Here is a 232,923-nt window from a genome sequence, read left to right on the forward strand (position 1 = left end):
AAGGTCGTTAAGGGTGCTGGTGCCAGATGCGTGTTGTGATTTTCCATAATCCCTGAAACGCTGCTGCTACATTACCGCGTAAACTTCTTCTGGGGCGGGCTGGCACTCAGCCTCAGGCTCTGGGCATCAGCAGCAGCATAGTCTCGCAAACGTTCCTGGGCGCAGCCAGCACCCGGTCATTTCCAGCAGAGGGACAGAACGGGTCAAAGCCATAGTCCCTCAGAAATAAGGGGTCAGGAAAAACAGCCACATCTGAGATAAAACTCAGGAGGGAGGTTCTGCCTGGCGCTTGGTCACAGTGTAAAAGCGGGGAGTGGACGGAAGCCGAAGACAAAGGACTGGTACGCGATTGCTGATTGGGAAGAACAGAGTTCCGATATTAGAGTTTGAACAGCTGGGTGACTCCATTTTCGCCATACGCGCGGACGCGCGTGCGCACGCACACCGACGAGGACTGCAATAATCCACCCCAATAAGCTAGGCAGCGCCATCTAGTGGAGAATGGAGCCATTACACTAAGCCCCACCCAACTGGGCTAACCTCGTTCTTCAGGAACACAAGTCTCTCCACCTGCTTAGTTTATGTACTATAAAGCGTTTCACAGTTTGACTTCTAGGGGAAAACGAAGTAATTTCAGTCATATTTCAATCTGTTTGCCAGTCCATATATTCAGTTTTTCTTTTATTTTCTTTTTTCTCTTTTTTGTTTTTTTGTTTTCATGAATACAGAAAGATAAAAAATTCATTTTTATTTTCAATTTGTATTAAAAATATTTTTAAATATTTTTCTACTATATATTTTTTTACTTTTGTGTAAATTTTTTCAAATACTATTTTACTTCCATTATTTCATTTTATTCTACTTCGGTGTACTCATTTTTTCAAATTTTCAGACAATTTCCTTTTTTTCTTTCCTCTTTTTTCTCTAATCTATCAGCCCCTTTCAACACCCAGACCAAAACACACCTAGGATCTAGCATCATTTGTGTGTGTGTGTGTTTAATTTTTTAATTTTAGTATTTTTTTAATTTTAATTTTAATTTTTTTACCTCATTAATTCCTTCTCTCCCTTCAAAATGACAAAACGAAGGAATTCACCCCAAAAGAAAGAGCAGGAAGAAATGACAGCCAGGGACGTAACCAACACAGATACAAGCAAGATGTGTGAACCAGAATTTAGAATCACGATAATAAGAATACTAGCTGGAGTTGAAAATAGATTAGAATCCCTTTCTGCAGAGATAAAAGAAGTAAAAAATCGAATGAAATTAAAAATGCTATAACTGAGCTGCAATCATGGATGGATGCCGCGGCAGCAAGGATGGATGAGGCAGAACAAACAATCAGCGATATAGAGGACAAACTTATAGAGAATAATGAAGCACAAAAAAAGAGGGAGATGAAGGCAAAAGAGCACGATTTAAGAATTACAGAAATCAGTGACTCATTAAAAGGGAACATCAGAATCATAGGAGTCCCAGAAGAGGAAGAGAGAGAAATAGGGGTAGAGGGTTATGTGAATAAATCATAGCAGAAAACTTTCCTAACCTGGGGAAAGACACAGACATCAAAATCCAGGAAGCACAGAGGACCCCCATTAGATTCAACAAAAACTGACCATCAACAAGGCATATCATAGTCAAATTCACAAAATACTCAGGCAAGGAGAGAATCTTGAAAGCAGCAAGGGAAAAAAAGTCCCTAACCTACAAGGGAAGACAGATCAGGTTTGCAGCAGACCCATGCACAGAAACTTGGCAGGCCAGAAAGGAGTGGCAGGATATATTCAATGTGCTGAATCAGAAAAATATGTAACCAAGAATTCTTTATCCAGCAAGGCTGTCATTCAAAATAGAAGGAGAGAGAAAAAGTTTCCCAGACAAACAAAAATTAAAGGAGTTTCTGATCACTAAACCAACCCTGCAAGAAATTTTAAGGGGGACTCTCTGAGGGGAGAAAAGATGAAAGAAACAAACAAACAAACAAATAAAGACCAAAGGCAACAAAGACTAGAAAGGAAGAGAAATACCACCAGAAACTCCAACTCTGCAAGCAACATAATGGCAATAAATTTGTATCTTTTAGTACTTACTTTAATCGTCAATGGACTCAATGCTCCTATCAAAAGACCTAGGGTAACAGAATGGATAAGAAAACAAGATCCATCTATATGCTGTTTACAAGAGACCCACTTTAGACCTAAAGACAACTTCAGATTGAAAGTAAGGGGGTGGAGAACCATCTATCATGCTAACGGCCAACAAAAAAAGCCAAGTAGCCATACTTACATCTGACAATCTAGACTTTAAAATAAAGACTGTTAACGAGATGAAGAAGGGCATTGTATCATAATTAAGGGGTCTATCTACCAAGAAGACCTAACAATTGTAAACATTTATGCACCAAATGTGACAGCACCCAAATATGTAAATCAATCACAAACATAAAGAAACTCATCAATAGTAATACCATAATAGTAGGGGACTTCAACACCCCACTCACAGCAATGGACAGATCATCTAATCAACTAATCAACAAGGAAACAATGGCTTTGAATGACACACTGGACCAGATGGACTTAACAGATATATTCAGAACATTTCACCCTAAAGCAGCAGAATATACATTCTTCTCCAGTGCACATGGTATGTTCTCCAGAACAGGCCACATACTGGGACACAAATCAGCCCTCAATGAGTACAAAAAGGTCGAGATCTTACCGTGCATATTTTCAGACCACAATGCTATGAAACTCAAAATCAACCACAAGAAAAAACTTGGAAAGGTAACAAATACTTGGAGACTGAAGAACATCCTACTAAAGAATGAATGGGCTAACCAAAAAGTTAAAGAGGAAATTAAAAAGTTCATGGAAGCCAATGAAAATGATAACACCACAACCCAAAACCTCTGGGACGCAGCAAAGGAGGGCTTAAGAGGAAAGTAAATACCAATTCAGGCCTTCCTGAAGAAGGAAGAAAGATCTGATACACAACCTAACCTTATGCCTTAAGGAGCTGGTAAAAGAATAGCAAATAAAACCCAAAACCAGAAGACAAAAAGTAATAAAGAGTAGAGCAGAAATTAATGCTATTGAAATCATAAAAACAAAACAAAACAAAACAAAACAGATCAACGAAACCAGAAGCTGGTTCTTTGAAAGAATTAACAAAATTGATAAGTCACTAGTCAGTGTGATCAAAAAGAAAAAGGAAAGGACCCAAATAAATAAAATCAAGAATGAAAGAGAAGAGATCACAACCAACACAGAAGTAAAAACAATAATAAGAGAATATTATGAGCAATTATATGCCAACAAAATGGGCAATCTGGAAGAAGTGGAAAAATTCCTAGAAACACATACACTACCAAAACTGAAACAGGAAGAAATAGAAAATTTGAACAGACCCATAACCAGTAAGGAAATTGAATTAGTAATCAAAAATCTCCCAAAAAGCAAGAGTCCAGGGCCAGGTGGCTTTTCAGGGGAATTCTACCAAATATTTCAGGAAGACTTAACACCTATTCTCTTGAAGCTGTTCCAAAAAATAGAAATGGAAGGAAAACTTCCAAACACTTTCTATGAAGCCAGCATTACCTTGATTCCAAAACCAGACAGAGACCCCACTAAAAAGGAGAACTATAGACCAATTTCCCTGATGAACATGGATGCAAAAATCCTCAATAAGATATTAACCAACCGGATGCAACGATACATTAAAAAAATTATTTCACCACAACGAAGTGGGATTTATACCTGGGATGCAGGGCTGCTTCAATATCTGCAAAACAATCAGTGTGATTCACCACATCAATAAAAGAAAGGACAAGAACCATATGATCCTCTCAGTAGATGCAGAGAAAGCACTTGACAAAATACAGCATCCTTTCTTGATAAAAACCCTCAAGAAAGTAGGGATAGAAGGAGCATACCTCAAGATCATAAAAGCCATATATGAATGACCCAACACCAATATCATCCTCAATGGGGAAAAACTGAGAGCTTTCCCCTAAGGTCAGGAACAAGACAGGGATGTCCACTCTTGCCACATTATTCAACATAGTATTGGAAGTCTTAGCCTCTGCAATCTGACAACACAAAGAAATAAAAGGCATCCAAATCAGCCAGGATGAGGTCAAACTTTCACTCTTCACAGATGACACAACAAGTCTATATGGAAACTCCAAAAGATTCCACCAAAAAACCTGCTAGAACTGAGTCATGAATTCAGCAAAGTTGTAGGACATAAAATCAATGCACAGAAATCAGTTGCATTCCTATACACCAACAATGAAGCCACAGAAAGAGAAATCAAGGAATCGATCCCATTTACAACTGCACCAAAAACCGTAAGATATCCAGGAATAAATCTAACCAAAGAGGTGAAAAATCTATACATTGAAAACTTTAGAAAGCTTATAAAAGAAATTGAAGACACAAAAAAGTGGAAAAATATTCCATGCACCTGGATAGGAAGAACAAATATTGTTAAAATGTCAATAGTATCCAAAGCAATCTACATATTCAATGCAATCCCTATCAAAGTAACACCAGCATTCTTCACAGAGCTAGAACAATCCTAAAATTTGTATGGAACCAGAAAAGACCCCAAATAGCCAAAGCAATCTTGAAAAAAGAAAACGAAAGTGGAAGGCATCACAATCCCGGACTTCAAACTGTACTACAAAGCTGTAATCTGGGGCGCCTGGGTGGCTCAGTCGGTTAAGCGTCCGACTTCGGCTCAGGTTATGATCTCACGGTCAGTGAGTTCCAGCCCCGCGTCGGGCTCTGTGCTGACAGCTTGGAGCCTGGAGCCTGTTTCAGATTCTGTGTCTCCCTCTCTCTGACCCTCCCCCGTTCATGTTCTGTCTCTCTCTGTCTCAAAAATAAATAAACGTTAAAAAAAAAATTTTTTTTAATTTAAAAAATTAAAAAAAAAAAAAAAGCTGTAATCAGCAAGACAATATGGTACTGGTACAAAAACAGATACTCAGATCAATGGAACAGAATAGAGAACCCAGAAATGGACCCGCAAACATATGGCCAACTAATCTTTGACAAAGCAGGAAAGACTACCCAATGGAATGAAGAGTCTCTTCAGCAAGGGGTGCTGGGAAAACTGGACAGCAACATGCAGAAGAATGAAACTGGACCACTTTCTTACACCATACACAAAAATAAACTCAAAATGGATTAACACCTCAATGTAAGACAGGAAGCCATCAAAATCCTCAAGGAGAAAGCAGGCAAAAACCTCTTTGATCTTGGCCGCAGCAACTTCTTACTCAACACATCTCCAGAGGCAAGGGAAACAAAAGCAAAAATGAACTATTGGGACCTCATCAGACTAAAAAGCTTCTGCACAGCGAAGGAAACAATCAGGAAAACTAAAAGGCAACTGACATAATGGGAGAAGATATTTGTAAACGACAAATTAGATAAAGGGTTAGTATCCAAAATCTGTAAAGAACTTACCAAACTCAACACCCAAAAAACAAGTAATCCAGTGAAAAAATGGGCAAAAGACATGAATAGACACTTCTCCAAAGGAGACATCCAGATGGCCAACTGACACATGAAAAAATGTGCAGCATCACTCATCAGGGAAATACAAATCAAAACCCCAAAGAGATACCACCTCACACCTGTCAGAATAGCTAACATTAACAACTCAGGCAACAACAGGTGTTGGTGAGGATGTGGACAAAGAGGATCTCTTTTGCATTGCTGGTGGGAATGCAAGCTGGTGCAGTCACTGTGGAAAACAGTATGGAGCTTCCTCAAAAAATTAAAAATAGAACTACCCTATGACCCAGCAATTGCACTACTAGGCATTTATCCAAGAGATACAGGTATGCTGTTTTGAAGGGGCACATGCACCCCAATGTTTATAGCAGCACTATCAACAGTAGCCAAAGTATGCAAAGAGCCCAAATGTCCATTGATGGATGAATGGATAAAGAGATGTGGTATATATACCTAATGGAGTAGTACTGGGCAATCAAAAAGAATGAAATCTTACCATTTGCAACTAGGTGGATGGAACTAGAGAGTATTTGCTATGCAAAATTTGTCAGAGAAAGACAAATATCCTGTGACTTCGCTCATATGAGGACTTTAAGACACAGAACAGGTGAGCATAAGGACAGGGAAGCAAAAATAATATAAAAACAGGGAGGTGGACAAAACATAAGAGACTCTTAAATACGAAGAACAAACAGAGGGTTACTGGAGGGGTTGTAGGAGGGGGAATTGGCTTAATGGGTAAAGGGCATTAAGAAATCTACTGAAATCATTGTGCACCATGTCCTAGCTAACTAACTTGGATGTAAATTTAAAAAGTTAAATTAAACTAAAAAAAAAGCTGCTGTAACAGAGAAAAATAAAATAAAAATAAAAATATTAAGAATTAAATGCCACCTGTAAGACTGGGACAGAATATATACGGATATTCAGTGTGCAATAAAGCAATGTATATCCCCAATGTAAGTTTATAAAACGTATTACAGTGCTATGGAATTACAGTATGACTCTATTTTTAGTTAAAAGATGTTCCCATCGTTAGTTTTCAAATACGGTTATTAATTTTAAATACCACTGTATAACTATGTGTCAGTGATTTACATGTGATTTCATGTTTACAATAAACACCCAAGGTCAGTACCCATTTTGTGAGAAAATTAGATTCCGAAATATCACACAGCTAGTAATGGTGAATAGCTGGGAATTCCAGTCCAAATAGGACTCCACAGCCCAGGCTCTTCCTCCCCTTCCACACTAGGCCTTGCCACATCTCATTTAAAAATCAAAAAGCAAGTTCCTTACTGTAAACAGTTTGAAGCTCTGCATTTTCTTAGGGCCAAACAAAAGAAACGAGAATAGAGTTTTTCTTCTTTCCTTTGTGGCAAATGAATATCCAATCCAAAAACTGCATTTACTACATGCCAAAGTTTTAGTTTCCTTTTCAGCAGGCAGTAAGGAAAAAAAAAAAAAAAAAAAGCATTTGAGTATGGTAATTACTATTAATACACTACAATTTCAAAATCACATGGCTTGCTTTGAAAGCATACTTTGTACCCCATGCTATGAAATGTTGATGTGAAATTATACATAACCATTAAAGAGAACACAGCACAAAAAGTGGTAAAAATGGTAAAGAAAGTGATATGGAAATAGCTGGCATATATACTTGGTATTACTTGTTTTCTTTTGAAGTTTTTACTCAAAATAGAAAATGCTAATGTGCCATTTGGGGAAAATCCTTTTCAAATTCTGTAAGGAAACAGAGAAACTTTAAAGAAAAAGTAGGTTTTAAAAAAAGAACCAATGCACAAGCTACCACATGGATGAACCTTGAGGACCTTACACTAAGTGAATTATGCCAGTCACAGAAAGACAAATACTGTATGATTCCACTTATTTGAGGTATCTGGAGTAGTTAGTGATACTCCCAGAAATAAAAAGAAAATAGGGGGTGGGGAGGACATGAGGAGTTAATTGTTCGATTTTCAATTTTGTAAAATGAAGTTATGGAGACTGCTTGCACAATGTGCATACACTGAACACGACTGGATTATACACCTAAAAATAGTTAAGATGGTAAATTTTGTTATGAGTATTTTACCACAATTAAAACATTTTTAAGTCTTAAAAGAAACCAATGGATTATTTTTAGTGTAATGATGATATTGTGACTACGTTGTTTTAAAAACAAAACATTCAGTCAGAGATACATACTAACAAGGTGATACTTGGGATGTTCATTCTACAATTTTGTATGTTTGAAACCTTTCCCCCGTGAAATAAAATGAACAAAATAACTCTTCAAAGCAAGGGGAACAATAAAATTTCCTAATCAAGAGAATCATCTATCATAAAAATATTTTATTATAGTTTAAACATGTAAGATGTAACATTTTAGCTACAACTGATAAATGTGACACATCACTTATTTCACTTGAAAGAAAGCTGCTGAAAACCAGCTATGGTTTACTGAGCTTGCATTAGAAAAACTACATGGAGAAAATTACATGAACAGGCTAAAGTTTGCTATGAAAACAATGTTTTTTTATTAAAGTAATTAAAAGTCAAAAAACAACAACAAAGGGAAATTCCACAACCTTTGCAACTATATAATCTTTATGTAGAAAAACTATAAAGTGACAGTCTGGAAAGCAGCTCCACAATAAACTTAATCCTTACATCAAGAGTAACTAAATTATGGAATCAGTTCACCCAAAAGAAAAGGTCTTGCTATAAAATATTTCAGCTGAGCTGATTTCAACTAGATTATTCTCATTCCTGAAAAATTGTCTTTCCTGATATTTCAAATCAGCAGAGATGTAACGTACAAGAGCCTGTTGAAGTAAAAGGATAAAACAAATATTCCAAGCACAATTACATGTGAAAATGAATGAGGGCATTTTATCTATAGATCTACAAAACTATATAAATAATCAGTTATACACATAACCCATTTACACTGAAGCTCCATGAGGTGGTACTGAATAAACACTGAGGCGTTGAATTTTCAACAATGGAACATGGCTCACTCTGAACAGCAGCACATTCCCACCTTTTAGTCTAGCATCACACTTCCCCTGGGATTTGTATTTGTGTATTTTCTGAGTCCTGGGAATCTGACAACAAAAATAAAGAAAAAAAGCAAAATGACAAGAAATGAAATACCCCCTAAAATTTGCCTAAAATCTACATGTGAAATATGAAGAAATCAAGCACTTTGTGAGTTTTTAGTCACGTGTTCTTTTAAACTTGTACTAGTGTCTTCAATAGTATCTGTGCTGAATTTCCTGTAATTAGTTTTTCCATTAAAGTGAAAGAGGAAAACAACAAAGGAAAAAAGCTCTTATTTTGTAAATGTACAGTCTTAGAATAGCATTACTATTTATTTTTAAAACAACCTTCTCTGCTGAAGAAATCACACTGATGTGGTCATCAGAATAGCCGAGGTCACTTTGGCAATACAGCGACTTATTTGCTCTCATTTTTTAATAATCATAATGATAGACTATTATGGCCATAAAACTTTTCACAATCTATATGATCATGAAGGCAAATGTGTAGAGAACATGTCTAATATACTTAAATCGATTGGAACTTCTCAAAAATATTTTCAAGAATATTAAATTTTGGGGATAAAATACAGAAGTCATAAGCAAGTATTTCTTCTAAGATTCTTTAATTGGGATAAAAATCTCAGGGTTAGCTCACGAATGGTCTGTAACAAAGAAAAATTAGGTCAGCGTAATCTCTGCAAACTTTAGCAGAAAAGCCAAAAACATTCTAAGCATCATAAAAGAGCTTTTTGTTGTTTTAGTCTTTAATCTCTAACTTCTCAACATTTATAGTTTAGAAATGCCCATATGCTTGCTAATGGTAATAAGGAAATACAATGTCAAAGAAAAGATTCACAAACATGATCCTTTTCAATCATAGGTCTCTCTTTGGTAAGAAACAGACCACCATTTATTTGTGTGTTTTCTCTCAGGGTAGGAGAAGGAGATTAAATGGTATTAAACTGGTAAGAAATCCCCGTGTATAAATGTTATTAGGATCGAAGGTAAAGAGATTAAGCCTTTATAAGAAGAGTAGGATCTTCTTTATAAAAAGAGTAGGTAACTCTTACTTGTAGCTATGACAGAGCATCATAACCATCTATTACAGAGCGGGAACAGTGTATTTCCTGTAACTTGTACAGAAAGCCACCCTACAAACATTTTAGTTAACCTGTGGAAATTTTGCTAATGAAGAGTGTTCTTTAGATAGGAAATAGATGAATAATATGCTATTTAAAAAATGGTAAACTATCTCCCCCGCTAAGAATTTACCAATTTATGATCCTATTAAACTTTCATAGAATCCATGAAGAATTAAACAGGCTTACTCTAGATATTTTCTCATTAAGTAAAATTGGAAATAACCTATGTAACAATACCATTTGCAATTCCAGGAAAAAAAAAATCCAATCCAATCTAATACACACATTTAGCAAACTTACAGAATACATATTCTATCAAGCCTAAGCAATCCCCTCCCCCAACACACCCAAAAGAATATTTGCTGTATCTGGATCCAAATTAAAGGGACTGCAAACTTCCATTGCAGTAGGAAAACGACTACAAATAAGCACCCAAAACTGACGTAACAATTTCTACTCACTCCTCCTTCCCCAGGGTATTTTTTTTTTTTTAAAGAGAAAAAAATAAACACTCCTTGTAAGTTGGCTGGGAAAATCATAACCTGACCAATTACTTATAAAACTATACTAGATACCAACTAATAATGGAATGCCCAAATCACTAGCAACTCAACATTATTGTTATATTTGCAGAAAAAAGCAATATATAAATTTCCCTTCTCCCAGGCAATGAACAGAGGAGAAAAAATGTGTTGCTTTTAAAATGGCTATATTTGTAGGTTTTTAAAAACCAGCACCAAATGTTCATGTTTAATTATTCTGAGCAACATTTAGGAATTAACATTCCCTAACATTATGGACAAACAAAAGAGTGAAGTGAACAGTAAGGGAGTAACTTTCAAGCAATATTGCATGTTGACAAGAACCATTAAGTAAAACAATCTGATTGGCTCTTTTCTAAAGCTGTATTTTAAGGTTGCCCAGTTTGGAAACAGCATACCTCACTGCTCAGCTAATATACCTACTCCTCAAACCATTGGTATAGCTTATTTTATAACTAGGCAACAGTAAGTAAAACAACTGGAAGATACAGTTTTAAAATCTAACTCAAAACAATCCATTATTAGAACAGTTTTCTACTTTATGAAGGGGGGGGAGTATCAAACCACTGCATAAAGTGTCTAAATAAAAAACTGAAAAATTCACAAATTGTAGTAGTGTCAGTTCAAGTCTACATAACCCTTTATTACATATTTATAGCAATATTATGATCAACATTACACAAGTTTCCTTATTTCTTCCTCATACTGCAGCAATTATTCCCATTGTATATAGATTTTAACTCTGCAAATTGCTTAAATCAACTTTGCACAATGAATTTACAAACTATTGGATGTTAAGTTTCCTGAAAACTATTTTACTTTTAAGTTTTACCTAAAGCTAAACCTAAAATTCAATTCTTAAAAAAACAAAACAAAAAACTAAGGTGCTTTAAACAGAACTTTGTAGAAATACATGAATACAAGCGTTTGAAAGGTAATCTACAGAGGGCTATATAAAAGGGCATTTATCATACAAAAAACTTCGACGGCCAACTCTTGTTAGAAAATTTCTTTTATAAATAAACTTCTTTCATGATAGAAGATGAGTCAAAAGATGGAGATTTAATTTTCCCCTAAAAATAAGTAGTTGCTCAGGACATAGGCTGAGTATACTGAAATCGTATTGCTTCTTTGAAAAAAGAAAAAATATTGTAGCCAGGCATTCCATTAACAAAAAAGACCATGCCACCTTTACCTAGTCTTTTGATCTCTGGGTACTAGTATTATCCAAGATAACCTCATCGAAGTTGGTTGGCAAGCCTACCAAATAGGAGTCTCAGGTCCCTTAATTTTCATAGTCATCTTAGTAAATATAAAACTTTAGCTACTTGAACAATGGAGCTTATAAAGTGCATTAAGTATAAGAAACACAACAGAAGTGCTAAACTCAGTAGGACTTTAAGGGACTTGATGTCACCAATGGGGCAAAAAAACAACATTATAGTTTTCTGTTCAGATTTTATTTGAAATCTAATTCAAATTGTCAAAGCTACAAAAGGGGGGAAGACATCTGTATTATTTTTGCTAAGTCACAACATCCTAAAACAAAATACTACTACTGCCAGCAGATCCATTATACACATTTCTGATGAAATTCATTAGCACAATAAAAATTTCATCTTGAGAAACAGCCACAATGAAAGTAATTTATACAATATAAAACAATGACAGGTCTACAGATGTAGTTACTCATGAGTTTACACATGCATTCACAAACAAATAAACAAAAAATCCAGGAATGCTCTTTCATTTGATTTTTTGTTTTTTTTTTTTTTAAAAAAACAGACCATTCAGGCACAAAACAAAATTGCATTTCCAATAAGTGACGGCATCTTAAAGATTTATGTCAGTGTTTGTTTTTCTTTGACTTTTTATGAGACCTGTGTGGAGATCGGGACTGAGATCTGGATTTCTTCCCTGACTTTTTAGGGGATCTAGACCGTGATCGCCTAGACCTTTTAGGTGTCCTGGAACCAGATGGTGATCTGTGGAAACAAATGAAAACAATTTATCAAAGTACTCATGTGATCAAAATGGACCATCCTTCAATTACCTAAAATGATCTTTAACAGAGCACAAAGTCAGAAATAAAACAGGTTGTAAACTTCCCAAATTTACACTTTGCCTACTTTACAGAAACACACATACACACAAGTTTGCACCTCTGGTGTGCAGCACCCATGATTATCAGTGGTGCGCTTGCTTACGAAGACAAAATCTTGAGCCCCACCACTGTTCTATTTAATCAAAATCCCAAGAGATAAGGACTGGGAATTTGCATTTTTAACAAGCTCCCCAGGTTACTAATATACCCCCAAAGTCTGAACCTCTAAATCTACAAGATAAAGTTCAAAATGGCATCTAAAATCATTCACACAATTTTTAAAGCATAGCAGCTCTGCAGCCTATCTTCTTGAAGGAAAAGCACCAACTACTGCATATCGTTAAGGAAATCATTTAAGACACCATAATTCTGTACGTGCAGTTCATGAAGATTACCAAAACTAATAAATATACTTTATATATATATATATATATATGCAAGTACCACTTAGAAAAGGAGAAACATATCTCTTTTATAAAGAATTTACTAAAAATGGTTACAATAATAAAGTTTTAGGACATAAAGCAGTTTTAGTTCACAGGAAAATTCCACTATGTAACACCAGATGAATAAAACATTTCTTAACCATCTTTCTAGAACTACAAGGAAAAGAAGTATGTAACACACTAAAACTACACACTGAAGAATGGTATTTCATTCCACAAGTCTCTACCCAAGAACTTGCTAATAAGATGCAGGGGCAGGAGGAAGGGGGTAATGTATTTTTCTTTCAGCCTTGACAAAATCAAAGAATATTCTATAGAAACTGAAGAACAAAATGAAAAGTAAAGCAGCCCTCCCTAGTCCACAGAGAACACTGGATGTAATGTTTAAAATTCTTGGCTGGTCTTTACTTGTTGGAAGCCTTCTTATGCTTTAAGTCATTATGAGACTGGGGTGGGGAGGTGGGAAGGAATAATCTAAAATGACAGTATACTTCTCTGGTTTTCTAACACCCTTTAAAAAAATGGCTGCCAGCCAAATTATTTTCAAAAGCTGGTAAAATGACAAGGAAACCGGCATTTGAAATATTACCAAAAAATTAACTGCATTTACCTTTTGGCCTTTTTGCTAACATCTCTAGGAGAATCTTTGTGAGATGACCTGGACCGTGAGCTCTCTTTATGAGATCTTTCTGAACGCTCTGATCGCTCCGATTTGGGTGAAGGGGATTTCACTCGTCTACCACTGCTACTTCGAGATGGGCTAGGGGATGTGCTGTGTCGCCTCTTCCTATGGAACAAAGCCCCCAAAACATTACATAAGTGAGCAAAGGATCAAGTATTCATTTTCCTTCTACTGAATTAGCGATTTATTCCTATCAGTTTATACTAACTTTATTTTCACTTAACCTTATTAATGTTATTTTCCAACAACATTCAAAGCCCTTTATAAAGAATATCTTAAAGATAGGTTCATCAACATGGATGGAACTAGGGTGTATTATGCTAAGCAAAGTAAGTCAGTCAGAGAAAGATAAATGTCATGTGATTTCACTCATGTGGAATTTAAGAAACAAAATAGATGAACATTGGGGAAAGGAAGGAAAAACAAGATAAAAACAGAGAAGGAGGCAAATCATAAAAGACTCTTAAATACAGAGAACTGAGGGTTGCTAGAGGGGAGGTGGGGGCGGATGGGCTAAAATGGGTGATGAGCATTAAGGAGGGCACTTGTTGGGATGAACCCTGGGTGTTAGATATAAGTGATGAATCACTAAATTCTGCTCCTGAAACCATTATTGCACTATATGTTAATTAGCGTGGATTTAAATAAAATTATAAATTAATTAAATATAGGTTGATCAAAACAAATACTGAACTCAACTAAGTTCAACTGTCTTTTTCTATGAGACACTGGAACAATGGATAAAATTTCATTAAGGTCTCTGATGAGGTGTTTTTTAAACACTTATTTATTCATTCATTCATTTTTAAAGTTTATTTATTTTGAGCAGGGCTTGAACCCACAAACCATGAGATCATTACCTGAGCCAAAACTAAGAATCAGACACTTAACCGAATGAGCCACCAGGTGCCCCAAATAACAGTGGTTTTTTTTTTTTAAATGTTAGTTCTCCAATCTTGAAACTTATTGTGGTTATGTAAGAAAATGGGGCATCATGTTGGCAAGTTACTTTTTTTTTTTTCTAAATGTTAATTTATTTTTGAGAGAGAGAGAGACAGAGAGACAGAGACAGAGCATGAGCTGGGGAAGGGGCAGACAGAGGGAGACACAGAATCCAAAGCAGGCTCCAGGCTCTGAGCTGTCAGCACAGAGACGGATGTGGGGCTCGAACTCACAAGCCGCAAGATCATGACCTGAGCCAAACTCGAATGCTCAACCGACTGAGCCATCCAGGAACCCCAGCAAGTTACTCTTAAATGGTTGGGAGGAGGGGAAAGGAAGGGGAAAAAAAATAAAGCAAAAGTAGAAATATTTCAACATTTGGAGAGTGTGCGTGAAGGATATCTGGGAATTCTTTATACTATCCTTGCAACTTTTCTATGAATCAAAAAATGTATCAAAAAAATAAATACAAGACAAACAAATGGTAAATTTAGCATTTAACCAATTAGTATACCTATGTTATTTGTAACTATCTGTAGAGTAACTAAGCCAGAATTTTTTAAATTTGCATTCACTTGGTTTTTATTAGGAAAATCTCAGTTCTGTTACTAAAGCAATTTTCTCTATTAAATGAGACATTTAGGAACTGAAAGTAAAATAAAAACTAAAAAAGAAGTGATTTTGATTAGAATGAAGACTTAAAATGAGGAGCAAGTCCCTATGGTCCATGTACACAAACTCCTTTTAGATAGGATTGGGAGATTCAAGTTTTCAAAGGCAGCAGCCTCAACTCAGAAGAAATGCTTATACCAGAGACAACAAGCAAGATATAGGAAGCTGTTTAGTTATTTAAGCCTTAGGTCTGATACCTAATACGGTAACTGAATTCTTGCACTTAACTAAGGCTAAGGTACCATACGACCCACGCAGAGGGATGATGTCCCAGTTAGCTAAGCCAAGTGCCAGCTAACTGCCCCATTTCTCAGCTAATTCCGCCTCCTGCAGGCAGGGGCCAAACACATTTATCATGAAAAAATACTTTTCTAGTTTGTTGGCATCGGTGATGAAAACATTACAAAATGAAACATCATTTCAAAACTTGAAACCAGCATAGGAACTGAGTGAGAAATGTTATACCTTTCTTTCCTTGTTGGAGTACATTCATCTTTCTCCTTCTTGTCTTTGGATCGAGATTCCAATTTTTCTTTATCCTTTTTATCTCTTTCTCGTTCTCTTTCTAATTCTTTCTCTTTCTCCTGTTTTATTTTTTTTAAAGAAAGAATAGTTAGTCATTAAAAAAATACCAATCTGGGTTAATCTCATTTATGCAACAATATTTTAACCACTTTTTAAAATCACTACTGAAGGTACAATGCCATTTTTTAAAAAATACCTACTCTTCCAGGAAAAGTAGTCATTTCTTCTTACACTGAGTGAAAATACTAATACCAGTGACAGCAGCTAAACGGTTGAATTCCTACCACAGACCAATTACTAAACAACTTGCCATATACCATTTCATGTAACACTTCAAAACAGAAAATAGAAATTTGCTATTATCCTCATTCTAAAGATGAAAAATGACACTCAGAAAGGTTAAGTACCATGCTCATAGTCATAATGGATAGAGAAGTCAGGATCTGAGTCTAAGCTCTACAGCCAGTGCTCTTAACTACTCCCTCTGTCCCTCCACTTAAAAAAAAAAAAAAAAAAAAAAAAAAAAACAAGGAAAAAGGTAAGAGACTGGCCTTTCTATCTTAGACTACAATAGTCAGCAGCATTCCTACAGCAAGTTGATTTAATCAAAGGAGAGCTCTTTCCAAGCAAAAGGCTTAAAAGGAAATATAGCTATTCACAATAATCATCCATCAGAAAATCTTAATTAGTAACAAGTACCATTTGTATTGGAAATTTTAAATCCTAACTTCTACAAGTACAAAATGACTATATGACTTTATATAAACCAGAAAGATGACCTATCTGCTTATCCCCACTGCTACTACTGCCACTTCTCACTTGAAATTATGACTTCTGTTGATAAAATAATTAAGGGAGTGGCTACAAACAATGAACCGACAAAGCCAACTTAGGTCTTCATTACCAGGAATTGAATCTCTCTACGATTTGTATGCATCAAGAAAGCTACCTGGTAACTGATAAAATGCCTATACCAGATGTTGCAAACATTTTCTGCAAAGAGTCATAGAGTAAGTATTTTCTGCTCTATGGGCCACACAGGATCTCTGTCCTAAGTATTCAACGCTGTCATGATAGTCCAAAAGCTTGAAGGGGCATAGATGTGTTCCAACAAGCTGATTTATGATGAGGTGATGAGTCTGCTGACCCTCAGTATATACCTTCAAGAAACACATCCTTCTCTCCAATTACAATCATAGAATGCAGAGAGTAAAATGGTAATATAGGTATTACTACCATCAGGACCAGTGAGTATCTCAAAGTATAGTCTTAAATGCAGATCAAATCCCTACCACCAACTCCAAAGGGACTCTTGGGGTACAGATACATCTTTTTAAAAATCTCATTTTTCTTTTTTCGAAATACAACTAGAGTACAGATTTAAAAAGTGATGCTGAGGGGGCGCCTGGATGGCTCAGTTGATAAAGCATCCATCTTCAGCTCAGATCATGAACTCACAGTTCATGGGTTCGAGCCCCATGTCGGGCTCTGTGTTGACAGCTCAGACCTGGAGCCTGCTTTGGATTCTGTGTCTCTCTCTCTCGCTCTCTGTTCCTCCCCCACCTGCACTCTGTCTCTCTCTCTGTCTCTCTCTCTCTCTCAAAAATAAATAAAGATTTTTAAAAATTAGAAAATGAATAGATAGATAGATAGATATTGATGCTGAGGACACTGTCTTTGGTAATCTGTAGGACATATTTTCCTGATTGAAATACTTAAAATATTTTGAACAATTTAATCCAATAAAAAAGTAATTAAAATCCAATTTAAAAAGTAGCGATTATCTCACAGTCCTGCAAAATTGGGCCTATCAACCTAGTTTCACAGAGAAAAGCAGGCCTCCGGGACTTGCCTGGGAGCACACAGCAAAAGGCGGCCCCAGGAGTGCACAGGTCTGTGTGGCACCGAAGCTACTTTACCATAGTGCTGCTCCTCTCACTGGTTCTACACCATTAATAGTTTTAGTGAGTCTAAGTTCTAGTGTTCTAGTCTAGCCTTTTCTTTTCTTTCTCTCTATATAGTCTTTTCTACAATGACAATCAAGGTAAAACTTAATAGCAGTCCCAATAAAATTCCTGGGTTCTTTCAACAATTAACAAATGGGCTTTCTTGTTCTAAATTCTCTGTATATCGCCACAAATTTTTTATGTACTCGAGTTCACCAATGAAGTATGTTACCCCTTGGTGTCCTTCTTTGTAAACAATGGAAAAGGAGTCCTAAATGAACGTCCCAAATTCTAAGTCCATCTTTATCTCTGTGCCACTTCTCAGGGGGTTGTTGGTGTTTTACTGTCACAAATGTTGGCACTTCATATAAGGTCTTTCAGCTTTGAAAGCATGGAATTTCTAGTCCACAGGTAGTATATCCAGAATAAAATGGTGCGCTATTGCTTTCAGACCCTTTCCCAAGTTGAAATGATTGCAAAACATCAAATTTCTAATGTTCCTGTCTACCAGTTTTCAGCATTTGCACATCAAAGGATATAATTTGAGATATACTTTTCCTTTAGTGTACTAATATACCAAAATTCTAGGTAGTCAAACAAATTACTTCAGAAAATACGCTTTACTGAGTACACTTATTCCTTACTCGTTGAAGAAGTTTATCTCTGTAGTGTTCTACTTGCTCCTGAAAGCTCTGGCCTGGTTTTTTAGGTCTTTTTCCAGATTCCAATTCATCCTGAAACTTCATAACTTTGAGCTGTGAAATAAGACATTTTAAAAATAAATCTTTTCATCATTATAGCTTTCAAGCAGTGCTTTGGTCCTTTAAAAAATTCCTTTTTTCTTTGAAATAAATGTGTAAAAAGGAAAAATATAAACACAGCAAAGCAATATCTGATTGGGACTCAGTCAAAATATAACATCAACATAAAGCTCCCTTATCTGAAGACCATTTGGCAGACAAGCCCAACCATGCAGGATTCAAGCAATCAGGCATGGGCCCACAGGCTCTCTGCACAGCCACATGAACTATATATAGTTCAGACCCTTAAGAACCTACTTATTATCTCAACACAACGATAATGAATTTGCTATCTGGCTCCCCAAATGTGAGAGGCAAGGGTGCTATACAGGCAAGCATACTTCCAACAAGATATGACAGCCAGCAGGACACAAGATATTTTTTTAAAGCATTCTTTACAGTTCAGGTAGGACCAAACACAGAACTACAGAATTTGAATGTTTCACTCTATAGTACAATGTAATCACTAAATATCAAGACATCAAGGAAAGGTTAAATCATATCAGAATATACTTAAGATAGTAAGAATATGTACTAATAAAAAAAATCAGAAACACTTCCATTTCTTGAAATTTATACACAAGCAGAAAACCATTTGTATAAAATATCCAATACAGCATTGTGTGTATGTATAATATATATTCCACACTTTAATTATGTTAATACAGTTATACAGTAATACATATATATTTGTATGTACACATATATAAAAATGTTTTATTACATAAAGATATCTATATATAACCTTATTAAACGAAGGGAGAACAAGTAAGATGAAATACATGAGGACTCAGGCTGTTGGAGGTGGAAATGGAAAGCACATGGATCCACCGGTTGCAGCGTCAAACCTGCCCACCCTATGTCATCCGAAGAGGGGAAGAAAACACTCTGGCCTGACAGGATTACTGTATATGCAAACATCTTAACCTATTTTACTGAGCACTGATAGGTCCTTTAAATGAACTAAATACTACTATAAATATTATGAGGCTTTCTCATAGAATGGGAACAAACTACAAAAACTTTCTTCCATTCAAAGTATTATTTTCACTATTTTTGACTTCATGAACATTTCTCATAAATTCCCCAATTTTTGCCCTTTTTCTATCAGGGTAAATAGAACATCTTAAAACTATCCAGTAGTCTGTTTTGGCATTTAAACGGTATAACTTCATTATCAAGAAAATATATTTTTATTTAACTCCAGAAAGGCAGAGTTCAGTAAGCTTGGGAGGAGTTCTGAGAGTTAAGAAGGGGCATGTGCAACTTGGAAAAAAGAAATCCACAGGTGGAGTGAGGTCACTGATATAGTCCCCTAAAAAATTTGTCAACAAGGGCGCCCTAGCTGACTCAATTGGTTAAACATCCAACTCTTCATTTCGGCTCACAGTTCATGAGTTCAAGCCCCACACTGGGCTCCACAATGACAGTGCAATGCCTGCTTGGGATTCTCTCCCTTCCTCTGTCTCTCCCCTGCTTGAGCTCCCCACCATCCCCTGAGTATAAGAAATAATTTTTTTTAATTGGTAAAGATTGTATATAAAAAAATATATCCAACACGTTAACTCTGAAAATCCCTCCTCTTCACTTATTACAGACAGTATACTGATTCTGTGTAAGGTTAAAATGAAATATTTTCCCTGTTAACAGTTACTTTGGCTTAATGATATCTGAGAAAGAGTTGGGCAAAAACTTGTACCAGCCCAACAGTGATTAGAGAACTGGAAATAAGGTAATTACTATGGTGGGAATTATAAATTAGTAAGAGGAACAGTGCTGATACATAGCAGACATCCAAAATACTGTTAAATCAATGGACAAAGTATTAAAATACACTCTCAGATATACTTCTGAGAATCTGGACTGACTGCTACACTAACATTTACTACTGGGAATGTTGCATCACCTTGAAACAAGGAATAAGGAAGGTTCCCATTACAATACCCTTCCCTCTGATAGGCCTCCTTTTGGTAATTAAAAAAAAAAAAAAAAAAGGCATTAAAAAGGACAGGGTCGACTGAGGGAGGGAAAAGTCAGGTTGAGATAGTTTGGACTCATTCCCGTAAGTTTTTCCCCCTTCTTACTGCTAAGTCTCACTTAATGTCTACTCTCCCCACCGAAATAAAATGCAGATGTAACCTAAAGGTGCCCAGAAAATAGCTCACTTTTCCTCGTTACATACTATGTACACTCAAATGTAGTAATTTTATAATGCCAGTGTAATCTATTCTTAAAATCAGTATCTTCAAAAGATCTCCCATGTGCCAGGCACTGGATTTATGATGATGAACAGACAACAGACATGGTTCTTTCCCCTCATGTAAATCAGCACCTAGTAGGGACTAGAAACATTAAACAAGCAAGCTAAAACAAAATAAAACACACACCACAGTACATGTAAAATAACGAGAGAGATAAATAGGGAGAAGTAAGCAAATGCACAAGTGTAAGAAAAGGACAGCAGGAGAGAAGAAATGCTTGAACTAAGAGGTCTTTAGGAAGTCAGCTGGTATGAAGGTTTCTAGGCACCGAGAAAATGCACAAAGGAATGATGCCAAGAGGGAGCCTAGGTCAGTGGAAAAGTGAAAGAAGGCCAGTGAAATAGTTTCAACTTCACTGAAATACTGACCTCAATTTCACGAAGTTTAGCTCGTTTTTCCTCACTCATTTCAGAGTACTTAGAAAACTTAGACTCCGTCATTTCTTCTTTGATTGGATTAGAGTACAAATGATGTTCTTCTGATTTGGAACTCTGAGTATCTTCTTCATCCTCACTTTCTTCTTCTTGACTTTGGAAATAAGCAGAATATATCGTATGTCAAGACAGAAAAAAATGTTACATTTTACAGTTTGGCTTTTTTTATTTTTCACTGTCTTTGTAAATAGTGTTAACAAAACAGGACAATTCATCACTAAAACGTTTTTATAAAATATTTTATCAAATAGACAATTCTATAAAACTCTTCTGTTTCTTCCACATAAAAAGTTTGAGCTTCAACATAATCATTTAAAAACAACTTCTATGTTATCTACAACATTCTACAACTTTCCTTGCAGTGTTAAGTCAAATGAATAATCAATGATTCCCCATACTTTCCAGTTCAGAGTGATTTCAGAACACTTCATGTTAAAAAGGCCAAATGTTTACCCTTTTTTCAGCAGAGCCTATACACTATAAAATACATCAGTCTGTGTCATACATAGTTAACTAAGAAACAAGGTAGTAGGTAAAGACCTTATCTGATTAGTACATAATCCCAGGAATAAATGCGTAAATTTTAAATATTATCACATATTAGTACTCAATATCATAGTTGATTCTGAAAATTATACTGTTAGAATCTATGTCAGATAAGAAGAAAATGAAAAACTAAGGGACTACCATGGTAAGGATACAAAGAGGAAAAATTCTCCTATCCTTCCAGAGCAATACAGTGCAAAGAGGCAGGCAACTATTGTAAAGTTGGTCTTGTTTATATGTTTTCTATATATAGAGAAAGGATCTAGATGACTAGATACCAAACATTAACCATATTAATTACTTTTAATATAAGTTATACTTGATAATTTAAGATACATATTTATTTTATGATTTCTATTTTAATTTTGCAGTCCCTGAGCAGTCCATTCTAACTGGTTTTGATTTTAGCTCTTAGTTACCAGTTCTAGGTAACCAGGACTTATTCTTTTAAAGAAATGGAAATTCAAGTCTATAAAACCATACAGAATTCATCATAAATGAAATTAAATTACTATTTGGAAGTTTTCTACAAAGAGTAGTGCTATGTATTTTTTTAATCACTTTTCTGCCATAAAAAATAATTACTAGTTTCAAAAAAGCATTTTGGATTCAGCCACTAGAGAGCAGTAGTGAGGCATAAAAAAATTTCAAGGACCAGAATGTTGTATGTGAAAATTATCTTTGCCTTGCTTTACACTTCCATAAAGTTATTTTTATGTTACCGTGATTTATTTAGAGCTCTTAAGGAAAATAAAAATTACATTTCCAGTGATCCATGCCTCACTGTATTCTACTGACTCTATTCTCACTGATTATTTTACTTTCAACACTGAAATGCAGTCATAATCCAAACATTAACACTAATATCAAATTTACGCAAAAAAAGTTAATACCTATAGAAACAAAACAAACTGAAGAAACATTTGAGTTCTGCAATGGCCTTTTATACCCTTACTTTCCCCTACATTAATTATCTCATGAATTAACACATGTATTTTAAGCCAGTGATGCTACAATAGTCAGAGATGTTAATAATGTGGTACTGTAGACATTAAAAAGGTTAAAGCACTATTTTAAAGCAAACTGGACTATCCCAATTCCTGTATTCTTCAACAGCCTTGGAGAGGTATTTCCATCAGCAAACCACATCTATATTTTGTTAATATTACATCATCATCATTGCTGACTTGTTCTGATCACACCAATGTTTCTGGAAAGACATCACTGATGTGAAGTTTTCCTCAGTATATCAAACTGTGTTCCCACAATCACATTTCTTTAACAACAATCTAAATGCTACTAATATCCATTTACTGAATCCATACAATGCCCAATCTGTGCTGGGACACAAAAGGGACTTTTTCCCTTTGTTCACTCTTCCATTTGAGAAGGATAAAAGAACAAAGATTTTTTCTTTCTTTTTTGTTTTTTTAAGCAGAAACCTCTGCTTTGTGTTCTTGAGGTCATCTGTTCTCCTATTTAAAAAAAATTAATTTCCTTTGCAATGATTTAAAAAGCTGTCAGGTTCTACCTAAAATCTACCAATATAAACTTGCTGGAGAATCTGGGAGCAAGATTCCTATAATCGCATTCAGTATGCAAAAACAATCTTCAGGTGATTACCAAAAAGCAAACTTTGAAATTATAATTTCTCTACATGTTAAAGGAAAGCTTTTTTTAATTCATTCTTAGTTCTTCTGAGATGTTTACATTTTTTTTTAATGTTTATTTATTTTAAGAGAGAGAACGAGAAAGCTCATGCAACCAGGGGAGGGGCAGAGAGAAAAGAAGAGAATCCCAAGCAGGCTCCACACCCAGTGCAGAGCCAGCACAGGACTCGGGGCTTGATCTCAGGACAGTGAGATCACGACCTGAGCCAAAACCAAGAGTGGAACTTTTAACCAAATAAGCCACCCAGGCATCTCTGTTTACATTTAAATAACATAACAGAATAGCCATAATGCACTGCTTTTCTTAGCAATGTACAATCCAAATAAAAAGCAGCATAATTTCCCATTCACATTTTAAAAATCACTTTCTGTAAAGCCAAAACAGTATTTCATGACAAAGATTTGAAATAAATGCCGTTGACCATTTAGTAACTACCAAGTGAGAATATATAAACCTAGCATTGAAAAATCAACTCAGAAGCAAAGGGAAACGAGGTATATCAGACCAGAAACCAAAAGCTCTTTATTCACTGGAAAAACAATGAAGAACTAAAAATGATCCTCCCAACAAGGTTTTAAAGAGTGAAGTTTTCCTCTTCACTATTACTTCAAGCATACCTCTTAATGAAAAAGGGAGCTTATATATAATAAGAAACTGAGTAAGTTCAAAACTTAGATTCTTACTTTTGATTTTCTTCTTCTTCTGATTCTTCATGCTGGTCAAATAACTCCCATTTAGAAGTTGTTACAGCTAAAGGGAAGGAAAAGGATGTAATTCCATTAAGGTAAATTAGCATTTTGCAGTAGTATAGTAGAAGCCCAGCTCTAGAATTCGAAGTTTATATTACAGAAATTATCTGCCAATTATCTCTTCTTTGAAAACCATTTCTATGTGCTATATTTCTTTCCTCACACCTATGCTATAATTTTATTCAAATTCATGAAGTGACAAATAATGTTATCATTTTTATTTGTGTGCTGAATGGTTAAGATTTATTCATTAGAACCTACAAATATTAACAATTACATACTATAAGCACTTAAGGACACGAATCCAAGTAAGTATGAAAGGCAGGTCTAAACTGCATCTAAAAAGTCAAGCATTATGGGAGGATCAAAGCCTGGTTTCTCTGAAACTGACCTCTAAGTAGATTTCCAAATAGGTGTAACTTCCATCTACATTTTCTACTGAAATGCCTTACCCTGAAAGGTATTAGTGATTTCTTTGATTACTCGCAAAGCATCCAAACTGAAAGATGTACGAAAATTGTAACAACCATAATGAAAACTTAGCCACTAGACATAAAATATAGTAACTCCGGGTCTTAAAGTTGAAATGTTGTAAAACATAAAAAGAAAACATACACACACACACCAATAATTGATTTTAAGTACTCAATTTTCTAAAGCTTAATATTTATTGTACTTTTACTCACCCTGTGCTTCTAATTCAGATTCATCTACAGCTTCCCATTTTGATGGGGCAACTTTAAATATGGGCTCATTCTTCTTGGAGTCTTCAGTTGCATCCACTAATGAGGAAGGATAAGCCATTAACCCCTACTACTAGATGACTTAAAGAGTTCACGGGTATTCATTCTATTATTAAAAAGTAAAATAAGGCCACACATGGACTAATAATGCTAGTGTCAAGAACAAGGATTATGACTAATTCTCTACACCTGAGGTCCGATGTTTAAACACAAATACATCAATACAAAATATACAAGTTATTATGATTTCAAGCAAATGGAGAAGTTGGGGCAGTAAAAAAATCTTTAAGGTCTTTACCTAATCACTATTTAAACTATACAATTCTTATACTGTTTAATATTTTCACGCAATTCAAACATACTACAGATTCTGTATACATCCTATGGCCAAAAGTGACTTTAGGCATCTAAGAAACATGAACCCATAAATTATGAATAAAAACAACTGACAAAACAAGGCATCTAGGATTATGAGTATAACTGAGAACAAGATTGTGCCTATAGTTTTCATGACAATTAAGACAAAAAGAGAAACTTACTTATACGAGGCTATCCCAATAAAGATATGTGACTAGAAAGAAAACCTTTTTCTTGGCAGAGTCAAATGTATTATTGGGTATTTGAATTTTGAAAAGTCAGAAATAAAAGACAAATTAAAGACTGATACCTTAAACTTTTTCCATATCCACATGTGTGGAAATTAAAGAGTTTTGGAATCAAACTTATTAGCTCATCAGTTTGAAATTTGAACTTACAAGGCACTCCATCAAGATCATCATCAAGACTCTTTATAGGGACTCCGTCAAGATCATCAATGGGAGTAGCATCAATAGGAATTCCATCCACATCTTCTAGAGGTGCACCATCAAGCTCTTCCTCAATGGGGGCACCATCGAGGTCATCTGGTACATCCTACAGAAACATACATACTTGCTGTAACATTTTCCTTTACCAAAATCATATTGCTATAACTAGGATATACTTCATCCTCCTGTCTGACAAAGAAGCAGTCATTCTTTCATTATTTAAGAAATATCTACCAAGTATTTCTTGATGCCAGGTACCATGTAAGGCACTGAGGATACAATAATAAACAAAAACAAGTTTGTTCCTTTGGTCCCTCATGTAATAGGTCTTACTGGAATTTTCTGGGAGACCAGGGGGTAGGAGGAAGCAGGCAATCATAAAATCACAATATTCAAAGAACTGTGACTATGAAGACTGCTACAACAAAGAGGCATATCATACTATTCCAATGTATAAGTACGTTTCACCTAAAGCGGTCTGAGAAGACTCAATGATACTGAGTCTTAAATTCACATCTGAAGGATCTCAGGTAAACAGGAGATGTTTCAGAGAGAGGCAAGAATATTTACAAAGGTTTATGGTAGAAGGAAACGTATACTTAAGAAACTGAAACGAGGACCATGTGCTTGGAACAGGGGGGCTAATTAGAATCTCACAGGAATGAAAGTGAAAAGATAACTGGATGAGGATGGCAGAACTGAAGACAAAGGATTCATGAAACAATGATGAGGTGAAAAGCAACAGAATCGTGATGAACAGAATCTGCTACCATTGTGGTGCATCTCTTCATGTACATATTTACTTATATAGCTACTTAGTTTAATAAAATTAAATCATGCAATATATATTGCTTTATTAGTTCCTTTTTTCAACTAATGTATCATGTATCTTTTCATGTCATCAAATTAAAAAAAAAAAAAAAAAACAACAGTGATCAGGGGGCACCTAGGTGGCTCAGTTAAGCGTCTAACTATTGATTTTGGCTCAGGTCATGATCTCATGGTTCATGATATCAAACCCCACGTTGGGCTCTGCGCTGACAGCACGGAGCCCACTTGGGATTCCCTCTCTCTCTCTCTCTCTCTCTCTCTCTCTGCCCCTCCCTGTGGTTTCTCTCTTTCAAAATAAATAAATAAGCATTTTAAAAAAGTCATCAGAAATCTAAAACTACATGGGGACAAAGAAAATGGAAAAAAAAAAAAAAAAAAAAAAACAAGTCCAAAATCTTTGGGACATAGCAAAAGCAGTTCTAAGAGGGAAGTTTATATCAATATAGGCCTACCTCAAGAAACAAGAAAAATATCAAATAAACACTCTAACCTTACATGTAAAGGAATTAAAAAAAGAGCAAAGGCCAAAGCTAGTAGGACTAAAACAGATGAGCAGACACAAACAAAATAGAAACTAAAAAAAAATTTTTTTTTAAAAATCAATGAAACCAAGTGCTGGTTCTTTGAAAAGATAAATAAAATTGATAAACCTTTAGCCAGACTCATCTAGAAAAAAGAAGATTCAAATAAATAAAATAAAAATGAAGGAGAAATAACAACCAATACCCCAGAAATACAAAGAATTATAAGAAAATAGTATGAAAAAATCATATGCCAACAAACTGAACAACACAGAAGAAATGGATAACTTCCCAAAAACATTCAATCTCCAAAACTGGAATCAGTAATCAAAATAAAAATCCAAATTAAAATCCAGGACCAGATGGCTTTCCAGGTGAATTCTAGCAAACAATTAAAAGAGTCAAAACCTATTCTTCTCAAACTATCCCAAAAAATAGAAGAAGGAAAACTTTCAAATTCATTCTGTAAGACCAGCATTATTCTGACACCAAAATCAGATAAAGACATTAAAAAAAGAAAACTACAGGCCAATAACCCTGTTGAACACAGATGCAAAAAACCTCAACAAAATATTAGCAAACCAAATCCAACAATACATTAAAACAATCATTCACCGTAATCAAGTGGGATCTACTCCTGGGATGTCAGGGATGTTCAACACTCATCAATCAATGTGATACATCACATTCAAAAAAGGACAAAAACCACATGATCATCTCAGCGGGGGCAGAAGAAGCATCTAACAAAATACTATATTCATTCGTGATAAAAACTCAGCAAAGTGGGTTTTAGAGGGAACATACCTTAACATAATGAAGGACATATATGAAAACCCACAGGCTAACATCATATTCAATAGTGAAAAACTGAAAGCTTTTCCTCTAAGAACAGGAATAAGACAAGGATGTTCACTCTCAACACTTCTATTCAACATAGCACTGGAAGTCCTAGCCACAGCAATGAGGTAAGAAATAAAAGGCATCTCAATAGGTGGGGAAAAATAAAACTATTTGCAGATGACACAATACTATACATAGAAAACCTTAAAGACTCCACCAAAAAAACTATTAGAATAAATGAATGCAGTAAAGTTGTAGGATATAAAATATACAGAAATCTGTTACATGTCTATACACTAATTACAAAGTAGTAGAAAGAGCGCTTACAAAAACATTCCCAATTACAACTGCACCAAAAGCAAAAACTACCTAGGAATAAATTTAACCAAGGAGGTAAAACACTTATATTCTGGAATCTATAAAAACTGATGGAAAAAACCAAAGATGACAAAAACCAATGAAAAGATATTCCATACTCACAGACTGGAAGAATTAATATTGTTAAAATATCCATACTACCCAAAGCAGTCTATGGATTCAATGCAATCCCTATGAAAATAACCAATAGCATTTTTCATAGAACTAGAACAAATAATCCTAAAATTTGTATGGAACCACAAAAGACCTCAAACAGCCAAATAAAATAAGAACAAGACAGAGGTAGGACGATCCCAAATTTCAAGATACCTACAAAGCTACAGTAATCAAAACCATGGTACTGGTCCAAAATTAAACACATGATCAACAGAACAGAATATCCAAAAATAAACCCACACCTATAGTTAATCTACAACAAAGGAGGCAAGAATATTTAATGAAGAAAAGACGGTCTCTTCAATAAATGCTGGAAAAACTGAACAGCTACATGAAAAAACCAAAATGGACCACTTTGTTACATCATACACAAAATCAATTCAAGATGGATTAGAGATCTAAATATGAGACCCAAAACCATAAAACTCCATAAAACAGGCAGTAATCTCTTGGGCACTGGCCTTAGCAATGTATTTACAGATAGGTCTCCTCAGGCAAGGAAAACAAAAGCAAAAATCAACTACTGGAACTACACTAAAACAAAAAGCTTTTGCACAGAAAAGGAAACTCAACAAATCAAACAGGCAACCTACCAGAGGGAGGTGGTGTTTGCACATGATATACTCAATAAGGTGTTAATATCCAAGATATATAAAGAACTTATACAACTCAACACCAAAATGAAACAATCCGATAAGTGGGCAAAAAAGAACCTGACATACACTTTAAAAAAAAAAAAAAAAAATACAAATTGCTCAACAGACACATGAAAGTAGGCTCAACATGAAAGTAGGTGATTAAGCATCAGGGAAATGCAAATCAAAACCACAAGGAGACATATCACCTCACACCAGTAAGAATGGCTGGTATCAAAAGGACAAGAAATAACAAGTGTTGGCAAGGATGTGGAGAAAAGGGAACCATCATGTACTACTGGTAGGAATGTAAACTGGTGAAACTACTGTAGAAAACAGTATGAAGATTCCCCAAAAATTTAAAAACAGAAATACTGTATGATCCAGTAACTCCACTGCTGGGTATTTACCCAAAAAAACCCAAAAACACTAATTCAAAAACATATATGCACCCCTATTTTTATTTCAGCATTATTTACAATAGCCAAGATATGGAAATAACCAAAGTATCTACTGACAAATGAATGGATGTGGTATACACACGTACACACATACTACTCACTCATAAAAAGAATGGATTCTTGCCATTTGTGACAACAGAGATAGACCTAGAGAGTATTATGCTAAGTGAAATAATTCAGAGAAACACAAATACCATACGATTTCATTTATATACGGAATGTAAAAAACAAAAACAAAATAGACTCTTAAACACAGAGAACTGGTAGTTGCAAAAAGGAAGCAAAATGAGATTAAGATGTACAAACTTCCAATTATAAAATAATTAAGTCACAGAGATGAAAAGTATAGCATGAGGAACATAATAACATCGTAATAACATTGTATGGTAACTACACTTATCATGGTGAGCATCAAGTAATGTATAGAATTGCTGAATCACTACACTGTACACCTGAAACTAATATAACATTGTATGACAACTATACTCAATAATTACCAAAAAAAAAAAAAAAAATGTGGAGGTACCCAGTTACCCAATTTTCACATAAGGAAACAAAACAGAGAATTACTATTATACATAATTTCCTCTCCTGGGCTCCAGCAATTCCAGGAACAAAAATCCACAAGTTAGTGGTAAATACTAGGTATTTTTCACAAAGAAATACTATTCACATCTGTAACATACAGCAACCCCAGAAATCAATTCTAAAATAATCAGACAAATACATTCAGTACCTACCTCTGTTTCCTTTTCTTCAATAATATTTACAAGTCCTAAGAAAATATTTTGTAGTTTGATCAAAAATGGTTCTGGATAAATTGCCCAATCCTCCCATGCTCTGAAACAGGTCATTACCCGTTGCTAAATAAACAGGAAAAAGACAACAAATTATTATTTTAGGGCAATGTCTCAAACTTCATCTCATGAAAATGACCATCACGATTTGCTGTATTTCCTTTAAACCAAGATTCTTGATAAAAAACAATTTAACTATCATTATATTTTTAAAAAATCAATGTCACCTTCTAACTAAAAGGGAATTAGAAATAAAAATAATGAAAAAGAAACAGTAACTATTTTGTTCTTGACCATCTAAGATCAATGCCCCATACCACAAGTGGTACACGAGGCCACAATCTGGGAATAACTTAGAAATTTATGACAGTTGGATACCAGGGTAGCCAAGTTTTGACCCGAATTCCTTTATGGTCCAATGAAGTACTTTCTTGATTCTGGATATACTTTTCTCTTCCCATCCCTAAACCTTTCTACAAGCTCTAATTTATAGTCAAAATTTTTAAATGTAGTTGTTTAAATTCCCTAATTGGTGGGGTCACTGGGCATCTTCCCAAGTTAAAAATTTCCTAAAAAAAAAAAAAAAAAGGAAAGAAAAAAAAAGTTGTTTTTTTTTTTTTAAGTTCATTTATTTTGAGAGAGAGCACCAGGGAGGGGCAGAGAGAGAAGGAGAGAAAGAATTCCAAGCAGGCTCCAAACTGTCAGCACAGAGCCCAACACGGGGCTGGAATCCACACACCTGTGAGATCATGACCTGAGCTGAAATCAAGAGTCAGACACTTAACCTACTGAGCCACACCCAGGCACCCTCCCATAGCTAAAAATTTCATTCCATGAAAAGTCTCCCTCCCATGAAAGTAATATCTATTCCATTATAAGCAAGATTTTTTGTTTGGCTTTCTTAACACTGATTTACAAAGAAAGAGGTTATAAAAAGTAACTGAATATATTTTCTAAGCATGAATAACCAAAATTATGTTCCTATTCCAGCCAAATTATATATACCATTCTAAAACAAGTGATATTCTGAATTCTTTGTGGAAAGACTAATACTTAAAACATTTAAATAAAATACTTCAAACTTAACACCGAACAAAACAACACTAGATAAAATATTTCAAAATTTCAGATATTTCTGATACTGAAGATAAAATGGCAGTAAATCTTAAAACAATAATTTCTGAAAGATGCACATTATGTCCTATACTTGTCCTATGTACTTCTCTAGCCCTCCAATGTGGTTGCCAGCCCCTACCCCCTGCTTATTAACACTAGGGAAAAAAATAAAATAAACATACCTTAAAGTTTTCAGACTGTAAATGGCCTTGAATTGTACGATAGGTAGCATTGAGGTCTGAAAATATCTGACATAACTTTGTTTCAAAACTGAAATTCAAAGAATATAGATTTATGACAGAATTTATTAAAAAACCCCCATTCTACTTCAGCATGCTAGCAAATGAAAAAAACTCTTAAACTCAAAAAAAGAAAAAAAAAAAACCTCATAGATTAATCAAGTAACTCTTCAAAAATCAATAACTACATGTCTAAACTCTTAACACTGAACTCCTTATTCTGTATGGTTATGCCAAGAATTAGTTTCCTTGATTAACAAGGAACTTTACATTTATGATACATTAAGTTACCTAAACTGACCTCTGTTTTATATTAGGAAAAGTTAAGTGACTTGTCCAAGGCAAAAAAAAAAACTAGTTAGATTGAACAGCTAGATTAAAACAGTTCATGTTCTGTCTTTGGTCTCTTCCTTTATGCCTCCTATTATTTCTATTGTTTCTGTTTATTTACTACACAACTGGCTAAATATGCAATAGAAATATAAAGTTATTTTTTAACGCTTATTTGTTCTAGTGTAATTTATCAAAAAACTAATATGAAAACTTTGAAAACATTTAGCTTAAAGTGGATTAATGAATGCAACCTGATTTTTTAGAAAATTCTATGAACTATAAAGAAATTCAAATTAATTAACATTAACAAAATAATTCTCTCTTCTGAATTCCTTACCCTTATATATTATTTCAGGAATATCAGCTTACAACATTATACTTACAATTTTCTATAATATGAAGCATTGGCAACTTTGGCTGAAGAGTTATACAAAACATCAGAAACCAAATATAATCTGGCAATCTAGAACACCAAAAGATAACATAAATGAGATTAAAAATAAAAACGAGCAGCAAATAATATAGCTAGAAAAAAATCCGTATTGAAATTTTTTGCAATTAGTGGCATAAGGCTAATGTTTAGCTATAACGCTCACAGCTAATTAGAAGGGTTATAAGAAATTCAACATTCCTGAAGCCACTACTTTGGCAGGGATAAAATATGTAACTCATTTCTATTTCAACCGGTTGATAATCTGCACATCAATTAACATAACAAGTTTCCCAGACAGAAGGAAAATAAGACTGCATAGGAAAGATTTCTTCAGTCAAGTTTTTCATGTAAAAAGGAAACCAATTTCAATCCAAAATGAAGTCAACTATTATTTCTTTTACTTAATTAATGTTCCATAAAGAGAAATTAATGCCCATACCTTTTTAGGGAGGGGTGTTTTTAAGATGGACAATGACTCAGTAATGCAATCCACTATTTCTTCAGCAGCTTCAGCATTATTAAGACAAAAAACCATTGCATCTCCAATATCATTTTTCCTTGGAGTTAACCCCCTCAGGATTTCTTCTAATTTGTCCCTCTGTCTGAATACAAATGTTTTTAACATAAATATCTATAGACATAAATTTCAAATGCCATTATAGTTTCTGCTCACAAACTAATTTCTTTAAAACCCACTCAGATAAAATTCTGAAGACTAAATTGTGTTAAGTCTGATTTGAGTCCCCCAAATACATTACATTTCTTTGAAGAACTTACATGGGGGAAGAATACTTTCTCATAAATAAATAATTCAGTGATTTTTAGTTTTCAAATAAAGTAAATTTTAAATTATGGGCATTTTTTTGCAAGAAGTGTTTGTGAGTGTCCCAGTCCTATTATCCCATTACAATGGAAAAAAGCCTTCATGTTCTTTACTTTCTTTTGAAGGAAGTCAGTTACTTTAGCACTTCTGCATCAGATCACAACAGGCTAAAAGCAGGGGATGACAAACTGTCTGTAAAGGATCAGATAATAAATATTTCAGGCAATGCAGATCATATAGTCTCTCTTGTAGTTACTCGACTCCACTGCTATTAACACCAAAGCAGCCATAGACAACAAGTTAAAATGAAATAAAAAGAAAAAAAAAGGAGGGGAGAGGGCATGATTGTGTTCTAATAAAACTTTATTTACAAAAACAGGAGGCAGCCAGATTTAGCCTATAGGAGGAGTTTGCAGATCCCTGGGAAAAAATGATGAAAATACATCTTAAGAAGCAAATAGGCTTCAAAAATATATAGCTCTCCATTAGCAAATGCTTTCACAAACAATGAATCAATGCAGCTAGCATTAAGATTTACTCTACACAGTTGAGTATATACTCCTATATGCCATAACCTCTTAGCCAATTTTTTTCCATGAGGACCTCCTCTTAATATTTAATAGCTGTATTTGTTTCTGCTTCTTAAACCAGTCTAACTTCACTGTACCCATAATGACTGAGCACTGATAAATATGTTTCCATGGTGGCCACACATTGTAAGCTCTTGTGGAAAGGCTTTGAATAGTCAACCATATGATTTCACAAAGCTCTACAGGAATTTTTCCTCTTTAATGTTGCATTCAGAGAGGCAAGAATTCTAAGGGTCCCAATATAATTTCTCTAAAAACCACAAGTATTCCATTGCTAGAGAATCATTGCTTAAAAGACCATCACTACTCTTCATCAGTAGGAAGAGACAAAGGTCAATAGAATACATACTTATACTTACCAAGATATTTAAAATTACAAAGCAATACAATGTTGGTATTCTAAACATTCACAAGTAAAAGAAACAATCACATTTTAGAGTTAACATCTTAATAAGATATTAATTAAAGCAATTATTAAGGTGACTTTTCTGAATATGTTAACAGAAAAGGAAAAAAATTCTTACTCTTCCTTAAGTGCTCCCTTTTTACTAGGCTCCTCTACAAAAGCTTCTGTTTCTTGTTCTTCTGACATCCCATGCAGGTATGGATTTAATGGTGGTGGCCTCCAAAAAGATCCATTTTTGAACATACGAAAATCTTCCGTCCGCCACTTAGTCGGAGAATCTCCCTAATAAATGTACAGAATGTTATTAGAAGGGTGAAATACTCAGAGTCAAAATTAACAAAGCAATTGATTCCACTTGCCTGCAGAATAGAATAAAGCTTCCACCTATAGTAAACATGGGCTGGTGTCTGGTTTTCAAATAAGAATCTAAAACAAAACAAACCCAAAAAACAAAAATTAATCATATTAAGTGTCTTCAAGTAAATATAAACAAATCAGAAATAATACTTGCCTATTTCATTTAAAATAAAAACCAAAAGCAAAGATCCCTGAAGAAAAATACTTACCCACTGCCTTCTGCCATCTATCCCCTTCCTCACCCTAGCCCCCAGACAGCCTTTGTGACTAATGTTAGTACTCAGAAGGTATGTATGCATCTTACAATCAATTTTATTGAACGCTTACATGTAGGCTATTGTATCTGGCAGTGGAGAGATTTTCCAAAGATAGAAATTTCAAAAGCAGTGTATTTTAAAGACTTAAGAGTGTTAAATGAATGCCTTAGATACCACAGCTATTCAGAAGATAAGCAATTTTCTATAAATCTCCATTATTCTACTATATCTCACTTATGAAGGGCTTTCATTGAAAAGCACAGAGTATTTTCCTCCTAGAGACTGCTAAAAACAATGTTATGCAGTTAACTAAATCAAAATCAGATGGAAAACTGATCCAAGTGCATCCTATTTACTAAAACTGTCTTCTCATTCCTAGGACAAAAATAACCCCAAACTTCTAGAACTTTATTCTTGGAAATATTTTTAATTCCAAAAAACAAAGGTTTTTTTTTTTTGTTTTTTTTTTAAATGTTTATTTTTGAGAGAGAGGGAGAGAGACACAGCATGAGCAGGAGAAGGGCAGAGAGAGAGGGAGACACAGAATCTGAAGTAGGCTCCAGGCTCTCAGCTGTCAGTACATAGCCCGATGCGGGGCTCAAACTCACAGACTGCGATATCATGACCTGAACTGAAGTCAGCCACTTAACCGACTGAGCCACCCAGGTGCCCCTAAAAGTTTTTTTTTAAACGCACACCTGAGGACAAACAAAATGTGGTTTATACAGGCAATGGACTATTATTCAGCTTTAAAGGTAAGGAAATTCTGACACATGCTACAACATGGATGAACCTTGAAGACATTATGCTAAATGAAATAAGCAAGTCTCAACATACAAATACTGAATGATTCCACTTATACGAGGTAGTCTGCACAATAATATGAATGTACTTAACGCCATTCAACTATACACGTAAAAATGGCAAAAATGATACATTTTGTTATATGTATATTTTACCACAGTAAAAAAAAATTTAAAAGAAAAAAAGCACACCTGAACATAGGATTGTTGATTTCTCTGTTCATAATCATAGCTTCAAACATTGGCCCTTCACGTACAACAAACTCTATCATTCGATGTATCAGGGCGAGTAAATTCCTACAACAACAACACAGTTAAAGAAAATGGATTCAGACCTACCACTACATAAAACTATACTTGTCCTAAGTTACTATAATTGTGCAGAAAAAGATTATTCTGCTGACTAATACAAAATTTTATACCAAAAAAATAACCTGGAGCATATGTTAATGCCTTCCTTGTGCATTAAGAGGGAGCGGGATAATGGGGACAGGGGAGTTGGAGGGGAAGGAAAGGAGAAGGGAGGGTGGGAAACCACAACACAGCTTCTTAGCAATAAAGTTTTAATTTTTTAAATGCCACTTAATTTTACTTTCAAAATGCAAAACATTAAATTATGAATCACAACTAATTGGAAAGCTGCAAATATATAAAATCAGTAAACTCAGAGCTTACATGTTATCATAGCCATCTAAAAACTTACATACTATCTCAGTTTTAAAAGAAAATATTCCTAAACCAAGCACTTTGGTGGTGGTATTGAAACGTTATATACATAACTATAATTTATAAAAAAGCAGAACTATTTAACAAGTTTAAGGCCTGATTTAATAAAAAATCCATCCAACTCCTGTGCTTTTCTGGTACACATATAGCAGATGGAGTTTTTATTGAATCTGACCTTTAATGAGGCAACATCCCTTTGGATCACACTTCAAACTAGTTCACACCACTCATGACATGTATAATTCTGCCTGCATATTATGACTCAATGAAGCAATTATATTGCCAAAGACTTAAATGGAGTCCGCTTTCCAAAATATTCCAAAAACAGGGACATGGTGAGATGCTTTTCCCACTTTTCAAAACAATTACTTTCCAGTATCTAAGCCAAAAAGAAACTTGTAACTTTTTAGTACATTTTATTGGTTGGGCTCATAGAAAATCTTTATTTTCAAACTCTAGGTCCTAAAATCATGTGATATATAACACTATTTTAGACATTGATTACAGCATCAAGCAAAAATGACTCAGCTTATTATAAGCTGCTTTTGATTTCTCACTTCACCAGTCCCCCAACATACAGAGTTGGCAAATAATAACTGGGAAAAGCAAAAGGATATTGGCTCTTGGTACAAGGCACACACTAAATTACACCTTTAGCATTCCCAGCTCAAATTAAGTTCATATAATTGCTAGAATATGAATAGAGTTATAGAATAAGACAGATTTTTTTGGATCTATAAAGCACTGCTTCAGAGTACATAAACAGTAAAATAATTTATCTCATGGTCATTATAATTATTTTCTTACAGTTTTCAAACAAAACTACTTAAATGGACACTAAAATTTCAACATAGTGAAAAAAATTAATTTTTTTGACCTCTTTAGATCAAAAAAATTATATGAAAGTTTAAATCTTTAATAAAGGGGAAACTATATTTAAAACTATTCATTCAACCTCAAAATTGTTAAAACAAAAAACCAAAAGCATCAATTTTAAATCTAAAAACTAGTATTAATAGTTCTGCAAATAGGCAGTTCTTGATATCCAAATAAGAATGTATTCTTGGCATCCATACAGCTAATGATATCATTTTGAGGGAAGGGAGATAATGTAAAGTTATGATTCAGTTCCAAAACTCCCACTGGTATGTGCCAAATTGAAGTGAAGGGAAATTTCATGTGAATATCATAATATATAAAATCAATTACTAGGGGGACAAATGCTATACATACAGAAACTTATACGAATTAAGTCAAATGCAACTTGACTTGAATATTATAGATGAAAAATGGTTTAGCAAGTTTAAAACAAAGGATTCACTGTAATGGTGAGTTAAGACTTTTCAACAAAATATTTACTCAAAATTTAGTTTTGAAATAAGCTGAGCCACATGTAAAGCTACTACTGGATATATGCTTTTAAATGCTACAAAAATACTTTCCTGTGAGTGCTTTTTTATCAGTGGAAAAAAAACCCACTATAGTTTTAAATAGGCTTGTAAACTGATAAAATCTATTTTAGAAAATTTAAAGTTTAAAAATATTTAAATGTTTCATGTGATTATTTAAAATCAAAATCTGACAATTAGTTTGTTGCTAACCCGAATTCAAGATTATTAAAGAATTGTAATCACACAGTTTTTTCCTTAAAGATTGTGTATTTAACATCATTTTTAAAAGGGTGACTTTTCTATCAGAATGAAACAGTGTAGTACAAAAAGAGGATATATTTTAAAGTGCATTATTTTATTTTAAAATGGCAATTATCTTACTCTGGGCAATAACAACCAAAAAAAAAAAAAAACCAAAAAATTGTCTCTCAGTTATAATAAAACCACATTTATTGGAGTCGATCGTACCAATGTCTGGTCAAAAACTGTATACTTTCCCAATCCATCCCATGATGTTTTCCTGGTCCCCCGCTGCCGCAGACAGTTCAGCTGGTGTTGCTCACCAAGGCCAATGTCAAAGAGAATTTGGTATTCTTTTGTGTTCATTTATTATTCAACCAGTGTTGTGTTCCTGTGTTTGGGAAAAGGCTTAGCTTGACTGAGCAAGAGCATACCTAGAGCATGAATTCTTCTGCTTTATCATTATATTGAAAACGAAAAAAAGGAAGAAAGGAAAATAAAAGAATTCCAAATACCTTTGTTACCATGAAAAAAAGTTTCTAGTATGTTCAGTGTTCATGAAATGAATTGGTAGTAATTCCTAATCAATTAGAAAAAAACCAAAGCTATGCCCTTCAGTAAGGAGAACTCAAACTAAAGTTGCATAAACACAGATCATTCAGGAACAAAGAGAAAAAAAAAACAGATGGGTCAAAATGTAACATTATACACAATTTAAGATACATTTAAAATACTATTTTCCCATCACAATAGTCTAATATTATTAGACTAACAACTCCATATTAAATCTATTAAACACCTTCTAACTACTAAAGCTATAAAATCCCCTACATTGGTAACAATAAAAACAAAAAGATAAGGACATAAAATTGCAAAGTACACTAAAGTTAGTCACATATCCCCCCCAAAAAGTACTGGGAAGGAACCATTGCTCAGTCAAGATATTACCTTTTCCTCAACACCATTTTTTTTTAATTCAGAAGGGGATATTGTCTATATTTAGATCAGTAATAATAAAGAAAAACATGTACCTTTCTGTTGGGATAACCACTTTGACTATGGCTTGCGACAGAGTCTGTATATGAAGTCACATCAGATAATAAACATAGAATATGTGAGTATTGTTAACAAGTAACAAGCAAAAATATACATAATGCATTGAAAACACTACACATCTAATCACAAGTTTTGCAGGCAATGACTGCATTTGAAGTAATTATACACTAAGCAATTACATAAATGCAAATGGATGTGTTCAGTGAACAATAAATGTTCACCAAATGCAAAGAATCAGAACATTCCTGCCAGAATGCACATCAATGCACTGAAATAGGTACTACACTGAGAATTATCAGATAAAGATTTTAATTTGTGAAATAATTAACTGTTTGCCTCTGACCATACAGTTTGCTACTTTGTTCCCAAGCCTTTAAAACCAGCCCTGTCATTTTAAGTGTAATTATTTCATAATAGAACCAACAAATTCTTATAAACTTGAAATTAAGTTGGTTTTATGTTTAATAAAAAGAAAATACTCACCCTTTGCTTTTACTAGAGTAGTTAACTGTTTTTTTTAAAAAAAAAAACCACATATGCTCTCAAATACTCTAATGCCTCAGACCTTGAGAATTAAATTAGCTAGTAGCCATCCAAACAGTTTAACTATTTAGGTCTTTCTAATTGAAAAGTCACTTAACCAAATACAAAGTATCACTTTCTCAGAACAAAGTTAATTTAGATATTGCACTTAAGCAAACCTGGATACAATAGTGGACAAAGGAAAAAAAACTTAAGTGGTCAAAAAAGGAATGGTAGCCACAAATAAAAATATGACCTAGTATTTCAATACAGGGTTTCCACGGGCTAAGGCAGGGAACACATCTACTTATTTCTTTAAGAGTTGCCAAACAAAATTACACACACATTTTCTATAAAATTATTGAAAAGAAATACTACCACAGATTTAGTATTTACAAATTAGATGCGGCCCTATGTACATTTTTTAAATTACCTTCTCAAAATCCTCCTTGTTTTTAGGTGGCGGTAACATTGGAGCATTGGGGTTTTTTAACCTCTCTCTAGGCTGCGCATTAAAAGGCAGTCCTGATGGAGGTGGGGGAAGCGTATGTTCCATCATAGAAGGCGGAATGTATATTGGATGTGGAGGAATAGGCACAGCTTTACCCCAACCTAGCTTCATTTCAAAAGACATAATCATCTTTCCTACAAAAAAAGAAAAGAAAGGTCACCCTGGTAACTCTCAAAAGAAAATAAAAGATGACTGATAATTTGAATTAATTTTAACCTTTCCATTTCTGGTCTATTTTTCCCCTAGAGTTTTCGTAAGTATTTCCAGAACGAGAAAAAGTCTGAATTCTATTGAGAGACAATAAAAACTTTCTTACCATTTAAATTTTTTAAAGCTCTTTCAGCATCTCTTCTATTCATAAAGGCCACAAAGCCACAGTTTCTCTCTCTTGCTCTTTCTTCATCAGTTCTAGGCCACATAATTTTCACACTGGCTAATGGTCCAAATCTTCCAAATTCTTGACAAAGCATTTCTTCATTCATCTATTAAAAAGATTGAGAGTTTTTTGGTATGCGAAAAAAGGGAAATTCTATGCAACAGAAAGCAAAGTAATTGTTGCAAACTTAACAAAAAGACATTTTAATGCTACAATTTTCCATTCAAGTACTAGGACCTCTATCTATACAGGTAAAAATCTTGCCCTCATGGGACATTCATAAATCTTTTCATACCAGAAACACAAATAAGTGGTCAGGGTGAAGAGGCCGATGGCTAAAGAAATCAGAAATACACCTCTATGTCCCCTCTTGCTCCTTTTAAGATCCTGCATCTAAAATAAGCTGTTTTAAAATTTAAAAAAAAAGTGGGGGGGAGGGGAGCCTGGGTGGCTCAGTCAGTTAAGCGTCCGACTTCAGCTTAGGTCATGATCTTGCGGTTCGTGGTTTCGAGCCCCGTGTCGGACTCTGTGCTGACAGCTCAGAGCTTAGGGCCTGTTTCAGATTCTGTGTCTCCCTCTCTCTCTCTGACCCTCCCCGGTTCATGCTCTGTCTCTCTCTGTCTCAAAAAATAAATAAACGTTAAAAAATAAATAAAAAAATGGGGCGCCTCGGTGGCGCAGCCGGTTAGGCGTCCGACTTCAGCCAGGTCACGATCTCGCGGTCTGTGAGTTCGAGCCCCGCGTCAGGCTCTGGGCTGATGGCTCAGAGCCTGGAGCCTGTTTCCGATTCTATGTCTCCTTCTCTCTCTGCCCCTCCCCCGTTCATGCTCTGTCTCTCTCTGTCCCAAAAATAAATAAACGTTGAAAAAAAAAATTTTTTTTGCAAATAAATAAATAAATAAATAAATAAATAAATAAAATAAGCTGTTTTTCGGCAGTGATTTATTTAGGCATTTAGCAATGTTTTTCAGGCAGCAGTGATTATCGCATTTAAGAAAAGGAGAAAATATATGTTGGTGATAAAAGAAAAAAAAAATCTAATCACTTTTTCTTTTTCCAGCACCCTATGTAATCGAGAGAGAAAAGAGAAAATGGTAAATACACAATGAGGTCCAAACAGATGTAACTTTTAAAAAGAGCATGTTATTTATTACAACCACTACATTCCTCATAACACAAGTAACACTAAAATGAGGACAAGAATTAAAATATAAAAGACAGGCACAAATCACTCGTTTGCTATTATGAAGAAAGAAAAAGGAAATACATTATTAAGGAAGCAAGCTATGCATCAGAAGGGGGTAGTCTCAAAAGAACATTGACTAGCACTGGTCATATCCTATTTTGATAAATAATAAAATCAGCACATAGTAAGACATTTCAAATTCAGATAGTCCAGTTACAGAAAGAAGAGATAAACCCTTAAGAACTGCAGCAAGATAATTCAGCCCATACCAGTTAAGACTTAATTTTATAAGGTAATTTTAGAGACTTCAATAGTCCCTAAGTTCCATCAAATTTTATTTTAGATTCTTGACTTTATTTTATTGATAAAGCAGTTTTCTTCCATAATTATAAAGAATACAAGTCAACATTCATCTAACTTTTCTAATATTACCTGTGGATTAATGTTTCCAAGGTATAAATTAGTAGTGCTTGGATCTCCTACATCATGTGAGCCAGGTGCATAATCATCAAGAACTAGGACAAAGAGGAAAAAAAAAATTATAACCTGCAAAATACAAAGTATGGACAATTTTTATTAGTTAAAAAAAGCAAAAAACTGTATTACCACCAGATGATCTATTTCTTCTTGAAGGCGCATCCACTTTAAAAGGGGAAAAGAAAACAATTCTTAGTTTTTAGAATAGTTAATCACAACTATAAACATTAAAAAAAATGCCACTTACTAGAACGACGCTGACCATCAGAATCTGACTGAGGAGGCTCAAATCGGCTTAACCTGCCTTTTGTTTTATGTCTCTCATCACGCTCTTCCTGAATTCTGTTGAAAACATTTATAATCACTAACAATGAGCCAAAATTTGTTCGTTCACATCTGTTAAGAATACAACTTACCCAGGTACCATGTTCACAGAACTTGAAATATTTGTGAATAATTAAATGCCAGTACTAACAACTGAGATCAGTGAGTCCCATAGCTGTAAGTCATGAGCAAATTTCTGCTATGTCAAACAAGCATTAGAATACAAAGCCCACTTCCAAGGTGGAAATTCAACATCAAGACCACAGAATTTGTTCTTTCTTAAGTTTGCTCACTCCTCACCCATATCTCAGTGACTACATTGTTTCCACTGCAAACAGGAATCTGGACATTAAATACTGAGATACTATCAATTGAACTGCATCTACATGATGTAACCAACCCAGGTGCTGGATGAAATGCTAATTCACTTTCAAACATATCCTAAAAAAAAATCACTATAATATCTGAAACAACCTCATAGTAGGTAAGCCAGTTTAGTGGTAACTAATCAGTAAACTACATTCTTCATACCTGCATCTCTAAGCCAATAATGCAAAATACCTATGATAGCTGTTCTCCACACTATAAAACTTACTGTTTCAATTCTTCTTTGAAGAGTTCCAAATTGCTTTTTTTCTTTTCTTTCTCCCCTTTCTTCAGTGGCTATGAAGGATATAACAAGTTATACTTCATACAAAACAAGATTAAACAAAACGAATGGTTCAATAATCAGATCGTTTTAAATAATTTTTATTTTAGTGCCAATTATGTTCTAATTATTTAAATTACTTCTGTTTTCACTGCACTTCCTTCCTGTTCTCTTGAACTAAGAATTTAACAATTCAATTATTAAAGCAATTAAAGAAAATAACAAACTACAGTCTTAAAGTAAAGGACTCACTAACTTTATCCCCTAAAAGCCTGGGATAATTAGGCCTGAATATTGTTAGAGAATAACAGGAAGCAAAACTAATGAACATAAAGTAACTGAACTGCCAACTAAAGTACCATGAACAACTACCAAAAATATGCCCGTCTTCAAAACAATCACTGTAGGAGGACTATGAATTAGTAAAACAATCAGTAACATCTTTGGGAGTCCTCTTTTAAAACTGCTTTTGAAATCCCTCTCTTAAAAGTGCCAAAATAATGCAATGGAGAAAAATCGCCTTTTTTCACAAATAGTGCTAGAATATCCACATGCAAGAAAAAGTGAAGTTGAACTTCTTCATGCCATACACAAAAATTCACTCAAATGACTCACAGAAACTAAACTGAAGCACTAAAACTATAAAACTCTAAGAGAAAAACATAGGAATAAATCTTCATGACTTCATGACTTTGAATAAGGCAATGATTTCTTAGATATGACATCAAAAGCAAAATCAACATACAAAAAAAAAACAGATAAACTAAACCTCATCAAAATTAAAAACTTTGGGTTTCAAGGGACACTATCAATAAAATGCAAAGACAACTCACAGAATGGGAGAAAACATGTGCAATTCAAATAGCTGATAAGAGACTTGACTCCAGGAAGTGTAAAATACTCTTACAACTTAACAGTAAAAAGACAACAAGAAGCCCAATTACAAAACGGGCCAAGGAGCTGAAAAGACATTTCTCCACAGAAGACTACAAATGGATGATAAACACATAAAAAGATGTTCATCATCAGGGAAGTGAAAATCAAAATCACAATTAGATACAACTTCACACCCACTAAGATGACTAAAATAAATTTTAAAAATAGACAATTTTAACAAGCGTTGGTAAAGATGTGGAAAAATTAGAACCCTCATACATTGCTGATGGGATTATAAAATGATACAGCTAATCTGGAAAACAGTTTTGGCAGTTTCTCAAAAGATTAAACAAATAGTTACCATACAACCCAGAATTCCATTCCTAGGTGTATGTGTATGTAGGGATATAAAATACATATATCATATATTTGAGAACTGAATATGTAAGTCCACAAAAAAAGCCTACCCACCAATGTTTATAGCAACATTATTCATAATAACCAAAAAGTGGAGACAACCCAAATGTCAAGTGATAGATGGATAAACAGTATGTGCTATATCCATAAAATATTATTCAACCATAAAAAGGAATAAGGTACTAACATGTGCCACAACATACAGATGAACCTTGAAATATTATGCTAAGAAGCCAGAAACAAAAGGCTACATGTTGTATGATTCCATCTGCATGAAATGTCTTAAACAGGCAAATCCAAACAGATAAAAAGGAGATTAGTAATTGCCAGGGGTTGGGGATGACTAAAATAGGTATAAGGTTTCTTTCTGGGATAATAAAAATGTTCTGCAATTAGAAATTAGTGATTTTTGCACAACTGTGAATATAATTTAAAAAACAACTGAATAATTTAAAAGGGTAAATTTTATGGTATGTGAATTATATCTCAATTAAACTGCTTTTTTTCCTTTGCATCCAGAGCTATTTTAGTCATGCAAGGAAAGTCAGTATCACCTTTCAATGTAATCATATTTCTTCACCAAGTATGGTTCCAAATGACGTGACCCATATCTACATACCAACTACCATGAAAAATCCATCAAAAAATAAAAATTTTTCAATACCAAGAATACTTAAAAGAAAGTGCCACTAGGTTGACAGTATTTCCAAATAAATACCAAAAATGTTCTAGGCAAAAGATACATTATTGGAATACGTAAGTTTTCCAAAGTTAACTGCCACTATACATGCTGGTATTATTTAAATACCTCAGTTTAGAACTGTTTAAAAACAAAAATCCCATTACTTTTTATTTAAAATACAGTCAACTTTTGGGGCGCCTGGGTGGCTCAGTCGGTTGAGCGTCTGACTTCAGCTCAGGTCATGATCTCTCACTCCGTGAATTCGAGCCCCGCGTTGAGCTCTGTGCTGACGGCTCAGAGCCTGGAGCCTGTTTCAGATTCTGTGTCTCCCTCTCTCTCTGCCCCTCCCCCACTCATGCTCTGTCTCTATCAAAAATAAATAAACATAAAAAAAATTTTAAAAATAAATAAAATACAGTCAACTTTTTACTTGCAGTATGCAATGAGTACAGTAACACCAAATGTTTATCGCTCAAAGAACATAAGAATATCGTCTAAATGTCCTACTCTAATTTATTATCTCTTCTCTAGAAAGATTAAGCAACAAAACTCAACATCTATTCCAAAAATAATTATAAACAAGAAACCAAAGTCCTGCTTACAATGGAAGTACTGAAATATCATTGGCAGTGTCATCTCTGAACATATAAAGCCATTTACTTGATTATGACTTACAGGTTTTTTGGTTTCTATGACAAGAAGAGATGGTGGTCTTTCATTGGATGACTGATTTGGAGGATTTTTTTGATCTGCAAATCTTGAAGACGGCTTATAGATTTTACCTCTTTTTTCATCTGTTTCATGTTCTTCTGAAATTTAAAATACTAAGCTTCAAAACTAATTTTCAAAAATAATTTCATATTATTTGATCTTTTATTATTTTTAGTTAAAAATAAACAAAAATCAGGAAAATGTGTTTAGCACTAAGATATACTAGTGACAAAATATGAAGTTCTTATTACCACCTTACTCTCCAATACTAATTTAATTATTTTATAGTGAAACTATGAAATACATTAAAATTTTTGCAAAGTGCACTGCTGTCTTCAACCTTGAAAGGCACTAAATATTTTTAAAACTTCTCTGGCTCCAATTTCTTTAACCCATATCTGGCCATTTATTTTGCTAATTAACGATTAATATCAACACTAGAGGGTGCTGATAGAAAGAAAATGTGAAATTCTAAAGACAACAAACATCTTTCATAATTACCTACAGTCATTCTACTAGGACATTTTCGGATTTGCTCAAGGACTGTAATATTCATACTAACCTTTAGCTGCATTAACAACACCTCCACGCACAAACGTCTTCACTTTATTACCATCACTTCCTTCAAAAGCAGCAAGAAATTCCTCATAAATCTCAGCTGCTGCCTTTTCATCTTCCTAAATATACATGAAAATAATATCACTTAATAGGAAAATTATTGTACACAGGGTGAGAATCATCAAGTAATAATGTAAACAAAACCTTTCCCTTCACTGGGAAAAGCAGGTTAGGCAGTCCCAATAAGTAATAACACCTAATTTGTAGTAGGTATTAGATATTAACATTGAAACTGAAAGAGACTTTGATCCTTTACTGGTAATTTGTGGAACCAGAAAAAGACCCCCTAAGTAAATCTGTTTAGAGACAGCAGGAGTCAGGGGCGCCTGGGTGGCTCGGTCAGTTAAGCGTCCGACTTCAGCTCAGGTCATGATCTCACGGTCCGTGAGTTTGAGCCCCGCGTTGGGCTCTGTGCTGACAGCTCAGAGCCTGGAGCCAGTTTCAGATTCTGTGTCTCCCTCTCTCTCTGCCCCTCCCCTATTCATGCCCTGTCTCTCTGTCTCAAAAATAAATAAATGTTAAAAAAAAAAAAAAATTAAAAAAGAGCAGGAGTCAAACTGTATGACAACTATATAAAATATATTACTCTATTAATGTTTTTAACATTTCCAAAGCACGATGATTTAATTCAGTGATTATAAAGATTTCCTTTACAAACCACCAAAGACATGAGTATTACAAGCTGAAGCAGCAATATCTCCATAGCTGGCATTTTAAAAAAAAATCTCAAAAGAACCTTAAAATTGCAGTTATTATTCTTCACAATGTCCCCAAAATATGTATGCATCAAAGGCCAATGGAAGAGAATAGAAAACAAAGAAATAAACCCAATAACAGTCGGAAATTTAGTATTCAATAAAAGGAATAGCTCAACTCAAGGGAGAACAGATGGGACTTTTCAATGAATGATATTGGGATAACTTGATAACTATCTGAAAAAGAAAGATAAAAATGAGCCAATTCTTCACAACACATACTAGGAGAAACTGCAAATGAATCAGATTTAATTTTTTTTAATGAAACTATATATAAAGTATTTAAAAAATAAGGAAATTCCTTTATAAGCTAGGAGTGAGAACAATAATGGAATACTAGAAATCATAAGGGAAGATTGATAAATCTGATTACCTAACAATAAACAGTTTCTACACCGAAAAACACCAGAAACAAAATAAAGAGACAATTGACTGGGAAAAAAAACACTGCACCTGTGTCACGAAGTGTTAATATACTCAGTATGTGAAGTTTTTAAAACAGAGATGACCTACAAATCTCTGGAAAGACTGGTTGAGATACATGCAGATAGTTCACAGATACAAACACAAAAGCTGTTCAACCTTACTTATACAAGAGAAATAAAAATTTAAAACTACACCGAGATAACATTTTTCACCTAGCAGATTGGCAAAATTTCAAAAACATCCTCTGTTGGCAAAGCTATAGGGACACAAGCTCTCATACATTATGGACAGAGATGCAAAATGGCTCTGCCCTTATAGAGAGCAATCTGACACACCCAACAGAGCTACATTTAGGCATTTACCATTCAACCCAGTAACCTCACTTACAGAAATATATCCCAATGGGGCGCCTGGGTGGCTCAGCTGGTTACGTGTTGGACACTTGATTTTGGCTCAGGTCATGATGTCATGGTTCATGAGATCAAGCCCCACAGAGTCCATGCTGACAGCACAGAGCCTGCTTGGGATTCTCTCTCCCTCTCTCTCTGCCCCTTCCCATTCAGTGTGCATGCATGCGCTCGCTCCCTCTCTCTCTCTCAAAATATATGAACTTTAAACGTATATACCCCAAAGATAAACTAGCAAAAAAACCCCACATGCATAACAGTATCCATTAACAGCACTATTTGTAATGGCAAAAGACCAAAATAAAAATGCCCTCAACAGAATTTTAATGAATAAACTAATGTATGTCTACACAGGTTATTATTAAAAAAAAAGGGGGGGGCGGGGGGCGTGTACCTGGATAGCTCAGTCAGTTAAGCATCTGACTTTGGCTCAGGTCATGATCTCACAGCTTTTGAGTTTGAGCCCCGCATCAGGCTCTGTGCTGACAGCTCGGAGCCTGGAGCCTGCTTTGGATTCTGTGTCTCCCTCTCTTTCTATGCCCTCCCCCACTCACACTCTCTCTCTCTCTCTCTCTCTCAAAAAATAAAAACATTAAAAACAATTTTTTTTAAAAGGATATTTCAATATACCTGCAGTAACCTCTGAGATATGTTAAGTGAAAAAAGCAAAATGCAGAAAGTACACTGTATATAGCATATTATTGATCATCTAGGAAAGAGGAGTACAGTATATATTTATACAGAGTTACTTATACAAAAAGAACAGACCAGAGAATAACCAAAACTTACATATAAGAAATGGTGGAGGGGACAGGGATACAAACTAGACTCCTCTGAATGTACCCTGTGTTACAGACTTGACTTGGTGGTGGGAACTGAGAATACCCTGAGGTCAAGAAACTTTCAAAAGCATTTCTCTATTTGTACATGCACTTACTTAGACACATTTCCAAGGATAACTCAAAATGCAATTTAAACATTACCTTTTTCTTTAATTCTTCTTGCTCCTTCTTACTTAAAGTTCTCTTAGCTGTACTCATTTTTCCAATACTGAATGCTTTAAGTTTGTTTTCTAGAAGAGGCTGTGAAAAGAAGTAAAAAGCATACATTTACTACATACACATTCTTAATGCTACCTATAACTCAACTGATACAGCTTTCAAGTGGTAATCAAGTCTTCAGATTAGATGACTTTTAAAAAAGAAATTTCACTGTAAAGCAGAAAAGCTGAGGCTACTCTTAAGCATCAAGTGCCTCCATTGGGCTTGATTCTGATGTGAAGTATTCCTTAACGTATGTCTTCATTGGCTAATTCAAGGTCAGTAACACACAAAAGCCATTTTCTTTTAAAAAGGTAAAAATAAAGCAGAGAGGGAGACGCCAAGGCTTAGGACTCAGTCAGCCTACTTGATGGAAAAGCGCTTGAGAAAAAGTACAGATGATTCTGAGGAAAAGAAGTAGTGATGGAAAACAGACATTCAAATAGGGAGAAGGCAGCATGTATTTCCAAAGTTCAGTAGCAAGAATCTAAATACCATCTATAACCCCCATTTCAGGTACTACATCACATCACTTCCTTTTATAATTCAGTAAATTAACTCATTCTTCATCAACAACACTGTTTTTATAAACATAATCACAGAATTTCAGATTTCAGAAGTAAAACTGTTGTTGACCTTTAGCTGTTCAGTTATTCATTTGAATGTTAGACTTTGATTCATAAACTTAAGAGGAATGTCTATTAAATACAACCTAAAATATCAATCTGTAACTAAAATCCAAACGTTTCCTCTTGCCTACCAAAATGACAAGTTAACCAATAACAAATTAGACTTTATCAAATTCCTGATTATTAAATAGGCTTGACCTTGAGAGAAGCAAAATGGAAGAGTAAAATGCTATAAACTATTTTAAAGTTACATTAAAGTCACTGAAAAAAATAAAACCGTTTATAACCCCAAAGTCAAAATGAGGTTTCAATAATAGATTCAAACTAAAATTTTTCCCCAAAGTAGAAAGAAAAACGTTTGCTCATCATTCAACATCTCTGGATTTGTTTGGGGACTCTTTTTTGGCACTTTTTAAAAATTTATTAATTTTTTGGCAGGGGGAAGAGAGAGAGAGGGAGAGACAAGGAGAGACAAGGAGAGACAGGGAGAAAGAGGGAGAAAGAGGGAGAAGGAGGGAGGGAGGGAGGGAGGGAGGGAGGGAGGGAGGGAGGGAGGACAGGAGGGAGAGAGAGAGAATCCATAGCAGGCTCCATGCTCAGTGTGGAGCCTGACGCAGGGCTTGATCCCAGGACCCTAGGATCATGATCTGAGCCAAAATCAGGAGTTGCTCAACCAACTGAGCCACCCAGGTACCCCAGCATCTATGGTTTTAACTTCAAAAGTTTACACAAATGGTTGGGTGCATGGGTGGCTCAGTCAGTTAAGTGTGTCCAACTCTTGATTTCAGCTCAGGTCATGATCTCATAGTTCATGACTGACCCACATCAGACTCTGCACTGACAATAGTGAGCCTGCTTGGGATTCTCTATCTCCTTCTCTCTCTGCCCCTCCCCTGCTCACGCTCTCTCACTCCCCTCAAAATAAATAAACATTTAAAAAGAAGTTCAAACAGCAAAATTACATACAAATTCAATGAAAACCATAATTTTCCAAAAAAAAAATTGGAAGGGTTCCAATTTTATTTATATCCTAAGAGCTAAATGTACACACTTAACAGAAAAATAGTTAAGGAAACTATGGAATGTTTACACAAAGAAATACAATCATCCATGAAAATATATTTATGCTTAGAAACATTAAACAAGAAAAATTAAGTGTTACGAATTTTAATATTGGCTGGTGATAACTGTCTTATTTCCAAATTTTATTTTTATTAATATATTAGCATCCCAAATTTAACCACAAGAAAAACTATTTGAAATAGAAAAGACTAAGAGCGCGAGAACACTTTGCAGATACATATAGTAAAGAAGTTCCTTCTCTGGGTTCTCATATTGCCCTGGGCACTACACTAGCCAGAGTGAACAGTACCTGTTCCTGTTTACTTCCCAGGGCAAGACTATATGCTCTCCAAGAGCCAGAACTGTGTTTTAATCATCTGTTTATTTCCAGTGACTGTCATGTGGCACTTGGTTCAGTAAATGTTATAAGGGAGGAACAATAAATCTGACTATTAACCATTTTATATCAAAAACACTCCTTGGTTTTTTCAATAAAATTTTAAATTTTAAGTGAAATCTAGCTCACATATTAGCTACAAAAAACATTTCCTTACATGAACTTATCATTAACCCAAATACAACAAAGAATGCTATTTCCAAATAGTGCAAGATGAAACAACCAGTACCAAAATATTCAACTACCAAATTTGATCAAGACAGATTAAAATCATTAATCTTTTCTCATCTTTATCAACACTTACTCTTGAGAGATTCTGATGAGGAGAATCACAAAGGCTTTCACGGGCACTCTCATTCCTATAATTATGTTTTCTTGGACTCTTAGGTCGTGTCCGACTTGGCATGTCACTATCTGAGGGTCCCGATGCATCCATCTTCGGGAAAAGTAAAACAAGTTTTTAAAAATCACATATGTAGTACTGAAAGTACAAATAACCCAGAAGTCCAAATAGTGACAAATTTCACTATACACTACCAAAACTCTCATCCCTTAATATCACCACTGATTTTATCAGAAAAGTCCTAAAAAGTTTCCAAAAATTCTAACTTAGACCCAAAAGCTCAAATTCTGTATCAGTAACAAATAATTATTTTCTTTGAAGGAACAGATCTGTTCCCTTAAGTTTTGAAGACAATATCTGCCAAACCCCCAAGTCTGATTAACCAGTTTGTCAGTTGTTCCTTCAAGTAAAAACGGTATTCCATGAAAAAAGGAGCCAGTTTTCATTTCTCAACTTAAATAATCTGGCAATTATCTTTTCCTCAAGACAAACATCACACTTTGATAAGCAGTAGTGCCTTATATGTACTTCCCATTTCATCATACAGAACATTACAGAGACCATACGCAAGGACAAAATATTAATAATTTTTACTGCTTCATCAAGAACATTCTTAAGTGAAACTAGCATATTTCTACTTTTACTGTGCCAGGTGGGGAAGAATACAATGACTACTGGTCCACTTTGACAACACTGGCTTGATTCATGCTAAGATGCCAACAGTTTATCCATCAATTGCTTTTGCACCATTAATGCAAATGTCAACATGATGAAAAAGGCAAATATTATCTTTGTATTATTTAAAATAGTTGAACTCACAAAGCCCCTGGAAAATTCTCAGTAACCCCCAAGGGTCTGAAACCAGACTTTGAGCACTGCTGTAATAACATGTAAAGGAATGTTTACTGAGGAATTATTCAAAATATCAAAAAGCTTTTCAACAGGTATATGCTCATCAATAGAGAAACAGCTTAATAATTTGTACCTTCCCCTATGGAATGATGCCAGCAGATTAGAGCTGTGACTGCTGACTTGCGGGGATTTCCAATAGGTATATTTATTGTGCAGTGAGAAAAGAACAAGTGTGTATAATGCAAACCATAGTCAATGTACAAGTACACACATTTGTATATGTACAGAACTTTATAAGCACATATATATACTTGTGCAATATATACTTGGTTTCTAACATGGTCTGTGGGGGCCAACTTGTGCAAATAGAACACACAAAAAAGAGTGCACCTAGCTAAAAACATGATAGAAAAGGACACATAGAATATAATTGTTATCTATTTATCAAGCAAAATCATAAACGTAGGAATATACACAGAGAGAAACTAAATGTTAAAGAAAAAGACAAGGGGCACCTGGCTAGCTCAGCTGATGGAGCATGTACCTCTTAATCTGGGGGTCATGAGTTTGAGCCCCGCATTGGGTATAGAGCTGGAAGGAAGGAAGGAAGAAAGGAGGAAGAGAAAAAAAGGAGGGAGGAAGGAAGGAAGGAAAAGAGAAAGAAGACAAAGATCACCTTTTACACTTACGTGTGCATCTGAAGATCCAGATGAATGAACATCTGATGATCTGGTCTGCAATTATTACAAAAGAAAGTCAGTATTTAAATGATCCTAAAATATATTATGCTAACAAAACAAGGGTGCCTCAGGTTATACAGACTTAATCTTCCCAAACTTGTAGCAATTTCTCCTCAGCTAATAAAACCAAAGGCAACCTATGACTTATAAAAAGGTTGTGACCAAATAAATGTGCAAGTCAATTCTTTAAAATTGAGGAAGCATATGGGCCAAAATATGTAAATGACAGTGGGATATCTCTGAAGCATAGTTAAACCTTTTAAACTGTAGACTGGAAAACTAACCACTATTTTACAACAGAATTTTTGTGTAAAAGCTCTTCCCAAGTCATAAGATACACTGTCTACTGCCACAACACTGACAGAACAGCAACATCTTGCTATACAGCAAAGAAACTTCCCCTCCTTCCAACTACCCGGTCATTTAAGGAGCAGATTCTAATAACAAGAAAATCCACACATAAACCCTGAATGTTAAAGGTACAAATGCTACTGCACAAATAGTTCAAGAAAAAGAAAACCCTATTATCAAATCCACAATTGGCCACCATTTACAACTTGTTTTATGGGGGCTGCTCCTAATTCGGCATGCCACTGTTGCTGATTGTTGCACAGAAGGAATTCAGTCTTCAAATAATGGCACTTCCTGATAATGGCAACTGGTTAAATTTCATATTTTTCCTAACTGACCTACAGATCAAATTATATACGGCATACAATATTATTTTTTTCCACTATGCATCTAAAGACAAAAAAGCCAAGCTGCAAGACTATTAACTAAATAACATGTGATATCTGTCTGAAATTTTTACTAGGAGTCCCAGAATTTAACTCTGTCACTGAGCTGTTTTTATTTTGCGAGGTATTAGGTAATGAGATTTGACTTATTTCTATATATATGTAAATATTTAAAGTGAAACCAAGAGGGGCACCTGGGTGGCTCAGTCAGTTAAGCATCTGACTCTTGATTTTGGCTCAGGTCACGATCTCATGGTCATGAGATCACACCCCACATCAGGCTCTGTGCTGAGAAGGAGCCTGTCTGGGATTCCCTCTCCCTCTCTCTGGCCCTTCCAGAGTCAGACGGGTATGTGAGAGCATGCATGTTAGTTCTCCCTCTCTCTCTCTCAAAATAAATAAACATTTAAAAAAAAATTAACTGCTTGCCAATATACTATATTAACCTAGTAGGTAACAAAAATAGTATCCTAATCACAATAGTAACAATAAGCAGTAAACGCCTAGAAACCAACTAAAGAAATGTACACAACCCAGGTGAAGAAAACACAAACTTTATAGAAGGCTTCAATTATTCAAGTTACCTTTTGAAAAGACTCATTATATTCCTGGATGGGAATAAACATTATTAAGACAATGTCAATTATAACCAAATTTATTTATATATTTAATGCAATTTCAACAGCTCAATACCCCAAAGGGAAATCTTTGCATTGGGACAAAGTTACCAAAAATAATTCTAAAGTTCACCCACATAAGTAAACACTCAAGACCTTATAAGACAGCGCTATTTAAACTTCTATGCCACCATATTCAAATCATTTCTAGGACTTAAAAATAACAGCATGGCTTAGGAAGATGCATTAGCTGATTTCAATTAACCTAAGATGGCATTGGTCACATTTACTGCAAACCAGGTATTTCCCACTGATATGGAGCTATAACTACACTGCATTCAGAATGGAACTTCTTTAGACTTAAGAAGAGTTAGAGATATACAAATAGTACTTAATAAGATTTTAAAAAGAATAACCAACTTCTAAAGCTAATGGTCCTAGTAAACAGTAAATGTAATGCTACTACAGAAGCTGACCTTCCCTCTTCCTAACCTAGAACTGACTACCATTTGTCCTGAGTTTGGTTTTTTATGTTTTTTAACTGAAGAACAACAAATTAATGATACCTCAAGATCTTCCGAGGTCTACAGCACAATTTTTCATCCAAATGAAAAAGACCCAAAAGCAAGAAATCAAAGGGCATAATAAGGGAAGCTTGAGACAATAAAGAAGCAGACACAGGAGAAATTTATCTCAGGATAGAGAAAGCAGATAGTACAGATGTGATGAAAGACAGCAAGAACACCCAAAAGTAGAAAGGATCATTTGTTCTCATGATTGCTAAGGAGTTAAAGGTGAAACCAACTATTCTATGCCATATGGCACTACATCCTAGTGGCTGAGAATAAAAACTTGGTTCAACTCAGCAGGCTAGCCACAGCAACACTCCTCCAACACTGCCATTCTGCCCCTTGAGCTTTCCATTCCCTTTACTGACTCCTAAAATGTCTTTTCTCCTCTCATCTTCTAAAGCAACAACTTGCATCTCCACAAGTTTAACAATCTCTCCATAGGCGGCATATGAACACCTTTATTGCACTGAGATGACTTCTAATTCCTTATTTTTGACCTTAGTACCTCGGGTGGATTCCAATCTGTTCTCAAACTACCTCCTGGTTATTTTCACCTGAATGTCTGCAAGCTCCTCAAACCCAATATATTTAAAATTCTTTCCAAACTAGCTTCTCCTATCAGCCTTATTTCTGATACTGGATTGTATCTCTCAATCACTCATAATATGGAAGTAGTAAAATGTTTTTAAGAGCAGTTTCTGGAATAAGACTTCCTGGTTTTAACACTTACCAGTTTTGTAACCTTGGCCCTACTTCCTTCATCTGTAAAATGAGGAGCACCCTGCCTCACAGGATTGTTGTGAAGGACAAAAACAGGTAAAGTACATACTTAGAACAGTGTCTGGTGCATAACTGTTCAATAAGTGTTGGCCAGCAACAGCCCTATAACAGAATCATCCTGGACTCCTTTATCCCCTCATAATCACGTGAGTCAAATTCTTTTCATCCCACTTCTAATACAGCTCTCCCATGGGGACTCTTCCTTTCTAAACACACCATTATGGTCTAGATCTTCCCTTAATTCAACTATCTACTGGTACTATGTCTTACAGTAGAGATACTATAAAGTAAAATAAGACATACTTCCTGTCTTCAGGAGCTAATAAAAGAGTCAAGTAAAACAATGGCCACAAAAGCACAGAGGGCAAGGTAAATCTTAATGGGAGTGGCGAAGTTGTTAGGAAAAGCTTCCCAGAGAAGATCTGAGGTGAGATTTCTGAAACAATCCTCAAAATTTATCAGGAGCACTGCAATAATCTTTAAACTGGTCCTCCTCACTCCCAGATCCTTGTCAAAGTATGTCCCAATAATCTCTTTCCTGCCTCAAATTTTCCATGGCTTTCCAATTTTACTCATAGCATTCAAAATCTCCACTATTTATCTCAAACCTACCTTTGCATCTCAGCAACTTTTATTCCCTATGCAAGTGCCCTATGCACTGGCTAAATAAGAGACCATTTACAAATCTATTTCCTGGATTTTTCTTTACCTTACCCATCTCTTTATAACCTCTGCTAATTGTTCAAAAGAACACAAATTTTTCTATTCTTCAAGTCTCCTCCTTGCCACCCTCCATTTAACCAGCAGTCACTTCTGTCTCTAAACTTTTAGGTACCTCTGCTTTGTACTATTATGTGTTGACTTTTTTTCACTAAACAGCATGCTCCCCAGTTTGTATAGTCTTACTTAAAGTTTTCTTCCTCAAAGTCAAGCACAAGATCTGCCAAGTGACAGAGCCTCAATATACCTGTTGACCTAACCTGCAGGAACAAGTACGTACCCAACAAAATTAAGTTACACTCCACTGTCAACATACTATGCTGTCCACTAACAAGTGTAGCAACTACCTACTTTAATATCACTCTCCCAAGGCTAACTAAACTAAGGTCTACCTCTCAAAAAACACTTTATAAGATCACTGAGACATGTACCACATATGATAAAGTTAAATAACAAACCTGAAATTACCTTTATTTAAAAAAAACAATTTTTTTAATGTTTATTTACTTTTGAGAGAGACAGAGCGCAAGTGGGGGAGGGACAGAGAGACAGGGAGACCCAGAATCAGAAGCAGGCTCTAGGCTCTGAGCTGTCAGCACAGAGCCCGACACAGGGCCTGAACCCACAAACCGTGATATCATGACCTGAGCTGAAGTCAGAGGCTTAACGGATTGGATCACTTAGGTACCCCATGAAATGATCTTTAAAATTACATCCAAAACCATATCAATACATGAAAAGTTTTAAGAACATTTTGAATGTCCTGTAATTAGGCCAAACTGAGGAAAGGCCAGTAAAAAATTTTAACTCCTCAAGGAAGAGACATCTAACAGGACCAAATAGCATCAAATGCTACTGGCAAATAACATCTTCCTTTTTGAAAAGTTATTTCAGCAAAATATCTAACACATGGCTGGTCTGCAATAAAATGTTAAAGCTTAATGATAGTATAAGAGACAAGTTATCTATAACATTAGTGTTTTCGAGTTTAATATCCCGTAGCAAGTTTTTGTTTTTATTTTTAAAAAATGATGCTCTTTGTAAAAAAGTGGTAGAGAGGCAGGAGTCTTCAACTGGCATACCAAATGAGCCTCTCTTTCTAAGGCAAATGAGTATCTTCCATAAGTTTACATTCCAGGAAGAATAAAGCTTCAGGAATAAAAACCAAAAGAAAATTAAAACTGGACTTTCAGAAAACAATCAATCCGATGAGAATTTTTAAAAACCGTATCGAGTCATATTCAAGCACCAGAGCTGCAAATACTCAAGTTTCTAAAGAGCACCAACCAAGAAAATGGAAGTTCATAATTCCACTCTCCCCTCAAAAAGACAACCTTCCACTCATTAACTATCCACCTTATATTTTAAGATAAAGTTACAATCATAACATAATAAAGTTTCACTCTAAACTAAAAATAGCAAACCATGAAGAACATAATTTTCAAGGTTTGTGTTTTGTTTGGAATGTTTTACCATATCGAAAACTTACATATTTTCAGATACCATCAAAAGAATGTACACATGGGGCACCCCAGTCAGTTAAGCATCCGACTTTGGCTCAGGTCATGATCTCACCCTTCACAAGTTCAAGCCCCATGTAGGGCTCTGTGCTGACAGCTCAGAGCCTGGAGCCTCCTTGGGATTCTGTCTCCCTCTCTCTCTGCCCCTCCCTGACTCACATGTGTACTCTCTCTCTCAAAAAGAGTGTTAAAAAAAAAAAAAAAAAGGAACACAGTAATAAATATCTAAGGGCCACAAGCCTTGAATGTAACCTCATTTTACTCATTTCTTAGAAGCAAAATACTTTTGGGGCACCTGGGAGGCTCAGTTGGTTAAGTGTCGAACTCTTGATTTCAGCTCAGGTCATGATTTCACTGTTTTGTGAGTTGTGAGTTCGAGCCTACATCAGGCTCTGCTCTGACAGTGTGGACACTTGCTTGGGACTCCCTCTCCCCATCTCTCTCTCTCTAGCCCTCCACCACTCATGTGGTCTCTGTCTCTCTCAAAATAAATAAATAAATTTTTTTAAAAATTAAAGAAAAAAAAGAAGTTTTAAAAAAAAAAGAAGTAAAATACTTTTGTTAATCAGCAATTCTAACAGTTTTCTAAACAATTCAGCAGTAAACGTCGAAGGAAGCCAAGGAAGTCCAAGGAAGTATGCTCTACCTGCTCAATTTACCTAAGCCAATTTTTTACACTATGGCAAAAAAAAAAAAAAAAAAACCTGTCACAGAGGGAAAAAAAAGGGTGCATAACTGCACTATATTAGCAAGTGTAACCAGCACAGGAAATGCAGAAGGAAAGAAAATACCGCATTCTCTGCCTATCCTCATTTTGCTGAACAAGCAAACAAAATCCTTAAAATCAAAATAATACACTAATTTTTGTAAATTAAAGTCCAAGGAAATGCGTCTAACAATTTTTCTAAGGAAACGATTATGGTCTCTCCTCCCAAAATCAAGCTACAACATGGCACCAACACCCCTCTCCTTTAAAGCAGTATTTTCAACTGGTGATAAACAGAAATAAATGCATAGGAAACAATTAAGATACATCAAATAATTTGCCATCAAAATCCTGCATATCGTACATTTTAATTTATTTTTATTTAAGTACAATTGACATGCATCATATTATTTTCAGATATACAACTTAATAACCACAATAAGCCTAGTTAACATGTTACCATGCATAATTTTTCTTGTGATGAGAACTTTCAAGATCTAGTCTCTTAGAAACTTTCAAATATGCAATACAATATTATTAACCATAGTCACCATGCTGTACATTCTGTTCCCTTGTACATATTTGAATTAACACTCTCCTCGATGTGTAGAAACATGATTAACAGGCATCCTGAACGATATCAATGGGAATTTAACTACCAAAGAATGAGCAAGAAACAGAAGAAGCTGTACGTTCCATCTGTACTGTAGAATGGGTCACTCATCTGCTCTGCCAGAGGAAGGAAAACCAAACCACAGAGATCAAGACTAGAAATTCCAAATACTATAGTATTAGCCAAAATGATCTGATACTCTATCCAATAAATTCAGCACATGTGTGAGAAATAGAAAGCAGCAATCTGGGCATCATTATATGATAGTTGATGACTTAGATTCTAAAATCTTAGGATTCGAATTTATACAACATTTTGAAAATAAGTACTTTCTATTTCCTCTAAGGACAAAAAGGAGAGGGGAAAAAGGAACTAAGGTTTATTACGTACTTTATTGACAGTAATTCACTTAATCCTTACATCAACACTGTAAAAAATAGATTTACATCCATATTACAAATGAGAAAAATGAAGTGCAAGAGTTTAAGCAATTTGCCTTAATAAGACAAATACAATTAATTACCAAGTCATGATTTGAACCCAAAGGTCTTTTGCTTGTCATCAAAATCCACAATCTTTAACTGCATCGTACAGCCCTCCATACTAATGGGAAAAATTACACCGATACCCTTTGAGTCCTGAGATACCCTGATTCCTTTCACAGACATTGGTAGAGAATCTCGTAATAGCATGAACTGATGATAACCTAAAGCAATATATAAACTGAAAAGATATTACTGGAAGATCCAACAATTTACTTATAGAAACAGCTATTCCCTCACAACCATGAGAAGTACTATTTTAGGAGGAAGCCTGAACATACACATTAAAATGTTTTCAATGTATCCAAAACCTCAAATAGGAGATACTTAAAATATGACTTTGAAAACAAACTAAAATCATGAAGCTTATGCTCGAACTATCCCAATAGTTCCCTAACAGCAGGCCTGTTTTTGTGAATCTGTTAAGTGGCGGAGTGATGTACCCAACTATTCCCCTCCACACCGACAGGAAACGTACAGGGGAAGGAAGAAACTGACAAGGAGTAAAAGTGGGATGTAAAACAGCCAAAACTGGTCCTCTAACCATAGTTTCTACAAAATTAAAGGCTGACTGTTAAAGCCATTACTAGTTACCAGCTAATTACAAACATCATCCACAAAATGGCACAAAGATTCTATTTATCAGAAACTGATAAAGCAGGTATAAAATGCGCTGGTTATGTTTCTCAGAACTAAGGCTCGCCCCGTCTACCGTAAATTTAATTTCCTAACAACCAACTTATAATCATACACGTCTGCAAGATATAACAGTCCCTAGAACCTTTAAGTGTTGTTACACAACTTATTGCATTGGCATCAAAAGCTTAAGAACTACTTCAGGCAGTACTTACTACTTTTAATATCGTGTTGGACTTGAGAAACTCAAAGCAAAAAAACAATCAGTGATCGGCCCAAGACGGCAACTAAGACCTGATGCTAACCACCACCTAACTGCTGCTAAACTACTTGTACAGCTCAATGGTTTCACAGTGTGTGCACACGTTTCCCTGTTAACTCAAAATCTATTTAATAATCTAAAGTGGCTTCCAAGTCTATGGAAGGAGGAACACACAACATGGAGATGCAGGGGATCCCGAGCTCTTGAAAGTGAACCCTCAAAAGGAGCGCTCATTTTATACTTCCTCGTAAGCGGTACAAGACCACGTGTAGAGCGTAGCATTAACCTTGGTGAGGCAGCTCTGCAAAGGAGAACTGCTCCCGCCTCTGCACTTCCCACCCCGCGTCCTTCCACCATTGGTCCTCCCCTCACAACTTGCAGCCCTAGATGTTATTTATTCCCTGGAGAGGGTTTGAGGTAAACTGAAGGAAGCCGGAAGCGTGTGAAATCTAGAACCAAAGAACCGAGGACAGAGAGGAAAACACTTAAGCACCGGGAAGAGATTCCCGCCTCTCCCAGGTGCTGTCCGGCGGCCTTAGAGCGCCACAAACAGGGATCCAGGGGCGCTTTTTCACGGCTTCAGACCTCAGTTTAAATCCCGGATTTTCCTCCAGTGCCAAACGCAGGCCGAACTACTCACGCCACCCGCCGTGGGCCCGCCAGCCTCCAACCAAATCCAGGCTAGGACTAAGGGGAGACACCAGGCCTCTCAACCTGCGCACCACAGTGCGTCGGCGCCCGGGCCTACCGTAGTGACCAGAACGCGGACTCCCACCCCAATCTCCTCCCGCTGGCCAGAAGAGTCTGTAGGCCCCAGATGACAGTGATAAACTCACTGACTTATGAAGTCCTCTAAGAAATTACCTTCGAACTGGCCTTCTGAGATCCGCCTGGCGTTTTGTCCGCCATCTTGAGTTTTGCCCCTCCTTCGGCGGCCGCAGCAGCACGGGCGAGTCGAACGCCGAAACAGTGGATCTCAGCGGAGCCCGCCAGAGGCGCCTTCAAGGCTGAATAGTCGACTGCCGAGATAGGGAATTCGGGCGGAGCTGTGCCACCTGACTTCCGGTGTCAGTAATTTCCCCGGCCCCGCCCACTCCGCTGAATTTTGTGAGTTTCGGTTGCCTGTCGTATATCGCGGTCCAGGAATTTAGAGAATCTCCTTTTTTTTTTTTTTTTAATTTTTTTTTTCTTCAACGTTTTTTATTTATTTTTGGGACAGAGAGAGACAGAGCATGAACGGGGGAGGGGCAGAGAGAGAGGGAGACACAGAATCGGAAACAGGCTCCAGGCTCCGAGCCATCAGCCCAGAGCCTGACGCGGGGCTCGAACTCCCGGACTACGAGATCGTGACCTGGCTGAAGTCGGACGCTTAACCGACTGCGCCACCCAGGCGCCCCAAGAGAATCTCCTTTTTTTAACGTTCAGGGCTGGCTGATATTTCATTTGTCTTCCAGGCGCCAGCCCCTAGTAGGTGCGAGCCAGTTGAATTTCGTGGGTGAGGAGGGAACGGCTCCTTAAAGAAGATGTGCACTGGTCAGCTAGTGAGCTGACTGGGGGGCCAGGGGGGTCTCGCATTCCTTGGCCAAAGACGGTGTTTGCGCCACCTCTGGAGCTTACACCACAGTGCGAAAGGCAAACTTGGAATTTGCACGTTACTTTCAGATAGAACGGTACCTGGAAAGCGAAGAAAAAGAGCATTTAACTCAAACTGAGAATCTGGCAGTGGAGTTATCCCATAGACTGTTAGAGGTATCTACAATTGGGTACATGCAGAGAAAGGCAAAGCAAGAGAAAAGCATAAGTAGACAGAATTCTAAATCTAGCATACATGTAAGCTGTGTGTCATTTAAAATTACATTTCATGGGGGCGCCTGGGTGGTTCAGTCCGTTAAGCACACGACTTGGTTTCTTTGGCTCAGGTCATGATTTGGGGGTTTTGCAAGTTCAAGCCCGAGTAGCTCTGCGCTGACAGCAAGAGCCTGCTTGGGATTCTCTGTCTCCCACTCTCTCTGTCCCCCTCAAAATAAATAAACTTCAAAAAAAATTAAAAATAAAATATTTCATGGTTTAGTATTCTTTTCCTTTTTAATCACAAATGGAGAGGAGACCGTAAACTTTTCTGTACTTAATATCTTTTTAAAGTTCTTTTTTTTTTTTAAGTTTATTTATTTACTTTGAAAGAGCGAGTGTGCACAAGTGGAGGAGGGGGAGAGAGAGAGAAAGAGAAAGAGACAATCCCAAGCAGGCTCTACACCATTAGCACGGAAGCTGATGCGGGCCTCGAACTCACAAACCGTGAGATCATGACCTGAACAGAAATCAAGAGTAGGATGCTTAACGGACTCCACCACCCACGCGCCTCCTTTCTTTAAGTACTTAATAGGATCTATTCAAAGAAGGAAAACTTGCTTGAGAAGGTCATGCCTGAACCCAGCCAGGCAAGAAAAATGGAAAGGGCATTCCAGGCAGAGGGAGTAGTTGAAATAAAAGCCTGGTGACATGAATCAGTACAGCCCGTTGTGTAGCCACCATAAGCAGTCAAGTTTTATTAGAAGAGGTATAGAGAGGGTTGTGGCTGGAGAGATGAGTGGGAGCAATTTCACCTAGGGCCCTGAAGCCAGCAGCATGCTTAGGAGTTAGAATTCTAGTCTGAAGATGAAGAGTGGGCTTCAGTAGGGTTAGGTAGGGCTGTGGCGTCAGATTTTAAGTTTTAAAAAATTGCTCTTAGGGCTGCAGGAAGGGAAGAAGGAGTCATCACTTTCTCTCCTTAATTCATTTACTTGAAATACTTTTGAGCCCCATTTTGTGTACAAAATCCTGCCCAAAGTTTTGAGAGGTTTACAGAGGCAAGTAAAAATCAGTGTCTTCCTATGATTTTAAAACTTAATTAATGACGAATGGGAGAGAGAGAGCAGAATTAAACTGATGCCACAAGGAAGGATCAATAGTTGTGGGAACTTTGAAAGCAGTAATTCTGAGAGTAAGGGTGCTGTAAAGAGATGGGGAGGTTTCACAAAGAAGGGAACATTTGAGCCAACTCTGAAGAAGTAACATTTTGTCTGCTGGTTGGTGTTGGGGGGAGAGGGAAGGGAGGTTGGTAGGGTGCATGAGGGAAGCACTGAGAACAGGATCTGACCCATGGCAGGCCTCAGGAAAGATTAACTGTCGTATAGCTGGGCACTGAGGGATCAGCAGGCTAGAGCTCCTGTTCTGGGTGGGCGAATGGGGGTGGCAGAACACACAGTAAATAAATGAGCAAACAAGACATGATCAGAAAGCGAAAAGTGCTATGCCTTGAAATTAAATTGGAATGATTTGCAACCTCCAGTCCAATTGAATTTATTTCCAATCTCGGGTTTTGTCACACTTTTTTAATTCTGGGCTTCTACTTCCCCCACCCTCACCCTGGCCTCTAATTGAAAGTCAATCAATTTTACACTCTTACTGAAGATGTCACTTCCTCCAGGAAGTCTCACAGACCTCCCTTTCCCATCAAGCCTAAGATAGAGACTCTGCTTCTGTTTCCATAAGAATCTATACTTTCCCACCCCAAATGCTCATCACACTTAATTGGTTACAGTCTAGGGTTAGAAAGTGAAATCAGCTGAAATGAAAGAAGGATTGGAATTGGCTGTAGCTCATCATGTTCTGACATGCTGCAGGCTGACTTTATCACTATAAAGTGAATAACTGCATGCTGTTCATTAAAATCCTCAAAGTTCTACTTCTCACAAAAATAATTTTTGCCAAATTTCTACTCCTAAAGAGTTAGAAGTAAGGGAACACAGACCTCCTCCTTCTCTTCTTTTTCATTCAGTAAGATCCCAGAGGAAGCCAGACAAATGTGACCTGACAGGAAGTAATACATAGGCCTTTATTAAGGCCTAATTAAGTACACGTTAAAAAACTCACAATCATGGTTATGAGCAAAGTTGTCCTCCACACATATACGTCATGAAATTGGCCCTATTACTCAAACCACAAATTAAAGAGGATGACAGCATGAATCATACAAATGGAATTTTACAGAATCTGAAATTTTTAGATTCACAATTACTATTGCCAAGGGACAACACATAACTGGTAAGGAAATCATAGAATTTACTACAATTAGTACTACTTTTTTACAATCTCACTAAAACCAGGCTCTTTGTCTCTGGCTGTTGTGTTGGGTCTCTAGTCCCACACCTGTCATCTGTTCTCCCTGCAGCTGTGTTCAACAGAGATTCCGAAATAGTGCCAGATGCCGTCCACAGAGGTGTTTTATTTGGTTCAACCAAGGAGATTTTTTCTTTGAAATTTGAGCTAGCATTTTCAAATTGGGAGGTTTTATTCTTTTATACTCAGGGTTTCCGGCTTTTCTTGAAAAATGGGAGTCTGGCAACAATTCAGTGGAGGTGAGCCACAAGGGCCTTCTGGAAAGGGAGCCGCACACTGTAATTCACCATGCCTTCACCACGCACACATACACACGCACACACACACACACTGTAGACGAATGCCCCACACCTGACCTGCTTGTAGGCATTTCAGTTTTCTAATCCTCATGCACAATTTAAGTCTTACTAGTGGTGATAAACAAAACGTTTACTACTCCCTCCCCCAGCACCAATGAGAATGACTTATCCATTAAAGTACAAAAGGCTTAGTGCCTAGGACCTTCCAAATGTTAAATTTCTTTTAAAACGAGGGCGGGGGGGGGGGGGGGGAGTAGATTGGAGAGGCTGAAACAAAAGCAGCATTTACCACTGCACACAATGAAAGAGATCTTACAAACGATTGCCCCAAAGCCAAAATCTGCCTCAGGGTGCCAGTGGACTGCTCCTACTTAGTGGCACTTTCATTCTCCGGAATTTTTCAAGCAGCTTCTCCCTCCTGTCTAGACTTCAGGATAGAGTCGGATGAAAGCACAATCCCATCCATTTGTTTATTTGGCAGTTATTGAATTTCTAGCATGTGCCAGGCTTTGAAAAAAGAAGATAAGGGAGAGAAAAGAACAGCTAAAATCAGACTTAGCTCTTCTGTTAAGAGACATCCCAGCTGCTTCTAGGAATAGTCAGGGAATAGCCTTCAAGGAGGGTGTGTTCTGTGTGAAATTAAAGATTCTTTCTGATAAACTTGATTGTCTGCCCCACTTGAGCATGCTAGCCTGACAAGGTTTCAGTGGTAATAGTAGGTTCTCCCTTTTCTACCCTCCCCCACCAACTTACTTACTGATGGTATCTAGAATTCTTTTGACAATAGTAATTAGCAGTGGCTTTTTTTTTTTTTTTTTTTTTTTTTTTTTTTTTTTTTTTTTTAGCAGTGGCATGTTTTTTTAAACTAAAAATGCCTGGGGCGCCTGAGTGAGTTTGTGAGTTTGAGCCCTGCATCAGGTTCTGCTGACAGCTCAGAGCTTGAAGCCTGTTCAGATTCTGTGTCTCCATCTCTCTCTGCCCCTTGCTCATGCACTCTCTTTCTCTCAAAAGTAAATAAACATCAAAAAAATTTTTTTTAACTAAAAATGCCTAAGAAATAAAAGATATGTATAAATGGTGTCAACAAGCATATAGCCCAAGAATGGGTTCGTGACACTTACAAGATAATAAAAATTGCTATTTTAGCTATGATCCTGGTGAGAAGATTACCATTAGCATGCTACCATGTAGCAATTGTTTTATCAACAAGAAAACCTAAGATGATCTAGATGGGGTATCCTGGAAATGGTGTTCCTCAGTGAGTGACTGCATATGTGTGTACATGGGTGTTTGTGGCAAAACTGTACTGACGGTGCCCATGGCAAGTTGAGACAACTAGCAAAGGGCAACATCTCCAGGGAGTCCTCACTGACTATGACCTGGTAGTCTAAAGGTGGCGTTGGCTTGGAACACAAGGAGATCAGGCTTCAACTTATGACCTGCCTTCTGCTGGTGGGAGCCTACATATCCCCATGAAGACTGAAATCCTAAAGACAACACCAAGTAATATAAAGATTGAGTGAAGAATGAAGTTATGAAGAGAAAATGAAACAAGATTATTTCCCTTATCAATTTCACTTGGTTGCCAATAACAGAAGTCCAACTGTAGTGGTCTTAAACACGAAAGGCTTTATTGTTACCATGGTAAGTCTTCTATCAAAGAATATGGCATACTTTTCTTCTTTTTCAAGTTTTGTTCTGTTTCCTTCATATCCGCTTTGTATATTTCTTATTATTTTATTCTAATTTGTTTTATCTTTTCTGTTGTTACTGCAAATAGATTGTTTTTCCATTATGTATATATGTCCTAAGTAATCGTTATTCATATGGTGATTACCATACATAAGTGTTGTGTCCAGTCACTTTGCTGAATTCCTTTATTATTTGTATAGTTTTTCTGTCTTAGTCTTTTAGGTATACAATCATATCATTTGTAAATAATTGCAAGTTTACCTCCTCTTGTCCCTTCCCTCCCCCATCTTTTTGTTTTTCTCTTGTGTAATAACAGCCAGTACTTCCAGAAGAATAAGGTAAGAGTGGCGCTAATGGATATCCTTGTCTGGTTCCTGACTTTAATGAGAATGCTTTTAGTGTTCTTATCAGGAAGAGGCTAACTTTTGGGTTGTGAGTTGAATTCTATACAATTTTTTTAGCTAACCATGGAACTGAAAATACAGAATGTTAAATTCTCATAGAAAAGCTGAGGACTCTGAGGATATGCTAAACAATGCCAACGGTGAGACAAGATGGTTAGAGAAACACTTATAGGCTTGTGTTAAGAAAACCCAGCACATCTCAATGACTTAGAAAAATAAGGGAACAGAGTAGAAATGTTCTGCTCTGTGCAGCAGAAAGAATGGGCAGCCAGGAAGGGCAAACTGGAGGGAGGACATGTAGAAATCTATGTTAGTTTCCTGTTGCTGATGTAACAAATTACCACAAATTTAGTGGCTTATAGCAGCAACACAAATGTATTATCTTATGGTTCTGGAGGTCAGAAGTCTAAAATGTGCCTGCAGGCCTGTGTTCATTTGGAGACTCTAGAGAATCCTTTTCCTTGCCTTTTCCAGCTTCTAGACTTCACCTACATTCCCTGGCCTTCTTCTCCATCTTCAAAGCCAGCAGCATAACATCTTTTCTCCTCTCTGACCTCTGCTTCCATCCTTGTTATCTTCTGTCCAACTCTAATTCTACTGCCTCCCTGTTATAAGGTCCCTTGTGATTACTCTGGGCCCACGATGACAATCCAGTATAATCTCCCCATCTCAACAGCCTTAACTTGATCACATCCACAGGTCCGTTTACCATGTAAATTAACATGTTTGCAGATTCTGGGAATTAGGATGCAACCCTCTTTGGAGGGTTATTATTCAGTCCACCACAGGATCTAAAGTGAACTTTCTTTCTGCTTCTGTATTTTGTCCCCTGGCTGGCAGGCACAGCTTTGATTCCATCAGATCCCATGGGAAGGGTCATAATAAATACAGTCATCTCAAACCGACTGAGTTCTGAAATTGTTACTGGGGAATTCAGTGGGTATGGTTCCAGCAAAGAAGGGTAAGACAGGTCTCTATTGTCAAGGACTTAACAGAGCATAAAGGGGACAAATGTGTCACAATAGGAGTGTCATAAGTGAGGACTGAAATTTTACCCTGTTGTATTTGCTGCTATATCTGCAGTGCCTAGAACAGAGTAAGCACCATGCAGGTACTCACTGAGTATTTGTTAATGAATGAAATCTTTATCAGAGGTGGTTTAGGAGAGCTTAGAAGATTGGCACTGCAGAAAAGGAGAGGGAAGACCTCATGAAAGGTGCTGTACACTTTTGGGCACATCTGTCTCAATTTCAAGACTTCAACTCTTGGACAAACTCCCAGGAGTTAATTAGAAGTTGCTCAGAGAGGAGAATGAGGACCTTAACAAAATGTTGTCTTATTTTTTTTTTTTTAACGTTTATTTATTTTTGAGACAGAGAGAGACAGAGCATGAACGGGGGAGGATCAGAGAGAGGGAGACACAGAATCTGAAACAGGCTCCAGGCTCTGAGCTGTCAGCACAGAGCCCGACGCGGGGCTCGCACTCACGGACCGTGAGATCATGACCTGAGCCGAAGTTGGCCGCTTAACCGAATGAGCCACCCAGGCGCCCCAATGTTGTCTTATTTTAAGAAAATGAAAATTTTATTATTTGATCAGACTTAAAAGTCTCCCTTCATGTACAAATTTTGAAATAATACAACTCTCCTCTCATCCCCAATTAAAAAACAATTTTCAAGAATTGTGTGATTTCTACACAGGCAGGCTCAATGGACTATGAACATCATTTACTGTTTTGCCACCTGGTGGCGCTGCTGCAGCCGATAAACAAAATACCCACCATCCTTTGTAGGTATCCCATGAACATATAGGGAACCTCTGTAATATTGGTGTTCTTGTCACATTTGTTGTTACAATGAAAAATCTTTCTAATACCCTGTTGTGGTCCACCAAGCTTTCACTGAACAATTGTGCTAGTGCTGTTGCTAAAAAATGTGCTAAAAAATAATTTAGAAGGGGAAGTTAAATGTGATAAAACCATGGTATAATGTGTTATTTGGGGGAGAACAGTTCACTAGATATTAGAGATAACAAAAATATTAGAGACAACATTAGAGATAATATCTTTACAGTGAGGTTTGCTCTGCTTCTCTAGAAAGGCAGGAGCAGGGCTGAATCCCAACACCTATTTTCATGCTTGGCACACAGTAGGCAAACAATATATATTTGTCGAATAAAGAATAAATAAACATGACAGATGGCCACCTTATATAGCTCCCAACCAAATATCCATCCTCTCAGTTTTACCCCTACATAGATACCAACAAAAAGTTCCTGAAACCAAATTCTAAAATCACAGCAATGAGTTTCTGAATAGTTCAGCCTCAGGTTAGCTGCTCATTTTGGTTAATCAACTATGCTAAGGAAAATAATGCCACAAAAGACAAATGGCTCCCAGAGACTTACCATGGGATGAATGAAGATTTGGAGGAGAGAGGAGCACCTGGATGGCTCAGTCAGTTGAGCATCCTGACTTTTTTTTTAAATTATTTTTTTAATGTTTATTTTTGAGAGAGATAAAGAGAGACAGAACGTGAGCAGGGAAGGGGCAGAGGGAGGGAGACAGAATCCGAAGCAGGCTCCAGGCTCCAAGCTGTCAGCACAGAACCCAACGCTGGGCTCAAAATCACGATCTGTGAGATCATGACCTGAGTGAAGTCAGTCACCCAGCTGACTGAGCCACCCAGGTGCCCCGCATCCTGAATCTTTATTTCAGCTCAGGTCATGATCTCACAGTAGGTGAGATCAAGCCCTGCATCGGGCTCTAGACTGACAGCACAGAGCTTGCTTTGGATTCTCACTCTCCTCTCTCTCTGCCCCTTCCCTTTGAGTACATGCTATCTCTCTCGAAATAAATAAATAAATAAATAAATAAATAAATAAATAAATAAATAAATATTTAAAAAAAAAAGATCTGGAGGTTGGCGGGGGGGAGGGGGGATGTGTGGGCCAAAATTTACTGTGTATGAATAATAGGTGTCAAATAAATATACAATTATTTTTCAAGTGTTTGGAGATGCTGCTGTAATTGACAGGACACAATTTGCTTTACTGTGGTCAAATACACATAACATAAAACTTGCCATTTTAACCATTTTTAAGTGTACAATTTAGTGGCATTAAGTACATTCACAGTGGGCAAACTATCACCACCATCCATCTTCAGAACGTTTTCATCTTCCCAAACTGAAACTCTGTATCCATTAAATAATAACTCCACAATCATTCCTCCCCTTGACTACTCTAGGTACCTCATAGAAGTGAAATCATACAGTATTTGTCCTTTTGTGACAGGCTTATTTCACTTAGCACAATGTCTTCAAGGTTCATCTGTGATGTAGCATGTGTCAGAAGTTCCTTCCTTCTCAAGGCTGAATAATATTCCATTATATGTCTAGACAACAATTTGGCCGTTCATCCGTTGAGGGACATTTGGATTGTTTCCAGTGTTTGGGTATCGTGTATAATGCTGCTATAAAGATTGTCAAAGCATTCTTAAATTCACAACAGCTCTTTGTCATTATGCTTACTCTCAATCAGTGGTCCTAAAAGTACACGGACTACCATGTGGGGATCAGCAGAAAAACTGGCACTGTGAGTATCTTCATGCTTGATAACTTTAGAGTCTTATAACAGGAGTATGTAAAGAGGAGAGGAATCAGTGTGGTGGTATATCTGAAAATCAACTCCAGAGAAGAAGGAATGATGCAAAATAGTCACCAGCCAGGAGAAGAGCAGACTTAAGGAAGCTATCAGAACTGTTTACAATGAACAAAGACTTTTCCCCTTTGCTCCTTAAGGCAGATGAGGAAGCACTGAACAGAGAGGCACAGAACAAAAGATTTCTGACTTCAACTCCGTGTTCAAAATAATCTTTAATTTCTATAACTGTTGAACAATGGAACAATCTACTTTAATGAAATAAGCATTTCTCTGTGAAAATACACAGACAGAAGCTGATTGATTGTAGAAAGGAGGAGGAGGTTGAAGGAGAGTTATATCTGGGCTCTAAGGCATCTTAATACCCCTACATTCTCTGTCTTTCTAATGCTTGAAACATCGGCAGAAAAGACGAAAGTGACCAAAGCTATAGAGTTGCCAAAGTAAATAATTATTCAGTGTATACTTGGTTTGATGGTTATTGGTGTCATGTCCTCCAGATGAAGTTTGAATCTGATAAGCTAACTGTTGAGTGCTTTCAGAAATCCACATAATCTTAGAGGAAGACATTATCTGAGATTATAGTGACAGGAGCCAGAATAGATTATCAGGGACACTGAGACCTAAACCAGGAGTCCCTGCCCTTTTTGTATAATATACTGGGAAAATACCCTGGTAAATCCAGATCAAATTAAACAAATAGCAGAGCCTTGTTACATTTTCATTCAATAAAAATCAGTGACTCCAATTTGTTCTGTTCATTAAACATCAGTTTTTAGTTTTTCTTCCATGATTTCTCTTTTTGTTTTTCATTAAAACTTGCGGGGGGGGGGGGGGGTGGGCACCTGGGTGTCTCAGTTGGTTTGGCGTCCGACTTCTGCTCAGGTCATGATCTCAAGGTTTGTGAGTTTGAGCCCCACACTGGGCTCACTGCTGTCAGTGCAGAGCCCACTTCAGATCCTCTGTCTGCCTCTCTCTGCCCCTCCCCCGCTTTCACTCTCTCAAAAATAAATAAAACATTAACAAAAAAAAAACTTGTGGGAAAAATGCCTCAAGAAGCTGTGGAGAAGTAGACAATTCTCATACTTCTGGGCTGGAAAATAAATAGGTACAAGCTCCCCTGGAGGGCAATTTGGCCATAGTTATCAACGTGAAATGTACATCCCCTTTGACCCAGCAATTCCACTTCTAGGAATTTACCTTCCAGACGCATTCTCACACTGGTAAAGAATGTGTGCAGCAAAAGATCAAAGACAGCCCGTCAATAAAGGGTTGTTTAATAAAAGTATGGCACATCCAAAATATATTCAGTATAGAGTCAGGACTGAAATGCTATGCCGTTGCTAGAATGAAGGAGATCTTTATGGAGTGACTTGGAAATTGCTTCAAATACACTATTGCATGACAAAAGCAAGGCAGGAAACATTTTTGTGCTTAAAAACAAAGACTTCTTTAGGTAGAAATATAGTATACACATGTGCCCAAGCAGCTTCTAAGTTGACCCTAATGATCTCCAACCCCCAGTAACAATGACCTCCCTATGTAATCCCCTTCCCATGAGATTGGGTTCAACCTAGTGAGTGATGTGCTTCTAATGAACAGCAAAAGTGAGAGGATGTCACTGCTGATGCTTGGTTATAAACAAAAACTTTGGCTTCTTGTCTTCATAGACTTTTCTGCTTCTTAGCTGTTTGCTCTGATCAAGCCAACTGCCATGCTGTGAGGTGCCCTCTGCAGAAGAAGCCCATGGGGCAAGAAACTGAGGGAAGCCTCAGGCCAAAAACTAGTGAAGAAATCAGGCCATCAGCCCAACAGCCTCTGACAAACTCAATCCTGCCAACAACCCCTTGAATGAACTTGAAAGCAGATCCTCCTGAGTGGAGCTATGACATGACTACAGGCCCCCCTGACAGCTCAGCCACGACCTTGTAAGAGACCCTGAGCCAGAGGCCCCACTAAGCCACAGGATTCCTGACCACAGATTATGTGGTATAATAAATCTTCATTGCTTGAATCCACTAAGTTTGAGGGTAATTTGTTGCACAGCAGTAGATAACTAATACAAGATGTAATGTGGGTTCAAGCATATATACAATATATTTCTTTAAAAATTGGCCACTGTGGGAGTGCCTGGGTAGCTCAGTCAATTAAGCCTCCAACTCTTGATTTCAGCTCAGGTTATGATCTCATTGCTTGTGAGTTTGAACCCTGTGTCAGGCTCTGTGCTAATAGTGCAGAGCCTACTTGGGATTCTCTCTCTCTCCCTCTCTCTCTCTCTCTCTCTCTCTCTCTCCCTCTCTCCCTCTCTCCCTTTCTCTCTCTCCCTCCCCCACCTCAAAATAAATAACTTAAAAAAAATTGGCCACTGTACTTGCCCCTGAGGAGGAAATGTAAAATTCTGGGAATCAAAGGTAGGAGAAAACTTACTTTTTACCGTATGCCCTTTGGTCTATTTGAATATACTGTTTATTCAACAAACAAACAGAGACAAATAATAACACTTAATATCCTCCAATAAATGATAATTCCAAAGGCCCATTTCGAACATTCTCATACAATTTTTTTTTCCTATATCTACATACATTAGATACTCACAAAGAAGTTGTTCATACTTCTTTAACCTGGGCACATATCACATCACATCACATTAAAAACAGAGACTCTTTCCTTTCACACTTTTTTTGGAGTCATGGGGAAAATGCCTTCTTTTCAACCTCCTTGTCAGCCCCTCCTGGTCTGACTCCCCTGTGCTCCAGCCACACTAAGATTCTGGTTCCTGCATTAGGCTCTGTTTTTCCCAGTCTCTCTCCCTTAACTCACACCTCCTCTCAATTTGGAATGCTTTTCCTCCCAGGCCCCTCCCCTGACTAATTACTATACAAAATACAAGATTCAAGTCCAGGCTCCTCCTCTGACACCCTCAGCCCACTCCTGTCCCACCCCAGCTCTTGCCAACTCCCTCATCCAGCAATTGTGTTTCTGGCTATGCTCCCCAGATGCATTGGTCCCTCACTCCTTTGGCTGTCCCTTATTTTACATAGTCCAAGATAGCTATTCACCCATGTACTGTCATTTTTCTGTCTTGCTTACTAGTTGGTAAGCTCCATGGAGATGGGAAGGCAAGTTATAGAAGGCAGGGATATGGGAACTGTGGTACAACATGCCCTTTGAACTTATCCATTCCCAGTGCATAATCTGAACTAGAGAAGTAGAAGTGGATATGTTTAGCTCACATAGAGGTTGCTTACTTTCCTGACACAAATTCACAAGACATATTTGAAGATGTACACATGCATCTAACCCTTAAGATGCATGTACAGAATACCTTTAGTTGCAGTTGACAGAAGCTTCTTCACTTATGTAGCTTAAACTGTAAGGAGATTTTATTTCACCTATCAAGAAGTTCAGAGGTGAGACTGCCCCAGGATTTATTAGTTTAGCAGCTCAGTCTCATCAAAGACCCAGGTCCTTTCCATCTTTCTGCTCTGCCATCTTCAGTGGGTAAGCCTGCCCCTCAGGCTAATTCCCCCCTCTATTCACAGGATGGCTACCACAGCTCCCAACATCACACCAGAAGAAGTGTTCCTTTCTTCCTGAAAGCATGGGTTTTAAGACTGAGAGGAAAAAAATCCTAGAAGCCACTCCAGCAGACTTTCCCTCCATGTTTCATTGGCCATAAAAGAGTTGACACCCCTGTCTTATCTATCTGATGGCAAGGGGAGTAAGATAGATGATCATGATCAGTTTACATGGAGTACCTGGCTGACTAGGCCATGCGTTATCTGAATAAAATCTGGGTTCTGCTAAAAAGAAGTAAGGGGGTGGGTAACAACAACACTGTCTTCTATATTGTGAGGACCTGGGCTCTCTGGGTTTTTTTTTCACTATTGTGCTAAATTGCATATATTATAATTAGAAAACACTTCATCACGCCCAGCACCTGGAGATCTATTTTTAAAAGTATCACACATATGACCTAAATCCAGCCCAAAATATGGATATTTTAAACTTTAGCATTGGTCCCACTAGTCTTACTGTTTGGGAAAGATACAGTGGGGTCTGAGTGAGAAGAGTGGGGCAGTTAAACCTAGGACCATGCTGGTGTTTGCCAAGGGACTGAAATGATGACTTTTTCCCCCTTTCCAAATTGGCCAGAACTCTTCAGCGAGCTTACAGAGCAACCAGACCAGGAGCTGACAAGCTGGGCATGTTATAGAATAGGACACACAGGCTCTCTAGCTGGACTGACTTAGTTTAAATCTTAGCTCCACTACTTAATATCACATGAAATTTAGGCAATGACATTACATTTTCTCTATTCCTCTCTTTCCTTCTGTGTAAAACAGAGATAATAATACAAACCTTGCAGGTTTCTGAAAGGATTAAGTAAATATCTGAAATAAAAAGCATATGGCAGAATGCCTAGAACATAAGAATAAAAATATCAAACCTATTATAGGAAATACAAAACGAACAAAAAACAGTGTTATCATAGCACAAGAACTAACAAATTGGAACTAACAAAATGGAAAAGAAGAGAGATCTCTAACATAGACCCATTTGCACAAGGGAAATGAATATACAACAAAGGTGTCACCACAAATCAATGGGGGAAAGGATGAATTGCCCAGCAAATGGTGGTGGGAAAAGTGACTCACTATGAAGAAAAGGAAAATGTGGTCCCCATCTAACACCATGCCTCAAAGCAGGTTCATGGGACTGTAGTGCAAAAGTTCCTTTTCACTTTCCAAACTAGCAGTATGGTTTCAAGATGAATAAAGGACCTAATTGTCTAAGGAATAACTCTAATGTTGATGGAAGAAAGTATAGTAGGGTGTCTTTGTAACCCTAGGAGTTGGGAATCACTTCCTAAACAAAATTTCCCAAGCACATACTGTAAGACAAAAAGCTGATGCATTTAAGGGGTGCCTGATTGGCTCAGTTGGTAGAGAATGTGACTCTTGATCTCTATGCTATAAGTTCTAGCCCCATGTTGGGTGTCAAGATCACTTAAAAAAAATAAAATCTTTAAAAGGGGTGCCTGGCTGGCTCAGTTGGTGGAGCATGCAACTCTCAATCTCAGGGTTGTGAGTTCAAGCCCCACAATGGGCATGCAGCCTACTTAAAAAAAAAAAAAAAAAAAGGATGCATTTGATTTCATAAAAAAATTAAGGAATTGGAATCAACAAAGGCCATCATAAATAAAAATAATGGAGTACAGAATATTAGAAAATATTTTTATTGCATAAAAATGAAAAGGTATTAATATCTAGAGTATACAAGAACTACCGATCATCAAGAAAAAACACCAACTTCGTAAGAAAAATGGGCAAAGGATACAAACAGGCAATTTAAGAAAAGGAAGCCCAAAGTCTACCAAATGTATAAAGAAGTATTCAATTTTATTAGTAATCCTAAAGAAATCCAAATAAAACAAGATATTTTATATCTATAAGGCAAAAATTAGAAAGTTGAATGATACAAAGTGTCGGTGGGGATGTGAGATGTATCATGCCCTGTGATCAGGAGTTAGCACTTATCTATGTTTTTTCCCACTTATCTATTAAGTGCATAAGAAAACATCCAAAACTTAGTGGCTTAAAACAACAACTACTTTATTTAGCTAGCAAATCTATGGGTTTTCAATTTGGACCGGGTTCTACTAGGTAGCCAAGTCTTCTGGTCCAAATGTTCTCCATCACTTACATGTCTGGGGCCTCAGCTAAGGTGGCTGAGGACCTGGGTGCTCTCTCCACATGGTCTCATCCTCCAGCAGGCTAGCCTGGGCTTGATGGCATGATGATTGAAAGGCTCTCAGCTCAACAACAGGATTTGTGGGATCTCTTGAGGTCTAGGGCCAGAACACAAACATTTTCTGCCACCTTCCACTAAGCAAATCACAAGGTCAAACCAGATTCAAGGGAGAGGGAAGTAAGTTCTACCTTTTGATGGGAGTTGGTAAAAAGAATGTGTGAAGGTTTGTTTGTTTGTTTGTTTGTTTTGCCCTCTGGTATAGGATGTGTGCATTAGTTCATACATTCTGAAGAACAATCTGGTGTTACAGTCAAATTAAATATTTATATTCTTTTTTTTTTAAGTTTATTTATTTATTTTGAGAGAGAGAGAGGGGAAGGGGTATGAGAGAGGGAGAGAGAAACCCCCACACTGACAGTATAGAGCCCCATGCAGGGTTCAAGCCCATAAACCATGACATCATGACCTGAGCCGAAATCAGGAGTCAGACACTGGGGCCTCTGGGTGGCTCCGCTGGGTGAGCGTCCGACTTCAGCTCAAGTCATGATCCCTCAGTCTGTGAGTTCGAGCCCCACATCGGGCTCTGTGCTGACAGCTCAGAGCCTGGAGCCTGCTTCCGATTCTGTGTCTCCTTCTCTCTGCCTTTCCCCTGCTCACGCCTCTGTCTCTCCCTCTCTTTCTCTCAAAAGTAAATAAACATTAAAAAAAAAAAAAGAGTCGGACACTTAACCAACTGAGCTACCCAGGCACCCCTAAATACATTTATATTCTATAGCCCGGCAATTTCCTCCCTGAATACATATTCCAAAGATATATTCTCACTCAAGTTCATTAAAAGACTACATTAATTGTGGTAGCAGGGAGTTAGAGATAATCAGATATACATCACTTGGCAAGTAGATTGTTAAAGTGGTGGATATACACCAAGGAGTATTACGCAACAATTAAAAACAATACATTAAAAGTATACATAGCAATATACAGAGATCTCAAAGATATATGCTAAAGGAAAAGAAAAGAAACAGAATGAAATATATAGTACGGTACCATTCAACTAAAAATACATGTACACAAAACAATATACATTTTGCAAGAAACATGCAGATACACATTAAACACATTATAATGGTTGCCTTTGGGGGAAGTCTTAAAGGGAAGCAGATAAGGGAAAGGAAGATAATAAATTATTTAATTAATAAATCAATGACAAGAGGAGCCCTGCCCAGCAGATCAACAATGACAATTGTACCCTGAAATTTGAAACCTCTGCATAGGAGGTCCAGGAAGGAAAAGAGCAGATGGCTGCTTCGTCTCTTCCATCCCTTCTTGCACAAGAGTTCCTTTTCATCATAAAACATTAAAGAATTGTCAACCTCAGAAATAACAAGAGCCAACGAAGGGGAAGGGCTGGCCCAGGGACAAAGTCCTACGTAAAGGTCACATCTCTGTGTAAGGGCCACTTTCACAGGTGGTAAATTCAAGAAAATGTGGCCTGGTAATAGCCTGGGCATTTTTGCTAGAGTCTGAGGGCAACAGGCACAGAAATTGGATGTTCTTCCTTGAAAAGTACTCAGTGCCTATTCTGTTTTCCTACCACTGACCTGAGGGGAATTATCGGTCACCTTCATCAGGATGGCCACAACTACTCTGAGCTGAACTCCCTGTTGGAAAAAAGTACTTTCAGAAAACCAAACGCCAACTCTCCATAGGCTTCCAGGCCTCTTCAAAGAGGTCCTGGTTTACTATGACCAGGTCCAAGGGCACTTTGCAAACAAAGGACATTGACCATCACACTCTTAAAAATGTCTATGAACTTTGTTTTTAGATCATTCACTAGAAGTCAAACATTCTTTCATTTACCAATTCCAGTGACTATTTACTTAATGCTGCATCCTTTGTTTCTTTCATGGGTATTTTTTTTATTATTATATGAAATTTATTGTCAAATTAGTTTCCATACAACACCCAGTGCTCATCCCAAAAGATGCTCTCTTCAATGCCCATCACCTACCCCCTCCCACCCCCCATCAACCCTCAGTTTGTTCTCAGTTTTTAAGAGTCCCTTATGCTTTGGCTCTCTCCCACTCTAACCTTTCTCTCTTTTTTTTTTTTCCTTCTCCTCCCCCATGGGTTCCTGTTAAGTTTCTCAGGATCCACATAAGAGGGAAAACATATGGTATCTGTCTTTCTCTGTATGGCTTATTTCACTTAGCATAACATTCTCCAGTTCCATCCACGTTGCTACAAAGGGTCATATTTCATTCTTTCTCATTGCCAAGTAGTATTCCATTGTGTATATAAGCCACAATTTCTTTATCCATTCATCAGTTGATGGACATTTAGGCTTTTTCCACAATTTGGCTATTGTTGAGAATGCTGCTATAAACATTGGGGTACAAGTGCCTTTCATGGGTAAATTAAAGCTATGATCACTTTAGTTTTTTACTCCCAATTCAATTATCCATATAACTAAATCTAGACTTGGAAAGTCACATTTGAGCTGTGTATTTGGTTTCAGAAAATTGGATATTAAAGCAAATTAAATACGTTTTCAATCATTCTCTTTGTTAGTGACTATTTATTTCTGGCTTAAGAAAGGTATCCGTTGTAATGGGCTGAATGTTTGTGCTCCCCCCACCCAACCCCCACCCTGGCCCAAATTCATATGTTGAAATCCCAACTCTTAGTGCAATGGTATCAGGAAGTGGGGCCTTTGGGAGATGATTAGGGCATGAGTGTGAAGCCCTCATGAATGGGATTAGCACCCTTATAGAAGAGGCCCCAGAGATCTCTCTTACCCCTTCTGCCATAAGAGAACACGGTGACAAAACAGCTATCTATGAACCAGGAAGCAAGTTTTCACCAGACACCAAATCTGCCAGCACCCTGATCTTGCTTTGTAATGCCCCCAATTTCGAATCCGAGAGACCACCAAGGAGCCGATACCGATGCAAACGCAAGAGGGTTTATTTGCAAGCTCGAGCTTGGGCCCAAGTATACCCGACACAGCAGAGGAGGGACTTGGACCCCTAGGTTAAGAGGCGTAGCACTTTTATAGGGGCCGGTGGCCAATGAGATTGTAACACACACAGAAAGTTGCATAGTCATGTCAGTCCACACGCAGGTGGCCAATTGAATTACAATTTACCCTATAGTAACTGTTTGAACTAGCCTATCACTCTGGTCAGAATTGGTGCACAAGTTTGGCGGGCAAAAGGCGGGGTTTAAGAATTGGCACGCAGGTTTGGCGGGCAAAAGGCGGGGTTTGCATTCTTTGGCAGTTAGGGGTTCCACATTCCTATATGAGCCAGTTTCCACTAAGGGTGTGCTCAGCAGCTTGACTAGGGTGGGGGAGTGTCTTAAGCAATAAGTAGGTCATGCGGGGGTTATACATGAGATGGTGGGTGTAGCACAAAATGGAGTTAGTCTTGCTCTGCTTGTCCAGGGGTAGGGGGTTTTTGCTAAATTCCTTGGGTCCCACAGCTTCCCAGCTTCCAAAACTGTGAAAAATAAATGATTTTTGTTTAAGCCGCCCAGTCACTGGTGTTTGTGTTATAGCAGTCTGAATGTTTATGTTTCTCACGGCTTTTTGCTTTTTACATTAGCACTTAGAGTTTTCACTCAGATTTGTAAAACACAGAAGTCCTTGATTTTTTTTAAAAAAGGGGGGGCTGGTAAAAGAATAGTTTGTTTTCTTTAACCACTAGAGGGCACATTGCAACAGATATTTTGGATTTTTTTTTGTCCCAATTCTATATAATTTGAATGTCTTTTCAAGTTTGTTTATTTATTTATTTATTTATTTATTTATTTATTTATTTATTTTTGAGAGAGAGAGAGAGAGAGCATGCGCGCACAAATGAGAGAGGGGCAGAGAGAGGGGGAGACATAGAATCCAAAGCAGGCTCCAGGTGAGCTGACAGCAGAGAACCTGACACAGGGCTCAAACCGGTTTGTGAAAACCGTGAATCATGACCTGAGCCCAAGCCCAATGCTCAACCAACTGACCACCCAGGCACTGCTTAAATGTGTATTTTAAAAGAATATCAAAGAATAAGAGAAAGGATAAGAGAACTTTGATTTTTCAATGTAAATGATTTTTTAAAAACCTCCATTCACTAAATAATAAATGACTAAGCATGAAGACAGGGACAAAATAGAGGGGAAAAAAATCAAAATCCTTAAAACTTAAAAAGTGACAAATCCAGATACTGTAATTGACTATCAAATGAATAAATACACAAATCGTTCTCTTCAGCTCTTAAGTGAAAAGTGGATAACTCTGGCTCTCTAGGGAGACAAAGAGAGAGTTGCAGCACGAGAGAAGAGCTATGGTATGAAGTGTACACAAAAGATGCCCTATGGGTTGTGAAGAGAGGAAATTCTGTACTTCAACAGAAGTTATCAGATGTTGTATTTAGTATTATCGAATAGGCAATATATGTATATCATTAAAAAATTTAAAGGTACAGAATATGTAGAGTGAAAGGAAAAGTCTCCCTTCCCACAATACACAGTTGCCCTCCTTGGAGGCCACCATTACTACTGGCTTTTATATATCCTTCGAAAACGAAGGTATACATTTACAAGCATACAACCGAGCAAATATATTGAGTTTTTACCTGCATAGAAATGGCAGTGTGGTACATACACTGTTCTCACTTTGCTTCATTTTTTTTTAATTTTACATTTTTTGAGGCATAATTGATGTATCAGTTTCAGGCATACAACATTACAACATAAGGATTTGATTTTGTATATATTGCAAAATGACCACCAAAATAAGTTCGGTTAACATCCACCACATACATAGTTACAGGGTTTTTTCCTGTGATAAGAACTGTGAAAGAAAGAAAGAAAGAAAGAAAGAAAGAAAGAAAGAAAGAAAGAAAGAAAGAAAGAAAGAAAGAAAGAAAGAAATTAAATAAAAAAAAAAAGAGGAGCACCTGGGTGGCTTAGTTGGTTAAGCATCCAACTCCTGATTTTGGCTCAGGTCATAATCTCACAGTGCGTGAGTTCGAGCCCTCAATCAGGCTCTGCACTGACAGTGCACAGCCTGCTTGGGATTCTCTCTCTCTCCATCTCTCTGTCCCTGCCCTGCTTATGATCTCTCTCTCTCTCTCAAAATAAATAACAAACAAACAAACAAAAAAGAACTGGGGCACCTGGGTTAAGCATCTGACTTGGGCTCAGGTCGTCATCTCGCAGTTTGTGGGTTCAAGCTCCGGATCGCCTTCTGTGGTGACAGCTCAGAGCCTGGATCCTGCTTCGGATTCTGTGTTTCCCTCTCTCTCTTCCCCTTCCCTGCTCACACTCTGTCTCTCTCTCTCAAAAATAAATAAACATTAAGAAAATTAAAGAAAAAAGAACTGTCAAGATCCTAGCTACTTTCAAATATGCAATACAGTATTATTAATTATAGTCACCGTTCATTACATCATGATTTTGCTTCCTTTTTTTTTTTAACTTATCTCAGGGATACATCTCTGTACATATAGATCTGCCTTATTTCTGTCTTATTTTTAGTGGCTGCCTGCTATTGAAGTTACATTATTACTTTATAATTTTGTTTAAATTATACCCATCATTTATTTAATCACTCTCTGTTAATAGACATTTAGGTTCTTTCCTAAATGAACACTAACTACTGCAAAGAATTTTTTAAAATTAACACTACTGCAAGGAATACCCTTTTATGTATGCCATTTTTCATAGTGTATATCTGTTGAATAAATACTAGGATTGAGTCAGAGGATGTGCATAATTAAAGTTTTGGTAGTCACTGTCGTGTGTCTTCTATGAAGGCAGGCTAGCCAAATTCCCACCACCATCCTGTTTTCCCCTACCTTGCCCACAGAGTTTGTATTTATTTATTTTTTCCTTTCGGCCAATCTGTTAGGTGAAAGACAGTATCTCCTTGTGTTTGGCTTTGTGTTTCTCTTAATATAAGTGAGTTGAGCATCTTTTTGCATATTTAAGAGAAAGGCTGGTCTTAAACAGGGCACTATCTACTATATAAAGGAGTAGCATGTTGGGGTATTATCAGGCAAGTTAAGACCAGAGGGGAGTACATTTTCATAGGGAAAAGAGAATCTGGGAAAGTCCTGAACTGGCCCTAAAAAGAAAACCCTCAGCATCACCCTGCAACCCCCTCTACTCAGGCCTATACTATGCAGGGACCCTAGCCCTTCTGCATATCTCATAGGAGCCCTCCCCATCAAACCGAGATCAGATCAGACACCACTTGGGACCAAAATGTACCAAATGCCTTTCATCTTCATAACCTCAGCACTGCTCTGGCCTATTCCCCTGCTCAACCTTTTCCCTTGCACTTTTTAGACTAACTGTCCAATTGAAATATAATTCAAACTACGTATGTAACTTAAAGTTTTTCTAGGAGCTACATTTTAAAAATGTAGAAATAGTTGTAATGGCTTGCAATAATATTTTTATTTAATATAATATATCCAAAGCATGATCATTTCAACATGTATACTCAATATGAAAAACTATTAATATTTTACATTCTTCTTTTTGTATTAAGTCTTTGTAATCCAGTGTGTATTTACACTCACACCACATCTCATTTGGGACTAGCCACATTTCTAGGGCTCAATAGCAGTATGTGGCTTGACCAGCATTGCCGAATAGAACTTTATGCAATAATAGAAATGTTAGATCCTTGTTCGCATAAATACCCTTTACCTTCCTACATAGTCCATTCATTCCCCAGAGCACTTTTTCCTTGTCCAGACTCTCCAAGGTCACTGCACCACCTTGGGCATTTCTAGTGGAGGCCACTTACTCTTCTGTCTCCCAAACCACCAGAACCAGTTCCTCATTCAAGCTTCACTCCAGATCTCTGCTGTCCAATATGATAAACATAAATAAACACGTGGCTATGTAAATTTAAATTAATTTAAATAATTTCAATTTCTCAGTTGTACTAACCACATTTCAAGTGCTCAGTAGCCACATGTGGCCATTGGTCATTGTGTAGCACATCAGAGGCCTGGACTATTTCTCTTCCATCATTGGATAAAGCCCCCTCTCCTTGGAGACTTTTGCCATGCAGCTCTAACCTCCAGCCATGCCCTCAGCGAAGTCACGGAACTGCCTCTCTTGATTAAGACATTTTGAGGGTTCTCATTCTTCATAGCCTTTAGAATGCCCCATGGTGCTCTACCTCAGCTCCCAGTATTACATGGGCTTCGTAGCATCTGTGTACCTCTAGGTAATAGCTTTGTTGAACAGTTCTTGTACCTTCTTAACTCCAACCTCACCTTCACTCCATTGCAGTCACCTACTCCCAGAACCTGCTTCACCTAGCACTACTCTACCCCAGAAAGATTTTTTGTTCCTTTATTTATAATTAATGAACAAGTGATACATACTACACTTTTCCTGGAAAACAACAACAACTGAACCATACAGCTAAAGGGAAAGTCCCCATTGGTCAGCCCACTCCTGATTTCGGGTTCCTTCTTGAGCCTTTCTCCCAACCTCCTCTCTCTTGTATTTCTAAACTTGGTAAGTGTGTGCATACTGTTCTGCAACTTGCTTGTTTTTCTTAATAATATGTCTTGTGGACCTTTTCATGTCAGAACACATAGATCCATATCTTCCTTGTTATGTGCATATGAGGGCAGGGGAGAGGTACTATATTCACATAGTTAAGGCCCAAGAAGTACAAAAAAGAGGTACAATGAAGTTTCCCTCCCCATTCTTGTCCTTCATCTATACCATTCCTATACCAGTTTAATAAATAACTATGAAACCATCTATTTCATAGATAACTACTTCTGTTAATTTCTTATTACAACTAGCTATTGTTCATGCATAGAAATATGTATATGGAATCTTATTTCCCTCCCATTTTACTCCCATTTGATGCATATTTTATACACTGCTCTGTACCATGAAGTGCCTTTCCATATCAGTACACAGAGAGCACCTTCATTCATTTGTCCATGCTGTGGTATTATTCTATTATATGGCTATACAATAATTAAGCAGGTCCCTGTTGATGGGGCCTTGGATTGTCTTCAATGCTTACTATTACAACCAGTGCTACAATAAAGAACTTTGTACTTATGTCACTTTCCGTGTGTGGAAATATATCTGTAGGATGAACTGAATTTCCAAAAGGGAAATTGCACAAATGGTATTTGAATTGCTAATTTTGATAAATATTGCCAAATTGCCTTCCACAGACACTATGCCAACTCGTACTCCCATCAGTGCACAGCTCAGAGTTTTTAACTGCTGCATAATATTTCAAAGGCTATATATCATAGTGTTAGGTCCTGCCTACTGATGCAGGACATCAGGTTGTTTTCAATGGTTGTATTACAAAAATGCTGCAATAAACATCCTTGCATGTGCTTCTTTGAACATATATATATCTAGGATAATTAAAGAAAAAAACAGGCCAAAAGAAACAGTTGTGTCAAGGCTCCAAGGTAGAAGGGAGCTCAGAGTGTAAGAAATAGGGAGAGAGCCTGTGTGGCTGGAGCACAAGGGCCATGGCGGAGTCCTCAGGGCAGATGCGGGCAGCAGCTGTAATAGGGCCATGGAAGCCATTGGTAAGGCTTTGGATTCTATTCTGAGATCAAGATGATATGATGAACATTTTAAAAGCTCATTCTGGCTGCTGCTTGGAAATGGTTTTGAGGGAAAGAGTAGAAGCAAGAGACCAGGCAATGATGAATGTAAGAATGGGCACCAGAGTCCTGGCCAAGTGAATGGAATAAATCCTTAGCAAGTTGCAACAAACGGGAAGTATATGGAATAGGAAGTGTCCTGCTCACAATAGTGCAATCTCTAAAGTGTGATGAGGGACACAGGGAGCCACAAGGTAGCCACAGCTTCTGCCCTCAAGGAGCTTATTCTTATGGAGATGAAGCAAATAATTTCATGTGTGGACAACAGTCCGATAGAAAATAGAGCAGTGGCTTTGAATGTCAGTTGGCTCTGTATTCAATGGAAATTCTGCTTTCCCACTTATTAGCTGTTACTTTGTTGAAGTCTCTCTCTCTCTCTCATCTGATTTCTTCATCTCTAAGGCTTAGTGCGAGGATTGAATGAGATCAGTTTTGAAAAGCACCTAACACTGGAAAAGGAGGTACTTAATTATATTTGGTGAATGAATGGAAAAAAACATTCCCCTTTCTCTGCCATCTGTCTTCCTGTGCCCCTGTCGGCCTTTCCAGGCAATCATCTTGGTTCTAAATTCCTGCCGTCCCTTCCAACTACAGAATGTGCTTACCAGTGGAGTCAATTCAGCTCATTAACTCTTTGCACATGGATTTGTCAGAATCATAAACTGCTAAGTAATGCAAATGAATTGTTTGCACTGCTTTGGGTTTATTCTTTTTCCAAAGTTACCCTGTTTAAAAATAAATAAAATATTTTTCCCTCTACCCCCTTTTATTATCAGGGAGTTTAAAATATACTAGAAACAATAGATGGAGGAATTAATTTATTTGGTTAATGGATACCAAATTATTATAGTTAAGTTTATTGTTTTAAACCACAGTTCCATGGGGACATTAATAAATGTGATTGCTTTTACTAGAATATTCGTTAATCCTGTGGTTTAGTGCACTGATAATGGAACATGCTGTTCCAGTGACTTTTAATGAGCATACTCCACTGTCTAGCAGAAAGGCAAAGAAAATAATTTTACAAATGCATACATGTTAAAAAGACTAAGGCAGTTTTTAAATCTCCTTATGCTCTCAGAACATATCACAGAGTTGCTCTTAAATATAATTTCCTGTTCCTATAAGTTTTTCTCTATAGATTTTTTTCTAATTTAAAATAGAAATCTAATGGATATTGCTCTTAAATTCTGAAACAATATGAGTTATTCCTGGCTATTTCTTTGGCTTGGAGGCCTTACTTAAGATGATTTGTTTTGGCAGTTACTGGGTATTCCTTCTTTATGAGTAAATAATTCTAAACCCACGAAGTAACATGATGATAATAGATATAGTACCTTGTTAATCCAGGTCATAGTCACAGTTTCAAAATGAAATGACGTTATTTACAAAATCAATAGGGCTTTCCACTCAAGGAAAATAGATTGCCAAGGTTTCAAACCAAATGTTAACTCTTGTGTGTACGTTCTCATGCTTTCCAATCTGCCCTCATACCAATCTTTACAAATCAACGCATACATATGCAAGGCAGTTCTCCCCCACCCCCATTTCTTGTTTGAAAACATGAAATTAAAGGCCTCTGATTCAAGAGAGTGGACCACACATACACATTTGCCTCCACTTGTTCCAGAGACCATCACTGTATACAAAACTTTTAATGGGGTTGGGGAGGGAAGTAAAATTAAATGGGAGAACAGGTGAGGAAGTCACAAATAGATGATCATCTCTGGAAGACAAATCAGATGAAACAAAGCAGAAAAAGACAAAACCCAACATACAAAATACAACAGGAAGGAGAATGCAGATGAATCCTGAGCGATCCCCTTAGCAATGATGTTTAATGTTTTATCCCATGTAAATGGCTTAGCACATTGTAAGTGATCAATAAATGTTAACTATTATATCATTACTCCAGAACTTGCTTTTGTTAGCCCAGATCAATACATCTACATGTAACTTATTATTTTGTAGAAGTAAATAATATTCTATAACTTATTCATCCGTTTTCTTATTTGAGACACAGGCCTATCTCAAGAAGCAAGAAAGGTCTCAAATATACAACCTAACAGAGCTAGAAAAGGAATAGCAAATAAAGCCTAAAACCAGAATAAGAAGGGAAATAATAAAGATTAGAGCAGAAATAAATGATATAGAAACAAACAAACAAAAAAACCAGAACAGATAAATGATACTAAGAGTTGGTTCTTTGAAGAATTAAAAAAAAAATTGATAACCCCCTAGCCAAACTTATCAAAAACAAAAGACAAAGGACCCAAATAGATAAAATTGCAAATGAAAGAGGAGAGATCACAGAAATACAAGGAATATTATGAAAAATTATATGTCAACAAAGGGCAATCTGGAAGAAATGAACAAATTCCTAGAAACTTATAAACTACCAAAACTGAAACAGGAAGAAATAGAAAATTTTAACAGATCCATACAGCAAGGAAATTGAATCAGTAATCAAAAATCTCCCAACAAACAAGAGTCCTGGGCCAGATAACTTGCCACAGGAATTCTACTAGACATTTAAAAAAGAGTTAATACCTCTTCTTCTCAAACTGTTCCAAAAAATAGAAATGGAAGGAAAGCTTCCAAACTCATTCTATGAAGCCAGCTTACCTTGATTCCAGCACCAAAGACCCCACCAAAAAGGAGAATTACAGGCCAATATCCCTGATGAACATGGATGCAAAAATTCTCAATAAAATACTAGCAAATCAAATTTAACTGTACATTAAAAGTATTATTCACCATGATCAAGTGGAATTCATTCCTGAGCTTGCAGGGCTGGTTCAATATTTGCAAATCAATCAATGTGATACACCACGTTAATAAAAGAAAGGATAAGAACCATATGATCCTGTCAATGGATGCAGAAAAAGCATTTGCAAAATATAGCATCCATTCTTGATAAAAATCCTCAACAAAGTAGGGATAGATAGAACACACCTCAACATCGTAAAGGCCATATATGAAAGCCCCACAGCTAAAATCCTGCTCAATGGGGAAAACTGAGAGTCTTTCCCCTACAATTAGGAACAAGACAAGGATGTCCACTCTCACCATTGCTATTTAACGTAGTCCTGGAAGTCTTAGCCTCAGCAATTAGGCAACAAAAAGAAATAAAAGGCATCAAAACCAGGAAAGAAGAAGCCAAACTTTCATTATTTGCAGACGACATGATACTCTATGCATAAAACCTGAAAGACTCCACCAAAAAATTGTTAGAACTACTACATGAATTCAGCAAAGTTGCAGGATATAAAATCAACATGCAGAAATCTGTGACATTTCTATACACCAATAATGAAGCAGCAGAAAGAGAAATCAAGGAATTGATCCCATTTACAATTGCACCAAAAACCATAAAATACCTAGTACAAACCTAACCAAAGAGGTGGAAAAAAATATATATATATATATATTTAAATATAATTATTTATTATCGAGTTAGCTAACATACAGTGTATACAGTGTGCTCTTGGCTTTGGGAATAGCCAAAGAATAGAGCTTTCCCATGATTCATTGCTTACATACACACCTAGTGCCCATCCCAATAAGTGCCCTCCTGTTGCTGTGGCTGAGGTCAAAGAAGTTGTTGCCTTTTTTCTCCTCTAGGGTTTTGATGGTTTTCTGTCTCACATTTAGGTCTTTCATCCATTTTGAGTTTATTTTTGCATATGGTGTAAGCAAGTAGTCCAGTTTCATTCTTCTGCATGCCAGTTCTCCCGGCATCATTTGCTAAAAAGACTTTTTTCTATTGGATACTCTTTCTTGCTTTGTCAAAGATTAGTTGGCCATACATTTGTGGGTCCAGTTCTGCATTCTCTATTCTATTCTATTGGTCTGTGTGCCTGTTTTTGTGAAAACTGGACTACTTTCTTACATCCTACACAAAAATAAATTCAAAATGGATTAAAGACCTAAATGTGAGATGTGAAACCATGAAAATCCTAGAGGAGAACACAGGCAGCAACCTCTCTGACCTCAGCCATAGCAACTTCTTACTAGACACATCACCAGAGGCAAGGGAAATAAAAGCAAAAATAAACTATAGGGACTTCATCAAAATAAAAAGCTTCTGCACAGTGAAGGAAACAATCAATAAAACTAAAAGGCTACCTACAGAATGGGAGAAGACATTTGCAAATGACATATCTGATAAAGAGTATCCAACATCTATAAAGAACTTACCAAACTCAACACCCAAAAAACAAATACCTGGTTAGGAAATAGGCAGAAGACATGAATGGACACTTTTCCAAAGAAGACATCCAGATATCTAACAGACACATGAAAAGATGCTCAACATCACTCATCCTCAAGGAAATACAAATCAGAACCACAATGGGATACCATTTCACACCTGTCAAAATGGCTAAAATTAACAACAGAAGAAACAGCAGGTATTGGCAAGATGTGGAGAAAGGGGAACCCTCTTGCACTGTTGGGGGAAATGCAAACTGGTGCAGCCACTCTGGAAAACAGTGTGGAGTTTCCTCCAAAAACTAAAAATAGAACTACCTTACAATCTAGCAATTGCACTACAGGTATTGACCCAAAGGTCATTTGCACAAAAGTACAAATTTGAAGGGGTACACACACCCCAATATTTATAGCAGCATTATCAACACAGGCAAACTATGGAGACAGCCCAAATGTCCATTGACTGATGAATGAATAAAAATGTTAGAGATATATATACATATATACACAGTGGAATATTACTCAGCCACCAAAAAGAATGAAATCTTGCCATTTGCAATGATGTGGATAGTGCTAGAATGTATTATACTAAAAAAAATATTCCAATCAGAGAATGACAAATACCATATGATTTCACTCATATGTGGAATTTAAGAAACAAAACAGATGAACACATGGGAGTTGGGGGAAGAGGAGAGAGGGAAACAAATCACAAGAGACTTTTAACAATAGAGGACAAACTGAGTGGTGATGGAGGGAGGTGGGTGGGGGATGAGCTAGATGGATGATAGGTATTAAGGAGGGCACTTGTGATGAGCACTGGGTGTTGTATGTAAGTGATGAATCACTGAACTCTACTCCTGAATCTAAGATTGCACTGTATGTTAACTAAAATTTACATGAAAATTTAAAAAAAGAAAACAAAAGAAACCTTCAGATTATTTTCAGGTTTTTGTGGGGTTTTTTGATTGAGTGGTCTACCAAAAAATGATGCAAGAAATTTCTTTATACACTTATCCTTTAATGATTGAAGTTTTTATTTCTATATGTTAAATTTTAAAAAATGACTTTGCTGGATGAAAAGGTAAGTGCAAGTTTAATTTTAATTGATTCACCAACTGATTGAAATTTTTAAGGACTGTAGCCGATGAATTCTGACCAGCAATGCTAAGGACCTGCCTATTTCTTTATTCTTCAGCCAAAGTTGGATATTATCACTCTTATAAATCAATAAATTTATAAATTGTTGTCAGTCTGATGAATTAAGAAAAGGATAGTTCACTAATATTGTAATTTGCTTTTCCCTGGCCTAGTATAGTTGAACATCTTGTTATACATCTTTAAGCTATTTGAAGTTCTTCACTTGTAAGATAATTATTCATATTCTCTGCCCATTTTTCTTTTTCTGTCTTATCAGATTGTAAGAGTTCTTTGTATTTTAAAGACATTAATTTCTTGTCTGTTGTATACTGACTGTGATTACCATTGTTTGCTAGGCAGAAGTTTCTAATTTTTATGTTGCTGAACTCACCAGATTTTTCCTTTATGGTTGCTGGGTTTCTTTTCTTGCTATAGGCTACGTCTCCCTCAAACTGAGATTATACAAATAGTCTACTATATTTCCTTATGTTATTTTTACCATTTTAGGTTTCAAATTTAGTTCTTTAATCCATCTGGGAATTATTTTTATTCATTTATTTTTATTTTTTATGACATTCTCATTTTTTTAATTAAAAATTTTTTAAGTTTTTATTTTAATCCCAGTTAGTTAACATACAGACTTATATTAGTTTCAGGCATACAATATTCAACACTTCCATATGTCACCTTGTGCTTATCACAACAAGTGCACTCCTTAATCCCCATCACCTATTTCCCCATTCCCCCATCCACCTCCCCTCTGGTAACCATCAGTTTGCTCTGTTTCTTGATTTCTCTCTCTCTCTCTCATTTTTTCTCTTTGCTTGTTTTGTTTCTTAAATTCCACATATGAGTGAAATCGTATGCTATTTGTCTTTCTCTGACTGACCTATTTTGCTTAGCATTATACTCTTTAGCTCCATCCATGTAGTTGCAAACAGCAAGATTTTATTGATTTTTATGGCTGAATTATATTTATATGTGTATATATATATATATATATATATATATATATACACACACACATACACACACATACACACACACTATCACATCTTTTTAATCCATTCATCTATTGATGAACACTTAGGCTGCTGCCATATCTTGGCTATTGTAAATAATGCTACTATGAACATGGGAGTGAATGTATCTCTTTGAATTAGTGTTCTTGTATTCTTTTGGTAAATATCCAGTAGTGCAATTGCTGGATCATAGGGTAGTTCTATTTTTAACATTTTGAGGAACCTTCATACTGCTTTCCACAGTGCCTGCACAAGTTTGCATTCCCACCAACAGTGCACAAGGGTTCCTTTTTCTCCACATCCTTGCCAACATCTGCTGTTTCTTGTGTTGTTGATTTAGCCACTCTGACAGGTGTGAAGTGATATCTCATTATAGTTTTGATTTGCATTTCCATGATGATCAGTGATATTGAGCATCTTTCCATGTGTTTGCTGGCCATCTATATGTCTTCCTTGGAGAAATGCCTGTTCATGTCTTCAGTCCAGTTGTTTTTTTTTTTTTTTTTAATGTTTATTTATTTTTGAGAGAAAGAGACAGACAGACAGAGCACAAGCAGGGGAGGAGCAGAGAGAGAGGGAGACACAGAATCTGAAACAGGCTCCAGGCTCTGAGCTGTCAGCACAGAGCCCAATGCGGGGCTCGAACTCACAAACTGTGAGATCATGACCTGAGCTGAAGCCGGACGCTCAACCAACTGAGCCACCCAGGCACCCCTTCTGTCCAGTTTTTAATTGGACTTTTGTTTTCTGGGTGTTGAGTTGCCTAAGTTCTTTACATATTTTGGATATTAACCCTTTATCAGATATGTGGTTTGCAAATATCTTCTCCCATTCCATCGGTTGCTTTTTAGTTTTGTGGATTGTTTCCTTGTTGTGCAGAAGCTTTTTATTTTGATATAGTCTCAATAGTTTATTTTTGCTTTTGTTTCCCTTTCTTCAGGAAATATCTATAAAAATGTTGCTATGGCTGATGTCAAAGGAGTTGCTGTGTTCTCTTCTAGAATTTTTATGGTTTCAAATCTCACATTTAGGTCTTTAATCCATTTTGAATTTATTTTTGTGTATGGTGTAAGAAAGTGGTCCAGTTTTATTCTTCTGCATGTTGCTGTCCATTTTTCCCAACATCATTTGTTGAAGAGACTGTCCTTTTTCCATTTGATATTCTTTTCTGCTTTGTCACAGGTTAATTGACCAAATACTTGTGGGTTTATTTCTGGGTTTTCATTTCTATTCCATTGATCTATGTGTCTATTTTTGTGCCAGTCCCATACTGTTTTGATTATTACAGCTTTGTAATATGACTTGAAGTGCAGAATTGTGATGCCTCCAGCTTTACTTTTCTTTTCAAGATAGCTCTGGCTATTTGGGGTCTTTTGTAGTTCCAGACAAATTTTAGGATTCTTTGTTCTAGTTCTGTGAAAAGCGCTGTTGGTATTTTGGTAGGAACTGCAATAAATATGTAGAATGCTTTGGGTAGTATAGACATTTTAACAATATTTGTTATTCCAGTCTATGGGCATGGACTGTCTTTCCATTTCTCTGTGTTGTCTTCAATTACTTTCATCAATGTTTTATAGTTTTTAGCATATAAGTCTTTCACCTCTTTGGTTAGTTTTATTGCTAGGTATCTTATTATTTTGGGGTGCAATTATAAATGAGGTTGTTTTCTTAATTTCTTTTTCTGCTGCTTCCTTATTAGTGTATAGATATGTAACAGATTTTTGTACATTGATTTTATATCCTGCAATTTTATTGATTTTGTTTACCAGTTCTAGCAGTTTTTTGGTGAACCCTTTCAGGTTTTCTATATATAGTAACATGTCATCTGCAAATAGTGAAAGTTTTACTCCTTCCTTACTGATTTGGATTTATTTTATTTCTTTTTGTTGTCTAATTGCTTGGGGTTTATTTTTATATAGTGCGAAAAAATAATAAGAGTAACAATAACAGAATTTAATGAATAATTTCTATATGCCAGATGCTCTATAAGCATTTTTTGCATTTCACATAGATAAGAAAATTGAGGAGTAGAAAAGTTACGGAATCAGTCAAGTTTATATGGCTACTAAGACATAAAGCTGGGGCTAGAACTCAAGCAATCTCACTCAGGACCTTATATGCTAAATATCCATATGAACAGCTAATTATGCCAACCCTATTTAATAAACATACTTTCCCACTTAATAGAAAAAAATTTCATGATACAAGTTTTCAAATACAGTAGATCTATGTCTGGATTCTTTTGTAGTTTTATCACAACTATATTGTTTTGAGTTTAGTAGTTTATAGTAAGTTTTTAACTTACTATTAAGTTCTCCCCCTCTGATATAGAGGCAAGTGCTCCCTCACTATTCTTCCAAATTTATCCATAAACTTTAAAATATTTTTACTCCATACAAACATTTAAATCATTTGTCCAATTTCAAAGCAAATATATCTTCACATTTGATTTGGATTGCATTAAATGTGCCTATTAATTTAGGAATTGATATTTATATATTGAATCTCTCTATCCATGAATATGCTATAATGCTCTGTTTATTTAGGTACTTCTATAAAATGTTAGACTTTTTAAAAATATAATTCTTGTACCTTTATTATTGAATCTAAGTTATTTTATAATTTTGGTGACTGATGTGAATGGAATATTTTTTTCCCATATCTAACAGGCAGTTGTTAATATGTAAGAAACCAATGATTTGGGCATATTCATCGGGTACTGAGCAATTGAGCTATACTCTCTAATTGTTCTAATTCTTTTTTAATTGAGTTCTTTCACTTTCTAGATATAAAGTCACGCCACTGTAAAATAATGTATTCCTCTTTTCCAATATTTATACCACTTGCTAAATTTATGGAAGAAGAGTCTTATTGCATTAGTTAAAATTAAAAAAAAAAATAGGGACTCCTGGGTGACTCAGTCGGTTGAGCACCCAACTCTCAATTTCGGCTCAGGTCGTGATCCCAGGGTCATGGGATCAAGCCCTGAGTCTGGCCCCATGCTGAGTATAGTACCTGATTAAGATTTTCTCTCTCTCTCTCCCTCTGCCCCTCTCCCGACTCATGCTCTCTTTCTCTCTCTAAAACAAAAACAAAAACAAAAACAAACAAACAAACAAAAACCATATTGAATAGTGGTAAGAGTGGATATCCCAGCTTTGTCCCTGATTTTAATGGCTGTAGCTTTAATTCTTCACTCAATAATATGATGTTACTGATTGCAATCCTTAGTCTTTAGCAGGTTTAAGTAGTTTCCTTCTGTTCCTATGACATTTGTAATTTTTATTAGAAAACTTAGTTAACGGGGCGCCTGGGTGGCCCCGTTGGTTCAGTCTCCCACTTCAGCTCAGGTCATGATCTCACAGTCAGTGAGTTCGAGCTCTGTGCTGACAGGTCAGAGCCTGGAACCTACTTCACATTCTGTGTCTCCCTCTCTCTCTGCTCCTCCCCCATTCATGCTCTGTCTCACTCTGAATCAAAAATAAATAAACATTTAAAAAAATTTTTTTTTAAAAGAAAGAAAACCTACTTAACTTTATCAAATTTTAAAAATGTTTTGCTATATCACATAATTTTTAACCTTCGATGTGCTAACATTATAGACAACATTGATATATTTCCTAATGTTATAAAACATAACAATTCTGGTATAAGCACTACATGATCATTCCCATACTTCTCGGACTATTCCAGACCATGGAAAAAAACAGAAAACACATTAGTTCACTTTAGTATGATTTTACCATACCCTTAATACCAAAACCCACTACAAAATATATAACACAAAGCTTACAGAATACTTTCACTTAAAAGATAGAGATAAATAATTCTAAATAACACATTAGCAAATTAAATCTAGTAGTGTGTTAAAAGAATGATAGCAAATGATATGAGGGTATAGTTAGAAGTCCCAAGAGATTCAACAACAACAAAAATACTAAAGGAATTTGAAAAAATGGCTGCACATCACAAACCAATAATATCAAACATGAATAATAGTTTTCCTATACACTCACAACAACCAGTTAGAACTGAAAATGAAAGAAAAATATCCTACTCATACCATAGTTCTATTTTTTAACAGAATTTTTGGAAAAAATTTCCTTTTTTTAATGTTTATTTATTTTTGAGAGAGAGAGAGTGCACATGAGCAGGGAAGGGGCAGAGAGAGAGAGGGACAGAAGATCCAAAGCAGGCTCTGCACTGACAGCAGTGAGCCTGATGCAGGGCTCAAACTCAAACTGCCAGATCATGACCTGCGCTTAAGTCAGAGGCTCAACTGACTGAGCTGCCCAGAGGCCCCGAAAAAAATTATTTTCCATGTTATTTGGGGATTTGTGAAACATAATCTTGAAAATGGAAAGTAAACATGGGTGGAACCCTGCATGGTTTCTAATGATTAATTCATGCCAGACCATTTGGAGATAAAGCACCAAAGGCTTGTCTGACTCATCAGATCTTCATTCCCTCAAAGAGAACAAGTGCACCGACCAAATTCAAAATAATCTTGGAGTTTCCCTGAAAATTACTGTGAGAATTTCTAAAATTAATTTCCTTTTGTTTGGGTTGGTCTTTACATCAAGGGCACGGCTGATGTTCACTTTAAGTCAGCTAAGCATTGTTTTGTCAGTGTTAACTATTAATAAAACGCAAAACTGTCACGTGTAGTGTGGACAGAAAGTCCCTGGAGAGAAAGCACTGGGTTGTCCATTTTATTGGAAGTTTCCTATTTCTAGGAATACATGCACTCATTAACGGCTATCCCAAATATTTACTACATGCCAGGTGCTGTACCAGGTGCTGGGGGTAGAGTGGCAGGCAGCACAACCAGACAGGTCCCTTCCCTCAAGGACCTGACCGATCAGTGGGCTGAGGATGGTGCTCCACAGAAGTTGTGCCTGACCCACTGCTTTCCTCTAGAACAGGAAAATGGAGAGCAATGGGTGAATTAAGAATTGGTTATCTCCACTTCTAACTGAACAAATTGTGTCTTTCATTATGAAAAGACCTGACATCAGTACACCACAGTGACTCTGAATGCCACACATAGGAAAGCCCTTTGCCAGTGCAGTTCTCTACCCTGCTCCCCTCTCCTCCTCTCCTGCCCCTCCCCCCCTCCCCCCCCCTCCCCCACCATGTGCTCTCTCTAAGCAGAAGGGGCAACAGCATCTCCTCTCCGGGGCTGAAGTCAGCCTGGGGCAGAGGCCAGCAAAAGTCAGCTTGGACAGCACAGACCTGCACCTCTGCCTCTAGGATGGCCTTGCTAAAACCTTGATACACACATGCAGTGTGTGTATCCAAGGTCCAGGACAAAGGTGGGGCACCTCCCTGCGGAATATGGGGTGTGAGACCCAGGTGGAATTTGGATTGACAAGGTAGTGAGTGGAAACATCTCTCTTTTTTTTTTAAGTAAGAAATTTGTTGATCGTAACAGGAGCCACCAAACTGTCCATATATTTTGATCTCATAATTTTATTTTGGGGAATTTACGGCAAGGAAATGATCTAAGAGAAAAAAAGTCCCAAGATATTCTCATAATTGCAATTGGTAATCATGATAAATTCTTAGCATCCCGAATACTGCCATCAGAGAACTATAATATAATCTGGATGAAACATTACAGAGGCATTAAAAACGGAAAGGATGTATACTAAGTTAATTCATGGAAATATCTACATTTAGAACAGAACATAAGATGGAATTCACACATAGATTATAATTATATGAAACATCTGTATATATATCAGAGAAGATTAGAAGAGAATTTTGAATATTGCCAATGGCTTAGAATTTAATTAGTTTTTTCCCTAGAATTCTCTATTTAAAAAACAACAACAACCATTCTTTTATGCAAATTAGAACGAATGGCAACTGAGATATCAATAGACACAAGCTATTCAGGCCAGGCTTAAACGGGAAGAGCAGAAGCAGTTGTCTGCATGTTAGGATTTGCTCGTTTGTCCCACCTCCAACCTCTCCAGATCCTGAACAGAAGACCAGGTTCTGAGACCCCACCACCTCCTAACAGATCACCCTGATGTCAGCTACTCAGACCTAGAGCATGCATCTCAACTCCTCTGGGTTTCTGGTTGCTGTACTCTGTCCCTCATCAGTCTAATTAGGTAGCATTACCTGCATTTGGCTACCTCCCCTGAGGCTGCCTTCCTGGAACACCATCACGTCTGTCTCCACACCTCTTGTGTCCTCCTCACATGGGCTGCTTCCCAGCATCTTCAGTGGAGCTGTTCCTGTATCACTTATCCAACACACTGCATGTAGCTGCATTGTGCCCAAATGTCCTATTACTGAAGTTCATTGCTATGTATCTCAATGGCTTTTCATTTTCAAGGATCTCTACTAAAAGATAAATATCCTTGAAAGTTGTACTATCTTAAGCCAGTTTTGTGTAATATCGTGGCTGGGTTTGATTTTCTTTTTTTTTTTTTTTTTTAAATTTTTTTTTCAACGTTTTTATTTATTTTTGGGACAGAGAGAGACAGAGCATGAACGGGGGAGGGGCAGAGAGAGAGGGAGACACAGAATTGGCAGCAGGCTCCAGGCTCTGAGCCATCAGCCCAGAGCCCGACGCGGGGCTCGAACTCACGGACCGCAAGATCGTGACCTGGCTGAAGTCGGACGCTTAACCGACTGCGCCACCCAGGTGCCCCTGATTTTCTTTTGAGTAAGGCAGGGGGGGATAGGAATAACACTAACAACTACCTTCTATTGGCACATCTGTTTGTATCTAGCACTTTTTACACATCAATCTTCACAACAACCTTGCAGGAAAGCATTATGGTTTCCGTTTGCAAATCAGAGAGGTTAAACAGCTTGTCCAAGCTCACACTGCTGATCCATGATAAAGTCAGACTTCAAGCTCTTAGGCCCATCTGACTCGAAAGCCAGGGGTCTTTCAACCACCTCGGTGGTACTTCGGTGTGTACCCGAAGTAGTGTCAGAGAAAGCACAGACAGGGCTGAGAGTCCAAAACCTAGCTGTGTGGACTTGCGCAAGACTCCATTTCTCTAGGCTCTGGTTTCCTCATCTGTAAAATGAGGGAGCTGGGCTTAAAAAGCTGCCCAGTAGGAAGGAAAAGAAGGGGCTAGGAAAATGGCCAAAAGGGTCTCCAAAGGCCCGTCTTTCCCATTTCACCCCTGAGACCACTGTAGATTGTCGTAGATTCACGATTCCAAGCAGCTATCCAAGCACTGGGGAGAAGAGGAGAAAGGGCCCAGGGTGGTCACCACAGTCGAATTTTCCTCAGCTGTCACGTGAAGAAACAAACACAGGACTCCTTACACATTTCGAGAGAGAATCCTTTCTGACAGGGCGCTCTTAGCTGGCAATTTTAAGCCCTGGAATATAAATAGTTTCCCATATAAGTGGGGGAAAGTCCTGGTGGAAATGTTATTGGCACCACCCGGGTGCAGGATTAGCAGTGAGGAAGTCCTCTTGGGACAGACTCTTAAATTGCAGAAAGGGGTTTGGAAGGAAAAAGTACAGGCAGCTGTATTATTTGCACTCAGGGCTAGGTAATAGCATCATCACAGGCTCTGTCATTAAAGAAAACATACAGAATACAAACAAGAAGAAGCATTACAATAGGAATCCCCCTCCCCCTGAAAATGTCAGGCAATAGGGTACAAAACTGTTCTTTTCCCAGGAGCTATCACCAGGTGCAACCTTCCTGGGCCATCGTATACAAATATATAATCACCCCTCTTGAAAATACAAGGCTATACTTTCCTAAGTTTCCTCAGTGTCTTTCTTATTAAGCACATCAGATGAAATGAAAGCCAACCTCAGTCAAGCTGGAAGGCATTTCAAGTTCAGCTTCAACCCATCAGGGATTAATGTTGAACTCCAATCCTCATCCACCTCTCATGCACTGATGTCCCAGAGTTGTTTTCCTTCTGCAGCCAGCGCTGGGCTGTTAGCCTCAATCTCCGAAGGAGGCTGTCAGGGCACTTGGCCCCTGCAGGAGCTGCCATGTCCAGAAGAGGGCACATGGAGAAGGCACTCAACAAACCAGACGGCAGGCAGCGAAGCTTGACTGCTGCCCCTGTTCTTCCCAAAGGGAGCTGGCTGTGGGGCCATGTGTGTGCCAGTGAGACAGGTCACCTGGGTGCCAGTGCCGGGGCTGGGGCTTCGGTGTAAACCTGTTCCTCTCTGCAGCTGCCTGCTTGGCCGTGCTCTCAGTGGTGGGTCAGAAATTCGTGTGCGGCAGTCTCAAAAGCTCTTATGACATTTGCAGAACTCCAAGTATTTTTAAACCAGACTTTCAGGAGGAGGATCCGTTAGGTTCTAAAAGCTTAAGCCGTAGCCAAAGAGGGTGTAAATTTTTTATACCTCTACGGCACTATATCCACACTGACATTTGCTTCGCTCTCAGTTAAGGTGAAACCATGGTGAGACAGAGTCCCAAGCAGTCTCTGCTGAGCTGCAGGGGTGCTAAATGATGCTATTAATAGAAGAGATTTGAGGAATTCTCTTTGATAGAAACTACTTTGTTAGAATTGACCTTTAAATTCAAAGCATTGTAAATCTTTCCTATCATAATAGCCCATGTTATATGTTGTTTCTTTCCCAATAAATTACTCGTCCACCAAGTCAAACTTCTAGAAGCTCAGCCGAGTGGGGGTGGGGGGGTGGGGCGCTATGTGTCACTTTTTGGTGTTGTTTTGTTGTTTAAGGTCCCTGGGTGATTGATTCTGAAGTGCAGAAACCACTGCCCTGGTCACTGAAGTTCACAGCCAACAGCTTTTGTGTTTTCTATTTTTGGTTTAGGTTTTCTAGGTTGTGGAGGCCAGTTAATTGGAGAAGATTCTGCCTGAGCAGGGTCAATACAAATATTCGGAGTTGAGCCTAACGCTGGGCTTAGAAAGCCGTGGGGATGGGTATTTTTTAAACACTCCACAAATGTTTATTAAGTGCCTACTGTGTGCCAGGCACTCTGATAGGACTGGGGATAGAGCAGTGACCAAAGCCCCTGCCCTCACAGAGCTCATATTTCAGTAGGGAAATAAAAAATGAAGAAGTATATATTATGCCATATATTATATAATGTCCAATAATAAAATATGAAGAAAATAAAGCACGGTGAGGAGGCAGAGAGTGATGGGGAGGGTGTCATTTTAGATACGATGGGTGACAGAGTTTTCTGAGAAGTGGTAATGTTGACCAGAGAACTAAATGCAGAGTGTCAGGGTGGGAAGCATTTGAGGCAGAGGCAGGCAGAAAGAAACAAGTGCAAGGGCCCAGGGGCAGGTGTCAGCCCACCAGTGAATCAGGTAAAGACACCTCTTCTTCTGAGCAAACAGTCCATGCCCAGGCTTAGAACATGGGAGCCAGATCATGGGCTGCTTCTCAGACCTCCCTGCCCCCCCCCCCCTCCCGAGCCAGGTCATTGTTGTGCAGAGAAGCCACATGGAGCCTCTCCCACTGGTATATGCTTGGGACTTAGAGGAACAGCAGGAAGGCTGGTCAAGTTGGAGAGGAGAAAGGGTATCATAAGGGAGAATGATAACTAGCAACCTCAGTCTTAAAAGATTAATGATTTAGAATAAAAATCCCTTGGTTATGTGAACTAACCACAACTACATGGGATAGGATTTGGGAGCAGCTCTTTCACTGGGCACTTCTTCATCTCCTGTTGCGGTGATGATTTTCTGCCATCAACAATGAGGCTGATGCAGAATTTAAGAACCACATCAGACCTAAAGAAAATACCATTCCAATTTGGAAATTAAAGCTGGCTCTTTCCATGCCCATCTCAGACAGAGAAATTCTCTCCTCCCTCCCCTCTTTTTATTCCTGTCTTTACAGCATTTGTATCATTCTTGTCTTCCTTGAGGCAAGACATTTTGCACAGCAAAGTCAAAAGAGCCTTGGCATAAGTGTAAGTCACGAATATTCTTTAAATTACATAAAAAACAAACAAGTAAAATAGACTTTCTTCACCCCTTCTTCCATCTCTAACTCCCTTATGGGAGACGTTCATTTTCTACTTTATTTCTAAATTGTTTATAAAATGTTTTACAAATCTATTGTTTGACAAGCCCATATCTGATTATACTCGATGTTGTTTTAATTTTTCTTAACTATTTGAGAAAAAAAAGTGTTGTGTTGTATTGTGTTGACATCTGCTAGACCCGGATTAGCCTGTCTCCCCTAAGTGGCTATTACAATGAAGTTTGAGGACAAGAGATAAAATGTTTATACATTGCTGAAGGACCTATTAGAAATGTTAATTTGAGATTTTCCAATGCAGTCTGGAGCTGGGAATATGAGATAGAATTGTAGCCCGCAGAGCCATTCCATTCCCACTCCACTTCCTTCCCAACATAGACCCAATTAAACAAGGTCAGTATAATCAGGAAGCCTTCAAAATACATAAGTAGCCATTCATATGATTTAAAATGGAAAACAAAAGAAGTTCCATTCAATCCAGCACTCAAACCTTTTTGTTAATTAAAAGTAAAAGATCACGGGCATTGTTACGGTAAAGAAGAAATCAGGAAAGTGCGATGCAAGCCAAGGGACAGACAACAAATAATGCAGGATCGACAGTTCTCTTTGAGATGAACAAGTGTGGTTGACCCAAGACTCTTAGTTTTACATGGTTTGCTTGCCAGATGGTGCCTAACCCTCCCTCCAGCCCTGACCTCTGTGGGATGGGGATCAAGGCTGGGGTGCAGGTGTCTGTCTAACACATTACTCAGAAGTAAAAACACTGAAAGCTTAATGGTGTTTGAAACAGCTTTGAAATGTTCCTTGTTTCAAAATGGCTACATTAAATAAGCAATCACAAAATGGTTGCATTAAAACATGTAGACATTCTTCCCAAGTAACTGAAAGCGGGGATGATTCTGATTTCCCTTTGTTGTGCTCCAACTTGCTCCTCTGCTCTTCCATGCCCTGTGCATCTAGTACCAGCTTTGTACATAGGTGATGTTTATTACTGCTGGTTAAATATATATTCAGGAGTGTCTCCAGAATGCTCACTGTAGATGTATTCAATAATCCTTATGCAGTACTGGGAAGTCTCTCTAGACAGTGAGCTAAGTGTGTGTGAAAATACAGAATTGAGACTCTTGGGAGGAAGGATGGAGGTTGGAGGAGCCAGGCAGGGATCAAGAATAAAACAAAACTAATGCATTTTGACCATGGAACTCTCAGAACACAAGGCTCAAAGGAAACGTGCCAATGGGTGACCATGAGAATAACCATGTTCCTAGAAAATGCCCCTTGTTCACTTTTTAGAAATAAATTAAGTGTGCTGAAAAGAATCTATTGATAACTCCATATTATATATTGTATTCTTACAATAAAGTAAGCTAAAGAAAAGAAAATGTTATTAAGAAAATCGTAAGAGAAATGCATTCACAGTTCTGAACTGTATCCAAAAAAACCCACCTATAAGTGGACCCACATAGTTTAATTCTTGTGGTTTTCACATGACTGAGGTACAAGAATGGACATAAGATCACTGAAATTATCTCTCTCTCTCTCTCTCTCTGTATATATATGATATATATCTGATATATATCATATATATGATCTCCCTTTCTCCTTCTTTCTCTCTCTCTCTCTCTCTCTCTCGATATATATATCATATATATATATGTATATATATATATGATATATATATGTATGATATCCTTCCATCAGTTTAGTGTTTGGCACCTGGAAAATTATGCTGATAAATATTTTCAACAAAAAGAAATTATACCTCAAAGAAAATAAAAATCATTACATTAAAAAACTAAATGTACATGTATATGAAAAGATATCAACATCACTCATCATCAGGGAAATGCAAATCAAAACCACAATGAGATATTATCTCACACCTGTTATCAAAAAGATAAGAAATACCAAATAATGGTGACGTTGGGAGAAAAAGCAACGCTTACGTTCTGTTGGTGGGAATGTAAATTGGTGCAACCACTATGGAAAACTATATGGAAGTTCCTCAAAAAATTAAAAATAGATGGGAATGCAAGCTGATGCAGCCACTGTGGAAAACAGTATGGAGGTTCCTCAAAAAACTAAAAATAGAACTACACTATGACCCAGCAATTGCACTACTAGGCATTTATTCAAGGGATACAGGTATGCTGTTTCGAAGGGACACATGCACCCCAATGTTTATAGCAGCACTATCCACAATAGCCAAAGTATGGAAAGAACCCAAATGTCCATCAATGGATGAATGGATAAAGAAGATATGGTATATATATATATATATATATATATATATATATATACACACACACACACACACACACACACACACACACACACTCACACTCACTGGAATACTACTCAGCAATCAAAAAGAATTAAATCTTGCCATTTGCAACTACGTGGATGGAACTAGAGGGTATTATGCTAAGCAAAATTAGTCAGAGAAAGACAAACATCATATAACTTCACTCATATGAGGACTTTAAGACACAGAACAGATGAACATAAGGGAAAGGAAGCAAAAATAATATAAAAACAGGGAGGGGGACAAAATAGAAGAGACTCTTAAACAGGGAGAACAAACAGAGGGTTACAGGTGGGGGTGTAGGAGGGGGAATGGGCTAAATGGCTAAGGGGCATTAAAGAATCTACCCCTGCAATCAGTGTTGCACTATATGCTAACTAATTTGGATGTAAATTAAAATAAATAAATAAACAAATAAAAAACAAACAAATAAATAAAATTAAAAAAATTAAAAATAGAAATGCCGTATGTTTCAGCAATTCCATTTCTGCATATTTATCTGAAGAAAACAAAAACACTAACTTGAAAAGTTACCTGCACTCCCATATTCATTGCAGCATTATGGACAATAACCAAGACATGTGAATAACCTAAGTGTCCACTGACAGATGAATGGATAAATAATATATATATATATATATATATATATATATATATATATATATATATATGAAATACTACTCAGTCATAAAAAAGAATGAAATCTTGCCATTTACAACAAGATGGATAGAACTTAAGGGCATGATGCTGAGTGAAATAAGTCAGACAGAGGAAGGCAAATAGGATAAGCCCTCACTTATATGTGGAATTTGACACCAAAACAAACCAAACAAAAACCAAGCTCACAGATACAAAGAACGAATTGGTGGTTGACAGAGGCAGGAGGTAGAGGGTGGGCAAAATGGGTAAAGAGGGTCCAAGGTACAAACTTTCAGTTATAAAATAAATAAGTCATGGGGATGTAATATGCAGTATGGTAACTATAGTTAATACTGCATTGCATATCTGCAAGTTTCTAAGAGAGTCAATCTTAAAAGTCCTCATCACAAGAAAAAAAAATTTTATAACTATATATGATGACAAATGTTAAGAAGATTTATTTCCCAATATGTACAAATAACAAATCATTATATTTTACACCTGAAACTAATGTCAGTTATACCTCAATAAAAATTTTGTTTTAGTTTTTAAGAGGACCAAAACCAAAATGGAACTAATGGCAGGTGAGCTCAAGGCCCAGAGTCCAATGATTGAGATGCATTCTCTTTGATGTTAAGTATGCAGTAATATAGCAGAATATTTTCCTTTCCATATTAATATATTGCTGTAATCAATAATATTGTGCTAAATGCAGGGATCATCTATGAATCATGGAACTGACTATTTGCCTCTTTGCAGAGATCTAGGGTATGGCAAGCCCTCTGGTAACATCAGATGTTATTTGTTTACAGGAAAATGCTCTTTATATGAAAAGTACCTTCCAGCCATGCCTGATCAATATCCAGCTGTCACACAGTGCATGCACACATGCTTTATTTGGCATCGTTCTTTCCAGGGACTTTCTAACCAGATCCAATTGGTAACCACATTCAATAATAATTATGGTTGAGCTTTGAGCCACGATACAACTGTGCTTTATTCTCATCAGTTGTGCTCATTTAATTATTTGCAAAGTTTTCAAACAAGTTAAAAAACTGAAAGTAGAAGGAGAGACTATATGAAATAATAAGTCACCTTTACTGGAGACGTTCAAGCCTAGCTATATAATAACCACTCAGGAAGAGGTGCCCTGTAAAGGAAAGAGTGGAGAGTTTGGAATTAGTAAAGTTTGACTCTGGCTTTGCTACCCAGCTGCTGAACATCTCTGAGCCTCTCGGTTCTTGTCTGAAAATGGAAGTAGTTCATATTCACCTTGCAAAGTGTACTCTGAAAATTTTAAAGATAATCTGAATACTATATTCAGACTATTATAAATGGGAAGACAGTTGGACTAGATGACTCACAAGGATATGTGACATCCCTATTCTAAGATTCTAGGATTCTAAATTCTAACCTTTTAAAGGCTTACAGTACTGACAATAATTTCTCCACCTACAAATATGTGGTGTGTGCTTAGCATGTGCAAAGCACTGTGTTTCAAAGAAAACTGTTCATAAATTATTGGGAGCAGGAGTTCAATGATCTATCTTACACACTTGTATAACTGCTTCTAAGGTTAAATTAACGAATGCTACCTAAAAGGCCCTATCAAAAGCAAGCCAACAGCCTATGTTAGTCTCCTACCCAAAGGATAACTCTGAATTTGGATGAATAGAACGTGTAAATATAATGCCTTTATAGAAAGACAAGGAAACAGGAAGGGCAGAATTGGGAGAAATAACCCTCAAATGGAGACTGCCATCCTAGCTTAGGGAAGCTGTGGGAGGGCTGAATGAAGGCTTGGGTAGGTCTGTTCACAGCTTAGGGGCTACTGGGTGACAGATGAGGACCTCCAAACACCTTTTCCAGTGACCTGAGAGGCAAGAAAAGGGAGTCCATCCTAGACCTGGGAGAATGGATGGAAGCAAGTTAGACAAACAAGAGGCATGGACTCTACAGTGTGGGGTCAATAGCATGGATGGCGTACCCTTATCGGCCAAAGTGTCTTGACTTGTCCACCTGCCCCAACATGTTATTTACAAATCACTTCCATGTACAACATAGTAAGTATATCATAAACCTTCACAGAGTAGAGACATTGAAAAGGATTTTGAAACAGAAGTTGTAATATTTTATTCTTCACCTTAGTCAGTCTTCTTGGACATCCCACTTTGGAGACCAGTAATACAGAACAGGTGAACTTGTGGGAGAAAGGGGAGTATGGAGTTGTCATTCCCTGCATAGAAGCTCAAAGGGGAAACACCCTCTACACGTCTCCCACCGCTTTTCTTCAAAAGAGAACTTTGTCACCATGTCAGTGAATAGGCAGGAATAGTGCCAGATAAGAACTCAGTGTCCCCACCACTCTCACTCTAGCTTCCAGACTTCTGCCTGGCCTGCAGATTGCACTTTTCTTCCAAGGTTGCCATAGTTACATCTGATGCCACTGCCAGAAGGTTTTCCACCATTAGGAAGTTCAGACTCTATAATCTGGTAGTGACTGTATCTGACCTGGATGAGTTTGGATGACAACACTATGACTATTTTCAATTTGAGGGAAGGGAAGCACTTTGTTTAGACTGTATATTATGAGGAGAGGGACTGAACTTTACAGAGTTCTTTTTATACAGAATCCTGGGTACTGGGTCCACAGTGGGTTTTGTTTGGTCAGTTGAGTAGTTTGGGTTAAAAATTAGACTAGGAAAAAAATTATTTCCTGCAAAAACAGATATATAATTAGCAAATATCATAGCATATGGTTGTTGTTGTTGTTGTTGTTGTTATTTTTTCTGCAGGCTTTACAAAAAGCTCACTGTCCCTACTAGGGAACATCAAATTTGCTGTGGATTTTTTATATATGCTTCATCTTATGACTGTAGAGAGAAATACAAATAAGCCTATAAATTGGTCTCTAAAAACATCACCAAAGCAACCACATGGGGAAAAAACATTTGTCCAGTTTGCTACAGTTCCAGTATATACAGTTCCAGTATATGATTGCATTCTGCAGTGGGGACCACTCAGCACCCAAATGTACAGAGCCTCTACAGAACTACAAAAAAACATTTGTGGTCTTGGTTTAACAAGCTTTCAGTTGGGAGAACTGGCTGGGTTCTGCCTCTAAACGCTGGCACTGGCATTCCAATGTAATACTTGGTGATTCCTCTCATCAAGAACTTGGTAGTCAGTTCTGGTTACCTTAGAGATGCCTTATCTCCCAGTGAACCTTTAGGGAATGGCAGTCAGCTGGCTGCTTCTATCTGTTTAGCCAAGCCCATGGGGTGTGAGAGTGGTTCTCACTGACAAGAGGCAGTTAGCTGACTGGAGTTAAACCACAAAACCTAGCCTGGGTAGGGTTTGGGGTACACATTTTGATCTCTCAAAAAAAAAACTTATGGAAAATTATTTCTAAAGATTGGTAGTAATTACAGAAAAGTCATTATACTGGGTTTGGTTCGGTTTGTTTTTTTAGTAAGTTAGGTCAGTTTTGCTGACTCCTTAGATCTTTTTTACTTGACTTTGTCAAGGTATAGCAAAGACAGATGTCTGGGTTGGCACCAAAGAGCTTTGATGACACCAGTCCATGGCATCAGGTGATCTTGTGCCTCATGTGGAGTGGAAGACGGAAGAGAAAAGAGAAAAGCAGAAATCATAAAGGCTTTCTGAAAGTTAGGTTTCAGACGTTTTGACTTTGTAAAACTGAGTGTTTTAGTGAATATCATAGTTTATTATAGCCAGTCTCACCACTCTCAGTCATAAAATAAATATGATTTTCTCTAACTAGAGTTTTCACACATTCATTTATAGTCAATTCCATTATTTCTCTCAGTGTGAACTATTATATTTTCCCCAACTAAGTGAGCTGATTATGCAACTAAAAGATTGGTAACAGCTTAGGTTGTTTGTGGAGTACAAAGAAAGTATGAAATTATTTTTCCTACTCTGCCCCAGATTCAAGTTATTCATTCCCAGGATTGAATTATAATCCCAGGATTGATTTATAAATGTCTAAATCTTAATCCCTTTTACAAATTAGCATGGGTCTTTAGTCCAGATGTTAAAGGAAATTTGCTTTAAATTGTTTTAAATTTAAATTTGCTTTAAAACAATAAGACTACAGACAGTGGAAAAATAAAAAATACTAAAACAAAACACTAGTTGAGTAACTACAGCAAAATCTCATTTATTTGAAGTTCATTAATCAGGAATTGGTGATTGTTCAATAAAGGTACAAGACCAAAATGTACCTTTAGCCTAGTTGTGTAAGAGTTTGCTAAGTCAGTTACTAGCAGAAAACATTTTTTTAAAAAGAGAGAAGGCTGAAACTTCTATAGAGAATGTTCTAATACCTTTAAGTAATTTTAGAAATTTAAAGCATTGAATGATATCTCAGTTATAAATAATTCTTATCAATAATTTAAGTCCTTCTTGAGCCACTAAGTAAATCTTCTTTGACCTACTTAAAGGATTTGCTGTAACCATGAAGGTAGCCTTTCATTTATAAAATGAAAATGAAAGCCTTTTCCTAAATCAAACTGTCCTTCCCTCCTAGTTTTCTTTGCTCAAAGGAAGTCGTTGGATGTTCTGGTTTAAGTGCATGAGATCTAGAAGCAGATTGCCTGGGTTCAAATCTCCCTTTTACCAATTGGGCATGTTATTTACGGTCGTGGTGCCTCCATTTCCCAGGCTGCAAAAGGGGGAAAAATAACACCTAAAAGATTTGAAAACCGTAAAGCACTTAGAACAGTGGGTGGTCCCTTTAAAATTAGCTCTTGTTGCCATAACACTATATTGCAGGTCAGTGATTCAAGTTAGACTCAGTCACACCCCCAGGGCATCACTAAGAGAAACTTCTGTGAAATGGTAAACATTTTACAGCAGACAGGCTTTAAAACCCCTTTTTACAAAACTCAAGGGCAAATTTTCTTTCACACCGCAGTGCATCACAACCGTCTTTCGATTCTTCAGACTTCCTTTCTTCTGGCCTCCATCCACCCAACCTAGCCTGCCAGGTACTTCTGGTTAATTATGCATCAGCTTTTTCCAAGCCACCCCCTGCCAGTCTCTACGAATTCGTCTTAGTTCTCTTTCCATTTCGTGCTAGAACGCACCTCCTCTCTTAAGTCCTGCCTCATCAACACCCTCCGCTATGCTATGATCAGCCCTTGACTCGGGCACAGCTCTGCTTGGGAACCCTGGTTCAATAAATGCTTCAGATGGTTAGAGGCTTTCTGAATCGGCCGGTCTTCATCTGAAATTTTTCAATAAAACGTGGAGTTTGAGCAGCCCGCCCTGAGTTGTTGGACTTTGGCTCCAAACCAGACTCCCAGTTAAAGACACAAGAACACGAGGTTGGGTGAGCCACGGCCCTGGAGGGTTGGTGAGCGCGACCGGAGGCCGGTTTAGGAACAGTTCGTTTGGACAGGATGCGGACGAAGGAAAGGAGGCTAGTGACGCACCTGAATAAGTCCGCTAGACGAAAAGGAATAAACTAAGGCTTTTATCGTGTAGATTAAGGGACCCGCGCGCCCGCGCGCAAGCGCGCGCGCACACACACCACATACAAGAAAAGAGAGGGGCAGTCTCAGGTATCTGACAATGACACGGCTCTGATCGAGACACGGTCTCAAAGGCCCCCGATTTCCGGAGCTCCCTACCCTCGCCACCTCCGAAGATTACTGTTAGCGCATCTCTCCGCCCACCCCAGGCTCTGGAACTCCAGGCACCCTCCCCCCAACCCGGTGGCCCCAGCTCCCCGCCCCCCCCTCCCCCCGAGAACACTGCTCCCCAGTGTCCTCTGGAACGCCGGAGTGGCTGTCGGGTTTCGAACCCGGGCGTCGACCCTGGCCCTTGGTGCGCTCAGCCGAGTCGCTGGCGCTGCCTTTGCCCCCACATCAATCATTTAGGGGCTAGCTCGGGCTACTGCGGCCCGAGGAAGGGGGATGGTACGGAACTCGAGACAGGGGACAACTCTATCCCCCTAGGCAGCAGCGAAACACTAGCCGGGGAGGCCCCCGCCCTCCCTCGGTGCGCCTGTCCCTCCCTCCTTCCAGCGCCTCGGCTCCCACATCCCCGCCTCCCGCTCCGGGGGCGGCGGCGGCGGCGGCGGCGGCGGCTGCGCCCGCACCGCGCGATGCCCAGTCACCGCAGCAGCGCCGCCGCTGCCGCAGCAGTCCGCCGCCGCCGCCGCCGCCGCCGCCGCCGCTGCCGCAGCGCGGGCGACCGCGAGCCCGTAGCAGGGAGCCTGGCGAAGGCGCCGCCGAGCCCGCGGGCTCCTGCCAGTCGCTGCGCTGCTTATAACCTGATTATTGTTTCTATTTATTTTTTTAGGAAGGGCTGCTCAGAATAAGGTCTTCTCTTGAATCGGCAGCGACGCCCCCGGCGCGTGCACAAAGGCTCCGACGGCGGCCGGCGGGGACTGCCGAGCGCGCGGGAGCCGGCGCCAGAGGTCGCCTGTGCGCGACCTAGCCAAGCCCCAGGCACCATGCCGCGGCGCCTGCAGCCCCGGGGAGCAGGCACAAAGGGCCCGCCTGCCACAACCTTGGCGGCTTCGGAGGCCGCCTCGCGTCCCCATCCCTCCGCCTCCGGGGACCCCCCAGCATCTGCCAAGCCGCTGCTGCGCTGGGACGAGGTGCCCGACGACTTCGTGGAGTGCTTCATCCTGTCGGGCTACCGGCGGCTGCCATGTACGGCGCAGGAGTGCCTAGCCTCGGTACTGAAGCCTACCAACGAGACGCTCAACTTCTGGACGCACTTCATCCCGCTACTGCTGTTCCTGAGCAAGTTCTGCCGCCTGTTTTTCCTGAGCGGCCAGGACGTGCCCTTCCATCACCCATGGCTGCTGCCGCTGTGGTGCTACGCGTCGGGCGTGCTGCTGACCTTCGCCATGAGCTGCACGGCGCACGTGTTCAGCTGCCTGTCGCTGCGCCTGCGCGCTGCCTTCTTCTACCTGGACTACGCGTCCATCAGCTACTATGGTTTTGGCAGCACCGTGGCCTACTACTACTACCTGCTGCCGGGCCTGAGCTTGTTGGACGCCAGAGTGATGACACCGTATGTGCAGCAGCGCCTGGGCTGGCACGTGGACTGCACACGCCTCATTGCTGCCTACCGCGCGCTCGTGCTGCCCGTGGCCTTCGTGCTGGCTGTGGCCTGCACGGTGGCCTGCTGCAAGAGCCGCACAGACTGGTGCTCTTACCCGTTCGCTCTTCGCACTTTTGTCTTCGTCATGCCGCTCAGCATGGCCTGCCCCATCATGCTCGAGAGCTGGCTCTTTGACCTGCGCGGTGAGAACCCCACGCTCTTCGTGCACTTCTATCGTCGCTACTTCTGGCTAGTGGTGGCCGCCTTCTTCAATGTGAGCAAGATCCCCGAGCGCATCCAGCCAGGCCTCTTTGACATCATTGGCCACAGCCACCAGCTCTTCCACATATTCACTTTTCTCAGCATCTATGACCAGGTGTACTATGTGGAGGAGGGCCTGCGCCAATTCCTCAAGGCGCCGCCTGCTGCACCCACCTTTTCTGGCACAGTGGGTTACATGCTGCTGCTGGTGGTCTGTCTGGGGCTGGTCATCAAGAGGTTCCTAAACAACTCGGAATTCTGCAGTAAAAAGTGAACCTTCGCCTTGGAGGAGGCCGCTGGTTTGCTCACCTATTTGTTTGGAGTTTCTGTTGTTGCTACTGTTGGTTTGTTTTCAAGTTTTGTTGTGTTTCCTTCTTTGCTCGAGGAAGGTGCTGCAAAACCACAGGGAAAAAATCCAATGCAACAAGGGGGTCTCAGTGCACTTGGGGCTTTTGAAGAGGGAGGTGGTTCTAGCAGGAGGGAGAGGGTCACTGGTTCTTGCCCCTGGAAAAATTCTGGTGGTGTCTCTGACATCCAGAGGCAGTGAGGAAAATCCCAAATAAAACCCCAAACAGTTCGGTTTTCTGGTCACTTTCTGTGCCAGTGGTAATGACAAGTAGCCCTTGTGAGGTCAAGTATGCAGTAAAGAGGGTAAGTAGACAAAATCGTTGGGTACTTCCATTTCAGTCTGAGGAATGCTTGGATTTGTCAAAAGAATGGAGCTTTGTAGGAAACGGGCACAAAGACACAAACCCAGGGCTTAACCTACTAGAAAATGCATGGAATGTGAACACAAGTTAATTATCTCAAAATGTTTCTCAGATGTTATTTAAATAGTAATATATACAATGATTTTTCATGATTTATCAAAGCCTGTGATATGCACTGAATTGTCTTTGTTACATAGTTTTGAATTTTGCAGCCCTTCTGCATTGCATACACTTGAACTGGACATCAGGGCAAGCTGCTTGAGAATTCTCAACTACTTTTTTAAACAGTGTTTTCTGAAGGTGTATGTGTGTCATGATACAACTGTGAATTATTCTACCTTAGGGACTCTGGTTAAACTATTGTTGAGGAGCTCAGTGGTTTGTATACATCCCAGATTCCAATTTACTTTAATGTATTCCACAAAACCTTTCTTATTTTTTGTTTTGTTTTTGATTTTATTGTTTCCTTCTCTAATTATTTAAATTGCCACTAGAATAATGTGCCTTTTGAAGGAATGCCCAAAGGACCGGTCCTCAAACATAGTTTCATGCATGGGGAGAGCAGTAAGAATAAGCTTTTCTTACTTTACTGCAAATCAGGGTCTAACATTCCACCCAGAAGAGAAGGAAGATGGTGTTGATTTTAAGTTTTTGGTAGGACTGGAAGTAGCTTACCGGGACCTGCAGAGCATTTGACTTCTCTAAGAGAAGGAGTCAACACGCTAAAGTGGCTGTGGTTCTTAATGCAGCCATTGGGGGAAGGTGAGAGGAAACTGTTCTACACCGATGCCATTTATCCTTGCTTAAAATTCAAAACATAATATGCAGGAATAACTGAGGCAGTTAAATTATGGAAGTCGGGAGCATATTACTTGAGTTGTAATTGAAAATGTTGAGTTAAATAACATTAACTTTGCATAGTTAAAACCCTGAAGTCTCATTTGGATCCCCACTATGGAAATGAATGGCAGTGGCCCTAAGTCGTTGAAAAATTAGTGAATGTGCTCCTGCGATCCTTCCTAACAACAACATTGGCCGATGTTATTTAAGACATTTCTCATAAACAATAACCTGTACTTGAGATAACAACTCTAGGTTAACACAAAACCACTGAGGTGGCTTATTGAAATACTTATCACACTTCCTGATAAGTTCTTTTGGTTAAGAGCCAAATAAGTCATTGAATGGGGAGTCTTGACTTCATAGTATAATTTAGATCAAGCACATAAGGTAGATGAACACTTACCTCAGCACTGGTAGGCTGGATCTCCTTAAAAGATCTGTTTTTGTTTATGCTTCTAATCTCTACTGTATTTGTAAACAGAGAGGCTTGGCACAATTCCCCGGAGTAACCAGTATTCTTGTGTGTTAATCTGCACACAAAAGTTAACTTTACATATGTCTATATTTAATTTAGAACCTCTTAATGGGATTGTAAATACACTTTGCACATTTGCTGATGGGTGTCTGTCCAATCTTACGCAAAGTGCAAGGAGGTTCCCCTTAGGTGATAGAGGCTGAGAATTTGTGCCTAGCACAGATGTTTTTCCTCAGCTATAACTTAACTCAGTGCATGTATTCAAGGACAGTTGTGGAAATCAGGATATTTCCACATGCAAACTTATTTGCATGTCATTGCTGTCTCTTCTAGAGCTCCAAAGAATGTTAGTGTGGAAGCTAGAGAAACAAGTTGAAGAGTGGTAGCTTCCTTGTAAAATGGGACCTCCCCTTTCAGATGGAACTTTCAAGGGACAGATTCTAAAAAGGGTCCATGACTTTGAGAACAAGAAATAAACCCCATATTTGTCATTTTAAACTTTTGTAGATGTTCTGGGTCTACAAATAGAATTATCTTCTTGCCCTGTGTCTTTGTCCTTAAACAGAGGCCACTTAAGGATAAATTTATACCCATATCATTTTCAAGTGATTATGATGCATGAGCCCAGTAAGGTGACACAGTTTTCCCCTGAAAGTTTTCAGCACCCCGTATGTCCCAGAGTGAATGAGGACTCACTTTCCTTCCCTTTGCCTTTTCCTTCCTCCACTTTGCTTTCCCTCATTCCATCTCAGTTTTTATGTACCACATATAACATTGATAAAAGGACATTCTGGTGGAAAACAATGGTTTGACTTCACTTCATATTTGCAAATAGATACCATATATGCTATAAAGGACCAGGGATGACTTGTGAAACTATGTATGTTATTTGCTAAATTATATCAGATTTCTGTCCAGATGAATGATGATATTTTAGAAGCAGCAAATATTTACTGAGTTTCCATTTGCATGAAACTAGCCAGGTATATTATTACATATTTCAGGGGTAACATGGCAGTCAGAATAAAATATCTTTAAAAAATATCTTTGACATTCTCCATTTTGCCATACCCATTAGAATTCAGTTTTGCTTTATTGTGTTCAGCTGTTTGAAATGTAGAACAAATGATAAATAAGAATGTACTCCATTATCTCTGCAAAACCTATTTTGCCAGTGGAATTTTGAAGCAGATTATGTAATACATTTTATTTTTACTTGTTAGTCATGATCTCGATGACATCTCAAGGAGCAGCGTCATAAAGTCATGCCTGGGAAATGAGGGGGTCTGACTTCAGAGCCTGTCACCTTGGGGGCTGGTCTCAGGCTGACTCAGCTGAGTGGGTTGGCTAAAGGGGGTTCCTTTCTTCCATGTCCTTGCAGCTACACCCTCAGGTGAAAGGGATGACCTTCCCAGAGAGAAGTGAGTTTTTTGGTCATGTCATGACTGGCTTGTAAAAATAAATGTGATCTTTTCCACTGGCCATACACTTTCTATAAATAGCCCGGGAAGAAAGTATGGGGCTTCAGAGCTGGCCAGAGTGGCCTTCACATGTTTCCATTCATAAATCCTACCCTTAAGTGCTTGCAGTTAAAAACCATTTAGCCTAATTCATCATGCCACTTCAGGGGAATCATTTCTAAGAATGCAGAATTGGGGGGATGGAGGTGATTTTTATTTTTTCTGATTTGGTGCTGAATCTGAGGGCTCCCAGCAATAAAGAACAGGGATTGTTACCTTCAAATCTCTTCTCAGTTTTATTTGGTTAATCTGCTCAAAGCTATAGTAGGAGACAGGTACAGTAGGAATTATCTCCATTTCGAGGTTCTACCAAGGCACAGAATGAAGTTTTCAAACTGGCATTAGAATGTGGGGATGGCTGTGTGCTCAGCTGAGTGTTTTTTGCTAGTTTGCATGGCTATGATGCCTGGCCAAGCACACAGACACTAATTGGAGATGTATGTGGATACAGGTATATAATTTATAATTGTAAAACAGTGAAGTGAGATGTGGTTATCCTTGAATTTAGATTATAAAAATCTTAAACAGAATGTTACCAGGTAAATAGTTTTTATCATCTTGGATTGTTCTTCATCTATTAACATCTACCATGCTGACTTTACCCTGTCAGTATCTTTTGAGTTGATTTCCACATTTGTTCATGTAATCCTTTTAATAATCATTGAGCACCTACTGCATAGAAGACATTGGTCAAGGATCCATCCATATTATTACAGTTTGGTTCTTTTCTCCTTTCGGTTAGCGTAAGAGCAATGCATAGAATCTTATTTCAATTAACATGCTAACTTACCCAGAATCAATTTCTTTCCTTTCTCTCTCTTTTTTTTTTTTCTGTCTGCTCCTAGGCCTATGTGAATTTTATTATTAAAAATAATTTAAAAATTTAATTACATTGAGGGTGAAGGGATAGCAGGTATATGTACATAGAAAGGGTTGGAAATTTTATCATCACAACCACTTTTGGGGTGGTTAATAGTATTCATGTCATTATGAAGCAAGTTTCATCCAAAGTGCCTAGAGTGTGATGTCATTAAGTGTCTGAATTTCATAGATAACATACTTAAGTTTTAAAAGTATGAGCTTAAATCTCCAAAGATTAACTGACGTTCTTTAACCTTTTCTTCTTTTAAGCTCATTGTGTTGTAATCTATAAAACAAGTCTTAGAAAAAAAAATTGATCTAGAGTAAATTATAAAGAAAAAGTATCAGATGTGGAAAAGACAGGAAGAAGGCATGAGATGGGGAGAACAAGGAGGATTAGACTCAAAGAGTTACAATGGGACAGCAAGTTCAACTATGGACAATTTCTCCTGAGTTTTAAGTTTTGTCCCTAGGAAAGCATGTGAACTCGCATGGGGTTAGCACTCAAATGGACAGGCAAGGAATTCTATTTGGCAGCCTAATCACATCCTGTAGCTTTTGACCTGAGCACCAGTGCCAAGGTACATTTCGAGTAGTACACTTACCCCTAGCTTAATGTCCTTAATTTGTTTCCATAAAAATTAGGACGTAAGGCAAAAAGGCATTAGGGGATAGCACCAGCCAATTGTAAATCACCTTTCAAATCATCTCTTTAAAGGATTGCCAATATCCTCTGACATAAATTGCCTGACGAAAAGCAAACAAGCCTAGACAAACTGAAAAAAGAAGGCTTTCACTGGTTTAAGCTGAGCACTACTATATTCCAATGTGACAGGCCACACACCTTCCTGGTGAAGATTTTATTCCTTCTTCAATAATACGAATAGTTCTCTCTTAATTGTGAAAATGGATGTCAGTTCTTCTTAGTTACTATTCTAAAAATTGAATGCAAATTTTTGTTGTTGTTTTAAAAGGACAAATGTATTGTGTTTCTGGTTTGCAGATTTCTAACCAGTTTGTGGGCTTTTTTCTTTTAGAAGAGCTTCTTAAAAGTCTGTGAGCAAGTTGCAGAATTAGAGTATTTATTTATAGGTCAGAGGCCAAGAATGCTCATTTGGCTGTTAACTCTGGCAGGATGTGAAAGCTTTGAATACATATGCAACAAAATGATCACTTATTTACTATTTAACTCAATGGAAAATAGCCTTTCATTTGAACTTTGGAAAACGTTCCCCAATGTATTGTGCATCTAAATGTTATACATGATCCTTAATATTTTTTGTTCTTAACCTATCTCTGAAAGCTATTCCAAACATGGCATTCCTCAAGGATTATTTCTTGAATGTGCAAAATTATTCTTGAATGTGTAAAAGGGGCAGGCCACCTTTCTCATGCCTTACAGCTCCACCTAAAATATGCAATAAGCACTCAAGGAGGAGTGGAGGGGTCTGCAGATGGTTATTTAACCATGCTGGAGAAATGGCCCTACTCCTCCTCACAGCTCACCACAACATTGAGAAAGGACACCATGTAAATAAACCTTTGTTTCTAGATGAGGGGAGTACAGGGACACATTAATTTCATTTTTTCTTTTAGTTCCACATCCAGTTAGAAAGCATAATCTGTTTTTAATACGCTGGATGCAAAAAAAAAAAAAAGAGAAAATTAATAGGAAAACATTTTAAAGAAGTATTCTAATTTTATATTTTAAAAGTTTATAATAGCAATTTGTTTGTAAAAACAGGCCTTAGCACATAGATGAGAACCAGCGCTTTTTGGAAAGCCTCATTTTTGTCTTGGGAGTTTAATCACCTTGAGCTCTTACCCAAATGATAAAGACCTAGTAGGTCTTTAAAAATGTAAATAATGTATAGTTTAAAGAAAGGTAAAAAAAAAAAAAACTTTTTAAAAAAGAAGGAAACAGGTCAGATATGTTATAGGTGTGTAACAAGTCTAAATTAAAAGTCTTTTAAAAATTCTAGTTAGAAACTTCATTAAATTCACTCTCCCAGCAAGGCTTAACACAGACCGTCTCCTTTTCTACCAGGTTGATTTTCTTTTATGGAGGCTATGAGCAAAATTATTTAAGCCACTGAATACCCAGGCAGTAAAGGAATGAAGCACAGTTCACTTTGATGAGGGTATAACCACAGCTAATGATGCAGCCAGGAAAACGTACAGCCCTGACACGCTCCTCGTTTCTTTGGAGTGGAAAAGGAGCCCCCTGCCATCCTTACACACATCAGGCAAGGGCTGTCTGCATTGCAGGGCTGGGGACGACCCCGTGGCTGCTCTTTTATCTGCACAAAGCATGTGGTAGCTCTGAACTCATTTCAGCCCTCTCCCAGGCCATTCCCACCACCTTGGAAGCCTTTGCGTTCCACAACCTCAACCCTGAAGACAAAAGGTTTCTAAAAGGATTCCGTGTGTATTTAGGCCTTGTCAAACCATCTGCCTTACTAGGTTCATCCATTTCCAAACCAAGGATTTAAATAGGATTACTGTGCTCGGATTTACAAGAATGTACAACCAACAGGTTCCCTTTGGCAGTGAAGGGCATTAATTGAAGGCCATACTCCTTTTTTCCCTCAGGTCAGAGGTAGAGGGTAGATTTCACAGTGACCAAATAGAGACATTCTTATGTCAGTATTTTTTTTTTTTTAAGTTCATTTAATGGTGATAATGGAGGGAGAAAGGAGTAAAAGATAATGCAGGTATGAAGAAACTGAAAGATCCCACTGCTTGCTAAATTAATTCTTCTTAGGCTACCTGACTCCAGCCATCACCTACATCCTAAACAGCTGTATTTAGCCAGGTAGAGAGGCTTCTCAGGATGTGTGAACTTCCACACAGGGACTGCAGTGTGGTTTGAAATCATTAATGTACTCTACCAGAGAAGCATTATTTAATCATAATTCCACATTACCTGATAAAATAATCTATAAAAGTAGATATCACTTTGGTCAATTCTGTGCATGTAGCTAACAAAATTGTGATTCATTTCTCTTGTATAGTTTGCTATGATTTGGGTTTTCTGAGACAATTGTTTCTTTATGATCTTGAACATGGAATTCTGTAAAATAATATAACTATGTATTTTTTGCTGAAAAACAAATGTATGAAATAAGAATAAATTATTTGTAAGCATAACGTTGAGGACTGTATTTATATGCCTTCAGCAAACAAATAATTCTTAAATTAATAGTAAGTGTGTATAATATTAATACACATAACAGGAAAAAACATCCTTTTTATAAAAATCAGCAGGTAGAGGGAAAGAATTTAAGTTTCTAATGTAAGCCCTGAAGAAGCACCCTTAGCATATCGTTACAATTTTAGTTAAATGAAAAGAGAAAATTCATGAGTTACTTTGAAACTGTATCATCTAAGAAAATGCTTATACAACACAGATAATGAAGCTTTTCCTTTCTTCCCTATATTTCAAGGCACACGTGGTCCATGGACTTCTGGGCAATGCGGCCTGTCCCAGAATCCTGGTGATGTGTGTGAATTTCTGGTGTCTCTGTCCCAAATAACCCTAGCAAAGGAGATCTACCTTCAGTTATTAAGGTCTGTGATATAACCTCAGGGAAGCCCAAATGTAACCCTGAGTGGACAGATGGAGTGGAGCTGAATAGAGTAAATCACAAAGGGAGGATTGGTCAATCTGTGCCTGAAGCCTACCTGCTTTTGGGTTTTTCCTCATGTGAGCCAGTAAATTTCCTTCGTTTTACAATCTAGTTTAAGTATTTATTGCTTATAGTCAGAAATATCTTAACTGATCTACAAGTTATGGCTGGTAACTCTCAGCCATCTATAACAGGATTTGCATAGCCCCTATCCCACCTTCACTCAGCCAGTCCCACATTTTAGGATCTGCATACTAGAAATTTGAAATACCTCATTTTTTAAAAAAGTTATTTATTTATTATGAGAAAGAGAAAGAGAGAGAATGCACAAGCAGGGCAGGAGGGAGGGGAGAGAGAGAGAGAATCCCAAGCAGATTCCACACTATCAGTGCAGAGCCCATTGTGGGGCTTGAACTCATGAACCATGAGATCATGACCTGAGCCAAAACCAAGAGTCAGATGCTTAGCCAACAGAGCCACCCAGGCACTCCTGAAATACCTGATTTTTAAAGTACAGGTTTCTGTATCAGGACTTCATGCTGCCCAGGGGCCCTCCTGTGTTGCTTAAACTGCTTTCTCTCCTGTTCTCCACTGCAAGTATCTCATATCTCTGACCTTCTCACTCCCTCCCATTCCTCAAATTTCTTCCTACCCCTTCCCTTCAGGAACCACACTATTATTACACATTGTTCTCCTGCATGTTCAGCTGCTTCTACTCAATAGGGTTCTTCCTACGAACATTTAAAAATGGACCACTAGTATCTCCCATCTTCTAAATAAAGAAGTCACCCTCTCTCCACTATGTCACACTCTTAACAACCACCACCCTCTCTTCTCCTTCACAGCCAGGCTTTTTGCAAGAGTGGTATACACTCTCTTTGTTTTCATACCTCCCACTCACTCCTCACCCACTGCATTCTGGCTTCATTAATCTCATGAGAATGGTTCTTATATGATTTCCGGCAACCTCCTTCTTACCGATGGACATTTTTTAGACCCTATTTTCCATTCCCTTCCCCTGAAACTCTTCCCATGGTCTCTGTGCCCCCATATTCCCTGGATTCCTTCCTACCTCTTGGGCTACTCTTTCACAATTTCCTTTGCTGAATTCTCTTCCCCTGTTCATGCCTGAAGTCAATTTTCTCAAAGTGTGAGCCAGACCATCTATGTTAGTATACTTTAATGATTTGGTCAGCAGCTTGATTCTTCCACTTCCTGTCAGCTCTGACTCACAGCAGAGGTATTGTAATTCATGTTCTAGGAAGCTCAACCTTGAGCCTACTCCTCCAATCCCTCCAGTGAATTTGTAAGCCAACCAATGCCTGTTAATAAATCTCCTTCAGCCGAACCAGGTTGAGTGGTTCTGTTGTCTGCAGCTGAACCTTAGCTGATGCAGCAGGTAAGCAGAAAAAGATGGTGATCAAAAGTGCTGGCAATGGGAAGCCATAGTTCTTTGGGCAGATAGTCTGTTGGGCTTCTGGGGTTTTTTTACCTTTAATTTTCCTTGGAAGACAAAGCAGGTTCTGGATCAGGCAACTTCTTCAGAGGGTTTGGTTCTATTTAAAAGCAAAAGAGAAACTTTAGGAAGAGAATTACCTTGAATTTTTTTTTTTGTCCTTAATGTTGACTTAAAATAGACTTAAATTGACTTAAAAGAGAAACACAACATGAACATTTAGAATTTATGTCAGGTGAAAGAAATCTAAAATAAATCTCAATAATAAGTGGCATTCCCATATCAGTGAAGTTTAATTTTCATATAGAGATTAAGCCCCTAATAACTAAAAAACCACCAATATAAACATTATACAGAATTGTAACATTGGATAGGAATTGTAGGTGACTGAGTCAGAACTTCAGGAGCTTGGTTTCCTCTTTCCCTGGACAAAGGTGCTTATTCTTATAATGCATCCCTCTGTTTCTTCTAGCAGTAACCTAAACTTCCTTTTAGGAAGGACCTCTCCCACTAAACCTTGGTGGGACTGCTCTCCCTGCTGGGGGTGGGTATATGACCCACAGTAGGCTTGCAAGCCCAGAGCTTCTCTAGGTTCTGAACTTTCCATATCTTGCCTGTATATGTCTTCATGCAATTTTGAGAACTATCCCATAGTCTTCAATAAAGGGTTTTCTTATTATTTTTTCCCTTTAAGTTAACCAGAAGGTTTCTATTTCCTGAAGGAAATCCTCAAAAGAGTATTGTCTAAGGACTTCCAGCTTCTGGTCTTGGCATATAAGGAGCTTAGAAGTTATCACTCTATTTTAACAACAATTAAAAAGCTGAATAAGCTGAAAAATCAACAATTCTCCTTAAATCCATCAGAGAAGTGAGGTCATAGTGCTGTCCTCAAAATTGGAGAGACACACAGGTGGAAACACAGAGTTACAACTTACCACATTAGGAACCCACAATCAGAAACCTCTGCAGGAACCAGTACTGGGTTCCTGATACCTCATGTCTGCCTTTTAATAATAATAAAAAAAAGTTACAAGGCTCCAAAAAACAAACAAACAAAAAAACCACATGGTTTAAAGAGACACAGCAAACATCAAAACTAGACTCGGTTAAAGCAGGGATGTTGGAATTATCAGACTGGAAATTTTAAACAATGATGCTAACAGCTCTAATGGAAAAAGGAGACAACATGTGAGACCAGATGGGTAATTGTAGGCAAAGAGATGGAAATTCTAAGAATAAAACATAAATGCTAGAAATCAAAACCATTGTGACAGAAATGAAAAATGCCTTTGATGGGCTTATTAGGAGACTAGACACAGCTGAGGAATCAATGAGCTTGAGGATACATCAATAGATGCTTCCAAAACTGAAAGACAAAGAAGACTGGAAAAGAAAAAAAAACATACTATCCAAGAGCTGTGGGACAACTACAAAAGGTGTAAAATATGCATAATAGGAACAACAAGGAAAAGAAAAAGGTACAGAGTATATTGACAGACACAACACCCACTCAAAATTTATAACTTCAAAGGAAAGTAATTCTGCATACAGATAGGACATGACTTTTGAATCATTTGTAAATAATTTCTTTCCTCCTGTCTCAGAAGACCCCCATCAGCTTCTGACTGTCAAAATTTATTTTCTCAAGAGCAGAAGGAATTCCTTAAGAAAGGTGGGAATTTAAGATATCTGATTAGCTTTGCAATTTATAAGTAGTTTTTAAAATGATAGGTTTAACAGGGGCACCTGGGTGGCTCAGTTGGTTAATCATCCAACTCCTGACTTGGGCTCAGGTCATGATCTCACAGTTCATGAGTTCAAGCCCTGCATTGGACTCTGCACTGACAGCGTGGAGCCTGCTTGGGATTCTCTCTCTCTCTCTCTCTCTCTCTCTCTCTGCCCCTCCCCTGCTCTTTCTTTCAAAATATATTAAAAAATTTTAAAAATCATAGGCTTAACAAAAGAGATCCCATATCCTGCCTGCTTGCATAATTTCTATCCTCATTTTGCTTGAGCCTATGTAACTGTAAAAATATATGTGGAAAACTGAGAAGGTAAGGAGAAAGCATGTGAACATTTATCATACAAAATATAATTTTCTAAGAGCTGCCTTATTAATTCAAGATGACTCGAGTGGATTTTTACTCCAGCTCTTAATTTAATGGTTCACTGTATTAGCTCATCCTTACTCACTATGAATCTGTTTTGATGGTAATCTGTAAATATCAATTTAGGGTTCTCTCATATTCTAACTTTAGTTACATAGAAATGTCATCAAGTACAAAAAGAAATGAGTTTAAGGAAAATTTTTTCTATAGATATACACATATAATACACCAAGTGTAAGTAAATGATGCTTATAGCTTACATATAAGGCAAGAAAAGTATGGATGTCCTCATTTTCTTTGTTTTGGTTTGATTTTTTGGCTTTCATTTGTGGTTTTTTTTTGTTTTTATTTTATTTTTATTTGTTTTCATGTTTATTTTTGAGAGACAGAGAGATAGAGTCGAGCAGGGAAGAGGCAGAGAGGTGGAGACACAGAGTCCGAAGCAGGCTCTAGGTTCTGAGCTGTCAGCACAGAGCCCAACGTGTGGGCTCAAACCCACGAACCTTGACATCATGACCTGAGCCTAAGTTGGACACTTAACCAACTGAGCCACCCAGGTGCTTCATTTTTTTGTTTGTTTTGATTTTGGTGTTTACTTTTTGTCCTTTTTAGCTCCTAGAGGAAGGGTCAAATATAAAAGATGGCCGGTGTGAAATCCTGACAGAAGTCCCTCATTTTGATCTCTAGTGTTACTATTTCTTGCCAAATGTAAAATTTGTTAATTTATAGGTGCCAATTTATCACAGAAACACATGAAGTGATCCACAACAAGTTGTATCCATGGTGCCTCCCTTCAATTTTATTAGATGTTATCTGGCTAACACAAATTTAAAAATAATAGTTAAAAGAACAAGTTAGGGGCTTTTCTTAGCAATAGGTGGCAATTCTACATTGTCTCCCCATCCTACTGCTTCATAGAATCATTTTAGTCCTGGGGCTATCATTTGCTTGGTTGTGGCAGAGGGGGCTGTCCCCACAGGATGAGTCACAGTTGTTCTGTAAGTCAGATTCAAGTCTTCCTGAGCACAACAAAACTGGGCTTAGTATATGAATACCAGTGTACCTTTAAAAAAAATAAACCTTTTACTCCCTGTCCTTGCTGTCCAGTCCCATAAATAGTTCTAACAAGACATATGTCAAGCCACAGTGCCACTTAGCTCCCTCCACAAGGGCTGATGACTACTCACAACCCCTCCTAAAAAATCCCAAAGAGGAAACAAGTGCCATCCTGAAAACTAGGGGCCACATCAGGAATCGCTGCCTAAGAATTTAGGACATTTTAGCTTCCAGCCTGGTTCTTGGGTCTGGCCCTCTGTCCCCACTGTCCACGCAGTGGCCATGGATCTGCATGACTGCAGTCAGGCAACCTCCCGGAGGCACAGCCTGAAGATCCTGAAGTTCCTTACAACTGGGAAGAAAATGCTGGACCCTCCATTTCGGGGGTAAGGGCAGTGGGGATTCTGCCCACCACCTCCAGAGAGTGGTATCTTAAGATGGGCACACAATACTCCCTCCTTCTCCCTCTCTCTCTCTCTCTCTCTCTCTCTCTCTCTCTCTCTGTCTCACACACACACACACAGACATGCACACACACACACATACACACGCCCAAACTCAAACTCCCTGGTCACTGCGAGATGGTGAGATGACCCCCATGCCTTAAAGGTCCCCAGAAAGGCCTCTTCCAGAACCCTGGAAGACAGATGGGAAAGGATTTCTGCAGGGCTCTGGAATACACTGAGCAGCCAGAGGGATTCGGCTGTTTTCCGGGCGCGCCCCGCCCCCAGCTCGAAAGGAGAGGGGCCTGGGTGGCACGTGGGAAAAGGCGGCAGTGGCGCCAAAGGGCAGCGCAGGGGCTCCTGGGACGCGCGGGGCTGGAGGATGTCAACGCTGGGATTGGCAGTGCGCTCGGCCTGCGGGAGCGCTTTGTGCTCTATCCTCAGAGCATGGCACGGGTGGCAAGGCTGCGGGCCCCAGGGTGGGACCCAGGGAACTGGAGTACTGAAGGCAGAGGCAGGAGACACCACAACGTGGTCCTATCGTGGGCCTATCGGTGCTCCAACTCTGGCCTCCTTCCGTGATTGCAGCTACTTGCCTCTTGCATCATCAGACTTCTGCTGGGTTTGACTTCTCCCGCCAGTATTCCGCAGCCTTGTCATGTTAGGATGTGACTTGGCCCCTCTGGACCTCCATTTCGTCATCTGTAAAATGGGGTTGGAAATATCTTTTACTTACAGTAGCATGAGAAGTCAGTGAGTGAATGAAAGTGCCTGGCACAGGGTAACTGTTCAGTACATTTTAGCTAGTGTTACATTAGCTAAACATTTAAGTACCCATAACATACTCAATCCACGAGAACCCTGGGGGCATGTGTGCGCTCTGGAAAAAAGTGGAATTGAATTAACTTTCTAGATCAGTGAGATCCAATAGAAATATAATGCAAACCTCACATGTAGGCGCGCCTGGGTAGCTCAGTCAGTTAAGCCTCTCACTTCAGCTCAGGTCCTGATCTCACGGTTGGTGAGTTCCAGCCTGCATTGGGTTCTGTGCTGACAGGTCAGAGCCTGCAGACTGCTTCAGATTCTGTGTCTCCCTCTCTCTCTGTGTCCCTCCCCCACTGGTGTCTGTCTCTCTCTTGCAAGAATAAAGAAAACAAAAAGATTTTTTTTTTCTAGTAGCCACGTTAAAATGGTTAAAAAAAAAATCAGGTGAAATTAATTTTAGTAGTACATTTTAGTTAGCCCAATATATCCTAAATATTATCACTTTACCAGCCACATTTCAAAACCTTCAATTTTTTAGATGCTGGATAGCATGGCTCAGACTGCTTGTCGCCACATGGATCTCAGCTCAAATGTCACCACCACCTTTGAGTATCTAAGTAGCCCGCTTGGCCTCCCCTTCCTCTGCCCACACACATTCACCACAGCTTCACCCTGTTTTATTTCACACACATCATTTATCACCATGTGAAATTACCTTGTTCATTGTTTCTTTCTCTCCACTAAAGTCTAAGCTCTAAGACTGCAGAGATAGAACCTCAGCACCTGGCATGGTGCCTTGCATATTGCCGGCACCCATTTAATACTTGTTGAATGTACGAATCAATGAATTAACAAATTAATAAATGACTGGATGTGGTAGTACCTACCTACTCTACAGACAGAACTACCCAATTTTGAGTAAGATGATCTCCCTGCAATGCTAAAATAATATTATATTTGAGGGATTCAAAGGATGCACAATACTCACAGGGATATAAAACCAGAATTCTACCATTTGACAATTACTGTTTATTGTGGCAATGGCAAGTGACTCAGCTACTACCTTTATACTTAGGTTTATAAACTGTCTCTCTCAAGTATCAGATGTTCTTCAATAGCCATGTTTAGTTTATGGATTATCTAAAATGTATGTTAACATACGTTTAAGATATTTAAAAAGTTTTAAAAATAAACATTAATATATAAAAATATTAAACAGTCCAAATAGTGAAGAGCCAGTCAACCATGGATAGGTTAACCTTCACTAAAAAGAGAGGAGATGGCCTAGCATAAGAGTATGTATATATCTCTGTTGAAACAATTCTACAATAGAGCTTTCCTGATAAAACTAAGCATTTGGGCAATGGGTCAATAACAATAGTTAAAATTTATTGACAGACGGGCTACTCGATTAAGGCAACAAATGTGTTGGTGGTCACAGTCCTAATGGACTCATTTGCTATTATAAAATTGTTAGTGAAATAGTGTTTTCCAAACCTGGCTGCATAGTAGAATTACCTAGAGAGCTTTACAAGACAGCTGATTCCTAGGCTCTATCCTCAGAGATTCTAATTCAAACAATCTGTTGGGGCTTTGGAAACTGTCTTTAGAAAAGCTCTCTTGGTGTCTCCAATAATGAGCTGGTTTGGGAACCTTTGCAGCAGAATTGTCCAATTATCACCAGAGGCAGATTAACCAGGACAGCAAAGAGGCTCAATTTTCAAAGACAAATCATCTGCACGAGTCCCTCCCAAAGCCCTGTATCTAATTCTGTGTTTGTAATTTTGCACTCTTTTTCTTAAAGAAGGCCCCCAAATTATAAAATGTTCATGCCCCACAAAACCTGGATCTCCTCCTGACCATAAACTATACTGTACTCGGAAAACTACAGCCACAGAGCAAATCTAGCTGTCTATTTTTGGAGAGCTCATAGCTAGGAATGGTTTTTACATTTTTTAATGGTTGGAAAAAATGAAAAAAAAATCCCTCATGATATGTGAAAGTTATATGAAATTCAAATTTTTATTTCTATAGATAAACTTACATTGGCTCATAGCCTTACATGCTCATTCATTTACAAATTTCCTGTGACAGTTGCAGTGGCAGAGTTGAGCAGTTGCCACAGAGATTGCATGGCCTGCAAAACTTAAAATATTTAGTATTTGGCCTTCTACAGAAAAAGTTGGCCAATGCTAACCTATACCATCAAATGATAACATCATAGACACAACAGAAAATTGATTTAAAAGTGTTACTTTATTCAATATGAAAAGCATCATGGGGGAATTGTTTAACATAAACAATTTATAAACACTCCCAGTTGTAGAAGTGAGAGGTCTGTTTTATGAAAATCTGTAAGTGACTAAATTCAGATGTGAATATCAAGGAACCATAGCATCTTATTCATCACTTGGAGTAAGCTATGTTTGGTCTACGGGTTTGGAGCAACGATTGGTGAGACCAAAGGATTTGTGAGGTGATTAAGGAAAGAATGATTATAAGTAAAAACCTCCCCAGGTAGAAAATACAGGAAAAATCTTGCAGGATAGTTGCAAAGATGTATGCAGTTAGATTAAACACTAAATATAAAAATAGTATGTGTTCTGAGTTGTGGGAAAGTATAGTAAAATGTTGTTAATGTTACACTTCAAAGTTTAACTCTGAGGTGGGTCACTAGCCCAGTTAACCCAATACTTGAAACAGAGATAAAAACATTTGAACAGTAACGATTAGGTGAATTGGGCAAGAGCTGTGACAGATTATTGAATTCTGACAGCAAAGCAGATAAAAACTATCGATTTAACTGTTCACCTTCATAGAAGTATGACAAGAAACTTAGGGAGAGCTTTGAAAGTCACTCTGAAGATATGAGATGGAAGAGGAAAGTCTGTCAAAGGACAGCCAGTGTAGAACCTCAGTTGTTGTGAATGCTGACTGTCGGGGAACCATGGATGGAACAGATTTCTCAATCAGGCAAACACCAAGTAGAAAATTAGACCAAAGGGCAAATCAATTGGGAAGATTAGTCAATGAGGATGTTATCAGGTTGGGGGGGTCAATGATGAAGGCACAGTTTTTTATTAGTCAGTTGACTTTAGAGATCTCATGATTGGGATTATATAAAAAAGAACAAGAGATCTCCCTTAACTGACTCAGAGGCCCAGGACTTTGAAGATCCAAGGGATCTGTCACTCCAGGTTCTGATGGAATCTTAGCTGTTTGAAGGCAATTGGTTCTGTGTCTTTTGGAGACATCACAGACCTCTGTTCCAAAGATCCCAACCATAGTCCAACATTTCCATTTTCGTAAGAGAAGAGTCTTGAGAGCTGGAAGGTAAGAGAATTGTTGAGTCAATCTGAAGGATGAGTTATTTACCAGGCACAGACATAGGGAAAAAGAAGTTAAGGAACATCTTGGAGCATCTGCTCTGTGCTGGCTGCTTTGCATACATTACTTAGTTAACTCCACATCCCCTCAGTTAAATATCATTGATTCCACTTAACATCTGAGCAAACAGAGATGGTAAGTTTTGTAACAGGGAAAAACTTGGCATGTCTGACTCTATGTTGCTTCTCTTTCCCTCACTGCTGTGACCTATAGCTTAGAATCTTCTGCTTACAGCTCAGATTTGCATAAACTGCTTTTAACTCCAAATCTACCTCAACCAAGGAGATAAGGAAGCATGTACAGAAATGACTATCAGGGGCTCCTGGGTGCCTCAGTTGGTTGAGCCGACTTCAGCTCAGGTCATGATCTCATGGTTCGTGGGTTTGACCCCCCATGTCGGGCTCTGTGCTGACAGCTCAGAGCCTGGAGTCTGCTTCGGATTCTGTGTCTCCCTCTCTTTCTGCCCCTTCCCTGCTCGTGCTCTTCCTTTCTCTCTCTCAAAAATAAATAAACATTAAAAAAAATGAAATAAGAAAGAAATGACTATGATATGTTTAAGATTTACAGGACCAATATGACCAGATTCCTGTATGCAAAGATCACCTGACCAAGGACAAAGAAGTTACCTGACCTTCCTGGGACAGTTACAGGTATCAGTCACCTTTTGACTCCAACCCCATTCTGCTTCCCCCTTTTGCTAACATAAAAGAAGCCTGAATTTCTTGCCAAGGGAGATGGTTCTTTAGGACAATAGTCCACCATCTCCTTGGTTTGCTGGCTTTCTGAATAAAGTCACTTTCCTTACCCCAACAACTTGTCTCTTGATTTGTTGGCCTGTGGTGCGGCAAGCAGAATGCGCTTGGACCCAATGACAGTTTCATGCTTACGATCATCCAGCCAGTAACAGTGGACTTGAAATTCGAACACAAGTCTGACTGTCTGCCTGGCCCTGAGTCCATATTCTTTCCCACTCACCATCCTGCTCCTGGCAGGCTCTCCAAGCAGAAAAGAAGCAACAGGCAGAAAAGCAGAACATCATAAATATGTTTTTCCACTTTCAGTGACCACCAAGACATTTCTTTAAGTTTACCAGAGTTATAAAAATAAAACTAAACTAATACCCTTAATCAATGAATAATACTGTCTCTAAGGTGGAAGGTCACATTACCCAGTGACCTTTCTTAAAGCAATGTCAAATTTTAAATCTAGGAAATGTCCTCTCTTAGGTCCCTTTGAGACTTTACAGTATTTAAACATGCAAGTGGGCTCTAAAAATGGCCTCATATGCTAATGCAAAGTCTTGCTGACTACAGATCGCCCCAGACAGGCAGGCAGTTCTTTTGACTCCTTGCTCCATCTGTGACTAGTTTCTTTGTCACCATATTCCAATTAGAAATGAGGTTGTAATTCTAAGTCTTCCCTCCCTAAGGGGTTTCTTTACATAGGCCATTATAGTAATGAGTTATCTGGTCTTCCCTTAGGTGATGGTCAGTGGTGACAACACATTCAGTAGATCGTTGGAGCAATTATTACAAGCTTCTTTAAAATTCGGTTAAAGAACATATGCTACCATTTAGAAGTCCTTTAGTAAATCATTGGATCAATTTGTAGATATTTTTATTCCTTCCAAAACTGCATCCTCAAATTTGTTAGAGCTTCAAGTATTTACATACCCCTCACCCCCCAAATTACAAACCACTCAAAAGAGGCTATAGGAGGAAACTACTATCATGTATGTAATGCTATCTAAAGAATCCTGACCAGTCTAAATTTAGTAGATTTCTTTTGTAAACCTAGGCCTAATCTCAGATTAAACAGAACAAATGGTAGCTAAATAGACGGCCTCTTTAAATCTGTTTGCTTTACCACAGATGAACAAGCCAAGGCTTGCTTAATTTGTAGTTGAGAGATCTCTTCCCAACTTAGAAGCAGAAGGAAAGGGAAGACCAACCACCAACCTAAACAGAAATTCTGTAATTATAGGATTTTAGGTTTGGAGTCACTTCACTTAATCTTTGCATGACCCAGAATTCAACCCAGAAGATTAAAAGAACAGCATTTTCAATTCTATTCATGAAAATGAAGGACTTGGCTAGAGTTAATAAAGCTGAGAAAAAAAAATACGTATAAGTTGTGAGCCAAAGCAACATAATCCTTACTCCAATGCAAAGTGAAAAAAAAAAAAATTTAGTCACCCATGATTTCCGTTTCAAGAGGTAATACTTTTGCACATAGACTTAGAAAAAAGGACATAATATCCTGAAGGTGAATTGCTCCCGTGTGAGAGAACCATATTAAGATTCCACTGTTAGAGCAACCCCTGAAGCTTATCAGATCTAAATAAAAGATTGATGGTGATTCTGAGTTTAAAATTTAATGCCCAGCCTAGCTACTAAATTTTACATTATAAGAATGTTGGTGCGGCAGTACTGTAAATCAATAAAATCAATTATGCCCTCTTAGGGGATGGACTTTATAACATGAAAATTATTTACATATTGTGCTTCTTCAGAGAGCATTGTTTACTTATTTCACTCACTGTCACTTGTCATCATTTTCATTTTGATGTATTTAATGGGTAATATTTCATACATGCTACGTTAGAAATCCTATTCTTCCAACAATGCCCTTTTTTCCCCTATAAATTCCTGATGGACATCATTTCGACCTATAAACATGATATACTGGATTTGCAGATACAATCTAATAACCTGATATACCCAAATTCAAGAAAACACTTCCTAGCTTTTAATTGTGTTTAATCGGATCCTCTTTCTGGAAAAAGGATATGAGACTGCTTTGTAAATAAATGGTGTCTGTTTATCCAACACCTTAGTTACTATGTAAGTCTTTTCCCAAACCCAGGTTACCAATTCACAGGAGCTTTATCTTTGGCTAAGACCATCTCTCAAGTGAGTTAAAGGCTTGTGAGAGAAGGTAAATGACCTTTCATGGGTTTAAAATGGGCTGTGAGAGTAGGACCTGTGTGTGAATGTCACTCAGAGGCAAGCGTTGCAGTGTTTTCCTTCGCAAGATGTCAGTAATGTTTCCACCGATCTCCCTTCCCCAACCTCGGGGAGGGAAAAAGGCATGTTACTAAATAATGCAAATGTAAGCATTGTAACAACATTTGCCTCCAAATCATGTTTTTGTAAAATAATGACGTCAAGATTTTGATCATTTAGGCTGATCAGATACTTGGTGATATTATCAAGAAATGAGAGATAACAGTGTGGAAAAGCATCACACTGTCTTAAGTAATTTAAAACACATTTCAAAATAAATGATGATAAGAACTTCTGGTTTATTAACCCAGAATTACAATTTGAGAAATACAAATTTCTAGGTCAACAGTGAAATAATTTATCATTTTGTTTACTTGACATGGAGAGTGGGATATATTTTAATCATTAGGAAGAAATTCTAATGATTTCCTGTTCCTAAATATATTGGATTAATGTCATAAATGCATCAGATTAGTTAGGAAGAAGGCCATTTGAAAGAATGTTAATCATTTTTATTCAAGATAAAGATATAAAGAGCACCAAGCAATTTTATTTAAGTTCTGAAATCAAGAATTTACTCAGAAAAGCTTTTCTGGGTTTTCATCAGCTAATATGATTATTCAATGTTTCTAGTATCAAGGTTAAGTTGTTTTTCTTTTCTCAGGCCATTTGTATCATTATCCCCTGGATAAAATCCCATATTTGCAAAATATATGACACATATGACATCTTTTTTTTTTTAATTTATAGGGTTTTAAACATTACAAAAGAGGTCAAAAGGAGCCCGAGGGGGGATCAACAGCAATACCCCGAATTCCAACTGACCTTATACAGAGAAGTTTTTGACTACCAAGTTGTCTTCCCAGCCATTGGTAACAGAAGCACACATTTATTCTAGTATACGATTATTATCTTTTAATTAGTTAATATAATATAATATATTGAGTTACGCCGATGTATTTCCTAAGATTGAATCATCTTTGCATGTGGTCACAGGTCATTATTATCCAAATCCACTTTTAGATTCAGTTTCCAATTATTTTATTTTGGATCTTTCTCTATAGAGAGGGATATATTGTTTTCCTTTGTTTATATAGTTTATTCTTAGGCTTTCTTTCTACACATAAACATTTGTCAAAATCCTGAAATGTAATCATAAAGTTTTGCATCTTTTGCTCCCCTTCTTGCTTTGCTGTTTTCCACCTTCTTTATCCTCATTACCCACATCAACCTTCCCTTTACCTCCATGCCTACATGACCATGTTAAAAATATATTGCACATCCTTCCATATTTTTTCTTCAAGTTGATCTAATCTTATAAATATAGATGTGTGTATATGTATGTTTTCAGTTTGTCCTCCTAGGCATTTTTCTTTTTTGAGGGGGGAGTAGTGGGAGTGGGGTAGGATTCTTTTTAAATCTATGGGGGTTTTTTCATCACGTTTGGAAATTCACACACAAACAAGTTCCAAGGAATAAAGAGCCCTCTGGCAAAATCTTTAAGCATACTAGGAAATAAGGCACCATGAATGAGACTCAGCAAAACAGGTACATATCAATAAAGGACTCCAAAGACCTCAGATATGAACATATCAGACACCAAATATAACTAATTTTGACAATTTTAAAGAAATACAAGACAAGCTGGATATATTTATATATATAGACAGGCAATAAGAAATCCTTTTAAACTAACAAAGAGGTTTAAGGACCATTTAAAACTTATAAGAATGAAAACTGTAATGACGAAATTAAAAACTCAATGGAAGGCTTCCATTTCTTTGTTTTTTTAATGTTTATTTATTTAGTTTTGAGAGAAAGAGAGAGAGAGAGAGAGAGAGAGAGAGAGAGAGAGAGAGAGAATGCACACAAGCAGGGGAGGAGCAGAGAGAGAGACAGAATCTGAAACAGAGAATCTGAAGCAGGCTCCAAGCTCCAGGTTCTGAGCTGTCAGCGCAGAGCCTGATGCAGGGCTCAAACCTATGAACCTTGAGATCATGACCTGAGCCAAAGTCAGACACTTAACCAACCAAGCCACCCAGGTGCCCCAAGATTTCCATTTCTGACAATAGTGGTTACCGACATATTTTAACCACTCTCCCACTGAAAATAACTAAAACTCCTGGTTAGATTAGGAAAAATATCTGAAAGGGCCTCAAGGAGCTAACAAAACAGTAAGATACAGCCAAGCCAAAATCTAAGTGTAAGTGGAAATACGAAAAATAAGCATAGTTATGAAGTCAGTATTTATTTATTCAAAATAATTTCTAAACGTACTTTAACTTTGTGCAGGAACATTGCCTCATAACCTCATGTCTTGGTTACCCTACAAACAAGGCCTCAACACTGAATGGCTGTCACCTATGCCATGGGGATACTCAACAAGTGGGCTGGTCTGGACAGGCGTCAATTGGGAGGCACTTTCCTGCACATCGCAGAATGAGATCTGTCCCTCAAAAGTCTAGACCACAGACAGCCAACTCTGCTGGACCAGCACAATGATGGGCTTGCAAACCCTTGGCTAATAATATCAAAGTAGGATTGGGTTGGGACGAGGACAGCAAATAATAATTGGAAAGGATAAGCTTAGCCTGTCATTCTTCCTATATGCCTTACCTACAACAAAGAGGGTGGGGGAGAGGGCATGATGCTCACCCTTAATTCCAGGGGGGAGCCAGGCTGCTGAAGTGAATTCAGACCTGTTGTCCTCCCTGTTACTGCAGTTACCGTTTGACTGTTCTCTGTGCAACCTCCTTGTCTGAAGTTGATCGATGCACTGGGCTAAGTTCAATTACACACACATGGCCTAGTCTAACAATCTCTTATTGCTCAGGGCTCTGATAACACTTATTGATGGTACTCCGGCATCAGTTAGGACGCTTCTAGCTTCAAGGAACAGGAAGTCCAGCTCAGAAGGACTTAACAATAAGAGAGGATGTTTGGCTAAAAGTTCTAGAGAGGGTTCTCAGCTTAGGCACTAAAAATTGATTCTGACTGATGTAGGAAATAACACATTTGTTGAAAGGGTATTGGGTAAGTCAAAGGCTAGGTGGAACCACGGCCAAAATTACGCCACCGAACCAGTTTGATAAAGACAGTGCACTACCCTCTGACCCTGCATTCAGGACACTAAGTCCCCCTTCTGAAACTGTTGCCATAGGACACTGGATGTTACTACTGTCACCACAATTGCTGCTGACAAGATGAATTATCCAGCTTCTTCATATTGCTACCTTGTGATTCACAGCACCACACAGCACACTCTGATGGCCAAACAGTGAACAGAAGCCTGTGCCTCAGCCATGAAGTTGCCTGGAACTATGAATATCTGGCCATGAGTGTTCTTACACTGGGAAGCACCTCTGTCCACCTCTGTTCGGGGGAGAGAGATGCATGTGGTGGGAATATCCCCAAACATGGCTATTTGTTGAGAAGAAGGTCCAGGCCTCACAACTAGATACCATATTCATTCAGAAGGAGGGAGAGCATGTGAACCCTAGAAATCCCACAAAAGTCCTGAGCTTCCAGCTAACTGAGTTCCCTTGTCCAGTCCCTATGGCCATAAGAATTCCATGAATTGCCAGAACCCACCATTTGGCTCCAGAGGTTGGGATTACTTTGACTGATTTAGGCCAGTTGGGGATCATCCTTGGAGCTGGGGGTGAGGGTAATCCCACATAAATAACATGATTTTTTCCAAAATAGGTTGCAGCTTAATGTACGTTGGGAAGAAAACACTACTCCCTCTCAAATTCCCCTCACTGGCCTTGCAGAACTTATATTTTATGCCTTCTCTTATTAATTAAAAAAATTATGTCTTAATTACCTCCCCAAATAGACAACAGGATCATGTGAACAACGATTAGTTCTATAATGTTAGAATTCCCTCAGTGCGTACATCTTATAGGCACTCAGTAAGTGATAATAAATTAAAGTTTGGATCATCATTGATCCATTGTTGTTGATCAATTTATCAGGACCATTAAAGTAAAGTTGGATTGAATCAAATAATTAAATAACGAGACACTTCACCAGTTGTTTTAGTTTTTCACAGCTGGTCATTAAAATTTTACAAAAAATGAGAATAAAATATTTATCTTTCACTAACAGAGGCTATAGGGATTCCTTTTAAAGAGTTTTGAACTAGCTAGGAGAAAAGTATCATCTAAATATGAGCATTGTTCTTATTTCTCTTACAGACCTAAAATTGTCATAAAGGATATCATTTATGAGGTAGGTATTTATTGTGTTGCTTCTCAGTTTATGTTTTTGATTAATTTCTTTACCCCTTTCTTCATCCCTACCCCAGGCTACAAGACAGTTAATACGGTTGATTATTAGAAGAAACGTGTTTCTTCAAAAGTGTGCCTTGCCCTGTTTAGTGACAAAATGAATCCCCTTTGGGTGAACTGATATAGTAATATACTTTATAATTACTATTCTTACTCTATTAACTATTCAGTAAATCTAAGTGCAAGAAAATCTTTCAAGACCAACCTTGTCTAACTCCCTCATCATTTGCAAATGAGCACTTTAAAGAAATTGTTTTTGGAGTTTTTTGAACATCCATTGGGAGTTAAATAAGTAACTGACTTAACATAACTAACTTGGAAATTTGGCAAAAGCAAAGTTTTATGGATTGAGTGTCCATTTACATAAGGAGTTTATGGTGAATTAAAAAAAAAAAAAGTGTCTCAGAGACTTCTTCCTAAGTTTCCAGGGATCTGAGTAAGGACAACAGTTCCATGCCTCTAATGTTAAGCAACAGTAACTAGAAAGTTGGACCCGCCATCTTAATTTTACACGATTGGTGAGGTGGAGTGCCTTGACACCCCCATCCTTCACTCCTCCTTGTACCTGCTGTCTTGACAATAGGACAGATAAAGTCTTTGCTCACAATACAATGACAGTCCTACAGTTAGGGTAACAGACAATGAACAGGTAAACAAATAAACAAAGATGCTAATTTAAGGTTTCAGTTAGAGTTCTGAAGAATATGAGGCTCCCCACAAAATTCAAACCTGATGTTGCCTCAGAAGCAAGAGGGAAGCAAGAGGCAAGGATATGAATCTCCAAATGTGTATAAATCTAGGCAAGACCCATGAGGAACCCTGGGCAGAGAGAAGGGATGGCTGTGACCCACTATGGGCAGACAAAAGGTAAAGCAGAAGAGGTCACTGTTGGGGCACAGGGGGGACAGAGCTGGGGGCTGTTTTCTCTCCCCTTCCACTGTTCTTGGCAAAGCATTGCCTGGCATGGTGCCACCTTGAGGCAAGTATCAGATAGACACGGTGGCAGGATGACATGAGGACAGTGCCAGAGCCTGGCCAGGGTGAGGAAGAGAACAATGGGCCATCCATCGTTTCCACAGCATGAGGGCTAGGGGATTACCAGCCAATCTAGGTAAAGGGCAGGACGGTGGTGGTGGTTCTCTGAGGGGCATTTGTGTAAAGTATATGGGAATGGGATAAGGGGTAGGAAAGCCCAGCCTGTGTCACTGGGGGCTCTTCTTAAACTCACCTGGAGGGAGTCACCTCCAAGTTTAAAGCTCAGCTTTGTTACTAAACACCTTGAGCAGGTCATTAACCACTTAGTTTCTTTACTGGTAAAATGGGGATAATAATAACACTTACCTCCAAGGTTATTATGAGGATTGAATGATTTAATAAATGTAAAGCATTTAGAATTTATATGTATATAAGTATGTACATATATATGGCCCTGCAATCCCTTTCCAGATAGATATCCAAATCAGTTCTCACCCAGGTCCATAAAGGGGCAAAAGTGAAGATATTCACTGTAAAGTTTTCATGGAAATTGGGAGCTGGGTGCATTCTGAGGGAGAATAAATGCACACTACAGAATGTTAGGAATCACTTGGAAGCAGTGAACCAGAGGTATATATAGCAAATACATATGGATCTTTAAAACCCACTGTTGGTTGCAAAACATAAATAGAACAAGGTCTATTGCACAATACTATCGATACAAATTTAAAACATATACCAAACAACACCTGACATTTTACATTATTGCATTAAAATGGATGCCTATGTGGAAGGGAAGGGAATGAAAATGGAAACCAGGGCTGAATGGGAGACATACCCATGAAAGAAAGGTAATAGTAGTGTACCATGAACTAAGGTATATGATTGACTCACTGTTTTTTACCTGACACATAAACAAATGAAGAAAGAACAGAAGGGAGGGAGGGAAAGAGAGCAGAGGGAAAGAATAAGATAATTAGATAATGTCTGGGCTGCAAATGAGGTGGTTGCCACTAAATAGGGTGGTCAGGGAAGGCCTCTCTGAACAGGTGACATTTAGGCCAAAGCCTGAAAAGTGTGAAGCCTGTCACATGATGGCCTGAGAATATGAATTACAAGCAGAGAACATGTGCTAAGACCCTGAAACAGAAATATAACATTTGAAATATAGGGGAAAAAGACAAGCGTTGTTGGAGCATAGTGAGCAAATAAAGGTGAGTTTTAATTTTAAAAGATGGTCTGGTAAAGACTTTTCTTCATACACTTGTCTATATATAGAGATAGTTTAGGACTATTAGTTTCACAGAATTGGTAATTCCCAAGGAGAAGGGAAGTCTTCTGTGGTCTTATGGTGATCTGGCTTGTGACAGGGAGGTAAGAGGTGAGCATCAGGCAACCAGAGAGGAGCAGAACCAAACTTTGCTACGACAGGTGTAGAGGAGTCAAATCCCACCCCTGGGAAGGCAGAAATTTTAGTGGGGCCTAAAACCGAAGTCCTCCCCACCAAAGGCTGGACTGCTAAGTAAATATCTGGCTAAGCAGGACTTTTGCCATGGCACTATCCCTGGTGTGGTCTTGTGTCTGCCAATGCCCTCAACACTTCCTGGCAACAGTGCCTCCTTGGGATCACTGTGGACATCTGTCCCCTCTGGGATTTGAATAGTGGTCTCCTTATGCTCTCCTTCCACACCTTCCCAGAGAGCATCCATTTCTTGGTTTCCTTCAAAAGAGCGTCTGGTGTATCAGAAATACAAACCTCGGGTTTTCATTCTGTCTTGGGGTGTTAATCTCTCATCACCCTGCCAAATGCTGAACATATCCTGAAACAGCAAATAAGCAAAAAACAAACAAACAAACAAACAAACAACAAACACTAAGAAGCTGTTTTTCACGAACAAGGAATCCTTGAGAACAGAGACCTAGCCTATCTTGATTTCCATCTATCCTCATGCTTAGAAAAATGCCAGGCCTGCAGTAGGTGCTCAATAAAATGGGTTGAATGTATTCACACACACACACACACACACACACACACACACACACACACTTAAAATGATGATACTGTTCCCACGGGAAAACCTCCAACCAAGATATCTCAAAATATCTTATTATCTCAAGATAACAAAAATGCAGCTTCATTCAACACCAATTTTAGCTCATAAAGAATTGGTTTTCCTCCTTGGGGTTATAATGGGTAATGATAATGTTTATTGAGTACTATGTGCCAGACACTGAATTATCTCATTTAAAACCCAAGACAACCTTACGAATTAAGAACTATCTTATTCTTACCCAAATGAAAAGGAAGCTTGGAGTTATATAGTAACCTTTAAGTGATGGCTAGATCTGGGTTTTTAATCCCAGGTCACCTGACCCCAGAATTGTTGGATAACTTCTGAAACTCTGATTAATTTTACAAACATAAAATGTATTAAAGTTGTACGTGAAACAACAACTACTCTTCTGAGTATTGTTTTTCTTTTCTAGACTAATCATTGGCATCCATAAATTTAAGCATGTTTTAAGGAACTGAAAGCTTTTCACAACATTGCAATGATTTAAAAAATAAGGTTACAGGACAGCTTGCAAATGAGCAGCAAAGAAAGAATAGAAGTGAAATCTTCTAAGTCATAGGCTGTTCTTTGCACTGTGAGTCCATGTTTGCTTTAATTTTAGTTTCCAGCTTTGAAATTTCTTCCCCCTTCCCCCCGCCATTTTTCCTTCTTTTTCTTTGTTCTAATGGTTTAATTAATTTTAGGGATCATAAAACAATGTCTGAGCATTGTGACAATTTTGCTGCAGTAAACATTCTTTGTCTGAGCGTGAGTTCCGTAGAAATTATAGCCTGAAGCAAAATTTACATTCTAAAGCTTTGCTGGAAGAATGCAAACTCCTTTAAAGAAGCAAGAGTGAAGGGGAACAGGGCCATGAGGCAAGAAGGAGGTGAAGGAAAGTTGCTAAACTGGCTTCCACTTCACTACAAACACAACTGGTTGCTCAGTCTTGTGGGAAGTTTCCAGAGAAGCCACATGGAAACATTTCTCAGAAGAGTCCTTTGGGGGAGAGGAAGGAGAAGAATTTATCTATGGCTCTCTCTCTCATCCTTTACCTCTCAGTGGTTAAAATTTGCATCACTGGGTATGAAAGTCCAGAACTTCTGGCATTGTGTTCTGGCTCCCCTTGCAGTCACAAAGAAGGGGCAGTGGCATCCACCATCCTATTAGCAGACACAGCCAGGGGCATTCCTTTTCTGCAGCCTCCTGGGCCCTATCAAGCCAGTGTGTTCCTGGCAGTTCTGTTGTATCTTGGACTTCAGTGGTGACAGGGGGACTAGGGGTAGAAGAAGAGAGGCCTATAGTGTGAGGCACAAGGTGGGTGATAATTGGGCTGTGCCATGGGTGACCTGGGAGAACTGGAGCCCAATTGGCTGAGCAGAAACTTAAAACAGTATGGCTTCCACAGCAATGGACCAGAGGGTGATCCTCCTGGAGAATCATTAGTAGCACTGAGTAGCCCAAAATGCTCAGTCTGTCAGAACATTCTCACACGTCTACTTATGCACATACAGAGATTTCCCCTGGGTTTACATCTACAAGTGAACTGGCTGGATCACTGGGAATCTTCAACTGTACCAGGTATTATCATATTATACTGCTAAACAATAGCCTTAAATAATTACTTGTTATTGATTTGGTCTGTTTTTTTTTTTCCTTTCCTATAGATGCGTCTAAAACTCATCTATTTCCAGGCTGTCTGGGTGGCTCAGTTGGTTAAGTGTCTGACTCTTGATTGACTCAGGTCATGATCTCAGGGGTTTGTGAGATTGAGCCCTGCATCAGGCTCTGGGATGATAGTGTGGAGCCTACTTGGGATTCTCTCTCTCTCTCTCTCTCTCTCTCTCTCTCTCTCTCTCTTTCTCTTTTTGCCCCTCCCTTGCTCATGCCCATGCATGCACTCTTTTTCTCAAAATAAGTAAATGAACATTAAAAAAAAAAATAAAACCCATCTATTGTTTCATAAATACACTCAGGGGGGAGGAGGAGGAGAACACTGAGGATCCCTATCACAATTTCCTCCTTATTATACTAATAGGCATCTCTTGCCAAATTTACAGGAAAATAGAAAATATGAATTACATGGTATCTGTGAGGTATTTTGAACTTTTTGAAGAGAGAGGCTACTTAAACCCACATTCATTTGAAAACCAAAATTTCCCATTGTTTCCAGGAGAGGGCACAAATTCATCTTATGTGTATTCTGACTGCTCTTCACCAGCCTCCCTAACTTCACCCGGCATTCACACACACATGCACATTCACACGCATACACACCCTAACTCCTATTTTGCAATCACCCAATAGATAAACCACTTACATTATCACTTCAAGACCTATGAAAGGCAACCTTTGGCAGGCTCCTTACCCTGCTGCAAGATCCAGAATGTTCACTGGAGCTTCCTAATGTCGCTGTGTAGGGCTGTGTCCACTGGGGACAGGAGGGGAATGAGGAAGGAGGGTCTTACAAATTAAACACATCTGGCTTTAAGTTATATTATTTTATTTTATTATTTATTTTTTACTATATTATATTTCCTCATTTCCTATGGCATAGGTGTCCCAAGAGTAGTGATAGGAGTGGTCTCAAGCAATAAGGGCATACATTGTAGAGAATTAAAAAACATTTTTTTTTAGTGTTTGTTTATTTTTGAGAGAGAAAGAAAGGGGGGTGGAGGGGCAGAGAGAGAAGGAGATACAGAATCCAAAGCAGGCTTCAGGCTCTGAGCTGTCAGCACAGATATCGACATGGGGCTCGAACTCATGAACCGCGAGAACGTGACCTGAACCAAAGTTGGACACTTAACCAAATAACCACCCAGGCACCCCGAGAATTTTAAAACAACAACAAAAGAGACTAAAAGTTGGTCTGCTTTTTAAAAAACAAACATACTAAAAAAGCACACTGGCAATTCTACACAAAGTCAGATACAATGTAAAATACTCTTCCCTCCCTCCCCAAAATCTTTTGTTGGTCTAAGTTCTAAACAATTTCTGCAGTTACTATTCAATTTTATAATAAATAAAATTAGCATATTTTATCTTTTAATTAGCATTGTCTTCTACATAGAAGTTAACTCACAGGAGCCCTGGCATAAATGGACTCATCTACAGGTGTGTGTTTGAGAGTTAAGTTCCTTATGGTTCAGAATCATTCATGCTTGCTTTGGGCACACTGTATGTCTTCAACTCAGATGGAACTATCTGCTTCTGCATTTATGTATTTTTTTAAATGTTTTTTTAATGTTTATTTATTTTTTAGAGAGAGAGAGACAGAACGTGAGCAGGGGAGGAGCAGAGAGAGAGAGGGAGACACAGAGTCCACAGAATCTCAAGTAGGCTCGAGGCTCTGAGATGTCAGCACAGAGCCTGATGTGGAACTCAAACCCACAAATTGTGGAATCACAACCTGAGCTGAAATCAGACGCTTAAATGACTAAGCCACCCAGGTGCCCCTATCTGCTTCTGCATTTTTTTTTATTTTTTATTTTTAAAAAAATTTTTTTAACGTTTTTATTTATTTTTGGGACAGAGAGAGACAGAGCATGAACGGGGGAGGGGCAGAGAGAGAGAGGGAGACACAGAATCGGAAGCAGGCTCCAGGCTCCGAGCCATCAGCCCAGAGCCTGAGGCGGGGCTCGAACCCACTGACCGCGAGATCATGACCTGAGCTGAAGTCGGACACTTAACCTACTGAGCCACCCAGGCGCCCCTGCTTCTGCATTTAAACGCTAGATCTGAAAGAAGTCATGGCAGTAGTAATTATAACAGAACTTTTGCTACTTCAATTCTCTCTCTTCAGTCCTCTCCTTCTATGTGGCCACTTGGAGCTTTTATTTGTGATTAAAATTTAAAACAATGCTAACTGCAAGCTATAATATTTTTTTTTTTTTGGTGAGTGCAAGTTTTCATATAAGAAATATTTTTACTGTATTTGAATAGCATCTTTAAGATTTAAAATTGATTCCTTTTCATCATTTTTTTATTTGTTAACAAATTACTCTTAACATGTAATGTTATTACTCATTTCCGTGGCAGACTAATATGTAGGAATATGCTTTTTCCCTTTCATTTGAAAAAAAGTAATGTTAATTTGAAAATATGAATCCATTACCTTTCCCTCTTTTTTGCTCCTGTACTAAGTCATTTTATTACTTATTTATTTTTATTGGCATGATTATATAGTCAAAGTCCAATAAAAGAAAAATCTCACTGTTTTTTTCTGTCCGTTATTATGATTATTCATTTCATTTCAGTATTATTATTGGAAATAATGTTGTATGGAGAAGGGTCAGTTGCACAATGATCTGCCCTGTATGTCAGATATGGGAGGTGCACTGCTGCTTCCCAGAGTGCTAAGACTACTTTGTAGATCCACAGAGCCAGACCTGGAGAGTTGCCCAACCCGGAGAGACTGCCCCCTGCTGCTCGGGTAGGAATCTGCCACTAGGCTAATGCAGGGAGATTAACCCTCACTTTACCTTGCCTTTTCTTTTATTCAAAGATGTATATTTAACTAAAATGTCACCTCGATGAGGACTAGAACTTTGTCTGGTTCAGCACTGGTACCAGGAGCAGAGCAGGCAGTCAATACATTTTTGTTGAATGAAAGTACCACATGTGGTGTTACTTTGCACACGTTGGAATGTGCACACCTTTGTATTTCTGAGTGTTTCTGGCACAAGATAGGAACTCCATCAAGAGCAGATATCATGTATTCCACTTCTTTGCATCCTCCAGCCCCCATCCCTAACTCCCAGCAGTGCCAGAGACTCTATAATTGCAGACTGACTAATCAATTGACTATAGGGCCAGGACTCAAAACACTATTCTGAAGAAATTAAGAATGGCCAAGGAGTTCAAGTTCAATAAAATAAAGTAGCATTTTATTCTTTTCTTATCATCTCATCTTATCACAGTGATTACCTTATCACTTTCTTTGGGGGGCAAGGTTACTCATTAGAAATAAAATTCTCAACTTATTAAAAGACACTATAATTGCACTGATGTCTGCCAAATTTTTTTGTAAGTTTATTCACTTATTTTGAGAGAGACAGAGACGGTGCAGGCTGGGGAGGGCAGAGACAGACAGAGAGACAGAGAGAGACAGAGAGAGAGAGACAGAGAGAGAGTATCCCAAGCAGGCTCTGCACTGCCAGGCAGAATCCAGCACAGGTCTTGACCCATGAAGTCATGAGATCATGACCTGAGCCGAAACCAAGAGTCACATGCTTAACTGACTAAGCCACCCAAGCACCCTGGTCTCTGCCAAATTTTAATAATTTATTTCTCATTCATGTAACAGATGCCCAGATATACACCTAACTATGTGTCAGAGTTTCTAAAAGTTATACTCAAAGTAGGAAATGAGGGACAATGTAATTTTTAAACAATCTGAGCAGATCAAATAAGATGTTCTTTCAAAGATAAGTAATATAGAATGTTAGCCTTGGATACCCTAAAGCTTACATAGTCCAGCCTCAGTATGCGAATGAAGCCAACAAGAATGTAAGACTTTTGTCTGGACTCACAGTACAGGTGTAGAGCCAGGGTCAGCGCAAGCAACCCTTATTTTTACCCCAGGTCCTCCTCCCCAATGACAGAGCTTCTAAAGTCCAAGAAAATGGCTCTATACTTGTTTATTATATCAATTTGCTTGAAGTATTTAAGAGTTACGACTGTTTATAGTGGTCATTGACTAAACAATGAAAAAGACCATTATAAAGAAACTTTACATTGGTAGATAACGATATACTGATTAATGAAGATTTGAAGTTACCTTTAAGAACCTCTTATTACAGCACATATATTTATGGAGTAGAATTAATAGATAATTCTTGATCTTGGGGTCATGAATTCAAGCCCCACATTGGGCATGGAGAGTACTTTTAAAAACTGGTAATAAATATTTATTAAGCGTCTATATGTACATAACACATAGTTATTTTCTAGAGACTACTGAATGAATAAATAATAGCACACACTTACATAAAACTCACTGTATACCAGTATCTGTTCTAAATGCTTTGCATTCATTAACGCATTGAATTTCACAACAACCTGCTATTACCACCATCCCCATTTTACAGATGAGGAAATTGAGGTGTAAAGAACTTCATCAAGATCAGACAGCTAATAAGTAGATCTCTCCTAATCTGATCATCTGGCTTCATAGGCTGTGCAAACTATGATCTACTTTTCATTTTAAGAAGCATAAACATAGGAAAAAGTCAATGGTAGTGCAGGTTAAAAACAAAAAAAAACAGTTAAGGAAAACTATAATGTCCACAAGGCAGTTCATAAGAGCTGAGTGAATGATAAGCCAGAGCTCTTTGGGTGCAAGTGGCACACACTAAATTGGAAGTAACTTAAGTTATTTCAAAATCTATTTACTTTCTGTCCATATTAGTTTTGCAGACTAAATTGTGTCCCCTTCCTCAAAATTCATATACTGAAGTCCTAACACCAAGTAGTTCAGAATGTGACTCTATCTGGGGACAGGGCCTTCAAAGAGATAATTAAGGTAAGATGAAGCTGTATGGGTGGGCCCAATCCAATCTGATTGGTGTCCTTCTAAGAAGAGGAGAGTAGGACACAGACAACACAGAGGGAAGACCTGTGAAGACACAGGGAGAAGATGGCCAAAGAGAGAAGCCTCGGAAGACACTAACTCGGCCAACATTTTCATCTTGGACTTCTTAGTTTCCAGAACCATGAGAAAATAAATTTCTATTGTTTAAGCCACTGAATCTTTGTGGTGGCAGCCCTAGAAAACTGATATGGAAGGATACTGGGTAGTTTATAGAATTAGAGAAAGAGTTACAGGAACCAGTCAAAGCCAGTAACCTCAAAGATCAGAACAGGGCCTCAATGCATCCAGGACACTCACATGGACACACAATCAACCTCTGTCCCTTCCTTCCTCTGTCTCTCTCTCTCTCTGTCTGTCTTTCTCTCACACTCTCTCTTCCATTCATTCTTTCCTATTTCAATAGTCTTTCTCTATGTGGAGGAGCAACATGGCTTCCAACTCTGCTTTTCTCTCCCAGCCTCAGAATATAAAAATGCCAAGGTTGGATTCAATTGGCCCAGTTTGTGTCACATGTCTAACCCTAAACCAATCAGTTAATTCTCCTTTCAGTATGGTGTTTCTACGACTCTGGCCTGGCCTCTGTTGCTGAGTCTGGAGCTGCTTCTGGTTCACTTTCTGAGCATAAGGCCAGCTTCTGCTGGGGTGGGAGAAAGGTAGTCATTTGGCTGCTAAGAGAAGGGGAAGGAATCTGTGATCTGACAGCTCCTGCAGAAGAGTTTGCACAAACTTCCTGTTTGTAGCTGTGCCTCTTACCCTCTCTTTCAGAAGAATCTGTGCCTCCAATTCCAGGACCTTTCCAGGGTCCTGTGCCCCGGACTGGCTTCCTTCTTCACAGTTCCCCATCTTCAGATAATTATGTTTCAGTTTTCACAACTCTGATGGCTTAGTCTCCACTCATCTAGCCCCTGTCCATGTTCCAAAAAGAGTGGACATGGACTCCACCCATTCCCTCTGTTCTTGTGGACCTTGGCCTTTTCCACTTCTTTGCTGTCATTTTAGTGGCATTTTGGAAGGGATCAAAGAAAAGTGTGTGTTTTTAAACTTCAGTGTTTAAACAGAAGTCTGTGCTGGGGCTTTTCAAATATTCCTCCTCTCTGAACATGCCACAGAGACTGCCTTCACCCCTGGGAGTAGAGGTGATGGCACAGGGGCAGAGGAGAGAAGGGGAAGAGAAGCATGGACAGGCTCTGGCTCCCACCCCTGTATCAAGCACCCCTATATACCTCTGGTTTTTCTGTTTCATGTTTTGAGCCTCAAAGATTTTATTTGAACAAAAAACCTTTAACTAAAAATGGAAAACCTTAAAAACCACTGCACAACACCAGGCTGCCGCCTACATATTTTATAGAATTATAATCGTAGTCTACATAAAGTTTTGTATTCTCATTTTGTTTATTTATTTATTTTACATCAGATTGTATTATAAACCTGTCTTATATTTCTGTAGCTTTTTCATAATTAGTTTCTCAACCCAATGCCTGGCACATGGTAGGTCCTCAGTAAATAATGATTGAATGAATGGATGAGTTGTAGTATTCAACAGCTGCTGTCTCTAAACATTTTTGTTATTATAGTCATAGCTTCTGTTGAGTTCATGCATTCATTCCCCCTACGCATATTTGTTGAATAGCTACTTAGTGCTGCACACTGGTGGAGGGTGCTGAGGATACAACAATAAATAGATAGACATAGTCCTTTCCATGCAGTCCAAAAGGGGAATCTGACAAGTGAGTTGACAGTCACAATGCAAAAGCATAAAATCTATGAGAAACAAAAAGGACTATTAGAGCACACAGTAGCGGCCTCTAACTTAGACATGAAAGTCTGAGAACTCTCTCTGGAGGAAGAGACCATGGAAAATCATAAAATAAACAGGACATGTCAGTGCAGAGGGGAATATAAATACTCTATGCAGAGGATGGAGCAGGTGCACAGGCTGGGCACAGGGGAGACTGTGGCACATCCCAGGACCTGGAAAAGGCTCAGGAAGATAGGGGGACAGAGTACACATAGGTGTGAGTCCAGAGATGAGAGAGGCAGGCAGAATCCAGGGAATGAAACATCTTATGGACCCCTACATTTGGCCTGTATTCTGATGGCAATGGGGAACAATTAAACAATCTTGAGATAAACCCATCTGAGTGTCGGATCTACAGATCCTATAGGGCATGTAAGCTGTGATGAGTCTGCAACTCATCCCTAAGAGTAATGAAGGCCATCAAAGGGTTTGACTAAGGTAACAATATTTGCAGTTCAAGAAAAAAAAATTACAATGTAAAGAATAGATGGACGGAAAAGGCAAGACTGTAAGGAAGGCCACTTAGGACTAGCAGAAAATATAAGACAATGATAGTGGGGATAAAGAGAGGCAAATGGGTTTAAGGCACATGTAGAAGCAATGAATAAACCTTGGTGGTTGGATGTGGGAAGTAAAGGAGACGAGAAAAGGTCTGATGACACCAGATTTCTGGTTTGGGCAATGTGTGGATTGTGGTACCATTTAAGACAGAGACTACAGGACAGAGTAAGCCAATGGGTTCAGTTGGACACATTAGGTTTAAGGTGCCTGAGGGACATACAGATGGAATTGTTTCGAAAATAAGCAGAAATGTAATTCAGAAGCATGGGAGAGACAGTGGCGCTGTGGATGGGGATCTCACCATGGAAGTGGTAACTGACGTGGAACTGAAGAAGAACAGTGATATCCCTCAAGGAGAAATGTAGAGGAGAAGGAGGAGGCATGTAGTCAGACGCCCAAAGCATACTGATAGTTAAGGATGAGCATAGAAGGACGAGCCTGCTGAGGAGATAAGAAAGAGCAGTCCAAGATGTTGTATGAAATCCAAGGACATGCTGGGTTACAGGACCCAAGAGAAGACAGTGAAGGAAGAGTAGTTAGTGTGTCAGCATGATATGGACAACCAAATGGCAAATTTGATAAGGCAGATCCAAGTAGAATGATGAGACAAGCCAGGTTGCAACGGATAAGAATTTCAGACAAAGTATGCATGGCTTTCAAGAAGTATGGCTGAAAGGAGAAGAGAGAGGGCCTAGTTGGAAGGGAAAAAGAAGGCAAGAGACTCAAGTGAGTCTGAATGCTACCAGTGGCTCCCTAATAGCACCTATTAAAAAAATGGGTGAAATAGGTGATGGGGATTAAGGAGGGCACTTGTGATGAGCATTGGCTGTTGATCAGAAGTGTCGAATCACTATACTGTACACCTAAAACTATTACACTGTATGTTAACTAACTGGAATTTAAATAAACACTTAAAAAAAGAAAAACTTCCTGATCTACTTACTCTTCAGGGCTCTCCAAATTTGGCTCAACCAGCTTTATTTCTTATTATTCTCCTACCATAAGTCACTCTGTGCTTCAGCCAAACAGGTTAGTCACTGTTTCCCCAAGTAAAATGCATGGTTCACCAGATCCATTTCTTGGTTTATATTATTTCCTCCACCCAAAATGGCACTGTTGTCTCTCCAGGTACAACCTTACCCCCCTGCACTGCCCATCTCTGGCTCTTGGAAACCCCACTACTCTCCAACCTGATTCTGCAGGACTCAATACTTGTCCCATTCTCATACCCCTCCTCATCTTCTGTACCTAAGTTATTTGGATGTTTCTTTTATGCCCCTACTTGACTGTAGATTTCTTGAAAGCATGGCTTGTAGCTTACTTAGCATTTTGTAAACTTGTTTTATGCAGTAGAGTTCAACAACCATGAATGAATGAAAGTTTTAATGAACTCCATAGAAGTGTTTCTTTATCATATCCAGTTGATGCCCTGGCAAGAGGCAACCCTACTGTAGCCCTGTTCTGAGTTCTTGCATTTTCATTAAATAGTAACTCTCTGGGCACATACTACATGCCAGGCATATAATGTATTTAAGGTGCCTGAGGGACATTCCAGTGAAGTTGTTTGCAAAATAAGCAGAAATGTAGTTCAGAACCATAGGAGAGACGGCTGGGCTATAGGTGGAGGTGTGGGTATCCTCAGCACAGAAGTGGTAAGCAATGTGGAACCAAAGAGGAAAAGTGAGATCCCTCACTTAGGGAAAGATGTGGAGGAGAGAGAGGAGGCTAGTATCATCACTCCATTTTATAAGTGAGTAAACTCAGGCTAAGAGAGGTTAAGTAACCTGCCCAAGGTCACATAGCCAAAGAATGATTGAACCAAGACTCCAAATTAAGACACCACCCTGACCTTGCTGACTTCTCTCTGCTCTTGTTGCTGACTTAAAGAATGGAGAAAAATAATTTTAGGAAACGCCCTAACAGTGTTCTCAGTAACTGTCCTACAGAAGATTGTAAAACATGTTACTTTAGGAAGCCCTTTCAGACCAGTAGAAAAGTCAGTAGATTCTGTCATTTTTCCTTTAAAATTCAGTAGTAAGTAACTAGCATAAATAATAACAACCTCCAAAAAATAGCCAGGTAGAATACAGTCAGTGAAAGATTAAGGTATTGGAAGATGAGAGAGGAGATAAGCAGCCAGATAGGAGAAATATTCACTTTTCTTGGCTTTTATTTGGCAACACTTAATATTTAATAAATTCTGAGTGTTCAACTCCCTGGAATGATTCTAAGAACGAATTTCTTGCAAAAATTACATGTGTCAGTGAGTTTCCTAGGAACATTCTTTCATGGTGACACAAAATTAGGTGGCCTTAGTTCTTTGACCTTGTAAAAATGACTCTTTGCTTACATGATTTTTCTAGCAGAGAAACATCAAGCATAACAACTTATCACTGCCTGGAATGAGAACCCTGCCTTCATTCCTAGGTAATGATCCAGGAGTTGGATTGTATTTTCTTATTTTCACAAACATGTTGCATTATGGCTTTTTCCATTCATCTAGTAACATTACTCATTATCTCTTGACAATGATCATTTAACAACTCATTTGTTTTTCTTTGGGATTCCATTTCTGATGAGATATTCATTATAATAAAATTAAAATGTAGCTTAATTTTTACTAATGGACTGTGGCATTCTTCATATTAGAAAAAAATTCTATCTGTATGGCATTATAAAGACAGTGAGTTCCAGGAATATTCTGAACAAAATCAGAAACATCCAGTAATAGTCTTTACTTTGGCCAGATTCCCAGTAATGTCATTGTGACTTTTCCCCAAATAGTCTCTTAGAATGCTGGTTTCTTGTCTTTTAAAGATGAGCAGTCCATCCTTGTTTGATGTGAAAGATGTCTCTTTTGGCCTAACTCCCTTTCTCCTCTCTGACCACCTGTCTTCCATCAAAAAGTGCTCCATGAAACACTTCTTAAAATAAAAGTGAGGGGCGCCTGGCTAGCCCAGTTGGTAGAGCGTGTGATGCTTGATCGCAGGGTCACGAGTTTGAGCCCCACATCAGGCATAGAGATTACTTAGAAAATAATAAAAGTGAAATTGAGGGCAGCTGGTTGGCTCAGTTGGATAAGCGTCCGACTTTGGCTCAGGTCATGATCTCACAGTTCATGGGTTTGAGCCCTGCATCAGGCTCTGTGCTGACAGATCAGAGCCTGGAGCCTGCTTCAGATTCTGTCTCCCTCTCTCTGCCCCTCCCCCACTCATGCTCTGTCTCTTTCTCTCTCTTTCAAAAAAATAAAATAAAATGTTAAAAAAAATTTTTAAGTGAAATTAAAATAACTGTGTTTTGACATTCAGCCCCCAACCCCTGAATTCTGGATCAAGCCTACAGAATCAGTTTCAATCACGACAGTTTTGTGGGTTTTTTAAAAATATTGTTAATGTTTATTTATTTTTGAGAGGGGGAGAGGAGCAGAGAGATAGGGAGACACAGAATCCGAAACAGGCTCCATGCTCTGAGCTGTCAGCACAGAGCCCAACACAGGGCTTGAACTCACAAACTGTGAGATCATGACCTGAGCTGAAGTCAGATGCTTAACTGACTGAGCCACCCAGGCACCTCCAACCACAACAGTTTTATAACATTCAGCAAATCCTTTTAGATCCACTAGCATCTAAAAGTTTTGTAATGGATTTACTATTTTTTCCTTTCTACTTAATGAAAATGTTAGAATTTGGTTAAAATAATTTAGTTAAATAGGGGATTTCAAAGAGGAACCTAGCTTTCAGAGGCACTCGATGTCACATTTTTGGAGGCGCTCAATGTCACATTTTCAGCTGTGCAGCACCTGTGCTTTATCCTTAGCTTTGGGCCCCAGGGTACCAGGTGGAGTGCATCCCAGCCACAACGGGGTGGGGCCAAGGCAGGGATGAAAATGTGACAATGACCTGGTGGAAGCAACATGGTTTATCTCAGCCATGCTATATGGTATGTAGTGTGCCTGTATCGTTCTGGGGTCAGGTACACCTGAATTCAAAGCCCAAAGAATCACTCCATGACCTTGGGAGATGCCTCACCCCACACAAATCCCTGTTTTCTTATTCATAAAATGGAAAAACTTTTGTATCCAGCAGGTCTAGTCAGCAGACAGAAACCATACCAGTTATTGAGCAATGAGAATGTAATATAAAAAACTATTAACCAGGGGAGCCTGGGTGGCTCAGTTCATTAAGCATCTGACACTTGATTTCAGCTCAGATCATGATTTTACAGATTGTGAGATCGAGCCCTGCATCAGGCTCAGCACTGACAGTGTGGAGCCTGCTTGGGATTCTCTCTCTCTCTCTCTCTCTCTCTCTCTCTCTCTCTCTCTCTGCTTCTCTCAAAATAAATAAAAAACATTAAAAATTGTTTCAAAATAAAAAAAAAACTATTACCTAGGTATAAAGTTGTTAACTAAGTGACTGAAAAGTAAACAAAGACACTAAGAAATCATAGCAGTAGCACCTGTGGGAAGTAGCTACCTCCCCTAGAGGTGGGTAAGAGAAGAACTTGGAGGAGGGACCAAGACCCTTGAGGATAGGGTACCAGTGGGCTGGTGCTGGTGTCTCTGAGAAGGTGCAATGAGGCTGCTCCGATGAGTGAGGGGGAATCTGCAAAATGGGTTCAGACTCCTCCAGGAAGGAACTGCCTCTGCGGAGATGAGCGAGCACTACTGATGTGGAACAGGGGAACAGGAAGTAGATATAAGCCCCCAGGGAAGGAGCAAGTTCCTTCTCCCTCCTCTGGTCTTATGATGTCCCTCTGGTTTCCCCATTGGCAGCGTCCAACAAGAAGCAACTGGTTATGCAGAAATGTGGTCTGTAGAGTCCCAGAGAGACCCAGCACCACAAAGCAGAGAATAGAACAGTGGACTGGAACTGAAAGACAAAAACCTAGAACTAGTACAAATTCCAGGTATTAAGCACCCACTCCATGCCAGGCACAATGCCAAGTGCTTTACATACATTATCTTATTTGTCTTAACCACTTAATGAAGTGTCCTCATTTCACAGATGGGTAAGAAAGGAAGCCAGATTTATCTGACTTCTTTACTCTTCTGCTGTATATAACAAGACTTTGTCTAAACCCTGTCTCGGTAGATGTCCTTTCCACCTTCACCCTCCTTCTCTGCTCTAACATATTCAATATTCTCAGAGTCTGGTGGTTCCTGGGGAGAGGTGAGGGAAGTGGAGAGTGAGAGTCAGGCAAATTTATAGAGGAGCTAAGGGGAGGAAGTGGACCCACTTTGTGGTTCAGAAGTACATAATGTGGCCCTGACAACAGGCAGATGGGAAGAAAGAGCAAGAGAGCTTTAAGGGAATTTGCCTTGTGGGAAAGAGATGACTGAGCTAATGGCTGAGATACCATTAGCTCATTGGGGAGCATTGGAGCTGGTCACTGAAGCTTTGGCAACTGGCATGACCCAAGAGGGTTGCCAGGGTGGAGGGTACAAATGAAGGGCTGTAAAGATGGGGCAGGTGGGGAGGGCGGCTTCTGAGAGGACCTCAAAGGGAAGAAGCATTTTCCTTTATGTCTTTAGCTATCATTGCAGCCTGGCAGGGATCTGCTCTGGGGCAGTGGGGTGAGACAGCCATCCCTGGCTCCCAGAGCTGAACAAAGAATTCCAAGGTTAGTGAGAGCAGGTGAGATGAGAAGTGGCATCTTCCTGAATTTTCAAGGTTTCAGTGAGGATAGCAAAGACTTTTATAACAGCAATGGTACATTTTGGAACAACCAGCAGCCATGTCACCTCAAACAGCACTAGAAAAAGGACAAATCTATAGACAGGATTGTTGGGGTCAGAGCCACAAGGCTGAGTAAATAACATATTCCATGTGCCTTGGGCCAAGTTCCCTGGCAACAAACTCAGATGAGACTTGCTTGCAGGTGGTTCACTGAAGGCTGTAGTCAGTGACAGTCCCTATAGAGAAATGAGGGAAGCAAGACTGGGCAGAGGGAGAGATTGAACTGCAAAGCAGATGCGACAGAGGACGAGTTGAGTTCATCTTCAGTGGGAACTGGGATAGTTCTAGAGTAGTCCCAAGTGGGGACTGATCTTCTGACTCCCTCACAGACCAGCCACTGGGTGCAGTCCTTAGTGAGGGGTTATAAATCTTGTCCTGTGGGAAATTCCTGACAGATGCCAACTGGGAGCCCATAGCAGTTGATGTCCCAGCAGCAGGGAGAACAAATGACTTGGTCCTAAATGAGAGATCAAGAAGGCCCATCACAGCATCTGCTGCACATCCATCAATGAAAAAAGTACCTACTGGGGCACCTGGGTGGCTCAGTCAGTTAAACGTCCAACTCTTGATTTCAGCTCAGGTCATGATCTCACTTTGTGAGATCAAGCCCCCTTATCAGGCTCTGTGCTGACAGCACTGAGTATCTCCCTCTCTCTCTCTGTCCCTCCCCCACTTGTATGTGGGGTCTCTTTCCAAATAAATAAACATTTAAAAAAAAGAAAAAATCTACTGAATAACTATTATTGGTCAGCCCTGTGCTAGGCACTGGAAACACATCAGGGATCGAGACACAAAAAATATCTGGCCTCATGGGATAAAAGGTATATTTACTAAACTTTTCTTTGCCTCAGTGAACCTCACCTCGAACTATGGATAATAATAGCAAGCTTTCAGTTAGTATGAGATATAGTTATTATTATTTAAAAAAAATTTTTTTTAATTTTTTTTCAGCGTTTTTTTTATTTATTTTTGGGACAGAGAGAGACAGAGCATGAACGGGGGAGGGGCAGAGAGAGAGGGAGACACAGAATCGGAAACAGGCTCCAGGCTCTGAGCCATCAGCCCAGAGCCTGACGCGGGGCTCGAACTCACGGACCGCGAGATCGTGACCTGGCCGAAGTGGGACGCTTAACCGATTGTGCCACCCAGGCGCCCCTTAAAAAATTTTTTTTAATGTTTATTTTTGAGAGAGAGAGAGAGAGACAGACACAGAGACAGAGACAGAGCATGAGAAGGGGAGGGGCAGAGAGAGAGGGAGACACAGAATCCAAAGCAGGCTCCAGACTCCGAGCTGTCAGCACAGAGCCTGACACCCACAGGGCTTGAACCCACAAACTGTGAGATCATGACCTGAGCTGAAGTCAGAAGCCTAACCTAAGCCACCCAGGCGCCCCATCGTTATTATTATTTATAATGTCTACGCTACATGTTTGAGGACTGCCTGGAGGACAAGCAGGGCAATCAACTCCTCTACTATCACTGCCACAGGCATGCAGAAAGGAGGAGCCCTAAGAGAGAAAGAGTTGTAACACTGGGCCTGCCCCAGAAGCAGGGATAAGCTACCCCTGAAGGAAAGGCATGATTTTCAGAAGTTTCTTGTGTATTTTGATGGCCAGCGCAGTCCCGAGGAACTCATAGTGTGACAGAACTTCAAGAAAAAGTGGAGACACCCAGGCTGACTGACTAAAATGCCTGTGGCCGAATAAGTACCTCCCCTCCCAGAATACCATGTCTGCCCAGGCCAGAAGCTCTGGGAGAGCAGCTGTGGGAAAATCATCAGGCAATCAACTCAAGCTCATGTCCATCTCTCTACCTTGGTGCTCCCCCCCATCTCCCTGTATGTGGGCTTTGAACTGGGACTTGAAAAGGGCACTGCATCTAGGAATTTCCCTTGGCTCCATGGCTCCACAGACAGCTTTACAATTGCAAATAGCTGTGCCCCAGCCCCAGCCCAGGCTTACCTGTTGGCTGGGTACACACCACCTGACCCCCATTTGTCAGGTAAGAGGAACCAGATGGCAGAAATGGCAGTGAAGGGTACTGTCCTCACACAGAGTCCCTGCCAGAGACATGGGAAGAAACACCACTTTTAAAGGGTTTGTTTTTTTCAGCTGCATGGGCAGTGTTTGTTCTTTGGAGGGCATTGGGGACTGCAGCAACAGCATTGTGCTCTGAGCACCTCAGCCTTGACAGCCACAGAAACATCACAGGAAGCCACAGCAAAGGGGGAAAAGGCTACAAGTCCTGAGTGCTACCCAAAAGAAATGTTTCACATGTATACATGAGACTCCTTGCTGAAATCTCCAGGGACTCTCAGAATAATTTGGGAGGAAGCTGACATTTCCTCCCATAATTTGGGAGGGACTCATGTTCTCATATAGCAGGTGGAGGTAAAAACAGAGGAATACTAGTTTGTATGGTCTTGTGACATTGTTTATCCCTCCCATCTGCCTCCCAGCACTACCATCATCCTGTGTGGGGCCTGGGCCTTAAAAGTTATATACAGGTAATTGATACTTGTTGCTTTGTCCATTCCCTCTACTGGAAACCATAGCACAATTTCCTTCAGAGAGATTACCAACTCCTCTCTCGGTTCATAAAATGATGGTGGTGTTGTTTGTACCATTGGCTTGAGATATGGGCACGTGACTCATCCTAGCCAATTAGAAAGAATATGACTTTTCTTTTGGTAGCAGTGGTTGGTTTGGGGGTGGGTACATGATCCAAAAGAGTCAATAAAACTCATTGAGGTTTTTGCTGGGAATCCTAGGAAAAGGAAAATTACTTCTAATAGACTTGAATGAGGTCTGCTGCTGTTGGAAGCATCTTGTGACCACAAGGGACAGTAATGTTTGAAAACTGAGCCAACACTGAGAAGAACAGAGGTGAGAGAGTGACTGGGGTCCAGCGACACCTTTGAGCCTAGATCTATCTTTGGATTTTTCAGTTAAGAGAGACAATGTGTTGTGTTTTCGCTTAAAGCCACTTGGGTTGTTTTTCACTTACAACCAAGAAAGTCAAGAGAGATGGAATCTATAAGCCAAGCAGCACAGGATTGGGAACATAAAGGACATGCGAGTTAATTTTAGTTCCCCTTTTCTCCTTTTACTTGATCCTCACTGCAACTATTATATGTAAGTAGGGGTGATAGTTTTATTGTCCTATTCAAACAGTGATAAAATCATACCCTTGATATGTTAAATGACTTGTTCAAGGTCTTCTGGCTAATAGGTGATTGAGCTCAGGGTCGGTGACCTTCAGATTTGGGACACAGGAAAAGTCAACAAGATCAGTACACCAAAACATGATAATCAGACCAATTTACTGATATTGTCTTGAGGATACTTTTAGAAAATCATTTGATCCTACAAACATTTTCTATTTATATCTCTCAATGTCGTTTTATTCTGCTATTGGGCATATTTTCAATTCCATACAACTTTTCATATTAATGGAGAGAAAAAAATGCCTGTAAGAAACAAATTCAGTTGATCAATAAGAATTTATTGGGGCGCCTGGGTGGCTTAGTCAGTTAAGGGTCCGACTTCGGCTCAGGTCATGATCTCATGGCTCGTGAGTTCAAGCCCTGTGTCTGGCTCTGTGCTGACAGTGCAGGGCCTGGAGCCTGCCTCAGATTCTGTGTCTCCTTCTCTCCCTACCCCTCCTCTCCTTGCGTTCTCTCTCTCTCTCAAAAATAAAATAAACGTAAAAAAAGAGAATTTATTAAGTGCTTAGACACTCTTCCATCACCCTCTTATCCAACTCCATTTCTTCAGCTCCAGAGCTGTCCACTGAGCTCCCCACCTGAAACATATGTTCCAAAAAGCAAGGGCTGGGGTGCGTAGGTGGCTCAGTCATTTAAACATCCAAACTCCACTCAGGTTGTGATCTTGCAGTCTGTGCTGAAAGCTCAGAGCCTGGAGCCTGTTTCAGATTCTGTGTCTCCCTCTCTCTCTGACCCTGCCCTGATTATGCTGTCTTTCTCTCAAAAATGAACAATAAACAAAAAAAAAATTTTAAAACAAGGGCTTTTTGTCTTCTTTACCATATTCTCAATCCCTAGGTCTTGGTACATAGTAGGAGCTCAACAAATACTTGATAAGTGAATAAATGAGACCATGCCTTGGAGAAGGGGAAGAGAAGGGAAGTGATGACAGTTGATTTGCTGGAGGATTTACCCAAAATTAACTGAGAAAAATCTGGAAGTGATGGAGTTTAGAGTCAATAGGCAAGATGAGGCTTTCTGCCATATAGGGCTTAAGAGATGGTTTAATTTCAGCTGTAGAGTAATAGAGAAAGTTCCATTTCTGTGAGACTTAGATCTATCACTGTAAGATTCACATGTGCTGCACAATTAATAAAATGAATGAATGTTCTCATTCATGCAAACACTACTCAATTCAAAATTAGTACCTGTTTTAATGGGTAAGATTTTATTAATGATTTAAGCAATAAGACTAGTGTCCTAACTGGATATATGACATTTGACCAAACTAAATATAAAAATATTTTTGATTTCTTTAAAACATATTGCAAAAATTTTTAGAAATAAGACACTGATTTTTAAAAAATCTGTTCTGAAAATATAATTAAGTTGTTTCTCTTGATTTTCAAAAATATTTTTCATTTTTTATAACTCTGAGCTCTTTTATCATTACTTGGATAAATAAAATATAAAATTAAGATAATATAATTTTGTTTAATAAAAAAAAATGAATTTAACCTGATCAGAAAGGTCCTTTCCAGGAGGAAGGGTACAATCTCCAGTTGATTGCTATTTTGATATTTTAACTGATCTGAGGTCTCTCTTTTTCTTTATCCTTACTTTTGGGCTGTCAGCACCAGAGGTGGGAGGTAGAGGCTCTACCCATTGAGAATGTTTGGAAGCATAACTCTCCTCACCAGACAATAAAAGGATAAACAAAGCAAAGGGAGGAAGGAAAGCAGGGAGGGAAGTTCTCACAGCAAGGAGAAGTAATAAGCATTTGCTAAAGTCAAATGCGCTCTTTGGGGAACCTGGCTGGCTTGACCTTGGGTGGTAAGTTCAAGCCCCACAGTGGGTATGGAGATTGCTTAAATAATTAAAACAAAAAAAAAATGCAGTGTTTACTTAATCATTTGCAAGTGACAACCTATTTGACTATCCTGTATACCAGGCCAATTTATTTTTAAATGTAATCAATCACCTAGATCAGAGCTGTCCAATAGCTGTAGTTATTGGGAACTCCAAATATGACTAGTCACCTGAGGAACTGAGTTTTTAAACTTCAATTCATTTTAATTAATATAAATTTAAATTAAAATAGTAGCATGTGGCTAGTGACAGTACAGATCTAGATAATTAGTTAAATTTTACTAAGCATTCTAATTTATTGTTTCTTCGAAAACATTAAAGGAATCACAGTTATGTTTCTAAATTAATTAACATAATGGAGTGAGTATTTGGGACACATAAAGACCCAATGTCAAAAAAAGTAGAAAAGAGGCAACAGTTAGAGATGATGTCCTCATCACCTTCTTAGCTTTTCATTGTGTCTGGTGTTCTCCTATTTCCTTGGCTTTTTGGAAGCCAAGAAGCAAGTTTCTCCTGTTTCTCTAGTGTTTTTTGCAGACATAAAAAAAAAAAAGTCCAATCACCAGATCTTCATCTGAAATACTACATACCTAGACACTTACTGATTCAGTTATTTGTTTGCTTGTCTGTTTTTGCTCTGAAGAGTTCAGTTGACTATTGGCTCTGGTTTTTTAAACATTTTCTTGGTAGTAATAATTTTGAATGCAGGGAGTTATTTGCCTGGTATGTTGTTCATTAAAATACTGTGGGCTGCCTAAGTTCTCAGAACCTCTATCTGATGCTATCTGATGAGAGGCAACCTGCAGAAAGGTTCAGTCAAAGTGCACTAGGGTCATTAATTATTCTTGAAATAATCACTTGGTTTTCTAGGTTTTCTTTTTAAATTCATTTTTCATGCTCAGTCTTTCTTTTCCTCTGCTGCAGGTCTTTTGTTGGTGGTAGTGATGTGAGATGGTTTGGTTTTGGTTTTATTTTGTTTTAAGAGAATGGGAAATGCAATCCAAAGATGCCCCTAGATTTTTAGCCCAGGAAGAACCATGACATGAGCGATCTAGAAGACATAGGTGATGCAAGATGCCTACCGTGTATATAATTCTATACCTGACTGTTGGTAGGTGTCTACTATGGGACCAGAGGGCAAAAAGGATTCAGAGCCTTAGGATTCCTAAGAAATGCATCATTACAAACATACACTTCCTACATACCCTTCCAGTGGAGTAGCACTTCCAGTGTTTTGTCTCACCCAAAATAATGACCTCTTTGATAAAACTGGGAAGCACACAGGTCTGTACTCATGTAAGTGTCACAAAGTTAATTTCTTGATATCTGCAGTCTTCACTGGGGGCAGCAGTGAAACGTTTCTCCTCGCACTCTATTCCCACCTATACTAAGCGCTTGAGAATCAAGTTTCCTCTGAGGATAAAACTCTAAAATCTACCCTTATGGCAGCCATGGGAGTGTACCATGTAGATCTCCCTTCACGAGAGAACCTGCTGTAAGGACTGTCATTAGCTGGCAGCCTCCAGCTGCCATACCTTCAGGATCTGCTGCGGGATGGGTGCCAAGACCACCTCTACCCAGGCTGCTCCTGGATAATGGCTGAGCAAGGTGGGAGGACCAGAGTCATGCCATTCCTACCCAACACAAGTCTCCTGTAATAGGCTCCTTGCTGGAGCTCCTCATTGCCCTGGCCGATGATGCACAGTGGTTTGAAGCTTTTCCAAGACAATCCCCCTTATTTTGCTGACTCTGTTCACAGGTATCAGACCTACAGTGCAGTCTGAGGGTTTCTGCCTACTCACATTTCCTCTTCCCTTTTTCCCCCACAGGCAATTCCCCAAATATGTCTCTTGCACACCTAAGTCTGTATTGATGTCTGCTTCTTAGAGGACCAACACAATACAAAATGAATTAGATTAATTATTTGAAGAAACAACATTAAATGGCATTCTCGACTGTGAAGATATGAACCAAGTCTGTTCTACTGTAAGGCCTAGTGCAGACTGGGCACAAAGCAGGCTCTCAATAACTTGAAAAGGAAGGAAAGACGGGGAGGGAGAGAAGAAAGATTTTGGATTACTGAGATTAAAATCTAATCAAGCTTTAGTAAAGGGTAAAAAAAAAAAAAACGCTATAGCATTAGAAGGAAAAACTAGCAGACAGAAGAGGATGGTCAGTTTAGAATTTAGAAAACGGAACTCTACAGGGTGAAAATATGTTAGTGTATCTCCAGCACCATCTATGGAAGACATGTGTACACACACAGACACATATACACATTCACACCTGCATCCACATCTACACACGCATAAATGATAACATGCAGGAAGTCATATGTAAAGTACACATATTTATATTCCTGTTATTTTCCTCAGTATTCTCAATATGTACAAATAATACCTAAATATACCACAATGGTAAAAGGAAAATGAAACAAAAAAAAATCTCTAAGTGCTTCCAATGGAAACATTACCAATTGAGAAAACAGAGACAAAGGCCAGCTCCAGGCTGGGCCTCTGTTGCTACGACTTCCCACTTGTGCAATTAGTCCTACCCACTGGGTTAGGATACGCCTGTCATTAGCATCTGGCAAATATCCCTCAGTTAAGAAGCAGCAATTGCAGTGTCCCTCAGAAAAGGCTCTGGACTCCATCAAGAGATGTAATCCTATTAAATTCCATCAAACAAGTCTCATGTTAATTTTTAAAATTAATAACCATTTAATACCCACAATAAATATATGTTGATGTTCAAGCATTTGGGCTTTATTGAGAATTTACTGAACATGATGTTTGTCCACATATATCTTCTTTTGCAATTATCTTAATGAAAAAATATGTATTTGGAGTCTACTTGTTTCTTAGGAAGTATGTTTTGGTTGGGGTTATTTCAAAAGCATTTACAGGAATGTAAAATGTTCTTAGAATTTTAAGGGCAAAGGACCCAGGGTTTATATGTGAAACTAGTTTTATTAATATCATGCATTTAGGACTGTGTCCATAGCCATCATTTTGTATATATATAAAATATATTTATATGTATATCTACATATAAATTTATAAATATATATAAATTTATACATACTATAATATATAATTTATAATGTAAATAAATTATATCTACAATGCATAAATTACATGCATAAATTCTCTCTATATAATTGTTATATATAATTTTATATATTTATTAAAAAAATTTTTAATGTTTATTTCTGAGAGAGAGAGAGAGAGAGAGAGAGAGAGAGCGCGCACAAGGGGGGGAGGTGCAGAGACAGAGAGAAGGAGACATAGAATCCGAAGCAGGCCCCAGGTTCTGAGCTGCAGCACAGAGCCTGACGTAGGGCTTGAACTCACAAACCATGAGATCGTGACCTAAGCCCAAGTAGGAAGCTTAACCAAATGAGCCACCCAGGTGCCCCCAACTTTATCTATTTTTAAAATTATATATGAATCTTTTACAGAAATCCTTAATTTTTAACTTAATTTTAGTTCTTTAAACCTTAAATTCTTTAGAGAATTTTTTTTTAAGTTTATTTATTTTGAGAGAGAGAGCACATGCATAGGAGGGACAGAGAGAGAGAGCGTGCACATCCCAGCCAGGCTCAGTGCCATCAGCACAGAGCTGGATTTGGGGCTCAATCTCACCACCGTGAGATCATGACCTGAGCCAAAATCAAGAATTGGTCACTTAACTGATTGAGCCACCCAGGCACCCCTAGAGAAATTCTTAAAAGAAAACTGCAAAGGTATGCCTTTTTGAATTTTGCTGTTGGTTTTCTCTTAAATTCAAACGCTAAAGAATCTCTTAATGGCTCAGGCTCATAGTTCTAATGCCTTTGTACATGATATTTATTTGGATAATGTCTTTTATATAGCTATCTTATTTTTCAAAAGCAATAACCCTTACGCAATCCTGCAGCTCATAATAAACCAGGCTCAAACTGGAAATACAAACTTTTATTCCAGATGTTTAAGGAGCAATGAATGTGAATCTATTCCTCGAGGAACAAACAAGGGATATTTGAATTGAGGTAGGTTTACCAGCTCTGTCTGTGATTAGAAGTGGTTTCTCCAAACAGCAGTTTAGAAAAGAAATGAGGGGCTCCTGGGTGGCTCAGTCGGTTGAGCTGCCAACTTCGGCTCAGGTCATGATCTCACGGTTTGTGGGTTTGAGCCCTGAGCTGGGCTCTGCGCTGATAGTTCAGAGCCTGGAGCCTGCTTCAGTTTCTGTGTCTCTCTTTTCTCTGCAACACCCCCCCCCCACCCCATGCTGTCTCTCTCTCTCTCCCTCTCTATCTCAAAAATAAATAAAAACTTAAAAAAATTTTTTTAAAAAGAAGAGCAATCAGTAAACAGGAAGTTACTTGTGAATGGACTTGAAAAAGAAAAAGATCCACTCTCAATTCTTTTAGGAAGTCATTCTAAGTCAGCTGTGATTGTAGTAATATTTACACTATAGAATAATTATCATTAATCTTCTTTATTCGTGACTTTTCCAAAAGCAAAGAAGGGCCTGGAATCAAAACAAACTCTTCAAATCCTTAGATATAATTCGATTGTAGAAGAGACACATTGGAAAGGAAGGGGAACTAGAGTGGCAGTAACGTTGTCTTTGAGTGGCAAAGTCAACGGTGTTATTCTTGCTCCTCTTTTACATTTCTAGACTTTTGGCTCTTTGTCAGAGGCCAGTCTTGGTGGTATTCCTTTCATCTTCAGGGGTCCTAGCACTTCCTCCATGTGGCCCTATTGCATTGTCTTCCTTGCAAACAACTACCATCTCAGTATGATTCATGATTATAGTAATATTCAGTACTGGTGAGATAGCTAGATGAGTTAGCTACAAAAGAACCCGAATGACTAACTGGATCTACATATTTGATATGGTTATTTAAATATGGAGAGTACATCTAAGAAATAAAAATATATTTCTTACCTATGGTTAACACTAATCATTCTTGGGGCGCCTGGATGGCTCAGTCGGTTAAGCGTCTGACTTTGGCTCAGGACATGATCTCACAGTTCCTGGGTTTGAGCCTTGCGCCGGGCTCTGTGCTGACAGCTCGGAGTCTGGAGCCTGCTGTAGATTCTGTGTCTCTGTCTCTCTCTGCCCCCCACTGCTCGTGCTCTGTCTCTCTTTCTCTGAAAAATAAATAAGACATTAAAACAAAACAAAACAAAACAAAAAACTATCATTCTTATAGGCAAGGGTTCATTCCCAAATGTCAACATAATAAAATGATTCCAAGGTGTTTTGGTTGGATTTGGTGCTGTTAATTATATTTCTTACTTCATGGTCCTCATTACCATCAATGTCCCACACTGAAGATTTTTTAGGATCAAGCTAGTTTTTTAATTAAAACTTGCCTTTTGTATCTTTTTTTATACCCAAGTCTCTTTATAGTGTGGTAGAATCCTGGGTTCTCAAAAGAGTCTTTTTCAAATTCTTTAGGTCCATCTCCATGTGGAAGGTGGGTGGCTGTTGCTCTGAGGCGTTCACTTAAGGCTGGTTCCTCTTTCCCTAGGAAATCATTTGCTTACACACTGTTGCCAGAGGGGAAAAAAGCGGGGGTGGGGGTGGGGGTGGGGGTGGAGGGTGGGTGGAGTAGAAGGATCTTTTCCCCAATATGTCCAGTAGGAAAGTCCTGGGAGAGCTCCCTGGTTTTAACAGTTCTTGGTTGCATGCTCCATCCAGGGTCTGGAGGAGCAATGAATGAAATTAGTGATTCTGGGTGGATAAACAGCATATATCTGTCCACCATACCCAACATCTCCAAGTGCATGGGTCCCAAGATGCAGTTCCTGGTGTATTAATTAAGTACTCAGTAATAGTTAGGGATGATGATGAAGTTCCTCTGTTGGATAAAGTTCCACTCCAAACCAACAAAGAGCAGGAGACTTTGCCCAACATGGGCAGGTGAGTGGAGCTGGTTTCATTCAACACACATTGCATTGCCTTAGCACCCTGATACATGAAGACTCACTTGGGGCTGTTTTCCTCAGGAAGGGGTTGCAAGGAGAGAGGCTAATTGAACTTTGTAGATCCTTGTCATGGGCATTAATCATATTTGTGCCTGCCCATTATATTTTTAATAACCTTTAATATTGAGGGAAATTTCTACATTATATGGCCCTTTCCCCCACAAACAGTTGAATTCCTAGCCTCTCTTGCACCTGAAACACAGTCATGTGACATAGACATTACCAATCATATACACTTGCATAAGACTTTGGATTTAAGAGATAAACTTGAGGAAAGAGGGTCTGTGATGAGCTTTCCTTCTGGAGGTGGCAGCATAGTTATCTCGCCTTTGGGGTAGGAGTGTTGCAAAGGTGAGTTTCCCAGGGCAGAAATGCATCTGATGTGCTCACAGTCATCAGAATTGCAATAAGTTAGAGTACTTGCATTTATTGCTTAGTCTTGGTAGCAGCAATGGCGACTGATTTCTTAATGGGCCATTTTGGAAGCCAGGCTTTGGTCATTAGCCTTGACATAATTTCTTCAATTCTCTTAAAGGTAATGTAAACTACCTTCTATTTAAAAATGCACCCATCCTTTTTATGGCTTGAGCTAGCCAGAATGGACTCAGTTGTTTGTAGCTAAAAAGCCTAACCAACACAATTTGCCTCCAATGTTTTATTCTTGGGAAGAAGTGGGGAGGTCTACTTCATAGCTTATGTTGACAAATATCAAAAAACATTAAACCTATATTTAATTCTAAAAAGCCTCCTTCACAAGAATATTTACTGATGGGTCTGTGCACAAGAATTCAAAGATTATGGGGAGTTCCTAAATGTTGATAGTATCCAAAAAGGTGAATTCAGAAGAGGCACTTGCATCACTAAAGTATTAATATCATAAGTCTATACTTCTATATTTTCTTAGACAAAGGAAGTGGGGAAATTCCAGTTTGGTGGTTTTGCAGAACTACAGATGTTATGGAAATATCATGAACATTGCATTGTCACTAGGACTGCATAAAAGAATTTTCACACAAATTGCTTTCCAGATACTTTTCATTTCTTTTATACATTTGTAGCACTTACAAGGCTAGAGCTCCATGTGGTACAGCTGGAGGGTCACTTTTAAGGAAGCACAGACTATTCCCAAGTTCTAGATGTGGGTTGTGCCTCAAAGAACAACAGGAGGGATCCAAGGATAGAGTCCAGCCCCTCATTCTCTCCTCTCTCACCCTCCCCCCTTCAGTCTAATGACTGCCCTGGATTGTTGTTCATGCATCTTTCAAGATAATTGGAGAGTGCCCATATCTGAGATTAACTATACTGGAAAAAGCCACTTAAAATTTACTTGACACAGGCTCCAAATTTTCATAGTAGATACTGAAAAATTGTTCAGGAGTTTATCTTCAAAAATGGAACAGAAAATTCAACATTTCCTTTATATTTGCAACTGTGTGCCAATTCTCATAATGAACGAAGAATGAATAAATGTGGGGGTTTTTTGAGTATAATTTTCCCTGCAAAATGCATTCTAGCAAAATACAAACATCTTTTCTTTCACTCTTGACTTTCAGAGCACTATAATGTAGTGAAAATCACTTTTGAAAACTTATCATAGGGCTTCTTCATTTTTCTCATAGGCTTCTCTTTGATACTTGGGTATTAAAAAAACATTCTTTTTTGAAGGGACTGTTGGTCAGCAATCTTCTTTAGCTCTTTCCTTCAGTTGTCCACTGGAGTAACTCATCCAGGGCTTTATTTGTCAAAAAAGCCCATCATTCTCCTACTTCTTACATCACTTGCATCCATTTTATGAAATTCTGAATCTTTTACAAAATCAATATTGCACCGTGGATTGAATGTGCATTGTATTTACATTGCATTTTCAGATGTTTACAAGGTTGATGAATTGACCAGAGACTAACTAACAAAGATGTTAACACACTGGGCCTACCTAGATGCTAATATTGGGCAGCAAGGAATGTTTGAGAGGGGACTAATTTTGTAAGTGGTCGGTTCATTGGTGAATATTTCCATATTTCCATGACTTTGATTCCCTGTGCAACCTAGTGAACTGCAGAGATTGGGTAATATATACTTTGGATAATAAGAGTCACTTCCCCTACCACTCTGCTTTTCTTTCTAGAATCTGCCACGGGGCTTTTGTCCTTTCTACCTCTCCCCTTTCCTACTGCCTGGAGTTCTTTGGTTCCCTGCCCATTATGCCAATTCTGCATGGTGAAAGTCTAGAAATTGGTCTCACAGAAATGGACCTTATACACACTTTCAAAGTCCACTTGGGTCTGTCTCAATTTTAACACATTAGGCTTCTTAGGACATTTAAAGATTATAATTTTGGTCAGAATTCTAGCTCCAAGTCAAATATGTGTTTCTAAAAGCAAATAATATGGCCTTTGGTAAACTTTTAAAATCATATGGTAACATCAAGGTCTTCCTATGTGTCTCAACAACAACAGAACCATCAGTGTTGGAACCCTGACTCTTTAGTGAAGATATGAACACAGTTATCATTCTATAAATTAAGAAAAGAAAATACAGTTGCATATTTATGTTCAAATAGCTTTCTATTTATTGAGACATGTTTAATACTTTGTCTTTGAATTTTAAATTTTGAAAAGTTAGCTTAGTCCTAGGAATGAAGTATTTTCTGGCTAGGATGACTTCAAATCATTACCAGAAAGTGAATTGAGCAATATTTTCACATTATAATTTAAAACTTTGACTTTTTAACAAAATATCATCTAAAACACTTATGCTGTTGGATAGCATATTCTTGAAATGTGTGCAAAATAAACAATCATTTATTTTCCTCTTTGCTGTTTTAAAGCAATTTTTATTGGGTTGAGGGTGTAGGTTTCAGGATATAATGTAGTTTGCCAAATTCTGTAACCCCCCCCACCCCCCTTTTTTTAAGGTCATACAGGGTGTGGTGCCTTTAGAGAATTTTTTAAAAGTTGTAGTTCTTGGTGTTTTTTTCCTTCACTTTTTCAAAAATAGTAAGATAATCTAAACACCACTGGGAAGTTTTGGTTCCTGCTATTGGCTCCTGGGTTCCCCCAGTATTAAAAGTCATATTATTCTCTGTAGCTAGCTTTTACTTATTTTCTTGTTAGGTGTGTTTACATTCTTAACATTGTAAGCTCAGTACTAGAAATGAAGGCTTGATAAGTAATATTTTAATGATTATTATTATTATTTTGCTTAGCAAGGTGAAAATAATTTAGAGGGCAAATGAGGCATCTAAATTCAGCTATATCAAGCCAATTTGACAATAAATTATATTAAAAAATAAATTCAGCTACATCCTTTTTGTGGTGGTATGGTTGTGGAAAATCTTAATGGATCCATTCTGTTCTTGTTTTCTTTTATTAATCCCTAGTTATTGGAAAGTACGTAACAAAATAAAAGGTTTAAAATTATTTTTCTCTAATTAAATAAAGGAAAGCCTTGGTTCCTCCACAAGCCTGTAATTATTCTTAGAAAAACAAATTCTCTATGTATCTTAACTGGTCAATGCTACAGAAATACATTGTTGGAAAAGATCTTTTAAGGACAGAGAGATGCCAGCAAAGAAACACCATTTTCAGAACAGCACAGGATGGTGAGATCTGATGATTTGGGTTCTGTCTTCATTATCTGCCATAGGTAATGACGGTTCACTCACAAATCGCTTGGCTGAAAATGCACTTTGAAATCCCAGCACAGAAACTGTCTCCCTATTCTCATACACTAGTAAAAACAGAGAAGAATCTATTGAGAGTGTGTGTTTAAAGTAAGAGGATAAAGGCAGGAGCTAAAATGTGATTGAATCCCTCTTGTGCTTCCCCCCTTTCTGGCCTTAGATCTGGATGCTTGAAGGCAACAGAAATAAAGAGGGAACCCCAGTTTCCCAGCAATCAGCAAGCGCTAACACCTTTTTTTTTTTTTTTTTTTTTTTTTTAATAAGCAACTAGGGAATAACACTCCACAGAGGAAGCCATGACCCCCTCTCTGTTTATCATCTGTGGATCCCGAGGCCACGTCCCGCTAGGGTACCACTCGGCAGGGGGTTCCCCTGTCCTCCTTCTTCCCAAGGCCCTGCGAGTGGGATGTCACAGGGGCCGTGTGTCCTGGGGTGTCAGGGAGGAGACGCCCGCCCTGCCCCAGGAGAGGAGGCGGCTTGCCCTCGGAGCCGCCCCCTCCCGCCGCCGGAGAACAAACGGGATATTCAGCCGTGGCCTGTGGCTGCCAGAGCAACTCCTCTGGGGAAATTAAGCGTCGAGTCAGCCTGCACCGTAATCGTCTTTAAAAGCACCCCCACCCGCCTGCCGAGCACACCCGGATACCTGGGCTGCCCCGCGGCTGCGTGTCTGTGTGTGTGTGCGTGTGCGCGCGCGCGCGCGCGCGTGTGTGTGTGTGTGTGTGTGTGTGTGTGTGTGAGAGAGAGAGAGAGAGAGAGAGAGAGAGAGAGAGAGAGAGAGAGAGAGAGAGAGAGAGAGAGAGAGAGGTGGGGGGGAGAGAGAGAGAGAGAAAGAAAGGCGGGGGGAGCAGCAGCCGGGGCGTGTGCGGCGTGCGAGCCTGTGTTTCTGCCCGAGTGTACCGGAGTGTGAGCCTGGGGAGGGGGGGGGGGTGGTGCGAGCCGGTGTGTGTACCGGCGTGCGCGCCGGGGTGGGAACGAGCCGCGTGCGTCTACACCGGCCATGAGGGGCGCGGGCGCCTGGGCCGCGCTCTGCCTGTTGCTGGCCGCCGCCGCGCAGCTGTCGCGGCAGCAGCCCCCGGAGAGGTAACGCGACCCCCACCCGGGCTCCCTCCCTTCCTACCTTCCTCCCGCTCTCCTGCAGCCAAGCCCGCAGCTTCCCTGCAGCCGCGTCGGGGCGCCCAGGGAACCAGCGCGCGACCCCGCGCTCACCCGGGCTCTGGCGTCCCCGGTCCCCGCGCCGGTTGTCCCCGGGCCGGGTCCCGAGCCCCCCAGCTCCGCCTGCCCCCGGTCCTGCCGCTGGCCGGACCACCACGTGGCGGGGGCTGGAGCTGACCTGCGCCTCTTCTTCCCTAGTGCTTATGCGGGCGGAGGGAGGCACTGGGGCCCAAGTCTGTGGACTTTGCTTTTTTACTTCTGTTTTCCTCTCCCGGGCGGCTTGGCCCAGAGACATGAAGCCTTGGGGAAAACGAGTCGCGCGGCGCGCGCGGGCAACCGCACGCCACCTCCATCAGAAAGTTAACTCTTCTCCACCTCCATCAGAGCTGAGGGAGGGCCCTGGTCCTGGACTGGGGGACCCACTTTTGGCATCCCCTCTTCCACCTCCATCACCAGCCACCTCCGTTTGTAAATGGGAGGCCCTGCCAATGGTCAATGAAATTCAGAAAAGGAGAGAAGTAGGCATCTCTCCACATCTAGGAAATTAAAACTTTTTAATGTTAACCAATTGCTTGTTTATCCATTTACCATTTTCCTATAAGCTCTTACCACTATGTGGAGGATTTGCTTATGGATGGATGGATAAGTAGATGTGTTACTAGGATGGAGACAGATGGCAACTGGACTGAATGTTTTATTAGGCTATAATTTATTCTAAAAGCTAGCAAGTATTTCAAATCCCGTATATAGTGCAGGCATTTATTAATCAATATTAACTTTATCCATATTTAATAGGCTACACCTTTCTGAAGTTGACATTGGATTGTTAGACCCACTTTCAAATTAAGTGTCCTTCTTTTATTTTCCCAGACCTGTTTTCACATGTGGCGGCATTCTTACTGGAGAGTCTGGATTTATTGGCAGCGAAGGTTTTCCTGGAGTGTACCCTCCAAATAGCAAATGTACTTGGAAAATCACAGTAAGCATTTTTTTTTAAGGGTATTCTCCTGGAAGTGGGTATTGGAAACAGTGGAAGGCTGCTGCATTTTTCCTCTGGCGTAAGGATCTAGGTAAGGGGCGAGTGCCTGAAATAGTGAAATGTTGGATTTACCTCAACTATGTGGGAGATTTTTATTAATAGAACTAGTGGCATCCTGTGTTAATGATTAGAAGGGGCACAAGATAACTGTTGAAGGAATAAATTCTTAAAGCAGATGTGTTTCTGAAAACTCATCCTGACTCAGTTGAGTTTCATAGATTGAAAATTAAGGCTGTTTTCAAAGGCCTGTTGTAATGACTTTTGGAATCCATTTGTTGCCTGTGCCCTGCATAAATGTCTCCTAGTGGAGAACGGAAGATCAAAGGTAATGCTCATCCCTGACTACTTTATACCCATTATGAGTAAAAGGGAAAAGAAAATGAAAAAAAAAAATCCCACTTAATGTTCCTGATTTAAATCCACCACTAATGGCAGTCTGAGAATAGAGAATAATAATAATTGTGGAATAGGGCAGTAAAGTCTAAATATCAAACAAAGGCTAATAAAATGCCCATGCTGGTTAGTATTGGCATAGATTATGCCAAGTCAAGATAAGCAGTCAGATTTCCAGACAGCCATCTTAAAAAAAAATAGTCTGGATTTAGAATCAGCTAGATTGAGTCATCTTTCTAGTCAGTATGATGGTGAGTCTTTTTCATTTTTTCGTTGTTGGGAAGTTGTTTAGTAATTGAACACATTGGTTCACTGAGACCTTTATTCAGTCAGATTGTGCCACAGGCTGATTATAATTTTTAAAGTAGCTCCCTCTTACTGAGCACTTACTGTTTCCTAGACACTATGCCAAGTAGTTAACTCACATACTCTCACTGAATCCTTGAAATCACTCTGAAAAGTAACTCTTCTGTACCCATTTTATAGATAGGAAACTGAGGCCTAGAACAATTATATAAGTTGACTTGATCAAACATTTGGTAAGTTCAGCTTTGCATAAAGTGAAACCTATTTTGTAATGGGGCATTTTTAACAAGGTCGTTTGACAGGCAATATGAGGGGTCCACTGCCTTAATATAAAACTTGGCTCCTGTATTTGTTGATGCTCCCCTATAAAATATTGACTGTCTGATGAACTGGTACATATTTCATTATGTTACTGCAACACATGGAGCCAGGAGAGAATGAGTCATAAGAAGTAGCTTTGAAATAGTGATATTAGTGTGAGCGTGAATAAGGCTTCAAAATAAACACGGAACTTGGTTTTCATATTATAGTTGTGTTTCAGTTGTAATTTAATGGCTTTAAGTTATACATGATCCAAGGAAATTAATGGCCGGGAGGCATCATGTGCCTAACAAGTAGAAATTTATGGTTGGCTATATACGGGGTATTATGGGCATAGTTGGTATGGCATCAAATGTCGATGGGAGGAGGGTGTCCAGTGAAAGTTTTCCTTGGTAAAGCAGTGGTGTGCTTCAGCAGAGGCCTGACTACCATATTCTTACGTGGGAGGAGGGGAAGTATAATGGATGTTCTGTTTGGATGCAATGTAAAAGTTAGGTGTATGGGCCCACCAGTCAGTCTTCCCTGGATTCACATTGTCATTCTACCACTGATAAATTGTGTGACCAGGATTTATCTTTCTTAAACCTCGGGATTGTAGGGCACCTGGGTGACTCTGTGCGTTAATTGTCTGACTTCGGCTCTGCTCATGATCTCAAAGTTCGTGAGATCAAGCTATGTGTTATCGGGCTCTGTGTTGACAGCTCAGAGCCTGGAGCCTGCTTCGGATTCTGTGTCTCCCTCTCTCTCTCTGTCCCTCCCCAACTCACACTCTGTCTCTCAAAAAATAAATGAACATTAAAAAAAAAACCCAAACACCTCAGGATTGTTGTGAAATTAAAACCAATTAGTGCACATAAAGGCCTTTGGCTCAGTGCCTGAGATATAATAAGTGCTTAATAAATGTTACCCATCACTGTTATCATTTTCATTATCATTATTGTTTGGTATTGACTTCTCCTTCCTTCTGACTTATAGTCGATGTGGCAGATCACTGTTACCCACTTACTTCATTGGTTAAGCTGGGCTTGGCATCAGCTCAAAACAACTCAGACTTCTATGGAACAATCTACTATATCTATATCTATATCTATATCTATATCTATATCTATATATCTATATCTATAATCTATATCTATAATCTATATCTATATATCTTTATCTAGGAAGACCTTATTTCTGCGGTTGGGTTCTATAATCATACTGATGGTATTCTGTGTGAGTCAGGACTAGGTTAGCTTCCAGTAACAGAGACCCCTAATAACAAAGGCTCAAACAGAAGTTTGGTTCTCTCTCACGTAAAGGAATCTAGAGGTAGGCAATGCAAGGTTGGTGTGGCGGCTTCAAACCTTTAGGCACTCAGTATCATTGTCTCTCCCTGTTAGGCCATACTTAGATGCGTGTTCAAGTTCCAGCCATCATGTTTCTGTTCTAGCCAAAATAAAGGAAGAAAAACAAGGGCATGTATCCTCCCTTTAAGGACATTGTGCATAATTACATGCAGCTCTCCTCTTACATCTCATTGGCTGGTTTTTAGTTACATGGCACTTCTAGCTGCAAGAAAACTGAGAAATGAAGTCTTCATTTCAGGCATCCAGGTGCTCTGCTAAAATTCAAAAGTTTTCTTTTGAGTAAAAGTTTTCTATCAACTGTGGAAAGAAGGGAAAACAAGCAGACGACAAGCAGTCTCTGTGACATATTTATTTGTGGTTTTCTCAGGCTGCCTGAACTCATGTTCATGAAGTTGACTAACAAATGCCAGCCTTTTTTGGCAGAAGAAAAAAAAAAAAAGAAAAAAATTTTTTTTAGAAAGTATAGGTAATGTAGAAAAAAGGATTACACAACTTGATTTTCTACTTAAAAAAAGCTTAATAGTTTTCACTCTTAGCCAGTTGAGTTTATTCTATTCCAAGGGGCCTGTGTCTTTTGTGTTTGCATATGAGTAGCTACCAAGAACTTCCAGAGAAGCCCCGCATATTCTCCTGGTTATAATTACTGCCTCTGCTATTCCCAAAGGCCCTGAGTACTCTCAAGGTCTTAGTTTGACATTTTTATTTCTTCATATTTCACAGAGAATAGCACTAACTCATTTGTGAAAATCTTCTCAGTTCTTCTTCACAGTCCTCTAGTTTGTCGGAGTAGCAGAAGAGGACTTCGAGCTCCTGTACATCCTAGGGAACATAAAAAGAGGAGGACCGTGATAGTGCTAAAATTAGTAATCCTGAGGTCTCTCATTCATTCAACAGATGTGTTTTGACTGCTGGATACTATGTGGATTATGGCAGCAAACAATGCAGCCAAACTCCTTGCCCTCCCTTATGCAGCTAGCATTCTAGTTTGGAGAGGTGAGCAATTAATATTTAAATAAACAAGTAAATAATAAGATATTAAGTAGTGAGAAATACATTGTAAATATAAAATAGAGGTGCCTGGGTGCTCAGTCGGTTGAGCATCTGAACTCTTGATTTTGGCACGGGTCATGATCTCACGGTGAGATAGACCCCCTTTGTCGGGCTCTCTGCTGAGCTTGGAGCCTGCTTGGGATTCTCTGTCTCTCTCTCTCTGTCCCACTTCCCCTCTTGCACGTACTTTCTCTTTCTCACTCTCTCTCTAAAATTAAAAAAAAAAAAGATACTACTCCACATCCATTAGGATGGCTATTATAAAAAAATAGAAAATAGCAAGTCTTGTTGGCAAGATGTAGAGAAATTGGAACCTTTGTGCATTGGTGGTGGGGATGTAAAATGATGCAGCTGCTGTGGAAAACAGTATGGCACTTTCTCAAAAAATTAAACCTAAAAAAAAGCAGAATGAAACCTATAAATACAGAGAACACACTGATGGTTGCCAGAGGGGAGGTGGGTGGAGGGATGGGCAAAATGGGTGAAGGCGAGTGGGGGATACAGGCTTCCAGTTATGGAATACATAAGTCATGGGGATGAAAGGTACCACATAGGGAATACAGTCAGTGGTACTGTAATAACGTTGTATGGTGACAGATGGTGGCTATACTTGTGAGCACAGCATAGGGTGTACAGTTGTCCAGTCACTGTGTTGTACACTTGAAACTAATGTAACATTTGGGTGTCATTGATACTTCCATAAAAAAGAAAAACAAACATAGAATTATCATATTATCTAGCAATTCCATTTCTGGGTATATACCCCAAAGAAGTGCAAGCAGGGACTTGAGCAGATACCTATATATCCATGTTCATGGCAGCATTATTCACAGTAGCCAAAAGGTGGGAGTAACCCAAGTATCTATCCACAGATGAACAAATAAGTAAAATGTGGTGTAGACATACAAAGGAACACTATTCAGCCTTAAAAAGGGAATTCTGACACATGCCACAATATGGATGAACCTTGAAGACATTGTGCTAAGTTAAGTAAACCATCACAAAAGAACAAATAGTGCATGATTCTGTTTATATGAGGTATCTAGAGTAGTCAAATTCATAGAGTCAGAATGGTGGTTCTCAGGGTCTGCTGGGTGGGGAGTTAATGTTTAATGGGTACAGAGTTTCACTTAGGGAAGATGAAAAAGTTTTGGAGATGGATGGTGGTGGCGATAGTTGCGCAACAATGAAAGGTCATTCTGGCTGCTGTATAGAATGAGTTGTAGGCAGTTAAGAATGGAACAGGGAGACCAATTAGGAAGCTAATATGGCATCTAGGAGAGAGGAGATAGTGGACTAGACAAGGGTGGTAACAAAGAAGATGAAACATGGACTCTTCTGCCTAAAGCAGTTGGCTTAGCAGTTCTGAATGCAGTTAGGATGTGGTGGCACCAGCCAGGAGGCTGGATATATACCAGGCTCAGGACCGTTGCTTGGCAGCTGCTCCAGACAGGGCTGAGCTCTGGTGTGGCCTCAGGGAAGGCGGTCTGTTAAAGGCTTTCCCAAAACCGGAGGAGGATCAGTCCATTTTCCTGCTCCTGCAGTCAGTAAACCAAGAACGGAGTTTCTACTGGCTAATTCAATATAAATTTTATTAAAAGGGGCACCTGGGTGGCTCAGTTGGTTAAGCATCCAACTCTTGATTTTGGCTCAGGTTGTGATCTCACGGTTTGTGAGATCGAGCCCCTCATTGGGTTCTTCGCTGACGGTATTGAGCCTACTTGGGATTCTCTTTCTCCCTCTCTATGCCAACCCCCCTGCTCATGTGTGTGTGCATGTGCATACCCCCTCTCTCTCAAAATAAATAAACTTTAAAAAAATTTAAAAAATTAATTTATTGAAACATCACAGAGATGCCTCAAAATGGGAGTCTCAAGAGTGGTCCTAAAAGTCTAGTTCCTATAGTTGAAGAGGAATATTCTGCCTCTTGCTCCTTACCTTCCTCTCATCGTGGTTCTTCCAGATTGGAGATGTGTTCCCGCAAAGTGGCTGTCCCCACCAAATTGTTTTCATTGAACAACATCTTAGTAGGAGATTGAAGAGAGTCTAATGGTAGTATCTGTTTACTTTAAGAAAGTTGAATACTGCCTGTCACAACCAAACTTTCTAGCCAATTGTAATAGACTTTTCAGTATGGAAATACAGCTTACAGATTAGAGATTTAGATTTGTCCTTAAATTATAGTACTTTAAAATTTTCATAGCTAGTTCTTGGATAGCTGCACTGTCCCAAACACTGTCTACATTGGCTATTTAAGTTAATTAGCCAAATTAATTTAAAAATTCAGTATCTAAATCACATTAGCCATATTTTTTTTTTGTTTATTTTATCTTGAGAGACAGAGAGAGAGAGAGAGAGAGAGAGAGAGAGAGAGAGAGAGAGAGAGAATCCCAAGCAGGCTACACGCTGACAGCTCAGAACCCAACCCAACACTCAATCCCACAACCCTGGGATCATGACCTGAGCCAAAACGAAGAGTTGAACGCTTAGCTGACTGAGCCACCCAGGTGCCCCCACATTAGCCATATTTCAATTGTTTAGTAGCCACATATAGATAGTGGCTACCATATTGAGCAGTATATAATACGAATATTTCCCTCAACACAAAAACTTCTTTGGATAGTGAGGTTAATTTTACTCACGTGAAGGTATGTTCAGGACAGGGGTGCTCCGTGCTGCTTCGTTGTGCTTCTGCTTTGCAAGTGGAGAAGCTGACACTTGTTCTATGGAGAGTTGAAATTGTGACTGGAACTCAAGCCTCTTGACTCAGCTGCATCTTTCTGGCTGCAACTCTTGGTGACCTCAACTAGTCTTAGGTTTTACTAATTAATCTTACTGAATATGTTCTCAAAAATGTACAGTTAGAGATTAAGCCAGAGAATTAGAGGGTTATGAAATTGTTAAATATTTTGTAATCCGTGATGGGGTAGAAAGTTTCTTAGTTTCCTGTGAGAGTTGATTTTTGGAATTGGAAGTTAAGGGGCATCTGTATAAAAAAATACTTATTTGGGGCGCCTGGGTGGCTCAGTCGGCTAAGTGTCTGACTTCGGCTCAGGTCATGATCTCATGATCCGTGAGTTCAAGCCCCACATCGGGCTCTGTGCTGACAGCTCAGAGCCTGGAGCCCGTTTCAGATTCTGTGTCTCCCTCTCTCTCTGCCCCTCCCCTGTTCATGCTCTGTCTTTCTCTTTCTCAAAAATAAATAAACGTTAAAAAAATTAAAAAAAAATACTTATTTGACATAGGTGGTGGGGACAGGAGTTAAGTAGGATTTGAGAGCTAATGTACATAAAACTTTGGAAAATGGTGGTTGGTTCTTCTAAGGAGGTTTGGGTTGAGACAAAGTTCAGCTGAACTGATTTAAGGATGAGAACCAGTAACTCCACCTGTAGCCAGCCCTGTAACAGGAAACAAAGCTTTGAGTATTAACACTAAGTGGACCCTCTATCGCAGTGGTCCTCCTGCTAGGTGCATGTGTGCATCGGGATCAGACGGTGCGGGAGACAGTAAGAGATCTCTGAGATCCCTAAACGAAGCAGAAAAGAGTGGACCATTGTGAACAAGAACACAGCCCGTGTGATGAAGTTCACTGCTGCGTTGACAAGACATTTTTGAAGAGCGCACTAGGTATGGTGCTAGAGGTATACAGATGAATATGTATGAGATGCAAACGTGGGGGGGCTGCCTGTGAAGACGTGTTCCCCAGGCTCCGAGTGGGAGTGAGGCTCCACAGGTAGCTCTGATACAAAAATCTCCATTCTGTTAATGGTTTTATTATAAATTCATTGCAAACTTGGCAAATCACCAATACTTTTTCTGTTCCTTGATCTTTTCATCCATAACTTGTTCATTTTATAATCCCATAGTAGAGTTACAGATTCATACTGATGGTTTGACACAGTTTTTGAATTAAAAAAAATAGACGTTAGTAGCAAAATAATACCTTGTGAAAGCAACTATTCAGAGTTTGACTTGGGCTACATATGTTATGGCTGGTTAAGTGGAACCAGCTGAATCTTTGTTTATAGCAACTATGCAAATTAGAGGAAACTGGAAGCCTAGAACCTTCTGGGAAATCTCCTTGAATAGATACGTAGGAATTGTTATTTTAAATTGGTTCCCAAAGTTAAAACTAAATGTGGCATCTGAGTGTGTTAGGCAGTTGCCGTCCTTATCTAACAGAAACAGCAGTTGGTATGTAGATACAGGTGAAAATGATTTGTGCTTAGATTTAAAGCTGGGCATGATTTACAAAAGTTTTTAAAATCAGGTACTTCATATTATGTTGTCCTGTTGTTATAAATCAGCATTAGAATTCCAAAGTACTTATTTATTATTTATATCTCTTCTTTATTTCCAATTTTAGTATACGTGCTGCCAACGGAACACTTTATTTCAAAAAAAATTTTTTTAAGGTATTGAAATTAGCCAATTATTGAAGGTTTCAGTTATTATTTTCAGCAGAAATCTGGCTTGGGAAAAATCAGCAAACGTTTGAGGAGTTTAAAATTTGGCAGTGGAGGTTTCTTTAACTCTGAATTAAATAATGTGGGAGTGTCAGAAGGTCACAGACCTTTGCCAGAAATGGGAGAACAATTATAGCAATGAATAGAATCACTTCCATTTAAACTAGAAGTGTGTGGCAAAATTTTCTTTAGCTAATTCATGCAGAAGAAAAAGCATAAATCATATGTTGAAGATCTTCAGGCTCCCAGGTAATCCATGTACGGTCATTTTGATAACTATTCTTTCTTTTGAACTGGAATTAAATATACTGGAAATGGTGGGGTTCGGAGCAAATAGTCAAGAAAAAATTTTTGAGATGTCTTTGGTGCAAAAAGGTGGTTTTATTAAAGCACGGGGACAGACCTTTGCACAGAAAGAGCTGCACTGGCGTGGTGACAGGTGACTGATTATATACTTTCATGTTGGGAGGGTGTTAGGGATAGCATAGGTCTCTAAGGAATTTGGAAGCAAGATTTCCAGGACCTTGAGGGGCTAGTTGTCAGGAAAAGGTCATTTACTACTGTCTAGTAAAAGCCTAGTCATGAGACCCTTCAGATGTGTATCAGTGGGCCATATGCTTGGAGGATGATTGCTAAACTCTGTCCTGGGGGTAGAGATAAAGGAAGTTTCCAAAGGAATTTTTATATGTTAATGTAGATTTACAGGATCCCGGGGGTCGGGATAATGTTAAGCTAAGATTGCCTTTTGCCTTTAGCAAAGTGTCATCATCGAGGTGGTTGAGTTCCTAGAGGAAGGTCACTCTGTCTCAAGGACTTGTCATTGGGCTATAAGGTATAAGGAAATTTAATTTATTCCTTTCGCCTTTGATCAATACTAGTTATTTTATAGATTGTAGATATAAAATAATAATTTGTGATTTTCAGCATACCTTCAAATACATTGTATCATTGTATTTCATTCCCATCCAATTCTGTGATGTCAGTGGCATACGTATCAGTATGCCCATTTCACATGTAGGGAAACTGAGGTCTAAAGAACTCCTAACTTGGCAGTATTGTCATTCCTGCACAGGTATGAAAAGACTAGCACAAAATTTTTCAGCTTACTAATACAAAGGCACTATCACAAGCTTACTTAGCAAATAAATTAACATTCACCTGATGCTTATTAAGTATCTGCTGTGAACTAAGCCTTGGTTGGGCCCTGGGGTAAAAAAGACAAGGCAAAGTTTCTGTCCTCAAGGAGTTTATAAACTGATGGGGAGTTAGAGAAAACCAGTAGCAGTTATGTGTGTAAATAGCTACGATGCTCACTGTAAGTAGTTTTAAGTATTGATAATGTGGAATAAGTCTTATTTACATTTTTAAAAGATTATTGAATGTCTTAGATTATTATTGCTTTATGCAAAGAGTGAAAGATGTTAGGACCCATTTTATATCTGTGCTACTCTAAGACTTGAGAAATTGGTACTGTGTCCTTTGTTTGACATCATAGGGCCCTTTTACAACACCTGCTTTATATTTTTCAAATATGTCTGATAAATAATCATATAAAGACATTCCTATACCATTGTCTTGGGGGTAGTTTTGCTAACTACATTTTAATGTGTGTTAAAGTCATCATACTGAATCTATCCTCCAAAAGCCTGATTAAATTTAAATGGATTTCACATTTTTAAAGAAATGATAGGTTAAAAATGTAGTTGGGATTTATATTTTCCCAATAACCTGCATATGGCTTCGTGAGAAGAAAGTCAGTAGTGGTGGGGCATGGGGTTGTGTGAAAATTGAAACAAATAATGATGTTCTACTAAGATCAGTGCTGGGTATATAATTTGAGAAAACAAATAGTGAATTTAGACAGGAACTCAACATTTAAGTCACTTAATTATACCTAAGAGTATAGCAAGAGGTTCTAAAATTGCTTTAACTATTATTTGCCTGGCATAACCACAGCAGGACAGATAGGGGAATGGAATTTTGGCCTTAAGCACATATTTCCTGGCTTTAAACTACATGTAGAATTTAGAATTATATAGAGACTTAAATTCCAATCTTAACTATGGGTTTTTTTTTTTTTATGTACGCATATATTTGTTGGACTAGGCCTGGTTATTTCAGCTGCCTTGAATAGTAATTTAACCTGGTGCTTGACTTAATATTATTTACATCTAATTCCTTAGTAAAGATGGGAATAATTAACAGAGAATGTCTGCATACCCAAGCTTGAGGACCATATGAATGGGATAAGAGCACTATAGCTGTTTTTTGTTTAGGTTTTTTAATTAAGAGAGTATAATTCAGATACTTTGTGATTCTTAGGGCACTTACACTGTCCCGATTAGGTTTCAGTTGATAAGACATTGGAAGAACTAAAACATTTCCCTTGCTCCCTTAAATCTTCCTGGGAAGCAAGGAGAACACAAATCCCAAATAAATAAGCAAGGAGGTGACATTTTCCCATTGGGACCTCAGTCCAGTTTTTCTAAATTTGTTTAGTTTTCTGCTTTTTTTAAAAGGGCTTCTGTTGCTTGTTTTTGTTTTGTTTTTCTTTGCTCGTTCACATGAAAATCAAATGTTTTTATTGATTGAAAACCTAATGTTATAAATGTGCTTATTTGTACTGCCTGCAGTTTTTAGTGCTGGGCTAAAGCAGAGCCTTAGAAAGGGCTTAATGAGTAGAAGGAAAATGAGACACCATGAAAACGAAGTCTTCATGTTTTCCTGAAAAAGATTGTCCTTACTAACATATTAGTGACCAAAAAGTCATTCTTTCCTGAACTATCACTTTAATAATGGAGCACAAAAATAGCACACTTCAAACCTCTCTGTCAAAAAGCAGTATAAATTGAGAAGGCATTTAACAGAGGTAAAACACCCGGAAAGGGTCTTAAAGAATGTATTATTAAGAAGACTGATGGAATCACTTTCACATTCCTTGCCCACCTCCAGAATTCAATTTATGATGTGAAATTATGGGCAAATTAGAATTGTTCCATAAATTTTGCAGATTCCTCAAAATCTATCAAGAATTAACAATACCAAAAAAAAAAAAAAAAGAGAGAGAGAGAGAGGTCTCATTTGTTGGCTTCTCTGTGCTAGAGACCAGAGAAGCATATAGGGGAGCTCCTAATTTTAAGGGTTCTCTTTTTCCCCACATTGTTCTGCCTAGTTAGGAAAGTGTTCCTGTGAATAGTTGCTGTCCCATGTTCCTGGCACAGTGAAGTTTCATATGTATAGATTATTGCTTCTTCATCTTATGAAAAATGTAATCACTACCTTTATCTTACACGGTTTCACCTTATAATTTAGCAGCTTTAACAACAGTGGCAATAGCTCTTTTGGGTATACTTGAATGTCTTACTCTAGGAACTTTGGAGAAAATAAGTGTTTTCTTCAGATATATTATTTGTTAAATCATGATAGTCAATGTTGGCAAGTCTTTGGAAAACCAGTATAAATATCTAAAAATAAATGGAACACCCATAGAGAAGTGGGGAGTTGGAATTAAAACAGCACAAGCCCTGCCACTAAATATCACCTCTCTTTCATCCCCTCACCCCCAAGACACTCCTGAGCACTGCATATAATAAAATAGTGTTTCCCAAAATGTGGAGGGAGGGAGAGACTTTTTAGTCAGAGATGGGCTGTTCTGTGGATAAGGCTGACAAGAAGGGCACAGGGAAGCCAGTGGAGATAATTTTTCTGCTTATGCCTCCTAAAAATGAATTGATACGAGTCTGATTGCTAGACACAGACCTTCTAAAAGCCCTAGGCTGAGATTTACCTTCTCTGAAAAAAATCATAATTTATTCTTTAAAACCATTTTTAAAGTGTCTACCAGAGACCAGGTGCTGGGTTGGGCACAAAAGACTGCAATGGAAAGAAATCCATATCCCTGAATGAGAGGGGAGGAGACAAGGAGGCTCTTACTAGTGAGGGAGAAGTCCCCAAAATGAATGACAATGACACAGGGTGGTAAGTTTCATATCAAGGGTTGTATATGTGGCATTACTCAGTGACTAGAAGAATGTGCATTGGAAAGTCATACTGATACACTGTTCAGCTATTTACTAGGTATGTGATATACATTCCAGAACTTTCCAAAGTTGTTTATCATGGTCAGACCTGCCCTGTAAGGGTAATGTGAGGATTGAAGGAGATAGTAGATGGAAGGTTCTTGGCACAGTGCTTGGTGCAAGCATGCACTCAATAAATGGTGGTGATGGTGATTTTTTTTTTTTTAACCTCTCTTCCAGGGCTGTAATAAGGCATAAAAGGGTGGTGTTTGTGTAGAACTTGTCTACAAGCCAGTGCATTTCATGCTGGATGGTAATCCCTTTGGGGCATGGCTAGCTCCCATTGGAAATACCCACTCCTACTCACTATGTCCTTTCTTCACTTAAAATACGATCTTTCATAAGACTGTCCACAGAAGTACTTCCAAACCTTCCCTGCTTTTCCTCAAGCCATGTCCCCTCAACCAAACACCTCCCTCCCAGCACCAACCAAAAGTGCCCCTTAACTTTTGAAACTAGGATATTTAGAAACAGAGAAAGGATTGTCAGTTAAAAATTGCAAATAATTTTGTATGTTTAGAGATAGGGACTTTAATTAACCTTTGGAGCCTCAAATCACCAGAATAGTCCCCGCTATTCACTTATTCCTAATAGAGACACCTCATGATAGAGTGGTTAAGAGTATAGTTCCTGGAGCCAGACTGCCTGGATTCAAATACCAGCTCCACTATTGTGGTGGTAAGTCTTTAAAGATGACCCCCCCCCCAATATCATATCTCACAATATCATACTTCACAATATCATACCTTCACAATACCTCCTGGTATTCATGCCTTTTTCTAGTACCTCCAAATACTGAATCTGGGTTGGCCCTATGAAACAAACAGAGTAGGGCAGAAGTGATACTACATGACTTCTGGGACCAGGGTGTAAGAAATCTTAAAGCTTTTGCCTTAGTCTCTTAAAACATGCACTCTGGGGGAAGCTAGCTGCCATGTAAGGACCACCATGTTGTGAGGAAGCCCAAGCCAACCATGTAGAGAGGCTTCATGGAGAGGGAGAGAAAGAGGAGAGAGAGGACAGAGATGCCCAGACAGCCCCCACTTATTCTAGTCTTCCTGGCTGAGGTGCCAGACCCTGGAGTAAAAAAGTCATCTTGGAGAACCAGCCCAGTTATGCCTTCAGGTGACTCAAGCCCTAGCTGATAACTGATGATAGTTATATGAGATAATTCAAGCAAGAACAACCCAGCTGGGGCCAGTGAACTTACAGAACCATAAAAAATAAGAGCATATTGGGGTGCCTGGATGGCTTAGTCGGTTAAACATCCGACTCTTAATTTTGTCTCAGGTCATGATCTCATGATTCGTGAGCTTGAGCCCCATGTCCAGCTCTGTGCTGACAGCATGAAGTCTGCTTGGGATTCTCTGTCTCCCTCTGACTCTTCCTCTCTCTCTGCCCCTCCCCGGCTTGTGCTCACTCTTTCTGTCAAAATGAATTAAAAAAAAAAAAGAGTACATTGTTTTAAGCCACTGACTTTTGTGGTGGTTTTTATGTAGCAATAGATTACCAAAACAGTTACTTACTACCTGTATGGCCTTGAGTTTATTAATCTTTCTGTGCCCCAGTTTCCTCATCTAATAAAATGTGGCTAAGAATATCCCTTACCTCATAGGATCACTTTGGGGATTTAGTTACTGAATGTACAGTATTAAGGTGACTTCATAGAGAAAGAACCAGGGAAGTAAAGATCCTGACCCAACTCCCTTCCCTATTTGCAATTCCTGTTGGGGCTTCCCATGGCTACAAGCAACTGAAGGATAATTGTAGATGATTTCATTCAGATCAACCACCCAGAAAGGAGAGTAGGGTGGAAATAGGAGGAGAATGGACTTGGAGGGGCAAATAGAAGATATTTGACACAAAGAGCTCTATCAGCATTCACCAGAGAAGTGGAACCAGTAGGAGATATATACGCATATACATGCAGGCATATACACATAGAAAGATATACATGTGTACTTAGAAATACACATGCACACATGTACAAACATACGTATACATACATACATAAAGAGATTTGTTTCAAGAATAGGCTTATGCGATTGTGATGGCTGGCAAGTCCGAAATTTGTGGAGAACCTGTTAGGCAGGAGGAGCTGATTCTACAGTGTTGAGACAGAGTTTCTTCTGAGATACCTCAGTTTTGCTGTTAAGGCCATTCAACTGATTGGATGAGGCCCACCCACATTATCAAGATAATCTCCTTAAAGTGAACTGATTGTAGATCACATTTATGAAATGCCTTCATGGCAATACCTAGATCAGTGTTTGAATAACCGGATATTACAGCTTATCCAAGTTGACAATGTGAAACTAACTATCACAGAGCCACTGAAGGGTCTGGAGCAGGGGAGTGACAAGGGTCACCCTGGATGCTGTGTTGAGAACAGAGATTGGGGTGCAGGGGTGACAGTAGTGAAACTAGTTAGGAGGCCATCGATGTAGTTAGATGAGAGATGATGATGGTTTAGACCAGCATGGGAGCCAAGAAGGTGGTGAGGGATAGTCAGTTTGTGGATGTACTTTAAAATAGAGCCAAAAAAGAATTGCTGGTGGACAAAATGTGGGGAGGAAGAAAAAGAGGAACCAGGGATGGCTTCACAGTTACTGACCCGTGCAAAGTGGAAGGATGGAGGTGCGATTCATCAACCATGACAGGGAGGCCAGGGCAAAGCAGATTTGGTGGGGGAGGTCAGATGTTCCGTTTTGACACATTAAGCTGAGGTGTACATCAGATCCCACGGTGAAATGCCATTCCAAATACTACTCATCCAGCAGAGAGAACAGGTGGCAGGTAACAGTTTACTCCCTATTCTTCAATAAGTGCTTTAGGAAGTAACAAAAAATAGAAACATGATCAAATGGCGGCAGGTGAGGTTCAAGAGACTGGGTGCGGACATGACTATGTTTAGGTGTGGTGGCAGCTGAAGATAAAGGTGCTTATGCAAGTGTTTGAAATAAAAAATAGTATGTAGTAAACCAACAATCAGTGTTTTACTTCACTGTTAATGTCAGTAAAGACATTTCTTTTATTGCAAATACACCTGCTCTGGTGTATTATAGCAATAAATCCTGTTTCTTGCAAGCCTAAAGCTATCATTCAGAGCCAAATGCCACTATTTTACGTTGAAAATAAAGTATTGGAATCTTTTGAATTTGAATTGTACAAAGGGTTTGGTTGCTTTAGAGTTTGGCATACTCCCAACACTGGATGTTTTTCTTCACTTTTCAGAAAAATAAATCAATAACTTGTTATTGGGCATATTTTCAAGCCACACCTAAATGCTGGAGCAGAACATGACAAATACTTTCTGGAGTTAAATGTTATCAGACACAGAATCAGGAATCCATTCACTGCTATTGCCCAGATTGAAACAGTCAGCTTTCTAGGTCCTGAGTGTGATATGTCCATCAGCCTAACATTTTACAGAGTGCTGCAGTTGATAATGAGAAATCACCTCATTTTTCTGGGTCCTCATTTGATTCGACTACCCAGAACTATGTGACAAAGCCAGCAAACACTTGCTGCCTTTCTTGACATCCTGTTATTCTTAGTTAGGCTTTTCTAACTTGTAGTACTAAAAATAAAAAATAAAACTGACTGCTGTTGGGACTATTCCAATGTATTGGCATACTTTGGAATCATCCTCTTGTTTATGTGAAAAAAAAATTTTTTTTAACGTTTATTTATTTTTGAGAGAGAGAGACAGAGCATGAACGGGGGAGGGTCACAGAGAGAGGGAGACACAGAATCTGAAACAGGCTCCATGCTCCGAGCTGTCAGCACAGAGCCCGATGCGGGGCTCGAACCCACGGACCGTGAGATCATGACCCGAGCCGAAGTCGGACGCCCAACCGACCGAGCCACCCAGGCGTCCCTATGTGAAAATAGTTTTAATTGTAAGATAGTAAATTTAATTTTGGACTTTTTAAAAAATATTTTTTTAATAGTCCACAAACCGTGAGACCATGACGTGAGCAGAATTTGGAAGCCTAACCAGCTGAGCCACCCAGGCACCCCTAATTTTAGACTTTTAAAAAGAGGCCTAAAATTGACAAATTATGTATATTCCCAATATCCATTAAATGGTCTATGAGCAGTGTGCCTGGCTGGCTCAGTAGGAGGCGCACACAACTCTTGGTTTTGGGGTCATAAGTTTGAGCCCCATGTTGGGTGTAGAGATTACTTAAATAAACAAAACTTAAAAAAAAAAAAAAGACTGGCGCCTGGGTGGCTCAGTTGGTTGAGCATCCGACTTTGGCTCAGGTCATCTTACCACTTGTGAGTTCGAGCCCTGCGTTGGGCTCTGTGCTGACAGCTCAGAGCTTGGAGCCTGCTTCGGATTTTGTGTCTCCCTCTCCCTCTGCCCCTCTCCTGGTCATACTGTCTCTTTCTGTCAAAAATAAATAAACGTTAAAAAAAAAAGTTTTAAAAAGAAAGAAAGAAATGGAAGAAATGAATAAATGAATGAATGAACGCAGTTACCTTTGTCCTTTCCTTAAAGCCTAGCACATGACTTGACACATAGTAGGTACTTGATAAATATTTGATTAATTTATTGAAAAAAATGGGTTTGGGGCGCCTGGGTGACTCAGTTGGTTAAGCGTCCAACTTCGGCTCAGGTCATGATCTTGCGGTTTGTGAGTTTGAGCCCCACATCAGGCTCTGTGCTGACAGCTCAGAGCCTGGAGCCTGCTTCGGATTCTGTTTCTCCCTGTCTCTCTGCCTCCCCCCCACTTGTGCTCTCTCTGTCTCTCTCTCTCTCTCAAAAAAAGTGAATAAATAAAAAAAAATGGGATTGCTTTTCTGGGAAAAACAAAAGAATTATCATTGTTCCTTTGTGGTCCTTGCCCCCCGCCCCCTCAAGTAACTTACATTCATTTGTGAAGAGTTTGCAGCCTTTGCACTTGTGAGTTTTTACCAGTGATAGGTTTTCATCAACCATTGTGCTTCATTTTTCTCACTTGTGTGGCATACTTTTCTGAGCCGGGGCCAAGAACCAACCACACGTCATAGCCCTCCATGACAATTAAGCTTTAGCTCCTTTGGGAAACTATCAAGTTACCCACTGATATCTTCTACTTTTATGTATATGTGGAGTGGCTGTTATTTCTAATTAAGGATACAGTTGATATTAATAAGATAAATTGGATATGGCATATAAAAAATTATGCGATTTTTATGATAGATCACAGAGTGATTTCAAACTTTTCCCAAATAGCAGGTTTCAAGTTTGCACAATGATGCGGATGACACTTAGCTAGTAGCTTTGTTGTGATAGATAATGCTTGTAATTTTAGCCAGCATTTACTGAGCATTAAGTAAGAGGCAAGCACGGTTCTAAGTACAATAAATTGATAGATATATGTTTCTGCCACCTGCAGGGCACTCTGTATTTCTGCTTGTTTTAGTTTTGGGTTTTTTCTTTTTAGGCATACTTTACATATAATGCACAAATCTTAAATATGCAATTCAATGTCTTTGACAAATTCAAACACCTGTCTAAATGACACCTTCATCAAAATAAATGTTTTCAGCACCCAGAACCTTCCTTCCCTCTTAACTCCTTTGCAGCCAATTCCCCATCCTTCCAAGAGGCAAGTAGCATAGATTAGCAATTTTTCCAATTCTAGGACTTCATAAAAACAATAATATGGAATGTGCTTTTTTCCTTCACAATTTACTCACTGTGATGTTTTTGGATTTATCCACATTATTGTATTAGTAGTTTGTTCCTTTTATTGCTAATTATTATTCTACTATGTGAATATACCAATTTGTTTATCCATTCTCCTATTGTGGACATTTGTGCTTTTTTTCAAATTTGGGCTCTTATGAATAAAGCTGCTACAAACCTTCTTGTATAAGGCTTTTTATGCATGTATGTTTTCTTTTCTCCTGGAAGGATACCTGAGAGTAGAATTGCTGACTCATGGGATAGGTGTATGTTTAACTTTGTAAGAAATTACCAGATCAGTTTCCAACGTGATGACCATTTTACCCTCCCACCAGTAATGGTAGGAAGTTATGTTTGCTCCGCATCCTGGCATTTGGTGTCATCAGCCTTTCTAATTTTGGCTGTTCTAGCAGGTGTGTAGTTAATGTCTTATTGTGATTCTACTTTGCATTTCCCTGTTGGCTAATGAGGTTGAATGCTTTTCGCATGCACATTGGTCTGTCTTTGTGAAGTGTCCATTCAAGTCTTTTGCCCATGTTTTTTATTGGAGTATTTTGTCTCTTATCATCAAGCTGTATGAGTTCTTTATTCTGAATATAAGTTCTTTGTCAGATGTATGTATTGCAAATATTTTCTTCCCATCTGTGGTTTATCTACTCATTTTGTTAATGGTATCCTTCAATGCACAGAAATTTAAAAATTGTTGAAGTCCAGTGGGTCAGTTTGTACTCTTGTAGTTAGTGCTTTCTTGTTGCCCAGGATAATAAAGTATTCTTTTATATTTTCTTCCAGAAGTTTGTAGGTTTAGCATTTACATTTATGTCTGTGATCTGTCTCAAATGAATTTGTGTGTAGTGTGAGGTGGGAGTCAACATTTGTATTTTTCTATGTGGATTTCCAGTTTTTCCAACATCCTTTGTTGAAAAGACTGACCTTTTACCCATTGAAGTGCTTTGCCACCTTTGCCAAAAATTGACCATATAAGTGGGGCTCTATTTCTGGACTCTCTATTCTAGACTATTGATCTGTTTGCCTTCTTGACTGTTTTGCCATTGCCATTCGCTCATTGCCATTGCCAAACTTTATTAGTAGTTAGGTTTCAGGGAGTCAAAAGTTATGCGTGGATTTTCAACTGCACAGGGAGTCGGGGGCCCTAACCTTGTTGTTCAAGAGTCAACTGTATATCATGAGTTAACATGCTGATTGCATAATATTCATATTTGTAGTTATTTCTAAAGCTTTCCTATATGTTTTAATTGTTGCTCTTTCATCCTGCCCTCCGAAAAACAGTGAGAGGCCTTCCATCCTTAGCAGGGTGTTGTTTCTTTTTATAATTTGCAGAATTGTTGCTATGGAGAAATTAAAGTGAGAAGCCCATGTTCCTAGCCAATGGATTCTTTAGGAGATGCTGTTGTCAGCTCACTGTTATTTTGTAGAGTAACCTCGTTAAACAAGCTTGTTAGGGGTGCCTGGCCTCTCCTCCTTGGCATGAAATGGGTGTATAAGACCAGATTGTGCAGGGTGACTTAGATACTTATCTTTACTTCAAGTTAAGTTTTGATGCTTTTCTTTGTCTTTTAAAAGTGTTTTAGGATTGACAGTTTACAAAACAGGCAAAAGATTTCAACAGACATTTCAGCAAAGAAGATGTATGAGTGGCCAATAAGCACACGAAGAGATGTTCAGACATTAAGGAAACGCAGCTCAAAAGCACAATGAGATAGCACTTCACCTCCACTAGGATGACTATCATAAATACAAATAAACAAACAGATAATAATGGTTAAGGGTTGTTAAGGATGTAGAGAAATTGCACCTCTTGTACATTAATGGTAGGAATGTAAACTAGCATAGCCACTTTGGAAAACATAGTCTTTTAAAGTTAAACATTTACCATATGACCCAGCAGTTGCACTCTTAGGTGCAAGAAAAATGAACATACACATACCCATAAAAGTTTGCACAAAGGTGTTCATAAAAGCATCACTAATAATAGCCAAAAAGTGGATATGTATATATCCACCAATTGATGAATGGATAAATAATAGTGATATATCCATACAATGAAATATTAATGATCCATTTAAAAAAACACATCCTTCATCATCCTCCATCACTTCAGGCAGCTGAGGGCTTTGAGGAAAGGGTGCGTGGTGAAACTTGGGTTCTCTTATTTTATGAGCAATCTCAAGATTTGCAGTTGAAGAAACAAGGACAGACAGGGATACCATGGAGGAAGTGCCAGGCATGTTTGAACATAATTACCTCTCCCTCCCCATAATGTTTCGAGCCATCTGTGCCACTTATGTGCATTCTGGACTAGTGAGTTCATTCTGAGCCTCTCCAATTTACTCTTTCCTATCCACTAGTGTCTTTTTTGTGTGATTTTTTTTCCCTAAATGTGTTGTTGTCACAGAACATTTAATTTAAATGTCACACCATCTGAGCAAAATGACTCACTGTCTTTTCTCTTGCTGACTAAACTCTCCTCTGGGAATCCTGAGGTTTTTCTCAAATAGAACGTTTATCCACTTTTCTTTTGTTTTTAATTTCATTTACATTTTTCTTTTTTTTTTTGAAAAGCTTTCTTGGGGTGGTCTGAGTGGAGGAGAATTTGTAAACAAAGTTAGCTAGGTTGTTGGTAGGTTTGGGACAGAGAGTGGTGGAAAGAATGGAGGTGCCTCCTTTGTTTATGCTACTAACCACCATCCCCAGGACATGCCCTTTGGGTTGTGGCTTCTGGCATCTCTGAGCCCTTCACACACCCTCTTTCTTACCCTTTCCTTGTGGCTACGCATTTGTGAGACATCTGGCTAGTATAAGAGTCTTCTGTGGCCTCAGACTGTTTTCTCTTGTAAAAGTTTTTCCATGTTCTCTTTGCTGACAGAACTACACCTTTTAAAACCTTCCCTCCTCAAACCATCATTCTAACTGCGCTTTGATACTGAAATACATGCCTCTAATATCTTAAACTTGACATATTCAAAACCAAACTTACGCCCTCAGTCCTTCCTCACTGCTTTCCTCTAAAACAAAACAACATGAAACCTCTCTTTCCACTGCCATTCTAATGTGAATGGTGCCTGGGGGCTTGAAATCTTGAGGTCGGTGTTGTTGAGGCACCTCTCTGTTCCCCTCCCCTTTTTAATGTTTATTTTTGAGAGAGAGAGAGAGAGAGCCCGCGCGCGCGCGCGCGCACAGGAGTGCAAGCACAAGCTGGGGAGGGGCAGAGAGAGAGGGGAACAGAGGAACCCAAGCAGGCTCTGTGCTGACAGCAGTGAATCCAGTGTGGGGCTCGAACTCGTGAGCTGCGAGATCATGACCTGAGCCAATATCAGACGCTTAACTGAGTGAGCCACCCAGGCGCCCCAACTGAGGCTTCTCTTACGTGCCCCCACTCATCTCAGCTCCACCACTTTAAGTGAACCCAGCTTCTCCTTGCAAATGTTCATGGTGAAATTAAAACAGCAATGAGATCTCATTGTTTTGCCCGCCTGATTGATAACTATTGGCAGCAGCAGTGTAGTTGAGGGTGTGAAAATGGGGGTGGGAATAAATTCAGCTTTTCTTGGCAATATGCTGTTATAATCTATAATTCCTATTTTCCTTGACTCAGCAAATAACATTTCTAGGAATTTATTCAACAGAAATATTCCCTTAAACATAGGATGGTTTATATAATTGTGCTCATAACAGCATTATTTATATTAATAAAAAATGAGAAACATACAAAATATAGAAAAAGATGTGATTGTTCCTATAAATTATGGTACAGGTGTACATTAGAATAGCATAAAGTCATTAAAAATGGTAATATAGCTGTCTTGCAGTTATTTTGAATCCTCTAGCATCAGGCATAATTGTTGGTATTATAGGTGCTTAACAGAATCTGGCTTTTATTTTTTAAATATGCTCTTACCTATAATTTTACAATGTTTTAAAAAAATTTTTTTTGATGTATATTTTTGAGAGAGACAGAGCACAAGTGGGGGAGGGGCAGAGAGAGATGGGAGTTACAGAATCCGAAGCAGGTTCCAGGCTCTGAATTGTCAGCACAGAGCCTGACACAGGGCTCGAACTCCCCAACCACGAGATCATGACCTGAGCCGAAGTCGGACGCTTAACCGACTGAGCCACCCAGGAGCCCCTAATTTTACAATGCTATACCTTATATACTCTTGTAAATAACCTAGGAACATAGTGTTATATTATTCTTATTACTTTTTAATAAAAATCATCATAGTGACTTCTGGTTAAGCGTGGTGGGTTAAGCACATGTGTTTATTTCTGTCCTTTCTCAAAATCCCACCAAAATTACAGTAAGGAAATTTAAAAGTTTAAACCCACAAAGACAAAAGGGACCTGGAATGGTATTAACAGAAGAGAGATACCAATAAAATTTTGGAAGATAAAAAAGCAGATGCTCAGTGGTAACTGGATTGGCAGAGAGAAGAGGGGAAAGTCAATGTATCTGCCAGAGGGGAGGGGCAGTACCCAAGAGAAGCAAGCTGATCTGTGCCCCACAATCCTTGCCAGGCTCAGAAATTGGAGGCCCTGCATTTCTTGGAAGGCCCCAGAGCAGGGGTGGTTGGAGTTGTTTGAAAACCTTTTAAGAGCAATTAGCCTTCAAGGTTCCCTCCTTTGCTCCAAGCAGTAAGAGGGCAGTCTCCTTTCCCATCACAGCAGGGCTTGTTCTCTGAGAACCAGAGGGGCTCTGGACTTGTAACTAACTGCAAAGCCGGCAGATAGGGCCAGGCCGAGGTATGGCACTGAAAACAGGTTAATGAAATTATGTCTACACACTGAATGGTGAGGCCCTCCCAACCACCTTTCTCCCTGCTCCTCCCAAGAAAACAGCAGCAAGGTTTTAACCCTCAGGCAAGACATTGAAAGATTTTAGAGAAAACAAAGAGCCCTTCAGATAGGACCTCCAAATAATTTGGGAGACCCAGTGAAAAAGCCAGCCTGTCCCCAGTCACATTATGGGGACAAGCCCTGCCATAGAGCTTCCAGTCAGCCTCACTTCAGCTCTGAATATGAATAGTCAGGGGTTGCTGGACCTTTGTGGAAAGCCTCTAACATGAAAGGGTGGAGCCCCAAACACAAAAAACAAACGTACAAACAAAAATAAGGAAACAGAGACAAAACACAGGGCAGAAGAAAATTTTAAAATGATTATTATCCTTAGATCAGAAGAGGTATTGTGTGTGTAAAAATAAAACAATGCCAAGAAAAAAAGAAAAAGAAAGAAAATAAGATAAAAACACAGTTGGAAAATAATAAGTGGAAATGGAAAACATTGATAAACTTGAAGAAGATACCTCAGAAAAGAGAACAAAAGGAGGGGAGATGAACTATTGGAGAGGAAAGATAAGAAAATTAGAGGATCTATTCAGGAAGCCCCATCTGACTAATGAGAGTTCTAGCGGAAAAGAATGGAGAATATGAAGGGGAGGGAATAAAGAGATACTACTCAGCACAGTGAATGGAAAAAGACAAACACCAAGGCACATTTTTGTTCAACTTAGATGAGAAAATCCTACAAGCTTCTAGAGGAGGGGAAAATCACATAGAAAGGGAAAAGAACAACATCAGCCTATTAGAAACTAGAAGGCAGTGGAATGATGTCCTAAAAATTCTGATGAAATGGGTGCCTGGGTAGGTTAGTCAGTTAAGCGTCTGACTCTTGGTTTCAGCTCAGGTCATAATCTCACAGTTCGTGGGTTTGAGCCCCACATCTGGCTCTGTGCTGATGGCATGGAACCTGCTTGAGATTCTGTCTCCCTCTCTCTCTGCCTCTCCCCTGCGCGTGCGCTCTCTGTCTCAAAAAAAAAAAAAAACACTAAAAAAAAATTTTTTTTTTAATCTGATGAAACTTATTTTAAAGCTACAATTCCAAACCCTACCAAACTGGTGGATAGATGTAAGCACAGAATAAAGGTGTTTTTAGAAACGCAAGATCTTTATCTTTTTCTCAGTGTTGACCCTTTGTAAGAAAACTATAAGAGGATGAGCTCCAACAAAATCAGGGAATAAAGCAACCAAGAAAAAAGATTTAGCAGCCCTGTGGGGATTTCCTGAGTTGGAGGAGGCCAAGTCCTGGCCTCCTAGCTGTGCGACAGGCCTTGTGAGAGGCCAGTGAAGACTGGACAGAGAGAGGGCAGGAGGGTGGAGGGCTCTAGGATGGATGTTTCCAGGAAGAAAATGGAAGTGACAAGATACCAGTGCCTGGCCATTGTCAAGAGGGGTTTTAGAGAGAGCTACAGAGAAAACTAAGGAAATTCAAAGAACAAAGCAACTATTAGCCTTAGGAAAAACAAAGAATTGTACAATTAGTCCAGTAGTGAATAATTTTATGTAGTCATAGTAATGGAAATCCTGACTTGATTTAATCAGATTTTGACGGGCGCATAGGCAGCAAAGACATAAAGTTTAAAAAGGATAAATCAAGAAATAGCAGCACAAGCTTTTATTAAGCAAGGAGATAGATGCCGAACAAAACAGTTGAGTTAAATTGGTTGCCTCTGAGGAGTGGGAATCAGGGATGGGCGAGCACTCATTTTTTTTTTTAGAATCTTATAGTGCTATTTTAGATTATAAACTATAGACATGATTTTTTTTTATTATAAGAATTGGGTTTAAAAACAATTTTAGTTCTCTCTTGTAGCAGCCTAATGCTACTATGTAAACTCTGTTTCTTGCTCATTCAGGACAACCCTGGCTGCTCACATTTGCATCTATTCTGTTTTAAATGTGTTTATTACCTTACTATGATTCTTCTCATCCCAGAAGGGAAGGGCTTTCTGTTTCATTGCTAGTAAAATAGTTTAATTTTGTGTTCCTGATCCATTACAGATTTCTCAGAAACAAATGACAGATTATAAAAGTATTTTCCTAAAAATATCATTTTAGAGGTTTCCTTTGGGCATTGCATAGAAATCAGTTCCAGCCTATAAAAGCTTTCCAAAAAAGTCGTAGTCGTGTCATTAGGAAGAAAACAAGGGTGCCGTATGACAAAAAGGGCCCTAGCTAACAGAGGTACCCCCTGGCTTTTATGTCTGTTATCCTTAAGCCAGTGTGTCCCAGGGGCTTAGGGAAGGGCTGCTTTTTCTTCAAGATTCTCCACCAATCATGTTTATTTTCTTCTGGGTCAACTCATGTTGACAACTCCTAGAAAACTGAAAGAATATCCTAATGTGACTCCAGTCCTTTGTTTCATTTTTTGAAAGTGTGAAGAAATTGGCAAGATTTAATTTCTGTGACTTATCTGCAATGTTCTGTCACAAAACACACTAAGAAAAAAAAGGAATAGATATCCTTACTTATAAAAAATTATAGGGGGCCTGGGTGGCTCAGTTGGTTAAGTGTTTCACTTTGGCTCAGGTCATTATCTCGTGGTTAAGGAGCTCGAGCCCCACATAAGGGCTCTGTGCTGACAACTTAGATCGGCTTCAGAACCTCTGTCTCCCGCTCTCTGCCCCTTCGCTGTGCATGTGCTCGCTCTCTCTCTCTCTCTCTCTCTCTCTCTCTGTCTCTCTCAAAATTAAACATTTAAAAAATGAATTAAATAAAATAAAAGATTATAATCCTGTATACACTAACTGGGAGATTATAACAAAGCAGACCACTTGGGATGGGCGTTTTTACAAACTTTTGGTGCTGTGTCTCACATGTCTTAGTGGAGCCTCAGCTTGCCCCAGAGAGGCACTCACTGCCAGGTTTTAGGTCACATGGACTTTTGGAGTTTGTGTTTTATCCTAGCTGGATATACGTTGCTGTGCCAGCAGCTGATATTTAATGACTATTTGATGATTTGCAGAAGAAATGATCAAATGACACAGGAAATCTCCAAACTAATCACAGATCTAACATATGTGAAATGAAGGTAGAAGACTTTTTTCCCCCATCTCCATCCTTACTTTCTTTGCACTTTTTTGATGGCTGGCCCAGGAATGCATGTAGGTTCAGTTAGTCAGACACATAAATCAGAGTGGAACAGTTCTACCCTGCAAAAGCTTCACGTTCACTGCAAGACAGGGAAGACGCCACAGACCCTCGAGACCCTCTGAGCCCTGTATATGCTAAAGGGGCCACCAAAAGCAAGGAGAGAACAGTAGAATAGTGGGTTCTGAGAGATGAAAGAGGAAAGATAATGCCCCCGCCCCACCGAGTCTGGACACTGGTTGAGGGAGGGAGGTGGGATCCTAGAGAAGGTAGTATGGCCAAGACTTTGAAACTGGGGCGGTGGTTGATAGTCTGAGATGGGGAGAAAGGATTCCAGGTGGGAATATACACGTGATCTCATAGAAGTGGGAAAGGAAAAGGACCGGGTGTATTTGAGGATGGGGGGATTCTCACCCAAGATACGAAGAGCTGGGGGGAAGAGGAGACCAGCATGTCCGACTCAGGTGGGCCTTGCACACCATTATTTTCAGGACTTTGGACTTTATTCCATCCTTTTATTCATTCAGCAGCTACTCATTTAGTTAATCTACAGTTTTGGGGATGTAGTGGGGCAGCTACAAACTTCAGTGGAGAGGCCTACATGCCTTAAGGCCAGGGTGGCCTTATGTCCTCATTTGTCCTGGGCAGTTCCAATATATATCTGTCATTTAGGACATCTCACACGATTTACCATTTGCCCTGGATTTTTCATTGTTTTAAAAGAAATATTACTACTAATAGTTGTTTTAAAATCATCCAGGATGGGTGTGGCAGAGCTCTTTGAATTTGCATCTTCTGCTGTGGTCTTGTCTAAAAGTGTATCATGCACATGGGGCGCCTGGGTGGCTCAGTCATTTAAGCATCCGACTCTTGGTTGGCGCAGATCACGAGCTCACAGTTCATGGGATCGAGCCCTGCATGGGGCTCTGTGCTGACAGCACGGAGCTTGCCTGGGATTCTCTCTCTCCCTCTCTCTCTGTCCGTCCGTGCTGACGGCACAGAGCTTGCTTGGGATTCTCTCTCCCTCTCTCTCTGTCCCTCCCCCACTTGTGCTTGCTCGCTCTCTCTCTGTCTCTCTCAAAATAAATAGTCATTAAAAAAAAAAATGTGTCATGCACATAGTGCCCAGTGTTCTGTCGTCAACACCTGGTTAAATGTGAAAGACAACTGTGTCTTTGCCCAACACAACTAACACCTTCCAAGGACAGCATTTAAGATGCACACTAATCACATGAGGTAGCTCTGGCATTAGCCACAAGGTTCAGCTACTCCTTCCTGTCTTTGTGGGAGAGGGGACAAGTATTTGATGCTGCTGTTCCCGTCAGCCATGTGATACCAGGGCTGTGGTTTGTGCCCTGGCCAGGGAGACACCGGAAGTTACCAGGCTACCAGTTGGCTGATTCAGTAGACAACAAGGGAAGTATAGGCTTGTTGTACAAAAATACGTGCTGGGAAATGGAAGCTGAGCTGTCTTGCTGTGGAGTAATCTGACTGCTCTTGCTACGGTGGTTTTGTTACTTACTGCTTGGTGTAAATTTATAGCTCTTTGTTTTATAAATATTCATTGTATGGTAGTGCTTTTTAAAATTTTACTATTTGGTGATGCTTTTTTATTTTGTAGTAAACCCTTTCAGGAACGAACAGCTCAAGAGCACACGTTTAATGAAAATGAAATAGTGAATTTCTAGTTTTCAAGAAAGTTGACGATGAATGCATAACTTGCTCAAAAGATTTGTCATCACTTACATCCATGGTAGGGTCCCTGTGACATCAGCCACAGGAAAACTAGAAGATGTACATCTGTGCAAGGGAACACGGTATTGCCCCCTTATCTGCAGTTTTGCTTTCCACGGCTTCAGCTACCCACAGTCAGTGGCCCAGAAACAGTTGGTAGCAACCTAACGCTGTGTCATAGTGCTCGCATCACTCACTGCATTTCATCTCTCATGTAGGCGTTTTATCATTGCATATCATCATAGGAAGAAAATGGGTGAATGCAATACAATAAGATATTTTGAGAGAGAAAGACCACATTCACATAACTCGTATTGCAGTATATTGTCATAATGGTTCTGTTTTCTTATTAGTGTTTGTTGTTAATCTCTTAGTGTGCCTAATTTGTACATTAAACTTTATCGTAGGGTTTTATGTAGAAGAAAAAACATCATATATATAAGCTTCTGTACTATCTGAGGTTTCAGGCATTCACTGGGGGTCTTGGAACATATTCCCCATGGACAAGGGGGGTTACTGTACTCTACGTTTAAACTTTATCTCCTCCCCCAACCAAAACCTAAACCACAACTCTTTGCATAATTGCTTGTCTCCCCATCCTGGCTGTAACTACCTCAGGGTTCCCATTGCTCTGGATTCTGCTTTGTTGTTCCTTCAAGTGTTTCCCATCTGTGTTCTCTTGGCAGGCTTGAGTTCAGTAACCTTCACAGTGCTAAATGGGCCCACCGCAGCCCTGATCTCCCCTCTGACATTTTCTTCCTCACCCTTGGGCAGCATTTGCAAAAGAGGCATAATCTGAAGCCCAGCCTCTTGTTCATTTCAGAGCCATGTCCTCAGCTAAAAGATCCTATTTCTTTTCTCAGCTCAAGAAGTACTCATGGCTGCTGATCACCTTCTTACCCCAACTGACCAGCTGCAGATAAAGGAGTCCAAGGATCATGGTAGTGGTGGTGGAGGTACTGGTTACACTTTTAAAGGGGCCATTGAAATTGCAGATGTACCTCAGTGATGCTGTATTTACCACTTGTGCTATTACTCCAAATTGCTTATTGCCACCCTGCTATTCACACAGCCTGAGACCGTCCACTCCTTTGGTGGCTGTATTACAGTGTTAATTCATACAGAGCTTATATGCAGCAAAAACAACAAGGATGTCTCCATAGTCACCTGTCACAGCACTGCTGGGTAAGGACAACAGGTGACTGTCACTATCCATTCATTAATCAGGGTTATTAACACAAAGTACAAAGCTATAACAAACAACCCCCCAAATCTCAGTGGCCTAAGCCAACAAATGTTTAATTTCTTACTCACTACACAGTCCAGTGCAGCTGGATGGCCGTCCTGGGCAGTTCTCCTTTGAGCATTAACTCCTCCGTGGCTCTGCTGTCTCTTAGAACCTTTCTGTTTCCTCTGTTGAATTCCCTCCTTAGAGCAAAAAGAGAACTCTAGGATTGCACCAGACATTCAATGGCTGGGCCTAGAGGTGGGGACATCACTTCTACCTACATGCCATTGACCAAGACCCAGTCAGCGGCTCCAACCTAACTGCAGTAGAGGCTGGGAAATGCTGACTTCCTCTGTGCCCACATGGAGGAAACAAGATTGGTGAGCATCTCTTCAGTCTCTGCCACAGGCCATGGAAAACATAGTTGGGTAGAAGTCAGATCTGGGCTGTGCCACTGATTCGCTGGGTGGCTTTAAGTAAGTCACCATAACCACTCTGAGCTGTTTGTAACCTCTCACGGGGGCCCTAGTGCTGCCTACCTTGTACCTGTGAGTTTGCATTATTATGTACATGTATGTGCTAGTAATAGGGGTTGTGACTTGCACAGTTTTTTTTTTAATTAAGATTATAAGGATCCCAGTTATTTATTCAATAACTACTTTTTGAACGCCTCTGATAGCCAGGCATTGGACTAGCCACCAACAAGCTCTGATCCCTGGATCTTACATTCTGATGGAGAAACATACGATAAATAATCTATAAAGAAATAACATGGCTAGGTAAGCTACATGATCTAAAGCAACTGAAGGGCTTAGCGTAGACCTCTCTGGAAAGGTAACACTTGAGCTGAGACCTAAAGGATGATGCAGATAATGAATATCAGGGAGGAGAGTGTGCCAAGCAGAGAGACCAATCTGTGCAAAGACTCTGAGGTGGAAAACTAGTTTGGAGGGTTCCTTGAACTGCCAAACTGTTGTATGAGACGGAAAGATTAGGTCAGAGAGAGAGAGTTAGGGGCAACCTCTCTGTGTCTCTGTTTCCTCACTTGTAACCTCCAAAATGGGCTAGTAATGTTAACTTCATAGGGTTGCTGTAAAAGATTAAATGAAATAATGTGTCAAGTGCTTAGGAAAATATCTGGCATGTGATATACACTAAGTGTGTGGCCATAGATGGTGAGTGAGGATTTTATTCCAAGCACAGTGGGAAAGTTTTAGTTTACAGCAGAGGAGTATATAACCTAATGTCCACTAGTGCTGGTAGTCTGGGCTTGAGTTGGGGGTTTCCTTCCTTCTTCCAGACATGAGAGTATAAAGGGTTTTTTTTGTGTGTGTGTGTGAAATTACTAATCCTCCCCCACCAAATGTTCAAAACATCACCTTATTTCCATTAATCCCTCTTCAAATATTTAAATATATACAGGGTATTTAAATATACACAGAATATACATGAATACGAAAAATCTTTAAAAAAATTTTTTTAATGTTTATTCACTTTTGGGAGAGAGAGAGAGAGAGCTGGTGAGGGGTAGAGAGAGGGAGACACAGAATCTGAAGCAGGCACCAGGCTCTGAGCTGTCAGCACAGAGCCCAATGTGGGGCTCGAACTCACGAACCGCAAGATCATGATTTGAGCTGAAGTTGGATACCTAACTGACTGAGCCACCCAGGCGCCCCTGTGAATAAGATTTGTTACGATTCTGATTTATACCCCTTTTGAATATAGCCAAATATTTGTGCATAGTTTGCACATAAGTTTCTTTGAATTACATTTAGGGGTGTATGTGAGATGACACTAAGCTGCTGTGTCTCTTGAACTTTGTGTAAATAAAAATGTGGCCTTGTATTTTAGAGCATACTTCCCAAAGGTCTGTTTTTGGAAGAGGAAAATCTCAGAAGATTAAAACGATGGCTTTAAAAAAAAATCAGACATGCTTCAGAAACAGATTTTTGCTCACATTAGTAAATAAAGTGTTAGAAGAAAAGCTACAGATACAAAAGAGTTACCATTTCTACAGAAATCTACTCTTTACAAAAGAAGCTGCCCTCATATTTGTGTTTTGCTCATAGTATCCTGAAAATGCAAACCATCAGCTTAAAATATAGTTCCCCTGTTCATTCTCTGGAAGCAGCTCTGGCATGAGCATCAGGAGACTTGGCACATTTGCCTGTGACAGTAAGGACATCCCAGGGGCTGCAGGGTGAGCTGAGGTCATTGTCGCAGCACAAGGCTGTGGCCCACACAGGACTCAGCTGTTGACAGGGAAAAACATGAATATACAATTGTTTTTCTACAGGCAGATAATGAATCCCCTGGTCAATATAATCTCACAAAACAGCAGCTTTGTCTCCATCACCACCAAAAAAGCATCTTAATGGAGTTTCTGCATTAAGTGTTAGCATTACAGGAGATTTGAAATATAAGGTTTCCCAAAAGATATGCATCTTCTTTTTTTTTTGTAAAGAATGACCTAGAAAGGAAAGCAGCCTTCTGGAACTCTGCTGCTGCTGGTGGGGGTAGGAGATATTAGGACATAAGAGGCGGAGCCGCCAAGCAGGTGCCTTGTCCAGGGTTTGTGCAAAGAAGCTGGTGTTCCATTTAGCACCTGATGGATTTATTCATTTAGCAAATCTTCATGATGCCCCTCCACTCAGGCCACGCGCTGTGCTGTCTAGAGGCTGGGATGCAGCAGTGACCAAGGCAGGAGGGGGTCTTGCCTCCTTGAGCTCCATCTTCCAGGGAAAACAGACAGTGAAGGAGTAGGTGGGTTGAGCCACCCCATGCTCAGGCACCTGAAGGGCAGGCTGCTAACTGGGCAGAGCCCATCTTGGGAGGCAGAGCTGGGAGTCTGGGAGTGCGTACCTCCAAGAAGAGGAGACCTCGAAATGAGACCCTCAGCATGAGCGAGAGAAGGGCAGATGTGGGAAAGTATTCTAGGCCGAAGGAATAGTTTGTGAAGGGTGTCTGTGTTTTTGTTTTTGTTTTTATTTCCCCTTTGTTTTCTTCCTCACCCAGAAAACTCAAGGATGCCCAGGCTGGAGAATGATATGTACAGCATTATCCCATTTTCATTAATTTTTAAAACAGACACAAAACAACTGTGTATTTTGCATGGATACATATACATTTAAATAAAAGTATTTTGGTTTATTTTTTAAAGTTTATTGATTTATTTTGAGAGTGAGCAAAAGTGGGGGAGGGGCAGAGAGAGAGGGAGAGAGAGAGAATCCCAAGCAGGTTCCCTGCTGTTAGCACAGAGCCCAACATAGGCTCTGTCTCTTGAACCATGAGATCATGACCTGAATGAACCCAAATCAAGAGTCAGGCGCTTAACCAATTGAACCACCCAGGTGCCCCTACATAAAAGTACTTTGAGGTATGTTTTAAAAATACTTATTTTTTGAGAGACAGAGAGAGAGAGCGCGCGAACATGAACAGGGGAAGGAAAGAGAGACAGGAGGACGCAGGATCTGAAGCAGGCTCTTCACTGATGAACCCGTGAGATCATGACCTGAGCCGAAGTCAGCCGCTCAACCGACTGAGCCACCCAGGCACCCCTGATAGTAATTTGGATGGCACAGAAAGAAACCCACTAAATTTGTGACAGTGGTTGCTTCTGAGAAAGGAGGGGGAGATAAGGCCTGGGATGGGGATGACAAACCTCATTTTATCTGAAAACAAATTTTTTAAAAAAATTTTTAGTGTTTTATTCATTTTCTGAGGGAGAGAGAGAGGGAGACATGGAATCCGAAGCAGGCTCCATGGCCCGGAGCCTGATATGGGGCTCAAACTCATGAACCATGAGATCATGACTTGAGCTGTAGTCAGACATTTAACTGAGCCACCCAGGCACCCCATTTATCTCAAAATTTTTAAGGAGACTTTAAAAGTGTGTTGACGGGGTGCTTGGGTGGCTCAATTGGTTAAGCGTCCAATTCTTAATTTCTGCTCAGGTCATGATCTCGGGGTCATGAGATTGAGCCCCACATCGGGCTCTGCACTGGGTGTGGAGCCTGCTTAAGATTCTCTTCCTCTCCTTCCTCTGCCCCTCACCCATTTGCACATGTGCGCCCTCTCTCTCTCTCTCTCTCTCTCTCAAAAAAGCTGACAAAATGTTAATAATTAATTCTGGATGGCTGGTACCCAGGTGTTTGTTGTATTACTCTATGTATGTATCTATATATATATTCTTAACAAAAATCAGGAGTACAGACTATAGTGGTGGGGTTGTCTTTGGAGAATATGCTTTACAAAGTCCTTTGGAATGACCATCTAGGAACTCTTAGCAAAGTTCACATCACAGGGCATCAGATAATCTTGGATTACTCTCATAAAAATGAAGACCAGCTGTTGTGGTGAGAGAGTTTGCCGCAGTATGCGTCTCCCTCACAATAGATTGCTCTTTGGCCTTAAATGCAAGATGGCATTTGTTTCTGGTTATGGTAGACCTCAACTGATACAGCTCTCTGCATCCTTCCTTTAAAAGAGTTTTTTGCCAGGGTTTGTTATTGGGATCAAGATGTGTTCAAAATTTCAGTGATGTAACCTTGTTTCTACTGCTGACCATATGCTGACTTATCCCACTGGAAATGAGTATCCAGCTTGACCACAGAAAGGAATCAACAGAACTTTCTCAGTGTCAAAGAACTGAGAACTTACCAGTGAAACAAGACTCTGCCCTCTTTTGCCCCCTGTTTGCTCATCTTGTTGCAGAAAGACCCTGGGACAATCTTCCTCATTTCTTATAAATTTTAGCCCCTGGCTCACTGTCCCTGTCTTCAACACTTTTCCTGGTTGTAATTTATAGTAATTTCAGTATCTCATGGAGGATCCTGTTGGGTCTTACAGCTTCTGTCCTCCAATGCACTTACCCTCCATTGTTCCTCTGGCACCCACTTCCATTATCCTCGTCTCCACCACAATCCATGTTGTAACTGTCTTCACCTCATTGATTTATGATTTCTGTCCTTACCCAGCTTAGATTCCATGGGCCATCATTATGGTCACTCCTCCGCCTACGTTCTCAACTCTATGGACCCTCTCTTCCTCCACAGTCCTTGCTTGGCACACCGCACCCCACTCTTCCAGCCTCCCAACCCTGCTGCTTAAATCCAACTCTCCACCTGCCCTGCACCTCTACCCAGGGGGCTGTGTTTAGCTGGGGAAAAACACAACAATGAAGAGAGGACTCACTTTTTTTTTTTTTTACGTTTTTGTTTATTTAAAAAATTTTTTTTATTTAAAAAAATTTTTTTAATGTTTATTTCTGAGACAGAGAGAGACAGAGCAAGAGTGGGGGAGGGGCAGAGAGAGAGGGAGACACAGAATCTGAAGCAGGCTCCCAGCTCTGAGCTGTCAGCACAGAGCCCGACGTGGGGCCCGAACTCACAAACTGTGAGATCACAACCTGAACTGACGTCAGTTGCTCAACCGACTGAGCCACCCAGGCTCCCCAATGTTTGTTTATTTTTGAGAGAGAGAGAGTGTGAGCAGGGGCAGCGAGAGAGACACACACAGAATCCGAAGCACAGGCCTCACTTCTAGTTTATTTACCTCAAATGGGCCCTTAGCACTCCTGACACTCCTGCTGCCCTTCCTTGATCCACTTAAACACCTTCTCCCCTGTTCTCAGACTCCCAGTAGCTCCTCTCACAGCCACGTTTGCTGCTGATGACCTTGTTTTCTATTTCACGGAAGAAAAATTTCATCTGCTCCCACAGCCTCACCTATAACCCCACCTGCACCTGCCTCCCTTCTTCTTACTAGGCAGAAAGGTGCATCTAGGGCCACCGCCCGAATCTGTGCCTTAGAGCAAATCCTCCCTTGCCTACCCAAGGACAATTCCCCAGCAACTGTCCCTCTCTCCTACTCTGCTCAGTTTTGCCCTCTCTGTGGAGTTATTCCCATTGGCATGCAGATGAGACTTAACATAGCCCATTGTAACTCTCCTGCCTTGACCCCACACCCCCTTCCAGGTACCCACATATTACTCTGATCATCTTTCCAGCAAAGTTCCTTGAAAGGCTTATCCCTATTTATTTTCACCAATTCTTCTCACCCATTTTCTCTTGATCTTCTCTTACCAGGCTTTATCCCTGGTGCTCCACCAAAATAGCTTTGTCAGAGTTACAGTGACCTCTAGTTGCTAAACCCAGTGACCATTTCTCAGTCCTCATCCTCTGACTCAGCAGCCGCACCTGACTCGGCTGGCTAGTTCTTTCTCCTTGAACACACTCTTTTCCCTTGGCTTCTGGGTACCACACCCTTCTGACTGGTTCCTAACTCAGTCTCTATCTCGGTTTGACCTTATCTGGAAGTCCTGATGACACCAGAGTGCTCCAAGGGTCAATCCTTCCACCTCTTCCCTTCTTTTATATCTATACTCTGTGGGTGGAAGAGACTCATAGCTTTGAATTACCATCCACACAGTTTATCTACACATTTACACATACAGTCACTCTTCATTCAAGGACAATCCACATTCAATTAATTTACTTCAGAAATGGTTTTCTTGACCAAAAAATTTTCAGTGATTGATAGATAAGGTTACAGATGTGGCATCATATTTTTCTAATTTTCTGATGATAGGCTAGAGATTGTCTGCAAAAAAAGATCAATACAACAATAACATCAACAAAAGCCCAGAGAAATACTACAAGAGATATCTCAGAATGTGTCAAAATTAAATTGCATTTTCTGTTATCAGCTTCATAGCCTGTGGCTTTGGAGCTTCTAATACTCACCCTTTTAAGATAAGCTCCTAGCAATTAGAATACAGCCATGACAAAGCCAAAATATTCTCTTGAGACGACTGCACTCCAGTTTTTAACCATGGGGTGTGTATGTGTTTGATACAAAAGGCAAATAGCACTGAAACACTTCATCTTATCACAGAAAAATGAATTTATGACATTGAACTCACCAACATGGAAAGCCGTATTTATCTTAAAGCATCTATTGACCCTTGAGTATGAGATAATTATTTAAGATGAATAGAAACCAACCGCTGTTGGTGGTTGTGGGTTTGTTTTGTCTCTTAAATCACTGACTTTTGTCATCTGTAAGACTTTACAGAATGAAATTCTTAGGCCATTCAGTGGGGGATCTCATCTAGTTGAAAAGGTAAAACAAATCTGATTGAGACTTTATGATCAAATACTTGAATGAGTAAGTTAAAAGATGGAGTGAACTAGAAAAGAAATGGGGATTTTGTTAGGATCCTGCCAAATGTAGGGTGTCTGGATGGCTCAGTTAAGCATTTGACTCTTGATTTCTGCTCAGATCATGATCTCACAGTTTGTGAGATCGTGCCCCGTGTTGACCTCTGCACTAACAGTGCAGAGCCTGCTTTGGATTCTCTCTCTCTCCTTCCCTCTCTGTCCCTCCTCTGATCGTTTGTGCACAAGTGCCTGCTCTCTCTCACTCAAAATAAATAAATAAACTTTTTTTAAAAAATTTTTTTTAACGTTTATTTATTTTTGAGACAGAGAGAGACAGAGCATGAATGGGGGAGGGTCAGAGAGAGGGAGACACAGAATCCGAAACAGGCTCCAGGCTCTGAGTCGTCAGCACAGAGCCCGACGCGGGGCTCGAACTCACGGACCGTGAGATCATGACCTGAGCCGAAGTCGGCCGCCTAACCGACTGAGCCACCCAGGCGCCCCAAATAAATAAACTTTAAAAAAAATCCTGCCAAATGCTTTTGTAGCCATTTTTTTCTGTCTGTTCAGGAAACAAGAAGGGAAGCATCGTAAAAATTATGTGGAAGAAATTATGGTGAAGAAAGTCTTATGAGAAAGTGAAAACTCATATTTTTTATTAGTACATTGTGTTTCAAGGTTGCCTAGTGTATAAAGTTTTCATGTGGAAAACAAAAACTCAGTGACTTGAGAAGAGATGATTCGTTAATTACTCAGTGTAATCAGTGTAAATAGTTGATCTAGATTTTTCAGGACCCAAACTGAATTATGTATAAGTTAAATATATGATTGCCAAATAATCCCTTCAGTTGGGTCTTCATAGAGAGATTCTACATATAGAGATTATCCTGTTGTATTATTTGTGAAAAATGATATTTTGTAAGTTTCTTTGCCAAGCAATACCTCTGGGTGCCATGGTGTTTTACAATATGCAAATGTGTGCTAAGGTCCAATCAGGACTGATATTCTTTGTAAGCAATGACTTACCAATTAATAAGACTGGCCCAATATTTTGCAACTTTGTTGAGATAAACTCCCTAGGCATAAGATTGTGTACCCTAATGAATTGTGGGATTTTCCAAAAGAGAGTAAATACTTATATTTTATTAGGAATTCGTTATGGTAGAAAACCTTTGCTGAGTTCACATTTGAGGGAAGAAAAGCATCATCTTGAGTATTATACTTTCATCTGCTCACTTTAGTAATTGGCTAGACGTGAAGGCCTCAGGTATTGTTTTCATGACATGGTTTTCCAATTGGTCTTTTTCTTTACAGGTTCCCGAGGGAAAAGTAGTAGTTCTTAATTTCCGATTCATAGATCTTGAGAGTGATAACCTGTGCCGCTATGACTTTGTGGATGTGTACAACGGTCACGCCAATGGCCAGCGTATTGGGCGCTTCTGTGGCACGTTCCGGCCTGGAGCCCTTGTGTCCAGTGGTAACAAGATGATGGTGCAGATGATTTCTGACGCCAACACAGCTGGGAATGGCTTCATGGCCATGTTCTCTGCTGCCGAACCAAATGAAAGAGGTATCGTTTCCACATAATGCTAATAACAGCAATAATGATGGCTCACAGTTACTGGATGCTTACTGTGTGTTAGGCTGTGTTCTGGGCACCTTAAATGTGTTCACTCCTTTAATCTAAAATTTAAGACCAGTTCTTCTCAAAAATAGCTGGTAAATGCCACTAAACCACTAGGAAACCATTCAAAAAAGTCTCTTTTTCTTAAAGCCCATGTGATTCTTATTAAAATTCAAATACAGAAACTTATGGAGTAAAAATGGGAAGCTTACATACGTATATACACATACAGATACAGATACGTACCCCTTCACTCCTCTATAGTCCCCTCTTAGAGCCATGGTGGTGGTCCCATACCTTTGTATATGCACTTATACATATGTACTTCTGCAATAGCTTCTTTTTTTTTTTTTTAATTTTTTTTTTCCAACGTTTATTTATTTTTGGGACAGAGAGAGACAGAGCATGAACGGGGGAGGGACAGAGAGAGAGGGAGACACAGAATCGGAAACAGGCTCCAGGCTCTGAGCCATCAGCCCAGAGCCTGACGCGGGGCTCGAACTCCCGGACCACGAGATCGTGACCTGGCTGAAGTCGGACGCTTAACCGACTGCGCCACCCAGGCGCCCCGTGCAATAGCTTCTTAAAAATGTAAGTGGGGCCATACATTCATAGTGTTTCACAGCTTTTTTTTCTTTCACTGAGAACTATGTGTGGGGGAATTTTCATGTCAGTACATATGAACACCCAAGGGTAGAAACCTCTACCCTTAAAAGATCATTGTAGTGGGGCACCTGAGTGGCTCAGTCAGTTAAGGGTCTGACATTGGCTCAGGTCATAAATTCATGGTTCATGAGTTTAAGCCCACATCAGGCCCTCTGCTGTTGGCACAGAGCCCACTTCAGATCCTCTGTCCCCCTCTCTCTCTGCCCCTCCCCTGCTCACGCTCGCTCGCTCTCTCAAAAATAAGTAAATATTTGTATATGTATAAAAAAAATGTAACTGCAGTGGGCAAGATTTGTTAAATTTGGAGCCTTTAGCTTGAAGTCATTCCCTAATCTGTTCTTGCTTTGAGCTATCGTGCAACATTACTGGTCTGAGAGGTCAGAGGACAGAATCTGGGGCTGATAGAGCAGCCAGAATGTTTGGAAGGAAATCATGGCTGGAAGCTACAGAGGAACTGAGGCACAAAGTACACATATAAAATCTACCTAAATCTTTGGCTTGCAGCCAAACTCTACATGTGCAGAGGAGAATCCAGTTGGCCTGGCACAAAAGCATCAGCTGAAACATGAAAGTGAACAGAGATTACAGCTGTTGCCTGCTGCCAGGGAGACCGACTTTGAGCTTGAGTCTAGGCAAGTGAAATTCCTGCTAGAACAAAAGTCATTTTTCATAGAAACACAACAGAATCTAGAATCTCTAATATCTAATATCTCATAATATCCAGTATCTAGTCATCTGATAAAACCAGAAAAGTGTGTCTAGAGTCCAGTAAAAAGCAGTCAGTAAAAACCAATCCTGAGATAACTCAGATGTTACAGTTGGCAGACAAGCACTTTAAAGTAGCTATTATAAATATGTCTAAGGACATAAAATCTAAGGACTTAAAGGGAAATACATGTGTAATAAGTAAACAGACTGAAAATTTCAGAAGAGAAGCTAAACTATAAAAAAGAATAAAAGTAATTCTAGAACTGCAAGATAGAGTCTGAAATTTAAAAATTTACCTGGTGGGCTCATGAGCAGATTGGGGATGGTACAAGAGTCAGTGGATTTGAATAGAAATGATCTAGTCTGAAGAACCAGGAGAAAAAAAGATTAAAGGTAAAAAGCCTCAGAGACCATTGAGGCAATATCAAGTGGTCTAATGTGTAATTTGTGTCCCAGAAGAGAGTGATAATAGTGCAGGAAAAATGTCTGAAGAAATAATGGTTTGAAGCTACCCAGATTTAGTGAAGAACATTAATTTATAGGGCCAAGAAGATCAACAAACCCCAAACAGGACAAAAAGAAAAAAAAAAAAGCCATACTGAGGAACATTAAAATTATAGAAATCTAAGTAAAAAGAGAAATTTTCATGGCACTTGGGTGGCTCAGTCAGTTAAGCATCCGACTTGATCTTGCATTTGAGCCCCATGATAGGCTCTGTGCTGACAGCTCATAGCCTGGAGCCTACCTCGGATTCTGTGTCTCCCTCTCTCTCTGCCCCTCCCTCTATCACACTCCGTCTCTCTCAGGGAAAAATAAAAAATAAAAAAATGAAAGATTTAAATGCTGCAACCTCTAGGGGAAAATTTTTAGTAGTTTCTTCTGAAGTTAAACATCTACATCTACATCTACTCTTGGACTAGGAATTGCTCTCCTGGGTATTTGTGCGAGCAAAATGAAAACGCATGTCCACAAAGAGATTTCTACAAAAATGTTCACAGAAGGTCCATTCACAATAGCCCAAACTGGAAACACCCAAATGAATATCAGCGGAGAAGAGGTAAACAAACTGAGGTATTTCCATATGCTGGAATATTACTCAGCGGAGTGAAGAAACAAACTGCCAACTCACACAGCAGCATGAATGCCTCTTCCTATAAGCAGGGGAAGCCAGACCAGAAGAATACACAATACACTGTGCCTTTTATATGAAGGTCCAGAGTAAAACTACGGTGGAATTTTTCAGATAAGTGGTGTGGAGAGGCAGCAGACTGACTGGGGAGGGATACAGAAGTTTGGTAGGAAATAGATTCTATATCATCCTAGTAGTTTGGCTTTCAGGGGCAGATCAATTTTTCAAATTAGTACAGCTAAGATTTATGCATTTCATTGTACATGAATTTATCTCCCTGAAATCTGTCAATCATCATCATCATCATCATCATCATCAGGTGGTGGGGATTGCACATTAGTATTAATAAAAAGAATAGTAGAATGATAATAATTGTTGAAATTGGGTGATGGATACATAGAAGCTCATTATATTATTCTGTTTACTTTGTTTATGCTTGAAATTTTCCATGAGTAAAAGTTTTATAAATTATCCAACCTCAATTTTTATAACACATTTTCTTAGAGATGTCTTTTAAGAATTATTATCTTCTGTGTCAAAGAAATATTTAAAGTATATTAGTTCCCTTAGTTTGAATTCAGTTTTTCTCTGTTAGTTAAATTCAAGTAAAATTAAATTTAGAACTTGTGGGGCACCTGGGTGGCGCAGTCGGTTAAGCGTCCGACTTCAGCCAGGTCACGATCTCGCGGTGCGTGAGTTCGAGCCCCGCGTCAGGCTCTGGGCTGATGGCTCGGAGCCTGGAGCCTGTTTCCGATTCTGTGTCTCCCTCTCTCTCTGCCCCTCCCCCGTTCATGCTCTGTCTCTCTCTGTCCCAAAAATAAATAAAAAACGTTGAAAAAAAATTAAAAAAAAAAAATTTAGAACTTGGTGTTAAAATACCTTTCTAAAATTATTTCTCTTGACTTATCAGTCCATGTGCATAAAGATGTCTGAAATGATGTTTCTCAAATATTGTGGTTAGTTTTAGGTGGTTGGATTTGGGGTAATTTTTTACTTTTTGGTGCTTTTCTGTATTGCTGAAAATTTATAAACCCGTATTGTTTTTATAAACAAAAATTATTCTTAAAAATATTAAAGATGTATAGCATATAAAGTTTTCTGGTAGTGGGAGTTTTATATGCCAACTAATTCAAATTTTGTCCATGCACCTGGGTTTTAATCCTATTAATAAATACCTCTGCCTTGAGGGTTCTTAAAATCTGTATAATTTGTTGAGCCTGCATGATTTCTGAATGAATTCTTGGCCAAAGATTTTGTCTTTACTTGCCCAAAAAAATGAAAGAAAGAAAAGAAGTGATAGCTCTCACTCTACTCCTATGTTCTCTTGTGCTGATGTGATATGTCAAGTAACAGAGATCATTCAGCATGTGTGTGGAGGGCAGGGAGATGTATGTGGAGACCATTTCTTAAGAAAAAATTTAAGAGCTTCTGTCATTGCCTTTATTTACTGTACTATCACCAATTTTCCAAATTCCCAATCTCCTTATAGTTGCACTGCCATGACCTATATCAGGATATAAACTTGGATTTTTTTTTTCATACTTAATAACTTTAGGGGATCAGTATTGTGGAGGACGCCTTGAAAGACCTTCTGGCTCTTTTAAAACCCCCAACTGGCCTGACCGTGATTACCCTGCAGGAGTCACTTGTGTGTGGCATATTGTAGCCCCAAAGAATCAGGTAAGCTTCCCTGAAAATCTGAAGAAAGCATGCACATGTGAATTGCCTAGATGGTATGAGGGGCCCATCTCTCAAGAGCTTAGCATGCAGGGTGAAGAAGGCCCTGCTGGGCACAGGTATCTCTTCATAAAAGACCCAGATTAAAATTGCTTTTGTAAAGTCCTGTATTTAATTATATAAATTATAGAAATACAATTTTTAAATTTCAATGTAAATAGTAAGCAAATCCCTGTGAGATTGTTTAACCCTGTGGAAAATGTTATAAGCAGCAGTGACTAAATACGGGAGGGTTAGAATCCCCAAGTACATGTACACGTTTCAGGTTGCCATTTGTTCACATAGCTAAATGCACCTGACAGCTTCACCGGGACAAAGCCAATGCAAGCACACCACATCCTCCCCTCAGAGAACAAGTCTGAAAGCTAATCTGCTCTGTGGATTATTTTTGGTTGTTGTTTAACATAAAATTTGTTCAGGTTCCCCACAAATAACTTTATGCAATCCTCTAAAACAATCAAGAGAGAAGGTCTTAGTTTTCCAGTGCTTATTAGTTTGTGGTTATATGAAATTTTATCTTTTCTGGGAACCACTTTTAGATATTAATTACAGGAGAAAACTTAGCATGGGAATAGACCAAGTCTACTTTGTGGATGTTGGAAAACAAAGAATTATTATTGTTACAAACACTACAGACTTTAATCACACACTAGATGGTGATCATTATGATACTGTTAAAAAAACCTTTTCTAAACTGATCTTTTGAAGGGCGCCTGGGTGGCTCAGTCGGTTAAGGGTCCTACTTTGGCTCAGGTCACGATCTCATGGTTTGTGGGTTTGAGCCCCATGTTGGGCTCTGTGCTGACAGCTCAGAGCCCGGAGCCTGTTTTGGATCCTGTGTCTCCCTCTCTCTCTGCTCCTCCGCCCCCCTTTCTCTCTCTCCTTCTCTCTCTTTCAAAAATAAATAATAAAACATTAGAAAAATAAAAAATAAATTGATCTTTTGTATCACTTACACAGATAATATTTGCCATATATTCATTTTTTAATGTTAAATTATTCAGGCAAACGTACCATCCAGATTGGTGATTTGAACTCACACACACACTTTGATCGTAATCCCCAAACCCAGTTTTATTTTTAAGAATAAAAATCTGGTCATTTACTTATTGATGAAAGATTTATAAACTTATTTAACTTTTTATAGCTTAAAGTAACATTTAGAAATCACATTTCTCAACATTTAAGCAGTATGTAATTCTTGAGATGGTTTTGGTCACTTTTCTTTCTGTGACATTTGTAAATATATTGGTTTAAATAATTTCAACTTAATTATACTTGCAGATTACAATTCAGCATATTTTTTCTATTATTAATCTCTATTTAAATTTAAGCTTGGGTTTCATTTTATTAACGTGATTTTTTACTTTAGCCAATTGAGTTTTTAATCATTGTTGTAATGTCTGAAATCACTGGAAGTGCTGTCAGAGAAGAATAAACTGGGAAAATTAAATCCTGAGTAATTTCTGTGCCAATCTCTGGGCATTTTCTTCCAATAAAGACTTAACCTTCATTTTTTTATCATAGTTTTCCCCTCTATTCTCCTACTTATTTACTTATTTTTTAATCTTCTCTCTAAAAGCTGTTATATGACTAAGTAGAGAAAGGTCAGCCAATTTTTTAATAATCTGGAAAACATTTTATTACCAACTGGTGAGAAGTTATTGGACCCAGAGAGGAAGTATTTTAATACGATTTAAAGCACTGCTAAATATGAATAAGCTGTTATTCACCCTTAACTGGTGCTGACTTTTTAAAGGTGGGTAAATATGTAGATATTTGACAATTATGTTCAAAGCCAAAATTTACCTTTGATCCCTCCGTGATGCTGTTGCTATTATCATATTCATCTAGGTTACTGTGTGTGAGTCTTCTTTAGCTAATATCTAGGGCCTGTCCTAACAGGAATTAATGCCCATTATCTTCCCGAAGCAGCAGGGAGGGTTACCTGCCCACCTGCTGCCCAGCAAAAGTGGAGATCAGCTGTCTGGGTGCTGTGGGTATTTATGAACCCAGTGAGATTTCCTTTGATTCACATGTTGGAGGTGCTCTGGAAAAATCTGCTTGTGAGGGGAATGATTGCCTGTTAAATCAAAACTTCCTATTGACTTGAATAACTTGGACACTGTTATTGGTACTTATGCAAAAAAATTTAAGAAATACTTAAGAAGTCTAACACTGACTGGGTATATGAGTGCTTTTATGCAACCTCTTCAAAAATCAACCACATCACCAAGTAGGCTGTGCTCAACTCAGTAGGCACACTTTTCAGACATACTTCAAGAAGACATCACAGTCAGTCCCCACTTCCTGAATCTCTGGTCCTAAAGAATTTGACTCCTTTGCATGTGATAGGAATGTTGTTCTCTTTCCCTTGAAAGGGGAACAACTCCATCCACCACCCAAATGCATACACTTAACACCACACCCCAGCATACACTAACATAGGGGAACATCTCCGAGAAGAATGAAGTTGGCATAGGTTCTGCTTCCCACTCTAACACATATCCAGTTATGGTCTTAATGTAGGTTGCTAGGGTTGTGTGGTGTTCCCATACTTTTGTAGCTGTAGGTGAACAGGTCTCTTAAATTTAAGATCTTAACTAGGGTTGAGATGACCTTTTGGAATGATTAAAAATTAAAGGAAAGTAATACCACAGTTTTGTGAACTACAGAAGAAATATGAAAACCATAAGAAATGAATAATTCAAACAGAAGGAATATTTTCTTGACAAAGGAAAATCATGATATCCTACATATCTGGGGGGAGGAAGATTTCTGGGTGAGATTATTCCTCAAAGCTATCTTGACATTTCTAATGTTGTGCTTTCTCTAAAGCTTATAGAATTAAAATTTGAGAAGTTTGATGTTGAGCGTGATAACTACTGCCGATACGATTTTGTGGCTGTGTTTAATGGTGGGGAAGTCAACGACGCTAAGAGAATTGGAAAGTATTGTGGTGATAGTCCACCCGCGTAAGTAGCACCTGTTTTATTTCATTAATACTTTAGTAGCTCTAAACTTCTTTCTTATTAAACTGCCCAATTATATTTTATTTTCTGGAAGATTCTATGCTGTTGTTGTTTTGTTCACAAATTCTTGGGTTTGTTCCATGGCAGTAGAGTCCCATACAGCCCCAGCACAAAAAATAGCCAACCCAGGGAGTAAGGAGGCATTAATGAGTGTAGCGAGGCCTCAGCGGCCAGATAACAGATGCAGAGGTGGTGATGCCCCAGAGTCAGATACTAGCCAGGTACCTGGATACATCACTGCCCTGCAAAGGTGAGCTCAAGCATCAGAGTGGAAGGGGGAAATTCTGAGAAAAAAGCAGGGGGCTGCAATTTGGGGATCCAGATATGGAAACCTGGATGCTCATGATGACCCAGGTGGTTTTACCTGATTAGAGACTTGTCCTGGACCTCTTGTGGCTTTGTACCTCTTCCTCACCATGTTGCTCAAATGTTTGCTGGGTAAGCCTGAAAGGCACTGTGTATTTATCAGCAAACATTTATGGAGCTTAGAGCTCTGCTACTTACTAGCTGTGTGACATTGAGCCAGTTGCTTAATTCCTCTTAGTTCCCTATTCTGTATTGGTGCAACACATGTATTTTGGTGCAAGATAGTTCACCCTTTCACATACAATAGTGGAGAAAGCCTCAGTTGAAATTACTATAGCTTAGGGCCTCTGGCTGGCTCAGTCAGTAGAGCTTCCAACTCTTGATCTTGGGATGTAAGTTTGAGCCTCATGTTGGGTGTTGAGATTACTTTAAAAAAAATAAAATCTTAAGGAAAAAAAAGACATTACTACAGTTTGCTGTCAAAGTCACCATTATGTCAATTTTTAAATACCCTTTTCTACTCTGTTGCTTAAACATAATTCGATTATATGCGTCACCTGATTTTACATGCATGTCTGATTCCCCCAGACACATTTAAGTTAAAACAAGGTATTTTTCATTTTAAATTCATTTTTTCAATTAAAATTCATTTATATTGTGTGATAATATTAAGAATTTTTAATACATACAAATTGGCTAAAATTTGAACATTACTATACCCAAACTTGACTCTGCAGCCAAATGTGTTAGAGAAAGGCCCATTTCTAAGCTCTTAGCAAAGGTGTTCCTTCTGTATTTTTTTCCTGTTGCTGCTGTAACAAATTACCACCAACTGAGTGGCTTAAAACAATACATGTATTCTCTTACAGTTCTGGAGGTCAGAAGTCTGAAATCCCTTGCACTGAGCTAAAGTTAAGCTGTCAGCAGGGCTGTTTCCTTCTGGAAGCTCTGAGGGGAGAATCAGTTTCTATGCCTATTTCAGCTTCAAGAAGCTGCTGCATTTCTTGGCTGTGGTTCCTCCTCCGTCTTCAAAGCGCATCACTCCTGTCTCTCCTTCTGTCATCCTATTGCCTTGTCCTCTCCTGGAGTCAAACCTCTCTCTTCTAAGGATACCTGTGGTTACATTTAGGGCCCAAGTAGACAATCCAGGATACTCTTTCCTTCTCAAGATCCTTAACTTGATCACACCTGCAATGTCCCTTCGCACATAAGGTAACATATTCACACGTTCAAGGGATTAGGATGCGGACATCTTGGGGTGCCATTATCAGCCTACCGCACCCTCCTTTATTCCAAGCCAGTCTTTTCATCTGTATCCTCCATCTGACCTCCTCCTTTTCTCCCTTGAAATTTCCCTCTACCTAGTAGCCCTGGTTTTTTCTCCATCTTTAGCCTCTGCCTTTATTATTTGTTTCCCATAGCCAAAAATTTAAGTTCTCCTGAATTAAGGGGAAGAAAAGTAACCCTTTCTTGACCCCCTATCCTGCTGTAGCTTTTTCTACCATGTCTCTCCTTGTCTTTATATCCAAGTATTTAAAAAAAAAATTTCAAATTTCATTTCCTAGCGATATGGAAAATAAGATAGCCTTTAAAATCCTACCACAACAAATACCAAACAGTGTTCCTAAGTTAAAAAAAATTTTTTTAAGCATTGCTCAGTTGGTAAAAAAAAAAAAAAAAAAAAAAGAGAAATCATCAGAGGGCAAAAACGTTGAAAAGCCCAACAGTGCTTGGGTGGCTCAGTCGGTTAAGTGTCCCAACTCTTGATTTCAGCTCAGGTCATGATGTCACAGTTTGTGGGATCAAGCCCCTTGTCAGGCTCTGTGCTGACAGTGTAGAACCTGCTTGGGATTCTCTCTCCCTCTCTGCCCCTCCCCACATGTGCGCATACTTGCTTTCTCTCTTTCTCTAAAAATAAACATGGAAAAACTATTAGCAAGTCATATCTAACAATGTATAGAAAATGCTGTTTGACCAGGAATTCAAGATTGGTTTGAACTTAGAAAAGCTATTAATATAATTTAATTACCAGATTAAAGTATGATTTTTAGATTTATATTTTTATTTGTTGGAAACAATTTATTCAAGAATATATTTTCTTAAATAGCTTGAATAAAAGTTTATTAATATTATTTTAATAGCAACAGAAATACAAAATACTCAAGAATAAATCTAATAATTGTGTGCAAGCCCTGAAAAGAGAAAATTATAAAACCTTACTAAAAGGTATTTTAAAAAACCTCAGTAAATAGAGCTGTATACCGTTCTCGTGAATAGGAAAAATCAATGTCATTTAAAAATAACAAAATTGGTTTTTCATTAAACCTGATAGCCTGATTCTGAAATGTTCATGGAATTGCAAGGGAGTTGGGGATGGGGGCAAAACTAAGACAGTTCTGAAGGAGAACTTGGCAGGGGGATTTGCCTCACGTGATGGAGCCATATCAGAAAGCTGTTGTATTTAAGACAATATGGTTTTAACAGAGATTGACAAATGGACTAATGAAAACGCCAAAGAGAGGCCAGACACATCCACACATGTCTGCACATGGGGCACATCGCAGAGAGCCACAGGTCAGCTGGTAAAAAATGGCCTCATTGAAAAATGAAGCAGGAACAATTTGTTTTCATATGGGAAAAATGAATGACACACACATACACACAGAACCACAACTACAGATGCATTGGAACCTTAAATGAGAATTTCTGCTCGTTAAAATACACCTTAAAGAGGGAAAAGAGAAGGCACAAAACAGAAACAGGTATTTGTAACATATTTGACAAAGACCCCTAGGTCCAGAATATATCAAGAAATTCTAAAAATTACTTAAGGAAAGACAACTCAGTAGAAAAAAAAATGGGCAAGAGACATTCCCAAAGGAAGAAAGCTGCACAGTGAATAAATCTTTATAAAGAGTGTAAATTGGCACAACAACTTTGGAAATCAGCTTGGCATTATCTAGTAAAGTTGAAGATGGGCATGTATCCTGTGACTTAGCAGAGAACATGCACACTACCCTCCTGGGGTGCCCACTAACGTTACTTTTGCCCATGTGTACCACAAGACATACACGAGAGTATTCTTAGCAATATTGTTTGTAATGAGGGGGGCAGAGGAAATAGCCTAATATTTATCAACAAGAGAATAGTTCACACTATGCAGCATTGAAAACAGTGGATGAATCTCACAGTTATAATGCTGAGTGTGAAAAAAATAACAGAAAAATGCACACCATACCCTTTCATTTATATGAAGTTTATAAATTTTTTTTAATGTTTATTTATTTTTGAGAGAGACAGAGACGGAATGCAAGTGGGTTGGGGCAGAGAGAGGGAGGCACAGAATCCGAAGCAGGCTCCAGGCTCCGAGCTGTCAGCACAGAGCCCAACGCGGGGCTCGAACTCACGAGCTGTGAGATCATGACCTGAGCCGAAGTCGGACGCTCAACCGACTGAACCTCCCAGGCACCCCAATTTATATGAAGTTTAAAAGCATGCTTAGTGATGCATATTTATTGGTAAATCTGTCGGTAAAGAAAAGGAGAAACATAGAATCCAGCATAGTGATAGCCTCCATGCAGGTGGGGAGGGGGTCACAAAGTGGGGGCTCCTTGCTTCTGAGGAGTTTGTCTGGAGTAGCTCGACAGCCAGTCCTCCAACTAACACTTTTACCAGAGGAATATTTTTTTCATAGAGTACTTCTGGGATGGGGCAGTGCAGAAAATGAGAAAACCTATTTGGGGGACTTTTCCCCTGTTAAAAGTCTGAAGAGAAAGAGGAGTGCTGTGGTTGGTGAGATCACTTCATCATCCCTGTGTCGGGTTCAGTGCAGTATCAACACCATTGAATTCAGTTCAGAAACACTCATTAAGCCTCAGCCATGTGGTGGGCACTGTGTTAGGTAGCTGGAATACAACAATAAATAAAAAACAAAGATAATTGGTAGGAGGGATGAAACGAGGCAGATAGTTAAAATGGCAAAGGAATATGCCAGGTACGTTTCTGACAAGGAGTCCTTTGGTCCAGTCAGCACAAGTGGTGGGGTCAGGAGAAGCTTTTTGAAGGAGATTGTGCCTCTTGAAGCTTAGTCTTGAAGGAAGAGTTGGCATTGGTCATAAGCAGAAGGGAGGACAGACTCATTCCAAGTAGAAGACACACTCCATCAGTAGAGATAACACAGGGGAGGCCTATGCTATTCTGGAGCCCAAACCTTGAGTTGGAGCCTAGAGAGGCAGGAACACTGAACTGGGTTCCACATCTTACAGACAGGGGAGCCTTTCAAATACATTTAGTCAGGAAATGGCGGGACCAGTGCCTTAGAATCCCCATCCTTGACATGAGCAGAGAGTCTGGTTAGAAGGCTGTGGCAGGAGATCCAGGTAAAGTCAAGGAGGTGGGGAAGGATGAGGAGATGAGGAAGGATGGTAGAGATGGAGAGGAGGATGTGGATCAAGAAATATTTAGGCGGGGCGCCTGGGTGGCGCAGTCGGTTAAGCGTCCGACTTCAGCCAGGTCACGATCTCGCGGTCCGTGAGTTCGAGCCCCGCGTCGGGCTCTGGGCTGATGGCTCAGAGCCTGGAGCCAGTTTCCGATTCTGTGTCTCCCTCTCTCTCTGCCCCTCCCCCGTTCATGCTCTGTCTCTCTCTGTCCCAAAAATAAATAAACGTTGAAAAAAAAAAAAAAGAAATATTTAGGCAAGATTGGCAGGACATGGCGGTTGACTAGCTGTAGTGGTTGAAGACGACGACGACTGTGGGATGACAAAGCAGAGACAGTGAACACAGCCAGCTTTGTAAGACCAAACAGCATCTTCCCTGCCTTCCCAGGATCTGCCAGTATGGAATGAATCCAAGGAAGAGGTCCTCTTGCCTTTCTAGTGGTTTGTTACATTAATTTGTGGATGCACACATAGCCCTCAGAACATTTATGGCACTGTGATTCTGTCACATTCATGCTAGAGCTCAGTAGCAGCATAACAAAAATGTCTGTTACTACAATACTCTTCCTTGAGAAAATTTAATTTCCAATTTGATGCTCCCAAGATTAGTTCATAGAAAAGACATTAGATGATCACTATAATTATAATATCATGCCCAGAAGGCTGACCTGATGAGGTCTTAAGGTTTCCTTTGCTGCATATAATAAGTGCTTTTTGTAATTTTATCATGTAAACAAGTTTAACATATTTTTTTTTGTAATTGCGGCTGGGAATTGTGTTTCATGCATATTGTTTATATTTATTGAATGGAATATGTTTTCAAAAGCAAGACAGAATGTTTCTGATAAAGGCTTGATTCTCAGAAGCATTATTTAAATGATCTCGGTCACTCTTGTGACCAGAATGCTAAATGTAGGTCACGAAGCTCAGTCTTGGCTTCATCCCATCCCTTGGCTCAGAAGGTAATTAATAGCCTTCAGGACAGAAAAGATCCTGCAGTTTTTCTAACTGGTTTGGTCAAGTACAGATCTACCTCCTCACCCCCAACCATCCCCACTCAAAGTAGCTGACAGGTGGGAAAAAAAATTAAGTTGCCCCATTATTGGCTGTCCATGATGCCTACAAAGTCGTTTGGCTGCGGCGCCTGGGTGGCTCAGTCAGTTGCACGTCTGACTTCGGCTCAGGTCATGATGCCATGGTTCGTGGGTTAGAGCCCCACATTGGGCTCTGTGCTGACAGCTCAGAGCCTGGAGCTTGCTTCAGATTCTGTGTCTCCCTCTCTCTCTGCCCCTCCCCTGCTCATACTCTGTCTCTCTCTGTCTCTCAAAAATAAATAAATGTAAAAAAAAAAACATTTTCAAAGTGGTTTGGCTGAGAAGATGCCTCAAAAAAGAGTTTAGTCAAACCACTAATTAACTCAATTAAATAACTTGTTTAGTTTTTCCCACTTCTGAATTAAATAGTCTTGAAATAGAATTAGCCAAACAGCATTTTTTAACCATTGCTTAAATAATAATAGAGAAGGCTTAAATGAAACTATTTTATATGATAGTTATTCCCTAAGACTTAGGAGTGCTTTTGAGCCTCAGTTATTATCGCCACTAAATCTTTAGTACCAGCTAACCAGCAAGTCCCTAAAATAGCTTTCAAATTAAGAGTTCTTTAATGATGTCATTCATAACCACCAAAGCAATCACTTTCTCTTTCAACTTCACAGCATTCTGCTACTGAGATTATAAAACAGAAACGTTTCCATTTCAGGCCTGCCTAAGAGCTCTCATTAAAAATGAAATGGAAGTCACGTTAAACCCTACATGGCTTTCTTATCCCCTGGTGACCAGCCCACCAAAATGATCCCTCTGGCTGTGTCTTCACAGTGCATGGGAATTCATTTATGACATTTCTCCATCTGACTCTCTATGGCCAGCATCCCTGGTTCCCCAGGGCAGCTCAAATCCAGAGTCTTAATTAAAAGAAGCTGTGTGGTTCCCAAGTCAGGCCAGACTCTAAGGTGCTTGTGAAGAACCAGCCACAGTTTCAGTGTTTACACTGGTCTCAATGTCTAGCACAGTCTCTTTGGTCACCTGGTCCTACGTTCAAATTCTGACTCCCCTACATGCTAGCTGTAGGGCCTTGGGTAAATCACTTGAACTCTCTGAACTTCACTGGCTTATTCTGTTAGAAAGTGAATAACAGTGCCGATCTGAACACTCGTAAAGTTAGCTATTTAGCATTAATTCTGAGCACATTGAGACTTTCACCTTTTGAAGTATCTTAACTTTTACTTTTAAACATATAGTGATCTATTGTCAAATGGAAAGCTAGGATTCTACAATTCAGAGAGGTGCCACTTAAAAATTTTTTTTAATGTTTTTCTTCTTTTAGGCCAATTGTATCTGAGAGAAATGAACTTCTCATTCAGTTTTTATCAGACTTAAGTTTAACTGCAGATGGATTTATTGGTCACTACAAATTCAGGCCGAAAAAATTGCCTACAACTACAGTACCACCTGTTACCACCACATTCCCTGTAACTACGGGTAAGTTTTTCTGTTTTGATGTTTGTGCACACACCTCAGGAGTATAAGAAAAATTCTTTTGAAGTAGAAAAAAAGATTAAAACAAAGATACTTGAAACTAAACTAAGTTAAATAAAATGAAAACTTATCTAAGAGAATAATATAACTCCATTAATGAAAAAGTGTAAGGTGTAAAAATGTTTATAAGCTAATAATTTTTAAGAGTCATGTAAGAAAATTATGACCACTTAAAAATTACTAGGAACCCTATTATAGGCACAGATCATTATAAACCCAGTTTTTCTTTTCTGGTACCTCTAAAGTTATGGCTTTTTTTTTTATTACATAGAATTGTAGTATTTAAAATTAAAGTTCTAGGGCCTTGATACCTGCCTGTTTTCACATCTGCCAGTTTTTTGGTTTGGGTTTTATTGTGTATGCATATGTTGTTGTTTTTCTCGCTTCACTCTAAAATGTGTTATACAAAATACTTCTTTTTTTTTCCCCAACTGGGGTAAATTGGTATTATAGAAGCCAATTGGGAAACTGGTCTGGAGCATAACCTAAGAAATGGAGAGATAAGAGTGTATCCCTATACTAAGTCTCCACTCACTGAGCTTTCAGGCCTCAGATCTCAAAATCTAAATCTGAGAGAAAGAAAAAAGTGGGAATGAAGGATCTGCAGTTAAGATACAAAATAGTTTGAAGTGAGCCCAGCTTTTATAGCCCGCCATTCTCTGCTTGCATCCCTGGTAGGGCTGACCTGAGTATAGGCACTTGTAGAAGAGCTGATTTTTCTGAGTGCTCCCCAAGTATGCCACCTTGTGGCCTAGACATGTACTGCTATATTACAGCAGTATTTCTCATTTCTTCAGCTCATCTCAGTGGAACCTGGTGTCCTTATTCTTTCCATTGAATTATCTGGCAGCACCGTGCTGCTAGTGGCTCCCTAGATTTTATCTCCAGTCCTAAACCTCTGAAATTGCCAACATGGATTTGTAATGATCTCCTAGGGTTTTGTTGACTGCTAAGCATTTAAATTAAAACCTATCAAACTCAACTTGTTTTTATTACACTATTTTGTGCATCAAATCTGCTTCTCCGCCTGTTTTCCCAAGCAGGGTCCACAGCATCAGTAGCCACACTCTTAAGTCATCTTTGAGTTCCTCTATCTTACCTCCCCACTGCATGCCTCCCACCACACACACAAAGCAGACCATGTCTCCCACCTGAATTCATTGTCTACACCTGTGCTATCCAATACGGTAGCCACTATTGAACCCTTGATATGTGGCTAGTGATACTGAGGAACTAAATTTTAATTTAATTATTTTTAAGAAGCCTCATGTGGCAAGTGGCTACCATATCGGGCAGCCCAGGAGCTAGACTCCTTCATGACATATATAAGACCCTTCATGAACTCTTTGTGCCTAGCTTCTCTTTCTAGTTCCATCTTTAGGCCCTACCACCTCTCTCCTTACGCTTCTAAGTATTTTGGTATTTTATCCTAAGTGTGGGGGCAACTGTTGATGGATTTAAACAAAGTTCAGGATCAGATTCCCACTTCATGAAGATAGCTCTGGCCAGTTGTGAACGGATAGTAGGGTCAAGACAATCAGGTTCTCGTGGTTGTCCAGGTGAACTGTGCTGTGACAGAAATACACAGAGAGTCCAGAAATTCTGACTGTTGTGCAAGCGAGGAGCGTTGGAAGATATTAACAGGTCTTTAATTGGTGATTATTGGTACTAGACAGATCAGGGAGGTGTGAATCATGCCTCTCACGTCTCTGGTTTGCACAATTCAGGGGAAGGTGTGACCTTTCACTGAAGCAGAGAAAGGGGTTTAGGGGTAGAATCATAAGTTAAGCTGTGGCGTGTTGGGTCTGATGTGTCTGTGAGACACTCAAGTGGAGTAATCATGTCCAATTCGATCTATGGCCTCTAGAAGAGATTTCAGCAAGAGATTTAAATTTGAGAATCATCAACATACATGTGGTTGACACTGTGATCCAAAATGAGATCACCTAGGGAGAGGTTAGAAGTGAAAGGACAAGGGCTGCTGGAATTCAGTCTCTAGAAACCTCAACTTCTGGCAAAAGAGACTGAAAAGATAGGAGCTGGAACAAGAGACATCTACACTGGATGTTAGGATGTGTGAACTTGAAAGCTTGGTGATGAAAGACTAATGGGAGAGTGTGTGAACCTGGGACTGGGTGATGGAGACAGAGCCGAGGGAAAGTCTGGGAAGGATGGAGCCGTGGCACTGGGAGGAGGGAACACCCACCGAGATGGTCGCAGGTGCACTTGAAGAGGAAGGCTGAGGACCAGATGCCATGCCAGGAGTGCAGGGAGAGAGAAGACAGGGAGGTGACAAGGGTCAGGGTGCTCTAGTGATGACTTAAAGGCAGGAGAGCAGGGATCTACTGAAGGAGGAGAAGGAGCAGGGTGGGACTGCCACCCAGCTTCCAGATTGACATTCTGGGATTTAGAAGAGCTGGTTTCCAGTGTCCACTGAAAGGATGTTCTTTCATCAGAGAGGGAGAAACACTAGCACCACTACTTTTTGACTCCAGTAATTAGGTAAATTTAGGTCCCCAACTTCTGGAGCAGTGTTCCCTCTAAATGTTTTCTGAACTCTTTGCCTTAAAAAAAAAGTATACACATACACACACATGCTATTCTATGTATTTTAACATTAAATTGTACATATTTTAATACTGTGATCCACTTGAGATCCTTTTTGAAGTTAAGTATGGGTACAAAGTAAATCAATAATAAATTCAGAGAAGAGTTCACAGAAACATATTAGAAGGGCAGTGTTATAGCTGCAAATTCTTGCCCAACAAGTACAATTCTGTTACAGCTGTTTTGTTTAGTTCTTCCTAGCATATTGCCACATATAAGTGAATAATTAGCAAATATTTTGGAAACATTTTTATTGATAATAATGGGAATTAAATATTTTCATTTTGGGGGCGCCTGGGTGGCTCAGTCGGGTAAGCGTCCGACTTCAGCTCAGGTCACGATCTCACAGTCTGTGAGTTCGAGCCCCGCGTCGGGCTCTGGGCTGATGGCTCAGAGCCTGGAGCCTGCTTTCGATTCTGTGTCTCCCTCTCTCTCTGCCCCTCCCCCGTTCATGCTCTGTCTCTCTCTGTCTCAAAAATAAACATTAAAAAAAAAATTTTAATATTTTCATTTTGGTAACCCACAGTTTCTCCACCTTGGCAATATTTACATTTTGGGCCAGATAATTCTTTGCTGTTGGGGGCTGCCCTGTTTATTGTAGGATATTTAACAGCATCCCTTGTATCTCCCACTAAATGCCAGTAGCAGCCCCTAGTTGTGACAAAAAATATTTCTAGACATTGCAAAACATCACCCAAGGGGAGGAATCACCTTTGCTGGAGAACTACTCTGTGTATCTACTTTTATTTTTAAATTAGTCTACTTCCCAGTTCTTAAATGCTTATAGGCAATGGCAGACTCAAAATAGATGTATAGTGATGGGTTGCAGCTCATTACAGGTATAATACACTTTACACAGTTTCTAAAACCTTGTACTACCCACATTTGGGCAGGTGCCTATGTTAAAGGCACCGAGAAAACTCCCTCCATCCTCAGGGGGAGCACCATTGGATTCCTTTTGTAAAGTGAAGAATTAACCTACATTTTCTGAGTTCCTATTTTTTGCACTGGGTTTTTCTAAGCAGGGTGCAAGGAAGCTATATCTATTTTTGGTTAGTGTTATGTATAAAGAAAGAAGAAAAGAGGGCAAAATGTGGGTTATCTTTGATCTCTGGTTTCAAATTCAGCAGAGAGTATTGAGTTACCCTGAGGAAATGAGAACAGTAGTTAGTACCATAAAGAATTTCTTTTGAATGTAATTACTCCATTGCAATGATGGATTGATGGCTCAGGGAAATAAATAGGAATTTTAAGTAGATTCAGGTCTAAACACCAATTGCAATTGAATTCATTTTCCTGAATCTTAATGTCTTTCTTCTTTGAATTAAGGTTTAAAACCCACCGTGGCCCTGTGTCAACAAAAGTGTAGAAGGACGGGGACTCTGGAGAGCAATTATTGTTCCAGTAACTTTGGTAAGAAATAAAATCGGGCCTTTTCTCTTTAATCAGAAACTTGAGACTGCATGCTTAGTCTCAAAGGAATTGCCCTGAATATGATAGTAAAGGGTTAGTTACACTCTTCATTCACCCACGAAAATGTTTTCCTGTTCACTAAGGTATAGTTGGCTAGTGTTGTTCAAAGTGTTAGATTTCACAACTGAGAAAAATATGTATACAGAAAATATGCTTTTTTTCACATAAACTTAATAATTTGACTCTTGGAATAGGATACTGCTACTCTGTGTATTCTGGCTGGCTCAGTATTCCTGAAAAACCCTGTATACTTTTTTTCCTCACATATTTTTCATGGAATATTTTTTCACACATCTGTAATTCCACTTACGTAAATTAGAAACATATCCAGGCTGGCCTTTCTCAGAAGAAATTCACGTATTTCCTCTGTAGTGTCCTTCCAGAGTACTAAATTGAAACTTGGAAATCTGAAATCTATTTGGAAATGCTTACAAATTGGAACTGGGGAGATACTATCTAATGACTTAGAATTTCTCAGAGCTTTTTCCAATTGTAAAAACCACTTAAGAGCAAGAGATACCAAATTTAATTATGTTGGTTATTTTTTAAAGGAACATTTAAGAAAAGTCTTATCAGGAAAAGGAAGTTGCTAAAGCCTAAATAGGTTACACCCACAACAGAGAGTCTCCCAAAAGAGGCTTGCTTTTTCTGTGCCTTTTAAATGGTAACTGTCTACAGTCCAGACAAACTATTCTAATTGAGGGTGTGAGGCACTGAAGAATCTAGGGCCCTAGATCTTACTGGAGTTTGCATGCTGCAATTCAAATAACAGGCATGAAAATGAAAACAAATTGCTGTCACATCCAGGTTAGTCTTCTGTGGGAGGTGCTTAAGGAAATCTCCCCCTCTATATCTTTTGGAGCCACCAGATTTCACTTGGCTATAGATTTAACAATTATCACCAGGAATCAAAGTAAGGCATAATAAGAATTCTGAACTTTGCACACTACATGAGCAGCAGCTTCTCACTTTATCCTGAAAGTGAGAACATGTCAGCCAAGTCCAAACTTTGACTTATTCCATTGTGACTCTCTTCTGTGGCAAAATGACCAACTGCTAACACCAGTGGCCCATTGGTTCTCAGCCTGCATTGCTAACACTCCCCAAGGAGCAGTTTTGGCACAATAACTGGGGGGGTGCTACTGGTTTTTCTGGGGAGGGACAGGGCTCATAAAACAGTCTCTCAGTGCCAAGTCCTACACCACATGGAATTGTCACCCACAAAATGCCAAAAGCATGCCTTTGAGAAACAGCATCTTTCCTTCTGTGCCTCCAGAGTGAGACTCTTTCCTCTTACATCACCGTGGAATAAAGAGTGAGTTACATAATGAAAAGCAACTGAATTTTGTTAGGTGTTTTTGTTTTTGTTTTTGTTTATAAGCAAGAAAATGTTTTGTTATGCCTCAGCTGTATACTTTGATTTGTTAAATAAAGAAGGTGGGTAAGAAAGAATATGAAAGACCCAGAAACAGATACTGATAATTAGAGATGGGGACCCATGGGATGAACCAAAGTTCAAGGAGAGAGGACAGTTGAAGAGAGGGGTGAGGGGAAAGACACAGAAAGGTAGGCACTCAACCACACGGACACAAAGACCCAGATCTTTGTAGCTCAAACCCCTAGCATGCAACTGCTTAGTACGGTATTACCTCTAAAGATTCAAGGTCTTGAGTATTCATAGGTAAAGGTTCATAAGCCTATGCCTTATTTGGTAAACGATCCCCATGTTGGATAAAACACTGCAGAGAGCCCCTCTCAGCAGCAGAGTGCAATGCAGCAGGTAATTAGGTTTCTCTCCTAGGCATCAACACCTAACAACCCGGCTAACATTCCAGCTCCATGGCCTCTTTTCTTCAACCTAAATTTTGGTGACACATGTGCAGAATCACATTCGATAGCTCTATTAGGGCTTTCTCTTGAACATTAGAATGTTTCCTATCTGAAGCTTAGAAGAACGTAAAATTATTTTCAGTTCTGCTTACATTTTTGCTTTCACTGTCATAATATATCTAAATGTTTCCTTCTGCAGTACTGGCTGGCACTGTTATCACAACTGTCACCCGAGGTGGAAGTTTGCATGCCACAGTCTCGATCATCAACATCTATAAAGAGGGAAATCTGGCAATTCAGCAGGCTGGCAAGAACATGAGTGCCAAGGTCATCGTGGTCTGCAAGCAGTGCCCTCTCCTCAGAAGAGGTAGGGAGGAAAATATTAGTCTTTCTTTAGGGAAGCTCAGGGACAGAGAAGGAAACAAGAGAGAGAGTCTGAGCAAGTCGTGGATCTTCCCCTGCCATGACTGGGGAAGTAAAATCAAGGCTAATGTGTTGTCCACTTCTGGTGTAGAAGGAAGGCCTTTGGAGTCTGGCAGAATTGGGCTGTAAGCCTAGTTCTTGTAACATGTGACAGAAGATGAGATAGTGGAAATGATGAATGAGTCCAAGAAGCATTTGAGGTTGGATCAATAGGGAACAGACACAGAAGGAGCGGTTCAGGGGAAAGAGATTTTCAATTATTGCACTTAAGGTGCCAATACTATGTTTAGAGGAAAATATCCATCAAGGAACAAGAAATTCAGAGCTGAAGTTCAGAAGAGAGAGGTATATATGGGCTAGAATTAAAGATTTGGGAATATTTGCAGATATAGGTTCATTAAATCCACACATGGAAATGAGTTTAAGAGAAATTATGGAAAAAGGAAAGTTAAAAAATGAAAAAAGTCCGGGGTGCCTGGGTGGCTCAGTTGATTGAGCGTCTGACTTTGGCTCATGTCCCACATTGGGCTCTGGGCTGACAGCTCAGAGCCTGGAAACTGCTTAAGATTGTGTGTCTCCCTCTGCCCCTCCCCGCTCATGCTCAGTCTCTCTCTCTCTCTCTCTCTCTCTCTCTCTCTCAAAATAAATAAACATTAAAAAAAATTTTTTTTAATGGAAAAAGTCCAGAGCCAGAGGCAAGGAGCAAATGATTTTTTTTTAACAAGTTCTTTAACTTATAAAAGTAATGAATGTTCTATGGTTTTCTTTAAAAGTTTAGGTAAATAGAGAAGGATATAAAATAAAAAGTGAAGCCCTTTCCCTTTTCCCAGAGGTACCATGAAAAGTTCCCTCTAGAAAGTTTCTGTCTATAGAAAGCATGCAAGTACACACTTAGACAAATGAAGTCATGCTATACCTGTCCGACTACCACTCCCCCCCCCCCCCGCCCCACATGATCTATAGACACCTTTCCATCAACAGCACATACAGATAGATATTTCTCTCTCTTTGGAATGGTAATCATGTCTGGTATCCACTGTGTGGTATACCAAGATTTCTGTCTCCAGTCTTAGCTGATGTGTTCCCTCAATCTTGTTACAAACTTCCCCCACAACTAAACCAAACCAATCCCTTCCCCCCCATACACACACACAATAGAAATGAAGAGAGAATATCCACTTTAACAATTCAGGTTGTTCAGAAAAGTCTGGAGGCTCACGGCTTCACATGGATCCTTCAGAGGGAATAGCAAAGGCTCTGTAAAAGATTAACACTTCTTCCCAGAACTGCAGGAACATCAGATAATGTACATGTAGAGACTTACCGTAAGGTCTCATAATGATGCTAACAGTCTGGCCTTGAGGTGGCATCCACCTGCCCAGCCCTCCAAGCCTTCACAGGCTCAAGACCACTATGAGGACAATGTTAGCCCACAAAGGAAGATTATGCAAGAGAAAAAGGACACACGTATTTCTCTTAAGACATACAGGCGAAGAGGGAGAATAATACACTCTGCCTTTATGACATTTTTTCTCAGGCAGTATAAATCTTCAGAGTTGAATCCAACATACCTCAGCTTAGGGCGCAGTCTAGGCCTAACTTAGCCAGATACACTGTAATACAAAAAACCGTATAATGGATAGAAGTACTTCTTAGTACCTATTTGTTGTAAGGAACTATAACAATGCAAAGAAATATATGATGCAACCATGCCCTCAGGAAACTTACATAGTACAAATACTTGAGATATTGAAAAAAGCTCAAGTCGACAACAGGAACATAAGACTGTGGATCATTGGTTGCCAAATGCTTGGGAAATCTAGAGTCATTATGGGATAATGACAGGCCATCTGAGGATGGCGTGTCAGGGAGCACCGAGGCCCCTTGAAGAAGGACAGCCTTTCACAAGAACACAGCGCGTATTCAGTAAATACCTCAGACCCACAGCCCTGCAGAGCAGGACATGGCTGGGCCTCATCATTCCCTTCCATCTTTCTAGTGTTGGCAGAGCTGGAACACGTTCCTTACTGGAGTTTAGATTTTTTTTTCTGAGAGGCTTATACCTGATTTTATCCTAGATAGAACAAATGTATAATTAATTATACCATTTCCAGATCATTTTATCTAGAGGTAAGTTATAGTCTAAGTTGTATCGAAACAGTACACAGAGAAAAAAATTATATATATATATATATATATATATTGTTTTTTTTAGGTCTAAACTACATTATTATGGGCCAAGTGGGTGAAGATGGGCGAGGCAAAATCATGCCAAACAGCTTTATCATGATGTTCAAGACCAAGAATCAGAAGCTCCTGGATGCCTTGAAAAATAAGCAATGTTAACAGTGAACTGTGTCAGTTTAAGCTGCATTCTGTCATTGCCTTTGAAAGATCTGTATTTTTCTCAGTAGAACAAAAATCTTATATTAAACATTGAGCATTCAGAAAGATTTATTCTTCACATGATGTAGGTCTGAGACCTCCGATATCACTGATGGAAGTTCTTTGCCTGCACAGAGAGGAGCAGATACACGATTGAAAACCTGCAGACTTAGCGCGGTGATAGGAAACTGAATGTATTGAGCGTTGACAGTTTGGGAGTTTATTTATACATCTCTGTAAAAGGATATTTTAGAAATGAGTTGTGTGAAGATGTAAAAAAGAGATTTTATAAGTGCAATATTTATAGTGATATTTGTTTTACTTTCAAGCATTTGCTCTGAGGTGTTATATTCTTCTCTTGCATTTTTTAAATCAATGCTTAATAAAATATTTTAAATGATTATATCACAGCCATTAAAGTTGTTTTCATAGAATATTCCGTACTTTTTACATAATCAGTTTGGTATCAATTCACACTTTGCTGAAAGAGCATTCTAAGAACTTCAGGGACAAGATGGATAATGTAAGTAGACCATAATTCTCTGTAGAACCAGACAGTGTTAGAATGGTGTCCCTCAGGAATCCAGTGCAACTCCTTCATTTTGTAACAGAAAATTGAAGCTCGGGTATATTTGGTGACTTGTCTAGAGCACACATCTTCCAAGAGAAAGAGCTGGCAACCAAGCTTAGGAGTCCTGACTCCAACCCAGTGCCCTCACTGCTCTAGAAGAGGCCCTCTCTACCCCAGAGGAACACCCTCTTATTCTGACTTTGCAGCATTTGGTCTTTGGTTTCCTAGTCTTTGGTCGTTTGATAGGACTTGAAATTAGAAGTGAGCCCAGTGCCCCTGTCCTGTTCATCCCCAGGCAACTGGATCAGGGTATATCAACTCGGATGCTTTCTGCTATTGCTTTTTAAAAAATCTGTTTTCATTCAGTAGTGAAAGAGCCTTGAAAGGACTCCCCTCGTTTGCACCCAGGTGTTTGAAATGCAGCTGTATCTGCAACAGCTCTGCCAACCAACCCGTAGGAGGTTGCTGGCCAGGAGCTGCAAAAGAGGGGACAAACCATCGCTGTCTGAAGAAGGTAGAACGAACATCAGGGATGAAACAAGACTTGGATCA

At 39.0% G+C, this 232,923-nt stretch overlaps 3 protein-coding genes and 2 long non-coding RNA genes across 9 annotated transcripts; 2 read left to right on the forward strand and 3 right to left on the reverse strand.

Moving 5' to 3' along the window:
• Positions 1-8,045: 8,045 nt before the first annotated feature.
• Positions 8,046-61,744, reverse strand: U2SURP (U2 snRNP associated SURP domain containing). Of its 3 annotated transcripts, none has more exons than XM_011286158.4 (28): positions 61,546-61,744; positions 52,926-52,970; positions 51,346-51,477; positions 48,897-48,995; positions 46,270-46,384; positions 45,672-45,805; positions 42,968-43,035; positions 42,296-42,390; positions 42,178-42,213; positions 42,004-42,086; positions 40,326-40,491; positions 39,932-40,143; positions 38,952-38,995; positions 35,756-35,860; positions 34,506-34,572; positions 34,265-34,428; positions 32,767-32,929; positions 32,278-32,357; positions 31,505-31,592; positions 30,150-30,272; positions 25,537-25,693; positions 24,725-24,820; positions 23,973-24,039; positions 21,007-21,166; positions 18,222-18,332; positions 15,572-15,690; positions 13,421-13,597; positions 8,046-12,245 (listed from the first exon to the last, which is right to left on the reverse strand). In XM_011286158.4, exons 1-28 carry the CDS (start codon positions 61,588-61,590, stop codon positions 12,107-12,109), a joined length of 3,090 nt encoding a protein of 1,029 aa, XP_011284460.1. In that variant the 5' UTR covers positions 61,591-61,744; the 3' UTR covers positions 8,046-12,106. The 3 variants fall into 3 exon arrangements, with proteins under 3 accessions (XP_011284460.1, XP_011284461.1, XP_019666171.1); XM_011286159.4 differs by having other exon boundaries at positions 42,181-42,213; positions 61,546-61,683; XM_019810612.3 differs by lacking the exons at positions 38,952-38,995; positions 40,326-40,491; positions 42,004-42,086; ... (7 more) ...; positions 52,926-52,970; positions 61,546-61,744 and having other exon boundaries at positions 39,932-40,111.
• Positions 61,745-76,488: 14,744 nt separating this feature from the next.
• On the reverse strand, positions 76,489-121,541 carry LOC102899180. The gene is made up of 2 exons (XR_002144832.2): positions 121,473-121,541; positions 76,489-76,745 (listed from the first exon to the last, which is right to left on the reverse strand). It is a non-coding gene; the product is annotated as an uncharacterized LOC102899180 (long non-coding RNA).
• Positions 110,415-119,501, forward strand: PAQR9 (progestin and adipoQ receptor family member 9). Of its 2 annotated transcripts, none has more exons than XM_023260493.2 (2): positions 110,415-110,543; positions 110,929-119,501. In XM_023260493.2, the coding sequence occupies exon 2, from the start codon at positions 111,083-111,085 to the stop codon at positions 112,214-112,216; it is 1,134 nt and encodes a 377-aa protein (XP_023116261.1). In that variant the 5' UTR covers positions 110,415-110,543; positions 110,929-111,082; the 3' UTR covers positions 112,217-119,501. The 2 variants fall into 2 exon arrangements, with proteins under 2 accessions (XP_023116261.1, XP_023116260.1); XM_023260492.2 differs by having other exon boundaries at positions 110,416-110,625.
• A 6,504-nt stretch (positions 121,542-128,045) lies between the features above and the next one.
• Positions 128,046-164,277, reverse strand: LOC109491470. Its single transcript, XR_006585440.1, has 3 exons — positions 164,217-164,277; positions 156,172-156,269; positions 128,046-129,134 (listed from the first exon to the last, which is right to left on the reverse strand). It is a non-coding gene; the product is annotated as an uncharacterized LOC109491470 (long non-coding RNA).
• A 5,590-nt stretch (positions 164,278-169,867) lies between these two features.
• On the forward strand, positions 169,868-232,205 carry PCOLCE2 (procollagen C-endopeptidase enhancer 2). 2 transcript variants are annotated; one of them, XM_023260496.2, is made up of 9 exons: positions 169,868-170,024; positions 170,967-171,075; positions 208,160-208,415; positions 212,528-212,652; positions 215,548-215,684; positions 222,871-223,025; positions 227,019-227,102; positions 229,192-229,359; positions 231,631-232,205. In XM_023260496.2, the coding sequence occupies exons 1-9, from the start codon at positions 169,942-169,944 to the stop codon at positions 231,759-231,761; spliced, it is 1,248 nt and encodes a 415-aa protein (XP_023116264.1). In that variant the 5' UTR covers positions 169,868-169,941; the 3' UTR covers positions 231,762-232,205. The 2 variants fall into 2 exon arrangements, with proteins under 2 accessions (XP_023116264.1, XP_044893419.1); XM_045037484.1 differs by lacking the exon at positions 169,868-170,024 and adding an exon at positions 199,321-199,413.
• Positions 232,206-232,923: the final 718 nt, after the last annotated feature.

This window comes from Felis catus, chromosome C2 (genome assembly GCF_018350175.1).
Source record: "Felis catus isolate Fca126 chromosome C2, F.catus_Fca126_mat1.0, whole genome shotgun sequence".
Lineage (NCBI taxonomy): Eukaryota > Metazoa > Chordata > Mammalia > Carnivora > Felidae > Felis > Felis catus.

What these genes read in the sequence shown, in the direction of transcription:
- U2SURP (XM_011286158.4), bottom strand. Translation starts at nt 61,590, where the DNA reads ATGGCGGACAAAACGCCAGGCGGATCTCAGAAGGCCAGTTCGAAG. An exon ending in TACAGTCTGAAAACTTTAAG is followed by an intron (nt 30,273 to 31,504) that starts GTATGTTTATTT and finishes CTGTTTATTTAG; the next exon opens with CAACGGGTAATGACCTGTTT. An exon ending in TGATCTTGATGGAGTGCCTT is followed by an intron (nt 24,821 to 25,536) that starts GTAAGTTCAAAT and finishes CTTCCTCATTAG; the next exon opens with TGGATGCAACTGAAGACTCC.
- PAQR9 (XM_023260493.2), top strand. Translation starts at nt 111,083, where the DNA reads ATGCCGCGGCGCCTGCAGCCCCGGGGAGCAGGCACAAAGGGCCCGCCT.
- PCOLCE2 (XM_023260496.2), top strand. Translation starts at nt 169,942, where the DNA reads ATGAGGGGCGCGGGCGCCTGGGCCGCGCTCTGCCTGTTGCTGGCCGCC. An exon ending in AATGTACTTGGAAAATCACA is followed by an intron (nt 171,076 to 208,159) that starts GTAAGCATTTTT and finishes TTTTCTTTACAG; the next exon opens with GTTCCCGAGGGAAAAGTAGT. An exon ending in CACATTCCCTGTAACTACGG is followed by an intron (nt 223,026 to 227,018) that starts GTAAGTTTTTCT and finishes CTTTGAATTAAG; the next exon opens with GTTTAAAACCCACCGTGGCC.